The sequence below is a fragment of the Triturus cristatus genome, chromosome 2_1, assembly GCF_964204655.1.
Source record: "Triturus cristatus chromosome 2_1, aTriCri1.1, whole genome shotgun sequence".
Taxonomy (NCBI): domain Eukaryota; kingdom Metazoa; phylum Chordata; class Amphibia; order Caudata; family Salamandridae; genus Triturus; species Triturus cristatus.
Genome location: NC_140581.1, coordinates 68,141,744 through 68,430,101, shown reverse-complemented (window position 1 = coordinate 68,430,101; position 288,358 = coordinate 68,141,744). Strand labels below are relative to the sequence as shown.

General features: G+C 43.7%; 1 protein-coding gene across 2 annotated transcripts; it reads right to left on the bottom strand.

The window, feature by feature from the left end:
* Positions 1–66,512: 66,512 nt before the first annotated feature.
* LOC146863752 (uncharacterized) lies at positions 66,513–217,618 on the bottom strand. Of its 2 annotated transcripts, XM_085640676.1 has the most exons (5): positions 217,546–217,616; positions 198,305–198,439; positions 99,295–99,380; positions 70,326–70,832; positions 66,513–67,293 (listed from the first exon to the last, which is right to left on the bottom strand). In XM_085640676.1, exons 3-5 carry the CDS (start codon positions 99,338–99,340, stop codon positions 66,800–66,802), a joined length of 1,047 nt encoding a protein of 348 aa, XP_085496802.1. In that variant the 5' UTR covers positions 99,341–99,380; positions 198,305–198,439; positions 217,546–217,616; the 3' UTR covers positions 66,513–66,799. The 2 variants fall into 2 exon arrangements, with proteins under 2 accessions (XP_085496802.1, XP_085496803.1); XM_085640677.1 differs by lacking the exon at positions 198,305–198,439 and having other exon boundaries at positions 217,546–217,618.
* Positions 217,619–288,358: the final 70,740 nt, after the last annotated feature.

Sequence of the window (288,358 nt, the reverse complement as noted above, 5' to 3'; positions counted from 1 at the left end):
CCAAGTGGATAATTCTGGACACCCAATCGACGCGAGGATTGTGCTTCACCAGCCACGGCAACCCCAATATCACCTTGAATTGAGGAGCATCGATGACGTCAACGCTGATGACTTCGGCGTGCTGATTGATAAAGGACATAGTCATGTTCTCGGTGTGGTGCCTGATAGGGCCGGATGTTAGGTCCGTTCCATCCACTGCCTTGACGGTCTCGGGTTGGGCCTTTGATACTGTGGTTATGCCTAAGGCACGTGAGAATGCGGTGTCTATGAAACAGCCTGTAGCACCGGAGTCCAACATAGCCGTTACTTGCCAGGTTCTGCCCTCCTGGTTTTGTAAGGAAACATCCATCTCTATATGGTGAGTACCATCGAATACAGCAGGGATCGCGGCATTGCCATACGAAGAACCCAGAGGACGGATCCCCTTATCTACTGGGTTGTCTCGTTTCCCGTCTTCTCCGTTTTGGTGATGGGCAACGCGAACGGCCTCCCGCTACGGGGTTTCGTGGGCTTCACCGGGCATTCCCTGACGAAGTGTCCGCTTTTACCGCAGTACAGGCATTGATTCTGTTTCCTCCGTCGTTCCCTTTCCTGACTCGACAAAGGACCTCTTATGCCCCCGATTTGCATAGGTTCGGTTGCTTCGCTCTGGGGACCGAGCTCTTCCTTGGTCTTCTGGGTCTCCTTCTCCCCCATGGACAGGAAACAGTTGTCGCTGCTTCTTCCTTTATCTGTCCTTCTTTCCTGCAAACAAAAGTTCATCTTCACCACCAGATCGATGAAGGGGCCGATTTCCTCGGGTGGGTTGGGGAACTGTGAAATGAGGTCTTTTAGGTCGTCTCGCAATCCCCGATAAAACACTGACACCTTTTTGTCCTCAGGCCACTGGGACTCAATCACCAGTCTACTAAATGTGGTTATGTAGTGAAGGAGGTCTTGGTTGCCTTGCTTGAGGCTGAGCAACGCGTTATCAGCGGCTTGCGCAAAGGTGTGCCGAGCGAACATACGTCGCATAGCTTCCTTAAAGGTCGGCAGGTGGTGCAGCATGGGGTCGTCGTGTTCAACCATTGCTATCGACCACTGAGAGGCGTCTCCGCCCATGTATGACAGGATGTAGGCTACTTTTGATGCATCGTCAGGAAAAGCAGTATTCCTGGCCATAAAATGCAGGTGGCATTGATGGATGAAGATGCCGTACCTGGTACTGTCGCCATAGAACCGTTCCGGTGGTGCCAGCTGTACGGGATGAGGAGCGATAACTTGGACTGCAGGGTTCGGGTTGCTGGCAGCGGAGGACCCCCCAAACGTAAACGTCGGCTGTCGTAATATTCCTTCCTGTATGCCCCTGTGGCTCGGGGTGGGTCCCCAAGGGTTGGCGACCCCAGTTGACATCTGGCCCTGTAGGGTAGTTATGTTGTGACGTAAGCTGAGGTTTTCTGCCTGTATGGCAGTTAGCATGGAGGCAATGTCTTGCAAGGTGACCTCTGGGTCGCCCATGTCGTCTAGGCAGAATGGTAAACGTGGGCTTCGTATTCTGTCCGGTGCTCCACAAGACTTACCTCTGCTTGTGCAGCGATTCCGCAGAGACGACAAGAGCGCCCGTCCCTGTACCCACCTGACCCTCGTGGACAGTAGAACCCAGCAGGGATGAGATGGACGCTGGGAAAGGAGCCTGAACAACAGCGGTAGGTAGGCGTGCAGGGTATCTCGGAGTGGCCTATAAACAGGAAGACTAAGGTCAGTGAAGAACCCCAACACACCGTAGAAACACACACAGATTTATTTCCTGTCCTAGACTCAGGGAACTCACCATTACTGCGGTGACGAAGGTCGCTACACGGCAGTTGCTCAGGTGAGGTGCTTAGGACAGGATATGCAGCAAATCAAAATTCAGTGCTCTCGCACAATGGTCAGTGGAAAGTAAACCTAACTTCCCAATAACAACCCTGAAAGGCGAATGCAAGGTTAAACGCTGCTCCAGTGTAGAGAAAACAAAACATCAAGGCGCTTCTGCGCGGAAAGGCAAAAAGGTCATAAATGGCGAAATCAGTAAGGGTAAATTCAGAAATGGCGCTGTGCGCTGGAAGGCAAAATCATCAATGGCAAAATCATCAAGGGTAAATTCAGCACTGGCGCTGTGCGCTGGAAGGCAAAATCATCAATGGCAAAATCATCAAGGGTAAATTCAGAACTGGCGCTGTGCGCTGGAAGGCAAAATCATCAATGGCAAAATCATCAAGGGTAAATTCAGAACTGGCGCTGTGCGCTGGCAAAATCATCAATGGCAAAATCATCGAGGGTAAATTCAGAACTGGCGCTGTGTGCTGGCAAAATCATCAATGGCAAAACAAAGAGGAGAAACCCTTCAATGGACCGGAGAGTCAAGGGGGCAAGGGTTTGGGGAACCTGAGATACCAAGAATGGTTTCCGGAGTGAGGACGAAGGTAGTAGCAGGTTTCCCGCGGAGAGGGAAAGCGTTCGCTTTTCCGCTGGTCTGCTTCGGGACGCTATCTCGCGCTCGGGGAATCCAAAGGAATACGAAGCGCCGAGCCGGCGGGAAACGCGGTGTTTAAGTGTTTCCCCCGGAAGCGCTTCCCTGACCCTTGCGCTAAGCGAACGACTAGACCGGTACTCGACTTCCACACGGAAGTGAGTATTCCGGGTCGTATCTGTGTGTGCGTCGTAGTGGCGAGGAACGGCAAGCGCCGTAACGTGACACTATGTTCAAGAAGTAATGTACGAAGTGCTTTATAGACCTGGGGCTTCCGACCAGCATAATCAGCGCATTTGGTAAGATCTAACCAGCTAGGGATATCAATATTGAAATCTCCACAAAAAATTAGCGGGTGCGGCCAAGTGGCTAGTTCTACATTTAGATCCATCAAGATCTGTGGATCATCCAGGTTAGATGCATATATTGAGCAGATCGAGAGTACAGATTTATTAATAAGCAATTCAACGATTAGCCATCTACCTGTGTTATCTTGCTTAACCCTTTTGACTTGCGCAACCCCTGTTTTTGAGATAACAGCCACACCCCTGATGGTAGAGGTTTGTCGGGTAGTAGCCACTAAATCGTAGCCCAAAAACTTAAGATAGTGTCTATTAGCCCAGGAAATATGAGTTTCCTGCAAGCAGATCAAATCCACTTGCATCACCTGTATCAGCTTATGAAAGATCCTACGCTTCTTAGGATCATTTAGCCCACATATATTCCAAGTTGCACAGGTCAATCTACGGTTTGTCATTGAAAATAATGAAGAAGAAAAACATCATGTATATACTTAGAAAAATTATAAGGAATATACAAACAGCATGCCTTAAAAAATAAGCAAACGGTTAACATCCTAAGTGTATTTGAGATCACACTGCCATATATATTGTTAATATCGCCAATCACCTCAAGCACCCACCACAACACCACCCAGTGCCCCCCCATCCCACCCTCCCCACCCTCCCCACCCGTTGCCCCCCCCTACCCCTTAACCAAAATCGGGAGCTCAGGACCTAGGTCCTTGTGATGGTTGAGTAAGCGTCACCCCACGCTCCGCTGGGCCTATAACAACACCCGTAGGCATTATAAATGAGGATCGATCCTATTGGTATCCCATTAACATAATAAAGAGATAAGTCGATTGATCGGTCCTATTAACATCCTGTTAACATGATAGAGGAATAAATTCGATATCAATTTTAATATTATGTAGGTCAATCCCCAGAAAAAAAAATATGAAAATCCCCGTTCTAAACAATGATAGCCAACATTTTTATAGAAGGAACCTTAATGAGAACTAAAGAGAAAGAGGAAAAGAAGAGAAGCTACATTGCATCCAAAGAGTCCTTTGCAGTTATTTCAGAGAGAAATTTTTTTGTTTCTGTCTTATGTATTACTTTCAGCTTTGCTGGGAAGAGCAGGAAAGCCTGAGCACCTTTCGCTTGAAAAAGAGGAATCTGCTGACGAAGATGCCAACGGCGATCAACTGTCTCTGCAGCAAGATCAGGTCGAACGAAAAATTGACAGCCCTTAGCAGATCTCCTTTTGTTTGGTCGAGCTAAGTCAAATATACGTTCTCGGGCAAGAAAGGTGTTAAAGCAGACCAGGATGGCACGTGGATAGGAGCTGTTAGTATTAGTAGAGGATGATTTCTTTTTTTTTGAGAGCGGGAAGCGATGTGCTCTCTGGATTTCTAAATTCCAGTTCCATTGAGTAACCTCTGGGAAAGCTTCAGTGAAAAGCTCAACTATGAACTGTCGAACATCGTCTCCCTCAATATTCTCCTCAACTCCCAAAACACGTAGGTTATTTCTTCTAGAGCAGTTCTCAAGGTCCGATAGTTTCCATATTATGTCCTTTCGCTGTTCCTTGCCCTCTGTGACCAGATCCTTTTGAACGGCTGCAGCATCTTCAAGGGCTGAGATCCGCTCCTCAGCTTCCGTAACTCTTGTATTGATCTCAGCTGAGGATTTAATAACACGGCGGAGGGAGTTTTGCAGTTTACGACAAACAGATTGTGTGCGTAAGTTCTCTTGTTTAGTTGCTTCTCTATGTTGGATAATCGTGTGATATATTGTTGCCAAAGAAACCTCCTCCGGTGCCTCAAAAGGAGCCCCTCCGTTGTAATTAGGGGGTATCTGAAAGTCGATTTGAGATTGATCTTCTCGGGAGTTGTCGTGTAGGCTCTCCTGACTTAGGGGTTTAGTGCCAGGGGCTTTACGCACCGTGTCAGCAGCTAGGACTTCTGAGATCTCACTAGGTCGCCAGTCAGCAGCTTCACTGTCATAGTCCGACCACTCTAAATCAGGGTCACCCTCCTCTCCAGACAGCGAGTAATCTGATACAGAATAAAACTTTTCTGTTGAATCGCTGACCGCAGATCCCCCCGCAATGTGATATTCTGCCGAAGCTCCAGAAATTGCTCATATTGCACACCTGAAGTCTTGTTTTGCTCCTTTCAGGGTGGCAATGATTAGTTCTTTTGAGGGCTTGTGTTGGACTTCTCTCAAGGCCTTGTTGACTTCACACTTTAGGTGTTTGAGCTTAGGCAACCTGTATGAGCTATGGGTAGATAATGGGATGTGTCTAAGCTTCTTTATTCCAAAGTTCACTTTGGTGGCAAACTGTTGCTCTGTATATGTGATGGTAAATTCTGGCCATGTATCTGAGGCTGAGCCTTTGAATTGTTGCAATTTTTCCAGGTGGCGTGTTGCTTTGTGTTCTAGTCTTTCAATTGATTCCACAGTCCACCCAATTCTTTTTAGGTTAATTAGATGTATGGTTCGGACTACATCTGCTGAAGTCTGGTTCTCTGTTGGAGACATTGCCAATACCAGTTCCGGAGGTAAGTGGGCACTTTCTGGTTTAGAGTCCATTTTATATGAGAGAGCTGGATTTAATAAAGGGAGAGACATCGCTGTATGATCTAATAATGAGCTTCCCGCATTGGGAGTGAAACGAAAAGGCTGGAGGGATATCTCCATTGATGCGGCTATTAAGGACTCACAGCCCAAGATGCTCCAATTTCCCGACCAGTGATATGCCCATTTGATCCTTCCTTACTATGCTCAGCGGGTTTTCTTGGGGATGTCCCACTCCTGTTCCTGGGGCTCAATACCTTCACTTTTAATAGTGCAGCCTATTAGTGTCATTTTGAAATCGCCTGTCACTATTAGTGGGATTTTTGTGTTGTCATCTTCCAAATCGGCAATGTGATTTATTAGTTGTTTTGACAGTTCTATGCGGTCTATTCGCATTGGTGGAATATAGATGTTTAACAGCAGGAAACGCTGATCTTTCCCCATTGTTTTGAGAGTTAGTTGTATTGTCTCAAATCTGTCATGGTAGATTGTTAGAGCAGTGTAGCTCATTGTGAGTGCTGTTGATAAGTATACTGACAAATTTTGCTTCTCTGGTTGCTGGAATCAGGATTTGAGACAATCCCAGGATTGAGATAATTCCTGTGCCCAGGTTTCTTGGAACGCTATCATTAAGAAAGATTGAAAATATCGCAATGTATCTGGATCACTGATCTTAGCTTTCAGCCCATGGATATCCCATGAGCAAATGCTTAAATTCGAGATGGTCTGTTTTAGGCCAGGATCCCGGGTGGGAATTAAATCTATTGTTATTTGCCAGTATTCAAGACCCAGCAAACACATGGAGATGATGGACGGAGCGCTGAAACTTTTCAGACGCTCATCCCCAGTCACAGATCTGGCTAGAATCCATCATCGTTCTGCAGCTCACTTTGCCACCTCAATTAAGACCCAGCTATATGTAAATCAGTCTTGGCCCTGTGCATCATGGGAACAGTCCAGCCCAAACTGCCAAGCCAGGTATTCCCTAAACTGGTAACACGCATCCTGAGACAGGTGTCTTCAGCCAGGCTAGCATGTATCCAGTGGCAAAGTGAGCAAGGGACCAACTTCTGGGGATCTATTCGCTGCTTGTCTACTCCCCCTTAGTTGAATCTAGGGGTAGGTGTGTGAATTTGGTCCTTTATCTTGGTTAACAGAGGCGCCTATCGCCTTCTTAAGGAAGAACAATGGGGCTCATTCAGGTCTCTGTTTTGTAGTAACTGGTGATGGATACCCAGGCTGCAGCTAGGTCATACCGCAAGGAGTTATGCGTAAAAATGAAAGATGCACTTTGATGTTTCATTTAGCTGTATGCACTTCTAGAGACCTATGTGTCTAATTATAGATCCTACATCCAACCTTAAATCTGACATACTAATGTAGAAAAGCAGACAGACACTAAAAACACCCAGTGAGGTAGTTAGAGAAGCACGTAAACATTAACTCACACAGACAAGCTCAACTGATATGTATTTTGAGCCACTGAAGGAAGTTTCACACACACTTAAATAACACAATACTCACTAATACACCCAGGAGGCAATGTATTCAGGCTCTTACAGACATAATTATAGGACCATATATCATACAAAGAGAGGCAGTGATTTTTTTTGCCCCGCTGAGATTGGCTGCAGCTATGTAATATTGCAGGGTGTTATATGCCTAAAAAAGTAAACATATACTCTGAGGTTTTAGTGAGCCATATGCAGTCCTGGAGACCCATTTGTCCAAATATATATCCACCCTGCCACGACACTTCAATCTGATATACGTAAGTGGAAAAGTAGTCAGAGACTAAATCAGCCATACAGACTGTGACAGAAGCATGTAAATATTCACTTACACAAACAGGCATAACTGTTACATATCTAGAGCTTATGGAGGAGTTGCATGCACACTTAAATAAACTAGAAGTAGCCCTTGCTTCATGTATCCAGGTTAGCACACTTGAGCCTGTTCATGCAGTGTTATGGCTAGGCCAACCTATACATCTAAAAGTCCTGTGGTAGACAAAAGTTGTCTTTTAATATCTATAACTGCCTTTTTGCTTTCCGACCTCGCGGGTTTGACTCTGTTTTTGCTGGTTTACTGTTTCTGCGCACTTTCTCACAGCTGTTAAGTTTTAAAGTGCAAGTGCTCCTATTGTAAATTGTTGTTAGGGATTGGTGATTCAATGATTGGTTATTTGACTAGTCAGTCCCTAGTACAGTATGTGTGAAGAACTAACACTTTCAAGTCTAACATGCAGAGATGCAGCCCTTGTATCATGTCGTGGGCCAGCTACTCTTGAGGCTGTGTATGCAGTTTTACTGCTAGGTCAATCTTCTCATTTAAAGCTCCTAGAGAATGCTTCAACTATTCTTGTGACATGTATACCTCACCAATAAGGAAGGCTGTGAATACGACATAGGACATGCTGCGTTTGCTTGAAGGGTAACATAAGTACTTTGAAGGTTAACTGACCTATATTTTCTCATAGAAACCCATGTATTCAATTTCAATTATATATCCACTGTGCCACCCAGACTTCAATCTGAAACCCCTAAGTAGAAAAGAAGACAGGCACTTAAACATCAACTCAAATAATGACAGAAGCACCCACATATTTACTCAGATAGACAGGTGCTATGTATATGTTTCTCAGGCTAAAACAGGTAGTTGCACACACACACATGTAATTTAATACTTACTAACACAACTAAGAGGGAATCCATGCAGCCCCTTCCAGACACATTTAGTAAACTATAGAGGTGACAAAGTAAGGTAGTGATTTAGCAACAAAGTTACATACTCATGAAGCGACAGCTCAAGGTAGGGACTCATGCACTCATTTAGATATCTGCAAAGAAACTGATACATCCAAGTGTAACATGTTAAGCCCTTTTACATTTTAAGCTACTCTTCTACCACATATGACTGTCCCATGGGATAGGCCGTAGTCAGTTAATGGGGTATACTCCTTTTAATTAATGTCTGTCTAAGCAGATGTACAGGTGGGTGAGAGGGTGTTTGATTAACTCTATGGGTGAGTGAGTGACTGTGTGTGAGTAGCTGTATGAGCAACCATTCACTCACCTATAAATATAACTGTGTAGTAAGTTAGGCGGTGGGTAGTTAATAGGGTTGGTGCTAAGTATTTAAAGTTAACACATGTAGTCTAAATGTTTCCTGCGCTGTATATACTCATATAAGGTAAATGTTTACCTAATCAAAATGTAGAATGTGATAATAAGTAATGAAGTGATAAATGCACTTCTCTATTTTTGTTTTCAGACATCAATATCTAGTTATCTACAGAGAATGACCATACGAACAAAAAGTCAGAGAAGAAAGAATCAGCAAATAGAGCATTACCTTAGAATTTAGAAACAAAAGAGGCAAAACACAGAAAGAAATGGTGAAAGAGAAAAGACTTACTGGTAAGAGGACCAAGCCATTTCTTAAAATTGTTTGTGTAAAACTGGAAAAAGTGCAAAAAGAAGTAAAGACAAATAAAACGATTACAATGTGTATCAAAGAACAAAAATTATCTGATTTAAAAAGTAACAAGTTATTGACAAAAGCAGAGATTTTAGGCAGAAGGCAGAGGCAGTTTGAGAAAATCAGAGGCAGAATGTTTCATACTAAAGGTATTTGCAACTTGTTAGCATCTATAAAGAAGTATAAAAGATGAACACAAGGAATCGACAAAGGTTTAGTTGATAAGGAGTTTGCTCTGAAGAGGAAAATATCCTGGTTTCAAACAGAATGAAGAAACTGGACAAAATTGTGTTGTTTATGAGGAGACAGAGCCAAAGGGAAAGACTTGCTAATAGAAGTAACTGTTGCAAAGGTTTTAGTGGTGAAAATATACATTCTTCAAGTACTGAGGCTCTCTTTAATGAAGAAGGCTATTTTCTATTATGAGATAGAATTGTAAACTTCTATTCCAAAAGACGTAATGGTACTTAGAAATGTTGAGGAAGTGATTGCTCAAGAGGTGCAAGGAAGGCATAAAAAAGGCCTCTGTGAACAAATGGAATTGTGGTAGTGTTTTTAGTACTCATCAATAATCAATTGATATATTGAGAAATGCCATTCGTATGTTTGCTTCACAAAGTTTAAAACAGAAAATATGTACTTTGCAAGAATTAGATCCAGGCAAGGTAAGAAAGTATACTAATTCACAAGGGCACAAACTAGCTTGCCTGTTAAAAAAGTGTGCTAAAGCAGCTGTCATCATTTCAGAATGTTATGTGTACACCACTCAAAAATGAGAGCTTTTGTTATGAGGCTTTACTAGGTAAAAACGTCTGCTGTATGTTTTGAAGAAATGAATAGAGCTCTTTTGCATGGTAGTGTAGTAGTAATAGAAAGGGTTTGTGATGATGTTCAATTTCATTTCTTCGGACTGGAATAGGAGTGTGGGGAAAATGAAGAGTTGGTAACAACAGAACCGATGTATCAGTATTGGTAACATTGAAAAAGAGATTAGAAACTTTAACGCAGTTTCTTCAGCAACCAAGGTGTGTTTTTCTATATTGTTGACACACTCACTACAAAAATCAAACTCGTAGTGCTGGTTTTTACAGTAAAATGGAAAAAGTGAATAATGATAAGTGGAGTGGATTTCCTGTTTATTTATTTGTAGAGGGACGATTTGACTTGTCCACCCGTAAGTTGTATATAAGTATTCCTATGATATGAAAACAAAATCCCTGCTAGAGCAGTACACAACAACTTAGAAATAGTACCTGTTCCAGACGTACATACAGATTTGAATGTTTATGAATTTATATTCATACAGTCTATACATTGATTTCAAGCAATAGTTCGCGTGGAGCCAAAGTCAGAGAAACTACCTTCCACTGAGCTCCAGGAATATTTCGAATGTAGAGTTGTATAATTGCTATTAGATTTTAAGGAATTTATTGAAACTATAGGGGAACAGAGAAATTTGGAAGAGGGACTTGTTATTCTGTAAATTGTATCCCAATCAAGAGTAACAACATATGGCAAGAGTTCGTAGATGTTAGTTAGGTTACAAACTTCATATCTGGTACAATATAACATATATTATAAAAATGAAGAATTTCTTCAAAGTATCACACATCTAGATGACAATAAATAATCATCAACAGGTCAAGTAGAAAAATTGGATTGATGCAAAGTAGAAGAAATGCACGAACATTACAGCATCCAGATGCTTTTGATCTATATCAACTAATAGAAGCAAAAGGAAAAAAAGTTTAGGAGCTCACTATTTCCCTCATCTCTTTCCTAGTGGAGTAGGTGGTAGGTATGATGAATGGTCTGCACAAACACCTGTTGCAGAGTATGGATGTACTACACTTTTTTCAGAAGATGCTAGATTTTCTTGATGTATCCCTTATATGACTAATCTATTATTTGAAAGTGATTTGTCTTCATTGTCTTATGCTGTATATCTTGAAAACAGCTGCAAAAACAACTGTAATATAGCTCTATTAATCTCATGACATGTTAACGTGGGACTAATGAATATTGACATTGTCCTCATGTTGAACTAAAATGTATGTTGAGAAATTTAGGAGCTCCTACATGGTTTCTAACACTGAGTTGTGCTGAGTATGCAAGTTCTACAATTCTAAAATCATAGGTTTGGATAATAATGTAGTAAAATATATGGATCTAAAGGAAAATGTTATACAAGATGTTGTTTTGAATTTCCATGACCTGTGCTCTCATTAGGAACTCATTAGGAACTCATTGGCATTGTTTGGGTCTTTGGTGAATTGGTATCAGGTTTAATTGGTGAATAGTTATCATACATGCCTCGAATGAGCTATGATGTATTTCAGGTTTAGGTTCACCAGTCCTCCTGGTCCCAAAATGCACTTACCTTACAATTAGGGGAGTCCAACAAAACCAAAGGAGTTATGAATAGTATGGTCATAAAGGGAATTTCAAGAGGTGGTTGCCTCATTTTATTTGGTGACTATTTCTTAGTGGAATGAAGGTTGGACTCCATTTTCACCCACTTCCTTTTTAATGACACCTAAGAAGAAAGGGTACACCATTTCTTTTGATAATTATTCTTACCACATTTGGAGGATATTTTCACTGATGTGATAATACTTATCTTGGCATGTTGCAATTTTTGCCATTGTCTTATCGTTGTTCAGAAATTTTGTGTATATTTGTATTGATGTAAAAAGTATTGATACTTTCTCTTTGTATTTTGTAACATTGTCCAGAGAGATGCAAAGATGATGGAAGGGCAACGGATACTAAGACAGGCTCATTTAATTAATTAATTAAAGAAAGGTAGTTTGATTCCAGTGACACCCCTGTGGCAATTAACTATTCAATGGTGGTATGAATATTGTTTTTTTATTCATCTACCTTTTTTATATTGTGAAATTAACTCCTGAGGTCACATGGAGATGAGATGGGCAAACCCCTCTGTGTTTCTTGATTTAAGCCACTAGGGTGTCAGCAGAGATGCAAGTACAAAAGCATCTCTGCAAAACAAGCTGTAACACTCTGTTCTGTCTTAATAGGTTATGAAGATGTGACCTACAGGTTACACATAATGCTTTACAGTGAGTATAATAACCATATAAGATATGTTATGGCTGTTCAAACATGTGATTAGCAGATTACAGAAAGCCATCTGCAGTAAGTGCATTAACCACCTGAGGTATACTTCTAGTAGTATACAGTGAGACTTTTATTTAGAGGTTATTGGGATTTGAAAAATGCTGCTAAATGTGCGATGGCTATAAAAAGTGATTTTGAACTTAGAAAGTAGGGTCATTATCACAGCTTAGTCCCCAGAGATGTATTGTCAGTCTACTTTGTGTGGAGCCAGTCACTGGGCACTTGTATTTGAGACGCCCAGAAGTGCAATTTCAAGTATGTCATCTCTATGCCTCCTTTCTCTGGAGACTGGATGCATTTTTGGAAGCAATCTTAGGAGGTTGATTCATCCAAAGGAAGGTGCGAATGTGGGCAGTGAACTTCCTATCCCAAGTCTGCTGGATGTACAGGGTGAAGTTTAGCAAGTATTGTAAGGTGGATTAATAGTAGATGCAGGTAGGTACCTACAGCTAATAGTAATACCACAATCACAAATACGGTCCAGTCTAGTCTCACTAAATCAATCCTTACAAAATCTTGGCAGCTTTGGTTAAGAGCAGTCAGGCTTAGCTTAGGAGAAAGGTGTGTGAAACATTTAATATCACTAAAACAGTAAATATGTAAAAGAAACAACACAATAAAAATCCAACACCAATTAATAAAAAAAGAGACACTTTTTATCTTTAAAATGAAACTAAAAGGACAAAATCCAATGTAAGGAACCAGAGATATGATTTATTAAAGTTTAATTTAAAAAAATGTGTTTTCTAGCACCTAAAAGTGTAAAGTGCCAACTGAGGCTATCTGGTTGTCCTGGAATGGGACACAGTCAAAGTTTAGGCTGACAGGAATGGAGCAAGGGCACTTTTTTGGGAGCTTTTTCTGTAAACGTTGAACGATCAGGTCCTTTGATCCTGATTTCGATTCAACACGTCGAACTGCTGCAGAACAAAGCCTCAGTGAGTCCAGGAAGTCTTTGTCTTCATCATTGATGGCGGGGCACTCAGGAATATTCAGATGGACAGAACTGTGTGATCAGGCCATAGTGCGGTACACGTTGGATCATCAAAGCCTGTCTTCACATCAAGCTTTTTCATTAAAGTTGGCAAAAGGTCCCAAACTTTTGGGTCTTCTTCAGAAATGTTCAATGAGGGTCAGAAAGGGTCCACGGCACCAGCCAGGGGTTCTGAAGCTCTGGTTTGCCTCCTGGGGTCTGCGAATCCAACTCCCACTATATACCTGTTCAATTAAAATTCAGGTGAAGCTGGTCAGCTGGAGTTGTCCCTGAAGTAGATGCTGCCGGTGACTCCTTCCAACACTGTTCTACCTGTTGCTGTTCAGGAAGTCCACTTCTCATCTTTCAAAGGAAGCAAAGTCCTTCTGTTACAGAGCCTCTAGAGTGCAGAAGGTGCAGACCTTCTTATCAGAGTCCTCTATTGTTTAGTCCAAGAGTCTGGCAGGGCAGTCCGTCTCCAGATATTTTCAGGTAGGAATCTCTGGTGCTCTTGCAGCTCTCCATATATATTCCCCATTCTGGGCTGGCAAGAGCGGGGACACCCCAACCAATAGGGCTCAAGTTGCCGTATATAACCTTCTGGGAAGTGTGGCATATATTTGTACCAGAATGCACACCTCAGCTCAAATCAAAACTGAGAAAATCTCTCCTTGGACTTCAGGTCTGGCTCAACCAACCCACAAGTGTGGCTAACTTTCCCCTGCACTCCCCTTCCACACCCTCTTTATATCAAATTAGAGGGTTTTCATCTGGCTGGAGATTAAGGAAGTTTGGCTGGACTGAATCCTGTGACATCTGTGATTCTCCCTATGTGGACAAGTTCATCCCCACAGCCCCCTTCCTGTCCCTCCCATATCCATGAACAAAATCCCTTCCCACCAAATGGCTGTATTGTTTCAGACCTAGGCTTCTTCACACCAAATCAGGAGAACTTTGACTCAGGGTGGCAAAGGCTGGCTATTCAGAAGAGGCTGCTACAGGGCAACTTTAGGTGACTTCAGGAACGTAAGTTCTAGAACTCCTTTCCTGCAATAGCTATAAAAAAAAATCAAACAATCAAAAGTTGTTGTATTTATGTTACTAATATTTGATTCTTTGAATTATGTTGATAGCTCACTCCTGACAAAAGTTAGACTTTGTTAAAGTTTAGTAAAGCCTGCTATGTTAAGCTATAGAGCCAGCAACAGCAAAAGTTGCATTTCCCCTTTACCAGGGCATATGAAACATCTGGTATATTGGCCCTGATTTTTTATAGCAAGGGACCCTACCCTTGGGGCACCTAGGGGATACCTTATCGGTGACTTATGTAAAATAAATAGGTAGTTGCAGATGTTGGATGTTCTTTAAATTCCAATGTTGCTTTTGGGCACATATTTATTTGAAAACAAGCCTGTAAGGCAGAGCTGACTTCAAAATGACACCAGATACCTCACTTAAGTGTAAAAATGTCCACAAGGGTCTCTAAACCTGCATGCCCTACCATATACTAGGGACATGCACGTAGGTTGTCTGAACCAATTGTAAATACAATTATTACCATATACCTTTTTAAAACAGAGCACTGGCCTTGGGACTGGTTAGCAGAGCCCATTGCACATTGAAACTCAGTAACCACCAGTGTCATTTAAAACATGGGGCTTGATCCAGACAAAAAGGATGACTTTTCTGCTTCAAGACATATAAAACTCAAGTCATGATTATCAATTTAAGGAGAACCACTCGTCCCAAGATGTTAAGTGGTAGACGGATCCATATGGCTATGTCCAGCTGCAGGGGTTGAAGGTTACACACCATGTCAGGCTTGGCTCAAAAGCGATGTGGACACCCAGGATTTCAAAGCTAAGACATCAGCTCAAACTGCTAGTTGATTATTGGGGCATCTCCCCTGAGGAGAACCAAGTGTGATATGGTCCATTTGACATAGATACCAGAGGCCCTGCCTAATAGATTTAGAATCTGGAGGAAACAGAGCCCAGAGGTATGTGTCTGACACAAAGTGGAGAACATAATCCGCATATAGAACAATCCGGTCCTCAAAGTCATCAGCCCAATGGAACTCTGAAGGCTGCACGTCACAGCGGATCCATGCAGCAGGGGCTTAATTTCCAAGGCAAACAGTAGTGGGGAGAGTGGGCAGCCCTGCCATATCCTTCGGCCAATTGGGAATCGGGCCGAGAGGACTCAGTTTACCCACTTCTGCATGAAATTGGGCTTGGAGGACCTTAAGAAGTGCGGTGCAAAACCAATGTGTTGCAGAACCTAGAAAATAAACTCCCATACTAAGGAATCAAATATCTTTTTGAATTAAAAAAGAAAGTGTGATGGGATCGGAGAGCTTATGATAGTGGGTGAGCACAGTGTGCACCCGGCAAATGCAGTGTTGCTTACCGCTGAAAGGCACAAACCTGCATTAATGGATTAAAATATGGGTCGTGAGGACTACAATGGTGGTGAGAACCAGCTCTAAGGGGAAGTTGCCCTTCTTCATCATCTCTTGATAGAGGTTAAGTAAATGGGTGGAAAAGGGTGACCTGAATTTAGAATAGTATTCGAGGGGGAGGCCATCTGGCACTGTTGTCTTACCCAACTGCATGGCGTTGATGGAAGTGGCAATTTCATCAGGATTTATAGGTGGTTCTAGTATCTCTCTTTCTGGAGATGACAGTTTTGCGAGTGGAAGGTCAGCCATGAGGGGTTGTGTGGTTTTGCATATGTCCAGGTGTTGTCTAGCGTACCGAGTGGAAAAGTAGGCAGAGATCTCTGTAGAAGTGTTGAGCGGTTCAACAATGGCATTCCGTATCTCAGGGATGAGATGTGCTTGTGTTGCAAATCACCAGTGCTTAACTTCTGAAAAGTATCCTAGTACAGCAAGGTCTGGATTGCTGCTAATTGGCCTGTAATGTATCATTGCATAGCCAGGAGTGCTTGCATTCTCAGTGTGACTGGGCACATGTTTATCCACTATCCTTTTGGAGCATGTTTTGCCCTGGGCAGTGAGGAATACTTTACATTTTCATATGACCATCTTTCCTGCTGCCTACAGTTTCCTGGGCAAGACCACCTAGTGCTACCAGTTTTTTTTGTAAGTGTTGGGCACATTGGTGGTCTCCCAAGAGCCACATGTTGAGCTGCCACATCGGTCTGTGTCTGTCACCCATGGTCAAAACATTATTAATCCTTCAGTGAACTGAAATACTAAAACTGTTGTGTACAGTATAACATGCCCATGTGTTATTTTATATGTTAAAAAAACAAAAAGGAAAATGAAAATCACAATCACAGCATGTGATCAATCACAATTGGTACTATGGCTTATTTGACTATTTGGTCCAGAGATGGATTAAGGACCTTTTAACCTCATTGAACCAACTTGAGGGTAAAGTGTCACTAAAGTGGTTTTAGGGTTTCAAAGTATAAAGCAGGTTGAGTATAGAGAATTTGTCACAGGAAGTGAATTGGCTCCAGAAGGTGTTATTTTTAGATGAGAAACCTATGTCAGGCAGAGGCTGAGGTGGAGTGAGTTGGCTCCACCAGGAGTTATTTGTGGGTGAGAGACATGTAGCAGGCAGAGTTTGAGGTGGAGGAGGGGATGTAGGGTTAATCGAGAATAGGACAGTCAGTTGGTTGTCTTGTAGAGTTTGTAGATCATTTTCAATATTAATATTCTTTTCAAGGAAGAAAGAGGCAAACACTTTACAGGTTGGCTGTGTAATGGCCTGTGATGGTGGGAGGGTGGGGAGATTTTTGGATTGGAGTTTGATCAGATCAAAAAGTTTTTTAGGTCTATTTCTTGCATTATCTAGTTGGTTTCTGAAGAAGTTTCATTTTGCCATCCTGATATGTTTGCTGTAAGAGCTTCTTCTATATCTCAGGAGATAGAGGTGGACGGGGATCCTCTCCAGGATCATTCAGCAAGTTTCAGATTGTGTCTCTCTGAATTTAAACTATCATTGAACTAATGTTTGAAGTCTTTGTCGGACTTTCTTTTAAGTTGTAAGGGGACAACAGAGTCTAAAATACTTAATATAGAGCTGTTGTAATGTTCTGTGAGGTCCTGTACCTCGGACATGTCAATTAGAGGCAGCAAGGTGTTCTTGCTGAGGGAAATCAGGTCATTTATGTTTGAGTTTTGGAGAGATCGGTTCCAGAGCCTGGGATTCTTGCCTTGCGAGCTTTTCTTGTACCAGGGGTCAATGATATGGAAGGAGATATAATGATGATCAAACCAGTCACACAGGGCAATCGAGACCAATTGAATAGATTGGGGTTTAGCTATAACAAGGTCCAGGATCAAACCCAGAATGTGGGTGGGACTATTACATATTTGAACTAGGCTAAGGTCTGCAAGGAAGGCTTTGAGGAGGGTTGCTACCAGGTTTTCAAGTCATTCCAGTGTAGGTTGAAGTTTCTAAGAAAGATTTGGGGACAATGTTGCCCCACATTGGAAGAAATTATTTTCATTATATCTTCCACGAAGGAAAGGTTGTCACCCGGGCGGATGGTAAAACATGTGAAATTTGTATAATGGCCTGCTGTTGCTGGTGATTTCAATGCACAGGTATTTACAGGACGAGACGGCATCTATGTGGTATTGTTCAACAATGAGACTATTCTGGTATACACAAATGATCCCACCACCAGGTCTGTCTGCTCTGGCCAGCCTATGATGTTATGGTCGGGGGGAATAGTATTTCAAGGATTGAGGCAGAGGAATCCTTTAGCCAGGTTTCTTTAAGTATGAGGATGTCAAGATCCTGCGCCAGGATGAGTTCAGCAATGTCTTTGGCCTGTTTCACAGCTGATCCACACTTAATGACCATGCACTTCAGATGTGGAGTGGTGACAGAGGAAGTGGGCTGTGAGATAGGAACTTGCTTGAGGTTAGAGATTTATAGCATTAGTGTTGTGACTGGATCTTATGAGAGGGAACAGAGGAATGGCAAGCATGTGTTCCCGATGACCTGGCTTGTCCAGGAGAAAGGTATTATATGATCACAAAAGAATGTCGATATCATTCACTGCGAAGGAGTTCTTGGCTCTAGAACGTCTAGAGGGAGCGTTCAGGAAGGGAATGGTTCTCCAGCGCAGGGACGCATAGGTCAGAGAACAACCATTGATAGAGGGGGATGACAGCTTGGAGTGGAGGGAAGTATCAGGTTTAAGATTGCGTCTGTAATTCCCTGTCGCAGCGTACGATACCAAATCCCAAGAACAGGGTCTAAGAGGAAGCTGTCACCAGTAGAAAACACTTTCGAGGAACCTAATCAGCTCACCCTAATTAGCGAGAAGCGGCCATGAAGATGGGAGATAGTGAACCTGAGTAGAGACGTGGCGGGTGGAATGAGAGAAGTAGAATGTCAACGGTCTCAGAAATCCATAGTGCACCTAAGTAGCTGCATTGGACCCCAACTGTCAAGATAGGGATCGTCGAGGAAGCAGATCCAAAACCTCTTTCAACTCACCAGAACCCAAAATGTGCGAGGCGGCCACAAAACAAAGAGCCCCAGCTTAGAACAGACAGACAAGGGATTATATTGCAGAGATAGAGATCACACAGGGTGCTGCCCCTTGAAGAAAGCGCATTCCCAAATGTCAGCAGGGAGTCTCTTTCAGCTCAGAGAGGCCCTACACATAGAGAGGGGACAAAGGAACATAGAGGTCCAATTTAATCAAAACCAAAAAGCAGGTTATTTTGGCCTGTGGAGGTGAGCCTGCAGACCGTCGTAGTAGAAAAGCCCACCACCAATGACACTCCAAAGCTGTTCCAAGATCACCTACATATTTGCTCATCTAGTGAGGAGACTCATGGAAGTCCCTCTTTTATTTTCAGGCCTGGACAGAGTGATTAATTTTGAAAAAGGATCTTCAAGAGGCCAAGGGCGAAAGGCACCCACAAGATGCAGGTTAATCATCTCAAAAGCCTCAACTGGGGGAAAACAAGAGATCAGAAGGCCCCCATTCGTACAGACCCCCATGCGGCACCTCCCGACACTGACAGAACACGTGCCATGGAGAGAACCTAAAGGACGCACTGTCCAACATCACTAGGCCCTCCTCAGGGACCCTCGCAGGGGGCCGGTCTTCAGCCTTGGGGGGGTTCGTAAAGATGTAAAGCAGGCGGCAGGGTAAGCAGCAAAGTGGGTGTCTTCCACCTGCTCCGGGGGGCAGGAGGAGCTTGCGGTCAATCCCTTGAGCCTCACAAGGTCCCTCAATTCAGGAACTCTTGCTGGGGGCAAGCCAGCAACCACGGATGCTCACGCGGAGGTAACGAATGACGGGGAAGCATGTGGCCAATCCACAGAGCACTGTAGCCAGGGTCGACCATGGACATTCATTGTCAGCAGGAGAAGGCGCGGTCGCCAAAGACCCAGCAGCGACCTCGGGCAGAATGACCCAGCCAATTGTGAATGGTGCCCCAGACGTGGCACTCCTACCTGCGGCCAGCTCAGAACTGGGGTAGCGAGGTCGGAAGCATTCTCCAAAAACACCTCGCTGGGTAAAGCTGAGGGATCATCCGAGGATCAGCAGAGGTAAGATGCTACTCAAACCCAGCAGCCTCCTCCAAGGGTAATTTTAACTACCGATCCACTAGAAAGCAAGGGCAGTTGGGCTGATGCAGGGATATTCCAAAAAATGGGATCACAAGTACGATTACTAGTGGGTGTGGGATGGGAAAAAGTATTTATTTGTTTATCAGGCACTCTAGTGGTAGGAATGTTTTCGCCTAATGAGGTCTCATGTGTGATTTACAGTGAATTATGTGGCAATGTGTGCAGGGGTGATCCTGATGTATTAGAGGACTTTATTTGCTGGACTTTGCAAAATAAAAAAAGAGACGAGGAAGGGGGAGATGAGTTCAGCCCTTAGATGCTATAAAAAAAACCACAATGGCCTGACTAGCTGTGCCAGGCAGGCACCTCTATCACAGCGGCATGTTGCCAAGGTTACTTGACAACAATCAGCTGATCGCTCACAGACCTCTGATATCGGACAAAACCAGCAGTTGGGACGCGACTGATCATCTGCATATACTAGAAAACCCTTATTTGTATACCCTTTTCATCAGTTTTTTCAAGAAAGATACCTACATATATATTTTAACCCTCTCTAAGCTATATACCTTATAGTTCTCTGCCAACCCCTTAACAAATAATAATAAGCATTAAAACCTTGGGGATTTCTTTGCATATCATGTCTAACATTTAATCAGATGGTTCTGAGGCTCCTGCCCAATTTTCCCAAGCTTGACAATGACCATATCAAACAGATAATCCACAAGGAAATGCTTTCCTCTATGCACTAGACCCTGAGCCAGGTCATGACAGGCAAGAGAACTATAATTGAGGTTTAAGATAACACATTTTCGACTCCCAAAGAGGGTCATGTGGGGATTACACTAAAAGTTGGGGCAAAAGGTTAAAGAAAAGTCATAATATTGAAACATTGAGCCCAATGAGCAGCACACTGGGAGGTCCAAGCACCTCAAACATAATGGGAGGTCTATACTCCTAATCTTTTAAAGGAGGTCTAAGCACCTCAAATTATAAGGGATGCCTCCGTGCTCCAAAAGTATCGGGTGTCCTAAGCAGCACAAACTATCAGGGTGTCCCAAGCAGCACACAGTATAAAAGTACTGTTTCTGATTCTCAAGGCTTAGAACCACAAGGAGACCTTCAGACCATGGATGAATACATCCTTGACCTTGACCCAGACGATCCAGACCTAGAGTTCCTCCTTTCAAAGAGACAATTACCCTCTTTCTCTAACGAAATAATAATTAACCCTCTGGGTGAGGAGATGTTTTTCCCCTACAATATCCAACATCGTAGGAGCACAGAATGGTGGCCCTAAAACCACATAGCTAAATTCATTAAAAGATGGATCGGGAACCCCTTGTAAAGGGAAGCTCAAACATTCTATGGGCAGAATGTCCCAGACCAGTGGTCCATCAGGAAGTATGTCTCACACCCAACCTAGACCCAGAACATATAAAATACTTGTTCAAACTGGGGAGAGACCCAAGGAAGGGCATGTAAAGGTGCCTAAAGGCATGCCAAGACAGCATGCTTGATATCTTAGGACCTTTTGCAGAATTATCGATTTAGCCAAAGAGAGCCACATTAACGGCACACCCCTAAAACTCAAGTTACTAAGAGGATGGAGCCAAAGAACCCTGATCCTTCTGGGGAATGCAAGTGCTGACATTAATGCGAAAGGAGAAGGGCTGTCCTGACTAAAATCAATCCCAAACTTAGCAACATGGCTGATAAAGAACCAGGCTAACCCCAAAGGACTCCTCTTCGGGGAGGACATGATTCAAAGTCTGGGGAAAAACATTGAAACCTTTACTGCGCTAGACAAAGCTCAAAGTAATATGCACAGAGTGTTCAACCATAGAGTTTTTGCCAGGGCCAGCAGAAGGGTTCGCCCTGCTGGCTGTCCTTACCAAAGTCCCACATTTAAACAACAAGGATTTGGACGCCTCTGTCAGGTGAACACCTCCTCGTCGTTCTACCCCCAGAGAGGAAGACCTTATCATTCTAGAGGGTGCATAGCTAGAGGAAAAAGCACCACCAACTTTCAAGAAAGTACCAACTCACCTTCTCCTTCCTTTTCAGCAGGAAAAGTGAGGGGTTGACTGAAATACGTTTTACACACATGGGAGAATATCACCCCAAATCCTTGGGTTTTACAAACCATTCAAGTCTTCAAAATAGAATTTTCAGAAAAACTAACACTACATACACCCCCAAGAGTCTTAACTTTGACAGAAGAGCAATGGAGTATAGTGGTAGAAGAAGTGAAGTCCATTATAGAGAAAGGAGCAATTAAGGGGTACCTTGGGATCATATGAGCTTACTAAGCCATCTATTACTAGTAGAGTAAAAAACAAAGGTTGGAGACCTGTCATAACCCTGAGAGAGTTGAACAAATCTCTCAATTACAGACACTTCAAAATGGAGGATATCCACTTCCTCAGAGACATGCTTCTGGAAAAAGACTGGCTAGTGAAACTAGACTAGAAAGACCCCTTCTTCACGATTCTGATGGCCTTAGAATCCCAAACTTACCTCCAATTCACTTGGAACAACAGTTATACCAATTCCAGGTTCTCCCTTTTGGTCTCTCCTCTGCCCCTGGTGTTTCCCCATGGTAATGAGGACTATTGCATCCTTCTTAAGGTAAAGAGGAATCCATCTCATCATCTGCATTGGGAGCATAGGCTTCATAATAAACAGAGAAGTCTATTATGATCCCCTTGAGGTCTCTAGAAGATTTGGGTTTCACAGAAGACACTATAAAGTCAATGTTACTTCTAGGACAAAAAAGATCACCAAAATTCAAAAAGAGATCCAGCAAGTACTAAAACGAGATCTTTTATCCTGAAGAGAATTAGCAATACTGATGGGCCTCCTTTCATCCCCTTTCTATTATTTTCCCGGGTCCTTTACATTATCAGACCCTTCAAAGGATAAAGGCCAGAGCCCTCCGGGAGGCCTATGGTACAGAGATCCAATATTGTCACGTGGTTTTAGGCCACTCCCTATTTACAGTGCTAAGTTAGCTCAATCACGTTAGCTGTTAGACAGCCATCTTGCTGCTTTTGCTGCCTTTGCACCCGACACTGTTGTTACATGTTATTCATTTGAGAAATGCAGACTCGCTCTTGTCTCAAGTGAATGTTATTTATACATCCTTAACAGTTGCTAGTGCCCTTGGTCTGTACATCGAGTAAAGAACTGTTCTAGGACACTAGACGGTGCCGGCTGATTGTGTTCAGGGTGATCGTACCACTGTTTAGTCATAACATGCACGCAGCTGCAAATACCAGAAAGCCGTAGGCTTTAATATTACAGCGCAGCAGGTTTTTAGACACATTCGATAGAAGAGCTGAAGCAGAGAACACTGAGCTGATCCTGTGATGTGATACACCTAAGCTGATCTATACGGTATGGGGTCCCCTATGCAAGCCTATGAGACCTTCTAATAGTCTAATAATATTTTATTAGTTGCTAGAGAAAGGAGGGTGGTTGTTTTCCACTGTCATTATTAATATGATCGCTCCTTTCGTTTTCTATGGTATTGTAACAATGCTAATGGTAATGATCTTAACCATTTGTCTGCTTATGTTAGCCAAAGTACTGTATAACAGGACTCGAGGTTTATGAATAAATTCTTTAAACTTTACTGTGTCTTAGTTATTCTGTTGTGGACTGATATATAAGTGCAAACGGGTATTTCGGGTTCCCACCCTTCCTGAGAATAACTAAGTCGCATGTTCTGGGTTGTCTATACATTGGGACCGCCGAGCTAAATCTCGGATAACGAATGTGACACTAAGCTAGTCGGATAAGGGGTTCTTAGTTCTGAGGGGAGTTTCTGGTACACCACAATTCTCTACGGTTCTGGTTTCCTGCGCATAGTTCTGTGCATACGCAGAATCCCTACAACATGGCGCCCCTAACGTTTGGTCTTAATATCTGAGATGCCTTAGTAGTGCTTTTATTAGTCCACAACGCCCTCACTCTGGTTTCCGGATAACGGGAGTGACGGTTTAACCTACCTAGGTTTTAGGCTATAGGTTCTTTCAAGCTTGATAATAAAAAAGGTTACACTAATCTAAGCCCAAGTGCTACTAAAGATCTCGTTGTATCTTCTTTTTAGTCCTAATGGCGGTAGAAATTCCCGCTCATAGTAGAGTGTCTCTACGTGCTCATTTGAGGACGTATGGGGTGCCTGATGACGGAATGGCAGTGGTGTTTGTCGTCAGTGCAAATGCCACTTACCCTTATGAGTTGTTTTACTCTTGGGTTACCTTTGAGGCTGTGGAAGATACCGATAAAACGTTCCACAAATACACTGCTACGCAGGTGCCTCTTCATTATACCCGAAATATATGGCTTTAGAAATTCCTATTTCTACCTGGCAGCACACTATTTGGTTTAATGGCGCCCTCCCCCACACGGTCACCCCGGCGAGACTGGGTCCTTTGTCAATTGAAGGAGCTACTTGGCCGGTACTGGCCGGACATACACCTCATCCACGCTACCTGACGGTAGGTGTGGATAGCTTACGTATACTACACACAACCCTGATTACGGTCCATAGGGCTTTAGTGCAGTATGTGTCGTGCACTGTACAGGTGGGGGCACCTACAGTTGCGGGACACGGGGCTGATCACCATCATGCGGTAGTGATCAGTCCTGTAATGGTAAACGCGGTTGTTGGCAAGCGCCCCCAGAATAAGGATGAGTATCCTTATTGGCTTGCAGAGAAATTCGATCAACTAGAAGCCGTGTTTCCTAACACTAGTCCTGTGGAAAAACACAGGATACTCACTATTACTTTGCCGAAAGAACTTGTCCCAGACATTGTCGATTGTGACAATTGGGGCAAGGTCTTTGCCGCGACCTATTCGAAGTGCTTCGGCACTACGTCTATGTCGGTACTACCTTCCGTTATCAAAAAAGTCCAGGAGGATCATGGTGCGGAAGCGGCTATTGAGTTGGGAATGCGGCTTATCGACAGCTTCGATATAGTATGTTCCATGATTATGGGAAATCTCAAAGGAGATGCCATGCAGTTTCAAGTGGGAAACATGATGGCACTAATTGCGGATGAAGATAAGCCGAGGGAGTTTGCAAAAGTTATTGCGAAAGCCTATAGGATGGTTGGACGTAGTGCCCTAGGCGTGAAACCCACCATCAAAATTCCTGATGTAGTACAGCACACTAAAGTGAGTTCGTCTACAAAAGACGATAAACCCAACTTTCCAAAACAAAATTGGCGAGCTAAAAAACAAGATAAACAGCAACAGAAACAGGATACTCGTCCTGCCTCTCCTGTTCAGGCGTATGTTGAACGCACTTATGATTTGCGTGATCGTTCTCGTATTAAGTCACCTGATAGGTTTCAGGTTCCTGACCAGCGCTCTCCTCGTTCTTCACAGGAAACAGCGGCTTCACACTTTGGTGGCGGAGACCGTGGGAGAGGCCGGGGTGCTCAAGGTCGAGACCAGCCCCGACAGGCGGACGGAAAAGGCAAGCAAGAAGATTCTGCACGTCCGCGTCCTCCGTTTCAGAAAAAGAAAGTTGCTGCAATCTCAGCGAAATATGCCTCAGATGGCACGGACACAGCTTCTGAACATGAAATGGGCGCTGACGCTGCTAGACAGCGCGGCGGAAGTTACAGTAGTGCGGGGAGCACTGCGTCCATTTCTGGAGGCGACAGCAACTAAAACCTATGTGACAGTAGAAACTGCTGATACTCGCGTAGCCCCCCCTGAGAGATTATTTGAAGTAGTCCTCAATATTGAGGGTGACATACAACGGAAAATTATCACGGTATTTTGGGATAATCTGACGACCACCTATGATATACTATTGGCGGAGAAAGATTGGCCCCCGGCTTTCATTCTAAACGCTCCAAGGGGGGAAGAAGTCATTCTTCCTTCTTTTGGACACGTGGTGCCCAAGGAGGAGTCTAGGAAGTTAGCCGAGGAGTGGGCGCGGGTGCTAGCACCTGCGTTGTATCGTAATCAGGTGGGGTGAGATAAATGTTCTACCCTCCACGAAATTCCATTGCGGTCCGACCCCCAGCCACAACCTCAATACCCTATGCGTCGGGAAGCTAGGTCTCACGTCGCGTCTATCCTTGAACAATTGGAATATCAGGGAGTAATTGAAACGTGTGTGTCACCCATGAATAATCCTTTATTCACTGTGACGAAGCCTGACGGATCGTACCGCCTAGTTTTGGATTACCGGCACTTAAACTCGCACTGCCGGAATTGTGCGGTGCAAAATACACATAGTTCGGCTCTCGTCGATAGTCTTGTGAGAAAGAGGTTCAAAACCACACTCGACTTGTCCAATGGCTTTTATTGCCATAACATATCATATCATATCCCCCTATTAGTGGACCGCTTTTACTTCGGGTGGAAAACAAAAAGTGTTCAAAAGGCTTCCTATGGGCTATAAAAATAGTCCTGGGGTGTTTGCTGCCCGTGTGGTCTCTCTCTTAGAGATGGTAGACCCGGAGGCATACTCGTACGTTGATGACATATACTTAACAGACGACGAGTTGCTTCCACACCTTGCTCGCGTGGACAACATAATTACTATGTTTGCGGACTTTGGTTACAAGTTTAACTTTAAGAAGTCCCACATTGCCGAGTACACAGTATTATTCTTGGGGTACGAACTCAACAATGAGGGCCGCGGCTTGGCTCCGCAGTTCCTTGAGAAATGCGCACGCCTTCGTATCCCTGCGACATTGAAACAACTACAATCATTGCTGGGCTTTCGGAATTTCGGTCGTACCTACATTCCTGAATATGCCCAGCGTATCAAGACACTATATGCCTTGGTACAACCAACTTTTACCAAATCTTGCTGGCTGCCAGAGCATTCAGCTGCATTGTACTCTTTGCAGTCTGACCTTCTTACTGCGAAATATTTACAAACTCGTGATAACCACACAAACCTGGTCATAAGAATTGTACCGGGTGTTGAGGGGTTCACGTACTTAACATACAATGAGGGCGACACGGTCCCCATTGCTTACAAATCTCATTTATATACTTCGGCTGAAATGCGTTTCTCCACTGTCGAAAAGGTTTTGACAGCAGTTCAGATGGCAATCCTGAAAGAACGAGCGCTATCACAGGGGAAACGCATGATGGTGGTGACACCGTTTCCTGCCCTAGAGGCAGTCACTAAAGCAAGTGTGCCGAATTCTAAAGCTTTGCATCCAAGGTGGATACAATGGGCGACCTCCTTAGCCTCGCCTGACGTCGAATACATCTTTGACGCAGGGCTACAGACTCAGGAGAGTTTGGAGTATGAATTAGTTCATCCGGCTCCACTTACATTGCGCCCGTTGGAGGAGTTCCATTGTGTTATATACACTGATGGGTCCGCGCAGCCCGCAACTGGATCAAGGCACGCTTATTCAGCGGCTTGCGCAATTGTTGTTGGTACTTTCGCGAATGGAGAATTCATACAGGATGCGGTGCATACGCAGACTTTGGGTGATTGTACCGCACAATTTGCGGAGCTTCGTGCTCTGGTGCTTGCACTGGAGTTTGCTGATCATAGAGTCACAACTCTTATAGTGAGTGACTCTTACTATTGTGTTCAATCTTACAACGACAATCTGATGTTTTGGATCGCGAGTGGATTTCGTGATTCAAAAGGTAGCACAGTGAAGCATAAAACGCTTTGGGCTAGGGTGGCTGAACTAAAAGGCAGTCGGCCCCTTGTGAATGTTATTCACACTCTTGGTCACCAACGAGTTGGCGTCCATGCTGTCGGTAACAGTTTGGCTGACGAGGCAGCTAAAACAGCAGTGGCAACATACTTGGTAGCAGCAGTTACAAGATCCAAAAGTAAGATCGATGATGACATCTTGGCAGCCATTGCTGCTTCAGAGACTGGGACAAACTTCCCTAGAGGTTTCCCTTCTCGATACCATTATCACTTAAGTCCTGATAATGTCCCGTTAGTGAGGATTAATGATGTTGGGGATAGAGTTATTCCCAATGCAGACTGCAGGCCTGCTTTGGTGCAAGCTGCGCACGAGGGCGTTGCGTCTGCGCACGCCGGAGTGTCCGCAACTGTGTCACTGTTGCAACAGCGTTATTGGTGGTACGGTTTGTACAAACATACGCGGACTTATGTCCTCAATTGTGGTATTTGCCAACAAATAAAGCCGTCTTCTGTGGCGCGTCCACCACAAACGCAGCTGCATATATCTAATCAACCACTAGCGTGTGTTTATTTAGATCACTGCGGTCCTTTTTCCTCAGACACTGCGTACAAGTATATCTTGGTTGCAGTAGATTCGTGCACACGTTTTCTTTGGGTGTGGCCACACAGGAGTGCTGACGCCAGGACTGTCATCAAAGCATTGCGTGTCTTTATAGGGAGTTTTGCATGTGGAACCTTTCACTCTGATCAGGGCCCTGCGTTCGCCTCTAAGGCGTACAAAGAAGCTATGAGAAGTTTGGGGGTCCAAGTCAAATTTTCGTCTCCATACCGGCCTGAGGGCAATAGTGTTGTGGAACGAATGAACCGTGACCTAAAGCAATCATTGACAGCCAGGGTGTTAGGTACTGGCAAAAACTGGCTAGCCCATTTGTATGACGTCCAACGTGCACTTAATAATCTCCCTAGAAGGTCTCTGGGTGGGAGGACCCCGTACATGATGCTCTTCGGGGTTCGAATGTTTGTCCCAGACCTTGAGGGTCTAGACATGGCGGCGGCGGCCGCGCCTTCAGACTTAGATGACCACTGTACTGTCTTACAGAATCTTCAAGAAGCAAGAGACACTCTAGCAAAAGAGCACATATCCACTGCATCCGAAGCTGGACTTCTGATTCCGGTAGTCGGCTGGCTACCCAGAGTTGGTGATCTGGTCCGTGAGAAGGTGGAGAAGAAGAAAGAGTTTGGCCCCTCTTATCGTGCACCAGTGCCGGTGCTTGGAGTTGAGGGTACACGTACAGTTGTTTTACCTCCGCTTCCTGGTCACAGAGACAACAGGTACATTTCAGTTGACAATGTCAAGCTACACAGGGTGGCCGATTCTCCATAGTCTGACACCTTCAGTTTCTTGCCCTTCAATGATGCGCAGTTCTGTTGTGGTGCCACCATCTGACATCGTGCCTGAGGTTGCAATTGAAATGCAAGTACTTTCTGATTCTGCTGTATCGCCTGCGGATGGTGATTTGCCCGATGATGCTGAGTATTCTTATCCTGCTGATGTTCCATTGCCCCTTTTGCATTCAACAGAAATTATCCAGTCTAATTCTTCCTTTGGAACTGAATCATTGACTTCCACTGCCCCTTCCAAATTTTCAAAATGTTTTGCCTGGTTCAAGAGACAATTTTTGGTTACCCCCTGGATTTACATTTGGCTGGTGCTCATTTGCATTTTTTTGTTCATGTCCATTGGCTTTGTGGTGGTGTTTTTTAGGCTTATAAATGGACACTACCTGAATGAACGTTCTACAATTAGATTGATTAATGGAACTTTGGCCCCACATTCCTCGTCGCACATCATGAAGAGGGACCAGACTTTTGTGAACATCACCGCCTGGCCTGTCCGTGATGGGATAGCATGGGATGCAGTTAAATTTCAAATTCATGGGCCCACGGAAGTGATTAATGTGCCATCTGTATATCGTGTTTCTATGGGTGATGTGGTAAAACAGAACATTCGATCTGATGATTGGGATGTAAAAACTATAGAGACACTGTTTTCTGATTTGAAATACTATGCCGCATTTGATGCTGAGGATTTGTATTTGAATACTGAAAACTATGCAGAGCAGTTTTGTTATCAACATTATGGAACTCATTTTCTTCATAGGGCAAGCACATTTCGTAGTTTAGTCAATTTTACTCAGTGGGAACATTGCCCTGCCCCGATGATTGGTAGTTCTAAAACATTTGTCAACAAATTTTCATATTTTTCGGATTTCAGTGTATCCAATAATGCATCCTTTTATTTTAAACTTAGGGATGAACCTATTTCAAAGGTGCGTTTGACACACACTAAATTGTTGTTTTCTAAGTCCTTTATGGATGATTTGGCAATTGGAGGGTATGACGTTTGGAAAGATACTATTGATCTCAAATCGGTTTGGGGAACAAAGTCTTGGCAAGTACAAGGAACAGAAGCTTTACATCGTGCCTGCCTCATCCCAAACCACATGTTATTTTTAAATTCCACAATTTTTCAGACAACCTGTTTTGGATTGGCTATTTCTAAAAAATTAACTTCTCCCTCGATCCCGGAGCTAAGTGCTTATCCTGGTTGGGAGAATCACACAGATCTGTCCCTTGCTATGTTGCAGTCTTTTATTTCCAATTCCACCTTCAATATTAGTGCATTTGACCCTAAAGGTTGGTTGGTATGGCAGAGAAGTTCGGATACCTGTCAACGTAGATTTTTGGGGTTGGTTCCCGGATACATACAGGATAGAGTAGACCCTCGTTTTATGTCCTCACATACTGTCACTACCTACTCGGTTGGTAAATTGTGCCAGACATGGCTGCAACATTCTACATTAGATTCTGTTAAAATTCACTTGTCCCGTTTACATGACAAAATAGATTTGAATGATTTTGTTAAAGGTCCCGCATTGGGAAGATCCAAAAGGTGGGTGTATTCTGTTTACAACGAGGTTTGGAAGTTGTCGCAGATTGAGGCTGCTTCCAGGCTCCGTGCTATTGACCAGGCCAATATGGAAAAAGTATTGGCAGTAATAGATAATAGTATTAACACCTTATCTTCGAGAATATATATATTAGATAACATTGTTTCATCTGTTGTAGATATTGTCCAGGAGGATGTGTCTGTGTTATATCATGGTCAAAATCAATTACGATCGATTATGCAATTTGCTTGGACTTTGCAGACGTTAAAGGCGGGGAAAGTACCTTGGGATTACATGAATATTTCTTCTTTATTCTGCCCATTTAATCTGACAGCAAAGCAGCAATTCATGTCCATGAAAGATGCTACGTATTCACTACTGCATATAGAAAAGTTAGAACCTTTGCCTTTTTCAGTGGCTGAGTCTGATTATGCAGTGTGGCTCATCCATGGGATGGTCACTCTCCCGATTTCTATGTATAGGTTTAGTTCGTGCATGAAACATTACGCATTAGGCAGATATGAAAAACTTGGTTCTGCATTCTTGCATGAAGTCTGGTCTCTCCCATTTACATATCGATGTGAGAGAGAAGGCAAAGAAGTTTATTTGAAGGGTGAGGAGTGTACGTCTGCTCCCGATCATTCCGTAGTGTGTAGACATATCCAATTACATGGATCGTGTATTATGAATGCCCCTAATTTAGCTTGCGTGTTGAAGGGCATTCCTGTGCCAGTTATAACGCCATCATTTACGCTGCTTGCTAATGGTAGTTATCTGCTTTTAAATAGTGAGGCTTGCTGTGGGATGTTAGCTGGAATTCCCTATATTGTTTCAGTTTCACGGAGGGTACTTTGCTGTAATAACGTGCTTTTCCCACCCCCGCAAGGCAGACTTGATATATCCATCTGGCCGACGATTCCAACCTTGAAAGCAGAGTTCAATAGGATGAGCAGAATAAGGGCTCTTTTGTCTCAAAAGGAGGTTGCGTTGACTTCGTCCCGTGAAACATTTCTCCTTCAAGTGGCGAACACTCGCACAGAAGTTCAAGCTCTTTTGAATACTGACCTCCCCCTGCATTTTGGCACATTAATACACACTATCTTCAATGCTTCTTCCACGACTGGTCTGTTACATTTTTTTTAAATTGTAGGCTCTGGCCTTGTGACGTCTTTCCAGTCTATCTTTGGTATAATACCAGCTATTTTTCATTCTATTTTTTCTGGGGTTTTCGGAGGGTTTCCTCTGATTCTCGCTTTAATTGCTGGCATACTCCTGTTGGTCTGCGCTCTACGCTATGGATGCACGACTTGCGCTACTCGACCACGGATTCAGCCTGTTCCATCTGCGTAGCCGGATGTGGGAATCCTATGGGACTTTACCACTGGCTACCTTGAGTGTCGCTTATGGATTATCCTTCCGGTTCCCGTTTTTCACTTGTGTACAGCCTGTTTTTCACTGTCTCGAATGTCCGTTCCAATGGGCTCTTGATATGTGTTTGTCAAACTTGGTGTCACCTGACCTGGATTTTGATCGACTGATGTATCCCTTAGTGGTTCATGAGTTTGACTGTTCTGGAGTCGGGTTTATGGCCTTGGGTGCGGCGCATGGAGTCCTTGGTTTATGGGATATCGAGAAGGCTGCAGTTGACTTCCTGGCACGAAGTTACATCGAGATGCCTGCTTCTTGTCCACGTGGAGTGCTTGATACTCATTTCCCTGTGGAACACGTGTGTTCTTTTTCTTTGCTGAATTGGATGACAGACAATTTTGCGGATGACTCCAATGATTTTCTACTGGAAGCGGCGGCTGCATATGCTGCTTATACTTTCCTAGATTGACAATTGTGCTCACAATGTCGGATGGCGAGTCATGTGGAGTTAAATTTTTTTTTTTTTTCACAAGCGATCGTTGGCATCTATGGACGATGGCTTGTGTTTTTACATATTTTTCTCTTCGAAATTTTTTCTCTCATTTTCTGAAAACTCTTTAGTCTGCATCGTTGATCTTGAACTCTGCGTTCTATTAAAATATACGCCCCTGGTAGTCCCGTGGTTCGATCGAAGGGGGATGTCACGTGGTTTTAGGCCACTCCCTATTTACAGTGCTAAGTTAGCTTAATCACGTTAGCTGTTAGACAGCCATCTTGCTGCTTTTGCTGCCTTTGCACCCGACACTGTTGTTACATGTTATTCATTTGAGAAATGCAGACTCGCTCTTGTCTCAAGTGAATGTTATTTATACATCCTTAACAGTTGCTAGTGCCCTTGGTCTGTACATCGAGTAAAGAACTGTTCTAGGACACTAGACGGTGCCGGCTGATTGTGTTCAGGGTGATCGTACCACTGTTTAGTCATAACATGCACGCAGCTGCAAATACCAGAAAGCCGTAGGCTTTAATATTACAGCGCAGCAGGTTTTTAGACACATTCGATAGAAGAGCTGAAGCAGAGAACACTGAGCTGATCCTGTGATGTGATACACCTAAGCTGATCTATACGGTATGGGGTCCCCTATGCAAGCCTATGAGACCTTCTAATAGTCTAATAATATTTTATTAGTTGCTAGAGAAAGGAGGGTGGTTGTTTTCCACTGTCATTATTAATATGATCGCTCCTTTCGTTTTCTATGGTATTGTAACAATGCTAATGGTAATGATCTTAACCATTTGTCTGCTTATGTTAGCCAAAGTACTGTATAACAGGACTCGAGGTTTATGAATAAATTCTTTAAACTTTACTGTGTCTTAGTTATTCTGTTGTGGACTGATATATAAGTGCAAACGGGTATTTCGGGTTCCCACCATTCCTGAGAATAACTAAGTCGCATGTTCTGGGTTGTCTATACATTGGGACCGCCGAGCTAAATCTCGGATAACGAATGTGACACTAAGCTAATCGGATAAGGGGTTCTTAGTTCTGAGGGGAGTTTCTGGTACACCACAATTCTCTAAGGTTCTGGTTTCCTGCGCATAGTTCTGTGCATACGCAGAATCACTACAACAATATCCCTGGACCAGGAAGCTAAGACAGAACTGACTTTGTGCTAGAAAATCTAGTTGCTTGGAACAGCAAAGCTATTTTTGGGAACTCCCCAGAATTCATCATGGAATCAGACATAAGCCTTCATGGCTGGGTTGTGTGTTTTCAGAACCAGAACACAGGAAGATTATGGTCCTATACAGAGAGTTCATACCTCATAAACTTCCTGGAAATAACCGCTGGCCTCCATGCCCTGATGAGTTTCAAACAATGTCTTCAGGGCAGATCTGTCATTCTAAAAATGGACAACATGTCAGCTGTGGCATACATAAATCGCCTAGGGGGCACAAAATCATCAGATGTATTCAGTCTAGCCAAGCAATATAGATGTTCTGCCTAGAACACAAAATAGCTATTAAAGCAGAATCCTTCCCGTGAAAAAATAATGTTTTTGTGGATTGGAACTATAGATTCCTTGTAGACCACATTACTTCTGGGGACCTCTAGAGATAGACCTTTTTGTTAGCATATTGACCTTCCAGCCACAGAATTACTTCAGGTGGATGCCAGACCCGGGTGCCCTGGCAGTCAATGCTTTTCTCCAACAGTGGAAATACATTCAGGGATACGCCTTTCCCCCCTTTGCAATGATCCAGCAAGTACTCCAGAAAATGAGACAAGAACAATGTTATATAATTGTAGTAACACCCCTCTGGCCGTCCCAACCATGATTTCTGACAACTTTGGAATTAGCCTGCGAAATACCCTTTCTACTCCCTGCTTCAAAAGGCCTCTTAAGAGACATAGATGGTTGGGAACACCCTCTACTCCAGATGGAGACTTCGAACCTTTTTGCCTGGAAAGTGTCAGGAAATCTCCTGCAATCATTAACCTTTCGAGAAAGGCTTTAACACTTCTCCACGAATTTTGGGACTCTGATACATGATATAGGTACAACGGCATCTGGAGAATCTGTGTACACTGCTGCCTGGAAATGAGCCTGGATTCCATTGAGGCTCCTATTGTATACGAAGCAAACTTCCTTGTGGAACAATTTGAGATGGGGCTTACCTACAGATCAATTAATTGCAACAGATCAGCTATTTCAGCAGGTCACGTCTAAATAATGGCAAACCTATAAATAAAAATACCATAATATACAGAAATATGAAAAGCATTAGACTTAAAAGACAACCTAAGCCTAAATATGAGACACTTTGGGATGTCAAATTATTACTTGAACTTTTCTCTAACTGGTATCTCCATAAGAAAAAACTCTCCATTAAGCTAGCATGTCTCCTATGCCTAATTTCTTGCTGTAGAGTATCAGACGTTAGGGCACTGGAAATAACTAATACAACTTACACCGCTTTTTGCGTCAAATTTGAAATTATTAAAAGAACAAAAACCATGCCAGATATGGTCTTCTACCTAAGATTTGATGCATGAAAAAGCTTTGTGTGGTAGATTGTATGAAAGAGTATGATCCAAGAATGAGCAAGCATAGCACTGCTCGTGACAACCAATTACTTAATTCCTTTGTTAAATCCTTCAAACCCATTACTTCATCGTCTATTGCACGATGGGTTAATTTGGCAATGCAGTTAGTTGGTATGGACCTTAAAATATTTCAAGCGCACTCAATAAGGGGTGCTATGGCTAGCAAATCCTGTTTGAAAGAAGGTTAGCTAGATGACATCCTCAAAGCTGCCGATTGGTCCAATTGCAACACCATTGCTACACACTATAGTAAACCTATCGAACACATGTCTGACGTAGTATTACATGACTACCAACATGCATAATGGTAGCCTCCAGTCTTGTAATGAAATTTAGATTTTCTTAATATTATGACCAAAGAATCTAGATTTCATTAAAGACATGGTGGAGGCTTACATTATCCCAACCCTTTCCCACCGGAAGTGAATAATAATTGGTAATTATTAAACAAGTTTTACTCAATTTTGGTTAACTTGTTCTTTGGATTATCAGCATGTATAAAAATATATATATTTTTTTAAATATGTATATAAAAACGAAAGAAGGAATGAAACAGAATACATAGTTTATTATAGGAACGATTGGAATATTTAATAACTTAGAATTAATGACACCCATTAAATGTATTGTAGCGCATCCTTTTCATTTGACAATTCATCTTTCCTAGGGTGCACAACTATAGAACACTGACTTTGTCCCTTTTTTCAGATAATTCTGCATAGATGGCTCTCCTATATGATCCACCCATAAGAGTTTGCTTCTGGAGATTTAAATCCAACTACTCCTCTCCCGAGCATCTTCGCTACGTCCTCCTATACTTCCTCTTTGTTCTCCTTTGGAACCTATAAGTTACATAGAAGAAGAAAAAAGGTTTAAGTGTTTGGTTACAGAAAGACTTACTTCCTCTAAAAGAGGCAGATCATTCTATGTGAATGACTATTGTACAATATGAGGATTCTATTCTAGATCTTTTCACTTTGTGATGTATTACTGCTAAATATCTGCTTGGAGTGTCATTAAAATAAATATGCATAATGTTACCCTTTGTGTCTTTAATAATATCCAGATTTTCTGGTCATAATATTTGGAAAATCACAATTCTCATGGAGAAAAATTGAGTTATGGAGGCTAATTTAAAATTACCAGTTGCCTCAGGCATGGTCTTGAATCCATCTTCAGACTGTCCTTTCAGTCAGCCTCCATTATCAGCTTTGTGTAGCAGTATGCCTTCCTTGAGTGTCTCTCTTCTTGGTTAATTGGAATCCCTGAGATGTGATGTCTCTATATGCATACGTGCACAAACCATCATGCGGTCATTGAATGTGGAAACTGATAGGATTGGTGGGAGGAGGGTACACTCTGACATCCTATATTCTTTAAAGAGGATGCTTTCCTTAATCTTTTCTTTGTTGGATAAATCAATTGTTAATTCTGATCATATGCTGGAGGTGTTGTCCCCCATTGTAAGGGGGGTTCAACACCTCACCTCCCTTGGTTTATGTCCAGGGATGGAAGAAAGGGGTATTGAAATGAAATTTCAGGCTTCCTAGACTAATACAGTGGTATGAAATGGGGTGGTGGATATGGGAGTTCATTTGGGAAATTATGATGGTCCTGGGGCCACTTCTATTGGGTAATCCAAAGATATCTTCAAGGCCATTAATATGCCCTGTTCTTTCCTACAAAATTAGGAATCTGGGGACTAATGGCCGGCTGCTAAAGAGGTGAAAGAGGTGAATGTAAATATATCCATACTTGAGAAGTCTTCTCTGGTTTTCCCAATATTTAAAAAAAGGTCCATCTTACTCCTGTGGCTGTCCTAGTGTGAAACTGCCAAGAGCTAAACAAGATGGTACCTCGCCCTTGAAGGGTTTCTCACCCTCAGGTTGTAATGTTTCAAAATCCTGGAAGGAGAAAAATAAAATAATCCAGTGCATTAGGAAGCATAAGCCTAAAACACTGAGGTTTCCCTATGCCCTTGAAGAGTTCAATCCCATTATTAAGCCTCAAAAAGTAAATGAGCTGAGGAAGTTTGGACCTCCTACTGGTCGGGTGAGTCTTTAGACGTAAATAACCTGCTCCCTTATTCTAATATATCAGAAGTATCAATTTCAGGCACGCCATGGGCAGGAAAACAAACCCACAGATATGGGGGCGATGGTCCATAATAACTGTTGTAGGTTTGGCACTGGAACAGTGAGGGATAATGCTGGGATAGGTTTTGTAGAATCGGACAGCACCTAGGTTGAGGTTAATGGAGCTCGCGAAGAGGCAGCGTGGATCTCAGACAGATTTCACCCCAATCTTCGCTTGTGCAGATTTTATCCCTGTACTGACTGATCTTAAACATGGGAGGAATCTCAATAAAGAGGATACCCCTTTTTTCCCACTAGCTCAAATCCTTAAATCAGGGGCTGGGCCATGGCAGAAAAATTATTCAGTTGAAGTACTGGGGCCTGGACATTTATCTTACACCCTGAACATTGTTTCTCTGTTTGATAGGGATCTGAACCCTGAAGTACTGGGTTTTTCAGAACCCAGCGGTGCCAGGGAACACACCCTAAGACTTCGAGTCCTTCCTGTTTCAGACTACAGAAACACAGAGTCTTCTTGGTGGAGTCAAAGATCGTATTTATTGGCTGCAGCCAGTAACAGGTATCCTAGAAGTACAACACGGTGTATATTCTCAGGAGACTGCTCAAACTTACAAAGCCAGCCTTCTCTTTTTATACAAAATATTATGCTTTAGGCAAACATTCCTTATTTTACAGTTGACTATTCACATATTTTCACTACAAAGAAAAAGCAGAGTCATGATGACAAGCCCATATTTCAGTTTGTCCAGCCCTCAATCAATTATCCGGCAAGGCTCAGTACTTTCATCAGATATCGACGGACCCCCAATAAAAACGGGCACCACCTCCTCGTAAAGCAAGTCATGAAGTAAGAAACAGGGACAGGTGTGTGTAAGATTAGGCATGGTTTGTGTGTGATGAAAGGTTTTATGATATGTTGTGCCTTGATACTAATCTCATTCGGCCACTGGGAAAGGAACTGGCCGAACAGGTTTGGCTTCAGGCAGTGGAATCAGCTTGCCCAGTTCACAGAGGAGTCAGCAAAGGTGTATGTGTCCTTCAGACTCGTTTTTGGCCTTAGTGATTGGCCTATGTGAGGGCAATCACAAAATGGCTGCCGTTCAATGGAAACTGAGGGTTCAGGATGGAAACTCTGATTTCAGGGTGATTTCGTCACCCGAATATGACAAAAATGCTTGTGCATAGTATTCTGATCATTCTCGGTCTGCTGATACCAACATCGTCATGATATGACGATGTTTATAACACGGGTCCAGAATTTAAAGTACCAGAGCCCACTGAATAGAAGCTTTATCCTGCAGCTTTTGACAGATATTGAGAATTTGAGCCAGGTATCAAGTAGAGACATTAATTTGGTGTTCCTGGATTCCCCAGCAAACTTCTGAGTTCATTTAGTTCATGTCCTATTGCTGCGCTACCCATTGCAGCTAACACTTTAGAGAAATCACTTAACAGTTCACTGACAGAGTACCTAGATACTCACAATTTGCTAGACTCCACCCAACATGGTTTTCGTTCACAACATTTGACGGAATCAACTCTGCTCATGGCAGCAGAGGAGATCCGTAGCATAGTTGACAAAGGGGGTAGGGCGATTCTTGTCCTGTTAGATCTGTTGGCTGCCTTCGACACTGTGAACCACACAGTGTTGATATAGAGACTGCAGGAGGTCGGAATTGAGGGCCCAGCGCTATCCCTTCTCTCATCATTTTTGAGGGAAGGGAGCAGAGCTTATACTGGGACGGCCTTCAGTCCGACAGTTTCCATCTCCCCTGTGGGGTTCCTCAGGGTTCAGCGCTGTCACCCACGCTGTTTAACATCTATGTTACCCCTCTGGCCAGACTCATTAGTAAGCATGGTTTCGCCTTAGTGTCATACGCGGACGATTCCCAGCTCATAATATCGACGGCCAAGTAATCAGATGACACAGCCGCTAGATTCCACACGTGCCTATTGGAAATTATGACCTGGATGAACGAGAGCTTCCTGAAGATCAACACAGATAAAACAGAGATCATTGAGTTTGGCCAGGGGAAACCCCTGTGGAACAACTACTGGTGGCCCCCGAAGGCTGGCGAATGCCCCCGCCCCGTGTCCAAGGTGAGAAACCTTGGTGTGCAGTTGGGCTGTCAGTTAAATTTCTCGGCCCATGTGAACAGCCTTGCTTCATCATGTTTTTTCTTAATAAAAACCCTGCGAAAGACCTTTCCTTTCATTACGTTAGAGCTACGTAAGACAGTGGTGGTGGCGCTCCTGCTGTCCAAGATGGATTATTCTAATGCCCTATTGCTAGGGATAAACAAGGCCCAGCTGAGAAGGTTGCAGGCTCTGCAGAATGCCGCCGCGAGTCTACTTTTGGACATTCCCAGAGATCAATCCATCTCGGCGGGAATTAGAACTTTAGAAGGATATTCAGAAAATACTGACTCCCTATACCCCCAGCCGTGCCCTAAGGTCCAGCACCCTGAGTCTCCTTCAGGTGAGCAGGGTTAGGAGAGTTAGGTGGGGAGGTAGAGCCTTCTCAAACTGTGCTGTAGGACTTTGGCACAAGCTCCCTCTTTCCCTAAAATCCGTACCAAACCATCAACGCTTCAGGAAGGTCCTGAAGACCTGGTTGTTCTAGGGAGTTTTCGCTTAAGACTGATCTATCTCCACACTTACCAGCACCAAGATGCTACGGCATTCGAGCACTTTAAAAACCTATCTCAGATCCTATTCTATCATGTTGACCATTTCCAAAAAAATGGGATTCATTTTTTCCTGTTTGATGAGTGTATTGCTGCTCAGTTAGCAAACCATAGGGTGGGCACTTAGGGCTTGCTGGAGTTGTATTTAATAGCGGGGGGGTTGTAAATCTAAAGGATATCATAATCTCTATTGGCAATGTCACAGGAAGAAGAGTGGTAAATGTTGTGGGATATGAGGACCAGAGGGTCAGGGAATCTAAAATGGGAGATGAGTTGTCCCCCTGGAGTTGGGTAGCAAGTATACTGAATGTCCCCAAATAAAACATAATACTTCCTATACCGCAAAGGTACCCCCTTGAGCAAAATTCTCTCCTGGAATATGGCGGGCTTGGGACTGTCTAACTCCACGCTAAACATTTTAATGCAATTCCATCGATTGATAATTTGCTTAGAGGAATCCTTGATTTGTTCTGATTTTAAATATGAGAATTATTTAATTTTCTCTTGTGCAGAAAAATCAACAGTAAAAGCCATGCCAGTGTAGGTTTAGCTATTTTACTTAGTAGCAGTATACATTGTAATCCATAGTTTTTTGTCCATTCCTCAAATCTTTGGAGATGCATAAAGTTGGCTCTTGGCAATGTCATGGGAGGATTGTGCTAATCCTTTCTTCCGATAAATTTTTGCAATCCCCTGGGAGGTTGTCTGACTCTTTAGTTGAGTCTATGTTCTCTTTTGTGCATAGTATTAGTATCTTAGAAGAATGCACATTGAAATTATAGTGGTGGATTTTAATGCTAAAATCTTGAACTATTCTTCTTACACCTTTGGAAACTTAGAGCTGGACATTGTATGGAGTATCCCAGAGGTAATTTTGCCTGGTCATATTAGATTAGACTGGCGAGGTTTAAGCTTTTTGGATTGCCTGAGAACCAAAGACATTGTTGCTCTAAATGGCTGATTCCCAGTGGATACCCCAGCCTCTTTTACTTTTCATTCCTATCGCGGGCAATCACCAATTGATTTTATTGTGGTATCCAACCAAATGTTTGGTGCTTGTACACAGTTTATGGTATTGAGGATGGAACTGATCAATCAAAGTATTCTTTTGAGGGTCATCAATTTAGAACTCAAGGCGCTTGAGTCCTGGAAGCCTAGGAATGATTAGATTGTCTATAATAAAACAAATGGGCATACATTTTGGTCAAATACAAATTCAATGCACTTTGCAGGACTTGTTAAAAAAGTGAGTTGTGGTCCTATACCAGAGAACCTTATTGCCTATTCTGAGAATCAGTTGTTTTAATTCTGATCATATCGGAGTAAGAAAAGAGCTACTGGTGCTAAATCCTTGAGAGCTATCTCTCAAGAGGTCAAAATAAATAAATAAATCGGGAACTAAACTTTCTAGTAAGAGAAAAAATTAAGCAGTCATCATGGCTGAAGCAAAGGGAAATAAATGGATCTAAAGCAGGTGAGAATGAGACTGAAGGTGTCTGAATATAGAGGAGAGGAGGATCAGCAAGGATTAAGCTGAAAGAGGTAATTTCCAAATATTGTGATTGTAGGGTTAAGGCTGAAGCTATTTTAATATCCCACACAACATGGATCCACCATAGCTCTCAGTTACACACATCAAATTTTAGTGGTGGTTTTTATGTTAGATTCGATTGGTGAGTCTCCCTTATTGAATGTATATGGCCCTCCTTCCTGTGAGGAGATAGAGTTTTATTAAGGTTGCAAGGTATTCTGAGGTGATGGGCCCGAAAAATTTCCTAATATCTCTTATTAAACACAGCATGAGGTCTTTTTCTCAATCCGGTGTTTCAATACTGTTATTTGTATGGGACTACACTGTCCTCTTGGAAAGAAAATATAGTGGTACCTTTATATAAACAGTGTCCTAAAACGTCTCCCTCCATATGTAGGTAGATTGCATTGCTGTATGCAATAGGGAAATGGTTCGCCAAGAGTATTCTTTTTCACATTCAAGACTGGGCGTTTGGGAATAATCTCATCCCTGCAGAGCAGGCTGACTTTGGTAAGAATTGTGGTACCCTAGACAATATCACAGCCCTCCAAACCTTGATGGAAAAATATCCAATAGGTACGGGCATAGCCTTCTATGCTGCCTTTATAGATTTTATCAACAGTTTCAACAGGGTGGAAGTTGTACCTCTATTTTGGTAAAAATAAAATCCAGTAACTGCTCTATTAGCAATCACATAAGTCAGTAAGTAAGGCATTATCCCAGGCTTACGCAATTGGTAAGTTACATAAATGCTACATGCAAAGACACTTTTCCCATGTCTTGAATGTATATAAGATTAAAATACCACCTTCATTGAGTTATGCCTGTGACTCAATGGATGAGCAATACTGGGCCTTGTTTGAGAAGGCGGAAGGGTGCATTTGGCACCAAATATGTAACTTGAATTGTTCAGCTGCTTCATCGACACTCTGGCTTGAATTTGGGCTTCTCTCCATGAATGGAAGATAGCTTATTGAATAGTGAACTGGGCTCCATCCAAGCTTTATTAAACATTAAATCTTTCTCATTTTGAAGGAGAGAAGTGCTGTCTTCTCAAATTATGTGAAAACACTATATGTGTTTGGAATTGGGCAAAGTGAAGCAGGTCCTGTCCCAAAGGCAATTTTGAAAAATGTAATACAAAAATAAATATTTATGATGTTAGTCACAAAGAGAAATTTAACTGTGTTCTCAGCACATTACGTATGATATAATAGTAGATAATAGCAAATGTAACAAAAACAACCTTACGTTCTATGGAACCTTCCCAAAGGGGTGCGTAGAACTATTGTGCTACTAAGGCTGAACTTCCACCCTCTAAAAATTATAACAGGAGCATGGGAGGGATTAACAGGCAAATAGAGGCTTTGCAGGAACTATGTCCAAGATTTAAAAAATGTGTTATTTGTTTGTCCTTTACTACATTCATTACAACATTAATTGCTAAGACCGTTGTTCCTGAAGTATAATATTTCCTTGGCAGTGTAGGGTCCGGAACTGTCTTTTGGCTGCACCCTCAGAAACATTTTGTTCAAAATAGTGTTTTTTAAGCAATTATTAACTATTTTTAGATAGGATTATATCTATTGTATTTGCTCTCACATTTGATGAGTATGGTCTTTTAGGGTAATACGATTTGCACAGTCTAAGTAGATTTACAGTATTTACATTGCCTTGTAAAGTTGATTGCACTGAATTATATTGAAGTGCTGTACTAGAGTTATTGCTACATTTTTTATGTTGGATAGATTTTGCATGTCTCACCAATTCAATAGCGTATTTGCACTTTATTAGCCCAAGAACGTTTTACATATGAGCTACTTTATTCATGGATAAATTGTTTGAGACCACAGGCCATTAGTTGTGCGTTTTGGGACTGGACAGCCAGTGTGTTGCTAGAAAATTCCCAACTAACAAATATTAATCTAATTGTGTTTAAGTGCATCTAAAATAAACCCATAATATTCACAATTCTAAAATATACATGTAAAGACAGGAATTCAACCATTCTGTTTAACTCAGTAATTACTTGGAAAAATGAACTACTGCTAAGGTTTTAAACAACTTGATACTCTGGCAAATATCGCATCCCATGCTTTCCCTTCTCAAACATAGTTTGGAGCTCAATCTCTTCTCTGCATATTATTCTGTTCTTTAAATCACTAAAAATAAATATTATTATAGTATTTCTTAGAAGTTCACTAGTTTCATAAGAACATTCCTCTTCTGTTAAAATATTCTTCCTTGTGCTTTGGGCATTACATTGCGTCTGTTGAGTGTCTGCAAGGATATGTACAATGCAGCGCTAGCCACTCACTCATCTAAAGAAATGTATTTCATAGTACATATTAGTATGTAACCAAAGGCAAAGCAACATAAGGACTCAGATACAAGAATTAATATATAATAGTAGGCATTGATGCATCAAAGTTGTTTTCAAAACATGATCAGATCCATTTAAATCCTATCTCAGCGCAGTCCAATTGCAGATAAGGATCAAATGGCAATAGTAAAGTATTCTGGGACTATAAATTGACCCTTATTCCTTTTAGCAATATTTGTAAAACCAAAAACAATTTTCACACCAAATGGTCTAACTTCAATAGCTTTGATTTTGATAACTAAAAAAAAAGTAACATTTCAGAAAAAATCTTTGGATAAATACAAGACTGTGAAGCTTTCCACTTGGAAATGTCTGCCCTTTGTGCTGTTGGCATGTGGATATGATGAGCAAAGTGTTTTTAAATGCATGTTTAAGACTGTAGTACCATATCCTGTCAACAGGGGGTAGAGCTGAGGGAAAATACATACACACGATTTTGAAACTCAGGTCCTTATAACGCAATTTTTAGGTCGAGCATTAGCGCTGACATTGTAGTATCTCTCTGTGGGGCTTTGGCACACCCACCCATTGCAATTTAGCGCAGGCATTTAGAAATGTTGGCTTCTTATTGGTCTATTACCTAAATTGTTCCTCCTTTATGTTGCTCCTTTCTTCCATGGCGATTTCACTAATGGTTTATTTTGGTTGTCCTGCAGGATGAGGCCATGCCTGGTTTTGTTTTTGGCATTTCCCCTGAATCACTCCTTGCTACTCCCTACTGCTTTCAGGGTTCCTCCTAGTCATCTCAATGTTGCAGTTTCTGCTGATCTATATCTTTTTTTGGTTTATTAGCATTCCTGCCATTGTTTTAGTGATGATTGCCATGTATTTTTTAATTTTTAAATGCACAGTTTTACCACTGCTGAGACTCAAACCGGGTCTGAAGTCAGCAGCTCTAGAAGTTACACCACAGTATTTCTTTCTCCTTCCTGCTGTTTTAATTTTGCTTGTTAATCCTTCTCATTACCTCTTTCTTTTACTTAACATACCCGTGCAGTCCTCTCCCCCGCACATCTCGTAATGCAGAGCACTAGGATTTATTAGGACAGTCAGTAAGTTCTCGCCTCCTTCCCTGCACCAGAGCAGATGAGGCACCAGCTAAATGATAACGAACTGCAACAGGATTTAGTGGTAGAGTTCCACATTGCCTTGTGTGCACCGATCGTAAACATACATAAAAATGATATGCTTCATGATTTGGTCTGGTCTGAAGCCCTAACATCGTCTTTAGAAAACTTACCCTGTGACCCATTCTCCATCGCTGCTTGTTATTTTTAATCCTTCGGAACTCCTCACTATGACTTTTAATGAGCATTTTCCTGTCTCAGCTCAATGCCCGATTCATGGATACTGTGCTTCATTTTTTTATACATGCTTTCTCAGTAGCACCCTCTTTCCCCGCTTCACTTTCCTACTGCTCCCCTCTTCCTCCAGGCCTCTCATCCCTCTGTTGTTGCACCCCTCTCCCTCCAGGCCTCTCGTCCCTCTCTTATTGCTCCCCTTGTCGTGTAGTTCCTATATAACCTATACAGGATCTGCACGTTTGACTAACTTAAACTGTGGTATTGGTGGCAGACTGATTCCGTGCACACCCACCGGATACGTTAGCCTGTCTGTATCAGCTAGCTCACAGTGCCACTATAATCTCCTTTTACCAAGGAGAGATTGGATTCCGGCAACCTCAGAACATGAAAACCCTGAGCACTCAGAATCGTGCAAACAATATACTACTTTTCGCTCAGTCACTCGTGCTCACTTAGTTTATCTCAGAATTTATTGAACAGTTGTTATTCTAGTGTAGAAAAGACGAGCTGCAACAACCATTAGACAGTAGCAGATACATATGATTAGTAGCACTAAGAAAGTAAATGAATGGTATAGCTCTTCCATTATGCGATAATCATGACTACAAACAAGTTTATAAAACACCTGATACAGGGTGTGTACTCCTACGATGCCTCCCTAACTAGATGTACCTAGATATACCTAGCATGTGTGTAGAAATTATGCCAAGAATCCCTCTAAGATCTAGTCAACCCCATTTACCTGAAATAAGAGATTGTGGGATACCGTCCTGGTCTCGAGTGGTCACCACGCGAAGGATGTTAGAGCACTGCGAGCTGGAGAGTCTGCATGCAAGAACCTCAGTGTCTCTGGTCAGTGTGTCAGCTGGAAAGTCTCGGTCTCTCTCTGTCTTTCTAAACAAGACATGATGTATATATACCCATAGATCTCCCCAGCGGTCCTACCTTGCTGTGTTACTATGTCAGCCTAAGGGATGACATCAAGCCAGAACTTTATACAGAGATATTGTACAGGAGATGTTTGTCCTACTGCTAGTCCTGCTGTGCTTCCAAGAAGCCTCATGCATAATGTATGAGATTCAAACTAGGGAAAAAAATGTGTTCTGAATGCAGTGTCATATCTAGGTACAAGGTCTGTCCCTATGAACCGTTATGTATATAATATAGGGGAGAATATAGGTGAAAGGTTGCCATCTTACCTGTGCCTATATAGGGTACCTACATGGAATATAACACCCTCTCCCTTAAGGCTTCTCAACCCCTCCCTCATTGCTCCCCTCTCCCTCCGTGTGCTCCCCTCTCCCTCCATTTGCACTCTGAGTTGTTCAGCCTTCCTCTGAGAAATGCAGATGTGAGTTGGCGCAGCCTAGGGTGGCAGCGGTGTTGACATGTCCCTTAGCAGCTCATGCAGTACTGGGGCAACGCACTCGCTCCACCCCTTCCTCTATCAGCCATTCTCAGAGATACGCTTGAGGCAGAGCTAAATGGGAGCTGAGCTGAGCCGGACACAGAAACTTGAGGGTTGCACACACCCACCCCCATCTAACAACAAACTACCTATGTTATATGTATTTCATTATTTGTCGTGATGTGTTGTGTGAACTGTGTGCATTTGCCAAGGCTGATGCGAAGGGGGTTGCATCTGCGTGAGTCAAGGATGCTCCCAAGTTCTAGGGGCTGATGTTGTGCTTCTCATCTCTCCCTTGATGTTCTCCTCTCCCTCCAGGCTTCTTGTCCCTCCTCTGCTTCTCTAATCTCCCTCTAGTTCTCTCATACTTCCCCTCTCTTTCCAGGCTCCTCATCCCTCCCTTGTTGTTCCTCTCTTCCTCCAGGCTTCTCATCCTTCCATGCTGATCTATTTTCCCTTTAGGCCTCTTTTCCCTCTGCTGCTCTCTTCTCCCTCCAGGCCTCTTGTCCCTCCCCTCTCCATCCAGGCCTCTCATCCCTCCCTCATTGCTCCCCTGTCCCTACAGGCTTCTCATCCCTCCCAAGTTATTCCCCTCTCCCTCCAGGCTACTCATCCCTCCCATGCTGCTCTTTTCCCCCCTCCATGTCGCTTGTGCCTCCTCTCCTGTTCTCCTCTCCCTCCAGGCCTATCTTTCCTCCCCTCCCCCTCCAGGCTTTATGCACCTCTCTCGTTGCTCCCCTCTCTATCCATGCTTCTCCTCCCTCCCTTGTTGCTCCCTTCTTCCTCTGCTTAATTTGAACCAGATTTTCCTGAAATACTTTCTTATAATTTGAAAGATATTGCCTTGTGGAGACCAGGCTTCAAGTGCCCACGATGCGATCAAGTCCCAACAGTGTAAGTGTGTTATCACACACACACACACACACACACACACACACACGCACGCACGCACGCACGCACGCACGCACACACAGACACACACACACACACACATGCACACAGCTGCAATTTCTTAACATCCGCAGTTTCAGCATCATTATACTGTGTGGGAGACATCAATACCAGTATAAATCAGGTCATGGAGAATCAATCAGGGAACATGCACTTTAAACAATAGGAATAAAAACTGACTTTTAGATTTATGAACTGTTTTTGTACAATGAACAATGGACCGCAGAAATGAGATTGTAATGGAACTACTCATTTAAAGCTCCAACATTTTGGTGACGATTCTGATCCGTTAAAAAAATTTACCGTCCGACTCGTATCCGTATTTTTTTACGTACGAATCGTACAAGTACCGTACAAACTGCGAAGTACGATTCGTACGTGAAAAATACATACGAATTGCGTCGGGAAAATGGTCTGAGTGGGAGCCGTAACATTTTTACGTCCGAATAGCATCGGGAACAGTGTCCGACAGGGAGCCGGACATTTTTACGTGCAAATCGTAAAACAGAAGTCCGAGGGCACAAGTACGATCCGTACTGCCCGTCCGAATACACAACCGCGTGTAAAATGCCCCGTACGGAGCGAACGCTGTAGCCTACATGTACACGGGTAAACTTGTGCCCGGATACGAGTCGTACAGCCCCTCTCACCCCGCACATGTCAGCACCGTAACCCCGTATGTCAGCACCGTACCCCCCCTCCGCACCGTACCCCAACACCGTAGCACAGCCCCGCACCTGTACGCGCCGCACCCCAGGCCCGTCTCCCAGCCCCGCACCTGTACGACCCGTACCCCAGCCCCCCACCTGTACGCGCCGCACCCCCGGCCCGTCTCCCAGCCCCGTACCTGTACATACCGTACCCCAACACCGTAGCCCAGCCCCGTAGCTGTACGCACCATACCCCAAAACCGTAGCCCAGCCCCGCACCTGTAGGCATCGTACCCCAACACCCTAGCACATCCCCGTACCTGTACGCACCATACCCCAACACCGTAGCACAGCCTCGCACCAGTACACACCGTACCCCAACACCGTAGCACATCCCCGCACCTGTACGCACCATACCCCAACACCGTAGCACAGCCCCGCACCTGTACGCACCGTACCCCAACACCGTAGCCCAGCCCCGTACCTGTACGCACCGTACCCCAACACCGTAGCCCAGCCCTGTACCTGTACGCACCATACCCCAACTCCATAGCCCAGCCCCGTACCTGTACGCAACGTACCCCAACACCGTAGCACAGCCCCGCACCTGTACGCACCGTACCCCAAAACCGTAGCCCAGCCCTGTACCTGTACGCACCGTACCCCAACACCGTAGCCCAGCCCCGTACCTGTACGCACCATACCCCAACACCGTAGCACAGCCCCGCACCTGTACGCACCGAGCCCCAACACTGTAGCAGAGCCCCACACCTGTACACACCATACCCCAACACCTTAGCACAGCCCCCCACCTGTACGTGACGCACCCCAGGCTCGTACCCCAGCCCCGTACCTGTACGCACCGTACCCCAACACCGTACCCCAGAACCCTCACCCAGCATCGCGTATGTACGGACCTTACCTACGCGAAAAAGACTCGTACAGAACCAGGACACTGTAAAACAGCACAAGAAGGGTCAATTCGACTCGCACAACACCACAAAACACGTCAACATGACAAAATACATCTCTATGACTGACCTGGCACATCCAAACAGGCAAACAGAGGCCCTAAATCACAACAACCTCTTATAACACACCCACCACAAATTCAAACCCAGCCACACCCACAAATCAACCAATAAAAAGGGCCCACACACATAACCCATGAGCATTTGCAACAGACTCACTGCTGCCAGACCCCACAGACAAACAACTGCACCTTACTTACACCTTAACTACACCTTCACTTACACACCTTCACACAACCTCATTCACAAACACCCCCTCTTCACATTCACACACACACCTACACCTTCACACCCACACACCCACAACCATCCACACCCACACCCCACACCATGCCCACAGACAAGAATCCAAAGTTCACAAGGGCATAGCTGGACCTCCTCGTCAACGAAGTCTTCAGAGTCGAGCCACAGCTGTTTGGAACTTTGGTCAGACAGACCAGCATAGCCCAAAAAACAAGCCTGTGGCAGAGGATCGTCGACAAGGTGAATGCTGTTGCGCCCATCCGAAGGACCAGGCATGAATGCCAAGCCAGGTGGTACGATCTGCGCAGGGCAGTCAAGAGGAAGATGAACGAGGAATACGCCCAGAGTAACATCACTGGAGGCGGGCTGCCCCGCAGACCCGTACATTACCATCCCTGGGAGGAGAAGGCGATGGCCATGCTTCCGCCGATGGGAGTACACAAAGTCAAAGGAGTCGCAGAGCCTGGTGAGTACACAAACAACTCACGTAACATGGGGGGAATGCCATCCACACCACAAATACACCAAATGCATGCAACTTCCCCCAAGCCCTCACCGCACACAACCACACTCAAAAACCACGCTCATGCCACTAACGTCTCCATGCCCCATTCACAAATAAAGGCAATACCATGTCCCAGGCCACACCAACCACAAACCCAAGACTGGATGTCCGAGATGCTGGGAGGGTGGGGCTCACACAACACATTGTGCAACTCCGAAACAGACACCAATGCCCTAAGCCCATATGGCCTAGGTACATACCCATGCACCATGCCCAATGCACAGGGACTGGCAAAGTACTGACAAGGTAGCTGACACTTGGCCCTGCTGTATGCAGCACAAGGCCCTTCTGTGACCACTGTACACTCAAACACCAACTACACAAGCTCAGATAACTAGCACAGGCACTCAAACTCACTGTCATGCCAGCATGCACCATGAGGGGACAGACACATCACCTGGGAGACCCAACGACAAATCACACTACACCCAACAGCAGGCCCGGTCACATACCCCCCCTCACACAAGCACACACCCCCGGGGCAGGCAACGGATTTACCCACTCTCACAATGGACATGTGACACAACAAGACCAATCCATCGCCAAATAAGCATCCGAGCCAAAATTCTACTGGTCAAACACTCAGGAGAACATACCAAACTGTCCCCCGCAACGTATCCATCCCCAAGTGGACATTGAGAGGAATGTTAGGCACATCCAACTACCTGGAGGATCTGTGACAACTTGAATATGTATGAAACATGGATGTGGCATGAAACAGCATTAACATTGTCTCTCTCTCACACACAGGGCAACGTCATCGACCTCCCCCCAACAATGGGGGGGAACAATCACAGTCCCAGTCTCAGCGTGAAGATGATCCCACCGGCAGTGACGACTCTCACCACTCCGTGGATGACCCCGACCAACCTGGCCACTCTGGTGCCCAAGCCCCTGAAGCACCTGCGTCAGGTACATCTGTGCCAACCACCACCCCCATTCCTGCCACATCCCAGGAGACAACCAGGAGCCCTGCTCACACTGAACAACACAGCCAGTCTGACCAGGAGGGACAAGGTTCTCCGGGCACCCAGGAGGAGGCAGACAACCCCGATAATGCCATCCCTCAGGGGTCCTGTAGACCCGATGTGCCCACAACGGCCGGCCAGGCTCGTGTGGGCAGGGGTGGTGGGAGTGGAGGCAGGCGGAGGCGCGAACCTGACCAGCCAGCTGAGGGAACTGGTATGTCACACATACGCCACAGCCAGGTAGTGTCAAGCCTCACTGAGATGAAGGGGACCCTCGACGAGATGAAGAACCTGCAGGCCGAGCAGCATGCCAAGCAACAACACCAAGGACGGATGGAGGCAAGACTGGCTGAGCTCCTGGTGGTGCAAACAGACATGAGCCGTTCACTCCGTCGGATTGCCGACAACATGGGCAACCCTCCCTGTGACACCAGGCGAAGACCAGCACCAGCCACAGGGAGGGAGGAGGAGGAGGAGGATTCGTCCAACGGAGCATCACAGACATCGTCAAGGCCTGCATCTGAGGGTCCCCGGAGGAAGGTGGGTCGTCCACAGAAAAGACCGTGAAAGTCAGCGGACCATCCACATCTCCCAGGTCACCTGGCCTGGCACCTGGCCCTCTGGCGCAACAGCACCACCCCACCCAATGACATTCTCTGCCACATGGACTTGCTGGTCACAGTCTGACCAATGATGACCAACACTGTGGTCTGGACTCTGATGACTCCAACTGACAAGGATGCCATCTCCCCCTGTGAACTTTGGATTCTATGCACCCGGTAGAGCACCTTACTTCATCCACCAAAAGACTTACCCCATCAAAAATAAATACTTTATTTTGTTATGAGTTGTCATTTTGCATTATTCCCCAACATATGTGTGTGTAAATGTCAAACTATGCCTGAGTGTTGAACTAACTCCACACATCTATACCCTGGGATAGGAGTCTGGTACAGGACACACATGGGTCACAATGTATCATTCAATGCAGACATGAAGCACAATACTCACCTGTGATGGCCTCAAGCTACTGAGGGGGTGCATGCAATACTGTGCCGACAGACCAATTTGGAAGAGTACCATCAAGGCGTAGAGGTCATGCCTCATTCGGAGGTTCCCGGGAGGGAGTCCCAGGTATGTGTTCCCAGGTGGGAGAACTATGTCCTGCATGCTGGAGTACGGTGGATCTGAAGAATGGTGGCCAGGTCAAGGTTGGATGCACGGAGATGGCACTACGGGGTCTCTGATGACAGTGGTACAAGGTTGGTGTTGGGTCGGGGTTATGGCCTGCCTCCTGAGTGTGGGTGGGGAGTCTGAAGGTCATCCTGCAGCACACAGCGATCCATTGAAGCTATCTCTGCTGGACGGTGATGTGGCTGGGGCGCAGGATGTTGCAGCTGAGGTGTGCAGATGCAGCCTGGATGTGGACAAGTGTCCTGGGAGTTTGGATGTGGCTGCCCCATAGAGGGCAGGGCAGTATTTGACATGGATGTTGTCGTGGACCTGGGGGATGGTCCATCTTTCCTTGGAGTGGATCTATCTGGAGATCATGTGCATAATGCAGAGGGTGTTGCAGTCTGCGGCACAGATGCTGGTGATTACCATGGCAAATGTGAGCAAGCAATCCATGATGCACACCATCTTGTGTGCATGGACACTGGGTGCTTGTGTGGGGCTTCTGCGGGTGGGACACAAGCAGTTGACCCAGCCGTAAGGGGACAATCCTCAGATGTTGACCTCAGTCCTGTACAAGTCCAGCCTCAGGTGGCTGCTGTTCTGCCAATTATCAATGGATCTCATGCAATCTAGAATATTGGAACTGGCAATGTCTGCGCCCTTGGTGAGCGTGAGGAGCACCTGGCTGTCAATGGCATACAAGTTGATGATGAGGTTGTGTGCGCATGTGATGGTGGAGAGGGGGGTCCTGGACACATTGTATTTTGACATGTTGAAAGATGATACCTGTGCCATGTGCCTCACAACGACAGCATACTACATGCAGAAGCCTTGAGTCCCACTCCCATGTCCTTGCCAGGGTACAGAGCCGGTGGGGAGTAGGAGGGACATGACCTGGTGGGTGTGACAGGGCCTGGAAGGCATGGCAGCACTGTGTAGGCAGTCGGAGTTGCACACTCATCATGCAAAGGTGTTGTGTGTGCGCTTAGTGTATGCCTGAGAGCTGGCGGCAGATGTGTGGATGGACATTGCTTGGAGAGTGGCTGCAACATCAGACTGTAGTGTGATGTGGGTCATGCAAGGACATGAGGCTCGTGCAATGTGCACATTGCATGTGCAGACGGTCCAGCCTGTGGGACGGCGTGGCCGCAACTGTGGCACAGACAAGCTGATGACAGCCAAATGAATGGGTTGATGGAGGAAGGGAGGAGCATCTTTGATGTGTGTGTGTTGCCAAATCAGGAAACTTTGTGTGCCCTTGCTGCAGTGGCTGCAACAGCAGGCGGTATGTCCTGGGAACTATGCCACAATTTCCACACACTAGGATGTCAGAAAGGACTACTGCAACAGGTGTATGTCAAGGAAGGAGTGACCGGTTTTCAATGGCACACCCAGAGACAAAGGATGCACAATCCCCAAAGATGACTGACACCGGATCATGAAACTGAAGGCCAAGCTGCGCACAGGAAACACACCCCAGAAGGTGTTGACGGCCCGTTGTGGGGACCAACATACCAAAACACATACACAGCCATGGACGTCATGCCCAATAGAGAATCAAATACATGTAGAACATCATGTAGGTTGCTAATCTACACATAGACTCATATGCACAATCCTTGACAACCATGACAGAGATGGCGAATGCACAGTGGCAAGAGACCTGCATTGACAGAGATGAGGCACCTTGGAGGCTGAGGATCACCTTTATTACTCAGGCTCACACCTATGGAAATGCATCAATATTAACAGACTCACATGGTCTTTTGGATTAACATGTGGGACCTACACTGGACACCCCCTTCGCACCACAGATGCTGTCAATCCATGGGAGTGGCACACAAGTGAAGGGGGTGAGCCAAACATCCCCTGCTGCACACGGAGATGCTGCAATTCCCCATTGAGCCTCTCATGGGGATGTCCCGCAATATGTCCACCCGTAGCCTCCCGTATGTTTGCGAGGGAAGTTGTACACACATAGATGCCTTCATGAAAATCAACAATCCCATAACAGATGACTGTCACGAAGTGTGACTATCAATTCATGTGAGTCATGCTATATGTTATGTGCCCCATGGTGAGTCGACATGTATGCATAGTAACAATACCTGCACAGGAGCAGTGCCCACACATTACAAACAACTACCACACCCAAAAAGCCTTGCTGCAATCCTTACCCAAAGGAGACTTCTCACCATGTCCGTGCATGTAACGCTGATTCAGCACACGTTGCATTACTCATGAGGAATAGCAGGAGCACAACGATGCCATGAGCAGACAGCATGCGCAAATACCTGGGGATGAGAGACACAGACTCAGACCCAGGGACTCACCATTATGAGAAGAAGTTGCGTATGAGCTGACTCCGGATGTCCTCCTCCTCCTCCTCCTCCTCCTCCTCCTCACTTGCCTCGTGACCAAGGCCGTCATCCTCCACGGGTGGATGTTCCTGCTCATTGGGATCCAGGATGAGTGGCACAGCTTTCTCCACTGCCATGTTGTGCAGCATGCAGCACACGAGGAAGATTTTGCAGACCTTCACCGGTGCATATGGGAGGGACCCGCCGGTCTTGTGGAGGCAACAGAATCGGCTCTTCAGGAGGCCAAACGTCCTCTCAATCACTCGCCTGGTCTGCCCATGGGCGTTGTTGTAATGGTGATCTGCAGCTGTTCTTGGGTTGCGGAGAGGCGTCATCAGCCATGGCATGTTGGGATAGCCAGAGTCCCCTACATGGAAACATCATGTACAGAAGTGGGTCAGGAGATGCCGTCACATACTAAGATACTGCTGAATACTGGACAAACAGAGTCTACCCACCAACAAGACATGCTTGTTCGTTGTGCAGCTGCAGCATCATTTCTGGCACCCTGCTATGCCTCGTGATGTAGGCATCGTGTGCTGACCCTGGAAAACGTGCACAGACATGGGAAATCACCATGTTAGCAAGACACACCACAAGGGCATTAATAGAGTGGTAATGTTTACGGTTACGAAAGTCTACCTCCTGTGCCTGTGGTGGTACCAAAGCCACATGTGTCCCATCAATGGACCCAATTACATGGGGCATCCCTCCCAGGGCATAGAACTCACCCTTGATATCTGTCAACTGCTCAGGAGTTGGAAAATGGATGAATTCATCCAGTTGCTCCAACATGGCTTCTAAAATATCATGCAGGACACAGCTGAACATGGTCTGGGACATGCCACCCACATCAGCTATGGTCAATTGAAACGTACCGGTGGCAAAGAAATGTAGGGCTGACATCACCTTCATCTTGGGGGTCAGCGCAGTCGGATAACTGTGTCGCGGTTGGAGGTGTGGGGCCAGCCTGTTTGTCAGGTCCAGAATTAACCATTGGGGGAATCTGTAGCGGCGTATGCAGTCGCGTTCCTTCATGGACGCCAAGTCTGGCATTGGTCGGGGGAGAGGCGGTGCCCTGCAGAAATTTGGAAGGAATAACGATGATTGAGTACATTACTACACCAATGTCTAAGAACTGAGCACATGTTCAACAGCTAATACACATATGCTACATACAGAGTCTGGTCTGTGCAATAAATCCTGCACACGTATGCCAGCCAGGTGATACTCCTAACAAGAGGCAGCTACAAACGTGGATTGTCAAGGTCTACATGACATGCCATGAAAGTAGCTGTGGGCCAGTGTGAGTGAAAAGCCAGACACATTACAGGAGTGACATACATCCACATATGTGCATTTGAAGGATGTTATCTCATACAGACAGCTGCCGGCAAGCTAGACGCACAGGTCACATGTCATGGAAAAAGGACAGACCACACACCTTGCCATGAAGGGGTACATGTCAAAAATGATCACACAGACATTGAGACTACGCTGATATGTCCTAAGCTTGCAAGTCCCTGTTCGATGCATACAGACACACGTTATGTGTTATTCCACATGTGTCCTGGTGTGCGTAATAGTGTGACATGGGCATCTACACACAGACACATGTTGGATGCAGCTACAGCAGATGGCGTTGATGGAACACCAACATCAACATCATGGAAACACATGACACACACATGACATAGTCACATCGGGGCACGCTGGTAGTGAGATGTCAGGTGTCATCATCCGTGTACCTGGCATCAGGGGACAGTTGCGGGTGTTGGTGACTGTGCCATGCCAGTGATGCAGTGCTTGACAAGTTTGAACTACATGCACACATGTAAAAGGTGTGAAGGGGAAGTGTGCCACATAGTGCCCCATCACACATGACATGTGTACACCAGGTCATCACACAACTACTGGGTTAAAACATGAGGAGACATGTGCCAGCTCACTGCCTGACACACCAAGGCCCTACACATGAAGCACTGCACTGACAATGACTTGATGTCCATCCTTGTGCGAGTCTGACACCTCTATTCCTTCCCTGTGCGCCTCCTATCACCAGTGTGAGCTGTGAAACGCACCGTACACACAAACTGAGGGCGTGTGTACGGTCGTATCACTATATGGGGTTTGGGTAGGAGTATGCGTGTGTGTACGGACCGTACACACGTACGTGTACACACTGGTCCAATCCCAATGGGAGTGTCGCCGTAGGTGTACGCCATAGAGATACGGCTCGTACACGCGTGTGTTGGGCCTGTAGCACTATGGCAGTGTTGCCGTAGGCGTACGCCACAGTGCTACGGGCCGTACCCGCGTGTGTAGGGCCCGTAGCACGGTGGCGTACGCCTACGGCAACACCACCATAGTGCTACGGCTCGTACCCGCGTGTGCAGGGCCCGTAGCACAATGGCAGTGTTGCCGTAGGCGTACGCCACAGTGCTACGGGCCGTACCCACATGTGTAGGGCCCGTAGCACGATGGCGTACGCCTACGGCAACACCACCATAGTGCTACGGCTCGTACCCGCGTGTGTAGGGCCCGTAGCACTATGGCAGTGTTGCCGTAGGCGTACGCAACAGTGCTACGGGCTGTACCCACGTGTGTAGGGCCCGTAGCACGATGGCGTACGCCTACGGCAACACCATCATAGTGCTACGGCTCGTACCCGCGTGTGTAGGGCCCGTAGCACTATGGCAGTGTTGCCGTAGGCGTACGCCACAGTGCTACGGGCCGTACCCGCGTGAGTACGGCCCATAGCACGATGGCGTATGCCTACGGCAACACCACCATAGTGATACGGACCCTACACACGCGTGTACTGACCGTATCACTGGAGTAGTGGTGCCCTAGGGGTACATGTGGAACGCACTGTACCTGTGTGTGGATAGTGAAATAACATAGGGGACACATGAGGGACAAGTATAAGGGCCTAAATGCATGCTGGTTGTCATGGAGACCGAGTTTACAGTTCAACATTTTTCATCAGGTGGCCAGTAAAAGTCGGTGGGAGACAATATACTATGTTGTAAAGTGGTTGTTGACTTGACATCATGCTCAAATTTTGAACCATGCAAAGGCCCTCACTGGGGTAGGTTTAAAGGGATTGGAGGAAACGTAGGATGCAAATGAGATTGAAAAATCACTCTGTACTCCTGTAAATGAAACAGCCCAGCAAGGCAGATATAAGGCAGCCAGGACCCATGAGAGAGCACTTGCCTGCACAACCTTTCATTCCACACCACTGCTGCTGCTTGTGATTCCTCTGGCACCATGGCCAGGTCTGTGGAGAGGGCCCAGCCTTTCACCCAAGAGGAGAATGAGGCGTTGCTGGACGTCATCCTCCCACAGTACCCCTGCCTGTATGGGAGACCAGGGGAGCAGGTGAGTGCTGACTCCACTAGCTTTGACTGTGTCCCTTTTTTGTGTCTGTCACTTCTGGCATTGTGTCCAGGTGGGACAGACATGCAATGTTGGGTCCCAGGGGGGGGGATGCCTTATGTCTCCCATGCAGAGCATGATGTGGTTCATATCTGCACTCCTCACTTGCATTGTGCTTACTGTGACTATCACTGCATGGTGCATGCCACATTCAGCCTGGCTAATCCTCTTGGGAATGTTGTTTCTATAGTCCTGATGTGATTCTGTGGTCCCCCCAGTGTGACAGGTGACTGTACCCACAGATGTGTGTGAGTTGAGTGCACCTGTGGTGAGAGTGTCCAAATGATGTGTATGGGCCCAGGACATTGGTGTGTGTGTAAGTCCCCTGTCATGTGGGTGAGGGTCTATGTGGAGTGTTGCACCCCAGCTGCATGGAGGATGCATATGCCCTACCCATCTGATGTGAGCAGGGAGCCGTGCTGTGTGTCTGACGTGCGAGCTAGCCCCACACCTGTGACACCCCTCAGTCAAGTGGAACATGTGCAGAGTGAGGTTTTTACCCGCAGTTGCCAATGGCAGATGATTGGCCTGTGCCTGTGTGTGTCTGTGTACTCCGCTGAGGTTGCGTGAGTGGCCTGGGGCATGTGACTGCTTTGAGGTGCTTTCCATAATCCTGGTGTTGCTTGTGATGCACAGTGTGAGCCATGATCAGTGATTGTGTCGCACCCCTCATGTCACCTGTGTACTTTCAATGCCACTTAGTGCTTTTGGTCTTCCCCAGAGGATAATGTCCCTATGACAAAGGTGCAATGAGTTGGCTGCATACTATGCCCTGTTCAAACAAGCCAAATTGTTCTAATGTGTGTCTCTGTGACATGGAGCAGGTGTATTGATGTTGTCTCACTTTGTCATCCTCACAGGTAGCCGCCTACGCCAAGGGGGAGATATGGAAGTGGGCCGTCAGGGCCGTGAGGTCGGTGGATGGTTGCAGTCGGCACCTGGTCCAGGTGAGGAAACGCTGGTAGGACATCCGGTGCTGGACCAGGAGGATCGCCCGGGTCCTGCTGGGGGACTCACCACCACGCAAACACGGCGGGCGCCGGCACCTGACCCACCAAATGAAGCGTGTCCTGGCGGTGGTCTTCCCTGACATGGATAGACGGCTACAGGAGAAGCAGCAGCAGCAAGGGGGTAGGTACATGTGTGTTTGTTGTGTGTCACCAGCTTTTGGAAGTGCTCAGTCGCCTGGATACACTGCCAGGGTTTATATGTGCAGTGCATATCCTGTTCCCCCAAGTCACCCGGTGCTGTTCTTCCTCCCTTCCCCTCCTTGACATGTGTTCCCTGGTCTATGTATAGTCACTCTTGCACAAGGTAATCTTGGCTGCCAGTTAATCCAAGTGCCCAAAGCTTGCAGCATCATGTGTGGGGGTGGTCTGTGACATGTGTTGGGACCTTGCCTCTGGCCCGTCCAGTTCAGTCATATTGGGGTCCATGATTGTTGCCACTGATGCTGAGTCTCAACATAGGAGTGTGAGTCTTGAAACTAACAGACTTGCAGCATGCATGACCGATGTTGTGGCCTCAGACATGATGTGCATGAGGGGGAGATATGCATAGTGCGGGGACGGTTGCTCCTGTTGCAGTCAGATCTATCCAGGACCATGGAGCAGTGTGGCCACTACAGTCCCCTGAGACACCTTTTCCTAGGAATCATGTGTGTCATCCAACACTGTGGACATTCTCTGTGTCTTCAGCATAGGTTGGGCTCTGTGGCATTTTACCCTGGCCTCATTTGTATCTACGCAAAGTGTGCTACATGTGTCCACTGTACAGGGTGACCCAATGTGGCTTGTGCATACTCACTGTGGCCAGTGCCTGTGTGTCTCGGTACAACTATCTGATGATGGGTGTTTGTCAATAATATGTGTGGTCAGCCCCACAAGGGGTAGTTAGAGTGCACTTTGGATTACATGAAGCCCATTTTTGTGATCCCAGATGAAGAGGTGTAAGTCCTTCCTCTGTCTCAATCACATAGTCTCAGGTGGGGGGGGTTTGTGCGGCCAAGGCCTACATGTCCAAACCTTATGTCTCCTTTCCAGGTCTGGCCTGTGTGTGATGACAGTTTGTTTGTGCTTTGCAGCATGTGTCTAAAGTTTAAAGACATGGTTCCTGCTCATCCTTTTTTGGCTACGGTGTGTGGTCCAGATGCTGTGCTTGACTGTCCACAGACACTTAGTTCTCTGTATAATTCAATATCAAGTTATTTGCTGTAGTGTCATGCTCTCCATTGTTTCCAAGTGGCATGGTGGGTCAACCAACTGTGTAGTGGAGGGCCTACATATGTGCGTAGTATTGTAGATGTAACTCATGATGCTTTTCATGCTATGCACTGTGACCTATGTAGTTAGGACTCATGTGTCATATGTATACAGGTGTCTGATTATTTCCTGTCTCTTCACCTTGCCCACAGCATCGTCGGGGGACACCGAGGGAGACACAGGCACGGACGTGGAGGAGGGATCCAGCACCTGAGGTTCTGGACTTTTTAGAGTCCCGTACCCAGGCCTTCAGAGCGTGGGTACGGGTCGCACCACGCGTACACCTACGTCACCCCAAGAATGGTGGTACGGCCCGTACCCAGGCCTTTAGAACGTGGGTACGGGCCGTACCGCCATTGCTGGGGTGACGTAGGGGTACGCGTGGTATGACCCGTACCCACGCTCTTAAGGCGTGGGTACGGGCCGTACCACATTTGTTGTGGTGATGGGACGCATCCACGTCCACTTCTGTTGTGGCGGGACGCAGACCTTGGTGGACACGCCCCCACCCCCCCGAAGTGACCAGACCCTGGAGGTAAGGTATGTACAGGGCATGTTTACTTGCTAACTTGGGTGGGGGTTATGTTTTCTGCCCCTGCCCCCCACCTTTACCCCTGGGTGTTGTTCTGACCTTCTGCGGCGTCTGCGTTGGTTCCTGTCCACCAGGTCGTAGGCTATGAGGGCTGGGATGACACGTAGGATGGGGTCCATGGCTGTCCGTCGCGTACAGGTGCTCCTTCTTCGCGTCGTCCTCAATTTCCTGGCAGTTTTTGGCTCCCGTAAAAAATGCTACGTGCGGAGTGACGTAGGCACGAATCGTACTTGCTGGTCCGTAAAACGCTGCCTGACTCCGTCCGGACGTCACGTACGTGATGTCCCGGATCGGAATTGTGGGTATTTTTGGGCCGGTCGGTGTTTTGTACGACTCGTACGGGAATGGCATTTCTATACGAATCGTACTTGCGGGTTTGTAAGGTGGTTTTCCTGGGTACGAGTCGGACGGAGAATACGCTCCGTACGACCATTCATACCCGGGTATTACAGGATCAGAATCGGCACCTTTATGTAATCGGTTTTATATTCTACTTATTACTAACTGCTTTTTGATGGGTTTTTTCATTACAACAGAGAGTGTTTTTATTCATCATATCTGTGCCATACATTGTATTGCACACAACAAAGCAAGATCCTAATAATGTAAGTAATTTCTGAAATGATGATGGTGTGACATAGAAGTCTGCCATATGTTAAAATTACGTTGCATGCCATATCTGCCTTTGGCCTCCTTGCACTATTGGTAACATAACTCATATATGACCTGTAACAGCCTTTAAACGTAAAGCAGATACAACATTATTATATGTATAGTTCATCTCTACTTAATATTGAATATGTTACTTTCTCTCATTTTCATTCTAGCTCCTTTCTATAACACTGTCTATCAACCTAGTCCCTCACCTAGCATTCCTTACACCTTCTATTACCCTCCAATAATCAGGGTTGTACATTATGTTAAAAGTCTGCTATTACCCTATGGCAGGCGGGTTATATGCAGTCTGTCATTTCATCACGAAATATATAGATTGGCCATAAGAAGAATCAATAGCTGTCACATGAATTTGCTACATTCCGTGTTGAAACATTTTGTATTCTTTCTACTTTTTCCTTGTAATTCGGCAATTTGAGGTATATTATTCATTATCTTTTTACATTTTCTTTCATAAGATTATCTCTTCAATTCTGTCAATGTCAGTGATTGGTGTTGGAGTTTGAAGCTTGTCTTTTGCCATTTTTGAGCAGCATGACTAATATTTATGGATGTGATACTTTGCTTCATAATTGTTTTTGTCTTTCTATGGAAAAAGTCATTTAACCCTGAGAATACTTCTCTTTGCATAATTAAGTGGACCTAACTCCACCTAAGGGCCTATTTTAGACACCTCTCCAAATGTATATGTTCAATCGGTGGTGCAGTAAACATTATGTCAGGTTAAATGGAAGCTCTGTGCAAAAACTGGAATATGTTTTTCTTTTATTTTCATCAATAAAAAGCTAACGGAATCCTCATAATGTGCGCCCACGTGTAATTCATGATCTGCTTTCGAGTTGCAGAGAAACATAATGGTGTATTATCATATTAGCAAAATATTACCTTCATTGATTAGCTATGGGTTTCATGTTGCTCCAGTTGAGAAGAATAAAGGGCTGAGTAGGAGCTGCTCTGAGTCTGACCCATGCGAATTATGACTTATGAGTCGATGACACTCTGTGGGTTAATATACTATTTTTAGTCGCAAGCATAACAGTGAAAATCAGTTATGAAAGAAACATTAATTAGTGTACAATCACTCATAAGACAGAAAAGTGTTCATCCCATTAAGTGCAGATATTCTGTGAAGAAGCTCAATGGCGTCATCAACAAGAGACAAAACAACAATATCTCAACTGGTATCATTAAAGAGGACGTTTAGACATGTATGTACAACACATTACACGAAAAGAAGACAGGAGACTCTTGAAATGTGCACTTGGCATCATGTAATTAAGTTCACAATTAGGAAGGTACAGTTGTTACAGCACTGTAGGCAAAAATTGCAGGAGCAACCCGAATTGGACTTGGTGCTAATTGTGTGACACAGCGCCCGCATATACACGTCCTCCATCAGTGTTACGCTTACAGGACCTCCGATATCCACGGGTGTCCGCAACCACCCCTTGAATCTCCGGATATATTCACCCTTTAACTCGTGGACATGGGACCGTGTCCCTTTCAGCACCGCCAAACTTGCAAGCCGGTCCTGAAGATGATGCTGAGTAATAGGATTGAAACGTCGTCGACCTCTCAGCGCAACTGATGGTGCATTACCTGCTGTGGTTCAAATACAATTGTTGCCTCCATTCATCTTAACCTTTTAAATTACTGTCTTGAACCACAATTTTCACTGTGCATACTTGTTCACACCTGCACTTCGCGCCGTTTTCGCTGACTGCACATTATCACTTGCGTCACCACCTTATGTGTCATGAACACAATTAGCACCAAGTCCAATTCGGGTTGCTCCTGCAATTTTTGCCTCCAGTGCTGTTACAACTGTACCTTCCTAATTGTGAACTTAATTACATGATGCCAAGTGCACATTTCAAAAATCTCCTCAGAGTCTCCCGTCTTCTTTTCGTGTAACCGTCCTCTTTAATGATACCAGTTGAGATATTGTTGTTTTGTCTCGCATACCTACCCAATTCTCAACGTGGTTTATGGGTTATACTCCTGTTGCTAAATACAACAATCATCATCAAAAGGCATAAATTACATAACAAGAGAAACAGAGGTGCCACATTTCATGTGGATGTATTGGATCATGAATTAGGGTAGATGTCTATTTGTCTTTTTTAGGAAAGTGGCCGCGTGCAGTGCATCATACTGTTAATCTCAGATTCTAATATTTTAGAAAAAGAATTGCTGCAGACTATTAGGGCCAGAATTACAAGCCTTCCCTGGTCTCTCTCAACATTAATGAACGTCTTTCAGGTTGAAATTATTGCAGTATTGTTTTTCTCAGTTTCATACTGTGTGGGCCTGGCCTGGGGGTGTTGGGACACTTTGCAAAAGAACAAGGTGTACATCAATGGGGAGGTTACGCGACTTGTTCAGATGTGCAGGATTTGGAGCTGAGGTCCAGGATTCAAACTAGGGCCCAGATTAACTAAGTTACCCAACAAAAAGGCCTGGTTTCAACTGACATACAATAAATAACCTATGAATTCTTAAATTTGGTCTGTATCTATGTTGGACAGTTTGAGGACAATTTTGTGTACCACATCTCCAATCCTTTCTTACAGTATATCTCTTTGTGGAAGAGATATATTGATGGCGTGTTGTGCATCTGGTCAGGTCCGGAGGACCAACTCCATGCATTCCTCAACTGTATAAATGTGGCTGATTTCACATGGATCATCGACCGACACAAAGCTGTTTATCTCGACTGGGATATAACAACCAGTGATCAGAGACTCTGTACTACGGTCCATCAAAAGCAGACGGATAGGAACTTGCTATTCTATTACTGGTCATTCAATCCTAGGGCACTACGAGACAATCTACAGGTATGGCAGTTTTTCAGATACCGCAGGAGCTGTACCAATACTAGAATATTTGTCAATCAGAGAATCTTGCCTTGCTGAAAGAGCCTATCCCCCAAGGGTGATCAAATAGGCACGCAAGAGAGCTATAAATACCCCCAAGGGTGATCAAATAGGCACGCAAGAAAGCTATAAATAACCCCCAGGAGGCACTTTTTTTAAGGAGTACGCAAATTAATTATACATGAGTCCCAGTAGTGACGACCTTTGATCCTCTATCCACTAAAATCAGACAGATTATTAGAAAACATTGGCACTTGCTTGACTCTGGTCCTAAAAAAATGCCCCAACCAAGATTTGCTTTCAAAAGGGCCTCCAACCTAAGAGATCGGTTGGTTCACACTCGACAAAACAGGGATACCATCAGGACCTTTCCCCTGTGGGAGCTGCACGGCGTGTAGTCTGACACAGGCATCTAAGAGTATCATACTTGAGGACGGAAGAACATGGTTCCAGATGAAATTTAGCAATTGCAGCACCACAAATGTCATCTATTGATTGCCATGCAGATGTGACCTGCACCACATTGGCCTTACATCCCGAAAGATCAAAGTGAGTGTCCAGGAGCACATTAGCACTCTAAAGGCGGAAAAGATAACTGTGCGTCTTGTGCGCCACTTCCAATAAATGGGCATTAACTGCAGGCATATAAAATGGACATTGTTGGAAAAAGTGATTGGAGAAACACACGCCATTGCAAATGTACTCATCCAGAAAGAAGCCCGCTGGATTTTTTCTGAGAAGGCAGATGAGAATGGCTTGAATGACTCTTTTGGATGGCATAAGGTGGGCAAGTGATGCCACTTACTATTATAGAGCTCAAGGTTCACCATCCAGAGAGTTTCCATTCGGTGGTATACATTTAGAGCTTTCTTTTGTAACACTTGATTTGTTCCTTGGGGGACCAATATAAGATCATTACATAGATGCCAGTCGTGTATACACTGGTATGTAAAAATAGGTGCTGTATATATAGGACCAGGGACTACACTTAAATTACATTTTCGAGTTCAGTAGAAAAACAACATTTTAGTTAAATGCATGTATTTCGAGTAGGAACCTCCAAGAAATGTTGCAAATGTATTGAGTGGTCCTCCAGGCCACATCTGGCTGCTCCTGAGCATGCCTCGCCACATGTTTTCCTAATGCATTGGTCACTGCCCAAAAATGTCACTGTGTTTGTTTTACCATCAGACAAACTTTCAGCAGCACGATGTGGGGTAACATTGCAAAGAAGATACTATGGGCGTATGTTTAGTACATCCTTGCCTGCTTTAGAAATCCTGCTTTGTGAGTAGCATTCTTCTTTTGCGCAGTTTTTACACTCCAAGATAGTGGCCTCGTGATCCATAGGCGTTACCGGATATCTCTTGAGTGGTATGCGCCCGCCAGGAACCTTTCAGGTTCAAATTAAGCCTGGGCAAAGCACTACGCTACGCTCGCGTAGTTTGCGAAGTTTGCGCTACTTCGCACTACGCAAATTGCACGTAGCACAGTGCAAACACGCGTAGCGTAGTGCAGAGGTCATTTTTTGCTTGCTTGCGGTCCTCAATGTAAAGTTGGCGACCGCGAGCAAGCAAAATGACATCCCGGCGAGACTTTTTTACTTGTTCGCGATCAGCAACATCAAGTTGGGCGATCGCTAGCGTGGAAAATAAACCTCCCGGTGAGATTCTCAACGCGAGGAGGACAGGTTTCTCATTGCGAGTGGTCGCGTATGCTCGCGACCGCTCGCGATGAGAAACTACTAGTCCGCGTTGAGAAAGCTGCCGCTTGAGTAAAAATCTACTAGAGCGGCAGAAAACTACAGCTCGCACTGTGCAAGGTGTCGTTTTCAATGTTTGCACAGTGCTGGTTGCTTGTCCGGTCTGCGCAATCATTGAAAACGACATCTTGCACAGTGCGAACAGGGTACTACGCAGTTCGCGAAGTGCTACGCGTAGCTCGCGTAGTGCCAAGTGCATTTTGCGTAGCTTCGTGTAGTGCTACTTCGCGAACTACGCCCAGGGTTAGTTCAAATGGACGCAGTCCCGGATCTGCTTCCGGGTAGGAGGTCGCTGAAGGGTACTTGAGCTGCATTTTGATGATTACCAATGACTCGGGAGAAATGCGCATTCGTGAGGAAGAAGCTAGCCAGGAAGCAGGAAGATGGAGCCCCGGGACGCGGCAGCAGAGGTAAGTAATTTTCTTTATTTGTAAGGTTCTAATTCATTTTAAAATGAGGGTGGGAGGGAGGCGGGCGGCGCGTAGTGGGGCTACTAGGAGTGTGCGGGTGGGCGTAGATTTGCCCCCACTCCGTAATGCTTCACGTAGCCTCACTACGCCCACTATGCCCAGGGCTGCAAGTTAACCACTGATGCTGTCCCTTCCTGCCCAAAAACAATCATTCATAAAACACAGCCACCCTTTCATCATGGGGCATCTGCATTGGTGCACGGCAGTCTATTGATCGCTTCTGCAGTGAAATAGAACAGGAAAGTGCCGTATATGATAGACATAGCACATTCCTGCCCTTTTTCTTTGCCATACGGCAGCAAGAAGGCTTTCAGAGCTGCTCTATGGCAACATATTGTAATGCGGCCCTATCTTGTGGCTTTGAAGGAGTTCAATATGACGTGAGATCGGAGAGAGATAGGAACTTGAAGACTTACTGTTGCTGGATTTTATTTTATTTTAAGGTGCAAGAAATGATGGAAGCTTGATGATGCTGATGTGCTGTTGGATGTTCTTTATTCATTCAATGAAGAAGAGATTAATGGGATTGCATTTTTCTTTACAATAAGTAAAAGAAGGGACTGGAAGGGGGTGGATGCCGTGCTTGGTTTTATGCCTTCTTTAGGCTAGAGGACCTGGGCAGTTAGCAGCACATTCACAATTAAGGAGAGGAACTTAGGAGATGTCAGAACTTCACCCAAAGGTATTGCAGAGCAAAATACAAATAAAGAAGCAGATTGCAGGGATTGCCACACACTGCAGTGCTATAGGAACGCACAGATTTAGGAAGCTGAAGCTTTCTTCAGCTTACGGTTCGCCTCTTCCAGCTTATGTATGAGGGTTGGTAATTTATCAGAGATCAGGAGTGAGTACTCTGTACTACTTTCAACCAGGGGGCGTAAAGCCACTACGATTTCATCCAAGACTCCCAGCAGACCATCAAGCTCCCCACTGAGCTCCAGGTACATGCTTGCTGCACTGGTCTTGCCAGCCAAGGTGCCCAGGAAACTGGTGCATTTCCTCAACGGGATGAGAAATTTTGTTAACTTTTGATACAGCGCCCTTTCTGAGTTTAAGTCCCGTTGAAGGACTTGAATTTGTTCGGTGTTAGCCGCAATGGTCTGTTCGGTGGAATGGATTTCCTCCTTGTAGGATTGAAGCTCAGATTCATACTTGTCCACAGCTTCCTGTTGTTTCCTTTTCATCCTTTTAGCTTTGTCAGCTTCATTTAATGCACTTTCTATAGCTGCATTGGCTTTACTGATCATGATCCCACCTAAAAGAAATGGAAAAAAGACTACATGCTTATTGGCACACTGTAACACTGAAATGTGTGAATACATATAAATTATGAGACTATTCAGTGTATAAAGCATTTAATTGCATTTTGTTTTAATTTGGCTACGAGGCACCTTCTTAAAAGCATTTCGTGTGTTACTACTAGGATGACATGCTAACTGTTAATATTGGGCCTGGGCGGATTTTTTTATTCTACCAATGAAATTGATAATTCTGCATTACTCTTGCTATGAGTAATTAAATTCTGCTGCTCTTATTGGGGCACCACTGAAAAAAACATCTACAGGCACCAGCACTAAATCCATATTATACCATCTCGTGCATTTCAAAGATCATTTAGCTGCGACATAATTTTGTGGTCTAACCCAAATGGGTTTATATCAGAAAAAAAGAGATAAACCCATTTGGGTTAGACCCCATCCTTTAATAAAAATAATAATAGCAGGAGAGTTACCTCACCAGAAGCCACAAATAAAAAGTGAACTTATTCTTACATTGTATATCCATCCCGCTAGAGCTGTTTTTTCTTTTTTATGTGATCTCCAAATTGGGCAGGAGGGATGAAGCAGTCGCTCTATATTTACAAAACATATTTTAAACTTCAATCTTGAAAGTTTTTTTTAATGTAGAGAAATTTCTCCCACATTCTGCCCTGTTTAGAAGCCACTGCCCTGCAGTGCATACCCCTAAGCACCCATACATACCCTGCAGTAATCATTGTAGAGTATGTAAGGTCGCAAGGGGTATGCAATGCAGTCGACCTTAGTGCAAAATGCATAATCACATTCTCTGTTTGGGCATAAGGGTGCATTTTGTGTTAAGAAAATAGTCTGGAATGCCCACTCTGCCCTGTTGGAATTTCACAGAATTTTGTGGGATTTTAATAGAATTTAGCAGTATCAAACTCTACCCATTCCACCCGACGCTTATATGGAAAAAAACTATCAATTCCTTAAAAACAATTTAAAAAATACTGTATCTATGATTCATTTGACACCCACTGCAAATGGTAAGTGCAGGACATGGGAGAGGCTGTTTTGGGTGTGCCCCCACAGATGAACTATGTGCTTTTGATTTTAGACTTTGATTTTGTACTTGTCATAGCCAGGCAGAAACATTTAATACATGTCGATTTCGATATTCATGCATTCATAGCGACCGAAACATGACTTGCAGAAACATTGGAGGTACATTTACTAACCTTCCATGCAATCGTGAGCAGCGCGCAATGAGGCCGTACTGCACTGCGTGGCGTAAAATGGATATCGCAGAAATGCTCTATATTTACAAAGACATATAACTCTCTTCTTGACCTAGTACACTGTGTGCAGCTAACAGCCATGGCTGACACCCATGCATCACAGTGAAAGGTTCCTGCGTTACAGGCAGGACTGTTTCTGTACTGACAGGGTAACCTTCCTGCACAAAACAATCCTTAGACGTATTTTCCTTTTTATATCTGCAGAATGCAGCACAACTGAAAGGAGGAAATAAAGGGAAATAAAGATATTTCTCCTCCCCTCACCTCACTTGGGAAGGTGCAACATTCTGATGTCATCAAAGGTTTACTGACCTTAGCGAAAGTGGGATTGTGTCAAAATTAATAGGTGGACCCATGGAACGCCTTCTCAATTCATAGTAATGGAAGACACTGATTTAAGCTATGCCGAGCCACCCAACGTGGGTTTACATGGCGAAGTAAATCCCATTTAAAGGCCAGTGTTGCCTTCTGTCACCTTGGTGTCTTTCTGTAGTTATGCCTGGAGAGTTGGTATTTGTCCACTATGTGTGTGTGTGTGCGCGCATGCAGGTGTGCACATATGTGTGTGTGTGTGCGTGCAGGTGTTCACATATGTGTGTTGTGTGTTTGTGAGTTATGTCTTTGCTGCTGAGCCTCTTCATGTGTATGTGTCAGTGTGAGCATGGTGAGTTTATGTGAATATGTCTTTCAGTGTATTATGCCTCTGTATGGAAAGTGTGTGTTAGAAACCAGGGCCCAAATTGGCAACTTTTTGCATTTATTCTGTGTTAATTTTTAAACACAGACCTGATACTAAATCCAGGGTGGCATTTCTAAACCAATGCAAATGATGAGATGTGTTGTCATATGACCAAAAGTAATGCAATTCCGTGCAACACTCTGCCTTGTATTAATTTGCATCAAAGGAGTGTTCAGTGGGCAGTGCATGGGCATTCCTTTGTGTCCACCGATGGATTTTAAAACACATTCATATCAACGCAGAGTGGTATACATGGGTTTACAGTAAACACCAAGGGGTAAGAGAGGTATTACAAGGAAGTGGATATACCCTCCCGAGTTAACTACAGTAAATATAAAGTATCCGGAACCGTCAAGCTCAAAATTAAACTTAGGTGGCATACCCGCTCGGACGCGGGAAAGGAGGCAATGCCTTTTGTTAGTTCTTTATACTTTAACTTTACTGTAGTTAACTTGGGAGGGTGTATCCACTTCCTTGTAATACCTCTCCTACCCATTGGTGTCAGTGGAGTACGCTCCTCTGTCACTTGTGGTTAGTAATACATGGGTTGACACCTCCCTGAGACTGGCATTATGAGAGAATTATTTTTATGTTTCCTTCTTTCTTCCTCTCTGGATGTGTGCTCCATCCTGCAGCACCCAAAAAACTAAGGAAATTGCATTAAAGCATAGTTTCTGGGTAGAAAGGAAATCATTACAGCACAAAAACTAACTTGCCCACAACTCATTTACCCCTGCCCTAGGGTGCAAGGGTGTCTGCCTTGACAGAGTGCTGCAGAAAGTGTGCCAGCACATGGAGAGAGCATCACTGTGCCAATTCTTTGTAGATATGGCACAGTTCAGCTCTCTCTAAAACAACACAGCAACTTTTTATGCTGCCCTGTGTTGCAAAACATCTTTGAAAATCTGCCCCTAGGTGTTTATCTGAGTGTTATCTGTGATTATGTTAAATGAATGTGCACGTGCTATTTATTGTATGACATTCAATATGGGCCACGAGCAATATATACCTGTTATGGGTCCAACTATGGGAATAAATATCATGCCAATGCCCACTTTCTTTTGATCCTCAGCATCATGCCATGCTTGAATGGCTCTCCTTAGAGCATTAGCTGCATTCTTGAGAGCTGCCTTTGCTGCTTCTAGTTGTTGTCTGGCAAAGGACTCCTGCCCATGCTGTCCAGAAAGTTTCACTTTCAGACTTTGTTCCTTAGCTTGTAGCACCTTCCTTTCATCACTCAGACGGTTTATCTTCTCTAAGCGCTCTTCCATATTTACGTTTAATGATTTCACTTGTGCCAGGGATGACTCCTCTGCCTTTGACAGACTTTTCTGGGACGACTCTAGGAGTTTGTGAACATTTTGAATGCCCTTTTGAAGGTCGATGCTGATCAGCAAGGTATCAGCAACAGACGTCAATGAATTTAAGCCCTGCACAAAGGGCGGCAGAACACCCTGCTCATAACTCTTTTCTGTAACAGGAATGAACCCCAGAATGTGACCCGGAAACACTGTACCTTAAAGGGGAAAAGAGAAGAACAAAGGTTAGAGATGAATTTTTACAATATTTTTAGATAGTTAGAATGTCAGAAAACAAAGATACTGCTCTATAGCTAGACAATATTTTACATATAACAAAGCTTTGGCATGTCAGGCCTCAAAACACTGCTGGAAATGCAGGGTATCCTCCCGAATCTTGGATCTGGCAGCTATTGCAAAGCAAGATCCGGTTACCCCCAGGGAAAGAAGCCAAATTGTTCCTGGTGGCGACATCAGGGCACTTTCAGCAGAGCTGTACGTTGTGTGTTTTGCATCTAGGGCATTAACTTGCTAGAGATGGGGAAGGTCTCTTGATTTCAGTTCCAGCTGGGGTCTGCATAAATGGCTCTAATAAGAGGTCAGAACCACTCCTTTTATATGAGTCTTAGGGACACAAGTACAAAGCATTTTGTAAGTTGGAAACAGCCAATCAGGCTGTTACTGATCGAACAAATACTTTTACATATGTGCAAAACACAAATTACGATTCGATAACACATTACCGAATTACAATTTGTGTGTGCAATTCGGTATTTGGAAGGGGCGTGTTTAAGGTGCCCCTTCCAAATAATGAATCTGAATGGGATGTATTAATGTTTAGGGCTGCAAAATATTCATGTTTAATCAACTCCTTAAAGGAGGTGGTAAACTATTTTCAAATGAGAAAGGGGCCCCAGAGCACCCTTTACCCTTTAAAATGATAAAAATACATTTTTAAAGAGAAGGCAGTTACATTTATTTCTACTTTAATTGCAGCCCATTTCCCTCTAAGAAAAATGGGCTGCATTAAAACAAATATTAAAAAGCAATCACAATTATGGTGGTCTGTTGACCCTAGCAGGCCACCATCCTTATGATGACTGCGATTCCTAATGGGTCACAAACTGCGACTCACCCCTTTAATATGCATGAGCTAGGCCTATTTGGGAACCACTAGGAATCACTAATGAAACTCAAAAGGGTTTCATAAATAAGGAATTCCGATTTCCTAATTGTGATTCATGAGGCCAGCGCAAATAGGAAATGAATATTCCTAAAATTGACACATCTGGCCATAAGTCTTGGCTGGGGGCTAAATGGAGCTATAATATCTTTAACATCTTGATGCCAGGAAGCAAACACAATCAGCTACTCATTTCACAGATAGCCGTGAGATAAATTGTGATTTGGGGGCACATTTTGAGTTTTCTAAGCTTAGTATGAAGAGTTATGCATGCACTTTAAAACTGCCAGATAAAACTATCAAGGGGGCATATTTTGAATTTTCAAAGCTTTATATGGATGCCCGATAAGGATAAACCAACAAAAGGACACTGTTCCTAAGGCCAGGTGCAAACAGTCACCCATGCCCTTAAAAAAGATAAAAGAGTGCAACCACCCGATGTTGAAGCATGACATCCTTTGGGATGTGTGAGGGCATCAGAGGACAAAGAGTGGTCTTCCTTTACCTAGTGGGTCCCTAACCTAGGAATCCATTTCACTCTTCTTTTTTTCTCTTTTTAAGGGCATGGGTGACTGTTTGCACCTGGCCTTAGGAACAGTGTCCTTTTGTTGGTTTGTTGGGAGCGTGGACACTGGGCCTTTAATAGCTCCCGGATCCCCTCTCTTTTTGTTATATTGCGTGATAAGGATGTCAGATACAAATTTACTATTAAGTCTTTATAACTCTCCAAAGAAATTCATTTTAGGAACACTGGAATAACACAACATTGAGAACTACAAAAAAACAGGCAAGAGATTTGGAGAATAAACTTGTGAAAAGAGACTATCCAATCAGGACAATAAAGAAGTGCCAGAAAAGAGCTCGCAATCAACCAAGAGAAAACCTGTAACAGACTACCCAGCGTGATGAACCTGAAGATCTACTGACTTGGGTCACCACGTACAACACATCATCAAATACAGTAAAAAAGATCATTAATAAGAATTGGAGAATCCTCACTTCAAACACTCTAAAATGGCCAAACCTAGGTTTGCTAACAAGAGGACCAGGAACATAAAAAACAATTCTAGTACACACAAGACCAAGTATGACGCAAAAAAGAGATACCGTAACTTCAATATGGAATCTAGATCCCAATAACAGGACATTATCCCTGTGGCTCGTGCTCTGTGTGCAAGCTAACACAAGTGAAAAAGAACCTGCAACTCCTCCCGAATCTGAAATGGGAATTACGTAACCATACGAACTGCTACACCACGGATGTAGTGTATATGATTGTCTGCCCCTGCGGACTGAAGTATATAGGAATGACTTGCCGCAAGATCAAACAACGCATTTTTGAACATAGGAGCAATATCATATGCAGGAAAGCAACCACAAAAATGAGCAGACACTTTATTGAGACAAACCATCTTCCAGAAGACATTGATTTGTGTGGTGTTAGAAACCCTATTGATAAAAAACAACAATGCTGAAAGAATTCTGTATGAGAAAGAGCAACAATGGGTTCATCGTCTCAAGACTGACCAGGAAGGGCTGAATGATAATATCCCCTAGCATTCACTGGCCTAGACACATAATACTAACTCTGTCCTGATTCTTTGTCAAAAGGAGCCTGTTTAAAAAATACACAGTCTCTTCCTTAAGACCAACTCCGTTGTAGGTACGTACCATATGATGATATACACAATGTAGCCTCACACTGCCCGCCTCTGCCCCATACTGACGACCTTCCGGATGAACACCACAATTTTAGGTACCGAGGCTAATTTTTAAACATAATAATACCAATACTCCCCGTATTGCATTACATACTACAGCTACCGAATACGCATTAAATTCCTCTGCAAGTTGCAGTATAGTTTCTTTTTAGTCCCCTTTTCCCTTTTCTTATCTACATCATGGACCTTTGCCAACCAATATTGCCAACTACGAACACTCTACAGTCCTCTGTCTATGTTTTAAAACTAAGATGATGTAAAAAGCGAACCACGAAGGGTCCGCGTCATCCGGGTAACCACTTCCAGAGCCAACACAAGTTTTGTCGATGGGGAACCGGTAAGCCTCACGGAAGTAAACACTTCGCATCAACCAACCGTGAGTGGACGGTAACTAACCTAATCCCTTTTCCCAAACAGCAATAGGCTTTCCCGGCTCGGTGGTATCCCGAGGGAGCAATATCCTATAAGATCAGAGGTAATGAACTATGTGTATATTTTTCTGTACTCAATGTCGTTGGGACCACTTTCTTCATAAAAGATTATAATTACTGAAATATCCGGTCCCTATTGACATGTTTGTTAGAATTAACAATGATACCGGCTGACACCAGCCGCTAAGGTGTTAAGGCACACAATTATCGTGAAATCTGATCTATTCTTCAGCAAAGCTTTTTGCGTTAAGATACGCCCCCTCCTTCTCGCACCCGATCCCAATATGGACAACCAGGGACAGTGGTTAAACTTAACTGTCACAGCAGACTATAACTTAAATCATGTTACAAACCAGTGACATTATTTATATGTTTCTTTTCCTTTCAGGTACAGATACCACAGATCTGACCTAAGATAGCAAGGGTGGTGAGTAAACACTTACCCTTCATATTGAGAGCCATAAATGCGCTCTTAACCTACCGGTCCTGACGAAAGCCTCTAGAGGTCCCACGAGGCTGAAACATGTTGACCACCAGCACCAGTGCGATAGACCAGTAACTGGGTCTATCCACGCACGATATCGGTTTTAATTCCCCACATCACAGATCTCAGGAATGCAACTACACGAGATTAGATGTAAGGAATTTTAATTCACACCTTTGAGCACAAACACACCCTCGTTTTTTTATTTTTATTTCTTGGCCACTACTGTCAACCCAGTTGGTCTACCTCCAGGTGGAGGTCAGCATATTGACAAAGGAAAAGATCCAATGATCATGCTGTTACGGTACACTGAGGCGGAGAATGAACATATACTGCCCATCACCTGTGTAGGTATATGAGTTTTTTTTAGAATGATAATACCCCACGTTAACTAAGACCCTGGTGACACAGGACAAGTGGTCCATTCTCCCCCCTATTAATTTTAGTACTAGCCATTGGAAGCCAAATGGACCACAGCTTCTACTTCCCATGCCATTGATGTTTTGAGTATATGCTGATTTCACCAACAGCAGCATTAAACACCAAAGGTATCGTATTCATTTCATACCTCATAACTTGCTTGGGACACAAAGGTCTCTGCAGCAGATTCATTAATTCCATATGCTATTTTAATTTATTTTTTTATTATTCGTACCCAGAGAAGACCATTTACAGAAATAAATATCAACACATCAGTTCTTAAAACAATTAATTAGAATACAGAGAAATAAATATCACTTAATCAGTACATACGGTAATTAAATGCAGTACACAAGAATAAATAGTGACACATCATATCATAAAACACCAAAATACAATACCTCCATATGCTATTTTAAAATGCAGAACATTTTCCACAATGAAATAAGCCTGAGCGTATTAAATATCACATTTGTCTTTTTTGCTAATTTCTTGTGGCAGAGATTTTTTTTTAAAGAGGTAGAAGTTAACATTCAGATTCATACACTTGCTTTCCAATGCCAATCCTTCACCCTAAATTTGTAAGTTCTCACAGTAGATTTTTTCCAGTTCAAAATCATTAAAAACTTAACCATTGCATCACTGGAAGTGACATCACATGATCTTTGCCCTGATGAAAACAGTACTGTACATCATGGTAAGACACAGGGTCCTAATCAGAGGAAATCTCCTTATGGTTCTAACTACAACAACATCTTGTGATCTATCATCAAAACCTTTGAGCATTGCAACCATCCTTCACCTCACAAACACTCCTCTTCATCATCACCACACTTTAGCAGTGTACCATGTTCAGTTAGTATCTCCAGCAAAACATGAGATACATCAATTTAAGGAAACTGTGATTCTCTTAAATACTTTTTTGTCATTTTTCTGTTGCCAGGAGACTTGTTTCATTCCCTTAACCATATCACTATATAGATTCCCAAAAAGCAGGATGATAAATGAAGTAATTGTAGACCGTGAATTGTGTCTGAATAAATCATTTTTGTGGGAATGACCCCAGGAGTCAAAGTGCAAAACTACAATGCAGCATCCCCCATCTACATGTAAACTCTCAAATATGAAAATATTGGCACATGGGGTGTCTCTTTAGTCTCAAGTCTGAAACCAAAGCCTGTTTCAAATAATTTTGTTCTTAATCCCAATAACATAAAATAACATTCAACACACTTGCAAAGTACTCTGCTTACCAAGGATTGTCACAAGTTCTGTATACTAGCTCTTAATGTCTCCTACCATCTCATTACACACTCTTCCAATCCAAGAAAAAAGTTGGGAAGCATATTCTCACTTGAATCCCAAATTGTGATATTTGAGAGAAAAAAGTCATAGAGTAGGAAAACTTGCTTCTTTGTTTTCTGTTTTGCCATTCTTGATTCCAGATTTCCAGTCATACTCAGGCCTAACTCTAGTTTTGCAGTCCTTGTCTGAGATAGGGAGTGGTACCACATGAAGTAAGCTTTCGGAATGCAAATAAAAGTGATGGTATCTGCTACACTGTTTGACACAGTCTCCCACCTCATCCGCATCTTCACCTTAAACCTATATTATTGAATTCCAAGGACACGCACTGCCATGGATCTCCTCCTTCCTGACTGGAAGAACACAGTCAGTTAGCATGACACTGTACACCTCTGATGCCCGTAACCTCATCTGCAGAGTTCTGCAAGGATTTTTCCTGCATAAATGATCCTTTGAGGCAGCATCATCTGGTCTCATGAAATCAATGCCCTTTTCTACGGCAACAACACACAAATCATTCTCTCTCTCTCGGACTAGACTCCAAGTACCCGGATAAAGTTCAATGCCTGCATGACTGATATTTCCCATTGGATGAAGACCAACTGACTGAAGCTGAACACTGCCTAGTCCAAAATTGTGATCTGTGGGAAGATCACTCAACCTAAAGACCCCTCCTGGTGGCCTTCAGAACTAAGACTGAATGACACCCATCACCCATTCCAAGACCCTCAGGATCATCATCAACATCAAACTCAATTTGATCACCCTAGGTAATGCTATCATCATCTCAAACTTCCATTCTCAAGATGCTGAGGACGATTGTCAAATGTGTCACAATCAGCACCCAGAAAACCGTCATGTACACCCTTGTCATGAGCAAGCTGGTCATGGCAAAACCCCCATATGCCGAGAACAACAAAAAACTCTCAATCTCACTTGACACACTCACATAACACTACACATGTATGAGCTCCACTGGCACCTCATACACATGCAAGCACAATTCAAACTCCTCATCCACACATTTATAGCACTATGTAACACGTGCCCTTAATACCTCAACAATCCCATCGACTTTTGCAAACTTTTCAGTCACCACCACTTGACAGACACTTACTAACAGACATACCATTTGTATGGAAAACATGATCCAGTGATTGAGCCTTCTACATCACACCATGAATTCCACAAGAGCTGAAAACCTTTGAATGTCAGGTATCCCACTAACTAGGTTTTCATTTACCTGGCTCAGTGCCAGGATACTGTGATAGTGCACTCTAAAAATGTGCATTACATAACATAGAACAACATAACATACGTTAGCATAACATAACATAATAAATGCTCTAGATTTGGCTTGAAAAGGTCTTAACAATTTGAGTAGCTGGAACAGGGCTATTTTGCTCACTTACACAGTGGTGTTTGTTAATCATTCAAATGTTAAAGTTGTGCTCTAAGCTGGAAATAGTACAGTATTTATATTCTTATCTAGCATAAACATAACACAATATAGTACACAAAACAACTTCACAATAAAATAACTGAGCACAAACAGTCAAAACGTTTTCCACTCAGTAACCTCAGTACAACACATTACATTGCAGCATACAAACACAGCATCACAAAAATAACAGAAAGTAGTACTGCATTGACAAATATACATAAACATTCTTGTCATACATTACCACCAACAGAAACTTGTTATCATAACACACTAGTAAAATGAGTTTGTTTAACGCACTTGCTTAACTTTCCAACCAATCTTTCCACAGGGCTTTGGGTCATCAGTATCTTGTAGTCTGCCAGGAAAGAGTTATGTTTGTGCATTCACAAAGTCAATGTTGAAGATGTCTGCATACATTGATATATAAGACAGATGTGCTTGTAAGAAGGATCTTCTCTCTTCATGGGCTAGCACAAGTAACCTGGGAGGAGTACTAAAGGTTAATTGAAGATTTGTTTGTTCCAGGGCAGTGTCATGTGAACCATTTCCCTCAATATTCTTTGCTAAGTGGCCTTGGGTGTAAAATCCAAGACATTTAATACAAGGCTCAGAGCTCTGAGAACCATTTCAGATCAATAACAGAACTAAGGGCCTGATTCACAATGGTTTTGATATTCATCACTATGCAAATGCAATTTCAGGTCCCTGGTTTACAAAATGTAAAACTGAACTTGAAAACCCACTTACTCATTTTTGAAAAGGTGAAACTATGGTGAAATTTATTACAAATGGTGAAATTCGTGGGTGGTCACCAACATCGATTTGTACCAAAGTAGGTGAGGGTATTCACAGATATTTGGCAAATACATTTCAAACCCTCAATGTAGTTGACATGGACAACTTTACCCTAAATACATTTTGCATGTCTATTTCCACACTTGATATGGTTGGAAATGTAAACCAGATAAATATTGTATGGTGGGTAGGAAGGGATGGGGACTATCTCTAACATGGGTAAGAGCTCAGGGGAAACAGACACCAAATTGAAAAAAAATGCAAACATAAACCTATCATAAGCAAAAGAAATGTTCTGTGTTTGAAGACCAGGGTATGCTCATAACAAAAAAAAAATATCGGGCATGTAGCTTAACTTTAGTTTTTTGTATCTGTTTATACATTGTGTAAAATCTTTCGTGGGGAGGACTCATCTAACAGAAGAAAATCATGCAATTTGCAATAAAATTGCTCATGCATGGTGAGAGTAGAAGCATCAGAGAGGGGCGCCATGGAGCACCGAGGTGCGGCCGGGCGTCTGACCGAGTCATGGAGAGTAGCTCTAAGCACAAGCCGCTCCTCAAGTCAAGACGGAGCCGGCCCCGTAAATCTGCAGTTATCTCTCACTGTGTCCGCTGCGATTGCCGCGATTGCCGCTAGTTTGGGAGCCGTACTCAGCACCCCCTGAATGTGCCCCCCCCAGGTGGACTGCGGAGTTGGCCCGTCTAGGAAGAGGTGCAGCCTGTGGTTCACCTGGTGTGCCCCAGTCACTAGGCAGACTGCTGGAAAAGATGCTGCTGGTGAGGGGACTACAGGCAAAAAAACAGCAAAACAACCAGGTCCAGACTATTGGGATCCATTGTGGCAGCAGACAAAGCCTGAAAAAGTAGCAGCAGAGGCGGCTCTGCTACCGGCGGCGGTTCTGTGCCATATGCAACAGTTCTGAGGGAGGTCAGCCTGACTGACTGCCTTATGTCACCCTGCACAATCCTCCATTAAGGGCTGTGAACCCGCAAAGCAACTTCAGAGATACGGTGACGGTGGCGGCGCAAGGCGGCACATGAAGGTGAAAGCAGTAGCGGTTAGAGTTACGGAGGCGAGCAGTGGAAGGTGGGTGCAGCTTGCATGTTGGTGTAAAGCAGCCCTCTCTCCTGATCCTTGCCTCAGGCTGCCCTCGGGCTGCCCCGCCTCATCCTGGAGGGCTTCTGCCTTCCGATGACTCTGTGCTCCCTCCCCTGCCCCCTGTTGCCAGCTAGCCTCACGCCTCCCCGTGCCCTTAAGCATTTGTGGGGGGGCGGCAGTATAAAAGAGACGGGTGGGTGGTGTACTAGGGTGGCTGAGTGGAGCAGCAAAATCTAGAGCCCACGCCCAAGAGCAGGGCCAGTTAGAGGAAAAGCAGTAGACGGCACTCCAATGGAGAAGCGTCGCGCAGGCAGCGCGCAGCAGTCCAAGCAGGGGACTCATAAAACCATCAAAATACATTTGTACTGGACACGACTAGGGGAAGTGATCACCCCCGCATGTTACCAGTATCAACGCACCCCTAGCTCAGATTGCACCTCATCAGTCCAGGCCAGACTAGATCAGGCAGAACGGCCCGTTTAGACAGATACATCACTAAATTGTGCAATTCAGCAAGATGGGACCCTTGAAAGAAGGATCGCCTACCTACGACCCCTGAGGAAATGTTCAGCCTGCAATCGCCGATAAAAATGATTACAAGGAGTAAAATTCTGCAAGTGAGTCCTGACAAAACCCTCCAAGCCGCCCCACAAAGGGAATTTATGCACTTAAAAAAAAATGGCAACCCCAGCACCACCCAGGGCACTGTTTAGGGCTGGCAAAAGGATGAATCCCAGGATGTACCACTTTCCAGTTCTAACACAAGCATTTTACAGGAAACTAGTATCACAAGTGCGAGCAGAAAGCCAACCGGCTGCCCACACCCCCCAAAAGAGGCCTACTTTTAAGTCAGGCAAGGTGAAGTGAGCCGGAAATGGATGGCTCTCCTCCTATTTCTTGGTCGCATATGGGCAACATTGTATCCTCATCCAAAGAAAAGGCGCCTGCCCTCTCAATTGACAGGAAATATGAGGCAGAATTGTCAAAATTGGAACATGCTCTAGTGACAGTGGCTTAAATTCACCGTCCCAAAAGCCTTGATCAAGATGCCCAGAATATCATGAACACCAAGCCTCTTCTATCAGTCACAAGCTTGTCTCATCTTCAGATGACCTGATTCCAGATTCTCCAGTGGTAGGAGACCTCACTGCTTCCTTCCTCCAAAAACTGGGCCAAAAAATTAAAAACACTCTTGAGCTAACCACAAAACCGATGGAGTTATTAGAGATTCCATGGGACTCTAAAGTGGACCGCTATATTTCAAATGACAGTGATAATGAAGACCTGCAAAAAATATCCACAAACGAGACAAACAGCTCCATAAACAGAGCATTACTATCGCAATCATCAAAGATGGAGGTCCAAATAGACCTCCGGCAATCGATAGCAGCCCGCCTAGTTAATTTAAGCACCAGGGTGGAAGATTTGGAGAAGAGCATAGTTTAGAATCTTGTTACCAACCCTGTCTCATTCACAAGTAGGCTTCTCTACCTGAGGTCCTAGCTGACATAGTAGAGATAGTCAGAGGAAGTAGGGACATATTGACTTCCAGTACAACAGACGGCCGGGTGACCTCAAACATTCACCATCTGGCTTTGAGCAAGAAAGAGGCATTCCCTCCAGGCCCGAAGTTAACAGACAAAGCCAAACACATTCAGGTACAAAGGCCGGGGAGCCTGGCAAAAGGGCCCAATGCATCTCAAGGCATACATAGGGCCAACAGCAGGGAAAGCGAGGCTCCAACAACCAATACTCAAGAACTCGCCCAAAGTACAACGGATGGGCCAGATCCTCCCCTATCAAGGAGAGCAAAAGAAATCTGAGGAAACAACTGGAAAAAAAAGAGACAACCACAGCTATGGAAGACAGATCGCTTCCCCCCCACAAAGTAATGTTGAAAATAGACAGCTCTATCCAATATTTATAGCCAAAATTGGGGACATGATGGATGCTAAATCTGTCCCGACTGATGGAGACCACAAAGAGCAGATAATCTCACCAAGCCATACCATTGGGAAGGGCCCTAAGACTGCTGCCAGACCAAATCCTTCCCCAGGGCATGAATTCGCTGTTGGAACATGTACTGCACCGGTAGACATTATCACCCTGGCAACAACAGCTATTACACTACCACACCTGGATGGGACAACAAATTTCAGCCAAGTATCAAGAAGCAGACAAGAGCAGTGAGCACACAAGGATGGAAAATCAGGAACCAAGTAGGAAATACCTTGAAAAATGCAGCAAGTACAAGCCCAAAGTTAAGCTCTGAAGTTCATGCACTAAGAATAGGAGATGTGGTTTCACCCACAGACTCCCGAACAAATGTCCATGAGGTGGTTCTTACCCCGAGATATCACATCACGGGGCAGCATGACATCCTATATCAGAGTATCATCCTCTGACTTTTCAAACAGCTAGCCACCCTGGATCAAATATAAATGGAAGATTTGAAATGGGTTGGATTTATGAGTCTTCAGGGGTATATCCATGGCATTTCCACAGTTGTGGGTCTGAAACAAAAGACATTTCAACAAGCAGTATTACATGAATCACATCAACTCGCTGAGTGGGACATAGATGTCCAGCTTTTGCCACATCAAAATATCTGCAGGTCCTAGCAGTAAATAGCCGTATCAACGACCCCTGGTCCGTCTTATGCGGGACCATCACCCACAGCAGCAGTTGGATGGGCTCAAAGGCCCCCAAGGGCATCAGGATCTCATGTTGAATCAATCGGACCATACATGCAAGCCTTGTTGCTCCGGATAAAATAGGGACATTAAGAAGCCAGCAGCACTATTCCTAACAGTTGTGGCAAGGGGAGTAAACCCGTTCCAGCAGAAATGAACTATAATCTCATGGAACATCACAGAGATCAGCAAAATCACAAAAAAAGAAAATGCAAAGCAGTTCCTAGAAAAGGGAGATATATTATGATTCTAAGAGACTTGGGCCCTGTCCAGCACTCCATTTGCAGGGTATTACAAACACCATGTACCAGCAACAAAAAGGAAACTCTTTAGTTGAACGACTTTATGGATGCACTGACACGGACACTAGACTATCTCCTAAACAAATATAAATCCCATCAGGTAATCTTTGCAGGGGCTTCAACCTGAGGGATCTAGATAAAGCAAACTTCCCTCCCCGGTACAAGTGCTGGACAGAACTCCTCTACAATGCCTCAAAAATCACAAGCTATGCACAACATACACTAAAGGAAGCATTTTCGACATCCTGGCATCCACAACTAACCTTTCATAACATCTCGAGAATCGACTATATCATAGTCAGTGAAGCAATCGCAGCCAGATTGAAAGTGATCACAGGCCCTTGAGAGCTGTGATCCGGCTAGAAGTACCAACAGCCACCATCTTTCAATCAACAGAAGAGTCGAGAGGGAAAGAAAAGAGAAAGTCCTCCAGTGGATAAAATGGTCTGTAAATATAGGCGAAAAGATGCAAGTTTGGTTGGATCTGAAGCAGGAAGGTACCGTACCAACGCATCTATCACCTATCAAGGATTGGGAGACTATTGTAGAGGACCTCCGATTGAAGCTGGGAAACCCTCAGCATCAACATCCAAGTATCAAAGCGCCATTAATTGCACAAGGCAAATGCCAAACGAAAGACATACTCAAAGGTAAACCGGCCCTCCGTAAGGCCTTAAAAGCATAGAAAAGAGGGGGTATACCAATGGAGGGACCGTCGGTTACAGCACTAAGGTCAGCTTCAAGAATGTAACCGTGCGAACACAAAAAGGAACATACAGAAAGAGAATGGCCTAATGTGTTCTCTCTGTTGAAGAAAAAGAACTCTTCCTGGCTGTGGAGGCACATCAACCAGTTGAGCAGTCGAAGGGCATCAAGAGAAAACGGAGTGGTGGAGAATGACTCGCTAAACCACGTGGCGCAACCATATTCGTACGCTCCTTAAAATAAAGGTAGCTCTGAAGCAATAAGCTAGAAAAATAGGCAGAGACGGCCAAATGAAATAAAGTTCAAAGAATCGAATGCCCCTCCTGATAATGGCCTTATAGATCAGAGCACCTGGGAAGAGGAACATTGAAGGTCGTCAGGTCTGATAAATTCCAACATGGTTATCACGACCTTCAAGAACATGAGGAACGATGGAGCACCTGGGTCAAAAGGGTTACCTGCACCTGTATTTAAAATGGTGCCAGATTTCTAGGCAGCAATCCTAACCCCGCTCTTTAACCACATCCTTTCAACAGCTAGGACACCAGACTCTTGTAGGGGCTCTTTACTTGTCCCCATCTTTAAAAGAGGCAACCATTTGAAGCTATCAAACTACAGGCTTATTGCCCTTCTCGATCTTGAAGCGAAGGGCTATGCTCATTTCCTCTTGAAGGATCTGGAGTCTTGGGCGCAAGAAAAAAGGCATTATCCCCCTCTGTCAGTCAAGTTTTGGGTCTCAGTCGATGACCTCTGATAACATCCTTGCATTAGCTCATCTATCAACCTAGGTGGTGAAGAAGAAAAGTCCTCCATTGTTTTGCTGTTCCATCAATTACAGCACAGCATTCGACAAAGTTGATTGCAGAAGGCTATGGTGGAAATAAGACAACTGGGGAATTCCACCTAAACTCCTGAACGCAATAAGATCCTTATATGAGGATAGTTGGGTGCGGGTCAAAACAAGTGCCCATACAGTGAACCCCACAATTGCCACACACAATGAGCTCAAACAGGGCTGTGTGTTCGTACCCATCCTCTTCAATTTGTACACCGCAGACCTGGGGGCTTCTCTGCAAAGCACCAATCTAGTAGTACCTTGGCACGGGAAGTATGAGGCTGTCTGTGCTACAATATGCAGATGATACAGCAATAATGGATCACACCAAAGTGTGCCTACAGAGAGCCCTACATGCATTGGATTGCTTTAATAAGGGTAACTTCCTGACATTTAACCAGGGGAAGATCAATGTAATCAATGTTTGGGAGATACCACCTTAAAAGGAAAGCACAATGGCTCCTGGGTGATTTACAAATTCGCACTGTATCTTTCTACTACTATCTTGGGGTCTGGCTCTCAGAACAGGCCAAAGCGAATATTCATTTGAAACCTCAGACCTCGAAGGCCAACAATGTCATGCACTTGCTGGATCAATACTGACTGTTCTAAAAGAAAAACTGCTTCCTGCTATCATTTACGGCCACTTGGCCTTCCCTGGGTCACTGGATGTCGTTTTACCTTTAGCCCAAGCCAAAGCATACAAATCAGTGCTCCTTATCCTGAGGACAGCCAGGAAATCCAGAATACAACACTCCCGACCCTCTCAGGGATCGCAGTGACAGGACATCCTCCTTCACTCACACACTTGTACTCATCCACAATAAGAAATGACAGAGTCATGAAGGAAGAATGAAATGTTTATTTAAACTATTGTGCTTTAGAATGCAGTATACGTTCCACAATGAGAAAACAGCTGCCTAGTAAAAGAAAATCTGCGTAGTCAGTAACACGTATATTATGAAAAGCCCTGCTATATTATAAAAAAGATGAGCCTAACCCCTGTCAACCTTCTACAGAACCAAAATTATTATACAGCAAAGATCTCTGGGATAAGTAGAAGTCTCCGTACCTTAGCATACACAGATGGCCTTTTTTACATCTCAGAAACAGCTTTGAACTTATCTCAGAAAAAATCTCTCTCTCTCTGAGTATTTCATTATTGTTCATACCTATATGACAAGGTGTATATGCTCCTAAACAACAGCTGCATTTCTGCGTTGTGTCTAGGTGTTAGTGCCTGACCAGACCACAACAACAAAGGACATTGGTGTTTGACCTTGTCAGTTGTGTTCAAGCTAAGTTCCAGGAAAGAACAGAATGCACAAACAACAGGTTCTGTGTGAAAATACAATATGGCACAAAGTCAAAAGTATTTGTATAGTAACGTGTGCAAAACTAATATGGCCTGTGTTGCACACAGTTAGGCTAGAAGGGAAAACTACAATTTCCATGCAAGGAACACATGATATCCTCCCCCTTGGTTAGAAAAGTAGCAATTAAAGGGATAATTTTAAGATAGGCAAACTAAAAGCTGTCATTATCAATTAATTATTGTACAGAGTTGGAAAAAGACAATTTGAAAATAAAAAAATATGCAAACACTGCATGACAGAGGAATTAAGTATGTAATCAGCAATGGTAGAAGCAAAGGACTCCGTAATGGGTTCAACTCCATGTAGATGGACAGCTACACGACCCTGTTCAGTAGTTGCAGAGAGCAGACATGATCCTCAGCTCCAACAGATGCAGACACTGTCATTGGTGCACAGGAACCCCCGTTGGCTATTTGCTCCAGCTTCAGATTTTGTAGAGTTCACAAACCCAAGGAACAGTCCTGATAATAGGCCACAAAGGGACTCACCAGCAGGTCAGGCCAGCGGGCACCTGTAGAGCCAGGCATATGTCCAGTGTACATTGAAAGGGACACCTTATGCAGTGAAATATAGGATGCATGCATGTGAATTAAGCAGAGTGGAAGGATAAGCACCAATTCACATCCAATGCCTGCAGTGGAATAATGCCAAAGAGCTGAAGCATTTGCTTACGGCAGTGCTGGTGTGATGGTGTGTCCGGGGCGGCCGCAGAAGTAACATCCATTGTGGAATAGCAGCAACGGGATGAGAATGCCGCAAATAAGGAACGTTTTACAGAAAACAAATAATGGATGGAACGCTGACAATGTAAACATTCTCCCCCAGTCACAAGATCTGGGTTAAATCCATTGTTCTTTTGCCCACTACGCCACCCCAGTTTGGACCCAGCCATATGCAAATCAGTTTTGACCCTGTGCCCCATGGGAACAGTCCAGACCGAACTGCTAGGCCAGGTCCTCCCTGGACCGGAAAGAAGCATCCTGGGACTGGTTTCAGGGTATGTCACCCTTCTTCAGCCAGGTTAGCTTGAATCCAGTAGCACAGTGAGCAAGGGACCCACGTCTGGGCATACCCATCCCACTTAGGGCGAAAAGTGTTACAGCAAACAAATGATGGACGGAATGCTGACAACGCAAACATTCTCCCCCAGTCAAAAGATCTGGATTAAATCCATTCTTCTTTTGCCCACTATGCCACCCCAGTTTGGACCCAGCCATATGAAAATCAGTCTTGACCCTGCGCCCCATGGGAACAGTCAGGACCCAACTGCCAAGCCAGGTCCTCCCTGGACCTGAAACAAGCATCCTGGGACCGGTTTCAGGGTATGTCACCCTTCTTCAGCCAGGCTAGCTCAAATTCAGTGGCACAGTGAGCATTGACCCACGTCTGAGCATACCCATACCACTTAGGGCGAAACGTGTTACAGCAAACAAATGATGGACGCCCTAAGTGCGTCAGGTATGCCAAGACATGGGTCCCGGGCTCACTGAGCAACTGGAATCAAGCTATCCTGGCTGATGAGGGGTGAAACTCCGAAACCGGTCCTAGGATGCTTGTTTACGGTCCAGGGAGGACCTGGCTTGGCAGGTCGGGCTGGACTGTTCCCACAAGGCACAGGGTCAAGACTGATGTGTATATGGCCAGGTCTAAACTGGGGTGGTAAAGTGAGCAAAAGAATGATGTATTTTACCCAGATCTCTTGACTGGGGTGAATGTTTTGATTCGTTCTGCATTCCGTCCATCAATTGTTTGTCTTTTGCAAATAAGGAACAGCAATAATGGCAAGCCACCAAATAATGGAATGGAAAAATAGTATATTAAAGTGGGAATTGATCCCAAAAATTGTCTAAAAATAAGTCACCTGGCAAGAGCCTAAAAGTTTAAAACAAAAATGAGCTACACACGCAGTATAAGAGGCATTATATATTTGATGTAACATTCCTCTAAATTCAGGGGTAAATTTGTATTGAACAAAGACTGTATTTCAAGAGTAGTTCTATCCACTTGCAACTTGAAGGTCTCCCAGGCAGACGTGAGAGCCTTCTCTTTTTGAAACAAATAATACTTGTGTCTGCTTAGCTTGCTAAATATGCCATTTAAAGTTGGAATGAAAGGCCACAGTGAGCTATCCACAATTCCGTGTGGAGGGGGAAACAAGACATTGTTGCAGCAAGTGACTAACTGGGAAATGGATGTAATGTCCCCTACGTGTTGCAGTCGTCTAAAGGGAAATTCAGATCATTAGGCGAACACAGTGTAAAGTTGATCAATTTTCTGGGCAATCCAAAAGGAATTGTCCACATGCTTTGTTGGGCATTTGCCTAAAATTGAATGTACAATGACCAGACTAATAACAAGTCACACAGCTAGTTGTGTCTAGCAGGTACACCAGCTCTAGCAGGACCAGCCAGGAAGGCACAGGAAACAAATTGTATTAAGCCCAATATAAAATCCCTACTATTTGGTTATACAACTCATGTGTTTCTGCTAAATTTAATGCAGCTAAATTTGGGTAGGGCATAAAACCTGCAAGAGTAGGCCAGGTGGCCCCGTAAATACTTTTTTTTTTTTGATGGTGCAATATTGTTTATTTAGTGCCCAACACCACCACGACGCGTTCCAGCCCACGTGGGGCCTTGATCACATGACACGGATGAGGAAGTGTTTTTTTTTTGTTTTTTTAATTTTCATAAACCTTTATTTACTTATAGGAATTGTACAGGACAAACCGTCTACTATCCACGTAGCAGTGGGAGGGCTCTGCCTGTCAGTTGGGCAGTCAAGTTATCTCATACACGGCCATTTAGCCGACATCCCGAAGGACCGGCGGCGTCTCAATAAAATAGCATATACAAAAGCCCAATCATGATCGTAGCTTCGACTGGAGATTGCACTAGTCCCCAGTCTATGTCTCCGCCTACGGTTATGAATTCGAAGCATAAAAGTATCCTCTGGAGCCTGCACTCCTGGCTTAGTCCTGTAGGTTCTAATCTTATCACTAACCCCAACCACCCGCCCCACCCACCGTACGCTGACTGTCTCCTCCCGTCTCCCATCCTAATGTACAAGTGGCCGCAGTCCTATTGTCTAGGCATGACCATCGGCAGCACCCTCCCGCATTCAGTCTGCATACAAACTTGCGTTACTCATTCACCCTCTGAATTACCCCTATTTGAGCGTCCCAGTCAGATCTGATAAACACCCGTCCACACTCGCTATGTGCGGGCATCCGTCCCAACTGACGCTCCAGAGTCCTGATCTTGTCCCGTGCCACCCTCGGCCAAAGTGTGCGCATTGGGTTCCTCGCTTTGTGCCTCCCCCTGGCCAGCTGTCTCAGTGACCCTGGAAGTCAAATACGTACTGTACAACCCCAAGAAGTTCTTGGGGCGACTTTTCGGCGGTAGCAATTCGCTGTACGTCTCCGCCTGTGTGCTGCAGTACAGCATATCGCTGGCCCATTGTTTCCTAGTGGGAAGTGGCCCTCTCATCCAACACATCGCCACAACTCGTCTAGCTATTAACAGCGCTATATCCGTCAGGCGCCGCAGTGCCAGTGGGAGCGGCCTGGAATACCCCAGCAGCGCCAACGATGGGTCAGGTAGTATCTCTGTTGCCAAAATCTGGCTCAGTTCCTGGAACACCTCCGCCCAAAACTTAGCAATTCCCGGGCAGTACCAGGCCATATGCATGAAGTCCGCCACGAGGAAGTGACAACGCTCACACTCCGCTGTTTGGCGGAGCCCGTACCTATGCAATCTCTCCGGGGTATAATAGACCCGTTGCAAGTACTTAAAGTGCACCAATCTGTGCCGGCCATTTAGCGACACCTTCTTGGTGCTGGCGCAACAGTATTTCCACATCTCGTCAGAAATATCCATTTGAAGGTCGATCTGCCAGTCTCGCCTCGCTGTGGTGCACTGGCGCTCCGTGCGCTGGTCCCCCATTTTGTTAACCAATTTGGACGGCGTCGCCGTTTTAATGACATAGGTAAGCTTTGGGATTTCCGGGGGTTCTGCCATGCCCGGCCCTAACGGGACTGACAGAGCGCTACGGACCCTATGAAATTGAAAACGCTGTAGAAGCGTGGGAGCAGGTCGTGCCGAGCCGATCTGCTCCCATGTCTTGGCCACCCCATCAAGAAACAAATCCTCCATCCTAGCAATGCCAAAATCGCCTAACTCCTGCAGCACTCCTTTCTCTCGCAGAGTGGGGAGCCAAACCACCCACTCCACCAGCATCAGCGGGGAATACAGTAGTGCACAGTCTTGCTCTCTCATTAACGCCTGCCAAGCATGATTCGTGGCTTTGAGAGAGTCCAATCTTCCTACGCGGCGATCAACCGGCTGGAAGACAGTCGCCGGCAAGGGGAGCGGGTCTGCAAATAGTCGCTCTAGGAGGACATGTGGGACATCAGGGTTGGCATGGATCCACGTGTGCAGGTGAGCCGCCTGCGCTACCCTGTAATATCTTTCCAGGTCCGGGGCTCCCAACCCCCCCAGCTTGTATGGCAGCGTTAACACCTTCCACCGAACTCTAGGCTGTTTACCACCCCAGGCCTGCTTAACTAGGGTTTGGGTTAACTGCTTGAAAAAGGTCTTGGACAGCACTATAGGGATGTTATTGAATAGGAACAGGAATCTTGGCAAAACCACCATTTTCATGATGGCTATTCTGCCCAGCAAAGACAGGGGAAGCCGATTCCACACCTATACGTCCTCTACTAGGTTGGCGTATGCCACTCCGTAGTTTTCCCTGAGGAGAACCTCCGGATCCTTGTGGAGCCGAATCCCCAAATACCGGACCGAATCTGTCGTCAACTGCAGGGGATATTCCATCTGGAACGGTAAAGTAACCGGTGTCAGCGGGAACGCTAACGACTTGCTCCAGTTAACCTTAAGGCCGGACAGGGCCCCAAACTTGACCACCTCCCTCAGTATAGACGAGAGATTCACCTCCGGGTCCCGGACGTATAGCAGCGTGTCATCTGCATATGTTGAGATACCGATCTTATAGGTGGGAAAGTTAATACCCTCGAATCTGTGGTATTCCCTTATCGCGCACGCCAAGGGCTCCGCCACTAAAGCATATAGGAGGGGGGAAAGGGGACAGGCCTGCCTGGTTCCCCTGCCAATGTCGAAAGCCTCCGTAACCCGATCACCTATTCTCAGCCTGGCAGTGGGTCGGTAATACAATGCTCCGAGCATCTGCAAAAAGGGCTCTCCCAGTCCGAATTTCCGCAATACCCGCACCATAAAGGGCCACTCCACAGAGTCAAACGCCTTTTCCATGTCCAGAAAAAGGGCTAAGGCTTTGCTCTCTGGGCGCACATGCTGCATGGTTCCCAATACTGTTCGAATATTATATGTTAGATTTCTTGCCGGGATAAATCCCGCCTGCTCCGGAGCTACGAGCTCCGGCACCAGCAGCGCCAAGCGCGTAGCCAAAACCTTGGCGCACAGCTTGGCATCAACGTTAATCAGGGAGAGCGGTCTATAGGATCCGCACAGGTTAGGGGGTTTCGCAGGTTTCAAGATTGTGACGAGCAGAGCCTCTCTCATAGTAGCTGGCATGCTACCTTCCTGGCATATATCGTCAAATAGCGTAATCAGATGCGGGAGGAGCTTATCCTTGAAGGCCTTGTAAAAGGCCACCGTCAGCCCATCAGCCCCATGGGGCACTACCTGATCTCGTTCCCTCCAGTGCCTCCAGTATCTCATCCCCCTGCACTGGCAGCATCAGAAACTCCCTCTGAGAGTTGGACAAAAAGGGCATTTTGATATAACTGTGGTAGTCCTCTATTTCCTCTTCCATCTGAGAGGACTTAGATGTATAAAGCCCAGCATAGTAATCTCTGAATTCGTCTATAATCTCTTCCTCTCCAGTAATCACTGTGCCTGTGGAGGTGACAAGCTCGTCAATGACCAGGGGCCTCCTGCTATTACGTAGTATCCTCGCCAGTAAGGAGCCCGGGCGTTCACCCTCCCCATATGTTCGGGCCGTAGAATACTTGCCCATATGCTGCACTTCCCTATCCGCCTCACTATTGTATTCAGAGACCAACGCTCGAATCCGAGCTTCAACGTCGGAGTCCGCGGACATCCGATGTTGCTCTTCTAACTGCGCCAGTTGCGTCTCCATAGTCTTCAGCCTCTGCCATATGGGCTTGAGAACACTGGAGTGCTTGGCCATAGCCATGCCACGAATATATGCTTTGAACGAGTCCCACATTGTTTGGAAACTCTGCACAGAACCCACATTTTTATCGAAGAAGGTATCTATGTCCTCCGCCAATTCGCCCCTAAACACTTCGTCCAACAGTGAGTAGGGTGGCTGCCGCCATGTGAACGGCGGGATTCTTTTGGCCGAAGTATCCAATATCAGAAGAAGAGGGGAGTAGTCCGACAGTGTACGCGGTAAGACCACGCACCCCTTAATCACCGTTAGCAGCGACTGTGATGCTAGCCAATAGTCAATTCTAGTGTGCACGTCATGGAACGCAGAGTAGTGCATATATCCCCCTTTCCCAGGATGTCCATGTCTCCAGGCATCCACCAAATCAAGTCTAGTCAGTTCCGCTTGCATGCGTAGGGCAGCAGCCGCCGGGCGACGCAGCGGCCCCGAAGAGCGGTCCATGGTCGGGTTAAATGTGAAATTAAAGTCGCCCCCCCACACCATTCTAGCGTGTATGTATTGCCTACAATGTGCGGCCAGAGCGGCGTAGAACTCAGGGTTATCATAATTAGGGCCATAAACATTAATGACCACTAGGTCATGACCTTTCCCGACACATCTAGCAATTAAACAGCGCCCTTCCGAGTCTGCTTCCAGTACTGTCAGTGTCAGGTTGGATCGTGGGTTTACCCATGTGACCACCCCTCTGGAGTGCGTAGTGAAGCCTGCCGCTGCACTATTACCCGCTAATCCCCTCGCAGAAAGCATTTTACTCGTGAGGGGGAGGTGTGTTTCTTGTATAAGCGCCAGATCAATGTGGTGCCTGCGGAAATAATTCAGCACTTTTCTCAGTTTACGGAAATCATTCAACCCCCTGACATTCCATGTCAATGCTCTCAGGGTCATAGTGCCGCCGTCACCATTCGTAACGCTAGGGTCTGACATCACTGCCATGACGTGCCATATAAACAGCAAAGATGCACCCCGTGCTAAGTGCCACCCACTTGTAGACACCAGGCAACCTAGTCCAGACATACATAGACAGGTCAGAAGACATGCCTCTCAGCGTACCATGGGTACCCCCGACCCCCAGCCCAAAACATCCCCCTGTGGTCACTTCCCCCCACCCACAGCCGACCGCCCCCAACCTGGCCAGACAGGACCCCGACCCTTCCCCCCACCCCTCACAACAACAAACACCTTGAACATTCCCCAAACCGGCCCCCATAGGGACCATGCAAGTCAACAGCGCTAGGGCAGAGGTTACCTGGCAAAAACAATCACAACCTGTCCACAACCCATTGTATTGCCGTGCCCCCGCATCCTTGCCCCCGTATAGTCATACTGCACGAGCTGCTCTCCTTTCTCCACCATTAGATCAAGGGGCGTCCCCCACCACCCCTATAGGGATCCAAGCCTTATGCCTAGAAGAACATTCCTGATGGCCCTGAGGGGCCCGTGCAACGAACCCGCCCATCCTCTCTTAGTCCCAGTCGCAGGCCAACTAAGAAAATGTCTGTAACAGACCCAGGGAGGGCCCCCCCGGCCCTAGAGGGCTCAGAGCAATCAAGTTAGCAGCAGGCAATAGTCAATACATCTTCCCCACGAGATGCATGCGACTAGGACCACAGATTCTATTCATGCTCAAAGTATCAGAAAGGTCTCACCAAATATCAACTGCGTAGTCCTCATGTGCGGCCATACCATCCGCGGTTGTCCATTCAGCTCCAGGCGCTCCGGTCACCGCCAGAGCAGCGAACACCCCCCCCCCAACAAGGAGACCCAGACGGCGTGGCCGTTTGCTAAGTCGAGCCACCAACAGCAAACTAGTCCTGCTCCTCCAAACGTGAGGCCTCTGCAAGAGTGTCATTTTGCCCCCGTGGACTGTTCCGCTGTTCCTTAGACCACTCCTTCAAAGATCTCTGCAGCTCCCTTGGGTCAGTGAAGAAATGCGAATGGCCCTGCCTGTTGATCCGAAGTTTCGCCGGGTATAGCATCGCATAATCCAGTCCGAGGTTGCGAAGTTGTTTTTTGTACGGTGCAAAATGCCTCCGTTCTTCTTGCACTTTCGCCGTGAAGTCAGGGTAAATGGAAATGTCCATTCCCTCGAATTGCAGCTTCCCTTTTTCTCTAGCCACCCGCAGGGCTGCTTCCCTGTCCCTGTAATTCAGCAGCTTAGCTATTATTGGTCTCGGTGGCGCTCCTGGCTTTGGGCGGGGCCCCAGAGAACGGTGGGCTCTTTCGACTACGAACATGGGAGAGAACACATCCACCCCCAGTAGGGCATGCAAAAGTTTTTCCACAAAGAGTTCCATCCTCCCGGTGCGCGTTGACTCCGCCACATCAGTTATGCGAATGTTCGATCTCCTCGAGCGGGCCTCCAAGTCCTCCGACTTGTCCTGGATGACCTGGAGCAATCTGCTGAATTGTTTGCGATCTGCATCCCACTCCGTTTGCGCTTCCTCCACGTGTGTGACCCTCCTCTCAGCCATGTCCAGTCGCTCTGCATTCTTGTGAGTGCGTCCAGCTTGGCATCGTTTGCAGTCAGACTGCCCTGCAGGCCCTTTTCCATCGCCGCCAACATTTCTCTGATGTCTGCACACATAGAGCTCTCTGAGGCCGCACCACCGGTGGACGTTTCCGGCACTGCAACGTTAGATCCCTTCGCCTTGCGTGGATCAAAGGATATTTTAGGCTGTGCCTTGTCGCCCTTACCCATGGTGATGCTATGGGTCTGCGCTTCCACGAGTCCAGAGTCTCTATGTGCCCACTGCAGCCTGTGGCCCCGTCGTCGTAGGAGACTGGACAGTATTCCGTGCAGCCTCGGGGTCAAGATCGGCCCCAACCAGTGGTAGGCTGAGCCGCGCACCCGCACCAACCTCGGCACACACCCAAGGGCCAGGTCCGAGAGCCACTCTTCCCGACTGGTGGCTCCTCAAGTTGGCCCTGCACCTCAAAGTGGCAACCCCCGAATGGCTAGGAGGGGGGCACCAACACCGAGGATGCCCGCAGGTCTCGCCTCCACGCAGTTCCGGGGTCACCCCACCGCAGCTCCCCACAGGCCCGGACCCGGCGCCGTCTCCTCTGGCCTCCAAGGATCTCTCTTCAGGCTGTTGGAGAAGGGGGGCGCGCCAAATGTAGCTCCACAGAGGCGCCAGGAGCTTCACCTCCACCGTAGGCACCCTGGGGACACTCCCCTCCACATGCCAGTGCTCCGAGAAAAGGCCCGATTCAGCGGCGTCCACTCCGCAAGGCCCCCCCGCATGGGCAGGCAGCCACCGGCCAGGGCTCCCGGGTCGGCCAGAGCCCAAGCCATCAACAGCGGCAGCCCCGCGGACCGGCTCCGCCGAGTGCTAATGTCCCCACGTTGCGAGCGCTCGCCTTCCGCTATGGAGTCGCCCGAGTTTGCACCTTCCTCCAGGGATGTCCGTGCCCCGGCCCCGCCGCACGCTGTGTCACGCACACCGGGGAGCGTCTCAGGGCAGGTCGGGGATGTCGGCCCGGTCCGCCGAGTGCGCCACCGCTCGCCGCATGTGCTCCGTACGGCTCCGCCGCCGGCCGAAGGGGTCCACACACCGCTCCACCTGGTGTAGAAAGGATTCCCCCGTCCAATCCGCTATGCGGCTCTTCAGTACAGGATCATTGAAAGGATTATGCGAGGGCTAAGGTGGAGAGCGCAGCGCTCACACGTCCGCCATCGTTGCCAGCAAGCTCCGCCCCGGCCCCATAAATACTTAAGGGGCCCGTATGAACAATGCCAGGAACATGGGGAAGGAAGCCATTAAACAAAGTCTGGTGTTCCTAGATCGTAAGAGGAACTTCAAGAAGTGCATACAGTCAACAAGGAAATATATTATCATTATTGTCAACAGCGGGAGATTTGACCCAGCAATAAAAAACTTCAAAGTGGTATGAAGCGTCCGCCTCAATCATAAACACCGCAGGAGCCCCCTCATTAGGGACTTCATGCTGGAGTAAGTTTTGAGTAACCGCTGGGTGGCTATAAGCCGCAATTGCAATGGGCACAATCAATAATCAAAGGATTAAAAAAGGCAGCACAAAAGGGTCTGTAAACCTGTTAATTTTCAAGCTTGAAAAACCAATGGAACTAGGCATTCCCAAAAAACTGTGGTGGATAAATCCACTAAGCCACAGACTTTTCTGCAAAACTGTGCAAAGGTATTGTGGAAAAGTACAAGCGCTAAACAGGATCCCTGATAAATGTACCTGACCAAACATTGGTGGCACACTGTTGCAGGGATTTTGCTCAGGATCAGAACTATGCTTGATACCATAGAACATTATTAGATAGGGACTGAGCCACCATAAATCCTAAATACCATGAGCCTGAATCCGACTAGCTATAGTGTCTAACTTGACCTCCTACTCATATGCAGAGACACAAGTACTTGAAACCCCAGAACACAACACTCCGAACCCTTCTAGGGATCATGATTACAGGACACCCACTTTCACTCACCCATAACAGATTTACAAAGGAAGTTTGAAACTTTTATTTAAACTATTATGCTCAAGAATCCAGTATATGTGCCCCAATAAAAAAACAACTCCCTAGCAAAAATACCTTCAGTATAGTCGGTAAACTGTACATTAGGAAACGCCCTGTCATATTATAAGGCAGATTAGCCTAACCCCCTCCCCTTCTACAGAAGCAAACTGATTATACAGCAAAGATCTCTAGGATTAGCAGCAAACCTCTTACTTTAGCATACAAAGACAGACTTTCTACATCCCAGATACAGCAGCGATCTTGTCTCAGAAAAAAGCTCTCTCTCTGTGAGTGTTACATTACTGTGCAGACATATATGACAAAGCATACATGCTCCTAAGCAACAGCTCCATTGCTGTGTTGGGTCTAGGTAATAGTGCTGACCAGAACACAATAACAAGTGACATTGTTATTTGACCTTGTGAGCTGTGTTCCAACTAAATCCCAGAAAAGAACAGAGCGTGAAAACAACAGCAGGTTCTGTGTGAAAATATAATGTGGCACAAAGTCAAATGCGTTTATATAGTAACGTGTGCAAAGCTAATGCATCCTATGTCATGCACAGTTAGGGTAACATAGGGAAAAATAAAATGTGCCATGCACTGAACACATGACTGAACATTCATATTATCGTCCATTTGTGGGCATTTTAGCAGGCACATCCCCATTCTGGGTAAGTGTAGAGGTCAAGTGCAAGACTTAGTGAACATAAAAGGTGGACAATGGGGCAGAAGAATTCCCAAAGCTGGTGGGGCTGAAGGGAGCAGGAGAAGGAAAGAATCGAGGAAGTGTTATTCAAGTGTTAAAATTGTGAACAGTGTTTGTGAATAGTTCTGTTTGGGAATCTTTGAAAAATGTATCATTTTATTTTGAACGTCAATATAACGCCCGCCACATTGTCGAAAACAACCAAGTGCTTTACATGGACTATTCTAGAGCATAGAAAGAGGCAAAATGCCTGTTGATCAATGTAGAGTACAGTGATATTAAAACTTAAGGGTGTGCCCTCTGGGGGGGATGTCAAGTCATTTCAAGGGGGGCACCAGTCTAGGTCCCCCCAGTGACGTGCAAACGCCCTAGAATGCACTCACTCACCTTTCCTTTTGTGTTTTTAACCTATTCTAGTCATTGTGCCTTTTTTCCCTATTTCTAGAGGAAGTTGACTTGTTCTGTAAAGGGCTCAGTCTCAAATTAAAGAAGAGCCCCCTCTCCTTGCAGGAACAGCAATGGAAATTCGATAATGGAGCAAGGGTGAAGAGGGAGGCCAAGCATAATTCTGACAAAGCACTTTACAATTTACTTCTTAACAGTCTAGACTTTAAAAATGAGAATGTAGATGAATTGGAAAACAAAGAGTAATAGAGGTGCAAATGAAGGAATTGCAAATGTATAGATTGATCATCAACATGTACCCAGGCTAGACGACGAGTGGGATGTCACCTGAATTATAGCAGCTCCAGTGAATGCTAACAGTGGACAGGGTATCCAGTTTATTTAAAGGGGTGTCACATCGGCCTCATGCACCTGGGAAACAGCCATTACATTGCATGCGTTACAACGCATGTGATTTCAATGCGGTTGTTACAACGACTGCGTTGTTACATCGCAGCACATTACAATGCAACTCATTGCATCGACTTGCTGTAGGGGGTGCACTAATAGAAGGAATAGTATAAATTACTTTTCCAACACCTTCCAGACTGTTGCGCATACTGGAGTTGCAATAGTAAATTATACTATTCCTAAGTCCAGCGCTCCCCCTACAGCAAGTCAATGTAACGACTTGCGTTAAAATAATACTGCGATGTAACAACGCGGTCGTTGTAATGACTGTGTTGTAATCGCATGCGTTGTAAACGGATGCATCGTAATGTGTCCTATTCCATGTACCTTTTTGTTGTGAGTGGACTATATCATAAGAACTCTTTCTTCACCTCCTTGAACGCACTGTTAGCATGTTGTTGTTCAGAGTGCTGTGAATGGGTGTTCCAGATTGTCTGGAAAGGGCTTGAGTTACTATCCTTCCTGAGTAAGAAGGAGACTTGATCACCACCAAACTCAAAAGAGGGAGGAGAGGAGGATAGTCAAGAGAAAAAAAAATGAAATTGGAAAATATGCATTTGTGCATCAGTCTGGATTCTTCCAGTGTGTAACTCTGTAAAATTTTAATCGGGGGAAATGCCAGCTCAGGCAATATGTTACATGAATTACACATTAATATACCAGGAAATGTTTGTTTGTGTCAACTCTCCAGGTGTACTACTTGTTCAAGCTAAGGAGTACATCTCTAAATATATAGGGGCTCATTTATGAGCTCTAGATGCGGTGCAGCAAGTCACCTTGCTGCAACAGTGAAACAGCAGGAATGCCCCCTATTTAAGGCAATATGGTGCAATCTTGTCTGTTCCATTGCTCCCTTTTACCATACTAGGGCTACTGCAGGCAACCTAGCACCATGCTGCAGGGTGACAGTGTTGAATGCAGGAAGAGCCACCTTCCAGTGAAAAAACAATCCTGGGAGACAGATTCCTCTTTCTATGTGTGCTGCAGAATTCAGCACACATAGAAAGAGGTAGAAATTAGGAGAAATAGAGATTTGGGTGCATCCCAGGTTTACAAGTTCTTGTAAATATGAGGATGTGTCAAAATCATGGGAGTTGTATGAAAATACCCACGGAAAGGCCAAATAATTCCTTTCTATGGCATAATAACATAACACACAAATTTATGCTGTGGTGCATTACCCCAGATTTGTGAAGCCACTCAAAGCCATCCAAAGTGGCTTTGAGTGGTTCCAAAAATTTGATTGAGAGTTTTGCGTAAAACATGTACCACATTGCATGGTGCAAACATGACACAACCCTCTCATAAATAAGCCCCATCGTTTTTGTAAATGTAACCAGTGTATTTACCACTGACAATTTCTCAGCTCTCTATATTTAACCAAATTCTTTTAATTTTTTAAATATATAATTTTACACTAAACAAATGTGGGGATGCAATTTATGGTGGCTACAAAAGATTACAGATAGGTAGAATGAGTGGGCTTTGCAATGGTCCATGATGCATAGGGTTGGACTGTTGGACAGTTCTTCTCGCTTGTCCATCTAACACGATTAACTACCGGGTATTTAATCCCTCTGGAGAACATACATAGTGTACTTATGCACATGTTTGTGATATCTGACATGTGAATTCACTAACCTGTGATCACAGTAAGAAGAAAGGAAAAGAGTTGTGTGGAACCCATGCCTTTGCTTTGTTTCACTCAGGTGGAGGAATCCCAGCTCCTGAAAAACATTCAGAAAATTATTTTTGTCAATGAGTTCAAAGATTCAAGCACTTGCATCTTAGGGGGAAGTTATATATTTACATACTTCATATTTCTATAAATATGTTGGTGATTGATGTATGAAGAGAGTCTAGCCGGGAAGACTGAACCACTCCTCAAGGTCAGTGGGGGGAAACAGCCATCACATCACATGCAATTACAATGTGGTTGTTACAACAACTGTATTGTTAAATCTTAGTACCATTACAGCGCAAGTCGTGACAACGACTTGCTATAGGAGGCGTTCTAAACTAAGGAACAGTATTTACTATTCCAACATCTTCCCTACTGTTGCACACACTGGAGTTGGAATAGTAAACTATACTATTCCTAGGTCGAGCGTGCCCCCTACAGCAAGTCGGTGTAAGGACTCGCGTTGTAATGGTACTGCGATCGTTAGAACAACCGCGTTGTAATTGCATGCGTTGTTAACGTATGTGATGTAAACAGCTATATCCCTCAGTGGGCCACGAGGAATTGCTTTGAGTCTTCTTCAGAGGAGCAGCAGAAAAGGAAAAATACATTGAATATTTTCATTTTTTAGGCCAACTGGAGGGCTTTGAAATTAAATGAAGATTATGCTACAGCGCAGAAACATACTAGAGGGAAAGGAATTCATGAAAGTGCACCACTGATCCCAGCATACAACACTAAGTTGAACTCACCTGTGAGGTGCACTGAGGGCTAAATAAACAAATGACATGCAGAGGAGAGTGCCTTTCCACCTATCCTGTGCAGTATCAAGGATCAAGGAGCTGCTGCCCTGAAACTCTTAATATATATAAAACAGGGCGGACACTTGTCTGTTTTTTACTATGATGGTTAGATAAATTACTATCATGAAGTAACCCCCTTTGTTTGGAGCAACTTATTCATCTTTGAAGATTTTTGTGAGGTCCGTACCTGTGTGTTGAAACATCAGTTAAAGTTAGGGCCTAGTTACTATAGGAAAATGGCAACATTCAATTCACAGTAACTTTGGCGCCGATTGATGAATCTTCGTGAAATGTTTAAAAGTAATTATTTGTTGAGATCAGCTCCTATGTTGAAAGTTTGGGGGTGATTCGTCAAGGGGGTGCCGAGAAAAAAGGGGGGTCCCAAATCGTGTTTTTCTATGTTAATTTCCATAGGAAATTTTAGACAAGGCTACAGGTTGAACAGGTGAACGGAATTACCCCAAATTTAGCAGGGAGAAGGGTCTTGCTCTAGAAAGCACGCTTTTGGTAATTTGTTGTAAATCCGTTCAGTAGTTTTTGAGAAATATCGAAATTTACAGATATCGATATTTGGGAATTCTGCCATCTGATTGGCTGAGGCGTTACGAACACAAGCTTGCTGCTGATTGGCTGCGTGCGCTGCGAGTGTTTGCAACTAGGAAGTGTTGGCTGCCATTTTGTGATTCCGTTGAAGCGAGTAAGGGGGAAAAAGGGAGAAAAATGTGGGAAGGAGGATGGTAGGAGCACTGTAACCTTTGTGGGGTGTTTAGGGTGTACTATAGAGGGGGTGCGAAGTGAACCTACTGGTGTGAAAGTTCTAGGCTATGAAAATTAAGTGAGGTATTGGCTAGTATGTGATGTTTCTAAGGTGAGCTTGTGCGCGACTCGAGGATTAAAGCACTGTGCGCCTTATGCTGTGAAGTCATGTGCCCTGGCCGCTACAGTACAATTGTGGAAGTAGTGTCAGTATGTGTTTATACCTACTAGGATGAACTACTGAACTATAGTGGGGTGAAAGTCCGGGGTATGGAAAATATGTGAGGTATTGTCTAGAGTCTCATGGAAGGAGGAAGTGTTGGCCGCCATTTTGTTATTCCGTTGAAGCGAGTAAGGGGAAAAAAGGGTGAAAAAAGTGGGAAATAGGAGGGTAGGAGCACTGTAACCTCTGTGGGGTGTTTAGGGTATGCCATAGTGGGTGGGTGAAAAGTGAACTAATCATACCTACCGGTGTGAAAGTGCTAGGCTATGAAAATTAAGTGATGTATTGCCTAGAGTGTGATGCTGCTAAGGTGAGGTGGTGCGGGACTCGGGGATTAGAGCGTGAGTCTAAACTATGTGTCTTATGCTGTGAAGTTATGTGCCGTGGCCGCTGCAGTACAGCTGTGGAAGTAGTGTCAGCATGTGTTTATAACTACTAGGACAAACTACTGACCCGTACTGGTCTGAAAGTTCTGGGGTACTGAAAATATGTGTGCAGAGTCTCATGCTGCTAAGCTGAGCTGCTGCCGGACTCGGGGATGAAAGCTTGAGCCCAAACTGTGTGTCATATGCCGTGAAGTCATGTGCTCTGGCTGCTGTGCCACATCTGTGCAAGTAATGTCAGCATGTAGTTATAGCTACTTGGAGGAACTTTTCTTTCGAACATTGTAACTTGTGTATGGTGCTTAGGGGGTGATATATAGGGAGTGTGAAGGTAAATTCGAGTGTATGAAATGAATTTGGAATTAGGAGAGTGGAAAGCACTGACTCCTATGGGTCTGATGGCGCTGGGGCGTAAGGTGAGGTGCTGCTGGAGTTGGGAATAAAGCTGATGAACCACTGACCCCTATTGTGAACCCTTAACGTGCACGTGCCATTGAATGTTCGATAAAATGTTGCAAAAGTATATTGTCAGGTTAAAAAATAAAGATCAACTTTTAACCTGCAGGTGTCGTAGGAGGTTCCAGAAAGTGTGGTGATAAAATAGGTTGAACTTGTGACCTGTATGTGGCGCAGAATAATAAGCAGCTTTTCGGAAGGAAATTTCAAAATTAACCAATGGAGGTAAGTTTTGGAATGTCGTTGAAGGAATGAAGTATTCTGATTTGTTCTTTACATGTATTTATGTGTGGAGCGACAGAGAAATTGTGCCATTCCTGGTTTCATTCTTGATGAAGACGGAGCTTTACATGTACTATGTGAGAAAGACAGAATTGTATGTGTGTGTCATTTGAAATCTGGATAACAACTACAAAGGTGAGTTAGAAGTGAACAAGGTGTGTTATGTGTTTTATAGTATTGTTAAAGTATTTGAGGTGATGTTTTTAATTTTGAAAGTATTTTTTATTTCAAAGTAATATAGTGTTAGTAAAGTGTGGTGTTTGATATTGGTTATTAAATTTGCATAACATTTGAGCTGTTGTTATATAAGTATTTTATATATGTTTAGGAATTTTTCACAGAGAAGAAGTGTAGTTAGTCATCTTTATAGGACTGTATTGTTTTGAAAATGAGGTACAGCGTTAATTTGAGTTTGTAATATATTTGGGGAGATAAAGAAAATATCGCATGTTTGCAACTGACACTTTTTGTGGAAATAGTGGGGCGGGGTGGTGGTGGTAGGAGACGTATGTGTTATTAAGTTAAAAGCGATAAAGCGAAATGCAGAAATGTTATGTGGGCAGGTTGTGGTCTTATTTTGACACTGAGAGGTAGGTTTGAATGTAAGTCAGGGTAGGTTGTTGTACAGTAGGGCCGTGTACTGTGTTTGGAGATTACTTGGAGAGGAGATGGAGATGGGAAAAGTAATACGTTCCTTTTATATCTATGCATAGTTTGAATCATGTGATCCTAAGTTGAGATAAATATGAATATGGTTTCTGGTTTGCATTTGGGTATAGTGAATAGTTTTTGTAGTTTCTGACTAGTGAATAATAAAAAGGTAGATATACTCAAATATATGGTAGTAAACGTATTAATTATTGTCTGTTCTTCTGGAATAGAAGTAGTTGGGGAGTGCTTCTTTAGAAGAGATGTTTTATACATGTGTGAGAGATAAAAAAATGTGAATGTGCGGTATATTTTCTGTATGACTTTGTTGACATTAGAGTACTACATGTGATTATAATGGATACTATTTGTCAGGCTGTGTCGCTGTGGCGGATATATGTAGGTGTTGAAGTGGTTTGTGTTTTACTGATGGTGAGCTTCACTATTCTTTTGAGACACTCGTCAATTTATTCATTCCTTTTAATATCTTTAATATAGATAGAGTAAAGGGACTGTATATCAAAAGTTTGGAAATTAGAACTTTGTTTACTCTCCCCATGCCCTGCTATACACTCCACAAACGGGTCGATTCCGGCCGCAAATCGTACCGACCGACACGGACCCGGACCAGACACCGACCGACATGTACCAGCGCCGTATGACCCATGCAGTACGATGCAGCGCGTGTGAATTACAACCGACAAGTACGGAATACAAGCCGTACGACCGAGCCGTAGGGAAAATAGTGATCCGGATGGAAAACCGACGCGAGTTTCACCGACCGACACGAACCCGAAATGAACCCAACCGACACGTACCCGCGATGTCCGATCCGCGCAGTACGATGCAATGCGTGTAAAACCAGACTGACTCGCACGGAGACCAAGCCGCATGACCGACACGCACAGAAAACCAGGCCCACAAGTAATAGAGATCTCCGCGACCGACACGTATGAAACACAGAAGATAGTCAGCGTGAACGAGGAGGAGAAGCCCGCACGAGCCAACCTCAGCGTTCGTCAGAAGGACGTCTCCTTCATGCCTACAAAACCGAAAAGGAAAAAAGACAAATAAAGAACCAGCCAAGTAATGACAAAAACAATAAATATCAAATAAAAAAACCTGGGACAAAGACACACCCACAACTCCAACTATATAAAGGACTACACTCACTACCATGATCCCTTGCAAATAGGATACACAGCCAGCACCAAACACCATCACACAGCAACCACAGACATACTCACAACTCACCCATCACACAACTCACAATCCATCAGCACCTTATCCAAAAGCACACACACATACAGCTAGAAAAACCAACACTAACCCACCCTCACTGGCACCCTCACACACACATCACTCACCACCACCACCACCCATCACCATGCCCCCAAAGAAGAATCCAAAGTTCACAGATAGTGAGTTAGAAGGGCTGGTAGATGAGATCATCAGAGTAGAGCCATATTTGTTTGGTACATTGGTCCAAAGCCCCCCATGTCACAGAAAATCAAGATGTGGGCGAGGATTGTGGACAAGGTGAACACACAAGCACCAGCAAGGCGCACAAAGGACGATATCCAGAACTGGTGGTATGACGTGAGCAGGAGGGTCAAGAAACTCATTGAAAAAGATCACATCCTGAGTCAGTGCACCGGCGGTGGCCCTCCTGCCAAACCAGTCTACTTCAGGACCTGGGAGGAGAAGGTGCGGGACATCCTACCACCAGAGAGTGTCCATGGTCTAACAGACATACCAAAGCCTGGTGAGTACACAAACAACATACCCAATATTGTGTGGCAAGGGGACAGTGAAACCATGCACCACAAGCAAAGCCACAGTAACCAATAGATAATCATCCCAAGATGTGTATGCCAGTCAGACAAACACAATACCTGCCATCTCATAGTGACTTGGAACTGTGTCATGACATGAACCAACCTACAAACAAATAGAGCAAGGCAGCCGGCACAAAGCAAAATAAACACTGCCAGACTGTTTGCCACCAAAAACACACTACCTCACAGTGCAGCTGACTGACAGGAAGGAATAGTGGGGATGGAGGTGAAGTGAGTGTATCCAAAAGCATGATGGGCTTTGTAGTCACAGATAATGCTCCCCCTCCTGATTGGCCCATCAAGACCTCTCTGAACCATGCCCACATCACAGGGAGTGGAAAATGACTGACAAGATGGCTGACACTGGGTCCTGCTGTGGGGAGCACAAGGCCCTGGTAGGGGTTGTGCACAAAGCAGGACACCACTGACTGACATCCTGAAAGACAACTTGCACGCCCTCCAATGGAAGCACATTTCATGGTGGGATGTCTGGCCGGGTGGGAAGGTGGACTGACAGCTCTGACCATACTTACCAGCATGTGGAGACACACCCCCCCTCAACACAAACTCCACACAACTCACCGGGTAGAATGCATTGACCAACACCTCAGTGAAATATCAGCAAAAGATACCCCGTACTGGGTGCTGCTGTGTGAAGCACAGGGGCTCTCTTTGGACTTGTAGCCAAACAAGCACCACGATTTCACAGTCAGCCATCTTGCCATTGCTGTCACACTCCCTCACAGGGAAGCAGAGTCAAGAGGGAGGCAGTATGGGCATGCTGGGAAGGGGGGTGTAGCCAAGAGTGTGATGGGAGTTGCAGTCACAGAAAATCCACACCCACCCACATGGCCCAGCAAGCTCACACTGAACCATGCTCGCCTCATAGGGAGTGGGAAGGGACTGACAACATTTCTGACACTGGGCTCTGTTGTGGGGAGCACAAGGCCCTGCTGGGAACTGGGCAACAACAAACACCAGGACTTCACAGTCAGCCATCTTGCCATTGCTGTCACACCCCCTCACAGGGAAGCAGAGTCAAGAGGGAAGAAGAATGGGCATGCTGGTAAGGGTGGTGTAGCCAAGAATATGATGGGAGTTGCAGTCACAGACAATCCACTCCCACCCACATGGCCCAGCAAGCTCACACTCAACCATGCTCGCCTCACAGGGAGTGGGAATAGACTGTCAAGATGTATGACACTGGGCCTGAGAAATGATGTGGCTGACAATCACACATATGCACTGACCAAACAAAACCCGGTGGCACACACAGCCATTGCAACCATATGTTATAAATCATTGTCTGGGGATGCAGTGTCCAGGGGTGCCCCCTAGCCGGGCAGGGGAGGTGTGTCTTGCAGAAGACCAATGTGGAGAGACATATATATGGTACATTGTACAAAACACACAGGAATTCACATATACATCATTGACAGGGGACATCTGACAGTGAATGGAATGGATACACCTATATAGCCAACACCATAGCATGGTCACATTCAGACTTGGTGCTGTTGTGAGCTGCATTCCACCCCTACATCGTGCTGAAACATAGGCATCCTTCACACAACACACCACTCACTGACATAGACACTGTAGACACAAGGTCAAACATGGACAGCATTGTAACACACACACCAACGGCCCTCACTGTCATGAACATTGAAAAGCCAGAGTGCTACCTTGCCCAATCCATGTTAACATGTGGAACATTGACAAGTCAAATCACAAATGCGCGTACAAAACTCAGCACCAGAATCATTAACGATGGTGACATCATCACGTGTATGAAATGAGATGGGGACTAGGAACAATGGAAGAAAACACTTTCTCCAAAGAGATCACAGGCATACCGGACTGTGACCATGTCGTACTAATACACCAATGTGGCACACAAAGACTAGCAAACTCTGCTACCACACATGCCCCAATAGTACAACATATCCCCAGTGGAATAGCATGTATGTCCTTGTTAAAGCTCACATGTGTACAGGGATGACACACCTGTGTCAGAAACGTGATGGCCCTTGAGTAGCAATGGTCATGTACAGACAGATCTATCCATGAGCTGGGCATTCACACACTTCGACATGCACATTCAAATGTTTCTTCATGGCTGGGCAATGTGCAACAAAAATATCAAACTCTGTCCGTGACAAGCTGGAAAAAAGCAGTGTACAGGAAGGCATCCGTTCGTACAGTAGAAAATGTCATGTTTGTGAACCATTGATGCCTGTAGAAACATAACTTACATTGTGTGTCTCTTCCAAACACAGGTGGTGCTGGGGACCTAGCACCAAATTTAGAGTATTTCCAGTCCCAGACTCTGGTGGACACTGAGCTCCATGGTTTGACTCTGTCTCCGTCGTCTTCGGATGACAACTACTAACCTGACCCCTCCAGTGTGAGTCATCATGCAGCACCAACAGCATCAACATCTGCACCCCCTGTACCCATGCCTCCCGCATCGGGAAACCGACAGGGCACCCCTGCCAACACAGACAGACCAAGGCCACTGAACACCCACAGCACAGGGACACAGGACCCACCGGAAGCTACAGCAAACACCACCAGCAACACCACCCAAGGAGTCCTAGTGTCACCTGTGCGTCCCACCGCTGGTCCTGCCCGTTTGGATAGGGGTGCTGGGAGGGGTGGGAGGAAGAGGGTGCACCTTGCAGAGTGGTCTGGACAGCATGATGACCCCCATCTGGCACGCATCTTAGATGTGTACCGGGATAGCACCGGAGGATTTGGCCAGGTAGTGGGGATCCTCAAGGACATCCAACAGGAGCAGGCTGCCCACCATGCCCACATGGAGGCAAAGTGGGATGCCCTTACTGCGGTTCATCAGGACATACTCCAGAGTCTCCACCAGATCAACACAAACCTGTCCACACCTCCCTATGTGGCCACAGCATCTGTTGCAACACCGTCTGCCAGCGCCACAGGGAGGGAGGAGGACTCTGGCGGAGAGTCCCCTGCACAGCAGAGGCCTGCACCTGAGGATCCCCCCAAGAAGAAAGGGGTCACCCTAAGAAGGACATGTGAGATGCAGATGTCCCAGCACAATCTCCCAGGGCCTCTAAACCTGTTCTGGACAATGTTCTTTATGTGCAACCTCTTTACCTTGTTCAATCGCACACAACTCGCCCACATGACATGGTGGGTTCATGTTGGTCCAATGTATCAGATGACTGTGGACTTTATCTACCAGCACTTCCAACTCTAATGTGAACTTTGGATTCCAAAACCAATGTACAGCACCCACCATCCTGTGCACTTTCCTGTTCAAAAATAAACTCACCAGTACATCATACTTGCCTCTGTTGTGATTCCAACACGTCATATGTCATGGGGATGTCGATCTGCTACACAACACAGTGCATGCCAAATACTGCAACAATGTGACCAATGTTAGGTGAGTCATGGTGATGTGACACATGTAAGGAAGACACACCACTATGGCAACACAACACATTCTCACCATGGCAATGTTACTCATCCCAGACAATGATGTTGACCTGAAACACATAGGTATGTCCAAACACAACACCTATCCACAGTCATTGGTAACAAGTCCATAGGTGAGGTAAGCAAATGTCACTCAGATGTGGGAAGACAGACAACACATCTAACAAAGCATAGCACAGGTTCATTACACATCAGCAACGTGTTTATTCAAAAATAGTTGCAAGGCAATTGTACATTACGGTGGACACACGGTCACAGAGTGCCTGAGAATTGTAGTCCAGGGGTGTGTGGCACATCACTTGATGTCAATTGACTACTCCCACACTGGTGTCAGATTCTGGGTGTTGGGGGTCAGTGTTGACCAAACAACAGGCAAATTACCCTGTGAAGGACAGACACAAGACACAGTCAAAAGCACAGCAGAACAGGAGAGAAATGCAATACACATGCTCAAAACATGTCACAAGAAACCTACACAGAAACAAGTTAGCAGTACTACCCTATTGTGGAGTACACACCACCTGAATGGACACATCACTACATGCATCAAGTAAAGTGGCACACAGACACACTCATATAGCAATAGAGCAGCCACAACACATTCCAGGCTAACTCCATACATTGGCATAACAACCCTGGAAACACATTCAGGTGAAGAAGTTGTTGATGAGCTGTGTGCGGACCTCACCCTCATCCTCATCATCACTGGCATCATGGCCCAGGCCGGGATCCTCCACAGGTGGCGGAGGTTGGTCACCGTCATCCTGGATGTGAGGCACCTTCTTCCGCACTGCCATGTTGTATTGCATGCAGCATACAAGGATAATTTTGCACACCTTTACAGGCTCATATGGGAGGGCCCCTCCGGTCTTGTCCAGGCAGCGAAAGTGGCTTTTCAGGAGGCCGAATGTCCGCTCAATCACCCTCCTGCTCCGACCATGTGCCTCATTGTAGCGCATCTCGGCTGGTGTCACAGGGTTCCTGAGTGGTATCATCAACCATGGCATGTTGGGGTATCCGGAGTCACCTACAAACAAACAAAAGAACAAGTAGCTGAGTTTTGTAGGAATGCGGAATACAACATTGACAAACACACACAATGATAAACAGTCAGTACACACCGACAAGCCAGGCACGCTGATCTGTCATCTGTGACATCAGCGTAGCAATGCGACTACTCCTCATTATGTAGGCATCGTGCGCAGAACCAAGGAACCGTGCACACACATGTGTGATACACATGCCTGCTGGACATACCACCAGAGCATTGATCGAGTGGAAATGTTTCCTGTTATGTTATGCCTGCTCATGTGCCTGTGGTGGTATCAGGGCCACATGTGTCCCATCAATAGATCCGATAACGTTCGGCATCCTCCCCAGTGTATCCTTTATTTCAGGGAGTTCAGCTAGGCTAGGGAACTTGATGTACAGGTCAAGGAAATGCAACATCCCCTCCAAGACATCGCATAGCACACGACTAAACATAGTTTGCGACATCCCACCTGCTGTAGTCACAGTGTACTGGAAGGTACCAGTAGCAAAGAAGTGCAGGGTTGCCATCACCTTTACCTCTGGGGTCAGTGCTGTAGGGTATGTCCGGCCAGGTAGCAGATGTGGTGCCAACTGCTCCGCCAACTCCTCAATCAGTGGCCTGGTGAAGCGGTACCGTCGGATGCAGTCGCGTTCCTGCATGGTTTGAAGGTCTGGGAATGGTCGATGGACAGCTGGTGCCCTGCAGAACAGAGATGAACAAAGGAAGATTGTTGGTTCATCCACCCATGTGGCCATTAGGGGTGGGTGGAATTTGCAAAAGTGACTTTCGCAAATTATCGCGAAAATGTTAAAAATCTCCGCAAATACGCGGAAATATCGCGAAGATGCGGAAGTATTTTCCCGCCCGTTCATGGTATTTTCTGCGTGTTCGCGGCTCGCCAACTTACACATGTGGTTGCTCGCGGCCGCGGCCATCTTGTTTTCACTCTTCTCGCGGTGCATGATCGCGAGAAGAAAGACGTGATCGCGCGACCAATGACATTACTGCGGGCGAGACAGCGCAAATGGCTACCAACAATCTCGTGGAGAATGCGACCGGATCGGGAAAACTTGTTGGCGCACGCGGGGATTCAGGTAAGGCGATCGCACGCGCGCGAGAATGTATTATTTTACAGCGCGAGCAAGAAACAAATTATCGCTAAGCTGCGGAATGTGGAAATTTTGACATTTTCGCGCTCTCCGCGGAACGCAAAAATGTCAAATTATCGCAATTTCCACGAGCGGAACGGAAATTTAGCCCAGGCCTAGTGGCCATGACCAGGCTCAATATCACATGATACATCATGACATTACACAATGTACTGAGGTGTGTGCTCTTGGGCATGGACACATATGTCACCTACATGACCATCACCTCACATCTCAACTCCACATGTCCACATAAGTCCCATGTAGTGCAATGGCTAATCATTTGGCTTTGTCACCCGACCTAAGTACTGCTATTACGTTACAAACACACACCACAGTGACAAGTGAGGTCTGATGTCTCCCAGGCATCACAGATCTTTGCCATGCAGATACCCAGGGTCCCTGTATTGCCACATCGACACTGGCATGGACATGGCATATCACGTACACACCACAAGGCAAGCGTGAGTCCCACAAGTAGTGGCCATTGTTGTCCCTGCAGGCCCTACATGTACGTCTCTTAGACACACACACATACCATCAAGGTTGCTGCATATACCACATAGATGTGGAGACTGTCTCCCATTGAGCACATTTGATCAGACACATCTGAGACACAACATGCACACAGACTGTGGGTGCACATCTGAATTGTGGCTACAGGTCTCACTGTGACATACATGCCATCACCCCCAGGACTCAGGGTGTATGTTTTATGTCCTATACATTTCCAACCTGCAACGGTGTCTGTGACTCATGCCCATTACTATACATTTGCACATCACAGTGGTAATGTGCACAACACACAAAGGATTCTGCCCCCATGAACACGTGCACAGCCTGGGAGTGGCTGAACAAAAGTGACACACAACAAACCAAATATTGCCCCCCAACACACAGGGAATGCAGCCTTACATGCCATGGGACACTGTGTGGCCAATGCTGTAGTGTGATAGGTGTGCACAGGTGTCCCTGGCAAGTAATTGTGTGTTGAATCTGTCAAATAGTCACACCAATGAGGTCCGACGCAGGTGACAATGCGTACGCATTGAACGGTTCATGACCGAGCTGTGCGTACGCTTTGCCATTGACTGCAATGAGGTCCGACGTGGGTGACAATGCGAAAGCATTGCATGGTTCATGACCGAGCCATGCGTATGCTTTGCCATTGACTGCAATGAGGTCCGACGCGGGTGACAATGCGTACGCATTGCACGGTTCATGACTGAGCCGTGCATACACTTTGCCATTGACTGCAATGAGGTCTGATGCAGGTGACTATCATGCATGTGCTTCGGGCAGGCATGCTCCGAGACAGGCGTACGCGTTGGCCATTGAAACGTATGGAGACGGGTGCATGTGTATTTTCAAAAATACGCGTTGTACAGTCAGTTGACTGAGCCGGGCGCACCCATTGACTCTGGACTGTCATGGAGACGGATGCGGATTCAAAACTTGTATGAGTTGTGCGCTGGAAATTCAGTTGGATGCCTACAACAATGTTGCAATTGCTAGTGTTTCATGAAGGAGAAGATTTGAACGATGCGGAAGACGTGTACGAGTCATACATTTCCATGGATTGGCCAGATTCATAGAATGCAACCGTGTTGGACCTATCACTGGGGACACATGGCACAGAGTCTGCCTCTGCAGCACAGATATAAGGCTGGCTGGCCCCCAGGGAGCTCACCTGCCTGCACTACATGCTACTGGACCACATCCCTGCTACCACTGCTGCTGTTTCTGCATCCTCTGGCTCCTGCTTTGGCACGTCCTCTGGAGAGGGCCCCAGCCTTCACTGAGGTGGAGAACCAGGCCCTGCTGGACGGGCTCCTTCCACATTAAAGCAAGCTGTATGGGAAACCATGCGAGCAGGTGAGTGTGCAGTCCACTGCCTGCCTAATTGTGCATGTTGTCTGACTAGCAGTACTAGCAGTGTGTACACCAGTGGCAAGCATTCTCACTGACTACTTTCATCACCCAAAATGTGTAGGTACATGTAATGAACAGGTGTTCTGCTGCTAAAGTGCATTAGTGCAAGCTTAAACTTCCCAGGGATTGTTAACGTGTTCCTTTGTGATGATGACATGTATATCTAAATGTGTGCAGCACAAATATGGGGCATGTGTATTAATGGACGTTTAACTTTGTCATCCTCACAGGTTGATGCCCACCAGAAGCAGGAGATATGGCTGACCATCACCCGGGCAGTTGGTTCGGTGGGGGTCTACAAGTGCCGGATCCGCAACTGCCAGAAGAGGTGGCAGGACCTTCGGGGCTGGACCCGGAGGATCGCAAGAGTTCAGCTGAAGCTGTCACCTCCACGCAGGAGGGGCGGACACCGGACTCTGACCCCCCACATGCTCCGGATCCTGGCAGTGGTCTTCCTGGACCTGGATAGGCAGCTGAAGGCCAGATAGCAGCAAGGAGGGGGTAAGCCAATGCCTAATCTGTGTACTATGTCTGACATGCTAATTGCAGTCTTTTGGCCTGGTCACACTTCCACATTACGTAGGTCTTGTAGTCCAATACTCAGGTCCCTCAATTGTGTGATGCACCCTCCTCATCTGTTCCACAGGTGTGGCCCCTACAGTCTGTTGCTTGTGTCACTAGGGCACTGTGTCCCTGCAGTCAGCTATGCTTCAGCTTCCAGACAGCATCTGTTCCCGTGACTCTGTTATGTGTTTCATGGGTGGTTCAATTGTTTACCCAATGCCTGGGATCTGACATGTGATCTGTGTGTGCCATTGATATGTGTTCAAATTGCTGGTCTGACTCGCCACATGTGGCCGGGGTATTTCAAACAAACCCATGCAGCAGGGGACTCCAATTTATGGTCCTCAGGAGTATGTCACACTTGCTTAGCCACCTGACTACTGTCCAGGGCCAAACACTGTTTCACGTAGACCTGGGCAGTCATGCCTCCTCAAGGGCATTTAGAAACACTCTGTAATCTCACTCCTGTGTATCAACTTACAGGTTGTGCTTAGTGACATATGCCTTCAGGTGTCTGCCTCTGTCTCATTATGGTGTGGCTTCCTGTTACGTACAACTTGGGTGTCCATGATTTTGAGGGTCAGTAGGACATCTGAGATGTGACTGTGAGAGACAAGACCTGTGTGATTTATTGGTGTGTGATCATCAGACAGCGCACAATGGTGTATGCAACTGTGTACTTCAGGCAGCTGGGTTACATGCACGGCAGACTGTGATGTGCTAATGTACAGGGAATAGTGTTTGCAGAGACTCATATGTCTGATTTGCATTATATGGGGTCTTCTGTGTCCTGGATATGTTGTTTGAAGGGGATGGGCAAGTGCACTTGTCATCTGCAGAGTTAGCTTTACCCCTGAGCTATGATTGTGACACAGTGCATACTGGTGTTGTCTGGATGCCTAGCCCCTGTGACAGGAGACAGTGTTGACTGACGTTCCAGGCATGCCAGTGCCATGGCATTTAACTTGCTATGAGTTATCTTGCATTGTGTTCAAGTGTGCACCATGCACCCCATTGTGGCATTGACTATCAGGACATGAGAACATCATAGCGTGTGTTGCTGGCATGCATCACAAGCATGTGAAATGAGTCTCTTCCCATCCCTTCATGTACTGATTTAGTGGCAAGAGATGTGCTGTGTGTATAGTGACACTCCGACATGTTCACTTGCATGTCCAACTAATGTGTGGGTGGTGCATGTCAGGACATTGGGTTATTAGCATCCAACATGCAACAGACATATGGGTGCAAGTCAAGGATGGATATGTGTGCCATGGTTGATGGTGAGAATGACAATTGGCTTATTCTAAACAGTGTTGGCACTTTGAGCAGTGTTCAGCTGATGATGCCAGGGCTTGCCCTGTGATGTGATGTAATCACTGTGGTAAGTGCAGTCAGTGCAGGTGACCAATGTTGGTCTCTTTCTTCCTTTTCCTATCCAGATACATCCACGGCCACAGGAGGGGACAGCTCCATGGACCAGGAGGAGCCACAGTGCCTGACAGGGACAGAACGAGAGGAGTCGGGGGGACCCAGTGGCACGGAGGGCGAGTGGAGCCACACCGAGGAGTCGTCAGCACCATCCACCCCAGCTGAGGGCCGCAGCAGCTCTGAGGATGACTCCCTTGTGGAGGCTGGTGTCAGTGATGGATTGGGTAATACAAAATTTTGTATACCTCCTTCATTTCTACATGTTCATATTAATCTGAATAAATTATTAATTATAATATTATTAATGTGATTGCAGTGTTAATTAATCAACAGTTCTAACAAGAGAAATACACGTGGGATCTGCATTAGTATGGCTAAACTAATTTGTATACTAATACATGTATGCATATTAATGCTAGAAAACTAGAATATTGCATGATATATGTTGCTTTTGTGACGTAATTGTAAGTCGCACCAGTTGACATCACTGGGTGAATATAAATGCTTTGAATGTTGCTATTATGCTAGGTAATTACATTCACATAGGGGAATTAGTCAGGGTTTAACATTTTATTAGCTATTTCCATGTTTTAATTACGTTTTGTGTTTGTTTTGCTTAAGTTGACTATTTGGGCCTAAGAAAAGATGCCTGACTGAGACACACGATGTGACTACTACCGTTTCACGAGGTTTCGGGTGAAGTGCGCCTGCGCCACCGCCAGCAACAGTGGCCTCGTCCTGACCCCAGGCAAGATGTACCCATCAAGGACACACTGGGAGAATCTCCAAATTCACGAAACAAAGGACTGTCTTTAAAACCGGAAACAGCAAGTGTGATGATTTAACCTGACAGACTATGTGAGAACTTTACCGAATGACCCCAAACCAGCCAATCAGGACCGTCTAAAACTCATTCTTGTTACATTTTGACATTAAAATCTCTATAAAAGATGATAGAATAGTGAGCTGACAGTCGCTCATATGAACTTTTCTTTATCCTGACGTTATGCTGACGGAGAGGACGGTGACACTGCTGGACAGTTGTTTCACTGAATCTTTGACAGACTGAATGGCGGCCTGACTTTGATGAATTAGAGATTTTTCAGCGAATTGATTGACGTAGAGGACGACAATTAGCCAGATTAGGTAAATATGATGTTCCGCAGATTGACTAATGATTTATTAAGTAAGTAAGTAAGTAAGTAAAGTCTTTATTGCTCAGTTAATTAAAACCATTGCAATTGTTAACATATAAAAACCATGAATTAAATACAATTGATGTTTAAAAGAGAGAATAGCAGATATGTATGTACAGCATTCGGGTATCAGGCCATTGTCCATATCAATAAGATGATTCCTTATCAGTTTGGGGTTTTACTTCGTTAATTGGTGTCGGCCAGTTTGCGCCCACTGTCATTCTTGTTTCTTTTCTGCTCTGTCCAAGAATTTGACAACGTGGCTTGCTATTTGAATGTTTGTTCCGTCCAAGCAGGCCTTTACTGCCTGCCAGCGAGTTCTTATGCCCAGCCTGTTGAAGTGCTTTTTTAGATGGGATCTGCGCTCTGCGTCCAGACCTTTGCAGGTACATAATAAATGCAGGATGTCGTCCTTTGAGTTCCCACAAATTCGGCAGTTGGTAGTTTCTTTGGGTCTTGTCCAGGGGGGAAAATGGTTTTGCACAGGAAGTTGGCCCAGCCGTAGATGTAGAAACTTTGTGCGCCTGGTAAACCCGACTCCAAGGTAGCTTTGGCAGAGGCTGGTTGTAGAGCTTTGGATAACTGTCCAGCCATGGGCCCGGGTTGCTAGGCTTGCTTTGTCCTCGATTAGCGACGTGGATCTTACTGATTTACTTACTAATTGTTTGAAGACGTTATGAGATCCGCTGCTCATCCAGGCTTCTTGAAGACTCAAGGAATTTAGAGAGTGGTTAAGATATAGCGCGGCCGCGCTCTTGCTCTTACTTTATGATTTATTGAATTTTACAATTAATTAGATAAATGGAGATTTGAATAATAACCAAATGTGTCGAGTTGTTTATTGAAGAAAGTGGATTAAGATTGAGTATAAAATAGAAGAATTGCGTCACCAATTATCAAATACAACTAATTGATCCATTGACCAAATGGAGGGAATATCTCGAGATTCAGAGTTTTATTAAGGTATCCAATATGTGGTTATGTAGATAAGGTTCTTTAGGTGAAAAGGTATTCCTTTCATTTACAGTGCTTGGAAAAGCTTATCCCTCTCGTAAGAACAGATCAAGCAAGTGAGAGTGTTGGTGTTATGGGCCTCACCAATGAATGCATTGAGTGAATGACCTATTGCGATATTTGGTCTGTGACGAAGGGAGGATTTGACATTCCACGCTGCCTCATCAGCAGCCACCAAACCCCAGCTAGTGAGGCTGTCCCCGCCACCACCCCCACCACCATCACCACCCTCCAATCGGCTCCCATTCCAGACGTCCGTGGAGGCTCCTGTGTTCGGGAGCATGTCTCCTTTGTGCCAGGAACCGCAACCCCTGCACCTGTGTCCCCTGCTGCCCTGAGTGAGGAGTCTGTGACCTTACTTAGACAGGTCCATGTAGGGCAGACGTCGATGCTGAGTGTCCTCCATGCACACACCACTCTGTTGACGCAACTGGTGTCGTTCATGGAGGGCATTTCATTGGGCATGTCTGCCCTACAGAGGACCAATCAGTCCGCGGCCTCCTCCTTGATGGCAGCAGTGTCCCTCCTCCAACAGTCCCGCACCCCTCCTATCCCTGCACCACCCACGATTCCTAACAGCCTACCTGTCCCAAGCACACACACACCTGCACATTCTCACAAAGCAACAGACACGAGCAGCACACAAACACCCAACCAAGGGCTAGACGTGCACACAGAGGACTGATACCACACTCACAGTGGATGGTTTGCAGACACACACACAGTCATTCACAACCACTCCACGGTCCTCCAAAACCTCTCCCTCCCAGCCCCCTTCCCTTGCCTCACCTGCAACCCCATCTCCACAGAAGCTCTTCCTCTGTGACCTTGACCTCTTCCCCACCGTCCCAGCAGATCCAGATTACAAAGGGAAGAGGAAGTCCCCTCACACCTGGACACCCTCCCCCAGGCACAGTCAGACTGAGGCCCCCACCCGCAAGTCCCCCCGGAGCCGGAAGAGCAAGACCCCACTGCCGCCACACAGCTACAAGGCAAAGTCTCTGTCCTCCATCCCGCAGGCCACCACTCCAGAGGTTCCCCCACCACACCCTGCCCTGGGTTCCCCCACCCACAGATACACCATCCCCAAAATGCTGAAGCCCTCCCCCTACCCCTTGCTCTTCCACACCCAGTCACACGGTTAGTGCCACTGATGTGGGGATCGTGTCCCCCCCCCTGTCCTGCCGACCTCACCTGCACCCCATTCCGCTCACATGGATTTAGGCACTGCAGTGGAGTCCACGACCACCCCGTCTGACTCAGGCACTGCAGTGCGGACCCAATCCACTCCATCTGACCTGCCCACTGAAGTTGTGCTGTCACCCACCCCATCTGACTTGTGCCCCACAGTTGTGACTGCACCCACCACTTCAGTCAGCTCCACTGCAGTTGCAAGTGACTCTCCTGCATCCACCACCCCTTCACTGCCTCCTTCTGCTGCGCCCTGATCCTGTCCCTGCAGTGCCTGGCCTGCCTCCATGTATGCCCCTCCGAGGGGATGTCCTCTGTCCTTACTAATGCAGGCAAGCAACCTGTGACAGTTGTCACTCATGTTCACTCCTCGTCATTTGATAATGGACTGGCCATTGGCCTTTTGTTTGAACTGATATTTAAATTTTCATATGCTGAATAAAGCTTTTTTCTTTATCCTTGTGAACTTGATTTAGCTGTACATTAGGTTGATGATGTTTAGTATGCCCTTGCACCTGTAATGCTTGGTTTCCAATGTTGAATACTGAGATGTTGATGTGAGGTACTCCATGTGGTCCATGAGATATTTATTCTATTCTGGTCGGTATCCATGTCATCCTTTGCACCTAACTGGGTATGTCATGATCAACAATTTGTGAACATCTCTGTGAACATTTCATTTGCATGGTCACATCTGTGGCTTGCACCCATGCACATATGATGTTGTTCCCATTGTCCATTTTGTCTATTTCCCTGACTTTGGGCGCATCACCACTAGACCTACAGGTGTGGGCATCATTGGTATAGGAGAAACTGGGTCCTCTGTGCAACTTGCTGTACATTTGTGTTGAGTATGTGCAGATGACTTAAGGGAGAAGCACGTACCAAGGCTGTTGTGACCAGAGCTTTCATTGTGTGGTAACTGATGGCCGACTGACCAAGTGTTCTGCTTACATGAGTGAGACGTGCTGTGACTATGTTTGGCACACCTGGGCTTCCACAGGAGTTGGGTCCCCTCAAGTAAGTGTATTGTTCCGTGACATAGCCTGGGCCCATGGTGTGTGCTGTGTGAGCATGTGTGTGTGTGTCTACATCCCTTTTCACACACAGCCAGTGTACCCTTGATATGTTCCTGTTGTTTATGCTTGCTGAGTGGTACTGTGTTCATCCCACAACTTTGCCATGGGCTACCAGATGTAAGGGTACATGACACACTACTGTTAATTGGTGTGTCATCATTGGGATTTTTCAGTTCTGAGTTGTGGTGATGTTGGCAGACGCAGATGGGACACAGTCAGGGGTCCCCAAGGCACTTCATAGTTCGCAATACATTGTAGTTGTCCCTAGTTGATACCCTTCAGTGATTGAGACATGTGTATGTGTGTGTGATTGCTCCCACTGGTCCGGTTCAGGGCTGCAATGTTTGCAGGTGTCAGCATGTGTGCCTTGTGGTTCTCCTTGGCTTCTGCATTGTCCTGCGACTGTGGGAGGTATTCTGAAGGTTACGTGAGCTTTGACATAATGGCCAGGTACCGCATACGTCATATGTCTGTCATTCACCAGGGTTGTGTACTGTCCTTGTGTGATGAGTCTGTGCACCTTAGTTCCTCCCAACATTCCTGTGTTTGTCTTGGGTGCATGTGCAATGTCACCTGTCCATGTGGGCTTCACAGATAACCATTGTTGCAGTTCACTGTGTGTGGTGTTGAGGATGGACTGATGTAAATGTTTGCATGGATGGGCCCCTAGCTCCCGTTTGTCCATGGATGACGGACCATGCTAAGTGATTTGTGTTTGTGTAGATGTGATATACGTTTGTGGCACAGGACACATGTCTGGTTTTCACAGTTTGTAAGAGATCAACCTTTGTCATCACAGTGGAGGTGTTGTGCATGCTTGTGTCACCCCAATGTTTGGTCCCTGGGGGTAGTGCTGTTATGTGTCAGTCTCTTGCTGTGTTAGTTTGTGTTCATTCCAGCTTGTGTCACATGTGTTTATTGTGCTCCCTCTCATCTCACAATGCCTGATTGCCCAATAAGGGGGTCCCAATGATGGTTTACTTTTGTATGGCACTGTGTCCACATCTGTGTCACTGTGGTACATGTGTTGTGTAGTTGTCTGGGGATACTGACACACACACACACACACACACATGTTGTGTCAGATGTGCTGTGTGAGGTTGCCTGTTTGTGTTTGTGCATCTGCATCCATGCATTGGTATTGCTGTTGTGGGCCATTGTCTGGATGCTGTTTCTGTGATTATCCCTGCTGTCCCTGTGAGTTATATCACATCACTCTGCACATTCGTACTTGTTGTTAGGTGCTGGCATGGAATGGAGGCTTGTGACCTGACACCTACAGTCTATACAGGTTGTTTTGATTAGTGTGTCTATTTTCGATGTGTGTGTATGCTTTGTGATGGTCACTTCTGCTCTTGTGTCATTGTACACTGTATGCATTGTCAGCCCCCATGTGTGGTGCTTGTCTGCACATGGCTGAGATTATGTTTTGTTTTCACAGCACTGTTAGCCTCACCATATCTCTGTGGGTATGGGACACAACCACTAGTTTGCCCCATAAGTGTTTAATGTGTTGGGACCGGGAATCATACATGCTGTTTGGCATTTGCAGCTTTGACCACGATGACACTTATCTTTTGGTCACTGTGATGAGGGGGGTTTAGATCCCATCACCACATTGCTCGACATTTGCTGCAGTTTGGAACCCCCCACTTAACTTTTGTTCTACACAGTGAGGGGGTGTAATTTTTACATTGGAACATTGGAATGAACTCGGAACCTCGGACCTTGGGAGAGCAGCTGCTTCAGAAGGCGTTTCCGGAAGTAAGGATGAGGAGCGAGTAAGCGAGCGAGTGGACGGTAGACCCAGCCGCAGCCGCTGCCCGAGGACGCCGTGGACGCCGTGAATCTCCGAATCCGAGAAATCCGTGAGTTGAGGCTGTGAATTGAGGCCCGACGGATTGCACCTGTACCTAGATAGCAGACGCCGGATCCAGCAATCTGTGGTAAGGGGTGAGCACACCCAGGGGCCCAGAGCAGGGGCAGGAGCGTGGTCTCTGATATCGGAGGCTGCAGAGTGTTGTGCCCGGGTGCGCCTCGGAAGCGGCCCAATTAGGTTGTGTGCGGCAGCGGTGCCCCAGTGTGCCCTTCTCCTGACCCCTTCTTTATCATCTCCTCATCAACTCACCCCCCCCTCCTGTAATCGGAGGGGAAAAACCCACCCGCTCCTCCATTTCCACCAACTTCACCACTAGTCACCGGGCCGGATACTGGCCACAGACACAGGCCATTGGCAGCCATTAGAGTGGATTAGACGCTCCAGTTAGCACCATCCCTAGGCCCTTTCACCAGCAGCCATCAATATCACTGGAGTCACCAAGTACTTTTAAACGCATTAAACCCGGCCAAAGAGGACTAAAGAGAACTATCTGCCTTTGCGACTGGCCATCGGACCGATTGAGCGATTGACCGGGTCTGACGGGTCCGACGAGTCCGGCGCCTGGTGCAGCAGTTGCCTTACTCCCATGATCTGTCTGAATTAGAGCCAAAGCCTTCAGTGTATCTCTAAGGGAGACTGCAGGAGTGAACTCTGCGGGCCCCTGCGGAGCACAGCACAGCAGTCCTGTAGCAACTTTTTTTTTTTTTTTTTTTCGCAAGCTCAATTATCATCCTAGCCACAGTCTCTACTAGATTTCTTATAAAAGGTTTTAAATTCCGAAAACTCCCTATAAGTAAATTATCGTAATCTTCTACCCCACAATGACCTACAAAAAATTAAGATCCCGTACGATTGTTACGAGAAGAATCGGAACACAGCAAGACATACGCAAAAATGCATGCAAGAAAATCCATGTAGGATATATGGCAGGGACGCCCGAGATAACGGCATTCTTTCCAAAAATAAATCATAATGAACAAAGGATTGAACCTAACGACCAAGGAAATGCACTGCATGTAGGAAACCCTAATAAAGTGACTCAGATTGATCTTAGTAAAGCTCAAAATTGCCTTAAAGGGCAAAAAATCAGCAATTCCATCACTGAAGATCAGGTAACTATTGAACCATCGCACGATCATGTAAAAACATCACCATCCCCCTTAGAACATAACTTACAAAAAATTCCTGCTACTGACTTTACTTTACCGGACATTAACGTCTCTCTTTCGAACCAAGCGCCTAGAGAGATGAAGGACCACTCGACAATTATAAACAGTACCCCTCAAAAAAACTCAAATCCAATTTCTTTAGGGAATCTCACCCTATCACCAGAATTTCGTTCTACTATGCACTTACAATCTCCAAAGGGGTATACACCGATATCAAATTCTTTATTTTCTCTTCAAAATGTTTTAGAATCAATTCTTATCCTTTTGGGGAATATGATGGATAACTGAGATCAGATGTTGGATACACAAATAGGTTGCAATTTCTTGTTGATAAAAAAAGGAAAAAGCAATGTATTTGCCAGTCACCACCACAAAAAGGAATGGGAAAAACCGAGGACAATCTTCCTTACCATAAGGACACTCTTCCAATTAAAGAAACTTTATTAAAGATAAAGCAAACAGCAACCCAAACTGGGAGGAACAACTGTAAAGCACCACAGGAAAAGTCTGAGATCACTCAAATATTTTCGCTTAATAAACTCTTTAAAGAATCAGACAATGATAAAGTTTCATTCCAGGTTAAACCCTACTATCCAATCTTTAATCAGATCACTACCAAAGTCGCAGCAGATCAATCAAAAAAATCTTTTACAACTGAAATTAAAAAAAGATCAAAACTGTCCACATCTTCAGTCTTAGTCCCCTCGGATACCCTCTTATCTAATAAGGAAAAGAGAATTACTAAGAACATTAAGAAAAGGCAGAAGAAAAGAACAAGAAGAAGATTCATGAAACAAAAATTACGAGTGTTAAAATTCCCAAACTCATTATCTCCCAAACCTCAATCATCTGAACAGGAGAATCCTTTGGAAAATAATCCAAATCAAGACACAACGGAGCACATTGATACACATGTAAAAGAGACCAACAAAGCATTAAACCCTCTGGCAGTTACCTTTTCTACTGCCTTAAACTGTAATAATTTCTCCCTCCTAGCACCCACACAAACAATAGAAAAACTTTGGATTCCTTGTGAAGAGCAGACTCACTTACATACCTTAGAGTTCACTGATTTATTCCCATCAGGGAATGACCCACTTAACCGGGAGAGCATAACAAAATTCATACAAAAGATTCATGTGTTACACTCGTTCTCAAGTGCAGAGATGAAACTAGTACACTTTCCCTTAAAATCCAAATGTACGGTAGCCGTGGTGGAGTTTTGGTCCCCGGTCATCCCGAGCATTATCTTAAAGGAAAGAGAAATCTTGTTTAAAAACGGATATGATGTCGTACCAGTTGACCATAAGGAATCCCACAATTGGATTAATCCCAAAAAGAGTATTGATACCAAAAACTACACACTCCTACAAGGCCATAATGTTCATACTAACCTGATATCCATTACGAATGAAAATCTAACAATATCAATCAGGAACGGTGAAAGAAAGATTTGGAATAATTCCATCCCCAAAGTAGAGACCAAAACAGATGAAAAGCACTGGTCCTGGATTGCAGAGAACCTAAATGGTAAATCCCAGGGAAGGGCAAAATGACTTCCTTTTTAACCAAGGCCTGAGTATTACTTCATGGAATATCGCAGGAAAAACACAGGAGAAACTCATTAAAATTATGAAAGATGACCCAGGGATCGTGGCACTCCAGGAAACATGGTAAACTACAACTTTTCATCTAGATAATTATATTGTATATGATATCCCAGCAGAACCAGTTAGTCGGGGACACGCTAAGGGTGGAATAGCATTACTTCTAAGCGAAGATTTCTTATGGGATCAGGAAATCATCTCTATGAAAACACCAAACAGCCAATGTATAAAGGTTAAGTGCCGGAATGAGCTAGCAGATATATCAAAGGATTTACTTATTTTTAATTTATATATTCCGCCCGGCTCTAAGCTGGACTTCCTTATGTGTCAAATATTTGAAGAACTAGAAGAAGTGATAGAAACCTTATGATTCCCGTCAGTCTTCCTAATGGGAGACTTTAATGGGAAAATTTCCAATGACTTGTTGGAGAAATGGGAATCCGAAGTACACGATGAGGCCCAGTTAACTCCAACACCAGTTTTTCCCCCAGGGATCAAAGCTGATAAACGGGGGAAATTGATACTTTCCTCATTATCAGCTTTCAATGGAGTTATCTTAAATGGTAACACAGAAGGAGACATACCGGCAACAGGTACAAGAACAGGAATATTTAACTCCTCTATACTAGACTACATGATATGTAGCCAGGATTTATTTAGGAAGATAGAACACTTAAATATTACTTTCAACCAGGGAAGTGATCATGCCATTCTTAATCTTACAACTGGCCTAATATAGAAAAGACACTTATGCAAATATTTGATAGTACATATTCTACAGACCTAATAACAAATTTTGAAGTTGTTTTAAAGAAATTGGTGAAATTCCTGCAAGAATCATTTAACCTTCGAACCTCTCAATCAAGAAATTACAAAAACAAAAACCCAGATAAAAATGTAATATTGCTTAACAAATTAATTTGGGCACAATTCCTATGTTATTCTAACAGTAGACAACAGGAAATTAAAATACTTTTAAATCGCAAAAGGAGGGCGAAAGACAAACAAAGAAAAGCGCACCAGGATAGAAATTGGATGGATATTCAGATAGCGGCTAAACAAAAAAACATACGTGAATACTGGACTCTTATTGCAAAAGAAACAGGCACAAAAAAACCTTTACAAGCCTCACCAGCCCCCCCAAGGGAATGGGAAGTGTATTTAAAAAATTAATGCAAAATAAACGGGAGGAAAGAAATTACGTTACGACCATCAGGTAAGATACAGGTCACTAATCTCGATGATCTCGCCCCTTCACCATCTCTAATCGAACTTCATATAAGAAATGCAAGAACATCTGCAGCAATGGGTCCAGATCAAATTCCAATAAAGGTGCTCCAAAAGAATCCAAAGGAGTAGAGCTTGTTTTTAGCCCGCCTCTTTTCCCATAGCTTCCTATCTATAAGAAGGGCTTCCGATTGATCCCTGGCAACTACCGACAGATCGCACTGCTAGATGCGACAGGAAAGATCTTCTCGGCCTGTGTGTTGGACCATCTTAAAGAGTGGGCCTTTTCAATGGGAGCAATTCCACTTAACCAAGCTGGGTTTCGCAACAAACATTCGGTAACTGATAACCTCGCGATGTTACAAACAATAATAGATAAATATGTGGTTTCTAAAACACAGGTCGTCTACTCTGTCTTTGTTGATTTTTCAACAGCATTTGACAGAGTGGACAGACCAACACTTTGGTCTAAGTTAAAAAATCTGGGAATTCCGGATAACTTATTATATATCATCGTGTCACTCCATTCCGAAACCTGGTGCCAAGTATTATTGAGGAAAGAGAAGGGCCTCACATCCCCAATTAAAACATCAAATGGCCTACGACAAGGGTGTCTTCTAGCTCCTCTATTATTTTCCCTTTACCTCAGTGATCTCCCAGATTGTTTTATGCAGATAACTAATTTTCCACCAAAAATATCACAACACAAAATTCATAATCTGTTGTATGCAGATGATGTGATTATCTTTGATCTCACTCCATTTGGCCTCCAAAGGAACTTACACGCACTTGCATCATACGCAGACAAAAATGTTTTGGTTCCTAACATAACAAAGACAAAAATAGTTCCTTTTCGAGGAAGACAAAGATATGTCAAATACAACTGGACCTTAGGAGGGCAGCCGTTAGAAATAGTGAACAAATATATCTATTTAGGTCGTATTTTTTCTCAAACTTTAAAAAATCACTCTCATCTCCAGCATCTGGCTAACAAAGCTGATGTTCACGCCGGGGCACTTCAAAGATTATACTCTTCCACTGGGTATAGGCACTTCTCAACCCTTTTACAAGTTTATAGTATCAAGATCCCTCCAGTTCTTTCATACGCCCTTGAGCATATTCCAATAAATCATTGGCAACCAATACAACTCAAAGAAAGTAAGATTCTTCGGTAATTAACCAAAATGTCTCAAGCTGTACCTGTGCAGGCCCTGCGCCTTGAGTTTTCTCTAACCAGCACATATGCTGGAGGAATCACTAGTATTATTCGATGGGCATATAACATTTTACATACTGAACAAGGTACTTTAAGAGCTCTACTAAAACTGGAAATCTTTGACGAAGGATCTTCAAAATATGACTTTTATATCGAAATTGAATGTTTGCATTGAAGTTGTCCGAATGTACAGTTGGTCTGTTGAGAACTTGGACCCCGGCACATTTGAAACTTTTCTTAAAACATTTGACTCCAAGGATATCTTACGATCTCGACTTCCAGCACTGTACAACATTGAAATGTTACAAGGTCTATGCTGATTCAATTGTATTTAAACAAAGGCAACAATACCTTACTTTTACTTTAAGACATGGTGCCCGGCGTTGTATGATCTTACTTCAGTTTGGGATTCTCCCTCTTAAATCTTTAATCTGTAAATGGACAAATGATGATAATTCTAGTAACTTATGTGACCTTTGCAAAGGAGGAGTTCAAGACTTGATGCACATTTTGTTTGTTTGTCCCAATTCCACAGTAGTTGTCGCCAGAAAGCGCTTTTTAAATCCAATTCAAAGTGTAATTCCACGAATGTACAGAGTTTGATCTCCATCCTCAAATCACCCCCTAATGAATTTGTATGCTATAACCTGTTTAAATTTTTTTAAACTTTTTTAAATTTGTATTAACATCAGTGTTTACAAATATTATTAATTACGAATGTAATTTTAATGTTTTATTGAATTATTTGTTGTTCTCAGTAGAGAACTAATTCAAATAAAATACATTTGAATTTGAATTTGTTATTTTTACATTGACACAGTGCTATAGTGATGCTTGCCTTGTGCAGGCCGAACTCATTTGTTGGTCACACATGTGCTGTTAGTTGCACTGTATGTTCGAAGTCATAATCACTGTTGTGGGCATTTGCCACAGACTACACACTGTTGTCATGATGTTAGGGGGATGCATTTTGCTGACATACCTAATGTTGGAGTATGATGGATGTGGGGAGCATCACCCATCCTATGGGTGGGGGTGGCAGGGGTGATGGGCAACAGGTCCCCTATGAGTGGGGGTGGCAGGGGTGATGTGCAACATAAGCCCTATGAGTGGGGGTGGCAGGGGTGATGGGCAAGATAAGCGTTATGAGTGGGGATGGCAGTAGTGCTGGGCAACATAAGCCCTATGAGTGGGGGTGGCAGGGGTGATAGGCAACATAAGCCCTATGAGTGGGGGTGGCATTAGTGATGGTCTACAGGTCCCCTATGGGTGGGGGTGGCAGGAGTGATGGGCAACATAAGCCCTATGATTGGGGGTGGCAGGGGTGATGGGCAACAGGTCCCCTATGAGTGGGGGTGGCAGGGGTGATGTGCAACATAAGCCCTATGAGCGGGGGTGGCAGGGGTGATAGGCAAAATAAGCCCTATGAGTGGGGGTGGCATTAGTGATGGTCTACAGGTCCCCTATGGGTGGGGGTGGCAGGAGTGATGGGCAACATAAGCCCTATGATTGGGGTGGCAGGGGTGATGGGCAACAGGTCCCCTATGAGTGGGGGTGGCAGGGGTGATGTGCAACATAAGCCCTATGAGCGGGGGTGGCAGGGGTTATAGGCAACATAAGCCCTATGTGTGGGGGTGGCATTAGTGATGGTCAACAAGTCCCCTATGGGTGGGGGTGGCAGGGGTGATACGCAACATAAGCCCTATGAGTGGGGGTGGCAGGGGTGATGGGCAATATAAACCCTATGAGTGGGGGTGGCAGGGGTGATGGGCAATATAAACCCTATGAGTGGGGGTGGCAGGGGTGATGGGCAACAGGTCCCCTATGAGTGGGGGTGGCAGGGGTGATGTGCAACATAAGCCCTATGAGTGGGGGTGGCAGGGTTGATGGGCAACAATAGCCCTATGGGTGGGGGTGGCATTGGTGATGGTCAACAGGTCCACTATGGGTGGGGGTGGCAGGGGTGATGGGCAACATAAGCCCTATGAGTGGGGTTGGCATTAGTGATGGTCAACAGGTCCCCTATGGGTGGGGGTGGCAGGGGTGATGGACAACAGGTCCCCTATGAGTTGGGGTGGGAGGGGTGATGGGCAACATAAGCCCTATGAGTGGGGGTGGCAGGGTTGATGGGCAACAGGTCACCTATGAGTGGGGGTGGCAGGGGTGATGGGCAACATAAGCCCTATGAGTGGGGGTGGCATTAGTGATGGTCAACAGGTCCCCTATGGGTGGGGGTGGCAGGGGTGATGGGCAACATAAGCCCTATGAGTGGGGGTGGCAGGGTTGATGGGCAACAGGTCACCTATGAGTGGGGGTGGCAGGGGTGATGGGCAACATAAGCCCTATGAGTGGGGGTGGCAGGGGTGATGGGCAACATAAGCCCTATGAGTGGGGGTGGCATTAGTGATGGTCAACAGGTCGCCTATGCGTGTGGGTAGCAGGGGCGATGGGCAACATAAGCCCTATGAGTGGGGGTGGAAGGGGTGATGGGCAACAGGTCCCCTATGAGTGGGGGTGGCAGGGGTGATGGGCAACATAAGCCCTATGAGTGGGGGTGGCATTAGTGATGGTCAACAGGTCCCCTATGGGTGGGGGTGGCAGGGGTGATGGGTAACAGTTCCCCTATGAGTAGGGGTGGCAGGGGTGATGTGCAACATAAGCCCTATGAGTGGGGTTGGCAGGGGTGATGGGCAACAGGTCCCCTATGGGTGGGGGTGACAGGGGTGATGGGCAACATGAGCCCTATGAGTGGGGGTGGCATTAGTGATGGTCAACATGAGCCCTATGGGTGGGGGTGGTTGTGGTGCTGGCCATACAACCCCTATGGTGGCCTGTTGTTAGTGGCCAGGATATGGATCCCCTGTGTGTGTGTGCCATTTTGCACGTACAGGTCGTTTGTTTGTGTGGTAGGTGTATGACTTACCGTCTGCGCCGTCCGCGTCTGATCCTGATCCGGTCATAGATGTAGAGTACTGGTTCGACCTGCGTGATGGGATTCATGATGTGTACGTCTCGTACACGCTGCTTGCTGTTGCAAGCTGGTCAGTCTCGTAGCCGTGGATTGAGTTGTGGCGTGAATCGTAGCTGGTATGCTTCTTTTCCGGATGCTGTGATGTGCCATACGTGGCAACCCGTCCGGCGCGTAGGAGGTACGCATCGTACTTGTCAGGACGGAAACTGCTATGGATACTGCTACTGGGTGACTCGGTTCGGCGTTAGGAGTTACGGCTCAGACGGAGAATGGAGCTTGAATCACAGCCTACGTGTCAGTCGGGTTTTTGGCAGTTATGCACATCGTACTTCATCGACAGGACGGCCCGGCTACGGGTACGTGTCGGTCACAAGGTAAGGCTACGGACAGCTCTCGGAGAGCTGTCCAACCCGGATCGGAATCGACCCCAGAGTGTTTAAACGACTTTTGTAACATATAGATGTCTAGCTAGTAAAGGTGGTGTAGTTCAACTGGGCCCATTTATAAACCGTGCTATGGGATGGTTTATGTTTTACCCGCCAATTTTCAAGTTTGAATACTTTTTGCTGATAAGTGTTCCGGCACACACCTGTTAAAATTAACGTCGTATATGGTTATCGTGGCGCTGCTGGGAATGGTGGGGGTTTCTGTTTGATTTCGTACGGTTAAGCAAGGGCGGGGGTGGGTGTGGGGGAGGCAGTTATGTTGCTGTTTGAAATACAGAATATAGTAACGTGGAGATGTGGAGCTACTAAAGGTGATGTGGTATATGTTTTACCCACAAATTTGCATGTTTTAATACGGTTGCTGATGAGCTTTTCAGGAGACATCTGTTGAAGTTAAGACTGTGTATGACTATAGTGGCTCTTCGTTTGCTTGGGCTCTTTCTTTTATTGCGTAAAGTTAAGCAAGGGCGGGTGTTGAGGTGGAGTAGTGGTACTGTGACTATTTATAAACCTTCTTATGGTATGGTGTATGTTTGAGTTGCAAAATTGTAAGTTTTAATAGCTTTGGCTGATGAGCGTTCCGGCAGACACCTGTTGACATTAAGGCTATCTATGGCAAGTGGCGGTAACGGGAGTGCAGGGGCTCGTAATTTGATTTCGTAAGGTTAAGCATGGGTATGGGTGGGGGTGGGGGATATGCTTATGTTGCTGATTATAAGACAGACATTTGTAACGTGGGCATGTGTAGTTAGCAAAGGTAACGTAGTTTGAGTGGGCCTATTTATTAACAATGCTATGGTATTGTTTATGTTTTTCCCGCAAATTTGCATGTTTGAATAATTTTTGTTGATAAATGTTCCGGCACACACCTTTTAAAATTAAGCCTGTGTAGGGGTATAGTGGCGCTACTAGGGATGGTTTGGGTTTCTTTTTGATTTTGTACGGTTAAGGAAGGGCGGGGGTGGGTGTGGGGAAGGTGGGTATGTTTCTGATTAAAACACAGAATTTAGTAACGTGCAGATGTTGAGCTACTGAAGGTGATGAGGTACCACTGGGAGCCCTCATAAAGTGCCTTATGGCATGGTATATGATTTACCCGCAAATTTGTATGTTTTAATACGCTTTGCTCATGAGCGTTCCGGTAGACGGTTGTTGAAATTAAGTTTTTGTATTGGTATATTGTGTTTACTAGGTTTGGTGTGGCTCTTTCTTTAATTTTGTGAAGTTAAGGAAGGATGGGAAAGAGGGTGGTGCAGTGGCAGTGTGCCCATTTATGAATCGGTTTATGGTATGGTGTATGTTTTTCTGGCAAATTCCCATGTTTTAATACGTTTTGGTGATGAGTGTTCCAGCAGACATGTACAGAAATTACACAACATTTCTGTGGATAAGACATCTTCGTGCTGATAGACACACTTGTACTGTGGTAGAAGGCTGATAGTGTTGATGGAAAATCATGAAACTTGGTGCCATTGTTAATTTTAAAGGGTACACTGTTTGTTTGTTACTATGGTGTAGTTAGGGTTCTAAGTGGGAGAAAAAAAAGTGGGGGTGCTCTAAAAGGGGGGGCAATGCTCTTAAAGAGGTGTGGGCTATGCATGTTGGGGTTAGTCTAAATCAAGATAAGTATTATTGAGTGCTTTAGAAAATCCTCTCCAATGATCGTAGGTTCGGTGCAGTGTAATAAAAAAAAAAAAAATTGACTATCTTTGAGATGGCCAAAAATAGAGTCTGGTAGAGAGTAATTTGGAGGCTGCCTGAAAATAAGTGCCGGTCCCCAGACCCTGCCAATTAAAGCGCAGTATCCATGCATCCTAAGCTCTGCGCCATTCAACTATCTTTTAATTGATGCATATATTCCTACTTATATATATACATAAATCTGTTCGTCCGCTTATTTTAAGCTTCTATGAGCGCACTTGCCTATAGTAAGCACTGTGCCATTCATGCAGAGATACACCTATATATGCATAGATATATCTGTCCCAGAATCAATCCTAAGCATTTATCAGCCTACCCGTCTATCGTAAGTACTGTTCTTTGCATTCATTCATCCTTCCATCCATCCATACATTGATACATTGATCTATGTATCTATCCATTGATGAATCTGGCCATGCATCCACTCGCCCTTTATTCAACTATACGTTCTTATTTCCGTGCATCGTCCACCCCGATCTTAAATACGACGTATTGTACTCATCCAGCTACCCTCTTAAGGCATTGAAAAGGCTTGCGAAAAGCATTGACCGGCAGATTTTTTAATAAAGAATAACAAAGCTTTGAGTTACTCCTTGTGGAGCATACTTCAACACCCTTCTCTGGTGGTGTATTAAACAAAAGTACATCTAGCGAAAGAAATGTAAAGGAGCTTTTAAGTGTAATACGTTAATTTAGAAACATAACGTTTTGTCGAGTTGTTTATAGGTACACTGTTTTAAAGTGGCCGTGACAAATACTGAATACCTGTACTTCTTATATTTGAGAAAGTATGCCAGAGAGCTAATTTGGGGAGGTGAGAACCTTGAGTTCTATATTTCCATGTGAAGTACAGTATAGGGATATAAAAGTAATTGGAAAGCTTGTATGTTCTTATTAAAGAGGGGACGTGAGAACTTAGTGAGGCAGGCAAAGTGTGTGTTTTTGTAGCACTAAAACAAGACCGTGTGTAAGGTGAGAGCAGGTTCGTGCTGGAGTTGCCTTGTTGTGGTTGTTTGAAGAGGCGTAACCAGAGGGAAATTTCGGGGGAGCCTAATTCTTTCAGCAATAGGCAGAGTGGGCATGTAGGGGTTGTAAAAAGGGGTGAAAAAGAACAGTCTCCTTTACAAAAAATTATGTTTTGAAGACCGGTGAAGTACTCGGGTGCGGCTCTGTGTGTGCGCCCGGGAAGCTGTGTCAGAGAGTCCAGGGCAATGGGCGTTGCGCGCCTTGTGGTCTGTCTGCTAATCACCCCAAGAAGATGTTGCTGGTGGGTTGCAAAAGAGAAGGGAAATACCTAGAGAAAATGGCTCTCTTTAAAGGATTTCCCTTCTCCTACAATGCAAGTCACTTGGCATGATGTCTGCAGTTCTAACTAGTGAGCTTTGTGCATGCTCTCACAGTGTCACTGCTGTGCAATAAAGAAAAAAAACGGATTACGTTTGTGAGGTCGGAAAATAGAGCCCTATAAAGTCCCGTTTCGAGAATCCCAAAAATAAAGTGCTGGTGGTCACATCCCCACAGACACCACCTCCAGTTAAAGCCCTGGATGCAGTGTTATGTTTGCGCAGTTGTTGATAAAATTGTTAGGTAATAATGGACATTTTTAAGTGTGCTGTTTGGTTGATAATATCATTCTAAGTACATAGATTAACATTTTTAAAAATACTATTTATACATTTTTGTGTGGTGGGTTGCAGAGAAAGTGGTGTGGGGTGGTGGGGTGTGGCGGAGAGGTGTAAAGTATGAGCTAGTGTAGTTATAAATAAATGGTAAAGGAGTATGTAAATAATTAAATAAATACTTGCTGTATGTTCTATGGCACTACTTGTCATCCTAGTGCTCATCTGTCGTGCTCCATCATGTTACAGCACTGGGTCTGGAAGTTGTTAGTGGAAGTTTTGCAACTGTATTTTATTATTTTAACATAGTGAAGAAATGTGAAAAATAATTGAGTCTATTTTTTGTTTTTCAGAAAATTATTTCATTTGGATTGAAATTTGGAAATGCCTAGAGGAAGTGAAAAAAAGAAAAGAGAAGAAAAATATATATTTGACGAAAAGGAAAGATCTTGAAGTAGAAAAAAATGTGAGTAGTAGAGAAACTGTTTGAGTAAAAGCAAAAGACAATTTTTGAAAAAAATATTAAAAACATTTAGGTGCCGATTCCGATCCGGTAAAAAGGCCCTACGAATCGTCGTACGGAGCGTTTTCTCCGTACGACGTGTACCCGGTAAACTTGGATTACAACCCAAGAGGTACGATTCGTACAGAAAGGCGATTTCCGTACCAATCATAGAAAAGACCTTACAGGGGAAATTACCTTACGAATCATCTCCAGAACAGCCTGTACGCGCCGTCCATAGGAATGTAAGCAGCGTTTTACGGACCAGCAAGTACGATCCGTCCCTACGGCACTCCGTAGGGCTCTTTTTTTACGGGAGCCAAAAACTGCCGTAAAAGCTGATTCCCCAGGGGTATGAGTCATACAGGCCGCCCCACCCCAGCCCCGTATGTATGCGCCGTACCCCCACCCCAGCCACGTATGTATGCGCCATACCCCCACCCGAGCCCCGTATGTACGAACCGTACCCCCACCCCAGCACCGTATGTACGCGCCGTACCCCCACCCCAGCCCCATATGTACGCGCCGTACCCCCACCCCAGCCCTGTATGTACGCGCCATACCTCCACCCCAGATCCATATGTACACGCCGTACCCCCACCCCAGCCCCGTATGTACATGCCATACCCCCAGCACGTACATAAGTGTACCCGGGGTAGGGGTCGTACACAGTTCGCTCCGTACAGGACTTTTTCCATACGCTTGTGCATTCGGAACGCCGGTATGGATCGGACTTGTGCGCTCGGACTTCAGTTTTATGACTTGTATGTAAAACTGTCCGGGGACGTCTCGTAGACTTTTCCCGAAGCGATTCGTATGTATTTTTCCCATACGAATCGTACTTCACCATTTGTACGGTACTTGTACGATTCGTACGTAAAAAATACGGATACGAGTCGTACGGGAAAAAAAAATACAGGATCGGAATCGGCCCCTTAATGAGGAAAACATCACACAAAGCAAAAAGAAGAATTTTTCAAGTAAAGTGAAGCAGAGTTCAAATTCAAATACGAGGAAAAGGAAAGATGATAAAGAAATAGTATCTGGTACTTGGAGACAAAAACAATTTCAAGAAATTCGTCAGAGAATTTTTTGATCTAGAGTGATTCAGAATTTATTGAAAACATGCTGCAAATATAAAAGAAGAATGTTACAAATCAAAGAGAAGCAGCGTATTAAAAGTATAGTGGATACTGCTTTCAATTTGAAACAGAAGTTGTTCATTTTGATTTAAAGAGAATGAAAGTATTGGATAAAATAGTCAAAGTATTAAAAGACAAAAGTAGAAAAAAAAGACTTGTGAACAGAACCAACTTTTGTAATATCTTTAGTGAACATTGGAGACATACTTCTAGTACTGAGCCTTTTTTTAATGAGTAAAGTTACTTCCAGGAAAATAGTTTATCATTTGCAGTTGATACTGGAGGTTATTGCTACGAAGTTCAGGATGGTGTTCCTCTTCCAAAGGAGGAAATGGTTGGTAAAAGTGCAGAAGAGTTAATAGCTGAAGAAGTGCAAGGGAAACGTCCATGAGCTTCTGTATATAAGTGGAGTTGTAGTAGCATTTGTAGTATTCAACAGGAATCCATTGATATAATGCGAAATTTGCTACGAGAATATACTGAGAAAAGTATAAAACAGAAGATTAAGTTGTTACAAGGACTAGATCCATGTAATACTGAGAAGAATGGGCATTCTCTGGCTTGTCTTTCAAGATAAGTTTGTAAAAGTGTTTTTCATCATTTGAGGATGTTAGCAGTACACCATTCAGAAATGCAGAACTTTGTAAAGAAACTGTACTATGTAAAAAGTCCTGCATTAAGTTTAAGTGAACTGAATGGAAGTCTTTTATATGGTTCTTTATCAGTTGTTCAAAAAAAGTGTGATGATAATGAAATGCGATATTTTGGTTCAGAAGAGCAGTTCATAGAAAGTGAAAGTTTGACAATTACAGATGTTGGAGGAGATGGGCAAGTGACTAGCACTGATCAGTTTGAAGAAGAAATTGGAAAGTTTAATGTAGTGTGCTCTGAAATACCAAACTATGTTTATGTTTGTTGTCGACGTACTCATTATAAAATTCAAAGTAGGAATGTTGAATTGTATTTGAAAAGTGAAAAGGAGAACAATGGTAAGTGGGAAGAATTTGCAACTTACTTGTTTGTTGAAGGTCGATTTGAGATAGTTAGTGATCAACATATATGTAAATATTGTTACAACAAATTAGAAGAGAACAAAATGCATGCTAGAGCAGTGCATAATAAGTTGGAGTTAGTAGCTATTCCGCAGGAGCTGGCCAAATTGAATACATATGAGTCGGTTCTAATTCAATCTGTTCATCCTTTTCAAACTATAATTCGGATGGAGCCTAAAACAGGTAAACTGCCACCAACAGACTTGCAAAGAGGGCTGAAAGGAAGAGTGATGTACTTACCTTTGGATTTAAAAAAAAACATTGAAACTATTGCTGGAGAGAAAGAGGAAGATGAGGCAGTAGTTATTTTAGTAAATGGTGTACCCACAAAGAGTCGGAAAATATGGCAAGAATTTGTGGATGTTAATAAAGTTGAAAAGGCTACCTTATATCTTATAGAGAACAATATTTATTACAAAAATGTAAATGTGGATGAACAGGTAATACGTTTAGAAGATGATTTTGAAATTTCAAGTGGTCAAATAGAGAAAGTGGAAAAGTCAAGGACTGAAGAGATTTATGAACATTACACAATATGTCGTTTGCATTCAAAAGAAGTGATAGGAAGTAGCATTGAGTTATTTCAAATGAAAAAAGCACAGGGAACTCCAATGAGTGTATGGGAGTAAAGTTTTGAAGCTAGTTGTTTTCCATAGTTGTTTCCTACTGGAAAAGGTGGACAATATGATGACCGACCTGTACGGATTCCAGCTTCAGAATATCGGTCAACAAGATTATATTCTGAAGATCCGAGATTTCGACAGTAAATTCCATACATATTTCACTTTTTATTTGAAAGTGACCTGTCTTCTCTCTCGTATGCAGTGAATCATATACTTAAAACTGGAGTACATGAATCACTTCTTTCTGCGAAACAATTTGTGGAAAATTTCAAGAAACAGATGAAAATTTAGAAGCAAAGTTAATCAATTTGATGGCATGTCAACGTGGAACAAATGAGTATTGGTATTGTCATCATGGAGAACTCAAGTGTATGTTACGGAACTTAGGTACACCAACATGGTTTGTCACACTTAGCTGTGCAGCATATGCATGGGAAGATTTCCTTGTGGTTTTAAGAGAAGCAAATTCTAATATAAAAAATGTTGAAATGAAGACTTCTGGTGAACTGTGTTCATTGGATCCTGTAAATGTGTGCAGATATTTTAATCATAAGTTTCAAGAAATGATGTCTTTTATCTGTAATAAAAAGAATCCACCTTTTTGAGAAGTTACCGATTTCAAGCAAGAGGTGCACCTCATATACATATGCTAGTATGGATCAAGGATGCACCTAAATTTGGAAATGATTCTGATGAAACAGTATTGTCTTTCATCGAACAGTATCTGACATGTGAGATTCCAAGAGAAGGAGGATATAGAAGGTTGAGACAATAAGTTTTACGTTTCCAAAGTCACCGTTGTGGAAAGTATTGCAGAAGAAAATACAAGTCTAAAGGAAACCTTTACACCAAATGTTAGTTTGGTTTTCCCCGTCCAGTCATTTGTAAAGGAAGACTACATTTTTTTTGTTCATCTGTGAGGCACACAATAACTCAGAAATCTCCAAAGAATACCTACAACTTAAAAAGAACAGAAGTGTCAAAGTATATCAATGACTACAATCCAGTCATTTTAAAAATATGGAATGCGAACATGGACATCCAGTTTGTTGCGGATAACTCAATTGCTGTTGCACGTTATGTTACATCGTACATAACAAAATCTGAAAAAAACAGAGATGAAACAAATGTGGGAAGAAATTGCACAAGATAATAGTCTTAGCAAAAAATTGTACAGCTTTAGTTTGAAAATGCTTTCCCACCGAGAAATTGGATCGTATGAATGTTCAGACCGCTTGTGTTCTTCAAGTTTATATTCGAAGTCACGAGGAATCATTTGGGTAAGTTTAGGTCTTGACTGCAAATGAAATAGAGTGTGTAAATCATTGGAAGAAATTGAACAATTAGCAGCAAATGAGCCAGATAGTACAGACATTCTTAAAACTAATATGTTGGACACATACTATCCGAAAAAGAGTCAACATCTGGAACAGCTTTGTCTGTATGAAGTACTTCAACCTTACAGCTTCAAAAGAAATGTTAAAGAGAATTAAAAGAAGGAAAGTTTGCAGTAGTTGGATGTCATGGTTGTTTAGTAAAACATGCAAAGGGTAATCTTATGAACCACAAGAAAGTTAGTTGTGAAACTCCAGATAAGTGAGAATTTTTACTAATAGCACTTCTGCAGCTGTTTAAACCATGGCATAGCGAAAGTGAATTACTTGGAGAGTTTGACTGCTACAAAGATTCACTTAATGCTTGTAAAGATAGCATTCGATGTCCAATTTTCCCTACATATTTAAAAATGTTGAATGATGAAGTTGAACAGGAAAAGACTATTATAGCTGAAATAGCTCATGAAAGTTATCAAGATAGTCAAAGAAGTGGTCCATGTAGTCAAGATCCTCTTGGACAACCAATGCTGGAAAATGAAGCAGCGATTGCTATGCATGAAGTCGAAATTGCAATGCAACAAGCACACAAGGAGAATATAACATTGGAAAAGTTAGAAGAACAAGTAAATGTTGAACAGAATGAAATATATGTGCAAGTGAGAGAGCAGATAGAACATGGTTTGTTGCATTAAAAAAAGAATCTCTGTTCATCTTTTAAACCTCTTCTGATGTACATCAGTGGTCAAGCTGGGACAGGTAAACGTTTTTTAATTAAAGGTTTGACCAGTTATCTTCAAAAAACTACTGGTTCACATTTATGTTGTGTGGTAACAGCTCCAACTGGATTAGCTGCACACAATGTTAAAGGAGTTACTTTGCATAGAATATTGATGTTACCAGTGGAGCATGATAATAAATTAGAATATCAGAAGTTGTCTGGAGAAGCTTCTTATGAAGTGTCAAGAGTGCTGAAGAAAATGAAACTTTTAATTATTGATGAGGTGAGCATGGTCTCAAACTTAATGCATGCTTTCGTACACTTAAGAATGCAACATGTATTAAAAACCGATTACGATGTTCTCTTTGGGGGGAAACATTTAATTGTATTTGGAGATCTGCTACAACTAACCCCTGTCAAAGGAGAACCAGTGTTTAAAACTCTTTTACATGAAGACACTAAGTAATCTTTGGGAAGTATTGGAAATGTGAACCTGTGGTTACATTTTGAATATAAAGAGCTCACTCTGCGACAAGCAAGAGATGAAGATTATGGAAATATTCTAAAAGATGTAAGAATTGGTGTTCTAAGCAAACATGGTAAACAAGCTTTTCAAAGTCGTCTACTAAAGAACTTGTTTATAAATGAAAACATACCAGCAGAAGTAATGAACAAGAAAATGAAAGAAAAAAAAGTCTATAGTTTGCTTAATGCCTACAGTGGAAGAGTGTTATACATTTAATAGAGAGTTTATGAAATTGGAAAATCAAGAAATAGTTCACATTGAAGCTATTGATAAAATAGAGCATCAAGGAATAACAATTGTTCTTTCAGAAAAACTACAGACTAAATTGGATTCTTTGGAAAAGTCTGTATCAAAAACTGCTGGTTTAGTGAATGGAGCAATGAGGAAAGTTGTTGATTTTGCGAAATATCAAAATAGAAATGGAATTGAATTATTGAAAGTCACATTTGATCAGATTACAGAAGTAAAACAGATTGCACGTTCTGCCGCATGTTTGTTTCCCTTCTGTTTAGCATATGCAATAACTATTCACAAATCACAAGGTTTAAGTGTAGATAATGCTTTGGTAAATGTTGGAAAAACTGTGTTTAAAGAGGGAATGGTATATGTTGCATTATCTCGAGTTATAACGTTGTCTGGTTTGTATTTAATTGATTTTGATGAGAACAAGGTTAGTGCTGAAGTTAATTGAGTAAGAGAATATAATCGTTTGAGAAGGCTTTTTGCTCCCCATTTAGGTGAATATCCTATTTATGAGAAACGTGTTGTGTGTTCAAAACGCAAATATGTTGAAGAGTTAACTATGGTTGAAAAGCAGAAAGAAAATCAACAGAAAAGAAAAGATGTAAAGAAGCAGAAAATACAAACAAGTTGATGATGTTGTTGGATACCAATTAGAAAATGCTTCTGGTGTCAACTGCTATGGTAATGTTATTCTAAATGTTATATTTTATCTTGAAGATGTTTGTGGTGAAATTATGGAAAGTCAGGAAAAAACGTTATGTTCTGCACTCTACACTTTATTTCAAGAATTGAGAACTGATAGAAGTAAGATTCATTCTGCTTCTGGTATTCGCCAACTGTTGGATACATGTACTGGATCTTTAACGGTCAGTGCTAATATACAGCAAGATGCACAAGAATTTCTGATGGTTATGCTTGGAGTACTAGCAGATAAAGGAATTCAGATTGAGAGTTTATTTGGGAATATAAATGTGAAGAGTGTTTATTATCTTCAAGGACTATAGTTGACAGAGAACGATTTTTATATTTAACAATACCTGACTGAAAATCTGTACCATTTTTCAAATTAGTAAAAGAAGCTGATCATGAGATGATGTGTACTCATTGTAAATCAAGAATGCTATCTGCATTATGCCTATAAAGATATGGAAAATATTTGATTATAATGCTGCAACGCTGTCGAAAAAGTGGAAAACAAAATTAAATTTTTTGTTGCTAATCAAGAATCTTTTCTGGAAGAACTTTTGCAACAGTTGCTATTGTTTTCCATGCTGGAAGTACTACTACAAGTGGACATTATATAGTTTATTTAAAGTGTAATAATGGTTGGAGTCACTGTAATGATACACACTTGGAAATGAAACCGAGATTGCCTTATGAATTACCCAATTCATACTTAAATTTTCTGAAACAAAGATTTTAGATACACTATTCGGCTTTAATGGGAAGGTGTATAGATCTTTAAGGAATTCATACTGGATGCTTTCAAAGCAAAATTTTTGATATATTATCTGGTGTATTGGGAAAATTGTGCAGAGAAACTACGTATGATCTTGAAGGAATTCATACTGGATGCTTTCAAAGTGAAATTTTTGATACGTTATCTGGCGTATTGGGTAAATTTGCAGACAATCTACGAAGTAAAGATAAGCTTTGAACTATTGAACAAGTACTATTGGATGTGTTATTTGTGTTGATTAACAATAACGTCCCTGAAACCTATGGTTTTTGCTGTGAATATATATATATATATATATATATATATATATATATATGTGTATATATATATATTTATATATATATATCTACTGGCGGTTGACGGTGCGTGCACGGCGGCAAACAATTCATAAAAAAAATAGAATCAAAAATCAAGTTTAAGTGTTTAGATGTTGGTTGGCTCTAAAAAGAGCCATTGTGTTCATTGAGTGTTTTTTTGTACCTACAAGTAAGTACCGATGCAGAGTCTAAAGTTCAAGAGGAAGACTCTGTTCCCTTCATCTGTGAAATGAACACCGTCTCCTCTATAAATGCCTTGCATGTTGTAACGCAAGTTGTTGTGGTATATAGAACCCATACCATAGTCTCTGAGGAAAGCAGAAACAGACTTATTGACGTGCTTTTTTGCTTTCTCAAACTGTGGACAATATTGGTTGGACCAGTTCCACTTTTGCCTTTGGCATATATTAGAATATACAAAGGTAGTTTGTGGAAAAAGTGACATCAATTGCACAAAGGTGTCCTTAACAAGCATTTCCAGACCTACCCCAGTTAAAGTGCCTAGGTCATTTCCACCACAGTGCACAATTATAAGGTTAGGCTGTGGGAGATGTAGAAAGGATTTCACCAAAGGCATTAATTGGTGCCACTTTAACGCTCTCTGACCAATCCATTTAATGTCCACATTTGGCAAAGCAAGGTCTTTCACAATACCTCTTTTTTCTGCATACTTTTCACTCGAGTAGACATAGCTATGACCTACAATCCACACTGTGAACATCTTTCAAGGAGAACTGGATGCACTCAGTTGGTGTCTTTCAGTAGAATGGCAATCTGAAAAGAAAGATAGTTGTAAAATGGAGGCTTACATACTTTTTTTTAATAAAAAGAGCTCATTGGCTGTTTCAGACCATTCAACACTAAAAACTAGGCTGTATGTTTACATTTTTAAAAGCATGTTTTGTATTGGTTCAGAAAAATGTGTTCCCACAGAAGATTACTTTGGATATGCTGTTAGGTTTGAAAAGTCAAGCACTCTTGCTCTTTGGATTAGAAACATTGTGTGCTGAACTTCTGACCTCTCTGCTCACACCAGTGTTCCATGATCTGTTGCTATGGCAGCAGGCAGAAGTCATGTTGGGGGTAGGAATAATTTGGAAAGGGTTGAAATTTGCAACCAATAGAAATGTGTGTTTCCATTTAAAAAAATGTGGGAAGCAATGTGATTTGAAGTTAACATGTATATGTGTGAAAAAAGAGAGGGAAATTTTGCCATTTAGTGGTTTTGGTGAGAGGAGTACAGCTCAGAGATTCTGGCTCTGATAATCTGCTGTGTGAGTGGCACATTTCTTTCTCAACTAACTACTTTTAAAGGTGAATTATGAATTTGAGAGGGGATGTATGTGGTGTATTTTGATATAAATAATAGAAATTTGTTTCTTCTTTTAAAGTTGTGTTGTATATTTTATGTTTTGGAAGATATTTAACTGCCTTGAACTTGTAAGATATTATGGAGTATGTCTTCACCATAAGTTAAGGTGTACTGGTATCACCCAGGAATACTGTTTTGTGCCTAGAATCACACCATGAGTCTGTGTGCACACAGGAATTGTTGTCAGAGATTTAATTTGTGTTGCTCTTGTTCTGTAAGACTTGCACTCGTAGGAAAGGGGCAACTTGTTTTCTTGAACTGTGATGGTTAGCATTCAGCACAAATCACTATCTCACAGATGAGAGACAAATGCTAACACATTTGAAAACAACAGGGTAGATTTTCCTTCCACTCCTGCAATGGGTGAGGTAGTTCCTACATGTTCAAAACTCAAATGAACCCTTACCACAGGTGATCTTACATACATCTCTGCAGTCTTCATGCAGTTGTGTAAGCGTCCATGCAGATCTCTTTTGCACCTGACAATACACAGTCTCCAGAAACACACTCTTAGCACACAGGCAGCTGTTTCTCCTGCACTCCCATGCTCTCTATTCAGCACTGTGTGGTATTTCAGATAGCAGTGTGTACGCTAACACATTCAACATCACCAAGGCTCATTTCCTTTGCTCTAGTCTAATCACTTACCCAGGTTCCATATGCTCATGGTCTCAAGTAGCTGTTAGGACATGTGCTCTTTTCTGCCTCTCTAAACTATAAGGAAAATGTATCAGGCTGTTACAGTAATTATCACTTGCTCAACCACAGTAGTAAATGTGCTGTGAAATTGCCAATCAAATAATGTTGTCTGCCTAGAATCACACCATGAGTCTGTGTGCACAAAGGAATTGTTGTCAGAGATTTAATTCGTGTTGCTCTTGTTCCGTAAGACTTGCACTCGTAGGAAAGGGGCAGCTTGTTTTATTGAACTGTGATGGTTAGCATACAGCACACATCACCATCTCATAGATGAGAGGCAAATGCTAACACATTTGAAAACAACAGGGTAGATTTTCCTTCCACTCCTGCAATGGGTGAGGTAGTTCCTACATGTTCAAAACTCCAATTAACCCTTACCACATGTGATCTTACATACATCTGTGCAGTCTTCATGCAGTTGTGCAAGCGTCCATGCAGATCTCTCTTGCACCTGACAATACACAGTCTCCAGAAACACACTCTTAGCACACAGGCAGCTGTTTCTCCTGCACTCCCATGCTTACTATTCAGCACTGTGAGGTATTTCAGATAGCAGTGTGTAACGCTAACACATTCAACATCACCAAGAATCATTTGCTTTGCTCTAGTCTAATCACTCACCCAGGTTCCACATGCTCGTGGTCTCAAGTAGCTGTTAGGACATGTGCTCTTTTCTGCCTCTCTAAAGTATAAGGAAAATGTGTCAGGCTGTTACTCTAATTATCACTTGCTCTACCACAGTAGTAAATGTCCTTTGAAATTGCCAATCAAATATCGTTTTCTGCCTAGAATCACACCATGAGTCTGTGTGCACACAGGAATTGTTGTCAGAGATTTAATTTGTGTTGCTCTTCTTCTGTAAGACTTGCACTCGTAGGAAAGGGGCAGCTTGTTTTCTTGAACTGTGATGGTTAGCATACAGCACACATCACCATCTCACTGATGAGAGGCAAATGCTAACACATTTGAAAACAACAGGGTAGATTTTCCTTTCACTCCTGCAATGGGTGAGGTAGTTCCTACATGTTCATAAGCCCAATTAACCCTTACCACAGGTGATCTTACATACATCTCTGCAGTCGTCATGCAGTTGTGCAAGCGTCCATGCAGATCTCCCTTGCACCTGACAATACACAGTCTCCAGAAACACACTCTTAGCACACAGCCAGCTGCTTCTCCTGCACTTCCATGCTTGCTATTCAGCACTGTGTTGTATTTCAGATAGCAGTGTGTAACGCTAACACATTCAACATCACCAAGGCTCATTTCCTTTGCTCTAGTCTAATCACTCACCCAGGTTCCACATGCTCATGGTCTCAAGTAGCTGTTAGGACATGTGCTCTTTTCTGCCTCTCTAAACTATAAGCAAAATGTGTCAGGCTGTTACAGTAATTATCACTTGCTCTACCACAGTTGTAAATGTGCTTTGAAATTGCCAATCAAATATTGTTTTCTGCCTAGAATCACACCATGAGTCTGTGTACACACAGGAATTGTTGTCAGAGATTTAATTTGTGTTGCTCTTGTTCTGTAAGACTTGCACTCGTAGGAAAGGGGCAGCTTGTTTTCTTGAACTGTGATGGTTAGCATACAGCAAACATCACCATCTCACAGATGAGAGGCAAATGCTAACACATTTGAAAACAACAGGGTAGATTTTCCTTCCACTCCTGCAATGGGTGAGGTAGTTCCTACATGTTCAAAACTCCAATTAACCCTTACCACAGGTGATCTTACATACATCTGTGCAGTCTTCATGCAGTTGTGCAAGCGTCCATGCAGATCTCTCTTGCACCTGACAATACACAGTCTCCAGAAACACACTCTTAGCACACAGGCAGCTTTCTCTCCTGCACTCCCATGCTTACTATTCAGCACTGTGTGGTATTTCAGATAGCAGTGTGTAACGCTAACACATCACCAAGACTCATTTCCTTTGCTCTAGTCTAATCACTCACCCAGGTTCACCATGCTCATGGTCTCAAGTAGCTGTTAGGACATGTGCTCTTTTCTGCCTCTCTAAAGTATAAGGAAAATGTGTCAGGCTGTTACTGTAATTATCACTTGCTCTACCACAGTAGTAAATGTGCTTTGAAATTGCCAATCAAATATCGTTTTCTGCCTAGAATCACACCATGAGTCTGTGTGCACACAGGAATTGTTGTCAGAGATTTAATTTGTGTTGCTCTTGTTCTGTAAGACTTGCACTCGTAGGAAAGGGGCAGCTTGTTTTCTTGAACTGTGATGGTTAGCATACAGCACACATCACCATCTCACTGATGAGAGGCAAATGCTAACACATTTGAAAACAACAGGGTAGATGTTCCTTCCACTCCTGCAATGGGTGAGGTAGTTCCTACATGTTCATAAGCCCAATTAACCCTTACCACAGGTGATCTTACATACATCTCTGGAGACTTCATGCAGTTGTGCAAGCGTCCATGCAGATCTCTCTTGCACCTGACAATACACAGTCTCCAGAAACACACTCTTAGCACACAGCCAGCTGCTTCTCCTGCACTTCCATGCTTACTATTCAGCACTGTGTTGTATTTCAGATAGCAGTGTGTAACGCTAACACATTCAACATCACCAAGGATCATTTCCTTTGCTATAGTCTAATCACTCACCCAGGTTCCACATGCTCATGGTCTCAAGTAGCTGTTAGGACATGTGCTCTTTTCTGCCTTTCTAAACTATAAGCAAAATGTGTCAGGCTGTTACAGTAATTATCACTTGCTCTACCACAGTAGTAAATGTGCTTTGAAATTGCCAATCAAATATCATTTTCTGCCTAGAATCACACCATGAGTCTGTGTGCACACAGGAATTGTTGTCAGAGATTTAATTTGTGTTGCTCTTGTTCTGTAAGACTTGCACTCGTAGGAAAGGGGCAGCTTGTTTTCTTGAACTGTGATGGTTAGCATACAGCACACATCACCATCTCACAGATGAGAGGCAAATGCTAACACATTTGAAAACAACAGGGTAGATTTTCCTTGTAGTACTGTAATGAGTGAGGTAGTTCCTACATGTTCATAAGCCCAATTAACCCTTACCACATGTGCTCTTACATACATCTGTGTAGTCTTCATGCAGTTGTGCAAGCATCCATGCAGATCTCTCTTGCACCTGACAATACACAGTCTCCAGAAACACACTCTTAGCACACATGAAGCTGCTTCTCCTGCACTCCCATGCTTACTATTCAGCACTGTGTGGTATTTCAGATAGCAGTGTGTAACGCTAACAGATTCAACATCACCAAGGCTCATTTCCTTAGCTCTAGTCTAATCAGTCACCCAGGTTCCACATGCTCATGGTCTCAAGTAGCTGTTAGGACATGTGCTCTTTTCTGCCTCTCTAAACTATAAGGAAAATGTATCAGTCTGTTACAGTAATTATCACTTGCTCTACCACAGTAGTAAATGTGCTTTGAAATTGCCAATCAAATATTGTTTTCTGCCTAGAATCACACCATGAGTCTGTGTGCACACAGGAATTGTTGTCAGAGATTTAATTTGTGTTGCTCTTGTTCTGTAAGACTTGCACTCGTAGGAAAGGGGCAGCTTGTTTTCTTGAACTGTGATGGTTAGCATACAGCACACATCACCATCTCACAGATGAGAGGCAAATGCTAACACATTTGAAAACAACAGGGTGGATTTTCCTTCCACTCCTGCAATGGGTGAGGTAGTTCCTACATGTTCAAAACTCCAATTAACCCTTACCACAGGTGACCTTACATACATCTCTGCAGTCTTCATGCAGTTGTGCAAGCGTCCATGCAGATCTCTCTTGCACCTGACAATACACAGTCTCCAGAAACACACTCTTAGCACACAGGCAGCTGCTTCTCCTGCATTCCCATGCTTACTATTCAGCACTGTGTGGTATTTCAGATAGCAGTGTGTAACTCTAACACATCCAACATCACAAAGACTCATTTCCTTTGCTCTAGACTAATCACTCATCCAGGTTCCACATGCTCATGGTCTCAAGTAGCTGTTAGGACATGTGCTCTTTTCTGCCTCTCTAAACTGTAAGGAAAATGTGTCAGGCTGTTACAGTAATTATGACTTGCTCTACCACAGTAGTAAATGTGCTTTGAAATTGCCAATCAAATACCGTTTTCTGCCTAGAATCACACCATGAGTCTGTCTGCACACAAGAATTGTTGTCAGAGATTTAATTTGTGTTGCTCTTGTTCTGTAGGACTTGCACTCGTAGGAAAAGGGCAGCTCATATAATAGGATTTGAAAAGCTCAAAAAAAATATAGTAATATATTTAAATTACATAAAGGTATTTTTTTTTTTAGTTTCCTTTAGGTATTGCTGAACAACACAGAAATAAATTAAACATGCCTATAAAATCAAGAAAGAGAAAAGAACAGCAAAAACATCTATATTTGAAGACAACTGGGCAACAGAAATTAGTTGAAGAACCTCATGTTGGATAAAAGAAAAAGTCTTCTGGTAAGCAGACTAAGGATTTTTTTAAAAATATCCTCAAACATAGAACAAATGTAGAAAGTATATCCACTGCAAATAGTGTTTCATGAAGAAAACAACAAGAAAATAGAAAGAAATGACTAACTGCTAATGTACAATCAGAAGCAAGAAAGAATGACTTAAAAAGAAAAACAGATTTTCAAAACATTCGTAAAAAAAATGTTTCAGAGAAGAGTGGTGTTCAAATTGCTAAAGGATGTGAAAAAATATAGGAAGAAGGCAACATTTTATAAGAAAAAGAAACATATTGAATCAATTGTTGCAAAGGCTTTGGAATTAAAAAGAAAACTATTCATTTTAATTTTGAACAGGATCCGTTCATTAGATAAATTAGTCAATGTAATAAAGTCAAAAAGCAAAAGGAAAAGAGTAGTGAAAAAAAAACTTTTGTAATGTGTTCTTAGGAGAATGGAAGCATAGTTCAAGTACTGAACCATTGAAGAGAGTTAGCTTCAAAGTAATAGTTTGCTGCATGCAGTTGACACCAGTGGTCGAAGTTATGAAGTTAAAGATGGTTGTGTAATGGAAAAGGAGAAAATGGTTCCAAGAAATGAGGAAGAAGTGTTAGCTGATGAGGTTATGGGGAAACGTCCCAAAGCCCCAGTGTACACTTGGAGTTGTAGTAGTATTTGTACTGTACGACAAGAATCTATTGATAAATTACGTGACTTTCTAAGAGAATATAGTAAAAAAAGTGTTAAACAGAAGATTAAGGTGCTTCAAAGACTAGATCCATGCAGAGTGAGCAAGAATACTGGTTTGCAAGGACATTCTCTGGCTTGTCTCTCTAGGAAAGTTTGTCAAAGTGTTTTTCACCATTTTAGGATGCTGGCAGTACATCATACTGAAATGAGAAAGTTTGTGAGAAGATTGTATTTTGCTAAAAGTCCAGCACTAAAGTTAAATGAGTTGAATAGTGCTCTGTTGCGTGGATCTGTATCAGATGTAGAGAAGGTTACTGATGATATTCAGTTTTGTTACTTTGGTCCAGAACAAGAAAGTGCAGGAAATGACACAGTTATTGAAGAAAATGTGGAAGAGAATGTAGAACCCACTGTTAGTAAAAATGTTGAAGATCAAATGACACAATTTACTATCATCTCTAAAGAAAGACCAAATATTACTTGTATTTGTTGCCGGAGAAGCCATTATAAAACTCAAACAAGGAATGTTGATCTCTATAAAAAAAGTGAAAAAGAAAATAATTATGAGTGGAAGGATTTTGCTACATATTTGTTTCTGGAAAATTGTTTTGATTTGGGTGAAGATCAGCGTATTTGTAAAAACTGTTATAACAAGTTAGAAAAAAATAAAATGCCAGCGAGAGCTGTACATAATAATTTAGAATTGGTTGATATTCCTGCAGAACTTAGTGATTTAAATACGTATGAGTCTATACTCATTCAATGTATCCATCCATTTCAGACTATAGTTCGTATGGAGCCCAAAACAGGTAAATTACCTCCTTCAGATTTACAAAGAGGTTTAAAAGGAAGAGTTGTCTATTTGCCATTAGATTTGAAAAACATTTTTGAAACAATTCATGCAGACAGTTTGGAAACTGAATCATTAGTTATTCTGGTTAATGGTGTACCTACAAAGAATAAGAAAATTTGGCAGGTGTTGGCAGGTGCTAGTAGATGTACGAAAAGTACAAAGAGCAAATTTATATTTGAAAAGAAATAATAAGTACTATGAATCAATTTATATGGATGAAGATGAAGAAGTTTTACTAGCAGACACAGGAATACCAACTGGGCAAATAGAAAAAGTGGATAAGTCAAAAGAAGAAGAAATTTATGAACATTTCAGCATACATCCTCTTCATTCTAAAGAAGTTATGGGAAACACTATTGATCTGTTTCAGATGAAAAAAGCGAAAGGAACTCCCGTGAGTGTATGGGAGGAGAGCTTGGAAGCTCATTGTTTTCCCCAGCTGTTTCCTACAGGAAAAGGTGGACGATATGATGAACGTCCAGTACAGATTCCTGCTTCTGAGTATGGGACTACAAGATTATATGCAGAAGATCCAAGATTTCGTCAAAGTATTCCTTATTTGTTCCATCTTTTATTTGAAAGTGACTCGTCTGCACTATCTTATGCAGTAAATCACATTTTAAAAACTGGAGTACATCTACATAATGTGTCTGCAAAGGATTTTATGAACAAAGTGCAACAGCGAGATGATCATTTGGAATCTCAATTGATTATTCTGATGGCTTATCAGCGTGGAACTAATGAATATATTGTACCAACGCCATGGAGAATTGAAATGTATGTTACGGAATTTAGGAACTCCTACATGGTTCCTTACCCTAAGCTGTGCTGAGTACGCTTGGGATGATTTACTGGATTTTCTTCGAGAGGCAAATTCAAATATTGAAAACATCCAATACAAGACAGCAGGAGAATTGTGCTCATTGGATCCGGTTAATGTTTGCAGATATTTCAATCATAGATTTGAGGCTATGATGTCCTTCATCTGCAATAAAAAAAATCCACCTCTTGGAGAAGTTGTGGATTTCTTTTGGAGAAAAGTGTACCAAGCAAGAGGAGCTCCTCATATTCATATGCTGTTGTGGATCAAGGATGCCCCAAAATTTGGAACAGATTCTGATGATGCAGTTTTATCTTTCATTGAAGAATATGCAACATGTGCTATACCTAAACGCACAGAAGAAAAAAACTTAAAAGAGTAAGTTTTACGTTTCCAAAGTCATCGGTGTGGAAAATACTGTCGACGAAAGTACAAGGGTAAAGATAAATTCTACACAAAATGTCGATTTGGATTTCCACGACCTGTTCTTTCAAAAGGAAGAGTAAACAGTTTTATGTCAGCTGTGCGACATACCATTACAAGAAAATCTCCGAAAAATACCTACAACCTAAGAAGAAAAGAAGAGTCAAAATATATAAATGACTACAACACAGTCATTTTATCCATGTGGAATGCTAACATGGATATTCAGTATGTAGCTGACAATTCTATTGCTGTTGCTCGGTATGTCACATCTTACATCACTAAATCTGAGAAAACGGCATTGAAAGAAATGTGGGAAGAGATTTCTCACGAGAAGACAGTCAGTAAAAAGCTATACAGTTTCAGTTTAAAGATGTTATCGCATCGAGAAATTGGGTCATACGAATGCTCAGATAGGTTATCATCTGCAAGTCTGTACTCCAAATCCAGAAGAATAATTTGGGTAAGTTTAGGCCTTGCAGGAATGCGAAATCGGGTACTGAAATCTATTCGAGAAACAGAGAACGAACCAGAAAGTACAGACATTTTGAAAACAAATATGTCTGACACATATTACCCAAACAAAAATCATCATCTTGAGAACATGTGTCTCTATGAAGTGCTGCAGAACTACATTTTTACACGGAATGCCACAGAAGACATTAACAATGGAAAATATAAAGTCATTGGTGAGGAAGGATGTTTGGTGAAACAAGCAAAAGGAAGTTTGATTAATCACAGGAAGCTGAGTTGCAACACTACTGACAAAAAGGAATTTTACTACTTAGCACTTTTACAGCTGTTTAAACCATGGCGTTCAGAGGATGAATTACTTGGAGATTTTCAGAGCTATGAAGATTCCTTTAATGCATGTAAAGATAGCATTGAATGCAGTACTTTCACAAATTACGTACAAATGTTAAATGAAGAAATTGAACAAGAAGCTACAATTGCAGCTGAAGTAGCTAGAGACAGTTCTCAAGACAGTCAAAGTTCTGGTACGCTCAGTCAAGATCCCCTAGGACAACCAATCGTAGAAAATGAAGCTGCAATAGCCATGACTGAAGTGGAAACAGCTATGAATCAAGCTCAGGAAGACTTACCAAATTTGGAGCAACAACTGAATGATGAACAACAACAAATTTATGAAGAAGTCACAAAACAAATTGATCATGGATTACTACATGAAAATAAAGAGTCCTCATGCACATCATTTGAACCAATCAGAATGTATGTGAGTGGACAAGCTGGAACTAGAAAAAGTTTCTTAATTAAAGTAATTAGAAGCTACCTACAGAAAAAAACTGATTCAACTTTGTCTTGTGTTGTTACTGCTCCAACTAGGTTAGCAGCATATAACATAAAAGGAATTACCTACATCGTTTGCTAATGTTACCAGTAGAGCATGAGAACAAAATAGAATACCACAAGCTAACAGGAGAAGCATGTTTTGAAGTTTCAAGAGGGTTGAAGAAAATTAAAGTTCTCATTATTGATGAGGTAAGCATGGTATCAAACTTAATGCTTGCCTTTGTGCATTTAAGAATGCAGCAAATTCTAAAGACAGACTATGATGTGTTATTTGGAGGAAAACATGTTATAGTTTTTGGGGATCTACTGCAGCTCACTCCAGTTAAAGGACAACCAGTATTTAATACTCTTGCACATGAAGACACAAATAAGTCATTAGGAAGTAAAGGTAATGTGAATATTTGGTCATACTTTGAGTACAAAGAACTAATTACCAATATGCGGCAAGCAAATGATGATGATTATGCAAGTATTCTCAAAGATATCATAATTGGACTACTCACAGCACATGGCAGAAAAGCTTTACAGAGTTGATTGCTATGTAATTTGTTTCCAACAGAACAAATAGTTCCATAGAAAATATACAAGGAAATTGCAAAAAAATACTGTAATCTGCTTAATGCCAACACTACATGAATGCTCTATATTCAATGAAGAACTTTTGAAATTGGAAAATGAAGAGATTATGAAAATGGAAGCCGTGGATAAAATACAGCATGAAGGAATAACTATTATATTGACAGGCAAATTGAAAACTAAATTGGATTCTCTAGAGAAAAACATATCGAAAACAGCTGGTTTACAAAAGAATCTTTATGTATGTATGAACTGTTGAGTAATTTTAAGACGTAATTTGAATGTAGAAAAAGGTTTAGTGAATGGAGCTATGGGTAAAGTTGTGGGTTTTGTTAATTACCAGAACAAAGATGGAATTGAATTTTTAAAAATAAAATTTGATCAGATTGAAGAGGTTAAAGACATTAGTCGTTGTTCAGTTCGTTTTTTGCTTGTGAAAGACTTATATGTACGTAGGAAGCAGTTGCCGTTTTCTCTAGCATATGCTGTAACTATTAACAAATCTCAAGGATTAACTGTAGATAGTGCTTTTGTAAACATTGGATCTAGTATGTTTAAAGAAGGTATGGCATATGTTGCTTTGTCACGAGTGAAAAAATTATCTGGTTTATTCATGATAGACTTTGATGACTCAAAAGTTAGTGCTGATGCAAATTGTGTAAAGGAGTATAATAGATTAAGAGGAAGCTATGCTCCTCATTTAGGTCAGTATCCTGTGTTTGAAAAACGTGTTGTTTGTCGGAAAAGGAGAATTGAGAATATCTGTAATGAGGATGTACAGAAGAGAAAACAAAAGGAGAGTGATGTGATTGCAATAAAAAAAAAAAGGACAATATTGATGAGGTTGTTGGTTGTCATTTTGAAAATAGCTCTGGTGTCAACTGCTACTCTAATGTAGTGCTGAATGTTGTATTTTATCTTGAAAGTTTGCAAGAGCAGATAATACTAAATCATGAAAAAAGATTTTGTTCTCTGCTGAGTTTCCTTTATGAGACGTTGAGTAATGATAAAACTAAAATAGAAAGTGCTTCTGATGTTAGAAATCTTTTAGATATATGTTCTGGATGTACACAGTTTACACAAAATGTCCAGCAAGATGCACAGGAATTCTTAATGTATATGCTTATGGTACTGGATGATGAAGGGGTAGAAATAGAAAATATGTTTGGTCTCTCTTATAAATGGGAACATTGTTGTGAAAACTGTATGAACACATGCAGCACAAATGTTGATTCTGAAAGGTTCATACATTGAACATTACCAGAGAGTAAATCAGTGACTTTTAGTAAATTAGTTAAAGATGCAAATCACAACAAGGAATGTTCTCAATGTAAATCAGAAATGTTATCAACGTTATTTTTAAAGAAATATGGACAGTATATAATTTTAATGATGCAACGTTGTAGAGCTGATGGAACAAAATTGGACACTTTAATAAAGAAGTTTGTAGGAAATCAATTATCAATATCAGGAAAGACTTTTGTTGCAGTTGTAATAATTTTCCATGATGGACCTTCTATAACTTCTGGTCATTACACAGTTTATCTAAAATGTGAAAAAGGCTGGACACTGGGTAATGATTCTCAATTGATTTTCAAGCAACGTTTGCTGCCTGCAGAATTACCAAATTCCTACTTAATTTTTCTAAAACCAAAATTTTACATACAAATTGCAGCATCTGAAGAAACCATTATTTCGATATTATAGGATTACCATTGGATATTTCACCTAAAAAGGATTTAAAAATTACCATTTGGCCTCATGGAAAGGTAAATGTTTCTATTGTGGACTTCTTTGACAGATATTATTTTGGTGTATGTGCTTACGCAACAAGATTTACAGACGTTATTTATTGCAAATAGTTATTGTTCTTAGAAGATATTTTTAATATATATGTTACATTTCTATCAAGGTATGTTTTACTGAGGATAGATTCAGGGCTTTTTTAAACAATCTTTCAGATTGTTTATTTTTTTGCCCACTGTTAAGTGATGAATGCAATTGATATCACTATTTTCAGTGAAATTCAATATATTCTGAAAACAGCAAAAAAAGGGCAAACAATTACTTTGTTAAATATGAAAATATGTGTACTGTATTCTAAAATGTATTGTTAAATATTACTACTTTTTTTCTTTTTTTTCAGATCTAGAAAGAAAATTTAGGAAATTGAATCAATTTTTCTTGTAATTAAAAAAATCCATTTATTTCTAATTAAGTTATTTTGTTGGTCAGGTAAGTTTAAAATATCTGTATTTCTCACCCCTTCACTTTCATGCTCCCTTTTCTTCACTTCTCCTCACTCTGCTTTTCTCATTCCCCTTCCCTCTCTCTTCTTCCTTTACTGCTCTTTCGTAACTCCCTCACTCCTTCTCTACTACTCCCCTAGGTTTACTGCCTCCATCACTATTTTTTCAACCATGTTTCTCTCCCTGTCTCCATATGTCTCAGTCATTCTAACTGCCTTACTCCTTCTCAGTTCCTTGCTCTCTGTCTCTGTTTCTGTCTCTCTCCCTTTGTCTGTCTTACCCTTAATTTCCTTAACATCTCTGTTTCTACCACCCCTCCTCTCCCCATCACTCATTTTCCATCTATGTTAATTTTTTAACCTGCTCCGTCATTCTCCTTCCGTCACCTTCCCTAACTGTCACTATCCTTTACTCATAGTCACTCCTATTCTCCTACTTCACTTCCTCCTGTCTGTATCTCTTACCCCTTCATCTTTTCGCATTCTTTCCTTCACTCTCCCTCACTCTCCTTTGCTCATTGAAATCCTGACTCCCTTTCTCTCACTCCAGTTTCCTAAATCCCTCCATCCCCTCACTCCCCATCTGTCATTTTCCCTTACCCCCTTTTCTAATCCTCATACCCCTTATCTCACCATCACTCCACTTCTCTTACTTTCAATCCCTTTACCCTGCTGTACTTCATCCGCTTCATCTGTTACTCCCTTTTCCTATCTCCGTCCCTTACTCCCCTTTTCTCACTCCCCCTCCATCACTCTCCATTACTCACTGCCATTCCCTTACTCATTCACTCTTCTTACCTGTATCCTCTACCCTTTGTCCTTTTGTTGCAGTCAGTCTTTCACTTCCCTTTCATGACTGATCATACTTTCCTTTTCTCACTCACTCATTCTGTCTGTCCTTTCCTCCTCTTCACTCAGTCATTCAATAAAATTACAACACAGTATATTAGGAATATAGCTCTTCTTGCAGAAGTGAAGTGAGTTCTGAAAAGAACTGGTTTTTTGTCTTTTTTGTTTTGTCTTTTTTTTTTAGTTTTTTAACAATTTTTATTTTTTTTTTATTTTTTTAGAGCACCAAAAAAAACTGGTAATGAAAAACTGTTCAACAGGAACAAAAAAAAAAAAATGAAAAAAATTATGAGCTGGAGCATGTGTGCTGCTGTATTCTGTTTTCAATCAAGTTTATACTGCTCTCACCGTAGCAAAGAACAGCATTGCACACATTGCAATGTATGTGCACCTTCTGGAATAGGGGACGGATGTCCAGTGGCCTGGTACACGGTGAATCTGTGGCCGCAGATGATGTGCTCGGCTGAGCAGGTGGAGTGTTGTCCCTTAGGGCTCTAGTTGTTTCACGAGCATAACATACAGGATGCACTGTTTTAAAGTGTCTCAGCATGGAATAAATACTAAAGGAGTATTTCTTGCTGGGATCTCCTCTAGATAAGACACTTGCACAAATAGTGCATGTCACCTTTGGCGCATTCACCTTCTTTTGGCCCTCTGGAAAGGTGAAGTAATTCCAGATGAAAGAGTGTTTTTGCTTGCTCTTCCTTGGTGGTTCCACAAAGGTCTCCTCCTCACTCCCTGAAGTTGACTGCTGTTCTGCCATTTTTAAGTAAGATTTCACTCGAGTAGCTGTTCAGCTCCTTGTCCCAGGAAGTAAGAAGAAATAGTGAGGGGAGTGGGTGTGGTGTTTGAAGATTCTGGAACAGAAACTACTATGAACCAATGAAAAGTGTTGTTTCGTAATCACATGACTTGCCGTGCGTGCACGGTGCTCGCACGCATGCGCGCACTGTGCACGCACGCATCAGAAATGAATTACTTTTAACCAGGTTTCGAAAACATGAAAAGGAGGCAGGAAGCCACTCCCTGACCCCCCTAGACCTTCTCAGGGGGTCCCATAAGGACCTCGTAAATCAAAAAAAACCCTTTCCTTTAATAAAAAATTGCCGGCGTGCACCGTGAAAAATCCTTTAAAAAAAAAAACATTTTAAACTGTTTATAAGTTTATAGAAGATATTAACTATGCTGTTCAACTTTATCCAAATTAAAAAAAAAGAGCTGAGCCATTCGATATTACAGGATACAGTCAATCTATAACTATATACATAGGTAGTTTATTGTAAAATAAATATATAAAAAATATAATAATACATAGATAAATTAGCATTTAAAAAACCTTACAAATTCACTAAAAAAACCATAGGTTTCACACACATTATAGTTAGGAATTAGCTGCACATTCACTGAAAAAGCCATAGGTTTCACACACATTATAGTTAGGAATTAGCATTTAAAAAACCTTGCAAATTCACTGAAAAAACTATAGGTTTCACACATGTTATAGTTAGCTGGACATTTCACTCGTAAAAACCATTGAAATTCCCCCGTTATAGTTAGTTCAGCTAACTATAACTCGCGCGACCACAATCCACTGCTGATGATGTCACATATTACATCACTCATGACATGGTCAGTGACATCACTCATGACATCACTGACGACATCTCAAATGAGTTCACTGATGACATCACTGATGACTAGGCCTGGGCAAAAATTTCGTTCCGTTCGCGGAAATTGCGATAATTTGACATTTTTGCGTTCCGCGGAGAGCGCGAAAATGTCAAAAATTCCGGTTTCCGCAGCTTGGCGATAATTTGTTTCTTGCTCGCGCTGTAAAATGATACATTCTCGCGCGCGCGCGATCGCCTTACCTGAATCCCTGCGTTCGCTTACAAGTTTTCTTGATCCGGTCGCGTTCTCCATGAGATGTTGTATTGTTTTTAGCCATTTGCGCTGTCTCGCGACAGTTCGCGCCCGCAGTGACGTCATGCGTCGCGCGATCACGTCTTTCTTCTCGCGATCATGCACCGCGAGAACAACTCAAAACAAGATGGCCGCGCCCGCAAGCAACCACATGGGTAAGTTGGCGACCCGCAACCATGCAGAAAATCTCGCGAACGTGCCGGAAAAAAACTTCCGCATCTTCGCGATATTTCTGCTTGTTTGCGATAATTTTAAACATTCTCGCGATAATTTGCGAAGGTTAATTCCGCAAATTCCGCCCACCCCTACTGATGACATCGTCCAGTGAATGTGTGTTTCTGAACAATTTTAATATGTTTAATATATATTGGGAAAGTGGGTGTACAAGTGTGTGAATGGATAATTTTCACAACATTATCTTGTTCTTTTCTTTTCTTGATACCTTCAGAACAGATATTCTCTAACCTTCTTTTTCGACCAACCACACGCTTTTCAAATACAGGATATTGACCTAAATTTGGAGCAAAAACCCTTCTTAACCTATTATACTCTTTTACACAGTTTGCATCTGCAGTAACCTTCGTCTCATCAAAATCAATCAAAAACAAACCAGATAATGTTCTGACTCGCGACAAAGCAACATATGCCATACCCTCTTTAAATACGGTAGATCCAATGTTCACCAATGCACTGTCTACACTTAATCCTTGAGATTTATGAATAGTCACTGCGTATGTCAGAGAAAATGGAAATTGTTTCCAACGGACATATAAATCTTTAACTTCATCAATCTGTTCAAATTTAATTTTTAAAAATTCAATTCCTTCTTTTTTCTGATAATTCACCCATTGCACCATTAACTAAACCTTTCTCTACATCCAAATTACGCCTTAAAATTACCCAACAGTTTACACACGCATATAGTGTCTTTTCTAAACCAGCAGTTTTGGATATTTTTTTTTCTAAACAATCCAGTTTTGATCTCAACTTTTCTGTCAAAATAATAGTGATTCCTTCATGCTGTATTTTATCGATGGCTTCCATTTTTACAATTTCTTCATTTTCCAGTTTCAATAGTTCTTCGTTGAATATGGAACACTTGCGCAGTGTTGGCATTAAGCAAATCACTGATTTATTTTGAGCAATTTCCACGTACACTTTTGCAGGAACTGCATTTTCATTTTGAAAGACATTGCAAATTCATCGACTCTCCAAAGCTTGTTTGCCTTGTTTTGAAAGAATTCCAATTCTTATATCTTGAAGAATACTTCCATATTCAGCATCATTTGCCTCTCGCATATTTGTTGTCAGTTCTTTGTATTCAAAATGAGTCTAAATGTTCACATTACCAACACTGCCAAGAGACTTTCTGTTATCTTCATGGGCTAGTGTTTTAAATACCGGTTGTCCTTTTACCGGAGTCAGTTGCAGTAGATCTCCAAAAACTATGACGTGTTTTCCTCCAAATAACACGTCATAATCTGTTTTAAGAATTTGCTGCATTCTTAAATGCACAAAGGCAAGCATCAAGTTTGAGACCATGCTCACCTCATCAATAATGAGAAGTTTCATTTTCTTCAGGACTCTTGAAACTTCACAACAAGCTTCTCCAGATAGCTTGTGGTATTCCAATTTGTTCTCATGCTCTACTGGCAACATTAGTAAACGATGTAAAGTAATTCCTTTAATGTTATGTGCTGCCAAGCCAGTTGGAGCAGTGACAACACAAGACAAATGCGAATCAGTTGTTTTCTGCAGATAACTTGTAATTACTTTAATTAAGAAACTTTTTCCTGTTCCAGCTTGACCACTCACATACATTCGGAAAGGTTGAAATGTTGTACATGAGCACCCTCTCTTTTCATGAAGTAATCCATGGTCAATCTGCTCTTTCACTTGCTGATATATTTGTTTCTGTTCAACATTTAGTTGTTCTTCCAAGTTTCCTAACTGTATTGCATCTTCTTGAGCTTGATACATTGCTGTTTCCACCTCATTCATTGCAATCGCTGCTTCATTTTCAACAATTGGTTGTCCTAGTGGATCTTGACTCAGTGCAGCAGAACTTTGACTGTCTTGAGAACTGTCTCTAGCAATCTCAACTGCAATTTCATCATTCAACATTTTGACATAATTTGCAAAAGCACTGCATTGTATGCTATCTTTAGAAGCATTAAATGAATCTTCATAGCTGGGAAAATCTCCAAGTAATTCCAGTTCTGAACGCCATGGTTTGAACATTTGCAAAAGGGCTAAATAGTAAAATTCCATTTTGTCAGCAGTGTCGCAACTCAGTTTCCTGTTATTAATTACATTTCCTTTCCTTTGTTTCACCAGACATCCTTCGGAACCATCACTGCATATTTTCCATCGTTGATGTTCTCTGTCGTATTCCGTTTAAAAGTGTAGTTTTGCAGCACTTCATAGAGACACATGTTCTCAAGATGATGACTTCTATTTGGGTAGTATGTGTCCAACATATTCGTTTTCAAAATATCTGTACTTTCTGGTTCATGTTAAATATTCAATTTCTTGAACAGATTTCAGTACCCGATTTCGCATTCCTGCAAGACCTAGACTCACCCAAATGATTCTTCTACTTTTGGAATATAGACTTGCAGATGATAACCGATCTGAACATTCATATGCTCCAATTTCACGATGCGATAACATCTTCAAACTGAAACTGTATAATTTCTTACTTAGAGTCTTCTCGTGAGAAATCTCTTCCCACATTTCTTTCAATTCAGTCTTTTCTGATTTAGTAATGTAAGACGTTACATATCGAGCAACAGCAATGGAATTGTCCGCAACATACTGAATATCCATGTTAGCATTCCACATGGATAAAATAACTGGATTGTAGTCATTTATGTATTTCGATTCTTTGCTTCTTCTTAAGTTGTAGGTGTTTTTCGGAGACTTTCTTGTCGCATAGCTAACATAAAACTGTTCACTCTTCCTTCGGATAGTGCAGGACGTGGAAATCCAAAACGACATTTGGTATAGAACTTATCCTTTGACTTGTACTTTCAGTATTTTCCACACCTGTGGCTTTGAAATTGTAAGACTTGTTGTTTTAAGTTTTTATCTTCTCTGCTATTGGGAAGAGCACATGTAGTATAATCTTCAATGAAAGACAAAACAGTTTCATCTGAATCTGTTCCAAATTTGGGGGCGTCCTTGATCCATAACAAAATATGTATGTGAGGAGCACCTCTTGCTTGATACTCCTTTCTCCAAAAGAAATCCACAGCTTCTCCAAGAGGAGGATTCTTTTTATTGCAGATGAAAGACATCATAGCTTCAAATCTATGATTGAAATATCTGCATGCATTGACAGGATCCAAAGAGCACAATTCTCCAGGTGTCTTGAATTCAATATTTTTTATATTGGAATTTGCCTCTCGAAGAAATTCATGTAAATCATCCCAAGCATACTCAGCACAGCTTAGTGTAACAAACCATGTAGGAGTTCCCAAGTTCCGTAGCATACATTTCAGTTCTCCATGTCAACGGTACCAATATTCATTAGTCCCACGCTGACATGCCATCAGATTAATCAACTGAGATTCTAAATGATCATCTCTCTGATGCACTTTATCCATGAAATCCTTTGCAGTTACATTTTGAAGATGCATTCAGTTTTTAAAATGTGATTTACTGCATATGAAAGTCCAGACAAGTCACTTTCAAACAGAAGATGAAACATGTAAGGGGTACATTGTCGATCCCAAATCAAAACAATCCTCTACCAACAAATAAGTTGCAAATTCCATCCACTTATCATTATCTTCTATTTCACTTTTTAAATACAGATTGACACCTCTAGTCTGATTTTTATAGTGACTTCGCCGACAACAAATACAAGAAACATTTGGTCTTTCACCTGAAATTACCTTAAACTTTGTTATTTCATCCTCAAATTTTTCTGTAATTACGGGTTGTACATTGTCTTCAACATTTTGTTCTACTAATGTGTCAGTTTCTTCACTCTCTTGCTGAGGACCAAAGTAACAAAACTCAATATCATCACAGACCTGCTTCACATCTGATACTGACCCACGCAAAAGAGCACTTTTCAACTCACTTAACTTTAGTGCTGGAATTTTTGCATAATACAACCTTCTCACTAACTTCCGCATTTGAGTATGATGTACTGCCAGCATTCTGAAATGGTGAAAAACACTTTGACAAACTTTCCTAGAAAGACAAGCCAGAGAATGACCTTGCAAACCAGTATGTTTTATCACTCTGCAAGGGTCTAGTCCTTGCAACAGCTTAATCTTTTGTTTTACACTTTTTTTAGTATAGGCTCGTAAAAAACTACCTAATTTTTCAATAGATTCCTGTCGTACACTGCAAATACTACTGCAATCCCAAGTGTACACAGGGTTTTTAGCACGTCTCCCTAAAACTTCATCAGCTATCACTTCTTCTGCATTTCTATCAACCATTTTCTCTTTCTCAATTGGACAACCCACTCTAACCTCACAACCTCTACCACTGGTGTCAACTGCATACAATAATTTTTCGCTCTGTGAATAACTCTCTTCGTTAAAAAAAGGCTCAGAACTGGAACTGTGTTTCCATTCTCCCAAAAAAACATCACAATTTTTTTTCTTATGAATAACTCTTTTCCTCCTACTTTTGGCCTTCATTACATGGATTGGTTTATCTAGTGATCAAATTCTGTTTAATACTAAAATAAACAGTTTTCTTTTTATTTCAAAATCCTTTTCCACAATGTTTTCAATATGCGTCTTCTTTTTATAAAATAAAGCTCTCTTTTTATATTTCTTCACATCTTTCAGCAAATTATGCACTACTCTCTTGTAAAATATTTTTTTGCGTAATTCCTTATACTGATTTTGCCTTCTTTTACCATAATTTATCTCCTTTGACTGACCATTTGCTTTTTTGCTTTTCCTCTTATTTTGAATTTTTTTCTTAGTTGAAGCATTCTCAGTAGTTCCAGCATTATGTACATTCTGTTTGGTCCTACAAACATTTTTAATAAATTGCTTTGTGATCTTACCAGAAGATTTTTTCCTTTTAGCCACATTATCTTGTACTTTCAATACTTGTGGTTGATGTTTCTTCAAGTAATCCTCCTGTCTCTGTTCTTTTCTTTTTTCTTTTTTTTTTCTGGCATGATTTCTCTATTTTAACGTTGAAAAACAGTATCTGTAAAAAAGAATCACAAATAAATGTATATTAATAACTTTCAAATTTATACTATTCTATTACTGTAGAAACACATTTTATATAAAAACTGACTAAGAAACTATAGCCCTGAAGCACAAGTGTGACAATGGTTCAAACACTACATGCAGAGTGCATACTACTTTGAAGCAGTTCATGCCCTAAAGCCTACCTCACTAAAAGACCACATGCTAACTGACTTCATGATTATAGTACTATAAGGAGACACACTGGGTGAGTGACAGGGTGTTTGCTAGAAGTGTATGAATACTGACTGGGGAATTGAAGGTGTGAAGACAAGTGCGTAGGTGGTTAGAAGACTGTATGCATAGTGGTTAGGCGTTTGAAACAGTCCATGTGCTAAGGCCTGGCTCACTGCATGAGTACTTGGGTTCTGACTGAATGATTAGAGTACTGCAAGGAGAGTGCCTGGGTGAATTTATAAGTGGTGGCTTTTGGCGCAGTGAATGGATTAGTACTTGGTACTGAATGGATCACTAGAGGAGTGCAAAGGGAGTGAAAGGGTGCTTGCTGGAGTGTATGGATACTGACTAGGGAATTGAAGTTATGAAAGAGAAGTGTATAGGTGGTTACAGAACTGCATGTATAGTGGATAGGGGTTTGAAGCAGTCCATGTGCTAAGGCCTGTGTCCCTGCATGAGTACTTGGATACTGACTGAATGATTAGAGTACAGCAAGGAGAGTGCCTGGGTGAATTTATAAGTGGTTGGCTTTTGGCGCGGTGAATGGATTAGTACTTGGTACTGAATGGGTCACTAGAGTAGTGCAAAGGGAGTGACAGGATGTTTGCTGGACTGTATGGATACTGACTAGGGAATTGAAGGTGTGAAAGACAAGTGTGTAGGTGGTTAGAGGACTGCATGCATAATGGATAGGGGTTTGAATCAGTCCATGTGCTAAGGCCTGGGTCGCTGAATGAGTACTTGGGTACGGACTGAATGATTACAGTACTGCAAGGAGAGTGCATGGGTGAATTTATAAGTGTTTGGGTTTTGGCACAGTGAATGGATTAGTACATGGAACTGAATGGGTCACTAGAGGAGTGCAAGGGGAGTGGTAAGGTGTTTGCTGGAGTGTATCTATACTAACTGGGGAATTGAAGGTGTGAAAGAGAAGTGTGTAGATGGTTAGAGAACTGCATGCATAGTGCATAGGCGTTTAAAGTAGTCCATGTGCTAAGGCCTGGCTCACTGCATGAGTACTTGTGTACTGACTGAATGATTAGAGTACTGCAAGGAGAGTGCCTGGGTGAATTTATAAGTGTTTAGAATTTGGCACAGTGAATGGATTAGTACATGATGCTGAATGGGTCATTGGAGAAGTATAAGGAGAGTGACAGATTGTTTGTGGGAACTGTATCAATACTGTCTGTAATATTGAAGGTGTGAAAGACAAGTATGTAGGTGGCTAGAGACCTACATGCATAGTAGATAGACGTTTAAAACAGTCCATAGAGTAACACTTGGATCACTGCAAAACTACCTGAGTACTGACTGAATCATTACAGTACTACAAGTAGAGTGACTGGGTGAAACTTTTTAAGTTTTTTGGTTTTGGTGCAGTGAATAGATAAGTACTTAGTGCCATATGAGTCAGTGGATGTGTGCAATTGAGGTGAAAGAGTGTTTATTGGAGTTTATAGATACTGACTGGGAAATTGAAGGTCTGAAAGACAATTGTGTTTGTACTTAGAGGCCTCCATGCATAGTGGAAACACGTTTGAATCAATCTATGTTCAAAGGCCTGTCTCACTCCATTAGTACTTGGGTACTAATGAATGAGTATACTATTGCAAGAAGAGTGCCTGGGTGAATTTATAAGTGTTTCCGTTTTGGCGCAGTGAATGCATTACTACATGGTGCTGAATTGGTCACTGGAACAGTGCAAGGGGAGTGACAGAATGTTTGCTGGAAGTACATGGATACTGACTGGGGAATTGAAGCTGTTAAAGACAAGTGTATAGTATGTTAGAAGACTGCATGCATACTGCACATACATTTGAAGCAGTCTATGTGGTAATGCATGGTTCACAACATGAGTACTTGGAAACTGACTAAATCATTAGACTACTGCTAGTACAGTGCCATGGTAAAACTTTAACATTTTCAGTTCTGGCGCAGTGAAGAGAATAGTACATGGTACTGAATCAGTCACTGGATGAGTGCAAGATGACTGACAAAATGTTTATTGAAATATATAGATACTGACTAGTTAATTAAAGAAGTGAAAGACAAGTGAGTAGGTGACTAGAAGCCTGTATGCATACTGTATAGAGTTTAAAGCAGTCCATGTTGAAAGGCCTGGCTCACACCATGAGTACTTAGTGACTGAATGATTAAAGTACTGCAAAGAGAGTGCCTGGGAGAATTTATAAGTGTTTGGGTTTTTGCACAGTGAATGGATTAGTACATGGTGCTGAATGGGTCACTAGAGGAGTACATGGGGAGTGACAGGGTGTTTGCTTGAAGTCTATGGATACTGACTGTGGAATTAAAGGTATGAAAGAGAACTATGTAGATGGTTAGAGAACTGCATGCATGGTAGATAAGCATTTGAATCAATGCATGTGCAAAGGCCTGCCTCACTCCATTACTACTTGAATATTAACTGAATGTTTACAGTATTGCAAGGAGAGTTCCTCGGTGAATACGTAAGGAATGACTACCTTTTAATTCTACCTAAACTTGAGAAGAGGAAATGTTTTAAGCAGGTATGCATATTCAAAGAAATGAAGTACTCAAATGCTTCTCTCACAGTGGTTACACAAATGCACATAGACTCACAGTGTGATTCTAGACAACAACCACTATCCCTAGGAGTTTAGCAAAACTCATTCACTACTGTGGAAGTGGTAAGGGAACTGCACACAATCTACATATTTCAGGACTGCACTTTTGTGTCAAAGCCTGACTCATTTAATCAAAGCATAAGCAAAAACTGCCTTCTAATGCTACTAAAACTTGACAACAAGACAGGTTTTAAAACAGTTATCTGTCAGCAAATACACTATGTAACCAAATGCTTCTCTCACAGTGGTTCCCAAATGCACACAGACTCACAGTGTGATTCTAGACAAGCAACACTATCCCTACCAGTTTACCAAAACTCATTCACTACTGTGCAAGGGGTAAGGGGACTACACGCAATCTACATATTAAAGTACAGCACATTAGTGTCAAAGCATGACTCATTTTATCAATGCATAGGCAAAGACTGGCTTCTATTGCTACTAAAACTTGACAACATGACAGGTTTTAAAACAGTTATCTGTCAGCAAATACATGATGTTACCAAATGCTTCTCTCACAGTGGTTCCCAAAACCACACACACTTACAGTGTGATTCTAGACAAGCACCACTATCCCTAGGAGTTTACCAAAACTCATTCACTACCGTGGAAGAGGTAAGGGGACTGCACACATACTACATATTTCAGTACTGCACTTTAGTGTCAAAGCCTGACTCATTAAATCAAAGCATAAGCAAAAACTGCCTTCTAATGCTACTGAAACTTGACAATAAGACAGGTTTTAAAACAGTTATCTGTCAGCAAATACACAATATTACCAAATGCTTCTCTCACAGTGGTTCCCAAATGCACACAGACTCACAGTGTGATTCTAGACAAGCAACACTATCCCTTGCACTATACCAAAACACATTTCTTCATCTAGAAGGAGTACTACATTTTAGTGTAGAAACATAACTCATTTCAGAAATTCATAAACAATCACTGATTTCTAATTGTACCAAAATATAAAAACAGCACAGTTATCTCCATGCAAACACATGAAAAACACTAATGCTTATCACAAAATACCTCCTCTCAATTAAATAACTCACCTTTCAAGTAGTATTATAGATTAAGAAGTATATCAGTCACACACCAGATTTTCTTATACAGAATCTCTGCACTGTGCACCTGTCAGCAAAACCAAAGAATGGCAAAGCTTCCCTCTCATTTTCCCCACATATACATGTAAACATCAACTCACATTCCTTCCCACATACATTCAAAACCAAACACACATTTCTATCGGTTAAACATTTCAACCCTTTCCAAATGACATAAATTTGAACCCTTCCCCCAATCTGCCTTCTGCCTCTTACCATATAAACAGGTCATGGAACACTGTACTGAGCACACAGGTCACAAGTTCAGCACACAATGATCCTAATCAAGACAGCAAGTGTGCTTGACTTTTCAACATATCAGCTTATCATATATAATGTTCCTTACAATCAGTTTTTGTTAACCAATAAGAATCATGTGTTTAAAAAGAGAAATATGCACCCTACCTTTCAGTTTAGAAGGTTGTCAAACAACCAATGATTTCTTGTCTTTTTTCAAAACTGCATCTTAGCCACACTTTTAGAAAAATCTTACTTTCCAAACTGCCATTTCATTTACAGAGACCATCTGAGTACATCCAGACCTCCTTTCAAGATGCTTACAGTGTGGATTGTGGGACACAGCTATATTTTCTGGAGCCAAATGTATGCAGAAAACAAAGGCATTCACAAAGACCTAGGTTTGCCAAATGTAGACATTAAATGGATTGGACAGAGAGGGTTAAAGTGGCACCAATTGATGCCATTGGTGAAATCCTTCATGCATATCCAACACCCTGACCTCATAATAGTGCACTGTGGTGGCAATGACCTAGGCACTTTGACTGGGGTAGGTCTGGAAATGCTTATGAAGGACACCTTTGCAGAACTGATTTCACTTTTCCCCAAAACTGCCTTTGTGTATTCTAACATATGCCAAAGGCAGAAATGGAACTGGTCCGATCATTTCTGTCCACAAATTGAGAAAGCTAGGAAACATGTGAATAAATCTGTTTCTGCTTTTCTCCGAGACTATAGAATGGGGTCCATTTTCAATAACAATCTGCGCTTTCATATGCAAGAGATGTATAGGAGAGATGGAGTGCACTTTACTGATGAAGGAAACAACTTTAGACTCTGCATAGGTACTTACTTATAAGTACCAAAAACTCTCAACGAACACATCGGCTATTTTTAGAGCCACTCAAGAACAAAACATTTAAGCTTGATGTTTATCTCCCAAAAATGTCAATTTTTTTTTCCTTGGATCCGCGCACCCAGCGCATTAGGAACCGCTCACCCAATGCAAGAGAATCCGTGCACCCAATGCAATAGGATGCGTGCACCCTGCGCGCATTTCGCCGTTTTTTTTCTTTAAAAAGGGGGCCCCGGGGGGTCCTTCTGGGACCCCCTAAGCAGATCTGGAGGGTCAGAGTATTTCCACTCTGCACCCTTTATATGTTTTACACACTTACTCCCCTTGCTTCTTCAGCCTCGCTTCTACCGAGGCAGAAAATGGCCGCCAACCTTTCCTGGTTTCGAATGTAGACAGACACTCGACAGCCAATTAGTATTCAGCACGTGATCGTCAGGGTGCGTGCTCGGTTCGGGGAGCGTGCGCTTACGGTGCGGGTAGGGTGCGCGGATCCTCCCCGGCCATAGATATCACTAACTTTTTTACCCTAATTTTCTCAGGAACTGCTGAACAGATTCACACCATTTATGCAAAAGGCACGAGTCTGAACTGAGGACTACCTCTTTGCCAAATTTGGTGTAATTCCGTTCAGCAGTTCGGGCTGTAGCTGCGACAACAGATCCTAAGGGAAATTGCATGGGGAAAATGCGTTTTGGGACCCCCCTTTTTTCTCGGCCCCCGCTTGACGAATGACCACGAAACTTTGAGGGTAGGAGTGGAGCAGAGCTGGCCAAAAGTTTGGAAAATTTCACGACGATTCGTCAATCAGCGCCAGACTTATTGTAAATAGAATGTTGCGGATTTCCTATGGAAAATTGGTCCTAACTATAACTATCTACTGGCGACTGCCAGTAGATAATATATATATATTCACTGAAAAAACCATAGGTTTCAGGCCTGATATAGTTAGGAATTAGCATTTGAAAAACCTTAGAAAGTCACTGAAAAAACAATAGGTTTTAGGGGTGTTATGGTTAGTTGGACATTTCACTCGAACAAAACCATTGAAATTCCTCCGATATAGTTAGTTGTACTAACTACATCTCACACGCCCGCAATCCACTGCTGATGATGTTACATATTCCATCATTCATGACATGGTCAGTGACATCACTGATGACATCTCAAATGACATCACTGATGAGGATCAGGGGACGAAGTTCAGGGATGCCAGTTAAAATGACAGTGTATGGGGCAGCTTCCGGGGGTAAATGAATTGGCCTATATCCAAGATCAGTACCTTGTATCCCTGATATGGGTTCGGTTGCCATCCCATGGGAGTTAGAGACAGTGGGGCAAGGTGGGGGCAGCGGTTCAGATGTGCAGGGGATGGGTACAGTTTGAGTACATGACTGAGAGGATTTAGACGAAGGGCAACCTTCCTTTACGGGGGGGATTTGGGAGATGTATGCTAGTTGCCTATCTGGTCTAGGTGCTTCTAGAAGTGATTGAATTCCCTTCTGGAGATTCACTAGAGATGTTTCCACCAGAAGCAAACGGTCCAGTAGTGGCGTGAGTAAATTCTTCAGAAGAGAACTTAGGTCCTGGAGAGAAAGGCCCGCCACACATGGTGTTGGGTTATGACTCTGCAATGTGTGGGCGGGTAAGTCTATAGGATCTGACCCTGTTTCGGTTAGTCTTGGGTGGTTGAATGCACTCCGCGGGTTAGGCTTGGTAATCTTGGGCTTTTGCCCTTTGGCGGTTTGTGCCTTTCTTTTTCTCTTCGAAATTGCACCCCCCCATGCCCCCTGACTGGGTAATTTAGTTGGAAAATTGCTACGGGGAATATTAGTCTGGTCGGGGGATGGAAGATTGGTATTAGATTGAGCGGGGTGTGGCCTTGGTGGTGGTAAGGAAAAAATACTAAGTTCAGTTGGGACAGAGATGTCAAGATCGTTAACTGAAATAGTCGGGGTGGCAGACTCAGAAATAGCAGAATCAGAGGCAACAATAGCTACCGTAGGTGCCTGTGCGTGAGCTGGAGAGATAGCCTGTGCAAGAGGGCCCAGGGAGGATCTTCTTACCCAGTCGATCTCCTGGGAGATGCGTCTTTCCAGGACCGTAATCTCGTCAATCAGCAAAGAGCCAGCCTTGGAGAAATACATATCCAAAGTGCCAGAGGCAGCTCCAGCAGCAAGCGCACATTTGCTTCTAGTTTCCCTGGCAGACATGAATGGGATCGGGCGCGGTGCCTCGAGGGGCCCTAGGATTAACACAGGAAAATACAGGAGTGGGGCCCTGGGCCTGGCTCGCCCGTACTCGAACGGCCTCAAACGGCCCGCTCTTAGTCCAGTCTTCGCCCCGGACTGCGCCCCGCACGCGTCCCGCTATCGCGTATAGGCGGGAGTGTGCTATTATTCGTCGTGGCAGGAAGAGGAGGAGTTGGGAAGAGGCACCAGGTGCGAAGAGCACCGAGCAACCTGGTCCTCGCAGTCCCGGTAGTTGTAGAGTCCTGGCTGAAACAGCATCCCCTTTGCCTGCAGCAAATCGTCCCCACGAGGGTAGAGCAGCCTCCGGTTCAGAAATAGCCCAGGTAGGTAAAATCCAATGTTCGAGCCTGCGAGCGGCGCCCCCGAAGCGGGGGCCGCGAGGCTTAAAATAACAGCTGGGGGAGGAGTCGGGAAGAGGCACCAGGTGCGAAGAGCACCGAGCAACCTGGTCCTCACAGTCCCAATAGTTGTAGAGTCCTGGCTGAAACAGCGTCCCCTTTGCCTGCAGCAAAGCGTCCCCACGAGGGTAGAGCAGCCTCCGGTTCAGAAATAGCCCAGGTAGGTAAAATCCAATGTTCGAGCCTGTGAGCGGCGCCCCCGAAGCGGGGGCCGCAAGGCTTAAAATAACATCTGGGGGAGGAGAAGGGAAGAGGCACCAGGTGCGAAGAGCACCGAGCAACCTGGTCCTCGCAGTCCCGGTAGTTGTAGAGTCCTGGCTGAAACAGCGTCCCCTTTGCCTGCAGCAAAGCGTCCCCACGAGGGTAGAGCAGCCTATGGTTCAGAAATAGCCCAAGTAGGTAAAATCCTATGTTCGAGCCTGTGAGCGGCGCCTGCGAAGCGGGGGCCGCGAGGCTTAAAATAACAGCTGGGGGAGGAGTCGGGAAGAGGCACCAGGTGCGAAGAGCACCGAGCAACCTGGTCCTCGCAGTCCCGGTAGTTGTAGAGTCCTGGCTGAAACAGCGTTCCCTTTGCCTGCAGCAAAGCGTCCCCACGAGGGTAGAGCAGCCTCCGGTTCAGAAATAGCCCAGGTAGGTAAAATCCAATGTTCGAGCCTGCGAGCGGCTCCCGCGAAGCGGGGGCCGCGAGGCTTAAAATAACAGCTGGGGGAGGAGTCGGGAAGAGGCACCATGTGCGAAGAGCACCGAGCAACCTGGTGAGGTTCTGTAGCGATCCGAACCCGTGAATTCGGTATCGTAGTACTGACACGATTTTGGTACCAATGAACCGCAAATGATCCATTATAGGCATGGCAGTGTTTTCGCTGCGCAACTAGCATGAATTCACTGAGAAATAGGGCATTCTGTGGTAAAGTCATGGCATCCATTTTAGTTACGGCATCCATTTTGTTTCTTGCCCTCACATAGTCAATGAACGGACGATGACCCCGGCAGAGTCACCTTGTTAAAGACACGTAAGCTCGAGCCCGAGAAAGGCTGACGCTGCATGACTAGGCAGAATCAAGCTGCCTCCCTTGCCTGAGGCCAGTCCTGCTATACTTGTTCTCGTGTCCGTTGTCCTGACTGAAAGCCCGAAGACGGTAGCCATGCCCGTTTATGATCCATAAACACCTTTTATCCTACTTTTCAATCCTTTGCACCTGGCTCTGCTCCTCTCCTTCTGGGCTTTTACAATGGGGAGGTTACGATTTTTATGATGGGGAGGATCAGGCAAAGAATGGAAAACTGTCGAGAGGACCTGATCGAATACCGAAAACCTACAACTAATTATTGTTTGATGTCTATTTACTGTTTGTTTGGGATACCGGGTTGGGCATGAGAAATATTCGTGTAATGTTGCCTAAAGACATTTTTCGTGTATTTAAAGAACAACCCACTTAATGCAATTCGAACAGTCTCGTAGATTCTGCCTCTGTGGTTCCTATGATTTCTGTGTCCCTGCAGTAAATAAACCTTGGTCTTTGACGCCACCATCGAGAAGCCCGTGTCTCTGTTTATTTGTGCACCGGGACAGGAGGAACTCAGGGGTCTTCGGGTGTTGTTTCCCTGACACCTCTGGACTCTTAAAAGTCCAGAACCTCAAATTGGCGCCCAACGTGGGGCGACGTCATCCGGTACCGGTCCAAAGCCTGAAAAGTTCGAGAAGTTTCGTGTGAAGATTCCGGAGGGAGGTACCCCGCTTCATCGATCCCTGCATGTCGTAAAAGTGGCCCGACGATCTCTTCCACGAGGGTTCCCGTTCCCAGACGGCTACAGAGGACCACTGCCCTGACTGTCGCCCTGTCTTGGACCCGAGGTGCAGACCTTAGTACGGCGAGACGTAGACAGGTTCTCCTTGGTGACGTCTTCCACATTTCAGTTAAGTATTAAGTGGGTTACGCTCAGTTTGGTTGTTCTTTGTTGCTCTGGTTTAATTCGTAGATTATCATCGGTTGCTCTTGTTTAGATAACCTTTGTTTTGGTATTAGTTCATTTGATAGGCCTAAGTTCTCTGCGCATTTTGGTTGGAAGTTGTCTTTGTTTGTCATGACTACCAGTAGTAATTGTTTCTTGTCCTGGTTACGTTGCAACGGGGATTCCCGGTTGGAGGATTCGTGTTCGGTTCCTCCGATTGGAACTCCTACATATGAGCTCTATTGTAAACATGGTGTGGGTCCTATTACGTATAATGAAGTATGGGTCCGTTATACCAAAAAAGATGGTGCCCTTAGTTGGCCACCGCATGGTAGTTTCGAAACGGAAATACTAGACAATCTAGAGATGAAGTTGTTCAAGAGAAAAGCCCGGCCGGCAATGTTTGATTCTTTTCGCGTATGGCGCAAAGAAGCCAAACAGAGAGAAATTAGGAAGACGAAGAAAGAACAGAAAGAGAAAGGGTTGACTTTGATGGAGTCTGCTAGGCAGTTGCATGTCAACGAGACTGAGAAAGCAATGGAGATGGCGAATAGAAAATATAATTTGGCAATTGATAAATGTTACCCTGCATTGCCATCATGTCCTACTAAGCCGATGGAGGATCATGAGAAGGATCCTCTGTTGTCTTACCTGTTGAATTCACCTCCACCGTATGCACAGGGTATTACAGTACCACAGTTATTACCTGTTGTACAGCCAGCTGCTGGTCAGCCTGGAATAGTTGCTCCACTTCCTTTGATTGCAGCTCCTGTCCTTCCCGTGGTTAATGTTCCCTCGGCACCCCCTCTTCCTGGGTCGCCTATTCCGCCTTTGCCTGTCATTTCGCAAACTGCTTTACCTGCTACTCCCACCCTTACTATTTCATCTGCTCCAGCTGCCCTGTTCCCGAACCCTGTAAACATTCTGACTCCGCTTTCCGTTCGTCGGAAAATAACCGACTCTGTATCTAATATCTTAACTCCTCTCTACAGGTCTTTAATTGGGACCCCCGTTTCTGACTCTACAAAGAGACGTAGCCAGCTTCCTGGTCCCCAGGAACGAGAAATGTTAGATTCGACAGCTCTTAGGTGGATGTCGAAAGCTGCGAAGTATGATGCACAAAGAGTGCTAGACACCTTTATGCAATGGAATGAACCTACTCAACGTTATGTTTTTGACGTGATGTGTTCTCTTGTGCGTGAAGAATGGGAAGATGATGACTTAGATTCCGTCCCCTCTGATCTGATAAATATTCAACAGAAATTTGCCGCAGGAATGGTGAAAGGTTCAGAAGTAGGAGGAGCAATAGAACTGATTTTAGCTTATAGGGATGATTCCCCTCTTCGAGCGACAAGAGACCCTGATGGTTCACCGATTACTACTAGGAAAAAACGAGGTCAATATCCGATGAGGGAAGTTCCACCGATATGGCGTGATGCAGTTCAAGCTGATGCGAACTTGGGTATTTTAGCTGCCCCGGCACAATTCCAGAGAGTGTGGATACACATCCCTTGGAAACGGGCCGAAGTATTAGCAGTAAAACAAGCGTTACCAGACCCACGTAAAAATCCTGCTGGTTATTACAAAGAGTTAACGCAGACAGTTCAAGCGTGTGTCATGAATTTGGCAGACATTGAAATGCTGTTTTGCAATGTAGTGCCACAGCCTATATGGGCCAAAATTCGGCAAGAGAACCACCCAGTCGCTTTAGGAGGTTATTGGCCAGCTATTGTAGCAGCAGATGCGCAACAAGTTGGCGGTGCTAAACCTGAACCTTTGATTGCTGCCTTACCTGGCAGAATAATTAATCTGATGAAAACGCTGATGCCAGCGTTACGAGTCAATTGGGATAAACTATCGGCATGCAAGCAAAAGAAGGACGAAAGCGTCTCTGACTTCTTCACTAGATTTGAAGAGACCTTCGTAGATCACAGTGGGCAAGATATGAGTACTGAGTAGGGGTGGGCGGAATTTGCGTAATCGCGTTACGCAAATCTCCGCGAAACGGTAAAAAATCTCCGCAAACACGCAGAAATTCCGCGAACACGCGGAATTGCTTGTTCGCGATGCTTTTTCCTGTTCACGATCGCAGTTTGCGTGCTCGGGGAGAAATATCTCGCGAACACGCATTTTGAGAACGCGAACAAGCAAAAAATTTCGCGAAGTTGCGGAAAGCAGAATTTTGGGCAATTTCGCATTCTCCGCGGAACGCGAAATTACCCAAATTCCGCAAATTCCGCGAGCGGAACGGAATTTACCGCCCAGGCCTAGTACTGAGGGAGGCCAGAGATTGTTTGTCGACAAGTTTGTGTTTAATTTACTACCTGAGCTTAGTAACAAGTTAAAGGATTCTGAAAGTGCATGGGCAGTGTCGACGACAGCACAGATACTTGCAACTGCTCAGTATTACGAGAATAGAGAGAAAGAAGAGAAGGAAAAGTCAGAAAAGAAAACGAAAGATTTAAAGACCAAAGTTCTTTTGCAACAGGCGTATCCGCCTCGTTCGAATCAGTCAGATTCACAGCAGCGACCCCAGTTTCAGCAACAGCCACAATTCCAGCAAGGGACGTCCCAAAGATTTAATTGTGGTTTTTCTCTACAACAGTTAGCATGGAATCAGTGTGCTTATTGTAAAAAGGAGGGTCATTATAAGAATGAGTGTCCAGTACTGCACCCACAAACTAGTGGTGTCCCAGCTCAGAGAGGTAATGTTGGATCTATGCAAACTCCTAGAGGTAGAGGACGTGGTACGATGACACCACAGGCTGATCGCCAATCAAATTATTTCGATCAGCGAAATGTACTATCTATGCAACCAGGTAGATCTCCACAGTATCATGTTGAAGATTATTATGATCATAATGAAGAGATTCAGAGAAGCGAGCACTAGGACAGCCACAGGCAAAGAGAGGGAGTAGTATCAGTTCCAGTTGATCAGAGTGGACCTTATGTCGCAGTAGTTACCTCAGGCGTGGTCGAACCGTTTCTGTTGGATACTGGTGCGGCAAAAAGTTCAATTATGCATGCGAAACTCCCTGGCACACCTTTGTCTGGCTTAACGAACACTTCAGTAGGTTTTTCAGGCGCCCCTGTTCACAATCCTGTTTCTAGTCCTTTGCCAATATCTGTTGGGCCATGCGAACTGGAAGTGCCCCTTATTCTAACAACCGGTGGTAATGAGAATCTGCTTGGTTTAGATCTGTTGAAACGCCTGCATGCGACACTGTACTGTTCTCCTTCGGGAGTACAGCTCACATTAGGCAAAAGAGTCATCTCTCCAATGTACATGTCGATGGATAAGCTCCCACCGGAGCTGCGTTCTCTCCCTGATACTCTTTGGGCAACTGGTCCTAACGATGTAGGCCTCTTGGAAATTCCCCCTTATGTAGTAAGTCTGAAAGCTAATGTTAAATTCCCACGAATCCCACAGTATCGGATTTCGAATGAAGGTGAACGAGCACTCTTGCTGATTGTGAAAGACTTAATACAGAAAGATGTGATTGAGGAAACTAGAGGAAATGTCTGTAATAGTCCTGTTCTGCCGATTTTGAAACGTACTGACCCTTCCAAACCTCCAATCTACAGATTTGTGATTGACCTCAGAGAAGTTCACAAAATAGTGATTCCGCAGTTTCCTGTGGTACCAGATATCACTGCATTATTGACGTTGATTCCTGCCTCAGCCTCATGGTTTACAGTGATCGACTTGAAAAATGCCTTTTTCAGCATTCCCATAGCCGAGGAAAGTAGAGACATTTTTGGTTTCTCCTTAGGAGGTCGCAGTTTCAGATTCAAGCGCGCTCCACAAGGTTATTGTGAGAGCCCTTCAATTTACAGCCAAGCATTGAAGAGTCAATTAGATGCTCTTGTACTTCCTCCTGGTGTTGCTCTGATCCAATACGTAGACGATCTTTTACTAGCCGCTGATGACAAGGAAACTTGAAAGCAGCTACAATTTCTTTATTACGTCATTTGTCAGACTTACATCACAAGGTGTCACCTTCTAAACTGCAATATTGTTGCCAAGAAGTGACCTACTTAGGTCATCTTTTGTCAAAGGAGGGAAGAAGGTTGAGCCCAGAGAGAATCAAAGCAATTTCGCAGATGACTGTACCAAGCACACAGAGAGAAGTGCGTGCGTTTTTGGGTATTACGTCATACTGTAGGCAATGGATCCCAAATTTTTCTCTCATGGCAAAACCATTGGTAGCCCTGACGGGAAAAGGTGTTCCGAGCCCTTTGCCATGGTCTGATGAATGTCAACAGAGCTTCTCCGACTTACGTGATGCGCTGTGTTCAGCTCCTGTGTTGGGTACTCCTGACTACAGTAAGCCGTTTACACTATATGTCCATGAAAGAGAAGGTTGTGCTTTGAGTGTTTTAACGCAACAATTTGGTGACAAACAGCGGCCTTGTGCATATTTCTCATCTACATTAGATCCGGTAGCCAGAGCGTTGCCAAGTTGTTTGAGAGCTACAGCAGCAGCTGCAGTGTCGATCCGACAGTCTGCTGGACTAGTCATGAACAACATGTTAGTAGTCATGGTTCCACATGCTGTGGATACACTCATGAATCGAACGAAAACTCAGCACCTCACCAGTGCTAGACTATCAGGCTATGAGCTGACGCTTTTGGCAAGTCACATTCAGATTAAGCAATGCAACATCTTGAATCCAGCAACGCTGTTGCCGACTACTCAGGAGTCGAGTGATTCAGAGCCCCATGATTGTTGTTTCAGAACAGAGGAAGAGACAAAAGGTCGGATTGATTTAAAAGACACTCCGTTACCAGATCCAGACGGCACTTTATATGTCGATGGGTCTTGTTTTAAGTTACAGAATGGTGATGTGACGGCCGCATATGCAGTTACGACTTTGAGTACGATTGTTGAGACTGCAAGAGTAAGTCAGAATTCTGCCCAAGCTGCAGAATTAATTGCATTAAAAAGAGCGTGTGTTTTAGCTGAGGGAAAGAGAGTGAATGTGTTTACTGACAGCCAATACGCCTTCGGCGTAGCACACAACTTTGGACGTCTCTGGAGAGAAAGAGGTTTTCTCACGTCCCATGGGACTAAGATCCAACATGGACAGTTAGTCAGTGATCTATTGGAATCCCTGACTCTACCGAATGAAGTTGCAATTGTGAAATGCAGTGCACATCGAAAGATTACGGATGATGTTGGCCGTGGGAATGCGTTTGCTGATGAGGTCGCTAAAGAAACGGCCAAGAACATGACGAGCCGAATGTACGTTGCAACGTCTGCAAGATGGATTGCTGAATCAGGAATGTGTGAGAATACGATTGAAAGTGTGAAGGCAATCCAGAATGAAGCAACTGAAAACGAGAAGAATGAATGGAAGGAGAAGACGGGTAAAATGGATTCAAGTGGATGTTGGGTTGATTTGTCTGAGCAGCAACGTTGGATGTTACCTGATGCGTATGTACTTGCAGTAGTCACGATGGCGCATGGAGCGGCACACATCAGTTCGAAAGGGATCTGTAAAATGTTAGCTCCAGTATGGAAGAACGATGGAATTACTAAGTGTGCGGAAAGAGTGGTGAAAAATTGCATGATATGCCTGATGCATAATCCTGGCAAGGGAACCCCAACCCCAACTGGCCATTTTGCTCCCCCTTCTTGTCCCTTTGAAGTGATTCAGTTGGATTTTATCCACATGGACAGGTGTAACAATCTCAAATACGTCCTAGTGGTAGTCTGTGCCTTTTCAAGATGGATTGAGGCATATCCGTTAAAGGATAACACTGCTATGTCCACTGCCAAAATCCTCCTCAAAGAATACTTCCCCAGGTATGGTATGCCACGGATTGTTTGGTCGGACAATGGAAGTGAGTTTGTAGGGAAAGTTATGAAGAGTGTGTGTATGTGTGTACGGGTTTGGGTATTTCCCAAAAATTTCACAGTGCGAATCACCCACAGTCAGCGGGTTTGGTTGAAGGGTACAATGGCACCCTGAAGCTGAAACTTGCTAAAATTCAAGCTTTCACTGGTCTCTCTTGGCCAGACGCACTGCCTTTAGCTTTACTGTCCACCAGAGCGACTGTACACTCTCGAGTAGGGCTTAGCCCATATGAGATTGTGTTCGGCCGCCCTGCTAATGTTTGGGGAGTCCCTAGGCCAAAGGAATTCAAACAGATTGAATACCCAATGTTGATTGATTACCTTCATGATCTGACTGCTAAATTGAGCCTTATTCATCAACAGGTATTCGAATCCTTGCCTAAACTGCCGGAGAGCCCAGGCCACATGTTGAAACCCGGCGACCAAGTTGTAGTACGGAATTTTGACCGTACTCGGAACCTCCAGCCAAGATTCGTGGGTCCGTTCCAGGTACTCCTCACAACAAGAACTGCTGTACGCCTTGCTGGAAGGAAAAATTGGGTGCACGCTAGCCATACGAAGCGTGTCCCTCTCCCACTCCCCTATGGCAACTGGGTTAGACAGGGATTTGGTGTATCCGAGACAGAACCTGTTCCTAGGCACATCCCTTTCAGTGATGCAGAGTACATAACAGACCACCCACGAACTGAAACACAGAACTTTGATACCTCAGCAGGAACCGCTCCTTTGAATCTTGAACCGAGTATTGCACAAAGTGAACATTTGTCACCTGTGGAGTCGAACATTTCCACACCTATAGACCAGCTATTTCAAGATCAGACAAGACCCGGAAAGTACAGATATAATCTACGTTCTCATGTTATGAACTAATGACATTGCATAATTACCTTTCTGTTTTGTAAACTGTTTTGATCGTATTGCATTCCATTCAGTCAGGAAGCTTGCTCAAATTTTTATCTTTTTATTTTTTGTTTCTCACACCTTACCATCTGGGTTACCGTAGGGTCGTAACGTGTGCCTTGTTTTAATTTGCAGGGAATCAGACACAAGGTCGGTTTCTTCTGTCTATCCTGGGAACTCCCAGGGTAAACAGAGGCAAGTTTTTAACAGGTACAAACCATCCGTTGCGAACGGTTGTAGAAGATGGAGCTTCCTGAACTACGACGGGTTAACGTCATAAATGTGCACAAGACAAAACTATATGACATATTATACAGTAAATGTTTTCTAATGCAATGTACTCTGACACTTCTAATTGTTTTAATAACTTTGGTAGGCGGAATTATTTTTGGTATTCAGTTGATCTTTACACCTGTTACATCTACAGTATCTCCCCATGCTCCTGTTTCTCCGACTGTTGTTTCTCTTCATTCTTTCCATCCTTTTCCTGCCCACGAGCAAGCTCAACGCTCTGAGTTTATAAATAACACTTTCATTCAGCTCTTGCACCAACATCAACTAGTGGTTAACACAACAAACTGCTGGGTGTGTGGCTTGATACCACATACCATGGACAAGGGCATCCCTTATCTGGTTCTGCCCTTTAGTTATAATGGATCATTCTGGGCATTTCAGACCATGTTCGCTTATGCCCTAGAGACCTATCCTCCGCGACCTCCGCGTTCCACTCGGTATAACTCTGCTAATAGAGCCTTGGTAAAAGGAATCACTGACATGGTTAGAGATGTCAATAATACTCTGTTCATTCCCAAGGATGAATTGCGAGTTTACATGGGTTGGAATGTTACGGAATATGGCATTACTCTGGTTGAGAACAAACGTAAAAGCTCAACTCCGATCTGGGTCGTACCCCACCAAGGTCAAGTCTGTTTGCAAGGAAATGGGAGGAATCCGAAAGCTCGACTAGGGAAAAGTGACTGTATCGAAACATATGTTTTCCCGTCACAGTCTTCCCCTGCATTCTTAGCTGCTAAGGGTACCTATTTTGTTTGCCAAGACAGAGCATACACATGGCTGCCTGCTGACTTCTCAGGCTCATGTTACATCGCTCAACTGTTACTTTTTATTTATTTATTTATTTATTTATTTTGGCATTTATAAAGCGCGAACGAATACCCGTAGGCGTCTCGGCATACACTGCTGCACCGGACTATCACAAAACTAGAGTTGTGAGAGGTGTTTTCAGTAAAGAAGATACTGCTGGCCAAGAGGCAGGAGACTTTTTCAAAGGTTTCCTCCCATTCTGGGGGCCTATGGCCAACAGTAGAAACTTACGTCAACTAACACGAGTAGTTGAATCCACTATCACCGAAACTGCGGGTGCCCTTAGTAACCTGACATCTGAGCTTCAAGCGGATCGCCTCATGACGTTACAGAACCATATGGTTCTTGATGTGTTACTTGCAGATCGAGGTGGAGTATGTAAGATGATCCAATCAAGTTGCTGTGTTTTTATTCCAGATAATGCGCCAACAGTATACAAGGCCATCTCTAAGTTACATAAGATTTCTGACTCTATTCATGTAGAGGAAGGTGACTGGTCATTAATGGGATGGTTCTGGAGCCTGTTGTCTGCGTGGGGATGGAAGGTTCTGATAGTCACTGGTGTTGCGTTGGTATTTTTATTTTCGTGCTGTCTCATTGTTCAGTGTGGTCCTGCCTTATGTAATCTCTGCATTTCTACATGCGTAAGAAGACCACCTGTTTTTAGAGATACGCCACGGGATAGAGTAATGCTTCAACAACACATCAGTGACCTGATGAACATAGAAATGGACTCTGACATAGAGTGAGTTATTGCCTATGTAAGGGCAAAAGGACGGTCTGAGGTTCTGTAGCGATCCGAACCCGTGAATTCGGTATCGTAGTACTGACACGATTTCGCTACCAATGAACCGCAAATGATCCATTATAGGCATAGCAGTGTTTTCGCTGCGCAACTAGCATGAATTCACTGAGAAATAGGGCATTCTGTTGTAAAGTCATGGCATCCATTTTAGTTACGGCATCCATTTTGTTTCTTGCCCTCACATAGTCAATGAACGGACGATGACCCCGGCAGAGTCACCTTGTTAAAGACACGTAAGCTCGAGCCCGAGAAAGGCTGACGCTGCATGACTAGGCAGAATCAAGCTGCCTCCCTTGCCTGAGGCCAGTCCTGCTATACTGGTTCTCGTGTCCGTTGTCCTGACTGAAAGGCCGAAGACGGTAGCCATGCCCGTTTATGATCCATAAACACCTCTTATCCTACTTTTCAATCCTTTGCACCTGGCTCTGCTCCTCTCCTTCTGGGCTTTTACAATGGGGAGGTTACGATTTTTATGATGGGGAGGATCAGGCAAAGAATGGAAAACTGTCGAGAGGACCTGATCGAATACCGAAAACCTACAACTAATTATTGTTTGATGTCTATTTACTGTTTGTTTGGGATACTGGGTTGGGCATGAGAAATATTTGTGTAATGTTGCCTAAAGACATTTTTCGTGTATTTAAAGAACAACCCACTTAATGCAATTCGAACAGTCTCGTAGATTCTGCCTCTGTGTGGTTCCTATGATTTCTGTGTCCCTGCAGTAAAAAAACCTTGGTCTTTGACGCCACCATCGAGAAGCCCGTGTCTCTTTTTATTTGTGCACCGGGACAGGAGGAACTCAGGGGTCTTCGGGTGTTGTTTCCCTGACACCTCTGGACTCTTAAAAGTCCAGAACCTCACTGGTCCTCGCAGTCCCGGTAGTTGTAGAGTCCTGGCTGAAACAGCGTCCCCTTTGCCTGCAGAAAAGCGTCCCCACGAGGGTAGAGCAGCCTCCGGTTCAGAAATAGCCCAGGTAGGTAAAATCCAATGTTCGAGCCTGCGAACCCACAAAGTATGTGGCTCCAGGTACCAAGCCCAGGAAAATGTCGCACTTGAGAGGCCGACAACTCACTGCAGGAATTGTAAGCGGGGTCAGTCAGAATTGTAAACGGCAGTACAGTCAAAGTCGAGTGTGACACCAGATGGCAGCCAAAGAAAAGCACATTGTCACTCACCACCCGAACACAAATCAGTGTCCACTGGTCTCCAATATGTTGAGACAACTATCCTCAGAGAACGTTTAGAGACCCACATCGGTTGACGATGATAACCACCACGACCCTTCATCATCCGCAGCGCTGCTCCTTTTTACGTTTCAAAAATGGACACTTAGAACCTTTTCTGCTGTATACCACATAATGGATTCCTATGGAAGGAAATACAAGTTACTAGTAAGTACGCTTAGAATTACTTTTCAGGGTCAGTGCTGGGCTAAAAGATGCAGCCCTGGGTTCTCTCCTGATAACAGGTGAGTGAATTGGAATTCGTCGTTCGGCTGATTTTAGAGGAATATTTGTAAGTTTCAAAAATGGACACTTAGAAACTTTTCTGCTGAAAACCACACAATGGATTCCTATGGAAGGAAATACAAGTTACTGGTAAGTACGCTTAGAATTTTTTTTCAGGGTCAGTGCTGGGCTAAAAGATGCAGCCCTGAGTTCTCTCCTGAAAAACAGGTGAGTAAATCGGAATTCGTAGTTCGGCTGATTTTAGAGGAATATTTGTACAATGGTAAAGGAAGGGGGCTGGGCCTGAGGTGACATGTGCAAACACGCCCTGTGGCGTGTTTTAAGTTGGGGAATTAATTCCTCTTCAATCATGCGGTCCCCTGGGGGCTAACTAGCCCACGAGGTACCTTCAGTATGCGTCAGGGAGCTGCGTTGCAGAGCAGTGTTCAGAGGCCAAGCCCCTTTTTACAACACTCTGCAAAGCAGCTCCGTGGTGCTTCCTGGAGGTACCTGGTGGGCTAGTTGGCCCCTAGGGGACCTCTGGATTGAAGAGGAATTAATTCCCCAACTTATACGCGCCACAGGGCGTGTTTGCACATATATCACCTCAGGCCCCGCCCCCTACCTTCACCACTGTGCAAATGCGCCCATGACGTGTTTTAAGTTGGGGAATTAAGTCCCCTTGAATCCTGAGGTCCCCTGGCAGCCAACTTGCCCACCAGGTACATTCAGTATGCGCCAGGGCGCTGCGTTGCAGAGAGGTGTTCAGAGGCCACGCCCCTTTTTACAACACTCTGCAATGCAGCTCCGTGGCGCTTACTGGAGGCACCTGGTGGGCTAGTTGGCCCCCAGGAGACCTCTGGATTGAAGAGGAATTAATTCTCCAACTTAAAACGCGCCACAGGACATGTTTGCAGACATGTCACCTCAGGACTCGCCCCCTTCCTTCACCATTGTGCAAATGCGCCCTGTGGCGAGTTTAAGCTGAGGAATTAATTCCCCTTCAATCTTGAGGGTCCCTGGGGGCCAACTAGCCCACCAGGTACCTCCAGTATGCGCCAGGGAGCTGCATTGCAGAGAGGTGTTCAGAGGCCACGCCCCTTTTTACACCTCTCTGCAACGCAGATCTATGGTGCTTACTGGAGGTACCTAGTGGGCTAGTTTGACCCTAGGGACCCTCAGGATTCAAGGGGACTTAATCTCCCAACTTAAAATGCGCCATAGGGCGCGTTTACACACTGGTGAAGGGAGGGGATGGGGCTTGAGGTCACGTGTGCAAACACGCCCTGTGGTGCGTTTTAAGATGGGGAAAAAATTCCTCTTCAATCCTGAGGGACCCTGGGGGACAAGTAGCCCACCAGGTGCTTCCAGGAAGTGCCACTGCGCTGCGTTGAAGAGAGGTGGTGCAGGCCGTGCGCCTTTTTACATCTCTCTGCTATGCAGCTCTGTGGCGCATACTGGATGTACCTAGTGGGCTAGTTGGACTCTACGGACCCTCAAGATTGAAGGGGAATTATTTCCCCAACTTCAAATGCACCACAGGGCGTGTTTGCACAGTGGTGAAGGGAGGGGATGGTGTAGGAAAGTGGCTCTATATACGCTGGACCGAAGTAAAATCAGCCGAACTACGAATTCTGATTTACTCACCTGTTATCAGGAGAGACTTCAGTGCTGCATCTTTAAGCCCAGTACTGATCCTGAAAAGTAATTCTAACCGTACTTACCAGTAACTTGAATTTCATTCCATAGGCTAATATTGACTGGTTTCACTTGGAAATTGTTCTAAGTGTGGAGTTTTGGAACTTACAAATATTCCTCTAAAATCAGCCGAACTACAAATTCCGATTTACTCACATGTCATCAGGAGAGACCTCAGTGCTGCATGTTTAAGCCCAGTACTGATCCTGAAAAATAATTCTAAGCGTACTTACCAGTAACTTGTATTTCCTTCAATAGAAATCCATTGTGTGGTTTTCAGCAGAAAAGTTTCTAAGTGTCGATTTTTGGAACGTACAAATATTCCTCTAAAATCAGCAGAACTACAAAATCCGATTTACTCACCTGTTATCAGGACAGAACCCAGTGCTGCATCTTTTAGCCCAGCACTGACCCTGAAACATTATTCTAAGCATACTTACCAGTAACTTGTATTTCCTTCCTTAGGAATCCATTGTGTGGTTATCAGCAGAAAAGTTTCTAAGTGTCGATTTTTGGAACGTACAAAAATTCCTCTAAAATCAGCCGAACTACGAATTCCGATTTACTCACCTGTTATCAGGAGAGACCTCAGTGCTGCATCTTTAAGCCCAGTACTGATCCTGAAAAGTAATTCTTACCGTACTTACCAGTAACTTGAATTTCATTCTTAGGCTAACATTGACTGGTTTCACTTGGAAAATCTTCCAAGTGTGGAGTTTTGGAACTTACAAATATTTCTCTAAAATCAGCCGAACTACGAATTCCGATTTACTCACCTGATATCAGGAGAGACCTTAGTGCTGCATGTTTAAGCCCAGTACTGATCCTGAAAAGTTATTCTAAGCGTACTTACCAGTAACTTGTATTTCCTTCCACAGAAATTTATTGTGTGGTTTTCAGCAGAAAAGTTTCAAAGTGTCGATTTTTGGAATGTACAAATATTCCTCTAAAATCACCCGAACTACGAATTCAGATTTACTCACCGGTTATCAGGAGATACCTCAGTGCTGCATGTTTAAGCCCAGTACTGATCCTGAAAAGTAATTCTAACCATACTAACAAGTAACTTGAATTTCCTTCCATAGGCTAACATTAACTGGTTTCACTTGGAAAATCTTCCAAGTGTGGAGTTTTGGAACTTACAAATATTTCTCTAAAATCAGCCGAACTACGAATTCCGATTTACTCACCTGATATCAGGAGAGACCTTAGTGCTGCATGTTTAAGCCCAGTACTGATCCTGAAAAGTTATTCTAAGCGTACTTACCAGTAACTTGTATTTCCTTCCACAGAAATTTATTGTGTGGTTTTCAGCAGAAAAGTTTCAAAGTGTCGATTTTTGGAATGTACAAATATTCCTCTAAAATCACCCGAACTACGAATTCAGATTTACTCACCGGTTATCAGGAGATACCTCAGTGCTGCATGTTTAAGCCCAGTACTGATCCTGAAAAGTAATTCTAACCATACTAACAAGTAACTTGAATTTCCTTCCATAGGCTAACATTAACTGGTTTCACTTGGAAATTCTTCTAAGTGTGGAGTTTTGGAACTTACAAATATTCCTCTAAAATCAGCCGAACTACGAATTCCGATTTACTCACCTGTTATCAGGAGAGAACCCAGTGCTGCATCTTTTAGCCCAGCACTGACCCTGAAAAGTAATTCTAAACGTACTTACCAGTAACTTGTGTTTCTTTCCATAGGAATCCATTGTGTGGTTTTCAGCAGAAAAGTTTCTAAGTGTGAAGTTTTGGAACTTACAAATATTCCTCTAAAATCAGCCGAACTACAAATTCTGATTTACTCACCTGTTATAAGGAGAGAACACAGTGCTGCATCTTTTAGCCCAGCACTGACCGTGAAAAGTAATTCTAAGTGTACTTACCAGTAACTTGTATTTCCTTCAAAGGAATCCATTGTGTGGTTTTCAGCAGAAAAGTTTCAAAGTGTGGAGTTTTGGAATGTACAAAAATTCCTCTAAAATCAGCTGAACTACGAATTCCGATTTACTCACCTGTTATCAGGAGAGACCTCAGTGCTGCATGTTTAAGCCCAGTACTGATCCTGAAAAGTAATTCTGGGCGTACTTACTAGTAACTTGTATTTCCTTCCATAGAAATCCATTGTGTGGTTTTCAGCAGAAAAGTTTCTAAGTGTCGATTTTTGGAACATACAAATATTCCTCTAAAATCAGCAGAACTACGAATTCCGATTTACTCACCTGTTATCAGGAGAGAACCCAGTGCTGCATCTTTTAGCCCAGTACTGACCCTGAAAAGTAATTGTAAGCGTACTTACCAGTAACTTGTAGTTCCATCCTTAGGAATCCATTGTGTGGTTTCACTTGGAAAATCGTCCAAGTGTGGAGTTTTGGAACTTACAAATATTTCTCTAAAATCAGCCAAACTACTAATTGCGATTTACTCACCTGTTATCAGGAGAGACCTCAGTGCTGCATGTTTAAGCCCAGCACTGACACTGAAAAGTAATTCTAAGCGTACTTACCAGTGACTTGGATTTCCTTCCAAAGGAATCCATTGTCTGGTTTTCAGCAGAAAAGTTTCAAAGTGTGGAGTTTTGGAACGTATAAAAATTCCTCTAAAATCAGCCGAACTACGAATTCCGATTTACTCACCTGTTATCAGGAGAGACCTCATCGCTGCATCTTTAAGCCCAGTACTGATCCTGAAAAGTAATTCTAACCGTACTTACCAGTAACTTGAATTTCATTCCATAGGCTAACATTGACTGGTTTCACTTGGAAATTCTTCTAAGTGTGGAGTTTTGGAACGTACAAATATTCCTCTAAAATCAGCCGAACTACGAATTCCGATTTACTCACAAGTTATCAGGACAGACCTCAGTGCTGCATCTTTGAGCCCAGTACTGATATTGAAAAGTAATTCTAACCGCACTTACCAGTAACTTGTATTTCCTTCCATACAAATCCATTGTGTGGTTTTCAGCAGAAAAGTTTCTAAGTGTCGATTTTTGGAACGTACAAATATGCCTCTAAAATCAGCCGAACTACGAATTCCGATTTACTCACCTGTTATCAGGAGAGACCTCAATGCTCCATGTTTAAGCCCAGTACTGATCCTGAAAAGTAATTCTAACCGCACTTACCAGTAAGTTGTATTTCCTTCCATACAAATCCATTGTGTTGTTTTCAGCAGAAAAGTTTCTAATTGTCGATTTTTGTAATGTACAAATATTCCTCTAAAATCAGCAGAACTATGAATTCTGATTTACTCACCTGTTATCAGGAGAGACCTCAGTGCTGTATGTTTAAGCATAGTACTGATCCTGAAAAGTAATTCTAACCGCACTTACCAGTAACGTGAATTTCCTTCCATAGGATTAAATTGCCTCCCACCCCTGTTACTGATTAGTAGTACTTCCGTGAGTCATTGAGCTGACGAGCTCGTGGATGAAGCACCCGCATGCCTGTGAGAGGTACCTGACCTGAGAAAGATGTTGGCAGCCTACTTAACAAACCCCAAATTTCAAAGACTGTAATCTCTACTGATGATGGTTAAAGAACCAGAAACACGTGTCTAGAGATCTGCACTATCTGCGCCAACTGTGGCAAAACAATCAACACTCTTGAAGCAAGCAAGTAACCAAAACTGCATTTACCAAAATGCCAGGGGTGATCCTTGCTGGGAGGTGAAGCGGTGTGCTTCCACCCCTGTTCCTGTTTAATAGTACTCCCATGAGTCATTGAGCTGATGAGATCATGGATGAAGCATCCGCATGCCTGTGAGAGCTACCTTACTTGAGAAAGATGCTGGCAGCCTACTCAGCAAACCCCAAATTTCAAAGACTGTAATCTCTACTGATGATGGTTAAAGAACCACAAACACGTGTCTAGAGATCAGCACTATCTGCGCCATCTGTGGCGAAACAATCGAACACTCTTGAAGAAAGCAAGTAACTGAAACCGGCATTTACCACAATGCCAGGGGAGAACCTTGCTGGGAGGTGAAGCGGTGTGCTCCCACCCCTGTTCCTGTTTAATAGTACTTCCATGAGTCATTGAGCTGACGAGCTCGTGGATGAAGCACCCGGTTGCCTGTGAGAGATACCTGACCTGAGAAAGATGTTGGCAGCCTACTAAGCAAACCCCATTTTTTAAAGAATATAATCTCTACCTATCAAAGTTAAAAAAACTGAACCACGAGTCTAGATATCAGCACTATCTGTGCCAACTGTGGCAAAACACTCGAACAGTCTTGATGCAAGCAAGTAACCAAAACTGCATTTACCACAATGCCAGAGGCGAACATTGCTGGGAGGTGAAGCGGTGTGCTCCCACCCCTGTTCCTGTTTAATAGTTCTCCCTTGAATCATTAAGATGGCGAGCTCATGGATGAAGCACCCGGATGCCTGTGAGACGTACCTGACCTGAGAAAGATGTTGGCAGCCTACTCAACAAACCCCATATTTGAAAGACTGGAATCTCTACTGCTTACGGTTAAAGAACCAGAAACACGTGTCTAGAGATCAGCACTATCTGCGCCAACTGTGGCGAAACACTCGAACACTCTTGAAGAAAGCAAGTAACTGAAACTGCATTTACCACAATGCCAGGGGCGAACCTTGCTGGGAGGTGAAGCGGTGTGCTCCCACCCCTGTTCCTGTTTAATAGTACTCTCATGAGTCATTGAGCTGACGAGGTCGTGGATGAAGCACCCGCATGCCTGTGAGATGTACCTGACCTGAGAAAGATGTTGGCAGCCTACTCAGCAAATCCCACATTTGAAAGACTGTAATCTCTACTGATGATGTGTACAGAACCAGAAACACGTGTCTAGAGATCAGCACTATCTGTGCCAACTGTGGCGAAACACTCGAACACACTTGAAACAAGCAAGTAACTGAAACTGCATTTACCACAATGCCAGGGGCGAATCATGCTGGGAGGTGAAGCGGTGTGCTCCCACCCCTTTTCCTGTTTAATAGTACTCCCATGAGTCATTGAGCTGACATGCTCGTGGATGAAGCATCCGCATGCCTGTGAGAAGTACCTGACCTGAAAAAGATGTTGGCAGCCTACTCGCAAACACCACATTTGAAAGACTGTAATCTCTACTGATGACGTTTAAAGAACCAGAAACACGTGTCTAGAGATCAGCACTATCTGTGCCAACTGTGGCGAAACACTTGAACACTCTTGAAGCAAGCAAGTAACTAAAACTGCATTTACCAGAATGCCATGGGCAAACCTTGCTGGGAGGTGAAGCAGTGTGCTCCCAGCCCTGTTCCTGCTTAATTGTATTCCCATGAGTCATTGAGCTGACAAGCTTGTGGATGAAGTACCTGCATGCCTGTGAGAGGTACCTGACCTGAGAAAGATGTTGGCAGCCTACTCAGCAAACCCCACATTTGAAAGAGTGTAAACTCTATTGATGACGGTTAAAGAACCAGAAATACGTGTCTAGCTATCAGCACTATCTGCGTCAACTGTGGCGAAACACTCGAACACTCTTGAAGCAAGCAAGTAACTGAAACTGCAATTACCACAATGTCAGGGGCGAACCTTGCTGGGAGGTGAAGCGGTGTGCTCCCAAACCCTGTTCCTCTGTAATAGTACTCCCGTGCATCTTTGAGCTGACGAGCTCGTGGATGAAGCACCCGCATGCCTGTGAGAGGTACCTGACCTGAGAAAGATGTTGGCAGCCTACTCAGCAAACCCGACATTTGAAAGAGTGTAATCTATATTGATGACAGTTAAAGAACCAGAAACACGTGTCTAGAGATCAGCACTATCTGTGCCAACTGTGGCGAAACACTTGAACACTCTGGAAGCAAGCAAGTAACTGAAACTGCATTTACCACAATGCCAGGGGCGAACCTTGCTGGGAGGTGAAGCGGTGTGCTCCCACCCCAGTTCTTGTTTAATAGTACTCCCATGAGTCATTGAGCTGACGATCTCTTGGATGAAGCACCCGCATGCCTGTGAGAGGTACCTGACCTGAGAAAAATGTTGGCAGCCTACTCAGCAAACCCCACATTTGAAAGACTGTAATCTCGACTGATGATGGTTAAAGAACCAGAAATACGTGTCTAGATATCAGCACTATATGCACCAACTGTGGCGAAACACTCGAACACTCTTGAAGCAAGCAAGTAACTGAAACTGCAATTAACAGAATGCCATGGGCGAACCTTGCTGGGAGGTGAAGCGGTGTGGTCCCACCCCTGTTCCTGCGTAATAGTATTCCTAAGAGTCATTGAACTGACAAGCTCGTGGAGGAAGCACCCGCATGCCTGTGAGAGGTACCTGACCTGAGAAAGATGTTGGGAGCATACTCAGAAAACCCCACATTTGAAAGACTGTAAGCTCTACTGATGATGGTTAAAGAACCAGAAACACGTGTCTAGCTATCAGCACTTTCTGCGTCAACTGTGGCGAAACACTCGAACACTCTTGAAGCAAGCAAGTAACTGAAACTGCAATTACCACAATGTCAGGGGCGAACCTTGCTGGGAAGTGAAGCGGTGTGCTCCCAAACCCTGTTCCTGTTTAATAGTACTCCCATGAGTCATTGAGCTGACGAGCTTGTGGATGAAGCACCCGCATGCCTGTGAGAGGTACCTGACCTTAGAAAGATGTTTGCAGCCTACTCAGCAAACCCCACATTTGAAAGACTGTAATCTCTATAGATGACGGCTAAAGAACCAGAAACACGTGTCTAGAGACCAGCACTATCTGCGCCAACTGTGGCAAAACACTCGAACACCCTTGAAGCAAGCAACTGAAACTGCATTTACCACAATGCCAGGGGCGAACCTTGCTGGGAGGTGAAGTGGTGTGCTCCCACCCCTGTTCCTGTTTAATAGTACTCCCATGAGTAATTGAGCTGATGAGCTCATGGATGAAGCACCCGCATGCCTGTGAGAGGTACCTGACCTGAGAAAGATGTTGGCAGCCTACTAAGCAAACCCCACATTTGAAAGACTGTAATCTCTACTGATGACGTTTAAAGAACTAAAAACACATGTCTAGAGATCAGCACTATCTGCGCCAACTGTGGCGAAACACTCGAACACTCTTGAAGCAAGCAAGTAACTGAAACTGCATTTACCACAATGCCAGGGGTGAACCTTGCTGGGAGGGGAAGCAGTGTGCTCCCACCCCTGTTCCTGTTTAATAGTACTCCCATGAGTCATTGAGCTCATGAGCTCATGGATGAAGCACCCGCATGCCTGTGAGAGGTACCTGACCTGAGAAAGATGTTGGCAGCCTACTCAGCAAACTCCACATTTGAAAGACTGTAATCTCTACTGATGGTGGTTAAAGAACCAGAAACACGTGTCTAGAGATCAGCACTATCTGTGCCAACTGTGGCGAAACACTCGAACACTCGTGAAGCAAGCAAGTAACTGAAACTGCAATTACCACAATGTCAGGGGCGAACCTTGGTGGGAGGTGAAGTGGTGTGCTCCCACCCCTGTTCCTGTTTAATAGTACTCCTGTGAGTCATTGAGCTGACAAGCTCGTGGATGAAGCACCCGCATGCCTGTGAGAGGTACCAGACCTGATAAAGATGTTGGCAGCCTACTCAGCAAACCCCAAATTTTAATGACTGTAATCTCTAGTGATGACAGTTAAAGAACCAGAAACACATGTCTAGAGATCAGCACTATCTGCGCCAACTGTGGCGAAACACTCAAACACTCTTGAAGCAAGCAAGTAACTGAAACTGCATTTACCACAATGCCAGAGGCGAACATTGCTGGGAGGTGAAGCGGTGTGCTCCCACCCCTGTTTCTGTTTAATAGTTCTCCCATGAGTCATTGAGCTGATGAGCTGGTGGATGAAGCACCCGCATGCCTGTGAGAGGTACCTGACCTGAGAAAGATGTGGGCAGCCTACTCAGCAAACCCCAGATTTCAAAGATTGTAATCTCTACTGATGGCGGTTAAAGAACCAGAAACACATGTCTAGAGATCAGCACTATCTGCGCCAACTGTGACGAAACACTCAAACACTCTTGAAGCAAGCAAGTAACCGAAACTGCATTTACCACAATGCCAGGGGCGAACCTTGCTGGGAGGTGAAGCAGTGTGCTACCACCCCTGTTCCTGTTTAATTGTACTCCAGTGCTGCATCTCTGAGCCCAGTACTGATCCTGAAAAGTAATTCTAACCATAGTTACCAGTAACTTGAATTTCCTTCCATAGGCTAACATTGACTGGTTTAACTTGGAAATTTTTCTGTGTGTGCAGTTTTGGAACTTTAAAATATTCATCTAAAATCAGCCGCATTACAAATTCCGATTTACTCACCTGTTATCAGGAGAGACCTCAGTGCTGCATCTTTCAGCCCAGTACTGATTCTGAAAAGTAATTCTAACACTTATAAATACATCCAGGCACTCTCCTTGCAGTACTCTAATCATTCAGTCAGTATGCAAGTACTCATGCAGCGAGCCAGGCATTAGCACATGGACTGCCTCAAACCCCTATCCACTTTGCATGCAGTATCCTAACTAACCAACACACTTATAGTTCTGCACTTATACATTAAACAACAAAAAAACAATATTTCAGTTTAAATATTTTAAAAAACATTTTTATTTCCATTCATGTTAAAAATATATAATAAAATTAAATAATTAAAATATGTAAAAATAAACAGTTAAAAAACTGTAAAAATCAGTATAAAAAATACATATAACTATTATAACATTTAAAAATTATCATTTAAAAAACCTTCGAAATTCACTGAAAAAAACATAGGTTTCAGACGTGTTATAGTTAGGAATTAGCATGTAAAAAACCTTACAAATTCACTGAAAAAACCATAGGTTTCAGGGCTATTATACTTCATCCGTTATAGTTAGTTGTACTCACTATAACTCGCGCGACCGCAATCCACTGCTGATGACGTCACATATTACATCACTCATGACATGGTCAGTGACATCACTCATGACATCACTGATGACATCTCAAATGACATCACTGATGACATCACTGATGACATCATCCAGTGAATATGTGTCTTTCTGAAAAATAAATATTTTTTATAGATGTATATCTAAAGGTTAATGGAAGAATAAATGGGTAAATAAGTGTCTAAATGGATGTTTTTTTTGTAAAATTAATTGTCTAACTGACTTATTAACAGTCAGTGATGTAATATGTGACGTCATCAGCAATGGATTGCGGTCGCGTGAGTTATAGTTAGCTGAACTAACTATAACGGGGGAATTTCAATGGTTTTGTACGAGTGAAATGTCCAGCTAACTATAACGTGTGAGACCTATGTTTTTTTCAGTGAATTTGCTTGAGGATGCTTGTTACCAGTCCAGTGAGGACCTGGCTTGGCAGTTCGGGCTGGACTGTTCCCATGAGGCACAGGGTCAAGACTGATTTGCATATGGCTGGGTTCAAACTGGAATGGCATGGTGAGCAAAAAAACAATGGCTTTAGGCCCAGATCTCTGTAATGGGGTGAATGTATGACATTGTTCTGCATTCTGTCCATCAATTGTTGTTTTTGCATTTGTCACCCCGAGTGGGACGGGTATGCTCAGACATGAGTCCCGTGCTCTCCATGCCACTGGAATCAAGCTATCCTGGCTGAAGAGGGGTGAAACCCCGAAACCGGTCCTAGGATGCTTGTTTCCAGTCCAGTGAGGACCTGGCTTGGCAGTTCGGGCTGGACTGTTCCCATGAGACACAGGGTCAAGACTGATTTGCATATGGCTGGGTTCAAACTGGAATGGCATGGTGAGCAAACCAACGATGGATTTAGGGCCAGATCTCTGTCCTGGGGTGAATATATGACATTGTTCTGCATTCTGTCCATCAATTGTTGTTTTTGCATTTATCATTCATGACATGGTCAGTGACATCACTGATGGCATCACTGATGTACTCACTCTCTACTACTCTCTACTACATACTCTCTACTACTCACTCTCTACTACTTTCTACTACTCACTCTCAACTACTCACTCTCTACTACTCTCTCTCTGCTACTCACTCTCTACTACTCTCTACTATTCGCTCTCTACTACTCAATCTCTACTACTCTCTACTACTCTCTCTTTACTTCTCACTCGCTACTACGCTTTACTACTCACTCTCTACTACTCACTCTCTACAACTCTTTACTACTCACTCTACTTCTCACTCTCTACTACTTTCTACTACTCTCTACTACTCACTCTCTACTACTCACTCTCTACTACTCTCTACTACTACTCTCTACTACTCACTCTCCACTACTCACTCTCTACTACTCTCTAGTATTCGCTCTCTACTACTCAATCTCTACTACTCTCTACTACTCTCTCTCTACTACTCACTCGCTACTACGCTCTACTACTCACTCCCTACTACTCACTCTCTACTACTCTCTACTACTCACTACCACTCACTCTCTGCTAATCTACTACTCAATCTCTACTACTCTCTACTACTCTCTCTACTACTCATTCTCTACTACTCACTCTACTACTCTCTAATACTCACTCTCTACTACTCTCTCTCTACTACTCTCTCTCTACTACTCACTCTCTACTACTCTCTACTACTCACTCTCCACTACTCACTCTCTACTACTTGCTCTTTACTACTTTCTACTACTCACTCTCTACTACTCACTCTCTACCACTCTACTACTCTCTACTACACTCTCTACTACTTACTCTCAACTACTCACTCTCTACTACTCACTCTCTACTACTCTACTACTCTCTACTACTCACTCTCTACTGCACTCTACTCCTCACTTTACTACTCTACTTCTCTCTACCACTCACTCTCTACTACTCTCTCTCTACTACTCACTCTCTACTACTCACTCTCTACTACTCACTCTACTACTCTCTACTGCTCACTATCTACTACTCTCTCTTCACTACTCACTCTCTACTACTCTTTACTACTCACTCTCTACTACTCACTCTCTAGTACTCTCTACTACTCACTCTCCACTACTCACTCACTACTACTCGCTCTCAACTACTCTCTACTACTCACTCTACTACTCACTCTACTACTCTCTACTACTCTCTCTACTTCTCACTCTCTACTACTCTCTCTACTACACACTCTCTTCTACTCTCAACTACTCACTCTCTACTAATCAACTACTCTCGAAAACTCTCTCTACTACTCACTCTCTACTACTCTCTACTACTCACTCTCTACTACTCTGTCTCTACTACTCACTCTCTACTACTCACTCTCTACTACTCTCTACTAATCACTCTCTACTACTCTCTCTCTACTACTACTCACTCTCTACTACTCACTCGACTACTCACTCCACTACTCACTCTCTACTACTCACGCTCTACTACTCTCTACTGCTCACTCTCTAATACTCTCTCTCTACTACTCTCTACTACTCTCTACTACTCACTCTACTACTCACTCTCTACTACTCTCTACTACTCACTCTCTACTACTCTCTCTCTACTACTTTCTACTACTCTCTCTCTACTACTCACTCTCTACTACTCTCTACTACTCATTCTCTACTACTCACTCTCTACTACTCCCTACTACTCTCTCTCTACTACTCTCTACTACTCACTCTACTTCTCACTCTCTACCACTTTCTACTACTCTCTAATACTCACTCTCTACTACTCACTCTCTACTACTCTCTACTACTCGCTCTCTACCACTCACTCTCTACTACTCACTCTAATCAATCTCTACTTTCTATTACTCACTCTCTACTCTCTACCTCTCTACCTCTCTCTACCTCTCTCTCTAATACTCTCTACCTCTCTACCTCTCTATCTCTACCTCTCTACCTCTACCTCTCTACCTCTACCTCTCTACCTCTACACCTCTACTTCTACACCTTTACCTCTCTACCTCTCTCTACACGCACACATATGCATATATATATGCATATGCATTTATATATATATGTATGTGTATATTATATATATACATACATATGTAAACGTATATATAATCTGCATTTCTATATAAATACAAATATAAATGCATGCATACATATACATGTTATGTACATGAAAGTTTGAAAAACACTAATACAAGCAATGTTAAAAAGTAGGCCTGGGCTAAATTTCCGTTCCGCTCGCGGAAATTGCGATAATGTGACATTTTCGCATTCCGCGGAGAGCGCGAAAATGTCAAAATTTCCGCATTCCACAGCTTAGCGATAATTTGTTTCTTGCTCGTGTTGTAAAATAATACATTCTCGCGCGCGCGCGATCGCCTTACCTGAATCTCCGTGTTCGACGACAAGTTTTCCCCATCCGGTCGCGTTCTCCAGGAGTTGTTGGATTGTTGGATTGTTGGTAGCGACAGTTCGCGCCCGCAGTAATGTCATTGGTCGCGCGATCACCACGAGAGGAGTGAAAACAAGATGGTCGCACCCGCGAGCAACCGCATGGGTAAGTTGGCGAGCCGCGACCACGCAGAAAATACCGCGAACGGGCGGGAAAAAAACTTCTGCATCTTCGCGATATTTCCACGTGTTTGCGGAGATTTTTAAAATTTTTGCGATAATTTGCGAAAGTCACTTTCGCAAATTCCGCCCACCCCTACTAAAAAGCCACCTAATTACAAACAGAATTGCTTTAACTTAAACCAGGATGAGACCTATTGCATTTTCAATGCTTGTTTACTTTGGTTCCATCAAGAAGGCATTCAGATGTGTCACACATTTGCCATACATTCTGAATGTTAGCACTCTAGTTGCTCATTAGATCACTGTAGTAAAGATACTGCTCACCAGGGAAGTCTGCTGCTGGTATTGAAAGTGCATGTTTCAGTCTGCATGTCAGAGTTTTTAAATGAATTAGAAGAGGATACTCACTCTCTACTATTCTCTACTACTCACTCTTTACTACCCACTCTCTACTACTCTCTACTACTCGCTCTCTACTACTCTCTACTACTCACTCTCCACTACTCACTCTCTACTACTCGCGCTCTACTACTCTCTACTAATCACTCTCTACTACTCACTCTCTATTACTCTACTACTCTCCACTACTCTCTCTACTAATCACTCTCTACTGCTCACTCTCTATTATTCTACTACTCTCTACTACTCTCTCTACTAATCACTCTCTACTACTCACTCTCTATTACTCTACTACTCTTTACTACTCTCTTTTCGACTCAGTCTCTACTACTCTCTAATACTCACTCTACTATTCTCTACTACTCTCTACCACTCACTCACTATTACTTTACTACTCACTCTCTACTACTCTCTCTCTATTACTCACTCTCTACTACTCACTCTAGTACTCTCTACTACTCACTCTCTAGTACCCTCTCTCTACTACTCCCTCTCTACTACTCACTCTCTACTACTCGCTCTCTTCTACTCTCTACTACTCACTCTCCACTACTCACTCTCTACTACTCGCTCTCTACTACTCTCTACTACTCATTCTCTACTACTCACTCTCTACTATTCTACTACTCTCTGCTACACTCTCTACTACTCATTCTCTACTACTCTCTACTACTCACTCTCTACTATTCACTCTCTACTACTCGCTCTTTACTACTCTCTACTACTCACTCTCCACTACTCACTCTCTACTACTCGCTCTCTACTAATATGTACTACTCACTCTACTACTCACTCTCTACTACTCTACTACTCTCTACTTCTTTCTCTACTACTTGCTCTCTATTACTTTCTATTACTCACTCTACTACTCACTCTCTAATACTCCCTACTCCTCACTCTACTACTCACTTTCTACTACTCACTCTCTACTACTCCACTACTCTCTACTACTCACTCTCTACTACTCACTCTCTACTACTCTACTACTCCCTACTACTCTCTTTCTACTACTCACTCTTTACTACTCACTCTCTACTACTTTCTACTACTCCCTACTACTCTCTCTCTACTACTCTCTCTCTACTACTCACTCTACTACTCACTCTACTACTCACTCTCTACTACTCTCTCTCTACTACTTACTCTCTACTACACTCGCTCTACTACTCTCTACTGCTCACTCTACTACTCACTCTCTACTACTCACTCTCTACTACTCCCTACTACTAACTCTCTACTACTCCCTCTCTACTACTCTCTACTACTTTCTCTCTGCTACTCACTCTCTACTACTCTCTACTACTCATGCTCTACTACTTACTCTCTTCTACTCTCTACTACCCACTGTCTACTATTCTCTACTACTCACTCTCTACTACCCACTCTCTACTACTCTCTACTACTCACTCTCTACTACTCTCTACCACTCACTCTCTACTACTCACTCTACTAGTCAAAATGAGCCCTAAATATGCTATGGCAAAATTAACCCCCTCATTGTGTTCCTTTGCAAATTAAATGTTTTAAGTGTTACCACTTTATTCCAATCAAGATGGCTTCAGGTGTGCCATACTTTTGTCATAAGTAAGACTGTTAGCGCTCTAGTTGTTCTTTGGGACATTCTGTCATTGGGCTGTACTTGGGCTACATCTGGGTGATATTTGTGCTACATTTGGGCTCTTTTGTGTCTGGTGGCCATCTTGGGAGACTTATTTGTTATGAAGTTTCCTAATTTTCTCATTTACTACAGTCTCCTCAGTTGGAAATGCGTTCAGTTTTTTACTTTGATTCCATCCAGAAGGCATTCAGATGTGTCACACATTTGCCATAATTTTAGAGTGTTAGCACTCTAGTTGCTCATTAGATCACTGTAGTAAAGCTACTGCTCACCAGGGAAGTCTGGTGCTGGTATTGAAAGTGCATGTTTCAGTCTGCAAGTCAGAATTTTTTAATGAAATAGAAGAGGATTTGAGAAGTCACTCAAAATGCGCCCTGACTTATCTTTTTTTCAGCACTAATCATACTTTCTACGGCAAAATGAACCCCCTCATTTTGTTACTTTTTAAAATAAATGTTTTAAGAGTTACCACTTGATTCCAATAAAGATGGCTTCAGGTGTGCCATACGTTTGTCATACGTAGGACTGTTAGCGCTCTAGTTGTTCTTTAGAACACTCTGGGAAGCTGCAGTAGAACAAAAAGGAATCAACCGACAGGCTGCTCCTGTTGAAATAAAACAGGAAGATATTTGAGATCTCACTTAAAAAATGTCCTAATTTTTCTTTCTACAGCACTAACCATAATTTCTAGGACAAAATGAACTCCCCCATTGTATTCCTTTTTTAAATAAATGTTTTAAGTGTTACCAGTATATTCCAATCAAGATGGCTTAAGGTGTGCCATACTTTTGTCATAAGTAAGGCTGTTAGCGCTCCTGTTGTTCTTTAGAACACTCTGAGAAGCTGCATTAGAACATAAAGACATCAAATGACAGTCTCTGCCCTTGTTGGATGTACATGTTTTACTGAGAATGGTAGACTTCATTCTCAGTCAGTCAGTCAGTCAAAAGCTTTTATTTCGGCATAATGCCATAAAAAGACATAAATAATTCTGTACAATAAAACACAATTAAATCACATATACATAGAGTGCAAGCCATAAAAACATTAAAACTTTATGCTAAAAAATTTGCACAGAGAAACAAGATAAATTATTTCCACAAGAAGCCAATTGTTGGAACTGTGACCAAAACCCCAAATAATCTCAGAACACCGGCAGATTCTAGAATTACAATAATAATAATACTGGAATCAAAAGGGTTATGGGACAATGATCATCTTTTTGGACCTGGTGAGCCACATGGAAAAAAGAAATTTGGCCATCGCAAAGACTATCAATGGGGTGGTATCTTATTTTAAAATTCTAAAGACTAGCTGGTAGTCCCTAAGGCCCCTAGACTTACATAGCTGAATAATCCATTTCTTCCTAGCCTTGATATAAAGGGGACAAAAAAGAACAACATGCATCTCGGTTTCACAAGTATCAATACAAGCAGGACACATGCTTGAACGATCAGATGCGTTAGACCATCTATAAGTGAAGGCCCTCAAAGGTAACGAACTGTGACGAAACTGGATGTAGAGTTTCTTTGCCAGGGGGGGTTGGATAGCATCCAGGAAGGTTTCGTACTGGGGGCTGGACTTAATGTCCAAAAAGGTGTCAGTGAGCCTACCCAGAGAAGAATGTAATAACATTTCCTTCCAATAGAGACACAAGGCCTCACTCAAGGATTTCTTGGATAATGTGCCGCTTGTCTCTTCCGGGGCGGTCCAAAGGTCCCCCTTCCCTATGGCATAACACAAGGTCTTAACGTAAGTTAACCAGGGAATCTTATTCAGTTTCCCCCTTGTCAATATATCGGCCAGGTCAAGCCTATAGCTTGCAAGCTCAGGTGTTGACCAAAGTCGTCTCCAAAACAGGAGAGGGCGATTCAGGGCAATTTCTTCTATAGGAACTAAGCCTAAATCCCATCTCAAAGGGATTAGGGGGGTACTTGCAGGTAGTTTCAGTAGACGCCTGATAAAGGAGTTCTCAATTACCGCTAAAGAAGCAGGAGTAGAATACCCCCAAAGCTCAGCGCCATATAGCGTGCCCCCTCTTGCTTGGGATTTATAGATTTCCATGGGGGGGGCCAAAGGTTTGGAAGAAGTGTTATTAAAAACCTTCAGTAAACCCCCCACTGATTGAGCTAGCTTCAGGTTTGCCTTTGCCATGTGAGACCCCCATTTCATTTTATCATTGAGGGTCACCCCTAGATAGTCAAAGGTAGCAACCCTATCTAGTTCTACATCTCCCATCTTAGGGTGGGGACAGTTAATTGACTTGGGACTAAAAACCATAAATTTTGTTTTGGATAGGTTCAGTTCCAAATCCCTTTTTTCACAGAAAGAGCAAAAGGCCTCCAATGTGCGCTGGACGCCCATGAAAGATTTAGATAACAAGAGCGTGTCATCCGCGAACATAAGGGCCGGTATCCTACGCCCCGCGAGGATAGGAGAATCCAAATTAGCGGAGCGCAGGAGATGCTCAATCATCCCATTGATAAAAAGGGAGAAAAGGGTGGGGGCCAGGACACAACCCTGCCGCACACCCTTTTCAACCGGAAAAGGCCCTGAAATTTCCCCACATCTCCCATATCTCACCCTTGCATAGGTGCCTTGGTGTAGGCGTTTGAATAGATGACAAAGGTAGGGGGGAACACCCATCTCCAATAACAAAAACCACAGTTTTTCCCTTTGGACCATATCGAATGCGGAGCGAAGGTCCACAAAGATCAAATAAAGATTACCAGCTCCCATACTGACTGTCTTCCAATAGATCAACTGAAGCCTAAACAGTTGGTCGATGGTAGAAACCTTTGCTCGGAACCCTGCCTGGAGCGATGTTAAAATTTGGTGATCCTCCATCCAGGACTGCAACCTTGTTAAAAGGACTCGGGCAAACAGCTTCTGCAGGACGTCAATCAAACTAATGGGGCGGTAGTTGACTGGGTCCAGGGGGGAGGATTTTTTATGTATGGGTATTATTTCTGCTCCCAACCAGGTATCCGGGATCTCAAGGCCCTGCAAAATGGCATTGAAGTATACCAAAATGTAAGGGGCCCAAATATTTGGTTCACTTCTAAACAGATCACCGGGGATCCTGTCAAGCCCCGGAGCATTCCCTGCAGCTAAGGTGCTAAGAGCCAACTCTATTTCTGAGAGGGAGAAAGAACGACTCGCAGAGTCTTCTTGGTCCTTCTGGTTCAATGGAGTAGCATTAGGCGGGGTTACCAGAACAGATCCTACCCAGGGGACACTTAAAGAGTATAGGGGTTTGAAATGGGCGAGCCAGACCTCCTCACTAAGGCTAGGAATGATAGCGGGGCTACAAGCTGCTGAACCAGTTCGAACAATGTTCCAGAAGGCCCTCGAGTCATGAACTGCTAGTGCTTGTTTCATGTTTTGCCACCTAAGATCCTCCCACTCCGATTTTGCCTCCTTAATCAAATTTTTATAAAAGGCCCTTGAAACCTGGATACTCGACAGTGTGCCGTTTTTTACCTCCTTAATCAGGGCAGTCTTGGCCAGCCTGCAGGAACTATTGTACCAATGCTCAGGCCTTGGGGCCCGTGGCCTTGAAACAGACGCACTATAGAAAAAACCGGCCAGGCCACCGAGGAGTTCCTTATGGATGTTTTGGAGATCAAGGAGATGGTTCTGTTCAATATCCCCGTTGGGGCTCAATAGGAGGGAAACCGCCTCCAGGGAATGAGTAACACTACTATATAAGGCTGCAAGCTTTATTTCATCGGTCACAACCCTTGCCCACCTAATCCGTCTACCACCTGCAGCTAAAACCAAGTTCTCACTATTATGTGGCGGCTGGCCGAGTAGGCTTGCACTGCCACCAATATTACTTATCAACTCTAGTGACAGTAGGTTATGATCACTATCGACCCGCGGAATAACAGAAAATGTTGCTAGATAGCCCCAAAATTCCACGTTCACCAAGATATAGTCGATAGTTGAACAACTCCCGGGTCTATTGAAGGTGAAAGCTCCCGGTATGTCGGGGCACAATCTACCATTACAAGCCCTCAAGGAGTGTGCAATAGCTAACTTATTGATCTCGAGGGCTAGAGGGAGGAGACGCTTGGCCGGGTAGATGGTAGGGACAGGGATTTTATAGTTTTCGTCCTCATCACAGGTAAGGGGAGGGATCCCGAGGAGAGGTTCGTAGTGGCAGTAATTTGTGCGACGCAGGAGGAAGGGAGTGTAGTACCTCATCGAAAGCTCCCAAAATCGACAACCCCAGCTGTGCCGGATAGGGGCGTAAGTAAACGTTTAGGACTACCAGCGAATATCCGGCAGGGAAGGTAAGTAACAGGCACAAGATATCAGGGGATTTTGTATCAATTGATTTTACAGAGCAACCTAAATGGGTTGCAACCCAAATAACTAACCCCCCCGATGGTCTACCCCTTGCGCCTTGAACCGCGGGAATAGAATAAGTTGCGTAACCCACCCTCGCTGGACTGTACCGGAGCCAAGTTTCTTGAAATAAACAGATATCAAATTGGTCCATTAGCTCTCCCCACTCAGGGTCAGAGAGTTTGGTCTCTAGTCCGGCCACATTCCAGGACCCTACTAGTGGTCTACGAGAGGGTGTGGAACAAGGACTGGCCACCAAGTGGGGAGAAGTAGGGGACTCATGCGAGGCAGTATGTTCAGGGAGACCCAGCTCAGGGTATCCTTCCATAGAGCTATTGTTCAGATGGGAAAGGGGGAGGGGAGTAGGTCGACTCCCGGTACCAGATGTGGTCAAGGAAGAATCCCTCACCACTCCATAAACCTCTCTACCAAAGTTCCCCTCTATACGCATGTGCCTACCCTTGGTGTTCCTTCCGGATGATGGTCAATCCACGGAACTAAGCACATCAAAACGGTTAGCAACCGGGATATTGAATAAAAAATTATGAGAAAGATAGTGTGAATTTACAAAAAATTTACAAAAAATATGCTCTCATTTTAGCCTCTGGAGCACCTTCCAAACCTCCATGGGACAAGCAAGACAAAATAGATTTCTCTCAAATATGATTCATGATATCCCAGCAGAACGTTTTTCACAAGGTAAAATCACCTTAGAACACACCTTAGAACACACCACACTTCCTAAAATTAGTATGGTACCACCAACAAATGAATTCTAATGTAACTAAAGTCTGTTATTACCTTTTATAGTTCTCCTTTTCGTGACCCTCAAAACCTTCTATTCACTACAATGCATTTCAATGGGGTGCTATCTTGTATATTTGTCCCAAGATGGCTGCCAGCAATTCCAGGATGAAGTGCTAACAGCCAATCAGATCTCACAATGAGATGTGTCGTTAGACTCCACCCAGATATCAATATTTTTTCTTTTTATAATTTCTCATGAACTACTTAACGGATTTACACCATTTAACAAAAAGGCACCTTTCTGAACCAAGGGCTACCTCTTTGCCAAATTCGGGGTAATTCCGTTCAGCAGTTCGGGCTGTAGCCGCGGCTAAAGTTTCCTAAAGAAAATTGCATTGGGAAAACACGTTTTGGGACCCCCCTTTTTCTCGGGCCCCGCTTGATGAATCACCCCGAAACTTTCAGGATTGAAGCGGACCAGATCGCCCCATGAGTTTTGAAAATTTCGCAAAGATTAGTCGACCGGCTCCAAAGTTATTGGAAATAGAATGTTGCGGATTTCCTATGGAAAATAGGTCCTAACTATAACTACCTACCGGCGACCGCCAGTAGGTAATATATATATATATATATATATATACACTCCACAGGTGGATGGAAACACCTCGTTGCCTCCAGAACAAAGGGCGCGTCGAAGTAAGAGACCTCCCAAACGCGGTCACAATAATTCACCAAACTTCTTCAAGAAAAGCAATCGACGCTGTGTCTGTACAAATTCGTTTAATGCCAGCTGAAAATGCTAGACGCGTTTCGCCTGACCTGCAGGCTTGTTCACTAGCTATATATATATATATATATATATATATATATATATATATATATATATATATATATTTATAGGAAAAGTGCAGCTTGACCAATCTCTATGAGATTTTTCACAATGGGTTAAGTTGCTATTTTGAAAGTTTCGTGGTCATCTGTCAATCCGTCAACCAGGGGGGTTACAAAATGTGTTTTCCCCAGTTTATATTATCGGGATGTTTTATTTTTTAAACACGACTACAGCCGGAGCTAATTAATGGAATTACTCCAAATTTAGCAGAAAGCTAGATGAAGCTGAGGCCCACAAAGAAAGGAAAATATAAAGCAAAGTGGGGAGGGTAGAAATACCCTGACTCCCCAAATATGGTGGGGGGTCCCTCATGGACTCCGTCAGGGTTAAAACAATATTTTGAAATATCGCCAGGGACTCAATAGTGGATGCACAAATTTATGGCAACATTGTAAAGAAAAAATGCACAAACCTATTTTTTTAAGCCCTTGGGTGAGCCTAATCTAGGGGCATGAAGGAGGGGGTTCATGGGCCACCCCTTTTAGGCTTATAAAAAGCCCCGGGGACCGACACCTCCCCAGTCCTATAATTTTAAAAAGTAGAGGGCACTCTTGGCACCCCTGGCCCCCCACTGCCCCGGGGACCACTACCTCCCCAGGGCACCCTGCTTTTATAAGGAAATGCAAGAGGATACCCTAAGGCCTGCCTTGCTGCCTTGGGACTGCCCCCTACCTGGGGTACACACATTATTTGAAAAAGTGGGAGAGTTCCTACGGCCTGCCCCACAGGGGCCACCTTCACGTGGCACTTAATAGCAATGCGGTTGGCCTGCCCAGTCCTTCTGCAGCACTGGGGACAGCCATCTCCCCAAGGCTAATGTTAACATTGGAGGGGGCCACCCCCTCCTTCCTTGAGCCCAAGATGGCCCTGGACACTGACACCTCCCAGGGTTGACTCCAGCAATGTCCCAGTGTGCCCAACCCTTGGGACATTGCAGTTTGCTTTGACATGGCAGGACCCACTCTCTTGACAAGCCATAGCAAATTCAGATCTGCTTTCAGCAAGCGAGAGTAGAAAATGTACTCACTTGATGAAAGCAGAGCATGTCTGTTTCCCTGCCTGCTGTCAAGCAATCAGGGAAACAGACACATTTCTTTGAAATCCAGGGAGCTGACTGATAGCAGTTCCCTGGGTCTCAAAGCAATGCTGCCTCTCGCAGGAGCAAGGTAGCTGACAAGGACCACAGTGGCCTTGAGGCTCCCCAAAGGTGAGCCCACACCTTAGGAGATGTGGTCCTTTGGCATATATCGGCCCTGGGAGGGGGCCGCCTGGCCCCCCTCACCATTCTAAAAATCCTTGACCAAATATGGCCAAGGAAAGGGAAAGCTACATAGCCCTCCCTCCTTTATAAATAGGAAAGAAATAGTGCAATGCTGGAGGCCCCATACCTTTCTGCAGCACTCCTGGCATGCTGCATGTTAGGGGATGAAATCCCCTTGGCTCCTGAGGGTGCTTAGGGGCTAACAAGTCCTCCTCTTACCCCAGTAAGTCTCACTCGCCAGGATTTCTGAGAGGTGATAGGAGGCTACTGCTCCTTTCTGCACCACTTTGCATACTCCCCTCACACATACTCACTAACCAATGGTGAACACCCTAAATATCGATTCCAAAATATCGACTGCCCAGAATATCGAAGTTTAAATATAGAGTGGACAGAATATCGAATTATCAAAATATAGATAGGTCAGAATATCGAAATTGAGGTACAAAATATTGATTTCCATAATATAGAATTTAAAAATATAGAATTCCATCATATCGAATTTAAAAAATATAGATTAGCATAATATCGATTTTTTTTTAGTGTTATGTATGGTAGTATATGTGTTAAAATTCTGTATTATTTTTATAATGTATGTTTAATTTATTTAAACTAATGAATGTTATGTAATTTAATTTTTGCGTAATTTAATTCCGTAGCAGGTTGTGGGTTTATAGCGGAATAGGGTGGGAAGTAATTTAATTATGGTTAATTAAATATAAATTATATTTATATGTTTTGACAATTAATTGATTGATAATTAATTATTAATTGGTAATAAATTTGTGTTAATTGGTAATTAATTTATATTAATTGATTATTTGATAATTATGTTATGGGAATAGTAATTTGTACCCCTACTCTATCCAACGTTTTCCCTACTGTTGCACTCACTGGAGTGGGAATAGTAATTTTTACCCCTACGCTATCCAACGCTTTCCCTACTGTTGCACTCATTGGAGTGGGAATAGCAATTTTTCTCTTCCTGCTATCCAATGCTTTCTGTACTGTTGCACTCTCTGGAGTGGGAATAGTAATTTTTACCCCTACGCTATCCAATGCTTTCCCTACTGTTGGAGTCACTGGAGTGGGAATAGTAATTTTTCCCTTCCCGCTATCCAACTATTTCCCTACTGTTGCACTCTCTGGAGTGGGAATAGTAATTTTAACTCTCCCGCTATCCAATGCTTTCCCTACTGTTGTACTCTTTGGAGTGGGAATAGCAATTTTTACCCCTACGCTATCCAACGTTTTCCCTACTGTTGCACTCACTTGAGTGGGAATAGTAATTTTTACCCCTACGCTATCCAACGCTTTCCCTACTGTTGCACTCACTGGAGTGGGAATAGTAATTTTTCCATTCCCGCTATCCAACGCTTTCCCTACTGTTGCACTCTCTAGAGTGGAAATAGTAATTTTTACCCTCCCGCTATCCAGCGCTTTCCCTACTGTTGCACTCTCTGGAGTGGGAATAGTAATTTTTACCCCTACGCTATCCAACGCTTTCCCTACTGTTGCACTCACTGGAGTGGGAATAGTAATTTTTACCCCTACGCTATCCAACGCTTTCCCTACTGTTGCACTCACTGGAGTGGGAATAGTAATTTTTACGCGCCCACTATCCAACAAAAGCTCTACTTAGTTTACATTACTTTTATTATGTTTACATTTAAAGCTTTTTATATTATATTATGTATGTTTTATATAATTGTTTTTAATATTTAATTACTTTTATATTATTTTAATACATTTAAAAAATTCGATATTTTAGCTAACTATATTTTAACATTCTATATTTTGGAATCGATATTTTAGTACTTACCTGTTTGTAGATAGGGAGTCGATATTCTGTCCTTCTATATTTTGGTGTCGATATTTTGGGCATTCTATATTATGTCCCTCGATATTTAGTCACTGAACCCTAACCAATAGAGCCACTGACTCACCTACTCACTCATCCATACAGGCAGTCACACACACCCTCATCCACCCACACAGACACTTAAATACCCATACAGGTACTCAGACAACCAATCACTGACCTATACAGCCACTCATGTACCCACTCACGCACCAATACAGCCACTTAGACATCATTGACAAACTGATACAAACATTCATACAACCAGTCAATCACTCTTATATTCACTGAGACACCTAATCATTCACTTATAAAGTCAGTCATGCACCTACTCAATCATCCATACAGGCACTCAAACACCCACTGATACACATATAAACCTTGTTAATTATATTTAATACTCATAAGCATTTTAAAAAAAATCAAAGTCACTGGATAATGTCATCAGTGATTCATTTAAAATGTCATGATTGATATCATCATTGATTTCAGTGACCTTGTCATGAGTGATATAATATGTGAGCTCATAAGCAGTGCAATGTGGGGGCACATGTTGTCATTAGCTGAGCTAACTATAACTGCTGAATTTCACTATTTTTGTAGGACTGAAACCTGAGCCTAACTATATTAATGTCCCTGTAACCATTATTTTTTATGTGAATTTCTAAGGTATTTGTATTCCATTTCCAAACTATAAAGTCCATGTAATCTTTGCTGTATTTGCTTAGTTAGTTCACCCTAAGTTTGCAGGGTATGCCCGATGTGGTTCCCTTGCTCACTTTACCACTGGATTCAAGCTAGCCTGGCTGATATAGTGTGTTACCCTGAAACCTGTCCCAGAATGCTTGTTTCGGGCAAGGAAAGACCTAACTCTGCAATTCAAATTGGACTATTCCTGTGAGGAACAGGGTCCAGACTGGTTTTCATATGGCTGGGTCTGAACTGGGGTAATGACGTGAGCTAAAGAACGATGATGGATTCAACCCAGATCTGTGACTGAGGGTAAGTGTCTGAAAAGGTTCAGTTCTCCATCCACCATATCTTTGTGTTTGCGCTGGATTCAAGCTAGCCTGGCTGATGAGGGGTAATACCCCAAAACTGGTCACAGGATGCTTGTTTCTGTTCCAGGGAGGACCTGGCTTCACAGTTCAGACTGTACAGTTCCAATGAGAAGCAGGGTCAATGCTGATTTGCATATGACTGTGTCCAAACTGGGGTGGAATGGTTTTAACCCAGATCGCTTGACTTGGGGTGAGTGAAATTTCAGCACTCCATCCATCATCTTGTTGAGTTTGTTATATTACCACTAAGTGGCCAAGGGAATGCCCAGAGGTAGGTCCCTTGCTTGATGCACCACTGGATTCAAGCTAGCATGGCTGATGAGGGTTGATACCCTAAAATCGGTCCACGTATGCTTGTTTCTGGTCTAGGGAGGAACTGGCTTAGCAGTTTGGGTTGGATTTTTCCATGGGGAGCAGGTTTAAGACTGATTTTCATATGGCTGGGTCCAGACTGGGGAGGCATTGTGAGAAAAAGAACCATGGATTTAACCCAGATCTCTTGACTGGGGTGAGTGTTTAAAATGTTCCAGCATCGCTGTGCCACTGGATTCTAGCTAGCTTTGCTGATGAGATTCAATAGCCCGAAAACGGTCCCAGGATGCTTGTTTCTGAAACAGGGAGAACCTGACTTTGCAATTCAGGCTGGACTGTTTCCAAGGGGAGCAGTGTAAAAAATGATTTGCATATGGATGGGTCCAAACGGGGTGGCATAATGAGCAAAAGAACAATGGATTTAACCCAGATCTCTTGACTCAGGATAAGTGTTTGAAGAGTTTCAGCACAACATCCATCACCTTGTTGCGTTTGCTATGTTCACCCAAATTGGCCAAGGGTATGCCGAGATGTGGGTACCTTGCTCGCTGTGCCACTGGATTCATTGTAGCATGGCTGATGAGGGGTTAAATTCTAAAACCAGTCTCAGGATGCCTGTTTCCCATCTAGAGTGGACCTGGCTTGGCATTTTTGGCTGGACTATTCCCATGGGGAGGAATATCAAGATAGATACTCATATGGCTGAGTCCAAACTAGGGCAGGACGTTGAGCAAAAGAACAATGGATTTAACCTAGATCTCTTGACTGGGGGTGAGTGTTTGAAAGGTTTCAGCACTTCGTCCATCATCTTGTTGTGTTTGCTTATAAAAGTTAGATTGACTACATAGAATCTATCTCTCATTGCATACTTTTTCTGCAGTACTAAAAAATGTGTGTGGAACATAATGAACACAAGTCAACTATCACCTGGACACAGAGTTACGCTTGATTACAAACATATATAACATGTTCAACACCTCTACATACCTTTGGTGCATTAGGAGCAGATGTGTTTTGCAAATACTTACACCAATTACTGGACCCAGGCTCTACTAAAATAGGCAGAAAAGAAATTTGGTACTCATTTGCCACTATATAATCTATAAAACAAACTAACAGACTCATTGTGATCTTTGCCGCTGCCGCTGTGCTAACTTCATTGCCCTCATACCTGCACTTAAAATTTTTATCAGAGGAACCTTGTTCCTTATTTCATTTAACTCGCCTAAGAAACGCGCCTACTGTGTGGGGCTGTGGGGACTTACGTGGAAACATTTGCTGTGTTGTACGGTGTAGCCGCCAACAATCACTCGCTCCTAACTTGCGAAGGTGATTGGTGGGTCGCTTCCGTATTGGGCCACGCCCCCCGCTACACCGGCTGTTATTTATTTCAGCTGATGCAAGCGCGCAGCGGTCCTCTGTGATCTTTGCCGCTGCCGCTGTGCTAACTTCATTGTCCTCATACCTGCACTTAAAATTTTTATCAGAGAAACCTTGTTCCTTATTTCATTTAACTCGCCTAAGAAACGCACCTACTGTGTGGGGCTGTGGGGACTTACGTGGAAACATTTTCTGTGTTGTACGGTGTAGCCGCCCACAATCACTCGCTCCTAACTTGCGAAGGTGATTGGTGGGTCGCTTCCGTATTGGGCCACGCCCCCCGCTACACTGGCTGTTATTTATTTCAGCTGATGCAAGCGCGCAGCGCGCGCGCCGAGCGGGCGTGCCGATGGCGCGCCGGAGGCGCGCCAGAGTCAAGCCCGTCTGCACCCGTCCGCGCCCTCGAGCGCCCAGCGGCCAGAGACTATGTCTCTGGTGAGGGGGATGGTAGTCTTCGCCTCATTTACTCTGCTGGGGAGCTGTACCACTTACGGGGTAAGGAATGTGTTGGCAGGCCATTTGACTTGTCAGCCAGACCATTGACTAATTGCACAGGCTGTAACTTTACATTTAATCACAAAAGAGATAAAATACAAGCTGTACCCTCCGTAGCAATAGCCCCACGGGGGACAGTAAATACCACTTTTAAATTCTGGAGCATTAATTGTAGGTCCCTCCCAAAACACAAGGAACATATATTTGACCTCCTAAGCACCGCTCTCCCGGACGCTCTATTTCTCACAGAAACTTGGCTTCATGCCAGTTCCTGTGCAGATGTGGCCAGTGCTCTTCCACCAGGCTATGTTATATTGAGAATAGACCGCAGTTCCGGGAGAGGTGGGGGGGTTGCAATTATATTTAAAGACACCTACACATGTCGGCTAGAATCCCTACCATTCCCAGACTGCGAAGCTGGGCTGTTTAAATTAGCACTGTCACCTCACATGACTATGTCAGGGATTCTCCTTTATCGTCCCCCAGATAAATCCACTCAGTGGCTTTTTTCTTTTTCAGAGCTGATTGCTCCTTATGTGCTGAAGGTGGCAAACTTTGTTATTGTGGGTGATCTCAACCTTCATTTAGAAGACACCAATGATAAATTGTGCAAAGCATTTCTTGTCGACTGTGAGGCAATTAATTTAGTGCTATGCAATCAGGGACACACCCACCAGGCAGGGCATTTACTTGACCCAATTTTATCTAATATCTCGCTGGATTGCAGTATTTCACCCCTCCTCCTTACTTGGTCCGACCATTTTGCTGTTCAGTTTAGTCTTATTTCAGTTAGCGGTGTTTCACCAGTTCCTCCTTCTAATGCCACCAAATTTAGAGTTTGGTCTGAACTGAACTTGGATAAGTTCAACGCCGAGCTGTCATCCACCTGTCCGGACACTTCTGGCCCTTTATCCTCTCTGAACCTGGAGGTGGCACAGTGGTTGTCATCTGCCATCGAGCATCATCTCCCTCTTCCCACTAAGCGTCCTCTTGTACACTTGCCTCCCGCGCCATGGCTTACGCAGGATCTTAAAATTATGAAGGCCAAGTGCAAACACCTGGAGAGAGTAAATTAACCTATAGGGCAGCTTTAAAACTATATCATCTCGCCTGCAGGAAGACAAAAGGGACTTTCGTCTCGGAATCCATTTCCAAGGCCACCAATCTTCCTAAGGCCCTTTTTTATATGGTAAAAAAGTTGGCAGGGGCAGATACTTCTCCAGCCCCTCCAATACTTGATGAAGCCCAATGTAATGAGATCGCTGACTTCTTTGTTACTAAAGTTGAAACTATTCACAATTCCTTGGCAGTCAATACACCACTGCCTGGGAGCAGGTCTTCTCCCATTATGTATGATGAGAGCCCTCCTCCCAAGGAAGTGATCTCTGCATGGCCGCTACTGGACCAGGAGTCCCTACGCCTGTTCTTTTCGAAGGTGAAATCTGGCTCCCCTTTAGATCCCATGCCCCCTATTATTCTTGAACTACTAGCATCAGCTTCTCTTCTGGTGATTCAAGAATTGCTTAATGCTTCCCTTCGGGAGTCCACTGTCCCTGTTGACTGGAAGAGGGCGATGGTGATCCCCCTTTTGAAAAAACCGGGGGCGGACCCCAAAATCTTTGCGAATTTTCGGCCCATATCCCTATTACTTATGTTTTCAAAAATTTTGGAGAAGCATGTTAATACTCATCTAACTGCACACATAGAGGCAACAGGTTATCTGCATTCCTCTCAGTCAGGCTTCCGTGCTAATTTTTCAACTGAAACTACTCTATTGGGGGTTACCGAGACTCTGCGTAGTCATCTGGATCAAGGTGAAACCATGGCACTGATACTTCTTGACTTGAGCGCCGCATTTGATACGGTGTCCCATTCCATTCTTATCACCGCATTAAAAAAGGCGGGGGTGGTTGGGCCAGCTTTGGCTTGGCTAGCCTCGTTCTTGTGTCAGCGCTCATTTCGGGTCTTTTCATCAAGCTGCTCCTCCTCCATTCATACAACTGCTTATGGGGTTCCTCAGGGGTCCACACTAAGCCCTATGCTTTTTAACATCTATGTACGACCCCTGGCCTCAATAGTGGAGGAGGCTGGTTTATCCCTTTACTCTTATGCAGATGACACGCAGATCATTTTCTCTCTCTCCTCTAATAAGGAATGCCCCTCTTCAACACTTCAGGAGGGACTTGGTCGTGTTGCGGAGTGGATGCAGGCTAACCTGTTAAAGCTTAATGGGGATAAAACCGAGTTAGTCATTCTGGGCAAGGATAAACATCTCTGGGGCCCTAATCACTGGCCCTTGGTAATGGGTCCGTTACCTCAACCAGTTACACATATACGCAACCTGGGCTTCTTGCTGGACGACTCGTTATCTATGCGCTAACAAGTGGTCAGCATTTCAGCCACCTGTTTCACCATCTTAAGGTGGCTTCGTAAAATTCTTTGGCTTCTTCCTGTTCCAGCAAGACGTACCGTGGTCCAAGCTCTGGTAACTTCTCGCCTTGATTACGGCAATGTACTCTACTTGGGGTGCACACAAGAGGTACGCAAGAAGCTTCAGTTGGTGCAGAACTCCGCAGCTCGGCTCTTATGTAAGGTCCCGAAGAGATCCTCTATCACCGCTGGATTGCGGGACTTACATTTGCTGCGCATAGAGAGCCGTATTACATTTAAGGCTCTGAGCGTCATGTTTAAAATTAAACATGGTTCGGCACCTCAATACTTGCGTTCCAGGGTCCATCCTTATGTCCCTTCGCGTGCTCTTAGATCTGCCTCTCAGGGTAATTACGTGATCCCCAGATTCAAATTGGCAAAAATGGGGGTTGCTCCTTTTCTTATCTGGCCCCTAGGCTTTGGAATTCCCTTCCAGTTTCCTTAAAATGTCAATCTATCTTTACACAGTTTCGCAGGGATCTGAAAACTTGGCTCTTTGCGCAGTTGACAATATTCCAGTAAGCCTCCCTATTGTTGGCGCCGGGAGACCCCATGGTGGGTAGCTGTGCGCCTTATAAATTTACCTACAATACAATACAATGTCATCAGTGATGTCATCAATGATGTCATAAATTATGTCACATAATATACCATGAGTGATGTAATATTTGAAGTCATAAGCAGTGCATGTCAGGATGCAAGTTATAGCTAGCGCTGCTAATTATAACTGGTGAATTTCTGTTTCAAAGCATTAATGTTGTCACTGATGTATTCAGCTAACTACAATTTTACTTTAATCTTTGTTTTTTCAGCAAATGTTTCGGTAAAGCAGTATTTAATTTTTATGAGTAAATGCTACCCCCGGCACACACTGCCAAAGGCCCTTCAGCTAACCCTTTACATCAGAGGTCTTCAAACTTTTTTAGGTTGAGCCCCCCCGGCTGAATTTATTTAGATGTCGGACCCCCCCACCACCTGGCAAAAAGTTCTGGAACCTGGTATTCTGCATAATAGACCGTCATCCGCATTCCCCAGTCCATATCCGTCTAATAATGTTAAACACAGTAAGAGTGTTTAGAAAACTGCAGGTTTGCTAGTTGGTGCGATTAAATGACAGAGGCGTACTACACAGTTCAAAAGTACATTTTTCAAGTTAAAATGTGTGCAAATTGCTACTGGTTCTCCACCTAATTCTTGCAAAGTCTCCTCAAAGAAACTTCTGTGGTCAAATAAACGAGTACCATTCAAAGACCATGCTCTCCCCTGAGAAACACTGTCCAATGGCATTTTTTTAGTTTTTTGTTAACTCTGGCCATCCTAAGCAGCACTGCCCCACTCTCACCTCCCAGAAAAAGCTCCCCATTCCTGCACTGCCCATCCTATCACAGGTTCTCTCTCAGTGAAAAAAAGCGGTTGACTCCCTCTGCCAGGATTGAGGTAAGCAGTGTATTTGATACATAGGTTGTAGCAGGTGTCTTCCCTGGCAGAGACATTTTAAGACATGGGCAACGTGGGCTCTGGCCCAGGGCCCCAGCCTTTCAGGGGGCCCTGATAGAGCCAGTCCTGTTCTGGAGAGAGTCTTACCCCGACTATCTTGAATCCTTCTTAAACAGATTGTTTTAAATAGCATTTTCCTTTAATTTATTTTTACTGTGCTGATGTGTGAGAGTCTACTAAAGACATTTTACAGACAAACCTGTTTAAGTTTCATGCAACACCCATAAAAAAGTTTCTTTTAGAACAAAACAGCACTGCACACACGAGAAATGGGAGGGTGTCACAGAGATTATTTGCTGTAATATTAGTAAGCTGCCGCTGTGTTACAATCTTGAATACACATGTCACTATCCCTGAAATGTAAATCTCAACACATTTAGAAATTGTACCAGTGTGCCTGTGCACTGTCAGTGGCAGGCCAAAAAGGGCATGAAAGAGCTGAAAATGGAACATAAATTCAAAGATGTTCTGAACAAGGCCATCCCTCCCCAAATACATTTGGCCCAGGGCCCCCAAAATCATTAAGATGACCCTGTTCCCTGGACCTGGGAGTGAGGCAGGTGTCTTTTTTGGGACAATGGTAGTGGCCGGGGTTTCTGTGATCGGGTGAAACAGGTTGCTCCTCTGGGGTAGTGATTGAGACGAGTTCATCTCTGGGATAGACTTTGAGGCTGAAGGCCGTCTCCTTCACAGCAGATGAAAAGGAACTTCCTACTTCTGTGGTGCTCTAGACCCTGCATTTTTATCATAATGCTAGTGATTTGCTTCTGAAGGGCACACGTTTGAAAATATAACAATAGGCCAAAGGATACCCAGTGTCTGGTATGTGTGACCTAGGAGGTTAATGCCCCAGCTGCCATGCCTAAAAATATCAGGTGTATACCACATGTAGAAGGGTGCCCTGGGTGGTACATTTAAGTATGTTGCTGTATTTAGGGGTGCTCTGGCGCAAGATGCCAAGTCCAAGAGAAAGGGGCTGTATTTGGAGGTGCCTCTCTGAAAAGGAAAACACTGCACCATATCTAGGTGAGGGACTGGGATGCTGAGGTTAGAGTAGGGTGCAAAACCTGAAGATGTAAAGCCTGTGCCTATCGTGCAATGGATGTTGCAGGGGGCTTTAATTAGGGTGTTTTATGCCTGAGGGTGCCAGGCTTAAATCATATCTGCCCAGTGAAGTAACAAAACGTTTACTGGCAGGGGGTTATAAAACTCCCAAATAAATAAATAAACAATAGAACTAAAGAAAGGGGCAGAGATTAAGTGAGACAGTCAAAAATAGGATACAGGAAGTATGCAAAGTTCACTATGCTGTGAAACCGAAAGTGAACAGACTTCTTTCAGGCAAGCAGATGCCCTGGGAAGAAGGACTGTCTGTTCACTTTCTCTTACCTCAGATCTGAATTACCTGTTGGTGATTTTAAAATGCTCCGAGGCAAAAACCTTCACAGCGAGGCAGCACTCAAAGGACAGCTACCTAAGAAGAAAAGGCAGCACGCTCGGGCAAACAGCAGGAATGATGAAGCGCCACACTACCAAAAGGTATGCAGGAACTATGTGCATGCAAATTTCGCGGCACTTCCTAATATCTATGTTGCTGTCCACTTTATTGATGGAACGTCAGTGGTGACGTTCCTGGGCTGATTGGCTGCTGTTCCTCCAATCCAAAAGCCCCATATGAAATGGGTGAAGAAATACAGGAAACAAACGTTCTTTTGACGTACGCCAGAGGGAAACAATGACAGGTGAAATTTTATTATGGAGTGTGCGCCCCCCCTGAGATGATCTCGTGCCCCCCTGGGGGGGGGGGGCGCGCCCCACAGTTTGAATAACTCTGCTCTGCATGCTGACACCTCACTCTTCGATGACAGGAGCGCATAGTAGGATATGCGCAGGGACTGAATTCTACTCTAAGACCTGCTTTAGCATGGCAGAAGTGCATAGCAGGTTGTGGGGAGTAATTTCCCTCTCTTCTCAGACCTCTCTTTTGCATGACTGGGTTGAGGATGGACTGGCCCCTCCTTTCAGACATCTCCCTCTGATGATGGATATACATAGTAGAGTATAGGGAAGAACAAGCCCTCTCCTAGATGATGAATATTAGTAGCAGGTTTTGGGGATGGACGAGCCTCTCTTTTGAGACCTGCCTGTCAGATGATGGGTGTGCATAGTAGTGCATCGGGAGGGACTAACCTCTCCTTGAGACCTCTCTAACAGATAATTGTTGGGCATAGTAGTAAGTGCAGAGGGTCTGGTCTTTTCTTCCAACCTCTCTCTCTGATAACAGGTGTGCGTAGCAGGGCGTGCAGAGGGACTTCTTTGCTGAAACCTCTGTCTTCGACAACGGGTATACATAGTGGAGTGTGTGGGGAACCGGCCTCTTTGCTGACAGCTTTCCCCAGAGCTTTTGATGTACATACTAGGGTATGGAGACATACTTACCTCTCCACTAGCCCTCCTCCACAGTGTCATGAGTATGCATAATAGTTATTGGAAAGGGACTAGTCTCTCTGCTTACAACCCTCCTTTGGATTAAGGTGGTGGACAGGAGGGTGTGGGGAAAGATTGTCCTCTCTCCTGACACCTCTTTGTTAGTTGATAGTTGTGGGTAGTGGGGTAACCAGTGATGCTTTCAATCATTTTTTAGAACATGCTATGACTGATTTAAGGTGTGAGGTCAAAAGCAATGCATTGCGAGGGTGCAGCCAGGCTCTGCATCCAATCACCATAGGCAGACAACTCCCTTGAATAGGACTAAATCATGAGGCAGTAACAGTACACTATATTAATCACTCTTTGTGTCTTTGCATGTCACCATGAAACTCTCTTTTGCTGTCTGGCTAGGTCCCTGCTATATACATTCTACATAAATGCCCAGATAATTACTTGTTCATTCACTCACTCACAATCTATATGTAGTCCAACTGCAGTTTATCAACATAAGTGCACATGTGAAAATACCCCCAGAACAGGTTGAGTAGTCGAAATCCTTCTGTTTCGTAGAGTTATCCAGAAAAACTAGAAAAAAGTGCATTCAAGTGCACATTTCCACACCTCTAAATCCCTGGATATGGGAGAAAAGGCAGAAAATATTTTTTTTCATTGTCACATCTGAATATTTTGAGTTAGATTAAACCCACCGTGAATTTAGGCATGCGAATGATCAAAATACTATAATTTGTAGATTTTCTACCTGGCTCCCCTAAGAACAGCACCGCTAAAATGCTTTCTCTATTTTGAAATTAAATGTTAATTATGAACAATCGGAAGGGAAGGTCAATAAACCACAAGATAAGAGTCAGGCCTGACCCTGGTTTGCTTTGTTAACTCAGTCAGGGCCAGTCCATTGCCTCAGGTACTGGCCTAGGTTAGTACCTGCAGCAGGGGCGCTGGTTTGCATTCCTGCACATTTCTTGTCCCTTACCCAGTGTCTGAAGAGGTCACTGCAGGTACAGGTGCTTCAGTCTGTGCTCGAAGGATCCGTCTGCACAGTGCATGCCTCCTTGTGCAGACTCTCTTCTTTTAAAAAGCATGCAATGCAACTGTAGGAGGAGGCAGAAGGTGGGATGTCCTACTGCACAATGACCACTCCCCTGCAGCTATCTGCCATATCTACAAAATGTCGTCACCAGCCAAGTCCACAGTATTCTGATGCAACTTGAAGGCCAGAGGAAATGGCTTCTGAGAACATTCTACAATACTTTAAAAAAAGTCATTTAGATATTCCAAGAATCATCAATTTACACAGTTTCACAGATGGCATATACCCAAATAATGTTGCCACCAGTAAAATGCCAAGTGAACGCTTATGCTTTAGGAATAAATCAACAAGGGCATGAGGGAGATGCAAATGAACAGGTAAACAAGAGAAATATGTGGCATTGGTTCAAAAGGATGAAAAACTCAGGAGTTTATCACTGAATCACAGCAAGGCAAGATAAATGCAAGACAAGTCTCTTATCACATTCTCACCTTCACTCACTTACCATGCAGTTTATCTTTATTCACATAGTCACACCACCTGCACCATCAGCTGTCCTCACACCCCCTCTTTAAGGCACAGAATGATCAAAATTTTGCAATGGTGCAAAATCAGGCAGCCTCACGTAAAGTTGCATGCAATCTTTTAAATGTTTTAGGGCAAGAAGTGGAGACGTACTGTAACCTACAATTTCAACCTAAATTTAGCAAGTAATCTTGGCCAAAAAGAAGGACTTTGTATTTCCAAAGGAAGGGGAATGATCTAGATACAACTTCCTACTCTAAAGGACTCCGAGACATTTGGGTGCACACAAACGTACCACTGGCACACATTGTGCAAAAATAATAATGAATATTGCAAGCAGTTCTTCTGGCTGTGCTACAGCTATGGGAATCATGTGGACTGTAGGAGGAGACTAGGGCAAAAATAAGCAGCCATGGCCTTAGTTTTAACAATTAGTAACCACAGGCACAAAAAACAAGTATCAAAGGTACCAAATCCAGCTTTGCACAGACTGAAAAAAATTTCTAAACACATCATAAACATTATTCCGATCCATTGGCATTCATAGTTCTACCTTGAATGGACTCAGAGCCCTAATTGAAAATGGCAAAAATATAATATTCATTGGACAAGAGACAGTGAAAATATCTATGGCAGTGAGAGAAAAGGATGATGAGACACCAGTGGTAAATAGGAATACCTTTACTCATCACCTAAAAGTGACAAGTCCCCTTCCCCGGAAGTGACGTAGGGTGGTCACGTGTCCCAGGGGTGGGACCACGTAGGGACGGGGCAAACCAGAGCCCTAGGACCTAATATGCTAAAAATGTGATGTAGTGGTGTACGCCGCTTTTAGAGTGCTTAGAATACATTTAATGTAATAGCAACAAGGGGTTTGGCCCTAGACGGCTGGACAGGGCCGTATAATTAACAAAGAAAAGAGGGGTCCTAGCCGTCATATTCAAATGCTGTTAAAACAATTTAACAGACTAAAGACCATGAATTCAATTAATATGGACTTCAAGCATTTATTTGCTACTTCATTGTTTTCAACTTAAACCACATATTTCCATGGGTCAGGTAAGTACGGATGCGTTTCAATTAGTACAGATTATGCATGTTAAAACAACAAATAGGAAAAAGACATACAAGCTCTGTGATAAGGTAATGTGATAAAGCACACAATCCATGAAGAATGATGCACAATAAACAATTGTCTAAACAATATATCACCAGTCCTAAGTCACAAAAGTAGCAGCTACTAGGACATCCTTTAACATACAAAGTGTATATCACATTTAAAGTGCAGCTACCCGCAGGGAAAAAAATACATTAGGAAAAGTAGTAAGAAAATTCAAATAACATTTCTACAGGGGGAAACTCAATCCGATGCAAGAGTCCCCGAATTGTGAAATGCCAGAATACATGTAACGAGAAGGTTAATGTGCCAACAAGGGATTTATTTTAAAGTGATCTGTTAATTGTGAGTTTCAAAGATTTGAATCAATAGGCATGTTAAGATAAATTAACATCAATGTGAAATCAATTCAGTTAGCTGGACATCATAAATATATAATGATAACAACGCACACGGGGGTTTCTTTTGTGATTTAAACACAATAATTTTTATAGTTTTATCCAAAGTAAAAAGAGTACAAAAGAGACATAAATTAAAGCAATATATCATGAAAACAGGGGACGGAGTTAAGTCCTCATTTCATCTAGATACACACATCTATTCCTGATTGGTTTGAACAGAGATGAAGCTCTTTTTTAGCATACAATCTACTGTGCATAGCAGATAAACTGGAATTAGATGGTAAAGTCGACGTTTCGGTCTTGGGTGTTGTCAATCCGTCAGACCATCTTCAGGACAATGATTGCTTAAACAAGGACTCCTAAACAATATAATGCAAATAGTTACAAGAATGTAAACATAATTGCGCTAACAAATCAATGTACAAAGTTTAAAACTCAGACTTCAACCCGTGTGCGAGCAATAAGGTTGTCAATATCGTTTTTCAAGAAAAGAATTACATCTAACATCTAATATTGAAAAAAAGCTATTGTCTTTCAATCGTATAGACCAATTGCTTTCTATAGTAATACATGATTTTTATCAATGGCCATGCTTACTTAGAGGTCTCAGAAGCGTTCTCACGTAACTTTGTTTAAAATCATGTGGGTATTTACACTGCAAGTCAAAAAAACATAATTCAGTATTTATTCGATGAGATTTGTCATGCTGTGTCAAAAAGATAGTAGATCATATCCTACCATGTAGAACTTGGCATCAGCAATTGCCAGATCGTATTAATGCGGGAGTCAATCCTGCCGTGGTTTTATTGCTGTACAATGGAAATAAATAGTAATATATTATCTATTCATTCACCTGTATGTCGTTTCTAATTCTGACTTAGTCTGTAAATTCCATTTGCAGTAATAATAGTGTGGGTCTTTTTAGAAACCCGATTATCTGCTGAGTCATTGACAATTTGTGTAATTATTGTCAATGAATTAAATTGTTCTTAACGCTTAAATGAATTTTGGTCATCATATAAGCAGCACAGAAAAGAAGGTGCTGCAGTATAGGAGTAAGTGCCTAACTAGTCTACTTCCCAACAAAACAATGGTGGACTTGTCACAAATTGATGGACTTTTATCGAGAAAGTTTTACTGTGTTCATCGTTGTTTTAAAAGAACCTCGATTTAGATAAATCAGTTGAGACTATACTCAAAGGTCATACAAAGATAATGATTTATGTGCGTATTGCTGACAGAGTACGTCACTGACCTATCTGTGGGCAGTGAGTAAATTAAAATATGACTTACTTTTCTGTCGTTAGTCTTCAGAATGCGAATATGGTCCGTCAGAATCGAGACAGCCTAATTGTGCACTGCGCTGTCATGTGCTTTTAAAGAATGGCTGTAGTTGCAATTCAACACAGCTGCGAGCTAGAAAGATAAAAAAAGTAGCAGCGTTAGGCTGAAGCGGCCACTTGTTGCGATCCTGTTTAAACTTAAAAACTGCATTATCGCTAGAGTGTGTGGTAGATTTTTATCATCACACATTTAGCGTAGACAAGTTGATGTAATTAAATGATGGAAACATAGTTGCCCGGTTTCCCAGTGTACCATTAGAAAATGTTTGAAACAATATACAATCGCATAGAGAGTTATCTCGCGCTGATTGTTGTTTAAGTGGGTCTTTACTTGTTATTTAAGATAAAACAAGAAGTCATACATATCCACTGTTTGGAGTGCGCAAAATTTAGCAAAAAACGCGTCGTTGATTAGCCAGTGAGCAGTGCATAGGTTACAGACAACTTACTATTCTGACGTTAGTCTTCAGAAAACAGATGGGGGTCCGCCTGCATCGAAACAGCCTAATTGTGTGTTACGCTGTCAAGTGCTTATAAAGGCTGCCAGTAGCAGCAATTCGACACAGCTGGGAGTCAAGGAAATAGACAGGGTATCTGTATCAAATGGCGGCGGCCATCTTAAAGAATCTTGTATACAATTGGTAACTATGCTGTCACTGTGGTATATCGATTGTACTGGCAATTGCGGCTGACCGAGTGTATTGGCTAATGGATGTGTATTGGCTACAGAATGAGATTGTCAGAGGCCGAACATTAATGTAATCCGGTCATACTCCGCTCCACGGAACATTGAGATTCTTGACGTTGGATTGCGGCCGCCATTTTGGAGTGTCAAACGTCACTCAAAGATTACATTGTTATTTCATGCTTGTTTATAGCATTACTTAGAGACAATTTCTGGGATTGTGACTAGGTGGAGAACGGTTGTGACCCGCTACACAAAAGCGAGCTATTGATCATATTTCAAATTATCCTGTAGCTAGGTACTGACTGTCAGTATAAGATATACTTCCATGACCAAAAGATGTGAGAAAATAATGAATGTGTGTAAAACATTTCGATTGCGTGTTAATATTTATCAAAGATACATATCAAATACATCAACCGTGTATCTATAACAGTGGGTATTGCATGAAGTTTCTTGGACATAAATGTAGGTATCCTGCCTATATCCATTCTGTTTCTCACAGTGTATTAGACAAAAGCGTAGTTGGGTGATATAATATCAAATCTACATTGTTATCAACATCACAAAGAGGTACTGTGTTGATCAACCATCAGACCAATAGTGGTTGTAATTCGCTAACATTCAGATGTTCAGTCCTGGACATTGTACATGAAAAGGGACAGCTACATTGATAGTATTTACATAAACAAGTGACATAATGAATGTAGCTAACTTAATGAGCAATACAATAACATGAGTCTATGGAGTGCGAAATTAAGTAGCCGTGCCTGAAACTGGATAGAGCCGTGGGGACCTGGATCAGAAACCCTACTCTTCAAAGATGCAATGGAATGCTACTGTCAATTAGGGTGTAAAACCTGTAATTCAAATGATAGACGGATATCAACGGCTAAGACAGGCCAAAGAGTGCCACTCAGTGGCAGAGTTCAGACCTTTTTTGATGTTATCAGTACGGCAGATCCAACGGTTCTCCCTCAGTGTCAGTATGTGCTCAACGTTGGTCTGTCGTATCGTGGGCTTAACAACTTCGATGACCCACCAGAGCATTTCTTTCTCAGTATGTTTCAGTTTTATATAATGCTCTACTAATGGTGCAGTCTCTACTTTACACCTGATTCTGGATTGGTGTTGCAGAATCCGTTTTTTGACCATTTGTGTGGTCTTACCTATATACTTGAGATTGCAAGGACATTGTATACAGTAGACCACATTGCTGGTATTGCAATTTGAGAAAGATTTGGCCGTGTAGTTCTCGCCAAGGAACTCAAATGATTTAGTGGTTATTGCAGTGGGGCATGCTGCACACTTGCCACATTTGTGGTGCCCCATTAATGGTGTTAGTTGACGCATGTCATTAACCACATTTTGGTCTGTCATTTTGTAAGCATGTACAAGTCGGTCTTTGAGGTTCGTGCCTCTCTTAAACGAAAAGAGTGGTTCCTTGGTGAACTCAGGCAATGAAGAAAGAAGTGACCAATGTTTCTTTACAATTTTCTTGATTCTATTAGTTGCCGTGCCAAATGTGGTGACACAAACAAGTTCTGGTTCATTATTCTTGGCTTTCACTTCAAGCAAAGCATTTCGGTCGTTGTACCATGCTCTCTTTAGAGATTTTTTCAACAGTTTGTTTGGATAGCCACGATGATGTAATTTCTCTTTGAGCTTTTTAGCCTCCAGAAAATAGTCCTCTCTTCTGGAACAATTTCTCCGGAGACGGAGAAATTGACCAAAAGGTAAGCCATCCTTGAGTGACTGGGGATGGTGGCTTTCATATTTCAAAAGGGTGTTACGAGCTGTTGGCTTCGTGAAAAGTGTGGTATAGAGTTTGTTATCTGTGTCTACTTTAATTGTGATGTCAAGAAAATTCATCTGTTGATTGTTATAATCAATAGTGAATTGCAGATTGGGATTTTGGGAATTGATCCAGGTATGAAACTCGAGTAATAGTTCTACATTGCCTCTCCAAATAAAAAACACGTCGTCTATATACCGTAGCCAACATGAGATGTTAGTTGTATACGGATTGGTGGAATTTTGGACATGTTTTTTCTCAAACTCGGACACATAGATATTGGCTATATCCGGTGCGTAAACAGCACCCATTGCAACTCCCTTGAGTTGTTGAAAAAAAGTTTTCTCAAAAAGGAAGAAGTTTTCGCATAAGGATAACCTTATGCATTCCACAATGAAATCGGTTGGTACCGCATGTGGTCTGGGTCTATCTTCAAGTAAATGTTCAATGATCTCCAAAACCTCTGTTTGAGGGATGTTAGTATAAAGACTCTCTATGTCCATAGAGACTAAAAATTGTGTCAGTGGATCAAATGTATAGTTTTCAACCACATTGATGACCGCTGTGGTATCTCTAATGTAGGTAGGTGTTTCTGTGGCAAAAGGTCGAATGAAAAAATCTGCATATTGAGCCAGTGGTTTTAAGATGGAATTGCATCCGGAGACGATTGGTCTACCGGGAGGTGTCTCAACATTCTTATGTACCTTGGGTAAGATATATATCACCGGTACTGTGGGGGATTTGTTGATTAGAAAAGATGCTTCTTTGGCGCTTAGCCAACCGCCATCGAAACCCTGTTTGCTCAACTCACTGATGGACTTCTCAATACGTGAAGTCGGATTCTGATTTAGCTTCTTATAGTGTGACGATACCGAAAGCTGTCTGTTCATTTCAGCATTATAGGATGTCAAATCCCAGAGTACGATGCCTCCGCCTTTATCGGCTGGTTTAATGATAGTTTCTGATAGAGATTGAAGATTTCTTAGAGCCTGTTGTTCATCGCATGTGAGGTTGAATCTTATGTGTGTGGATTTTTGAAAAAGGTTGTCTATCTCTGTGAGGATAGCATTCTCGAAAGTGATGACTTCTTTAGCTATCATTGTGTTAGCCGGAAAAAAGGTTGAAGGCTGATGTAAACCTGTAGTATCAGACTCATATGCAGTGATTTTATTTGCAAAGAAATTTTTAAGTCTAACCGAGCGGAAGAACTTGTATAATTCCAATTTCGTTTGGAACAAGTCGTTCCTATTGGTCGGCACAAAAGACAACCCTGCAGAGAGCACGGAAATCTCGGCTTCAGAAAGGTTGTGTTTTGATAGATTGAAGATGGGAATAGTCTCATTAGTTTTTACCATTCGTAGTACTGGTTCCGGGTTTGTCGATAACCCGGTGTGTAGTGGTTGCGAGACCAGCCCCTCCTCGCACCTCGTTGCCTCCGCGTTTGGCCGGATCCTCTCCGATGCTGTCCTAAAAAAGACTGCCGTGATGTTGAAGGCTGTTGGTCAAAAACTTGGCGATAGTTTTTTTCAGATGTCCGATCACTGTCAGTATCTGAATTTGTGTCTGAAAATGTCACTTTTTTAGGGAAATCTGGTCTTGAATTATGGTTTTGTTGTTGGTAAAAATCTTTCTGCAGATAGGGATAGGTTCTTTCTTTGCTATATCTTCGAATATCTTTGTGCAGTTTATCTGTTTTTTTGTGGGAGTTAAACTCCTCAAAATATTTTATTGTCAATGCAATTTTATCTAACAACGCTTTTGCATTGACTATGTTGGAATCAGCATTGATTTTGCTTTCTAGATTTTCAATCTCCTTTGTTAGTTGTTTAATATGCTTGATGGCTGTCTCTATGCTGAGCACCATCCATGTGCGGGAGCATTTGTTGGATGCGAAACTAAACCCGATCTTAAAGTCTTCATCATCGACGAAGATGATTGGAATGTTTCTAATTTGTAATCCGCCTGGTATGATGTTAGCATTCAGGCAATCAGTTAGAAATTTAGCATGCAGTTCAGTGCGAACCAGCTTCTTTTTAAGTCTCTCTAAGTGATTTAAATCAGATTCATAGGGTAAAGACACTACCGAACCTTTTGCTCCTAACAAGGAGGGGCCTGCAGCTATCTTTAGGACATATTCATCCGTATAGGACAATGTCTCTGCTTCAGACATGAATCTGAATGAAATTTGATATTTGAGACAGGAGAGATAATGTAACAATGGGATCTACTTATCTGTAGACGAACTTTCAAAGGAAGGAAAGAGCACAATTTACAATTCTTTCAAGCAAAATTCGAAGAAAGAAGTGAGACTAGATTACAATCTAAAGTTCTAACACAAACCACTTCAAAGAAGTGACCCAAAACAGACTTCCGTCTGCGCTGGAACAATATTAGATGGGGGTCAAACCCAATATACCCTTGAGGGCTTGGGCAGATAGATACGAGAAGGTTAATGTGCCAACAAGGGATTTATTTTAAAGTGATCTGTTAATTGTGAGTTTCAAAGATTTGAATCAATAGGCATGTTAAGATAAATTAACATCAATGTGAAATCAATTCAGTTAGCTGGACATCATAAATATATAATGATAACAACGCACACGGGGGTTTCTTTTGTGATTTAAACACAATAATTTTTATAGTTTTATCCAAAGTAAAAAGAGTACAAAAGAGACATAAATTAAAGCAATATATCATGAAAACAGGGGACGGAGTTAAGTCCTCATTTCATCTAGATACACACATCTATTCCTGATTGGTTTGAACAGAGATGAAGCTCTTTTTTAGCATACAATCTACTGTGCATAGCAGATAAACTGGAATTAGATGGTAAAGTCGACGTTTCGGTCTTGGGTGGTGTCAATCCGTCAGACCATCTTCAGGACAATGATTGCTTGCTTGCAGTGTAAATACCCACATGATTTTAAACAAAGTTACGTGAGAACGCTACTGAGACCTCTAAGTAAGCATGGCCATTGATAAAAATCATGTATTACTATAGAAAGCAATTGGTCTATACGATTGAAAGACAATAGCTTTTTTTCAATATTAGATGTTAGATGTAATTCTTTTCTTGAAAAACGATATTGACAACCTTATTGCTCGCACACGGGTTGAAGTCTGAGTTTTAAACTTTGTACATTGATTTGTTAGCGCAATTATGTTTACATTCTTGTAACTATTTGCATTATATTGTTTAGGAGTCCTTGTTTAAGCAATCATTGTCCTGAAGATGGTATGACGGATTGACACCACCCAAGACCGAAACGTCGACTTTACCATCTAATTCCAGTTTATCTGCTATGCACAGTAGATTGTATGCTAAAAAAGAGCTTCATCTCTGTTCAAACCAATCAGGAATAGATGTGTGTATCTAGATGAAATGAGGACTTAACTCCGTCCCCTGTTTTCATGATATATTGCTTTAATTTATGTCTCTTTTGTACTCTTTTTACTTTGGATAAAACTATAAAAATTATTGTGTTTAAATCACAGAAGAAACCCCCGTGTGCGTTGTTATCATTATATATTTATGATGTCCAGCTAACTGAATTGATTTCACATTGATGTTAATTTATCTTAACATGCCTATTGATTCAAATCTTTGAAACTCACAATTAACAGATCACTTTAAAATAAATCCCTTGTTGGCACATTAACCTTCTCGTATCTATCTGCCCAAGCCCTCAAGGGTATATTGGGTTTGACCCCCATCTAATAGAATACATGTAAGGCACTCTTAAGTGCCGCGTAGAGCAAACAGAAGCTGGTATTCAGAAAGAGCACCTTATCAATATGAAAAAATACAGACTACTCATCAAAAGGACCCCTTTGGCGGCTGGACAGGCCACTGTTGATAGATATTATTGTAGCACAACACCTGCGGTGTTGGGCGAGATTGCTCAAAAGGAATCTCCTAAAGATATGGGCTGCGACTTTACTGGTTTTCACGATGACCTGTGCCATCGGATAGAAACGCTCAGACTTAAGGATTAGCTTTGACTGGTGTCACTGATTAAAGTCGACAGCAGCGACAGTGAGGTCTCAAGTAACGGTGTCGGTCACACTGGCAGCAATTTCTTAGACATGGAAGATGGCGAAGAATCTATAGTTCCTCCGAACTTACCCGTATATGAAGACATGGGGTTTTTTGAGGAAGCAATTCCTGAGTCGGTCATCGTGCAACAGCCTGGTACAAGCGCCAAAGCCAGTGGGGCCTCGATGAACCTATGCAATTCCAAAGATTTTGAAGCTGCAGCAGAGTGCTGTGAAAAGGATGAGGTTAGTAAAAAGATTATCGACAGTCAACGTACCTTTTGGTGTATTTCATTTTAAACTAATTGGTTGTCTCTCTTTCTTCTTTTGAACTGTATAGAACATCCCTAAAAAGAACCAGGGCAGAAAGATAGTCTGCAAAAGTTAACAACGTAAACTTTTACTGTCTCTGGTGTTCAAAACAGACTAAAAGTTCCAAATGCCAAAACAACAAGGGTCGCAGGACTGTGCTTTTGGGAGCGGCTATTGTGAAAAGGAAACTCCAGATGTACCCCGAAGCAGTATTTCCTGTTAAAGGTTTTGATGCAGTTGCTGTACTAGCATGTGTTAAACGTGACTGTTAAAGCCTTTGTTATGGACCTTTATATAAAATTAGGGATCCTCAACAGTCTGCGCATGAGTGCCTATGTGACTCATGCAGAGCAAGAACAATCCGGGATATACATTGTTTGTTAGACTCTTACAAGGTGTATAACCTGTTACGGGTTGTGTATGGGATGTCTCCTGAAAAGAAATATGTACACCCTGATAAGCTGAAGAACTTGTCAGTGGCACTCAATGAGATCTGACATGCCAGTGAACCACACTCAAAACTACGGGTATACCTAGTTTGTGTATGTGCTTTGATAGAAAGCTGATGGAAAGACTTGTAGAAAGAGGTATGTGCAAAAAGTATTTAAAAATAGAAAACAAAGCAATTTAGTATTTCTTAACGGTCCGACTCACTATTTCAGAAAGCTAAATGGCCTTCTCAGATGTACAAAGGGCCAAATTTGCGTTATCTACACTGTAGAAATCGCAAATTGTGACAGTGATTTAAGAATTGCAAATGGGTTTACCCATTTGCGATTCCTAAAGCACATGTATGAATTGGGCATTTAGGAAATTGAATTACCATCAACTTCGATGGAAACCATTTGCAAACTAAAAAAATGCATTAAAAATGATTTTTTTATTGTGACATGAAGCACATATATGTCCATAGGAAATCACAAGTTAGGAAATGCAATCCTATTTCTCCCATAGGCGGGAATGCAATCAAATTTCCTATTTGCGATTCCCTAATAGCAATTCTATTAGGGAATGCCAAATGTTGTACATATCATTTTGCATTTCTCAAATAGCGATTCTGACAGAGTTGCTATTTGAGAAATGCAAACAGGAACCTTAGTTTATCTGGCCCTCGGCTCTCTAACCTCCCGAAGACTGATTTAAAATAACCAAGCTATTATTTAATGTTACATATGCTTTCCTATTTAGAACAAAACAATAGACTGTCAAAGAGCAAGCTGGCTATGCACTATCCCCATGGATACTGCTGTAGCAGCAGCTAGGGAGGGTCCATCTTCAACCAATGAGTGTATATCTATAAAACGTTTCAAGCCAATAAGGCATGTACTAAGAAAATGTGAAGTACGATCTGTTTATGTTTTGCTAATATTCTTTTTTTTTTAATAACAGTTCATAACACAAAACATGTGTGTATCATTTCCTGGGCAGTAGTGGATGATAACATGGTGGGCCGGCTTCAAAAAAGTTTATTACGATACAAGAGAGGTTGGCAGCTTTGGAAGCACTGAAGCTCTGTACAGAAGGGCTTTAGTTGGAAACTAACCTGCAAACAGAGCGCAGGTGAAGACTCGGTTATCAGGGGAGGAGGCATATTCAACCAATAAACTAGCCAGAAGGTGTTTTAAGAGGCAACCTAAAAAAATTAATGATCAAATAGATTATTAATGGCAAGCAGACATCATCAGCTTTCAAGATTTAGCAATCAGATGTGTTGTCAAAGTACACCTTTGCAGAAACGCTAAACAATAAAAGTGGGATTAGCGTCACAGTGGCTTTTAAAGCCATCTTTGAGAAGGGGCGGAACCCTTGAAAACTACAAATAGACGCTGGCAAATAATTATTAACTAAGGGGCATATGTATCAACATCTCCATTTGCGATTCTCAAATAGCGATTTTTAAAGAATCGCTATTTGAGAATTGCAAAACGGGATGTATTTAAAAAATCGCAAAACTTTAGTGATTTCTTAAAATTCCTTAATTGCGATTAGCAAATTGCGAAATCCCAATTAAGGAATACCTTCCCATTCATTTCTATGGGCCAGGAGACCCATAGGAATGAATGGGAAGTAATTCTCAAATTGCGATTCGCAATTTGCTAATGGCAATTTGAGAATAATTTCAAAGGTGCAAGGGTGTCATGATGACACCCTGATGCACCCCTGAAATGAGCATGTGTGTGCATATGGCGGACATACATGCCCTAAGGGAATGTATGTGCGCCACGTCGCACTTTGTAAAATTCCAAAAAGTGCATTTTTAACAGAAATCGCAAATTACCACCAACTAGAAGTTGGTGGTAATTTGCGATTTCTTAAGGATTAGTCGCAATGCTTTGGTGCGTGGTACATATCATTTAAGAAATCGCAATTTGCGATTTCTTAAATGCTTACGCAAACTTAAGAAATCGCTATATTAGCGATTCCTTAAATTTGCGATGAGGATTTGCCTCATTCATCCCGTTTTGCGTATTTTTAATCGCAAACGCAGTTTTTTGCGAATCGCAACGTTTGCGATTAAAAATTCGGTTGATACATATGCCCCTAAGTCATTTCAGAAATTGATAAAGCAGCATACTGTTTTGTATTTTGTAACACACCCGTAAGTAAAAGGAGCGGCTGTGGCAGTGGTGTAACAGAACCATAAAGTCTAAGATTCAGAGATATTTCACAGCCTACAAATCCTGCAGATACGTCAATGTTCTACAGGCTTTTACAGATGTTTATAACGGCAGCTATCACTGCACCATCAAAATAATGGCCTAGAAGTAAAGCCTGGTTATTCGTTAGGGGTCTGGAGAACTGTGTACGAGAGCTGCTTAGCAACAAGTGTAAACAAACCTCTTTTTAATCAAGCATTGGCATAGCTAATAGGTCTCGCTTTAGGGACCTTATAAGTATTTAGTTATGCAGCACAATACCCTTGGTGCAACAACATTAACTGTTGCATGGCTAAACACTTATAAGGTCCCAAAGCTTCATACAGGTCAACCACACCAGACAGATTTTATTTGACTATCTTTAAAATATTGTAAAATGGACACTATGCAGATACGCGAGTTCTAAAGCAGGCGTAAACACATTAGGAAGTACTTTTTAGGTGTTTTCTCAAGAGATAGGCTACCCTCTGAAATAAGGTCAGAAAGACCTTGAACGCTCGTCTTTAACACAGATCCTCATTACATGGGTGGAAACATTGGCCTGCTATGTTTCTGGAAAGTGATAAGGTTACAGTGTTTGATAGTACAGCAGAGTGCAGCGAGTCACGGTCTCCTAATAAAACACTTAGAAACACCATTTGAGGAGAAGGTGGGATGGACCACTTCGGGCACGGCTAGCACCCCCATGAGCCACACTGAAGCGCAGTTCCTGGGGCCGCAGAAAACAAGCACAAGGGCACAGGAAGGTGCCTGAAATCTTGCATTCAACAACAGCAATCCTGGGCCCATACTACGCCCCAAGGGACTGAAGCATGACCCATATGGAACAGGCCTGAGGCTCTTAATGTGGACACTGAGTGGGAGGTAGAAAACGCTGCTGCTCAATTCTCAGGAGCACTACACAAGCCAGTAAGAACAACGACACATGTGAATTGCCCCCCCGAAATACATACTCTCTCCAAGACTCCTATTGCCAAGAGCCTGTATGTTTGGCCCCTGCATGCTCCGACAATAAGATGGTGTGACTGATCAGTTAGCGCTCACAGACAGCCCTGTGCACGGATAGTGCGTGATGATGCAAGACACCTGGACAAGGCCATAATGGGGAAGCCTAGAACCAAGCTTGGCATGAGTCACAAGAACAGGCCCAGGATGCAATGCTGACTTGGAGCAAAACGTCCCCCCACAAATCCAATAGAATTGCAGCTAGATGAGCTCCTGGAGGTAATAACCGATAGCAGTAATGCCCTGCAACAGGATATAGGTGTGGTGTCCGTGGGACTAGGTTTACTGAGAACAGAACACCACTACAGACCTCAGCAAAGGTTTGGAAAATAAGGTCAAGGGAATACAACCAGAATGTACAAAGCTGTCCAAGCAAATGTCGGAATTGAGGGACAGAGTTCACTTGTTGGAAAAATGTGCTGAAAACGCGGAAAGCCACAGTTACAACAACATTAGGGTGGTAGGTCTTTCGGAAGGAATTGAAAGAGGAAACATGGTAGAATAACTCGAGAACCGGTTATGGACTGAAGTGGCCCCAGGGTCCATGACTCCCTTCTTTGCACTGGAAAGAGCGCACCGGGTCCCGTCAATACTGTTGCAGGGATTCTGCTCATGCACAGAACTATGCACAGGAAACCAGGACTTCAGTGAATTGCGGTGTACACAAAACTCACCTCAGTACCCAGAACCCCTATCCGACTAGCATCAGTGTCTCATTCGCTCTCCGTATCATCTCGAAGCTACCAATGATTAGACAACCCAGAACAAGCAACTTAGAATACTCTCAGGAATGATGGGAATTAAAAAAACCAGTTCGATATTATTCTCATATAAGTCCACAACAAGAGTATTCAGAGATATAGTAAAGTTTAAAATGTTTATTTTATAAACTACGTGTCCTAAGATACAGTACTTTGGCTAACATAAGCAGACAAATGATTAAAATTAAAACCATCAGCATTGTTACAAAACCATAGAAAATTAAGGGAGAAATCTTATTTCAAATGATAGTGGAATACAACCACCCTCCCTTCGCTAGTAAGCTAGTATTATTATACTAATAGAAGGTCTCTAGGTTTGAATGGGGAACCCCATACCGTAAATAACAGCTTAGGTGAATCACATCACAGGATCAGCTTTGCTCTGTGTCGGTTTGGGAGTTAGCCACGTGTATGACAAATGTTTCATGGGAGGAAGTTAGAGCGACTTATTTTTCAGACAATAGAGCCCTTATTCTGCTCATCTTGTTGAACTCTGCTTTCAAGGTTGGGATGGAAGGCTAGATGGATACATCCAGTCTCCCATGCGGGGGTGGGAAAAGGAAATTTTTACAGCAGACTACTCATTGGGAGACAGTCACAATGTAGGGAATTCACACCAGCATCCCACAGCAAGCCTCATTATTCAAAAGCAAATAACTACCATTAGCTAACAATGTAAAACTGGGCGTGATAGCTGGCACAGGAATCCGTTTTAGAACGCAAGCCAAATTTGGTGCCTGAACGTTGCATGCACCATGCAATTGGATGTGCCTACAGACTACTGAGTGATCAGGTGTGGAAGTGCATTCCTCACCTTTCAAATAAACCTCCTTACTGTCTCTCATGCATCTGTATGTAAATGGAAGTGACCAAACTTCATGCAGGAAAGCAGTACCCAATGGTTCATATCTGCCTAGGGCATAATGTTTCATGCACGAACTGAACTTAAACAAAGGAAATGGTAATGTGATTAACCCGTGGATAAGCCACACAGCGGAGTTCAATTTGGCCACAGAGAAAGGCAAAGGTTCTAACTTTCCAATATGCAGTAATGAGTATGTTGCATCTTTCATGGACATGTATTGTTGTTTCGCAGTCAGATTAAAGGGAAGGAATAAAGACGAAGTATTCATGTAGTCCCAGGGGACTTTCCCAGCCTTTAACGTCTGCAAAGTCCATGCAAACTGAATTATAGAACGCAACTGATTTTGACCATGATACAAAACAGACATATCATCCTGCTCAATATCAACAACAGATGAAACAATATTATTTAACGTGGAAATTCTGGAAGAAAGGGTGTCAATGCTATTATCGATAACCGCTAGTACCTTTTCCAAATTGGCTTGATCAATGGCTCTCAATCTGGAAGCTGCTTCAATTTGAGATAATTTCCAAACTTCGTTATAAACAGCCTACACCCTTTGGGACCTGCCACGTACAGGACCCTTAACAAAATCATGCAAATCTATTTTGTCATGTAATTTAGATAAATGAAGTTTAACAGATGCCACGGTGGAATGTTGCAGCCATGATTGGCATAACTTCCCCACAGAGCAGGTAGTAACCGAATGGGAAGATTCAAAACGGGGGTCTACGCGAACCTGCGTATACCCAGGTCTCAGACCCAGAAAACGATGTTGACAGGCATCAGAGCTCGTCTACCATGTTAAGCATCCTTCCAAATTTAATTTGGAAATATTGAAGGATGTATTAGTAATGTATGACTGCGACTCATCAAGGGACAGATCTGTATGATTATCCCAATTTGGATAAGCACCCAGATCAGGAATCGAGGGGGAATTCAGCTTTTTAGGGGTAGCCAATCCAAAGCAGGTGGTCTGAAAAATAGTAGAATTTAAAAATAGCATGTGGTTTGGGATGAGGCAGGCACGATCCAAAGCTTCTGTTCCCTGTACCTGCCATGGTTTAGAACCCCAAACAGATTTAAGATCAATAGTAGCTTTCCACAGATCATAACCTCTGACCGCCAAATCATCCATAAAGGATTTGGAATACAATAATTTAGTGTGTGTCAGCCTAACATTCGAGGCAGACTCCGCTGCCACTCTAAAATAAAAGGTGGCAGGTTTTGAAACACTGAAATCAATAAAATAGGAAAATTTGTTCACTAATGTACTGGAGCTGCCTAGCATTGGCGTTGGACAATGTTCCCATTGCGTATAATTTACAAAATTTCGAAATGTATTTGCTTTAGGTAGGAAATGATTGCCATAATGTTGATAGCAAAACAGCTCCCCATAGTTAGCAGTATCTAAGTACACATCTTCAGCATCAAAGGCAGCATAATATTTTAATTCAGAAAATAATGCTTCTATGGCCTGAACGTCCCAATCATCAGAGCGTATGTTTTGTTTCACTACATCACCCATAGAAACACGAAGAACTTTCTGAACATTAATAACCTCAGTGGGTCCATGAATTTGAAATTTAACAGCATCCCACGCAATCCCATCTAACACAGGCCAGGCAGTAATATTCACAAAAGTCTGGTCCCTGTTCATGATGTGTGATGAGGAGTGGGGGGCCAAAGTTCCATCAATTAGTCTAATTGTAGATCTTTCTTTCAGGTAGTGTCCATTCACAAGACGAAAACATACCACCACAAATCCAATGGACATAAACAAAAAAACACATATGAGCACCAGCCAAATGTAAGTCCAAGGGGGAATTAAAAAATGTCTTTTAAACCAAACAGCAAAAATGGAAACTTTTGATGGGGCACTGGAAGTCATAGAGTTAGTGTCAAATGAGAAACGGTACTGGTTAACTGTGGTTGATTGTAAAACAGGCAATGATACAACTGCGGGATAAGCATACTCAGTATCTTCAGGTGGGCCACCAGCCGGTGGTAGCAACAAAGGATCAGTAATTGTATGCATCTCGATGGCAATATCAGGCATGGTGGTAGAAGCCGGAGCCAAAACAGAATTTCTCAGCATCGCAGGGCAAGAAACCGCTGGAGTCATACTAAAAAGAATCGGCCACTCGCTGTAGTTTGACATTGTCAATGGAGATGTACCTATTATCCTGGCGACCAGGAAGTGGAGGTAAAATGACTGTTCTTGTACCCTGCATGCCAAGCACTGGAACTGGGGCTCGATAAGAGGGGCCGAACTCCTTCTTGTTCTCCATCATCTCACGGACCAGGTCTCCAACTCGAGGTAGCCAGCCGACTACCGGAATCTGAAGTGCAGCATCAGATGTGGACGGCAAGTGTTCTTTTGCGAGACTGTCTCTGGTCTCTTGTAGATTCTGTAACACAGCACAGTGATCATCTACGTCAAAGGGTGTGGCCGACGCCGCCATGTCTAGACCATCAAGGTCCGGGACAAACATTTTTATGCCAAAGAACATCATGTATGGGGTCAGCGCACCCAGAGAACTTCTAGGGAGATTATTAAGTGCACATTGGACTTTATACAGATGGGCTAACCAGTTCCAGCCAGTGCCTAAAACCCAGCTGTCAGGGATTGCTTTAAGCCACGGTTCATTCGCTCCACTACACTATTACCCTCAGGCCGGTATGGGGACGAAAATTTTACTTGGACGCCCAAAGGTTTCATGGCTTCTTTGTACGCCTTAGAGGGGAACGCAGGTCCCTGATCAGAATGAAAGGTACCACATGCAAAAATTCCCACGAAGACACGCAAATCCCTTATGACAGTACGAGCATCAGCACTCCTTTGTGGCCATACCCAAAGAAAACGTGTGCACGAATCCACTGCAACTAAGATATACTTGTACGCAGTATCAGAGGAGAAAGGACCGCAGTGATCTAAATAAACACACCCAAGTGGTTTATTAGATATGTACAACTGAGTTTGTGGTGGACGCGCAGCTGTCGAAGGTTTAATCTGCTGGCAAATGTCACAATCAAGAACATAAGTGCGGGCTTGTTTATACAATCCGCACAACCAGTAACGCTGTTGTAAATGAGTAACAGTAGCTGACACACCGGCATGGGCAAAGGCCATACCCCCGTGAGCTGCTGTTATCAAGGAAGGTCTGCAGTCCGCGTTGGGAATCAATCTGTCACCAACGCTGTTAATTCTCACATACGGAACGTTATCGGGACTTAAGTGATAATGGTACCGAGAAGGGAAACCTTTCGGGTAATTACTTCCCTTCTCTTTAGCGGCAATAGCTGCTAAGATGTCATCATCGATCTTACTTTTGGATCTTGTAACTGCTGCTACTAGATATGTCATCACTGCTGTTTTCGCTGCCTCGTCAGCTAAGCTGTTGCCGACAGCGTGGACACCAACTCGCTGGTGACCTAGAGTGTGAATTACATTCACTAGAGGCAGATGCTGTTTAAGTTCTGCCACTCGAACCAAAAACACCCTGACATTCCAATTGCTCAAGGATTTCGACGACGTGAGATCTAGCTTCGCGGCGCATGGGATATTGGGGCTGCGGCTGGGGCATAGATCGTAAGGGAATCTCATGGCTTGGAGACAATTTATCCTACCCAACCTGAGTACGGTACAATGCCGGAGCAAGCACCTGAGCCCACTCTTCGGCAAACCTTTCAGCGTGCTCCTTTGGCACCGTGTGCGCAAAGGATTGGAGGATTACCTCCTCCCCTCTAGGAGCATCCAAAATGAAAGCCGGGGGCCAGTCCACCTCCGCTAAGAGAATATCATAGGAAGAGGTCAGATTATCCCAAAAAATCCCTTGTATTGTACGCTGTATGTCACCTTCAATTAAGAGGACTATGTCATATAGTCTGTCAGGGGGAGCCACTCTAGTGTCAGCAGTTTCTACAGTTATAAACGTATCAGTTGCTGTTGCCTCCAGATATGGACGCAGTGCTTGCCGCACTACTGTAACTTCCGCTGCGCTGTCGAGCAGCGTTAGTGTCCATGTCAGGTTCCGAAGCTGTGTTCTCACTATCTGTGTCATACCTCGCTGTTAGCGCATCAACTTTCTTCTTCTGAAACGGGGGACGTTGACGTGCAAACTCATCCTGCTTGCCTTTACCGTCAGGCTGACGGGGTTGCTCACGTCCTTGTTGGGCACCCCGACCGTTGCCACATTCTCCGCCACCGGACTGTGAGACCGATGTTTCCTGTGAAGAACGAGGAGAACGTTGTTCAGTAACCTGAAATCTATCAGGTGACCTAATACTAGTGCGATCGCGCAAATCGTATGTGCGTTCACCAGTAGCCTGCACTGGAGACGCAGGACGAAACCCATGTTTCTGTTGCTGCTTTCCCTGTTTCTTTGTTCGCCAATTTTGTTTTGGAAAAGTTGGACGATCGTCTTTAACAGACGAACTCACCTTAGTTTGCTATATCAAGTCTGGAATGACAATAGTTGGTTTAATCCCTAAACTACTGCAGCCAATAGTTCTATAGGCTTCCGCAATAATTTTAGGCAACTCTCGGGGCTTATCGAGTTCATCGACGCGGGCTAAGCCATTAGCCACTTGAAATTGTACCGCATCTCCCTTGAGATTACCAAGGACGAGAGTGGCAACTACGTCGAACACACCGTGTTGATCTTGAACACGTTTGATGATAGAGGGAAGCACGGCCATAGATGGGGTGCCGAAGCACTTTGAGTAGACCGCTGCAAAAACCTTACCCCAGTTGTCACAATCGGACACTTCTGGGACTAAGTCTTTCTGCAAACTAATGGTGAGGATCCTGTGTTTCTCCACAGGAGTAGAGTGTGGAAATACTGCTTCCCGCTGGTCAAATTTCTCAGTAAGCCAATAAGGCAAAACGTCCTTATTCTGGGGGCGCTTGCCCATTACCGAATTAACCATGACGGGACTAATAACAACACCGGCCTGGCCAGCTGGCTGTCCCGCACCAGCAGGTGCCCCCACCTGCATGTTGCGCGAAATGTATTGCACTAAAGCCCTATATACAGAAATCAGGGCTGTATGGAGGACACGCAACTCATCCACCGCAACATTCAAATAACGAGGATGAGGTGTAAATCCGGCCAGCACCGGCAAAGAGGCCCCTAGAATTGACAAAGGGCCCATTCTAACCGGTGTAACCGCATGGGGAAGGGCGCCAACTGAAGGACTGGGTTTTTCTAAGACCCAGCGGTGCCAGGGAACAACACCTGAAACCTTCGCGGGTTACCTGTTCTGGCGTACCAAACACAGAGACACGGGACACTTCCAGCGACGTCAGAGATCAGCGTTTATTAACTGCAGGGATACAGAGGTCACAAGAAGTACACAGCGTGTAGGTTCTCGGAGACTGCTTCAATTTGCAAAAGTGGATCGCTCCTTTTATACACGTTTTTCCCATAGAACAGTATAGTGAACAAAGATTACAACTCAGTTCCCATAATAAACTTCAAAAGGGTCGTGTTCATGTTTCAGGAGGCCGGAACATAATTACAACAGTATTGCCAGTTCCCAACTATAAAAACATATCTTCTCTGCAATAAAACACATTCCATCCTGACCATAAACACATTAGGAGAAGGGACAAGAACAGATGCAAAGAAAGGACAAGGATGCACAACAGATTAGAGAAGAGTGTTAGGAGTAATAAAGGGAACTTGATAACGGGATCAGAGGCACCGTGTCTAATGTATGCATGGCTGAAACAATAGACCGGCACGGCAAGATGAGCCTTGAGCGGGGCCATCTGCCTTCGTCGTGTCGTTCCCCTCGTCATAAAAGTCATACTCCAAAGAACACATGTCCCTTGTGTAAGCTTGGGAGTCCCAGGGTCACGAAGCGGACGAAGTCCGTTCGCTGGCTACTTGAGGGCAAGAGACAAAATGGATGCCGTATCTAAAATGGAACCCGAGGGGTCAGATGAACAAACCCAAAAATCAGACGAACCATACGTGGTTGCGTAGCGAAACTGCGTACACCCGCTATACTCGTCATTTGCGGTTCGTAGATACCCAACTCACCCATATTCGTCATCACCCAAAAAGTGTCGTTCCGTCCCACACGGAACCTCACATTAAACCAAATGCGATGCTGCCAAGCTGAAATAGGAATTTCCTGCGTCCTATATTGCGTATGATTTGCTGGGAGCCGCGTGGGAGTATAGGAGTGAAACGTATCATCATCCGCATTTACTTCCGGCATCGTCACCCAAGAGTAAAACAACTCGTAGGGGTAGGACGCATCGGCACTCACCACAAAAATAACGGCCATCCCATCGTCCGGCACCCCAAACTGCGTCAAATGACGCCGCAGAGTTGTTCGGCTCTGCGCTGCAATTACGACCGCCATAAGGACAAAGAGAAGAATAACAATGGATATTACAGTAGCACAAGGGTTCAGAAATATAAAAAACCTTTTTAATTAACAAGCTTGAGGGAACCTATTGTACAAATAGGTAGGTTAAAACCGTCACTCTCGCTATCAGGAAACAAGAGTGAGGGTGTAGTGGACTAATATATGCACTACTAAGGCGTTTCAAATCAGAAGACCAAACGTTAGGTGCGCCATGTTGCAGGGATTCTGCTCATGCACAGAACTATGCGTAGGAAACCAGGACCTCAGTGAATTGCGGTGTACCAAAAACTCACCTCAGAACCCAGAGCCCCAATCCGACTAGCATCAGTGTCCCATTCGTCCTCCGTATTCTCTCGGAGTTCCCAATGTATAGACAACCCAGAACAAGCGACTTAGAGTACTCTCAGGAATGGTGGGAATCAGAAATACCTGTTTGTTATTATTCTCATATCAGTCCACAACAAGAGTAATCGGAGACACGGTAAAGTTTAAAATGTTTATTTTATAAACTACGTGTCCTAAGATGCAGTACTTTGGCTAACATAAGCAGACAAATGATTAAAATTAAAACCATCAGCATTGTTACAATACCATAGAAAATGAAGGGAGAAATCATATTACAAATGATAGTGGAATACACCCACCCTCCCTTTACTAGTGAGCTAGTATCATTATACTAATAGAAGGTCTCTAGGTTTGAAAAAGATCAGCTTAGGTGAATCACATCACAGGATCTGCTTTGCTCTGTGCCTGGAAAGGTTCTTCTCCAGAATGTGTGTTTAATGCATGCAAACTGCAATATTAAAGGCTCTCGACTTTCAGACATTTGCAGCTGTGTGCGTGTTATGGCTAGAGCGTGGGCCGATCAACCAGAACTCAAAAACATACATTGTTTGGTGGCTCAGACTGTTACTGCACACAATGTTCAGACCAAGGTCGCAGTGCACATCTAGGGATTTGAACAACAGACAGTTCTCATGTGAAGAAAAGGCAAGCAAGCAGTTTTCAAATAATAACTTGTATCTGCAGTGTCGTGTGCAAAGGCAGCAGAAGTGGCAAAATGGCGTTCTAGCATCTAAGGCGCTTATGCTAACATAGCAATGTATGTATCTAAAACGCTGCCTCCACTACAATAACTCAAGAGCTGGGGTGGTTTCTGATTACTTCCTTAACAACCAGGGATCCATGTCCAAGGAACTGCTTGATTGGGAAGCCTTTAATGTGGTGACGAGAGAGCAATGTATCAGCCAGACAGTGGGAGCCCAAGCAGAGCTGCGTACAGAACTACAGGTTTTGGAGCAGAAATATACATATTAGATAACACAGTTGGTAGGCAAAAAGAATCCCTAGCAGAAGCCAAAGACTCGAGAAAGCAAATAATGCCAACTTAGAGAAGTTGCGGACTTATGATTATAAACAATACATAATGAAGATGCATGAGGAAGAAGGTAAAGCAGGATGGCTGTTAGCGTCGCTCATCAAACCTGAGTCCAGAGATGCACCCATTACTAGGAGACATGCCCAAAATGGCCAGCCCATACACTCCCCCACATTGATCAACCAGGAATTTTGCAACTATTACACAGATCTGTGCACATCACCCTCTAATCTAGTCTCTGAGGAGAGGCTAGATTTATACCTTACGCAAATACCCCTAAAACGATTGGCTGGAGAGCACTGCAAGGTGTTAGGAGCCCCTGTCATCACCCAGGAAATCCGCATAGCAATTAAACTGATGGCGATAGGTAAAACACCTGGCCCGGACAGCCTCCCATCTTAATTTTATACAGCATAACTTGAACATTGGCCCATCGCCTTGAGCATCTGTATGCTGCGTCCTGGCGACTGGGTACCCTTCGGGAGACCACTAAATATGCTGTAGTCATACCCCTACAGTGAGAGTCATAGAATTCCGTCCCCTTTCCATGCTAAATGTGGGCTTTAAAATCCTTACTAAAGTGCTGACCCTTAGACTTCTGCCACACATGAAGGAACTGCTACATGCATATCAGAATGGGTTCAACCACACACTCAACACTTCCCACAACCTTAGGAGGCTTTACCATGTAATGTATCACCCGACAACACAGACCGACCACAAAGCAATGCTGATGTCGGTGGATCTGGAGAAAGCCTTCGACACAGTCCGATGGTATTTCCTGTTTGCAGTAATCAAATGAATGGGCTTGGGGGAAGGCTGGTTCAAATGGGTCAGGTTACTATACAGAGCCCAAACAGTGAGAGTCAGAACAGGAGCCAAACTCTCACCGCAATATGAGATTTGCAGAGGCACAAGGCAGGCCTGTGCCCAATCTCTGCTCCTGTTCGCCTTAGCAATCAAACCTCTTGCAGAACGATTCAGGCAGATGGGACGTGGCTGGGGGTCGAAGTAGAAGGTTGGGAATATAATATTTCATTGTGTAAAGACAATATACTTTTTTATTTTAGAGACGGAACAGTAGGCATCACTAAAGCCATGAAACAATTACAACATTTTGAATAAGTTTCAGGCCTACTTGTTAACAAATCCAAGACACATATATTTCCCCTTTGCCGGGAATTACAGAAACCTCCAGAACTGCTCTCTGATCTGACTTGGTCTCCTATATCCTTTAAGTAATTAGGAATACAGATATTCTATGCGACGGAAGACTTGCGAGACAGTAACCTGGGAGGAGCATTACTCTTCCTGAAAGCTTATGCACCTTTTGGTGGTCATTGAAATTACCCATTGTGGCCCGGATAGCGATCTCCAAGATGGTGATATTACTGATGCTACTATACTAGTTTACAAATATGCTGATAAACATATCGGCTTCCTGGTTTAAACAACTAGACACCCTGCTGCGAGACTTAATATGGGATGGGAACAGGTACAGGGTATCACCGGCAACAATCAGATGCCCATTTGAACAGGGAGGCCTTTGGGTTCCAGATTTCGATTTATACTTCTCAGAGTCACAGCTTCAGTGGATTACACTATGGTTGGACGGGGTCAACCAAGATGAGATAAGACAGTCAGGACAGATGCTACAAATAGACCTTTTGATGGCTAAACTTCTCAATCCCTCAATAGTGATCCCCAAACTGGGAATACTGTTGCAATGGCATTAAAATGCTTTCACAGATATGTGGTAAAAACTGGAGGAACGGCTTTATATACACCATTACTACCCATAGAAGGACTGCAGCATGGAGACCCCTCACATAATTTACCCAGAGGCATCTATCTGCCTGGACAGAAGCTGGAACACTTACAGTAGGTGACTGTTACCAACAGGGAGCATTGATCCTAACGGAGGACCTAATGGACTGCTACCAGCTACCTGCCGGCCAGTTCTTCATGTATGAAGCACTGTCTACAGCATTTCATGAACTATGGGGTAGGGAGGGGGTGGAACCCCTGACACATGGCACTGTACAACTGGTGATGTCTATGGAGGCCATGATGCACTTGGTGACTTGGTTTTATAGATCCCTTGCCGACATGACTAGACCCCCATTAACTGTGCTACAGGGCAGTTGGGAAAGAGCAGCCCAACAATAGCTATCAGATCCAGAATGGTAAAAACTCCTTGCTTCCCAAACAAAATCTCTAAAAATACTAGATTAAAATATACCCAATACAACTATGTGCATATGACCTACATGACACCACAAAGGCGACAAGTTACCGATGACAGCGATCCTTGTTCCTGTCCTGGATGTGGGCACATAGACGCATAATTCATATACATGATATGGGACTTTACATGTTTGCAACCATATTGGTCGGAGATACTGTCCACCTTAGATCTTACACTTAGGCAAACTCCCACTTGAAGCATGCATTATATCCAAGACCGAACTCCAAGAAAGTAGGCACTAGACTTTTAGACTTGGCGTTATGACTGGCCAAATGGAGAATAGCGATAGATTGGAAAATAACAACAGGACCTCTGGTCAAGCTATGGAAAACAGATGTAACATGGGCAAGAGCTGAAGAACGGGCATTGATTAGAGAAGAAGCTAGGGGGGTAAGACACTGCCCAATTGCAGACCTGTGGTCGGAAGTACTGACAATGTGGGAACATCCAGAACAGAGCAACAGTAATGAGCCACAAATAAACGCAAACTTCACAGTTGCAGAAGATAGTGAATTTCCACCAGGCCCTGTAGATGAAACATTAGACAGTTAAAAGATGGGAAGACCACACAAGACTAGGACAGTTAGAAATACGCTAAAGGAAACTTCACTGGTGGACAGACACCACCTCACCCGCTATAATAAACCAGACACACACAACCTTGCACTCCAGATGCATTGAGTTGTTAGTTACTCCTGATACTCCCCCCATCAGACATTATACAATACCTTACTTGATGCTCTTCTCCCCCCTTTTTCTTTCTTTTTTCTTTCTCTTTTGTTTGAAAATTGTTTTAAAATTACAAGTTAACACACAACATCAATGTGTTCCTTTAAACAACACAAGTAGTCCTAGAGCCTCTGCGAAATGTTATGTTGTATTTGCATACACTGAAACAAAGCACCACCTGATGGTAATACATGGTATGCATAAGAAAAGGGAGCACTTAAGAGAACAGGAAAAATTAGTAGAACAGAAAATAAGCACCAGAAAGTGACAGATGGAAAACAACATGTATCATAATTTATAGTGCAAAGATAAACGATATGCTAATTGTAAAAAATAATACTGTTTGTAAATGAAACATAAAAACACCACTAAAAAGATGTTTTTAAAAAGTGCAGTCGTCGGTTTTGGTATGTGGCCGCCCTTTATCCATGTAGCACCGTTGTTTGGTTCCAGCCTTAAAAGGACAATGACACCATAGACATTTCATGCCTTTGCATTTGTGATCTTCTCCCACATACAGACCACACTCACTGCAATCTATTTTAGGGTTGCACATAACATCACAGTTGTATATGCTCGAGCATTCTTGTTAGTGACAAAACAGATTACAATTGCAACACCGCCCCTTCAGTGGGGCATCTACGATGCAACTATCCCTTTGACACATCTCACAGTGCATGTCACACTGGTGATTTGCCTGAATGCTGTAGATATGATTGCAATGAGTGCACACATACTTGGCTCCTAGAAAACTTTTAAGGTTCAAGATCCTGTAAAAGGGATATTCATGGTGGGGGCCATAAACGGTCTTGTTTTTCACACGTTCCACGGTTGTAAACTTCTTCCAAGAACCATTGCGATAAAGAACTTTCACCATAAATGTCTGGAGATATTTCAAGCAGCTTGTGTCCCCTCTGCTTTCAGGTACTTCTTAACTTGAATCCACCTTTGGGTTCCACCAGACACTTTCATCTTCTCAATCAGTAGCAATATCCTGTCCTCCAATTGGGTTCAACAACAGTTTCCAATTCCACTTCACACCTATGCACCATGCTCCTCTGAGGCAGGTAACCTGGTTCCTTAGGCCTCCACGGATGGGGTGGCTCTCCAACCTTCTTTCTTCCACAGAGTTTCTCCTGGGTCCACTAGGAAGGGTCCTTCTTCTTTAAAATTGCAACCGTGACTTACACGTTGATTTGTACAGAGAATGTAGTTGTTTTCCTACACTGCACACAACTTCTGTGGGGCTCATAGATACTCACCTTGGGTGGTTCCTTGGGTCCCCGGCACTTCTACATCCTCTAACTATTATCTTGACCCGGGTCATGGTTCACACACCAGTTTCTTAGTATATGGTTTGGTCTCCCCTGGAGACCACTGTGTATTCTGTGCTACTTACCTGTTTCTATTGCAAAGTATTGTCTGTATTGTCTACATCTCCGACTAGGAGATATCTAAATGGGTTAATGAGTCTCTTAAAGTAAATACATATATTTATAAATACACTGTTTGGTTCTTTTTCACTTAATCTATACCTATAAGATTGTGTTCTAGTAAAACAAGCTGCTTTACACTCCTTCTGGACTAAGCCTGAAGGCTGGTCTCCACATCTACCACTTTCTAAGGTTGTCTAAGACCACTAAAATCAACAAATGTGTACATCATATACTGAGCCAGCCTCTCACATGGGGTGTTTACACAGAACGCAGGGCTGGTTGGGTCATATGCTCTTGGCAGTGTGATAGGAGACATAGGGTGTGGAGAGTTTAAATGTTGGTCAAATTATTCAAGGGCCTCAGCGGGGTAGGAATCTTAGGGCTTGCGGTCAGGTGTATATCTAACACATGTCCGCAATACTCTATTGCCCACATAAAAAGGTCCATCGTGCACAGCTTTTGCAAATCTATCAATACTCTCCACCAGCCATGCCAGGGCCTTGATAAACCCTATGCACTGAGTATAAGCAGCCTCTAAGGGCTGATCAGTTTCAATCGTGGAGTCCCTAAGCCTGTTAGGACTGCTTATAATTGGTTTTGGGGTTGGCCCTACGGGGAACATGTCTACATAGGCCATCACATTCTTTGAACCTATAGGGTCCTTCTGGGTATGGGGCAACTGGTTCTGTGTAACGGCCATGTTTAAGGCTCTGTCTAATGGCCTTACTTGTAACTCTGTGACCACCTGTTTCTTCTTTAGAATTTTTGAGAAGCAATCCCCTTTTGGGATCTGAAGCTGTTTCAGATACTCTACATTAGACACTGTAGCCACTGAACATGTAGAGGGTTGATGGGTAATGGATCCATTCTGCGGTTTAACAGTCTGTTTTAAGGACTGGTCTAAAGGGTCTCTTGGCAGTTCTGGGACCTCCTGTTTCTTCTTATTGCATTTTAATGACAGCGGGTTCATTGCAGGGTTTTGATGTTGTTGACCCCAAGGGAGATTTCTTCAGTCCTCTGGTCTTTAGCAGAGCGTCGAAGGTCCAGGATTCGGCTTCAGAGTTTCGTCAGAGTTTCGTCCAGGGTAATCTAAAGTTCTGGTTACAGAGGTTCCTTACTTATACCTAAGGAATGGGTTGGACTAGCTCTGGGGACCCACCTATGGGAGGGTTTGGAAAGAGGGGTGGCTACACCCATTCCTTTTGTCCAGTTTTGCGCCAGAGCAGGGTCTGGAAGCCCCTGAACCTGACTGAGCTGGACTATGCACAGGGACACCAGGACTTCAAAGCACTCAGAGAGTGCTCCCACCCAGCCCAAATACACATAATCCTGTTTGGGAGGTGGTTACACCTCCTTGTGACAGGAAACCTATTGTCCAGGCTTCCCCTGCCGGAGTTTCGGTCAGCAGCAAGAGGCCAGACCCGTGTTTGTGGCTGCAGCATCCATTTTGTGATGCCAGGGCTCTATTAAGTTTCTACCGGGTATACCAGTGCTGCCATGTCTCTCCCTCTAAAAGGGTGGGAGCATACTCCCACACCACTGGTGACATGTTTCCGTGCAGCCAGTCCAAAGTTAGCATTTACCGTTTGGTTATAATGCACTTATGAGTATATGGTCAGGCTGCACTACTGACAACCCCGGAGAAGAGATTCTGAAGGCTGCAGAGGGGCTCAGCTCATGCCTGCGCACCCCTCACATATAACCAAGCACCCTGCCTTCAGGATTGATAAGGCCTGCCATAGGGGTGACTGATAGGTTTGTATGTGCAGTATATGGTGAGATATAGTGAACCTATATCTCAGTAAGGGGTGCATGCACCACCTTACCCAGGCTGCAGTAGCAGACCTGTGGTGTCATTTTGGGTGGCTTTCCAGGGGTGGCATAAACATGCTTCAGCCCCTGGTAGGTCTCTGGGGTACCTATGCCCTGGGTACATAGTATACCATATAATAGGGGCTTATAAGGGTACCTATTATCCAATCTGAACTGTACCTAAAGTACATGGAATCATTTTAGAGAGGAAGCAGCTAGGCTGCTCCCCTGCACTCACTGGGAGTCTTGCCGGAACTATTTACATTTTATAGAAAGCTGTAACATATTTTTAAAAATTATTGGGAGCGTTTTCTTGTCACTCGACGGTTGCTTTTAAAATTGTATTTCCTCTACTGTATTGCTGTGATTGATGCTTGGAGGGACGAAGGGGCATTGCCTAAGACGCTTTGAGGGCTCTGGGGCTTTGTTTTGACTGCCTACTAGCGCGACCGGACGCATCCGCCATCTTGGGTGAGGCGGTTGCTCGGTTGGCGCTCTAGTGCGAGGGCGTTTCCTGCCCCTCGCGCTATAAATTGGTCATTTTTTGTCGATCTCGTCCTATACACTGGCTGCTCCCCTGCACTCACTGGGAGTCTTGCCGGAACTATTTACATTTTATAGAAAGCTGTAACATATTTTTAAAAATTATTGGGAGCGTTTTCTTGTCACTCGACGGTTGCTTTTAAAATTGTATTTCCTTACTGTATTGCTGTGATTGATGCTTGGAGGGACGAAGGGGCATTGCCTAAGATGCTTTGAGGGCTCTGGGGCTTTGTTTTGACTGCCTACTAGCGCGACCGGACGCATCCGCCATCTTGGGTGAAGCGGTTGCTCGGTTGGCGCTCTAGTGCGAGGGCGTTTCCTGCCCCTCGCGCTATAAATTGGTCATTTTTTGTCGATCTCGTCCTATACACTGGCTGCTCCCCTGCACTCACTGGGAGTCTTGCCGGAACTATTTACATTTTATAGAAAGCTGTAACATATTTTTAAAAATTATTGGGAGCGTTTTCTTGTCACTCGACGGTTGCTTTTAAAATTGTATTTCCTTACTGTATTGCTGTGATTGATGCTTGGAGGGACGAAGGGGCATTGCCTAAGACGCTTTGAGGGCTCTGGGGCTTTGTTTTGACTGCCTACTAGCGCGACCGGACGCATCCGCCATCTTGGGTGAAGCGGTTGCTCGGTTGGCGCTCTAGTGCGAGGGCGTTTCCTGCCCCTCGCGCTATAAATTGGTCATTTTTTGTCGATCTCGTCCTATACACTGGCTGCTCCCCTGCACTCACTGGGAGTCTTGCCGGAACTATTTACATTTTATAGAAAGCTGTAACATATTTTTAAAAATTATTGGGAGCGTTTTCTTGTCACTCGACGGTTGCTTTTAAAATTGTATTTCATTACTGTATTGCTGTGATTGATGCTTGGAGGGACGAAGGGGCATTGCCTAAGACGCTTTGAGGGCTCTGGGGCTTTGTTTTGACTGCCTACTAGCGCGACCGGACGCATCCGCCATCTTGGGTGAGGCAGTTGCTCGGTTGGCGCTCTAGTGCGAGGGCGTTTCCTGCCCCTCGCGCTTCATAAATGGCGACGAATCCCCGTCCGCGCAGCGGGCGGGCGCAGCGGGCGTGCCGACGGCGCGCCAGAGGCGCGCCAGAGGCAAGCCCGTCTGGGCCCGTCCGGGCCAGAACGGACCTAGGGCCAGGGATCTTGTCGGTTTCTACAGGTAACCTGACTAAATACTCCACAGCAGACCTACTCATGTTAAAGCCGTCCGATTCACGCTACTGCTCACAGGGACTTAAACTTGCTGTTCCTTTCATACCCTGTGAGTACTGCCCCCCCCGCAGAACCCAGGAGTGTCGTAACAAAACCTCTGCGAAGGACCCTCTTAAAATAGGACTCCTTAATTGTAGATCTTTACCAAAACACTCTATTCAAATTTCTGAGTTGATTCTCGACTCACGATTAGATATTTTATATCTCACGGAAACATGGACATCAGACTTTTCTAATTTTGATTTAGTCAACTCTCTTCCTCCCGGCTTCTTGATTCACTGCCTCCATAGACTGCATGGAAAAGGAGGCGGTCTAGCCATCATCTACAGGGACAAGTTCTCTTGTAGAGTAGTCCGAGGCCCTATTTTGGACGCGGAAAGTGGTCACTTTCACATACAGCTCTCTCCGAATTTTTCCTTAGCTGGATTATTGGTTTATCGCCCCCCCAGGACGATTACAAAATTTGCCAGCTCTATTTTGGACTATGTCCCTGTCCTAGCGGCGTCCTCTCCCTATTTCATGCTTCTGGGGGATTTTAACCTCCATTTCGATCTACAGGAAGATAATAGTATAAATGACTTTCGATCGGAACTTAGAACAGCTAATATGAATTTACATAATTTGGAACCTACGCACGTGAAGGGCCACCTGTTGGATTGTGTGTTTTCAAATATTGGGCACCTCCAAACAGGCCCCCCTCTTCCCTTAACCTGGTCGGACCACTTCCTCGTGGTAGGGGAGCTCAATGTCAGCCTGGACTCTTCTTGTTCCCGGCCGCAGAAGTCCCCCCCGATCTATAAGAGAATTTGGTCCCAACTCCCTACTGACAGCCTCTTGCGTTCCCTCGCTGAGTCCAGTCCCCCACCTGGCTACGGGCCTTTGGAGGCTGATATCGCTTTCCATGACTGGCTTTGCCATGCGCTAGATGCGGTTCTGCCTGTAAAAAAGTGTACAAACAAAATTAACAGCCATAAATCATCTTGGTACACCCCGGAGCTGGGGACGATGAGAAAGAACTGCAAAAGGCTTGAACGGGAATGGCGAAAGGACTGGGCCGTTAATAGTAAACATAACTATCGGGAAGCTATGAGAGCATATAAAGCCGCACGGATCTCCACCAAGGCCGCCCACTTTGAGGAGCGAATAAATAAGGCAGGCAATTCTTCAAAGGAAGCCTATAAAATTCTCAAAGAGCTTATTACGGCTCCCATCTCCCCACCCTCTCAGGTGGAGAATCCCAATAGATGCAATGAGCTGGCTCAGTTTTTTTACACTAAAATACAAAATATCCTAGCTAGTCTTCCCCCTAGTTCAGGTAATATGAGCACAGCAGCCCCGAAGGGGGTTTTAGGCATGAAGGGTTTTGATTCTATCTCCCCCATCTCAAGGGAGGCCTTCTGTGAGGAGCTGTTGGCCTTGAAGAGTGGCTCCCCGCTGGATCCTATGCCTATCCGGATCCTCAAACAATGTGTCGATCTGATTGTTGGTCCTGCAATTGACCTTCTGAATGCCTCCTTCACCCATGGAATTGTTCCACCAAGCTGGAAGCAGGCCATTGTCAAGGCCCTTTTAAAAAAGCCTGGCCTTGACCCCATTGATTTGGCAAACTACCGCCCTATATCACTCTTGCCGGGCCTGAATAAGATCACGGAGAAGTTTGTTAATCGCCAGCTCTCCGGCTTCCTGGAAGACAACAATCTATTAGGCCGGACGCAGACTGGCTTCCGCCCAGGCCATGGAACAGACACGGCCTTGCTAGCGATGGTGGAGGAAGGCAGATGCATCTTAGATTCAGGAGGTTCCGCGGCGCTGGTACTCCTGGATCTAAGCGCAGCTTTCGATACGGTGGACTATAATATTCTGATCCACCGTTTGGGAAATATTGGAGTAGGGGGACGGGCACTCCAGTGGCTTCAGTCATACTTGAGTGGTCGCTCTTATCAGGTTGCCGACGGCGATTTTAGATCTGCGCCTATTCCCCTCCAGTGTGGAGTCCCGCAGGGCTCTTCGTTGAGCCCCACGCTTTTTAACGTCTATATGGCCCCGCTGGAGGAGGTGGTGGCACCCTTCGGAGTGACTATGGCAACCTATGCAGACGACACTCAATTGATTGTTTCCCTGTCTCTTTCAGAAAGCCAGGGGGAGAAGTTCGCTGCTTGCCTCACCAACATCGTGGCTTGGATGGCGGAATCCCGGCTTAAACTGAATGGGTCAAAAACGGAGTTAATGCTTCTTGGCAATTTGTGCTCGTCACTGCCCAATTGTATGTGGCCGGCCAGTATGGGAGCCCTTCCGGCCCCCAAGGACACTATAAAAAGTCTTGGGGTCTGGCTTGAACCTGAGCTATCTTTCATTACTCAAGCTAAGCGAGTGGCTGGGACGTGTTACGGGCTGCTTCGTTCAGTCCGAAAAATCCTGCCGCTCCTTCCCGACAATTCCAGAAGACTTCTTATCCAGGGTTTGGTGCTCTCGAGGTTGGATTACAGCAATGCCCTCTTCCTAGCAGCACCTGAATCTACTCTGAATGTTCTTCAAAGAGCACAGAATGCAGCTGCGCGGATGCTTACTGGTACAGCCAAAACCTCTTCCGCTCGGCCTGCCTTGGAGGCCTTGCATTGGCTACCAATTAGATCTCGCATCAAATTCAAATCCCTCTGTATGGTGTTTAAGGCTCTACAAGGATCCGGGCCCCCCATTCTTAGAGATTTGATCCGCCCCTATAAACCCTCCCGTGCCCTTCGCTCTGAAGCTGGGTACCTTGTAGCGATACCCAGAGCAAAAAAGGTGAAAACAGGTGGACGTCGTTTTTCTATTAATGCGGGCCATCTTTGGAATTCCTTACCAGTGGCTCTGCGCAACGAATCCAACCTGATAAAATTCCGTAAAACACTTAAGACCCTTCTTTTCCCTTTGTAGGTTCCTTCTGATGTTCTGGGACAGTGGCTTAGTGTATTACTTAGCGCTGGGAAGCTCAAGGGCAGCCATGCGCTTTAGAAATCTGTTTTCATTTCATTTCATTTCATTTCATTAGGCTGGGGTCCTGAATAGCAGGGTCCCAGCCAAACTAAAGTCAAAAAACTGTGAAACACCAGCAAAAAGTGGGGGTAAACATGTAAAGCAGATCCTACTCTCCTACACAACCCCCCCCCCCAAATGCAGGGACATTAAACTAACCTTGACCAGTTGAGTTCTCATGTTCTAAGTGGAAATATCTGGAGAGTGCATCTGCATTGGCATGGTTACTCCCAGGTCTATGTTCCACTGTATAGTTCATCCTCTGTAAGGAAATATGCCACCTGAGAAGTCTGGGGGTTTCACCCTTCATCTGTTTTAGCCATAAGAGGGGCTTATGGTCTTTCTGAACAATCGAGTGAGTACCAAAAAAGTATGGCCTCAACTTCTTCAGACCCAAACCACAGCAAAGGCCTCCCCCTCAATGGCTGACCAATGTTTCTCTCTGGGGGTCAACCTTCTGCTTATGATCCTGACCTTCATCATTCAACTGCAATGGTTGAACCTGGCCTCCACCTACAAGGTGGCCCAGGTACACAACCTGACTCTGCCATATCTGGGTCTTAGTAGCCTTGACAGTTAGGCCTGCGTTTTGCAGGGCCTCCAAAACATTCCTCAGGTGGACCAGGTGATCATCCCAGGTGGAGCTAAAGACAGCAATATCATCTAGATATGCTGCACAATAGTCTTCCAGGCCTGTAAGGACTCCATTCACCAGCCTTTGGAAAGTGGCAGGTGCATTCTTCAAACTAAAGGGCATTACCACAGATTGATAGTGCCCACTAGGGGTGGAAAATGATGACTTTGGCTTTGCATCATCAGCTAGTCTGATCTGCCATTAGCCAGCTGTCAGGTCAAATGTGCTTAGAAACTTGGCTGAGGCCAAAGTATCTATTAGCTCATCTGCCCTGGGGATGGGGGTGGGCATCAGTCAGACCCCTGTAGACCACACAAAACCTCATCACTCTCTTGCCATCTGTGGTGTGAGGTTTAGGTACCAGGACTACTGGACTAGCCCAAGGGCTATCTGAGGGTTCAATAACTCCCAAAACCAACATCTTTTGGACTTCTGTCCTTATACAGTCCCTGACATGGTCAGGTTGCCAGTAGATCTTATTCTTCACAGGCAGACTGTCCGCAGTGTCCACTTCGTGAGTGCACCAGGTGGTCAGACTTGGAGTCAGAGAAAACATATATCTGAACTGGCTGAGAAGTTTTCTGCAGTCAGTTTGCTGCTGGGCAGTGAGGCTGCCTGCCAAGGCTACACCATCAACTGACCCATCATCAGGGTTCTGAGAAAGCAGGTGAGGGAGTGGGTCACTCTCCTCCTCCTGTCCTTCATCAGTAGCCTTGAACAAGCTCATGTCCCCTCTGTCAACATATGGTTTTAGTCTGTTGACATGAAGTACCCTGTGGGGACTCCTAGGGGTTCCAAGATCGACCAAGTAGGTGGCCTCCCCTTTCTGTTCAACAATTGTATGGAGGCCACTCCATTTGTCCTGGAGGGCTGCTGGGGCCACAGGCTCCAACGCCCACACTTTCTGTCCTGGCTGGTAGACAGTCAGTACAGCCTTTTGGTCATGCCAGGCTTTTTGTAATTCCTGGCTAGCCTCAAGGTTTTTGGTTGCCTTTTTCATATACTCAGCCATCCTGGAGCGGAGAACAAGTACATAGTCCACTATGTCCTGTTTAGGGGGCTTGAGAGGTAAATCCCATCCTTCCTTAACCAGACACAATGGACCCCTGAAAGGGTGTCCAAACAAAAGTTCAAAAGGGCTGTAGCCAACCCCCTTTTGAGGCACCTCGCTGTATGCAAATAAAAGGCAGGGCAAGAGTATGTCCCATCTTCGCCTAAGCTTTTCTGGGAGTCCTTTATTAATGCCCTTTAAGGTTTTGTCGAACCTTTCAACTATACTATAGCATTGTGGGTGATAGAGTGTGGTAACCTTGTAGTTCACTCCACACTCCTTCCACATAGCAGTCAATTAACTAGACATGAAGTTTCCACCCCTGTCAGATACTACTTCCTTAGGAACGCCTACTCTTGAGAATACACCCAAGAGTGCTCTTGCCACCACAGGTGCTTTATTGGTCCTTAGGGGAATTGCTTCTGGGTACCTGGTGGCATGGTCCACCACCACCAGTATAAACCTGTGCCCAGATGCTGTCTGAGGATCCATGGGACCAACAATGTCAATCCCAACCCTCTCAAAGGGAACCCCCACCACAGGTAGTAGTATCAGGGAGGCCTTTGTGGTTCCACCTGCCTTGCCACTGGCTTGGCAGGTCACACAGGAGGGACAAAACTCCTTAGTGTCTTCAGACATGTGGGGCCAGTGAAAGTGAGGGACAATTCTGTTCCAAGTCTTGTTCTGGCCCAGGTGTCCTGCTAGGGGAATATCATGGGCTAGTGTCAATAGGAAGCCCCTAAACTTCAGAGGTATAACCAACCTCCTGGTGGCACCAGGCTTGGGGTCTCTGAGTACAGCAGTCCATCATCCCAATACACCTTATGGGTACCACTAGCACTCCCAACAACCTCAGCAGCAGTTTGCTGTCTGAGGGGTTCAAGAGAGGGGCAGCTCAGCTGCTCCTGGCTCCGATCTGCCCTGGAAGGGCCCCCTGTCCCCAAGACCTCAACCTGATCAGGTTCAAGCTCCTCTGGGGAAGTTCCTTCTTCAGGACTGTGATCATCTCCCTCAAGAGACTGATCCTCTTTCTGAGTCAGGGGGGAAGGCTCTACCTTAATCTTTCTGCTCCTCCTCTTGGATGGCACTTGGTCCATTATTCCAGAATCCAAGGCCTGTTCCATTTCAGACATTTTGGCCTGTGACCTGGTCACAGCAAACACATCTGCATGGATGCCAAGCATTTCTGCATGAGTCCTGAGCTCTACTTCTGCCCAAGCTGAAGTCTCCAGATCATTGCCAAGCAAGCATTCTACTGGTAGGGCTGCACTCACCACAACCTTTTTAAAGCCAGTTACCCCTCCCCAGGAGTAGTTAAAAACTACCAGAGAATGGTCTGTTCTGACATTGCTAGTATTGGTCACTTGGTACATTTCACCAAGTATGATCTGCCCAGGATCCACAAGATCTTGTGTCACCATAGTGACACTTCCTCCTGTGTCCCTGAATGCCAAAGCATGTACTCCATTGATTAAAGGCTGTTGCCTGTACTTACCCAAGTTACTGGGACTCACAGAGGGGGTCATATCCATGCCCCCATCACAGACAAGAACAGCCTGAGTGGTTTCTCTGACTAGGCCAGAACCCAACTCAGTACCCAGGGTCAACCCTACTATACCCTTGGCTTCTGTATTCCCACCACCAATTGTAACTGCACTAGGGGGAGCAGGTGCCTTAGGGGCATTGTTGGGGGCTGGAGTATTCTCTTTGGACTTGGTGCAATCACTGGTCCAGTGTATCTTTTGCTTACAGACTTTGCACCATGGTTTCTTTTGGCCTTTCCCTTTGTTGGACTGTGAATCCCCACCTGAAGAAGATTTTTGGGGAACTTGTGAAGACTTCTGGTCTTTACCTTTCTCCCCACCCTTGTCAGAGTTCTTAGAATCTTGCTTCTTTGGGTCACCACCTTGGTTCTGTACTTTCTGCTTCACCCTGGTTCTGACCCATTTGTCTGCCTTCTTTTCTAATTCTTGGGGAGAGGTTCGATCAGAGTCTACCAGGTACTGGTGCAACAGCTGATTTTGACAGTTATTAAGAATCTGCTCCCTCATTATCAGATTGTAAAATCCTATGAAGTCACACACTTTACTGCCCAATAACCAACCTTCCAGAGCCTTAGCAGCACAGTCAACAAAGTCCACCCAGTCTTGATTTGGTGCTTTTTGGGTATCCCTGAACTTCAACCTGTATTGTTCAGTGGTTAGGACAAACCCATCTATCAGTGCACTTTTCAGGACCTGATAATCATCAGCATCCTCTTCTCTTACAGTGAGGAGCTTGTCCCTACCTTTGTCTTCAAAGTCGAGCCATAAGATTGCTGCCCACTGCCCTTGAGGGACCCTCTGTACTTTACAGGCCCTCTCCAAGGCAGTTATCCATTTGTGGATGTCATCCCCACTCTGGTAGGGAGGGACAATCTTACTTAGGTTTCTATGGTCATAAGACCTCTCCCTATCTCTAGGGAAATTGCTGCCACCATGAGACTCTAGTCCCTCCTTTTTGCTGGCTCTGTAGAGCTCTAGGGCTTCCCTACCTAGGGCCATCTGCTGCTCTCTGAGGTTTAACTTATCTTGCTCATACTTCAGCAGCCTCTCACTCCTCTCCTGGGAGGTTTTCCTCCCTCTGTGAGAAGAAACAGAGGTCCCTATAGATGAGGTATACTGGACAGACTCCCTTGAGAGAGAGATCTATCCCTTCTAACCCTACTTTCAACTCTTCCTGGAGGGACAAAGAGGGGAGCATTGGGCTCCTTCTCATCATCCTCATCCAGTTGAGCTGTGGTCACCAGATCCTGATCATTGTCATCAGTCTGGTCAGCAGCAGATTATGGGCCAGGGGGAGTTCTAGCCCCAGATCCACCTTCAACTGCTACCCTACCCACTCTGCCTACCCTTCAGGCCCACTAGGTCCTGAGAGATCATCCAGCCTGAGTATCTGTAAAAGATGCTGGGTGGTTGGGCTTTTGCCTGTCTTCAGCTTCCTAATGGAACATAAGGCCCTAAGCTGTGCAAAGGTGAGATCCTCATACGTATAGGGGAGAAGCCCACTGGCTTCTGGCAGGGACCCACTGGTTCCTGGCTGATAAGACATTACTAGTGTGGTGTGGTGTATTGCACTACCTACACTAATGTGGCCTTCTACACTCTCTTGCGTTGTTGAAAGGGTGTGCTAAGCCCTTGACACACAACTCTAAGTTCAGTAGAACTTACTGTACACTAAGCTTGATATTATATGTACCTAAGGTACCTTTAGTGGTTTCCAGTTGATCAATTCAATTGAGATTATCTGGTAAAACAATAGCAAGCTGGAATCCCACACGCTGCACACCAATGTGAAAAGTTGGCCTGGTATATGCTTTCCACTAATTAAAGTGGGCACCTTGTACCAATCCAAACAAACCCCTCATGGTGATAGGTTAAAGACAACCTTTATTGAAAGCTATCCTAGTGGTAGCTGTGGAGAGCAGCTTTCAGGCTAAGTCTTGAAGGAATGTAAAGCAGCTTGTTTTACCAGTCTATAATCTCTTGAATCACCAAATGAAAGGACAACCACAAGAGGTATATATTTAAAATATATGTATTTAAGATAAAACACACCCCTCTAGTCTCTTTATGAGGCTGGAGTTCGAAGTACTTAAGTTACAAGTCAGTATTCAACAGTAAAAGCACAAATACATGTTTGGGCCCTAGGGACGTACCAAACCATATACCAATAAAGTGGTATAAGAACCACGACTGAACTAGACACAAGGCCTAGAGCCTGTAGAAGTGCTTGGACCACAAGGAACCACCCAAGGTAGTGACACAGGGGACCCACGGGGGACATGTGCAGTGTGAGAACACAGCCGCGAATCACCGTTATCTTCTAAGGGGAAAGTCGTGGTTGGTAGTTAAGAGTTTAAGGACACTTAGAGGATGACTACAAGCAAAACCTTTTGGACATAGAGGTGTCTAGGGCCAACACCCACGGGAGCACTGGAGTAATCGAGTTACCTCACCCAGGGAAGCCGGGTGCATAGGTGTCTTAATGGTGTCGGGTCACGGCATCGTTTTCAATGAAAGCTGCTCAAGAAGTGCTGCTGCCGTGAAGAGGAGAAGTGTCTGAAGCAATCCAAGCCTGGATCTAGGATGGAGGGAACCTGAAAGCAGAGGGGACAGAGACTGGGTCACGATAGTCCAATGCCCACAGATGTTGGGTGCTTCAGGTGAGTTGACGGTTGTCTTGTCTCTTCAGCCACGAGGTCCAGGAGGCGTCGACAACAAGCAGGAGCTGAATTCAAGATGTCCCACAAAGTCTGTCGAGTGCTGCGGTGTCGGTGACCAGATTGGACCAAACAAGCCTTGGCAACGGCAAGTCATGTGGAAATAGAAAAAGGACGTCGGTGCAGACCAGCAAGGACTGGAGGACTCACCCAGCAAGGGTAAGTTGGGGCACATCTGAAGCAATCAGAAAAGCCCAATCAGAAAGGGAGTTGCCTTCGCGGGGACCCACTAGCCAACCGGCTAGCGATCGCGAAGGAGCCTCAAGCGGTTTCACTTGAAACTGGTCCACGGGTCACTCGTGGAGTGGAGGCCAGAGATCTTTGGTGCAGGAGGTGATCAACGCTGGAGCTACTTGGCGCTCAAAGCACAACTTCGAGGAAGAGCAGGAAGATGATGGATCGGAAAAAGTACACGGTGTCTAGGGATCGTGGTTCCATGTCACCCACAATAGCCACGGGCCTTAGCTTTGCTATGGGCTCAGGATACCCTCTGGGAAATCTGAAAATCCACCTCTGGTGATGCAAAGACTTCGGCGTCCGGCGGGAGCTTTAGATATGCAGACCGGACAGTTGTTTCATTGGTGGCTGCCAAGCAGGGGAGTCACTCCTTGACCCCAAGGGGGATTTCTTCAGTGTTCTAGTCAAAATAGAACATTGAAGGTCCAGGATATATGTTGCAGAGTTTCATCAAGGGTAATCCGAAGTCTCGAGGACTGGGTTCCTATACTTATACTAAGATAGGTGGTTGGATATACTCTGGGAGGGTTTGGAAAGAGGGGTGGTTACACCCATTTCCTTTGTCCAGTTTCATGCCAGAGCAGGGGCAGGTAGCCCCTGCAACCGGTTTGAACTGGACTATGCACTGGGGCACCAAGTGTGCCCCCAGTGCAGGACTTCAAAGCACCAGAGAGTGCGCCCGCCCCGCACAAATACACATCTGCCTTTCTGGGGAGGTGGTTACACCTCCCTAGCACAGGAAACCTATTGTCCAGGCCTCCTCTGCCGGAGTTTCGGTCAGCAGCAGGAGGCCAGACCCGTGTCTGTTGCAGGTGCATTCATTTTGTGATGCCAGGGCTTTAGAAAGTCTTAACCCGGTAGACCAGTGTGAACATGTCTCTCCCTCTCGAAGGGTGGAATGCTACCCCCACCACCAGAACTGGTGGGGGGGGTAGTATTCCAAAGCATTTGACACCAAACATGACAGGTTTCTGTGCAGCCAGTCCAAAGTTAGCATTTACAGCGAGGTTATAATGCACTTAAGAGTATATGGTCAGGCTGCACCACAAACAGCATCAGAGGAGGTACTGCAAATGCTGCAGAGGGGCTCTGCTCATGCAGGGGCACCCTCTCACATAAAAAACAAGTACTCTGCCTTCAGGATTGTTAAGGCCTGCCATAGGAGTGACTTATAGGTTTTATATGTGTGCAAAGCTAGTGATATAGGTAGCCTATACCACAGTAAGGGGTGCAGGCACCATCTTACCCAGAAGTGTCATTTTGGAGAGCTTCCCAGGGGTGGCATAATACATGCTTCAGCCCCTGGTAGCCTCTGAGGTACCTATGCCTAGGTACATAGTTTACCATATACTAGGGGCTTATAAGGCACTCCAGAATCCAATTAGAGATGTGTCTAATGTACATGGAAACGATTTTAGAGAGGAAGCATCTAGGCTGGAGTCCTGATTAGCAGGGCCACAGCCAGACTAAGGTAAAAAAAAGCTGTGAAACACCAGCAAAAAGTGGGGGTACCCATGTGAAGCAGATCCTACTCTCCTACATCTGTCATCTCGTTGAAAGCTGAACTCTCTCCAGAAAGACTGCTAAAAGCCACATTCCTTTAAAGCAGAATCTGAAACTGTAGTTGGGTCTCAATGCAGATTGTTTGTTTATTTCTTCAGGTTTACATCCACAGATTCATGCTAAATCCCCCCAATAAACTCCACTCAATATATTCCTAAAATCCTGCATTAAAATTGTCATTGACTTATACTTTAAAATATTCCTCCTTTATTTGTTTTGAACGACCCTCTTCTTCTCTTCTAACTTCTGCCTGCCTCCTGAGTATTAATACATGCCTGAAGGCCTCAACTCGCTTTCTTTGAATCCACACCCCTGCAACCCAACAATATATTCATTACATCATTCCATCATAGGTTTGGGCTTTCAAGATGGCTCAGCGAGTTAAGCACTCGCTGTTGACATTTTATGTGATCCGTGTGTTCAGAGCTTCAAGCCCAGCAGACTTAATCCTTCTCAAGTAGGTGAACTAAGTGGTGTAAAATGTGCTCCTTTCACCACTCAAGTAAGAAAACCCACTTGTTATTTTAGAACGGCATGAGGTTTAAATGGGGTAGGCACATATTAATTAGCATTCCAATGTTTGAATAGTGTGTTCTACGTACAGCTTTTTAAAGAGAGGTGGCAAGCTGTGGAATATTTACTACAGATTGCAGAGGTGAATGTAAATGTTCAGGTCTGAGGTTAAACTCTGTATTTGTACATTCCCTCCTCATCTGTGCATATATGAACTGAGTCAGAGTGACTTCTAGAGAATTGCCCAGGCTCACACAGTTGGTCATGTGGCCTAGCTAGAACTCAGCATTTGCACAACTGACACTGTAGCTTCACAACCACATATTGGAAATCTACACTATCAGGGCTTTTGGCTGCTCCTCTGTGTTGATTTCGTGGTACTGAGGGAGACCCAAAGAGGTTCCTCTCTCTGCCCGATCCCATTGGTCATCATATCACTATGTTGTGTGTGTGTGGGGAAGGGATGCGTTCACGGGTAGCAAGAACCAGATACTGATTCTAGTGAGATAAACGCCTGACCCTCCCCGTAGCTCTCTTTACAGTTTCCACTGGAAGGATGGTCGCCGATGCTGTAATATAGACAGTTAATTGTATGTTGCAGGAGTGCACCGAACCGCGCCAACGTGCCTGGCCTTCACGATATGCAGCAGGCACTGCTGCGAGGGGTTGCAAGAGGCCCCATCTGCCGCCTTACGCCCACCTCCTGCCTCACCCTCCTAAACATCCGTCTCCCCCTCCCCCAGCCGGATATCCACACAGGAGGCAGGCCAGCGGCATGGACACTAACATATGTTTTTGAAGTACTGCCACGTGAAGCTCTGCCACATTCCTTGTTTTCCACCCTCCATTCCCTTGCTCATGGGTGTATTTCTTGAATGCTGAACCCGCAGCCCTCACGGGATTCTTGAACTGATGAGATAGCTTAGCTGGGTGAGGCCCTGCGTGTTGTCTGCATGTCTCTTGCTGAGATCCTACTTGGGCTGACTCAGCACTTTTCACACCTATAAGCTTGCAGCACATTTTTAAAGGACCTGGAGTTGTGGTGCTATGAATGTATGGGAAAGTAATTGATTCTGTGTCAGCTCTCTTTACAGTTTCCACCGGAAGGACTGAGGAAATTCGATTTTCGATCACGATCGTATTGAGCCTCCATTTTGTGCTCTGCCGCCATTTTGTGTTGCACGCACTCAGGCAGCGCGACGAACGAAGTATTTTCTGCTGTTCCTGCAGTATCGTGTCAAAATAGCCTTCTGCCTCTGTTTACAAAGCTGGTGTTAGAGACAGGCCGAGTACACTAATCTCTGTCTGGTTTTTCTAATCCCTGTCTTAACTATCTGTTGGTTCACACTATTCTCTCCTGACTTTATCTTATCTTCTGGCCTTCACTGTCCTCTGCTCGTATTCTCTCGTTTCACAACTGTCCTCCAAAACACACGAACATATCTTGCCACCTGCAAGTCAGTTACAGACACGTTAATACTTTAACCTGTGGGAGGGGTGGCAAACACTGTTGGAGGAGAGACTTCTTCGGGTTACTCTATACTTTTGTTTTCCAATTCTTTCTATTGGCTTTGACTTACTTTCAGACTATTCCTATTGGTCTTTCATGTATGTTTTAGGTGTGTCCTTCGTTAATGTATATGTCACCTATGTACTATAAAAGATTGTGTGCCACGGAGTGAAGTGGCAGTCTCCTGAGAACATGCCGTGTGTACTTCTAGGACAACTGTACTAGCTGCAGCTAATAAAATCTGATCTTTTACGCCGACAGAGTGTCCCCGTGTCTCTGTTAGCTGAAGCAGGAGAACCCAGGAGATTAAGGCATACCCTGCGCCGCCCTGGTGGAATCGCGAACCACGTCAAGCGACCCCTGTATGTCAAAAGTGGTCCGAAGGTCTTTTGCAGAGTGGTTACTCCTTCCTGACGGCTACTGACGACTGCTGCCCTGACTGCTGCCCTGCCTTGGCCCTCTTTTTGGTGATGTATGGTAAAGCGAGATGATAGATGGGCCTCTGTTGGTGTAAGAAGACATCTTAGTTAAGTATTAGTGGGTCGCTCCCACATTTGGTTCTTTGGTTCTTTGGTTCTTAGGTTCTTTGGGTCTTTGATTCGGGTATTGCAATAACCGAAGCCGAGGGGTAAGTACATTTGTGCTGTGTTAATTGAGTTAATCTCCTTGATGTTTGTGAACAGTCCAGTGAAATAACGATGCCTGGTCTGACTAAGTTTAGGAAACTTTGTTGTTTTGGTTGTAATAGGGATTCCCGGCTGGAGGACTCTTGTCCGATTCCTTCGGTTGGAACTCCCACTTATGAGCTCTATTCTAAACATGATGTTGGCCCCATTGCCTTTAACGAGACATGGAACCGATACACGAAGAATGATGGTGTCTTAAAATGGCCAGAAAATGGTAGCTTTGAGCCTGACATTCTAGATAATTTGGAAACTATTTTATTTGAAAGGAAAGCCCGGCCGGCAATGTTTGACTCTTTCCGCCTTTGGCGTAAGGAAGCCAAACAGAGAAAAATTAAGCAAGAAAAACGAGATAGGAAAGCACAGGGTATGACAATTATACAGGCTGCTCAGCAACTTAAAGATAGTGAAGTTGATAATGCAATGGAAATTTCAGAAAGACAGCATCGTATGGCAATAGATAAATGCTATCCAATGTTGCCAGCTTCCCCTTCTGATAAAAGAAAAGATTTAGAGGAAGATCCTTTGATATCTCACCTATTGAGATTGCCTCCGCCCTATGTACAAGGTGCTAATGCACCCCCGTTGTTACAGCCTGTTCAGCCGCCAGTTGCGCCTCCTCTTGCTCCGGCTCTTTCACATTTGCCCCCTTAAGTATTGCCGCCTCTGCCAGCTTTGCCTTCGACTCCTTTACCTTCATCTTCTTTGCCCTCTGCTCCCCCGGTAATTACTGATTTCTCTTTAGTTAGTTCGCCTAATACCTTGTCCCCTATTCTTATGTCCAATTCTCCGTCTATGCGTAAACGACTTACAGATACTCATTTAACATCCCACTGAACTCGACCGAGCTTTAGAATTATTAACGCTGATATTTTCTAAAAGCGAGATATTAGGCTGCTTTAGGAGGATTAATAGAAATTTAATGTTTTTAGAATTGAATTGAATTGTCATTGTTTTTAATCATTGGCCGCCCTGTAATACTTTGTGCACCTTCACAGTGTGTTTTAAATAGACATTTGGCACCTACCCGACCCGTTAGAACGGGGGGAACTGGGCACTCGAACTCGTCCACGAGTACCAGCCGCCATTTTAGGGCTGGCTCGGGACACGTTCTAGCTCTTCTACACTTCCGGGAGAGAGCTATATAGAGCGAGCGAGCCTGTTGCTCGGAGATACTCATTTAACATCCCACTGAACACGACCGAGCTTTAGAATTATTAACGCTGATATTTGCTAAAAGCGAGATATTAGGCTGCTTTAGGAGGATTAATAGAAATTTTATGTTTTTAGAATTGAACTGAATTGTCATTGTTTTTAATCATTGGCCGCCCTGTAATACTTTGTGCACCTTCACAGTGTGTTTTAAATAGACATTTGGCACCTACCCGACCCGTTAGAACGGGGGGAACTGGGCACTCGAACTCGTCCACGAGTACCAGCCGCCATTTTAGGGCTGGCTCGGGACACGTTCTAGCTCTTCTACACTTCCGGGAGAGAGCTATATAGAGCGAGCGAGCCCGTTGCTCAGAGATACTCATTTAACATCCCACTGAACACGACCGAGCTTTAGAATTATTAACGCTGATATTTGCTAAAAGCGAGATATTAGGCTGCTTTAGGAGGATTAATAGAAATTTAATGTTTTTAGAATTGAATTGAATTGTCATTGTTTTTAATCATTGGCCGCCCTGTAATACTTTGTGCACCTTCACAGTGTGTTTTAAATAGACATTTGGCACCTACCCGACCCGTTAGAACGGGGGGAACTGGGCACTCGAACTCGTCCACGAGTACCAGCCGCCATTTTAGGGCTGGCTCGGGACGCGTTCTAGCTCTTCTACACTTCCGGGAGAGAGCTATATAGAGCGAGCGAGCCCGTTGCTCGGAGATACTCATTTAACATCCCACTGAACACGACCGAGCTTTAGAATTATTAACGCTGATATTTGCTAAAAGCGAGATATTAGGCTGCTTTAGGAGGATTAATAGAAATTTAATGTTTTTAGAATTGAATTGAATTGTCATTGTTTTTATCACAGGTGATACTGAGACCCTGTCCGCAAATTTTCAGGAGTGGATCTTAAAGGCAGCCAATCAAGTTGCACCTGAAAAATGTTATCGCCCCAATAGAGCTACGCCATCTGCCCAATGGTACACAGAAGAATTGCGCCTCCAACGTCAATACTGCAGAAACCTTGAAAGGCGCTGGAGAAAAAATTACAGTTCCTCTGCCAAGCAAGATTATAAGAGCGCTCTAGCTATTTATAAAAAAGCCTTTAACACGCAAAAAAATCTCTTTTATACTGGCCAAATTGAACAAGCACACAATTCATCTAGGATGCTTTTTCAAGTTGTGAATTCTCTTTCTAGTCCAAAGGGACCTATAATTGATAACTCGCAGGAACTATGTGATTCATTAGCCACTTTTTTCAAAACCAAGATAACGGATATTTATTCTACTTTTTCCAATGAACAGATAGGAAAAACTGATGTTACACACATCATCCATCCAACACCCATCAACTCCTTTTTTGATCAGTTTCAGCCAGCTACTGAAGATCAGATCAGTGCGCTGATCTGTAAGATCAAATCAGGTTCCCCACTTGACCCTTGCCCTCCCACAACAATGAATAAATTGCAGAATGTTATCACACAGCCGCTAACTGAAATATGTAACTCCATTTTTAAATCTGGCGCCTACCCAGAGAGTTGGAAGAAGGCCATTGTTAAACCTTTAATAAAAAAACCTTCCTTGGACCCCACTATTTTGTCCAACTACAGGCCTATTGCTTGCCTCCCTTTTACGTCCAAAATCATAGAGGCAATTATGAATAAACAGCTCTCAGAGTTTATTGAACATCATAAACTCTTAGATGATACTCAGTTCGGGTTCCGGAGGGAACACGGAACTGAGACAGCACTAATAAAAGCCTCAGACGAAATTAGGGAGATTATGGACTTAGGAGGAGCTGCAGTTCTTATTTTATTGGACCTATCGGCGGCCTTTGACACGGTCGACCATACCATCTTGGTCGACCATGTTGTAACCTTCGGGATCAATCATTCAATCATTTGGCCAAAGACCTTATAGCCTCCTTTTTATCCAACCGTAGACAGGCAGTAAAGCTGGGCAATTATTATTCACCCACTACTGAATTGCCTTGTGGGGTCCCTCAAGGATCCTCGCTAAGTCCTACACTTTTTAACATTTATGTTTCGGACTTGGCGAGGGTCATTAAATCTCATGGGATGCGTTTAACCACCTACGCTGATGATACCCAGCTCGTGCTGGCGGTATATAAGAATGGCCCTGTGGTAGCAGCTGGGTTTCAGGAGGGCTTACTGCGTGTACAATCATGGATGCACAGTAACTGCCTGAAACTTAATGCGGAGAAGACTGAGGTTATGACCTTTGGCACAATCCATCCAGAATGGTCTCACATATGGTGGCCTAGTCAGATGGGCCCGCCTCCGGTGCCAGCCACCAAGGTCAGAAATTTGGGAGTGATTTTTGATAACAAGTTATCTTTTGGATGCCATGTTAACAAGGTCGTTTCGGCTACTTTCTTTGTATTGAAGAAAATAAAAAAACTCTTGCCGTATTTACCAGTCTCTGCAGGAAAAACGCTAGTTACCACACTAGTATTTTCAAAATTAGATTATGGAAATGCTCTCTTGCTTGGCACACACAAATACATCTTAAACAAGCTTCAGTCCGTCCAAAATATGGCGGCACGGATCCTGCTTAACATCCCTAGGCGACATTCCACTTCTGCAGCCATACGCCATCTTCATTGGCTAAGGCTTGAGAGCAGGATCAAATTTAAGGCTCTCTGTATAGCCTATAAGGCCATTCATCAAATAGGACCTAAGTTTTTAAAAGAGGCTTTTCAGGTGTACATCCCTAAAAAAAATCTAAGATCAGCAGCTAGCTATCTTTTGACTGTCCCCCGCACAAGAACGGCCACATGGGGTGACAGGAGATTTTTGGTAACAACGCCTGTGCTCTGGAACTTACTTCCTTTGCACATTAAAACCGCATCCACCCTTATTAACTTTCGCAAATTATTGAAGACCTGGCTTTTTAATCAATGAGAACGCAGTCTGATCTGGAGTATCTCGCTGCGCCTAGACACCTTAGGGTATTAGTTGCGCACAAAAAAAAAAATCTCTCATAAATAAATAAATAAATAAATAAAGATACGGTCTCTGGTCTTTTATCTCCTTTCTTTGAGGCGTTAAACGTGTCTCTGGCATTTTCTCGAAGACAGTCTCGTAGTCAGTTCCCAGCTGCCGAAGAACAAGAAAGGTTGGACTCTCTCTTGCTCGCAAATGGATTGAGAAGGGTCCTCGGTATAGTGTACCCGACATTATGCCTACCTTCTCACAGTGGAATGCGCCTACGCAGAGATATGTTTTCAATGTTATGTGTGATACTCTTGTTAAAGGTTGGGAGGATATGGACTTGGGTTCGGTCCCTCAGGGTCTGTTAGATATTCAGGCAAATTTTGATAAGGGACTCATTGTGGGTTCTAAGGTTGAGGACGCTGTAAAGATACTTGCTAATCAAGCTATTCCTGCTTACTTCCAGCGAATATGGGTACATGTCCCCTGGAAAAGATCTGAAGTTTTGGCTCTTAAACAGTCTCTACCGGATCCTCGTAAGAACCCTGCAGGTTATTATAAAGAGTTGTCACAGACTGTTGATGCCTGCATCATGAATTTAGCAGATATCGATATGTTGATGGGGAATGTAGTCCCACAAGCGTTATGGGCTAGGATTCGTAAAGAGAATCATGCCCAAGAATTAGGTGGAGACTGGGATGCTATAATTGCCGCAGATAGAGACCAAGTGGGTGGTGCGAAGCCCGATGCTTTGATTTCAGAACTCCCTGGTAGGATTATTACATTAATGAAAAACGATGATGCCTGCCTTGAGAGTGAACTGGGATAAACTAGCTGCGTGTAAACAGAAGAAAGATGAGAGTGTCTCCGACTTCTTCACTCGTTTCGAGGAGACATTCATTGATCATAGTGGTCAGGACATGACTACGGAGGGTGGACAGCGATTATTTGTAGATAAGTTCGTATTTAATTTGCTTCCCGAGCTATCGCATAAGCTGAAAGACTCTGAAAGTTCATGGGCTGTTTCCTCCTCAGCCCAGATATTGGCTACTGCTCAATATTATGAAAATGGAGATAAAGAAGAAAAAGATAAGCAAGAGAAAAAGACTAAAGAATTGAAAACTAAGGTTCTCTTGCAACAGGCTTATCCACCTCATTATGCTCAGCCCCAGTTCCAACAGCCTCCACATTTTCAGAGGGTGTATCAAAAGCCTGAGCCATATATTCCGCGACCGTTGTTAGGTCCTAATCAATGTGCCTATTGTAGAGAGGAAGGTCATTTTAAGAATAGTTGTCCAGTTTTATTGCAGCGTAATGGGACACTATCTGCTCCACGAGGTCGTGGTGGCCTCCAGTCAGCAAACAGTGGTAGTGGTCGAGGTATGTTGACCCAAGAACAGCGTTCCCTTCCTCCTTCTAATTCTGTGAACTAATTTGATCAGCAAAACTCTAGGTCTACACAGTATTACAATGAGGATTGTTATGTTGAAGGCGAGAATGAAAGTCTTCATGCTAACTAGGACAGCCATGGACAAAGTAAGGGAGTTGTGTCGATTCCAGTAGATCAGAATGGACCTTATGTTAATGTCACTACAATGGGTGTTTTAGAGCCATTTCTTTTAGATACTGGTGTGATGAGAAGTTCTATCATTCATTCAAAACTCCCTGGGGCACCTTTGTCTGGCTTAACGAATGTATCTGTAGGTTTTTCTGGCTCCCCAGTTCGTAATCCGGTTTCTTGCCCTTTGCCTATTTCAATTGGCCCTTATGATTTAGAAGTTCCGCTTCTCTTAACGAATGGTTGCGGCGAGAATCTATTGGGCTTGGATCTATTGAAAAGATTGCATGCAACGATATATTGCTCTCCCTCTGGTGTATATCTAACTTTAGGACAGAAACTGACTTCTCCAATGTATTTGTCTAAAGATCAATTCCCACCTGAATTGCTCTCTCTTCCTACAACGCTTTGGGCCACGGGTCCAAATGATGTTGGTTGTCTTGAAATTCCACCTTATGTTGTTACTCTCAAGCCCAATGCTGAATTGCCACGTGTTCCTCAATATAGAATTTCCACTGAAGGTGAAAGAGCGCTTTTGGAAATCATTCATGATTTGATTCAGAAAGATGTGGTTGAGGAAACAAGAGGTAACATATGTAATAGCCCTATTCTTCCTGTTGTTAAATGCACTGATCCTTCTCAGCCTCCTGTTTATCGCTTTGTAATTGATCTTCGGGAGGTAAACAAAATTGTTGTACCACAGTTTCCTGTTGTCCCAGATATCACTGCACTGTTGACGATGATACCTTCTACAGCGATTTGGTTTTCTGTTATCGATCTGAAAAATGCTTTCTTTAGTATTCCCATTGCCGAAGAGAGTAGGGATATTTTTGGCTTCTCTCTTGGAGGCCGAAGCTTCCGGTTCAAACGCGCCCCTCAAGGCTATTGTGAAAGTCCCTCTATTTATAGTCAAGCTTTGAAATGTCATCTTGATGCTTTTTCCTTGCCGTCTGGTGCTGCTCTCATTCAGTACATGGACGACTTGTTAATCGCTGCTGATTCAGAGGATATATGTAAGAATGTGACGGTTGCATTGTTGCGACACTTATCCAATCTTAATCATAAGGTTTCACCTTCTAAGCTACAATATGTTTGTCGAGAGGTTACCTACTTGGGTCATCTCTTATCGAAGGAGGGAAGACGATTAACCCCAGAACGTATCCAAGCAATCGCGCAAATGTCTGTGCCATGCACGCAAAGAGAGGTACGTGCCTTCCTAGGCATTACTTCCTATTGTAGGCAGTGGATCCCTAACTTCTCTTTGTTGGCTAAACCTTTGTTGGCACTCACTTTGAAAGATACGCCTCAGCCCCTTCCATGGACTGACGAATGTCAGAGGAGTTTTACTGACTTACGTGCTGCTCTGTGTTCCGCTCCTGTACTAGGTACTCCTGATTACAGTAAACCTTTTATGCTCTATGTTCATGAAAGAGAAGGTTGTGCGTTGTCAGTCTTAACACAGCGATTTGGAGATAAACAGCGACCATGTGCCTATTTTTCGGCTACGTTAGATCCAGTAGCTAAAGCATTGCCTAGTTGTCTTAAAGCGACAGCAGCAACATCAATTTCTATTCGACAGTCAGCTGGAGTGGTGCTAGATAATACTCTCATTGTTATGGTGCCACATGCAGTGGATACTTTGCTAAACAGAACAAAAACACAGCATCTTACGAGTGCTCGTTTGTCTGGATATGAGCTGACGCTTTTGGCTAGCCACGTGCATATCAAACGATGTAATACTTTGAATCCAGCTACTTTGTTGCCTCTGCCAGAAGAGAAAGGTGTTCAAGAACAACATGATTGTTTCTTCCGTACTGAGGAAGAGACAAAAGGTAGAATTGACTTAACAGATATGCCATTAGTGAATCCGGATGGAACGCTATGGGTAGATGGTTCTTGTTTTAAGCTTCCTAATGGAGAAACAACTTCCGCCTATGCTGTTACTACCTTGCATGCAGTAGTGGAAACAGCACGCATCAGACATAATTCAGCTCAGGCAGCTGAACTAATAGCTTTGACCACAGAGTGTGTGTTATCCAAAAGAAAAAGAGTGAACGTGTACACCGATAGTCAGTACGCTTTTGGTGTGGCATTCAATTTTGGACGTTTGTGGAAAGAAAGGGGATTCCGTACTTCCCACGACACTAAGATACAAGATGGTCAGTTGGTGACTGACCTCCTTGAGTCACTTGCTTTGCCTACCCAGATAGCAATTTTGAAGTGTAGTGCGCATAAGAAGATTACTGACGATGTTGGTCGCGGGAATGCATTTGCGGATGAGGTAGCGAAAAAGACAGCCAGAGATGCTACAAGTCGCATGTATGTTGCGGGCCCTGCAAATTGGGTCAGAGAAAGAGGAATGTATGAGGATACAGTAGAAAGTATGAAATCAATTCAAGAAGAGGTTACAGAGAAAGAATTAAGAAAGTGGAAAGAAAGTACAGGAATGTTAGACGAGATGGGATGTTGGGTGGAATTGTCCGAGCGCCAACGTTGGCTGTTACCAGATGCCTATGTACTACCTGTAGTTACTATGGCGCATGGTCCAGCCCACCTAAGTGCGAAAGGAATATGCAAGCTTCTGGCTCCAGTGTGGCAAAACGAAGGAATCCCAAAGTGTTCAGATAATGTAATGAAACATTGCATTATTTGCTTAATGTTACAATCCGGGAAAGGGAACCCCAACTTCAGCAGGTCATTTTGCTCCTCCGACCTATCCAGTTGAGGTGTTGCAAATTGATTATATTTACATGGAACGATGCAACAATCTCAAATATGTTTTAGTGGTGGTATGTGCCTTTTCCAGATGGATAGAGGCTTACCCCCTGAAAGACAATACTACTTTATCTACAGCCAAAGTACTTCTAAAGGAGTTTTTCCCTAGATTTGGTTTGCCGCGCATTGTCTGGAGTGACAATGGGAGCGAATTTGTGGGCCAAGTCATGCAAAAGGTTTGTGCAGGTCTTGGTATAAAACAGAAGTTCCATGCGGCAAACCATCCACAGTCAGCGGGTCTAGTGGAGTGCTATAATGGCACTCTAAAACTCAAGCTCGCAAAGATACAAGCCAGTACAGGCCTTAGTTGGCCCGATGCCCTACTTTTGGCTCTTCTATCCACCAGAACGGCTGTGCATTCTCGTTTGGGACTTAGCCCTTATGAGATAGTTTTTGGACGCCCAGCTAATATATGGGCAGTCCCTCGCCCTAAAAAGTATTCAGACTTGCCATATCCAATGTTGATTGATTATTTGCACGACCTTACAACTAAATTGCGTGTTCTCCATCAACAGGTTCAGAGCGCTTTGCCAGAGGCCTCCACAGACTCAGGTCATTCCATCCAACCAGGTGACTGGGTTTGTGTGAAGAATTTATAAAGGACGAAAAATTTGGAGCCTCGCTGGAGAAAACCCCGTCAGGTTCTCCTGACTACTCGAACAGCAGTAAAAGTTGAAGGAAAGAAGAACTGGATCCACGGCGTGCACTGCAAGAAGGTTCCTTTGCCTTTGCCCTTTGATCAGTGGGTCCGCAAGGGTATAAGTGACTCTGAAAGCGAGAAGGTTCCACGATTTATACCTTTTAGTGATGCACGCTTGAATGGAACATTGTCGGAAAAATAAAACGACAACATTCTCCAAGAAGCTGTACCACCACATTTTCGTCTGAACACCACAAATCCACGAACATTGTTTCAGGATCAGACTGTACCTGATAAGGCTCATTATGATTTAAGACCCAGACTGAAGAAGAAAACTTGAGATTCTTTCTTCTATGTAGTTTCTATCCCGGTTGCAGGATCACGGTAGGAGTCTTGGTTGTGACCTGAGTAGTGGCAATAGGCCTGCAGGACTTGCAGTGTCATAGGACAGCAAACAATCGTGACCAAGTGATTAAGGAAGATTGCCGTGAGCATCCATTTAGAAGATGGAAACTACATTAGGCGAAAGAGAGAGAAGGAACAAAATGAAAGACAATCATTGTAAAATAATATACAGTCGTTGTGGTGTAACTTTATGTGTTTTTATATTATTATGCATTTTATTGGCGTGTATAGGTTGGATTGTTTATGCTATGCAGCAAAAAGTTGTCCCTTCTTCTATCACTGTGCCTTCTTATTCTACTATCTCTCCGCATCTATTTCATACACTTCCTCAGCATGAACTCGTTAGAAGAACCGAATATTACAATAATTCATTTATCCAGTTATTGCACCAACACCAATTAGTAATTAATACAACCAATTGTTGGGTGTGTGGACTAATGCCTCATACCACAGAAAAATGGATGCCATATTTAGTCCTCCCGTTCTCTTATGAAGGTTCTGCTTGGGCTTATTTTGTCATTTTCTCTAACGCCTATCAAAGCCGATTTAAATGGCCTGTCAGTTCTTATATTGGTGGACCAGATTTCAGTCATAGTTCATTGATAAAGGGAATGGTAGCTATGGCTAAACGCATCGAAAATAGTGAAATTTCTGTTGATGAGAGAAAAGCATGTACTAATTGGAACGTCACTCATTATATCACTAGCCTTAGTGATAAGGTTAAACAGGAAAAATCTCCACCAATCTGGACTGTACCTCATCAAGGCAATTTCTGTTTGCAAATAAATGGCCAAACTACTGACACCGAACAGAGAAAAAGCTTTTGTTCCCATACTTACATCCACTCATCTCAAAATTTGCCGCCGTTAGTGCCATCTCAGGGCACGTATTTCATCTGTCACGATAGAGCCTTTACGTGGTTGCCGACTAGTTTTTCTGGAACGTGCTATATAGCTTTTCTTCTTCCCCCTACATACCCTGCTTCTTCAAATTTTCATAAAAACAGATACGGCAGAGGAATTATTGATTCCAAAGACACAGCAGGACAAGAGGGAGGAGACTTCCTGAAAGGATTTCTTCCTTTTTGGGGTCCTATGGCAAACAGCAGGAATATGAGACAACTGGTTCATGTTGTAGAGACTACCATAGACATCACTGTAGGAGCTTTGAGTAATATTACAGCGGAACTACAGGCGGATCGTCTTATGACTTTACAGAACCGAGTTGCCTTAGATGTTATTCTTGCAGATCGTGGTGGAGTCTGTAAATTGATCAAATCAAGTTGCTGTATTTATATACCCGATGATGCTCCGACAGTATACCAGGCCATCTCTAAATTACATATAATCTCCGAGTCAATTCATCAAGACGAAGGAGATTGGTCGTTATTGGGATGGTTTTGGGGACTACTGTCCAAATGGGGTTGGAAAGTGCTTACATTCCTTGGTAATGGTTTTAGCCATCGTTTTCTCTTGTTGTCTTTGTATGCACTGTGGTCCTGCTATCTGCGACCTTTGTGCTATTGTGTACATCCCAAAACCTAAGACACAAAGAACAGAGAATATTAGAATGATGTTACAGCAACAACTCGATGACCTCATGGCCATCGACATCGACTCAGATTAACGTGAGTCTGTGTATCTTGCCTGAGTTCTGGCAAAAGGAGGGTCTGAGGAAATTCGATTTTCGATCACGATTGTATTGAGCCTCCATTTTGTGCTCTCGTTTCACAACTGTCCTCCAAAACACACAAACATATCTCGCCACCTGCAAGTCAGTTACAGACACGTTAATACCTTAAACTGTGGGAGGGGTGGCAAACACAGTTGGAGGAGAGACTTCTTCGGGTTACTCAATACTTTTGTTTTCCAATTCTTTCTATTGGCTTTGACTTACTTTCAGACTATTCCTATTGGTCTTTCATGTATGTTTTAGGTGTGTCCTTCGTTAATGTATATGTTACCTATGTACCATAAAAGATTGTGCGCCACAGAATGAAGTGGCAGTCTCCTGAGAACATACCGTGTGTACTTCTAGTACAACTGTACTAGCTGCAGCTAATAAAATCTGATCTTTTACGGCGACAGAGTGTCCCCGTGTCTCTGTTAGCTGAAGCAGGAGAACCCAGGAGATTAAGTCGTACCCTGCGCCGCCAGGCCCATAAGGTTTCTGGTTCTTCAGGACGGTCGCCGATGCTGAAATATAGACCGTTCATTGTATGTTTCAGGAGCGCACCGAGCTGTGCCAATGTGCCTGGCCTTCACGATAACCAGCAGGCACGGTGCCAGGCGTTGCAAGAGGCCCCATCTGCCACCTTCCGCCCACCTCCTGCCTTTCCCTCCTAAGCATCTGTCTCACCCTTCCCCAGCCAGACATGCACATGGGAGGCAGGCCAGTGGCCACATTCCTCGTTTTCCACCCTCCATTCCCGCGCGCGTGTGTGTATTTCTCAAACGCTGAACCCGCAGCCCTCAAGGTATTCTTGAACTGATGAGATAGCTTAGTGGGTTGAGGCCCTGCATGTAGGCTGCATGTCTCTTGCTGAGATCCTACTCAGGCTGACTCAGCTCTTTTCACAACTATAAGCTCGCAGCGAGTTTGTAAGGCACTTGGGGCTACGGTGTGTGATGTATGTATGGCAAGGTAATTGATGCTGCGTTATTATTAAAAGCTCCCTGACTTAGGTAATCTCTGGATGGAGACAGATCTCAGCTGCCTTTCCCCTGTCAGTAAATGCCTGAACTCTGAGCCACTGAAGAAACTGGCTCAACATTGTAGCCCATGGAAATACGTTTTTATAGACTGTACAACTTAAAAACCAACTTGAAACACCTCAAAGTCATTAATGCTGATAGTGGCATATGAACAGGGAATGGGAACCGCGATTGAAATTCGCCAGCTAAGCAAAGATATCTGTTTTTCTTCCTTGCCGTGTGCTTGACACTGCACTCTTTGTTAGTTCTTGAGCAAGAGTCCGAGAGATCCAGCCCAGAGGTTGGGGCGGTGTGAATTAACTGCACGGATTCTTACTAAATCTTGGTATCGGGGCACATCCATCCGTTGTTGCCACTGAATGCCAATCCTGGCCGGATCCCCCTGCCCGAGACATCCCCAGACACCCTGCCAAGTTGAAGCTTGCTCTGCTGTGTCAATTTTTTTTTCTTCTTTTGCTGAGTAAGTGTATCTCTGACAAAGTCACAGGCCTTCCCAGAAGTAACAAAATCTGGCAACATTCAAAGAAACACATCGAAAGTCATACCTTCTGTTCTTTGAATTTGTCGGAAAAGGGCTTTGCTCGGAAACGCATCTCTGGCAAAGACAGCTTTTATTGCCCTGCTATATTGCACATCATAAAGATAAGAAATACCCTCACGACAGCCGTGAAGTTAACAAGCCAGTCAAGATGGGCTGTCCAAAAGAGAGACGGGCTGGTAACCAAGAAGCATCCTTTTCAATGGGAAGCCAGCGTTTAGCATAAACGCTGATGTGACCCAATGAAAATGATCAGCGGGCCTTCAAGTCCCCTTCTCAAATCTCCTTGATTACAATAGCCGTCGCAGACCAAGTAGCGCATGCGCGCTGCAATGCTAAATGAGACCTAAAAAGTGTACTTGATGCGAAAAAAGCCTGTGAACCAAAAGTGAAAAACTGAAGTAGCCTATACCCACAGTAGTGCTATGATTTACAATACAGAAAAACCATACAGCCAAAGTGTGCTTATGTATCTCATGTTGCAATGAATTTGTACGTGAAGGCAAAGGATTGCCTAACTGACTAAACTGTACATGATACTGAATACATCCCAAAACGTTCTGTTTATTTTGTATATAGTTTTGTGAAACATATTGAACAACATCAATGATTGTTTAACCTAGATATCTTTCCATGACATTAAGTAATGATTGACTTACCACAGTAACAATTCTTTGTGTATAATTTTGATGAGGTGAATAGTTACATTCGGGCTGTGCAACCAGATACCGAGTTAAGGGTCACTTTTTTACACTATATCATAAAAGGAGACCTCTTTCTGGTTTGCACGCATCACCATTAATTCTGTTTCAAACAACTTTAAATTTTGATATAATACAGGTGTGCGCAACAGCACTTATTCATGCAGCAATGTGTGCCATGTTGACACTTCAATAATCTCTGCACCAAGACAAGCGTGCTGCAATGGCAGTGTGCATGAGCCTGTCGAGGGATCCCTTAGTGTGGCACAATTCATGCTGCAGCCCTTACGGACCCTCTTTAATTACAATGCGTTAAGTACCAGGGATAAAATTTACTAGGGGCTTACGAGGATCCTAACCTGGTGCCAACTGTGGGACAATGGTACAATTTAGGGTAAGACCACTCGATCAATCAATCAATCAGGGAGTTTATAGCACGCTCCTCACCCGTGAGGGTCTCAAGGCGCTGGGGACGGGGTGCAACTCCGGTCAGCCAAAGAGCCTCTTCCTGAAGGTGTGCAGAGTAGGGGGCCGTCTGATGTTGATTGGGAGCTCGTTCCATTCCTTGGCCGCGATGTAGGAGAAAGCTCTTCCGCTGGTTCTGGTTTTGTGGATGCGCAGAGTTTCTGCCAGGGCGAGGTCGGCGGAGGTTCCTTTTGGGAACAATAGTACTGGGGCCCTTGTTAGCAGGAACCCAGTACATATTCAGTCACAATTGCTTCAAATACCAGGCAAAAAGTGTGGGGGGGGGGCACCTGTGGAAAAAAGCGGTTTACTACACTCCATGAATGGGCGCATGATAAAAACATTATTCCCTCCACTTATACTAGTTTCCGAGGAGCAGTGAGATGAAGGGTAACCTTCTATGCGTTTCAGCATTAACTGAGCTACGAAAAAGGGCGCAAGCTCTTTATATTGTGCAGTCAACAGCCTTTGAGAGGGTTGACAGAAGACTGTAGTGATCCAAACTGACAGCCTGGGGAACCCTGCATGCCTTTTAGCAGCCATTATCAGCCTGCATTCAAATACATGAGTGAGGGTACATGTATGCAGAAACTGGCCCACCTTGGTGAAGATTTATATAAAGAGTCCTGGTGCTGATACGTTTCAGTCTATATTTGGCTGACTTGAGGGACCACTCAAGATCAGCTTTGGAATTTCCACCTAAAATAGAGGGCAGCAGTGTACATTGTGTGCAATATGCGGACGACACCATCCTTTTGGACCAAACAGCAACAGGACTGAAACAATCATTGTTCACGTTAGCTGTCCACTGTAAAGTGATTAAACTAGGCATTAACACACCCAAAACTAAGATTCTGGTCTTTGGCAACAGGGAAACAAGTTTGGCACCTGGTATTTAAATGTTAAAAAATTCAAAAGATTTGATTCAATTAAAGGTTGGCTGAAGAGTCCGGTCCAGCCAGCCTGAGAGACTAAAGCACTGACCTCAGCAGAGAATCCTCTCACTCTCGCTGTCCAGCGCTTCTCCAGCTGCCTCTCTGGTCCAGATCTGTCTGTTATCTGCAGAGCCATTGAAGTAAACGGATGCCTACTTTGACCTGTGAATCATTTGTATATGAGGATGGACTGTTCCCCTGGCTGGATTATGCACACTGCCACAGCTGCAGATGCCTTTCGATCTCCTGCTGTGCACAGCCAGGCTCACATCTGTCTTGAGTTCAACGTGACAAGGCAGGATTACTTCAGTGAGACACGATTCCTTTCTCTTTGTGTTAAAATGAGAAGTGCAGAAAATGGCTGGCTTAAGCAGCTCGTATGGAATATTATTCAGAGATAGGCACCAGATCTAACTAGATTTTACTTGGACTTAATCAAGGTACTTCTGGCCAAGGATCTGATGCAACTCTCTGTTTCAGCGAAGCAGTGAACAGGAAGGAGGCAAAGCTGGTATCTGCCCACGAGACCTAGAGGCCAACCATGCAAGAGCTACTGCTCTACCATCAGCCGACCTGCATCAGCTCTTTCACTGCCACCTTCATCTTCTTGTTCATTTCAACAGCACACGCTGCAAAAATGCAACTCCTTCGTTTCCGTCTGGGGCTGATGCCACTTACAGCTTTCAGATATGGCTGGGTGACAGGCACTCTGGAAAATCCATGCAGGGCATGTGGAGCAGATCATATGCACAACATGTATGTCTCCAAAACATTATTCCCTGGTTCCAATATTTAGACAGCCAAATACCAGAACCTGCAAAGTTGCGTCAAAAGGTGAATCAGGTCAATTGTCAGAAAGATTGATCAAATCAATGAAGGTGGCGGCATCCACGCTGAACGGGTTATCCTACTTTAAACTACTTAACCATTGAAACTTGTCCCCTTTTGAATGTAAGATCAACACCAGATGATGTATGCTGGAGGTGTGTGGAACCAGGAATGATTTAGTGCACGTCTTATGGGCATCCCCTTGATTACATACCTTACTATGGCCGAATATGGTGTACACTAAACAACACTACTTTCTGCTATTTTAAATGCTCAGACAAACTAACATCGTACACAATATGCGACTTCCTGTTTGGAGTAGATGGCTATTCACCGACCGCCATTATTGTTCCAAAAATATGTACGCCAAGCACTGCCCTCCCCTAAAATACCCACTCAACAGGAATGGGTGACGGAACATTTCAGGTTGGCCACATGCAAAAGGTGAACTTACTGGATTCAAGACCAAAGTAAAAAGTTGGAGACGGTGTGGGGATCTGTCATATATTATGCTGACCACCCAGGAGTACATTTCACACCAACACCACTGTCTGTCATCCCAAGCTTTCTCCAGCCACCATCATTCGCCCCTCTGCATGACAAATCTAGGAAGTAGGCTGTTCGTTTGGGCAAAAGGCAATAATGAGACATAAAATGTGTGATAGAGATGGTGGGTGTGAATGACCATGGATGGGTTTGTAGATACAGCAGCTACTGGGGGCGACTCCGGTGGACACCGCTGATGATGGTGGCGCATCTAATAAATGAAGATTGAACAGCTTATATGACTCACACTGAATCAGGAAAAGTCCATTGCCATGTTAAAAGTTATGGATGATTTGTACATGAGTAGAAAGTGGATGAAAATGAATATTTCTTTCCAAGCTTGTATAATCCGTCTCTGTTCCTCTACTTCCCACCTCCTTCGGGACCGGGTAACGTATTTCTCTTTACTGCACTGTTTTGTTGGATGTGACATAATACGCTGCATATCTCTCCTATGACTTTGTTGTCAATGTCATTGTGAAAGACAGAATGTAACCAATTATTTTATAATTGGAAAAATATAATCTACGAAATGTACTGAAATAAAATAGCACCTGCAGCACTGTTGTTACCTCTTTGCTGGTCTTCCTCTTCCCAGTCATCACCTAAGTATTGGTGCTCCTGTGAACATTCCATTCACCAAGGGGACAACAGGGTTCTAACACCTCAAAAGAATATTTCCATCATTGATAAACTTATCATTGAAGCAGACTCCATGACAGCAGGTAGTGAGGGCCTGTGATCTTGCATAGATATATATTTTTGTGACCAAGGAGAATTGTTCTCTTCCTTCTCCTGCCTGGAAGTATGGAGGCAGGATGCTCTTTCTGTATCTTGGCAATAAGGTCTATTCTTTGCTTTTCCTCTCATCCTGTTCATCCTGAGACTATTACAGAAGATCTGAAATGATCAAGCAGAGGTCCTATTGATAAATCAGTAATTCTGGAACTGACATCCTTGGCTTCTCCTTCACTTTTCAGTCCAACCCGATTGGTTCATTCATCAGATTCATATCCTCGGAAGGGGCTGGAGCTATTTGAGACGCATCGTTGATGGCTCTCCAGTTGGCGCCATGGCGCTTGACCAGTGTGAATCTCGAAACTTTAGGTTGCTTAGCCAGGGTATCTTCCTTGATTCAACAGCTTTTATCTCCTTTATTCTTGAGTTCTACTAATTCCTCATTAATAGGTGATCTGAACTTACATTTGGAGGACTGTTTCAATCCTACATGTACCAACTTTATTGCGGATCTCGCGGCCATGAATATTAATTTGTGTAATTCGGGCCCAACACATAATGCTGGACACCTTCTAGATCCCATTTTCTCCAGTCTTCCCTCTATTAAATGCAAACCAGCAACACCTATCACTTGGTCGGATCACTTTTTGCAAAAGTTTATAATCTCCTTCCCTTCTAGTTTTACATCCTTACTCCCCTCGTCCATGTCTTCTAAAAGAGATTGGAAAAAAATTGACGTAATTGCCTTGAATAATCTTCTCAGTGTAAATGTACCTATTTTCGACTCTCAGGTTGACGTAATGTCCAAAAACATTCATACTTGGCTTTCCGACGCTGTTGATATGTGCCTTCCTTTGACTAAGAAAAAACTGATTCACCATCGTTCCCCAGCTCCTTGGTATAGCAAGACCCTTAAAGTTGAAAAATCCAAATGTAAATCAATGTAAAGGAAATGGCAAAGAAATTATGCACCTGATCTGAAAGAAGTTTACAAAAAATCCAAAAAGATCTACCACAATTTATGTAAAACTGCTAGAGCCACTTATATTCCCAAAACTATCACTGCTGCCACTAATTGCCCTAAGACACTCTTTGGCCTAGTAAAAAATCTTGCGGTTTCTGAAACCATAGCAAAGCCTCTGCCGTTAAATAAGAAGCAGTGCAAAGATCTTGCTCTCTTCTTCTCGTGTAAAATAGAGAAAATCCACTTGGAAATAACCAATTCCTCCTTGTATTGTTCCTTACAACAACAATCGACTACCATGGCCTGTGTGTTGCCGTGAAGAAAGCAAAAATAAATGATTTTATGATCCACTTAATAATAATAAGGGGTAAAACAATCTCAAAAAGAAATATGTAGAGAAGAATATACAGGGTGTAATATGCAAGATGTTAATATAAACATACCAAATATTAATGTGACCCAACCTCAAGGATTAAAGATGATATGGTCTCAACATATATGTTAAGAGAAGGGGAAGATGGAAGGGAAAACAAATTAAGCTTTGGTACAGGAGATCCCTTTAGGGAAAGGGGCATCGTCCTTCAAGAAGGAATTTGCAAAGTTACGCATTTCCAGCAGACTTCAACAACAAAAAGAACAGCTAAAACCAGGCGGGGAGGGAGGAGGTCCAAAGGGAAATCCAAAAACTACAACTGGCAAGGTGGACACTAAAAAGAAAAAAAGAAAGTAAATACCAATTAACATCAGATGATGATAATTCTATTACTGACATTGATGACAATTGTAATTTAAAAATTGTTAATCTTTCTAATAAAATACAGGATAACGATGAGATTGGTCTTCTTAGTAAAGGCTTGAATTTTTGTCCTACACAAAGTGGTGACTTGGTAAATACCCATGTAGATTTATACAAATTTGTGAGAATTTTAAAACTTCGAGATTATTTGTCCAATAGACCACAGGAACCTGGTGGAAGCTCAGCTTCCTTTGAACCTGGCTCACATACCATCGCTGACGTCAGAAATGTACAATGTCTTTTATCAATTTGTGAGGATGATGGATATGATATGTCCACCTTATTGAATGAATTTGATATTAGACAGAATTGTAACATTGACAGTAAATTTACGCCTGCCTTGGGTTATGATTTGAATATAGATGTTTTCATAAGAAAATGTCTGAGGAATTATATGCTTTAGAAACACCTAATAAATATAAACCTCAAACAATACAGAATATTTCTAATACTGAGAGACAGGCTTTACAACGTCTTAAGGAAGATACCACCATCGTAATACGTGAGGCAGACAAAGGTGGCAATTTGGTCATCATGAATCGTGCTGACTATCTTAATGAGATCAATAGACAACTTGTCGACATTTCTTGTTATAGGCAGATTACATCCAATCCTATTCCTAATTTAACAACCATGGTAAATGCCAGATTAAATGAATGGAGGGATGTATGTTTGATCTCAGAAGATGAATATAGATATCTTAGAGTTGATTGTCCATCTTACCCTTGTATCTACATTTTACCGAAAATACACAAGGGGGGACCTTTCCCCCCCGGAAGACCTATTATCTCGGGGATGGGGTCACCTATCGAAAAACTATCCCAGTTTGTCGATATTAAATTACACAAACATGTAGTTGACTTGCCATCTTATGTCAAGGATAGTAAAGACATTCTGGTCAAGTTTAGGGACTTCCAGTGGTCTGATGAGCTTCTCTTTGTGACCTTCGATGTTGAAAGCCTTTATACCTGTATTGATAAACGCTTTGGTATCATGGCCTTGCACTCCTTCCTGTACAGGGAGGGTGCTGAATTCTATGAGTAAAATGAAATGATCATTGGAATGGTTGATATTATTCTTATGAATAATTTCTTCTTACATGATAACTGCTGGTATCAACAGATCAAGGGTGCTGCGATGGGTTCCAGGTTTGCTCCTTCGTATGCCTGCCTTTTTATGGGTTGGTATGAGAAGGAGCATGCCTGGGCCCGTAGTGCCTCCCCCTGGACTGAATTTATTGTGTTCTGGGGGAGGTACATTGAAGATATTATTTGCCTTTGGTCTGGTTCTATTGAAACGTTACAACAATACCTTGGTTATTTGAATGACAATGCATTTAATGTCAAACTTACAATGTCTTATGACAAGAACAATATCAACTTTCTTGATATCAATTTCTATATTGAAGATGGTGTGATACAGAGCAAGTTATACAGAAAGGAGACGGCATGTAATGCTGTATTGCATGTGTCTAGTGCCCATGCTAGCTCCGTTATCAATAATATTCCGTTTAGTGAGCTAACACGGATTAGGAGGAATTGCAGCAAACAGAATACCTTTCTGTCTAATGTCAAAGAAACAAGGAAAAGATTCCAAAAGAGAGGTTATAGCAATAAGATTCTGGATAGGGCTGAACAAAGAATACTCTCTACAGATAGGGACCGCACCTTACTGGACAAGGATATCACACAAGGTAATTGTAAACATGAAAATAGGGTTAGGTTTACCACACAATATACTACCCTTAGCAATAGTATCTTCAGGGCTTTTAGAAAAAACTGGCATCTCCTTACTTCTATTCCAGGACTGAAGGACTGTATTACTGATATGCCTGCCATTACATACAGGAGGGGTGTCTCATTGCGAAAACACCTTTGTCCTAGTTATGTTACGACCCCTGTAACCAATGCCAATTGGTTACCAACAAAACCTGGGGGGTTTTTCACTTGTGGTAATTGCATTGTCTGTGCCTATGGAAAAACAAAACCAAGATTTTTGCCTATAATAGCCCACGAACATATAACATCAGTCAGTTTATTAACTGTAATACTACTTATGTGGTATACGTTTTGGGATGTGAGTGTGGTACTATTTATGTGGGAAGTACCATACGCTGCCTTAAAATCCGTATACAGGAACATAGGAGAGCTTTGTGGAATAATGATACCAGATAACCCATTTCTGAACATTATAACATCAAACATAATGGGAGTACTAACTTTTGGTTCCACGGCATTGATCATGTCCCATCTGGTAAGAGAGGATTCAGTAGGGAATTGGCACTCAGACAGATGGAGTCCAAATGGATCTGTCGTCTGCGTGCTACTGTACTGGGTCATAATTCTGATTCCGAAATGCACTAATTTCTCTAACTTTGACCAGTATAGCTTAATTTGTTTTCCCTTCCATCTCCCCTTCTATTAACATATATGTTGAGAATATATCATCTTTAATCCTTGAGGGTGGGTCACATTAATATTTGGTATGTTTATATTAACATCTTTGCATATTACACCCTGTATATTCTTATCTATATATTTATTTTTGAGATTGTTTTACCCCTTCTTGTTATTATGTGGATCATAAAATCATTTATTTTTGCTTTCTTATATTGATCTTTTTGTATTTTTCATAATCCGTTCTTAGGTCGCAGGGTTTCTTTGTTTATTGTTTCACCCTCCAAGTGTGATGGTGATGGTTTCCGAATATTTATATTCATTCTTATAATTTGTATATCCTTTAAGCATATTTTGACGCTTTATATATTTGTTTATTCGTCGTTATATCATTTTTTCACATACATATTGCCAATTCCAATATGGCGCCCAAATTTGTAGTACATTTTTACTAACTCACGGTGATGATTTTTTTTTTTGTCACATGATACATCAGGTGATTCATTTATACTTTCCCGACTGAGCGCGATGGCGGCGATACTATTACCGACCGTGCTGTTTTTTGAAGTTGCGGGAATCTGTAGGTAAGAGCCCGGTTTTAAAACGGCCTCGCTTTTCTCTTTTCTCTTGTCTTTATTCTGTTTGAATTTCTACTGGCAGGCTCTTGTTTTCCTTCTTGGGTCTTTATTTCTTTTAAATTTGGTGCGCCTTTTGAGTGAAGTTTATGTAGAATGTAGAGTGTATGCAGAATTTGGGTTTCCTTTTTGCGTATTTAAACGTTTCTCTTTATTTATTTATAATTGCTTTGTTGTGATTGCAGAGCATCTGATATTGTCTATTTTGGCTATGTGCCATGTTAGTTTTCGTTTTCATTCTTCTGTATTTACTTTTTTCACTTTTTCCTTTTCCCTCTTTTTTAAAATAATCTTAAAATAATATAAAAAAATAATAAATATAAAATGGGGTGATATACATGTGTTTTTCTCTCTTTTTCATTTTCCTCTTAGATTTTTGGATTCCGTAACATGGGTTGTCCCACTCTTATCATGGAGTGATACTATGAGAAATTTTGGTTAGTTGATATATCGTCGTTGAGTTTGAATAATACTTGATGATTGTCACCGTTAAATTTGGTGACCTTTTCTTTGTATTTTTTTGTGTTAACTATGGATTTTTAATATGTATCCTTTTGTTATAGTCTTTTGCATTTGACTGTGTATAGTTTAGTGATTCAATTGATTATTATTCTGTGTATATTTTAGATAAATATGCTTTGTCTCTTGGATTTGTTCACATTGAGCATTGACACTTTTGTACATATATTAATTGAGGTTCTGAATGGATTTAGTTATTCTCCTATTGTTAATATCTAATATATTATATATAGGTTTCCCACATATTAGATTGTGGTATTATTCTCATATATTTATTTGATTATATATATATATTTCCTTATATACCAGACTATCTAACCAAGAACTTACATTAGGAATATATATGGAATTATTCATACTCCATGACTTATGATGATTGCTAGAAGTACTTCAATTTGGTGAGTGATATGTTATACTTATTATTATGAATTTCGTATATTATGTATTGGGTATGATATCGTTCTGTTTAGATGTTTCCCTCTTTGTCTTTTCTATTTCTTTTTATTTATATTGTAATGTTGGAGTGATTGGCCAAGTTATTAAATGTTGATTTGTATTTTTGGATTTGTCTTTAAAAAAAGTTATGTATGTATGCTATTGCTTTTTTAGGCAATGTTTGTCTTAATTTGGTTTAATCATTACTGTTCTTCTTACATTGATAGGTGAATTATTTATGAATTTATTTAGTGACCTATGTTTATATTATTGATTGTTAAATTTCTTATTGTGTTATTGACGAAATTGGATTCGTATTGTTTTTTCGGAAATAATTTATGTCTGAACTTGGCCTTTCTGCTGAATATACCACCTATCTTGATCAGGCAGGTGAGGTATAAAAATATCTAGAGATGTACGTCTATATTATCTCTGTGGTTTCTCATATATATGTTTTATATTTTTTTTATCATTCAGAATTATTCTGTATATGTATTAGTGAGGTGTTTTGTGCATGTGTTGTTTCTTGTTTTTTGATTTGCAATAGCTTTTCCATATGTTTTATATATATGTTGTTCTGTTTATTTATTTGTTGTCTTGTCACTTGTTTCAGCCCTGAAGAAGTTCTTATGTTTTAGAACGAAACGCGTTGGATGAGCTTTTATCATGCTTTCTTATATCACAAGAATAAAGGAAATTAAAAGGACTTCACTTTGGACTTGGACTTTTTGCTGGTGCACCTTCCTTTTTGTTTCAAAGTTTCAAAAAATAGGAAAATCAAGGAAGTCCAGGATGCTATGACCTGCGTAGTCTTCGAAAGGTAATTGTACCCATAAGCCATTGCAAACTTCAAACTTTGATTATAAACACATTTTCCACACATTTCTGTGAGGAATACGTCCGGTATATTGGGGAGCCACAATGTTCCTACCATCCAGCATTCCCCCAATTCTCAGAAAATAAAATCCACCTCACTTGTGTGGGTAGGACTTGTGTCTGTTGCAGGAAAGGGCCCTAAATGCAACACAGAAACATCACATTTAAGCACTGAAAACGTGCCCCTTTTTGCACGTGGATAGGTGTGTTTTGGGCCCTAGCTCAGCCGATACCTTGTGAAACTGAAAAAGAATGCACATTTTGGACAACTAGGCAACAAGGGGATTACAGGGATGCAGTACTTCTGTGGCACTCACCAGCTAATTTTATACAGAAGCTATTGCAGTACTAACATTTTGACTAATAGAACACATTTTCCAAACATTTCTGTGAGCAAAATATCTGCCAGCACCTATGTGAACCTAGCAAACCTGTGCTTGCTTGAAATAGGTAATCATGAAAGGTCAGGGGTACATGACTAGCATGGCTCTCACCAAGTTCTTTTAACCACAAACCTTTGCAAACTGCTAACTTTGTTGAAAATTCACATTTTACACACACATTTATGTGAAGAAAACTTCTGGAAGCTGTGGGAAGTCACATCTGTCTACCCCCCAGCATTTCCCCACATCTCTTGATAAACATGTTACCTCATTTGCGTGGGAAGGCCTAGTGCCCACAACAGGAAAGGGCCCCAAACACATAATAGACACATCACATTGTTGGACTGAAAATACACCAATTTTTCCATAGTGAGTAGCTGTGGATATTAAGCACTACCTCAGTCGTCACCTATGCAAAACTAACAAACCTGCACATTTTTGACAACTAGACAATCAGAGAAGTTAATTGGTTTGTGACTTGTGTGGATCTCGCTAGGTAATTTTACCCAGAAGATGTTGCAAATGTCAAGCATTGATTAGAAACACTCATTTTCCTTACATTTCTGAGATGCAAATGTGTGGAATCTGTGGAGAGCCACAAATGTGTTACTACCCTAAGTTTCTACATGTGTTCTGATAAGAGCAATACCTTACTTGTATGGGTGGGCCAAGAGACCAAGGCACAAAAGGTCTATGCAAACTTACAAACCACTAACATTTTTTTTTAAATAAGACAACCAGGGGATTCAATTATGTAAAAGTAAATGTAAATTGATACTTGTATAGCACACTACTCAACCGCAAGGGTCTCAAGGCGCTTGTACGAATACCGCTGTGGAACCCATCCTGGCTTTCCCTGTGAGGTGTCCACTCCTGGGCACCCCCAAGGTGGAGGCCAGGCATCCTTAGCGTTGTGGGGGCCATTGTGGAGATTAAGCAAGCTATTGCCCAGAGTTGCAGAGTGGGACTCCATGATTGAAATAGGCACCGAGGCGAGAATTGTCAGGTCCGTGGAATTTTGAGCCCAAGACCTGCCGAGATGGGGAATTGAACCCTGGTCCCAGGCCAGACCTCTGCATTAGGGTCTGCCGCTCTAACCATTGAGCCACACTTCTCCAGCAACTATGATGTGCCATGCATGGATCCCACAAAGTTTTCTTCACCTTTATTCTTTGCAAACCTCAAACTTTGTCAGAAATCATTCATTTTCTTTACATTGCTGTGATGGAAACTTTTATATCCACCGAAAACCCCAAAAGTCCTACCTTATGACGTTTTACCCATTTGTACCAATAAAAATGCTGCACCACTTGTGTGGCTCGGCCTTCTGCCTGCAACAAAAACTGATGAAGCTGTGCTCAATATGAGTACCCTGGCTAGGGCGCCCATTGACCTTAGTTATATTTGTTCATGTAGCTAGCTTCCATAGCTGCCACATGAGGCTCAGGAGGACGTATCTTTAATGCTCCTTTTAGCACACTGACTGTGCTAAATCCATTCTATCCAGATTGTGGATGCAAGTTGGGGGTGTCTAAAAATGCCTTCTGAGGCCAAATTCTTTGAAATGAGGGCAATATTTATCAAGGGTTGTGTGGCTTTTGCACCACGCAATGGAGTGCAAAATGGACGATACCCTTGAGATGTTATTTATCAAGCCACGCAAGGCTACCTTGAGTGGCCCTGAGTCACTTTATAATTCCAGAGCAACGCAACGCAGTGCAAATTGCAGTGTGGAGGTACTGTGTCCCTGGGAGGTTCATGGTTGGTGCATGGGTGGCTCCATCCAAAAGCTATGGATTTTGATGCATTCCCAGACTTACAATAAGAGATAGACTTGGGAATGCACCAAAACTGTTTCTCCTCCCCAGGTGTGGCGTAACAAGAGAAATATATTTGTTTCTCCTTGATATTTTCTCTTTCGTTGTGTACTGCATTCTACAGCACCCACAAAAAAGAGGAAAAGGCATAAGGGGAAAGTGATTGTGCAGGAAGACGTCCATTGCTGGAAAAAAATAACCCTGCTAACAACGTAGGCACCCTCGCACCATTTTGCAAG

Coding starts and splice junctions, on each gene's coding strand:
- LOC146863752 (XM_085640677.1), bottom strand. CDS start 99,340: ATGGGTTCCACACAACTCTTTTCCTTTCTTCTTACTGTGATCACAG. Junction 70,833..99,294: donor TCTTCTTACTGTGATCACAG/GTTAGTGAATTC, acceptor TTCCCCTTTAAG/GTACAGTGTTTCCGGGTCAC. Junction 67,294..70,325: donor CATAGTTGGACCCATAACAG/GTATATATTGCT, acceptor CATTTCTTTTAG/GTGGGATCATGATCAGTAAA.